The 243,793-nt window shown below is 41.8% G+C and overlaps 2 protein-coding genes and 3 non-coding genes across 5 annotated transcripts; 3 read left to right on the top strand and 2 right to left on the bottom strand.

Moving 5' to 3' along the window:
- The first annotated feature begins 473 nt into the window (after nucleotides 1-473).
- Nucleotides 474-157,569, top strand: MAP3K15 (mitogen-activated protein kinase kinase kinase 15). Its single transcript, XM_053578963.1, has 28 exons — nucleotides 474-912; nucleotides 24,763-24,902; nucleotides 61,276-61,469; nucleotides 65,001-65,169; nucleotides 67,198-67,304; nucleotides 92,544-92,714; nucleotides 96,448-96,560; nucleotides 96,798-96,957; nucleotides 104,881-105,031; nucleotides 106,715-106,822; nucleotides 114,817-114,866; nucleotides 117,533-117,628; nucleotides 123,771-123,858; nucleotides 125,822-125,955; nucleotides 129,553-129,680; nucleotides 131,631-131,761; nucleotides 131,999-132,104; nucleotides 142,270-142,427; nucleotides 146,292-146,475; nucleotides 147,498-147,657; nucleotides 148,970-149,144; nucleotides 149,979-150,164; nucleotides 151,189-151,294; nucleotides 152,126-152,351; nucleotides 154,978-155,090; nucleotides 156,541-156,641; nucleotides 156,860-156,936; nucleotides 157,428-157,569. Exons 1-28 carry the CDS (start codon nucleotides 555-557, stop codon nucleotides 157,507-157,509), a joined length of 3,972 nt encoding a protein of 1,323 aa, XP_053434938.1. The 5' UTR covers nucleotides 474-554; the 3' UTR covers nucleotides 157,510-157,569.
- On the bottom strand, nucleotides 104,593-104,800 carry LOC128578581 (small nucleolar RNA U3). The gene has a single exon (XR_008377736.1). It is a non-coding gene; the product is annotated as a small nucleolar RNA U3 (small nucleolar RNA).
- An 86-nt stretch (nucleotides 157,570-157,655) lies between the features above and the next one.
- PDHA1 (pyruvate dehydrogenase E1 subunit alpha 1) lies at nucleotides 157,656-175,515 on the bottom strand. Its single transcript, XM_053578962.1, has 11 exons — nucleotides 175,340-175,515; nucleotides 170,472-170,531; nucleotides 169,744-169,917; nucleotides 168,777-168,903; nucleotides 167,503-167,594; nucleotides 161,542-161,634; nucleotides 160,668-160,823; nucleotides 160,456-160,527; nucleotides 159,509-159,576; nucleotides 158,797-158,905; nucleotides 157,656-158,497 (listed from the first exon to the last, which is right to left on the bottom strand). The coding sequence occupies exons 1-11, from the start codon at nucleotides 175,394-175,396 to the stop codon at nucleotides 158,333-158,335; spliced, it is 1,173 nt and encodes a 390-aa protein (XP_053434937.1). The 5' UTR covers nucleotides 175,397-175,515; the 3' UTR covers nucleotides 157,656-158,332.
- A 14,225-nt stretch (nucleotides 175,516-189,740) lies between these two features.
- TRNAQ-CUG (transfer RNA glutamine (anticodon CUG)) lies at nucleotides 189,741-189,811 on the top strand. Its single transcript has one exon. It is a non-coding gene; the product is annotated as a tRNA-Gln (tRNA).
- Nucleotides 189,812-233,902: 44,091 nt separating this feature from the next.
- On the top strand, nucleotides 233,903-233,973 carry TRNAQ-CUG (transfer RNA glutamine (anticodon CUG)). Its single transcript has one exon. It is a non-coding gene; the product is annotated as a tRNA-Gln (tRNA).
- The last annotated feature ends 9,820 nt before the right edge of the window (nucleotides 233,974-243,793 follow it).

The raw sequence follows: 243,793 nt of genomic DNA, 5'->3' as shown, positions 1-243,793 counted from the left end.
ACTGGATATTTATATCTAATCAGTGATTTGAAAGAATTTTAACCTGCTTGAAAACTTCAAATTGTTTTCAGAAAAACGAAATTGGGGGGTCCTAATGATGGTCAGGCTTAGAGGGATGCAAAAAAAAAAAAAAAGAGAGAGAGAGAAATTCTGAAATTCCTGCTTCCGCCGTCTCCAGGCTCTGGGCACTGCCTGGAGGAGGCGGCAGGGGGCGCCATCCCGGCCCCTGCCCTGCGGCCCTTTCCAGGCCCCCTGCCCCCGCCGTGTCCGCTAGCCCTGACGTCCCCAGCCCCCGCCTCTTTCTCTGCCGCCTTCAGAGGGCGCCGGGGGTAGCGGCGTCTGACAGTGAGCCGGCCCTTGAGGGTGCAGCAGTCGCTTGCGCGCCGTGGAGCCATTGGTGCGCGCTGGATCTCCCAGCTCCCGCCGCGTCCCGCCCCCCAGGAGCAGGTGCCTGGACTGCGGTGCCAGCCGCTGCAACTTGTAGCTCCTGGCTGATTGCAGCCGCCGGCCACTCGCGCAGAGGTGGGACCGAGCAGGGCACGCCGGACGGTCGCATGGAGAGCTGCGGTGGGACTCCCCGGTCTGGGGCCCATGGGGCGTCAGGAGAGTCCCCTCACTGTCCGCTGCCGCCTGGGGGTGAGGGCGCAGCGGGGTCAGCGGAGCCCGACGGGGCGGCGGCGGGCGCTGCAGTAAGCAGCAGTGGCGGCGGCGAGGTCGGGCCGCGGCGGGCTCTGCGGGCAGTATACGTGTGCGGTGAGAGCTCCCAGAGCGGCGCGGCCGGCGGCCCGGAGGCGGGGGCACGGCAGTGCTTGCTGTGGGCCTGCGAAGCCGAGGGCGCTCATCTCACTTCCGTGCCCTTCGGGGAACTTGACTTCGGGGAGACCGCCGTGCTCGACGCCTTCTACGATGCAGGTGAGGGCCGGTGCCTCCTTCGTCTGCCCTTCACTCCAGCTCTTCTTACCCTCGCACGTGCCGAGCCGTAGTACCCCCCTAAACCCCTCTTTCTCCTGGTTCCCTCCACATCTCTCTCACCCCCTTACGACGGGACCGTCCTACCACTGGACGAGGGAGAAGGTAGGTAACCTACCCTAGGTCTGTACCCTTTTGCAGACCAGAAAACAGAGACTACTGGCATTTAGACCCCTTCATTCTTAAGACTTTTAAAATATTAGATAACCCAAGAAAGGGCCTATAACAAGGCGATGCTAAGCCTCCTCCCCTCCAGTTATCTAACTTTCACTTTCTCACCCCCCCACCCACCCGGCATGAGCCTGGGTCCCAACGCGAGAATCACCAGGGGAGGCCAGGTGTGAGCCGCCACTAGCACTCTGGGAGGTCGAGGCGGGTGGACTGCCCTGAGCTCAGAGGTTGGAGACCAGCCTCAGCCAGAGTGAGACCCCATCTCTACAAAAAAAAAAAAAAAAAAAAAAAGCCGGGCGTTGTGGCGGGCGCCTGTAGTCCCAGTTACTCGGGAGGCTGAGGCAAGAGGATCGCTTCAGCCCGAGTTGGAGGTTGCTGTGAGCTGTGTGATGCCACGGCACTCTCCCGAGGGCCACAAAGTGAGACTGTCTAAGTAAATAAATAATAAAGGAAAAATAAAACTTCAAACTAAGACAATTGAAAGCGAAATAAAAAAAAAAAAAAACACCAGGGGAGCTTTTCAAACTCTCAATGCCCGGACTATGCGGTCTCAGGAATGTTTAATGCTTCCCAGGTGACTCCATTCTGTGGCTAGGAGTGGGAATCAGTGTCTTACGTGTGTTTTTTGGCCTCCTTTTAGAAACAGCTCAATGTTCTTTTGCACACTTTAATTCCTGCCCTCAACACACATGGAGGGCGAGGTGTGACCTATCACCATGTGACAGATATTTTATCCCATAATGCACAGCATTCAGGGGTTCAGGGTAACTATTGCTGGAGCAGGACGCTGATCTCCACGCTCACTGTAACAGGTGTGCCATAAGAATCCAGCCTTCGAAACAGTACTTTGGGTTGGCAAGCATTTCTCTAGGTGTGAAATAATAGTTGCTTGGCTGTTTTCCTCACAATGCCTTTGGTGACAAGCCTTTTGCACTTGAGTGACATTCTTAAGCATTATATGTGAGACCGTAATTACCTGGGAGGACCTGTGCCTCAGTTTCTCCACTGGTCAAAGGGAATAAGAGTGCCTACCCTAAACCTAAAAGCATATGGGAAGGTAAATGGGGCGAGGTGGGTGCTCCACTGAAATAGTAAGCAGGGTTTATTACCATTCATTGTTTGCTGGAGGCAGCACGAATCTGGGGGGGTTTGTTTTATTTGTCCAGAGCAAATCCTTCCCAGCTGAAAGGGTGGGTGTGGGGGGGTCAGGTGTCAGGTTTGTTTAAACAAGTGGCAGCTGGACCTGTTAAACACCCTCCTGACATTTCTGACCATACTAAGTATACGCTTCACATCTTTTTAGAAAAGTTGTTCAGGAGCCCACTTCACCTAGAACCACTTAATTTTTTCTCTATTTCTATTCATTCTGCTCCAAAACTGGAGCTTGAACAGACTCTTCTCTAAATGGTTAAATGTCCCTTTTGCCATTAGGGAGAACGCATTCCTCCTGCCCACTGGTGCTAACTCAGAGAAACTCACGTGCTGTGGCTTTGCTTTTCTGAGTCTCTGTGTTTGTACACACGCGTGTGGAGCAAATGTTCACCTGCTAGTGGGGTCCCTTCTAACAGGCTGGGGGTGAAGGTTCAGACATTGACACTCAGGCCTTCAGTCCCAGAGCTATACAACAGGTGTATCACCTTTGCTCACTCTGGGTCCAGACTGCCTCAAATTTGGGGCTGCACCAGGAGCCTCATTTGGTTCACTTGGCCCCGGTCTTTAGTCAATTACTTCTCTTATAATTAATTAAACTAGTTTCATGCGTTTGAAAAGGTGTATGCACAACTCCACTAAGTAGGTGTATGGATTAAACTGACTCCTGTCTCACATGCATATGAATGTCACCCAAGTGCCAAATGGCTTGTCACCAAAGGAACTGTAAGGAAAACGGCTCCCTTCCTGGTCTCTTGTATCTTTTGGCATTGCCACCAAAAAGAAGGCCGGGCACGATGGCTCACGCCTGTAATCCTAGCACTCTGGGAGGCCGAGGCAGGTGAAGTGCTTGTGCTCAGGTTCGAGACCAGCCTGAACAAGAGCAAGACCCCTGTCTCTAGTGGCATTGTGGTGGATGCCTTTAGTCCCAGTTACTTGGGAGGCTGAGGCAAGAGGAGCACTTGAGCCCAAGAGTTTGAGGTTGCTGTGAACCATGACACCATGGCACTCTACCAAAGGTGACAAAGTGAGACTCTGTCTCTAAAAAAAGAACTGTCATTTTGGCATGTTAAAGTTCTAAAAGCAGGCCGTCCAATTTGGTAGCCACTAACCACGTGTGGCTATTTAAAGGCAAATCAGTTGGCGGCGCCTGTACTCAGTGGGTAGGGTGCTGGCCACATGCACCAGGACTGGTGGGTTCGAACCCAGCTGGGCCTGCTAAAACAAAAAAATAGCCAGGCGTTGTGGTGGGCGCCTGTAGGCCCAGCTACTTGGGAGGCTGAGGCAAGAGAATCGTTTGAGCCCAAAAGTTTGAGGTTGCTGTGAACTGTGACCCCGTGGCTGTCTACCGAGGGCAATAAAGTGAAACTCTGTCTCAATAAAAAAAAAAAAGGCAAATTAGTTAAAATACAATCAAAATAGTTCCTTAGTTGCACTAAGTACATTCAAAGTACTGGGGAAACACAGGTGGCCCCTGTATGGGACAGCAAAGATATAGCAGTTGGTTCTCAACCTTCCCAATGCCATGACCCTTTAATACAGTTCCTCATGTTGTGGTGAGCCCCGACCATAAAATTATTTTCATTGCTACTTGATTTTATGGTCGGGGCTCACCACAACATGAGGAACTGTATTAAAGGGTCATGGCATTGGGAAGGTTGCGAACCACTGATACAGAGTGTTTTCCTCATCACAGAAGGCCGATAGACCTTCTGTCTAGGGGGATGTTCTAGAAAAAGGCTTGTGAGGGAGGGCAGCTATTGAACTACCTCAAGTGTGTTTTAAAGGCGACCCTAGATGTGACATTGAAGCACTTCCTGTCTCCCGTCCTCATAGGGAGTCAGAGCTGGGTTTGATGGTGGTGGTGGTTTTCCATCTCCTTGTACTGTTTTTGGGAGTCCTGTGTGGGTCTAAATCTTGAGGCTGTTCATCTCCAGTGCCTGGGTGATTCAGTGAGCTGCAGAAAGCTGCAGGTAGTCTAAGCAGGGACAGTGGATGTTGCTGTGAAAGGACACTATCACGGGCCTGAGGGGCAGGGCAAAACCCATGTGATTGTAGCAAAATACAAGTAACAAAATTTACCATTTTAATCGTGTTTTAAATGTTCATTTCAGTGGTGTAACATTCACACTGTTATGCCACCATCACCAATATCCATCTCCAGAACTTTTCAAAAAAGGCTTTCCAGTGGTTTTTAACAGCAAACTTGAGCATACAGACTTCCTGTAGGTCCCCCGGCCCCCTCCGACACAACCTCCCCCACTGTCAACATCCCCCACCAGAGTGGTGCAGGTGCTAGAATCGATGAACCTAGACGCATGTTGACATGTCATTGCCTAAAGCCCTCAGTTTACACTAGGGTTCAGCCTTGGTGCTGTGAATTTTGTGTTTGGATGAATGTATGGCCTGTGTCCACCATTCCATGGAGTGTTCTCACTGCCCTCCCGTGCCTCTGTGCTCCGCCTAGTCAACCGTTGGGTTTTATCCTCCCAAACTGAAGCCCTGTACCCATTAAAAAATAACCCCAAAATAAAAAATACCCATTTTTCCACTTCCCCTCAGCTTCTGGTAAGCAGCATTTACTCTGTTCCTATGAATCTGCCTTTGTTCTAGATATTTCGTGTAAGTGGAATCGCATGGTATGCGTCCTTGTGTGGCTGGCTTAGTTCACTTAGCCTAATGTCATCAAGGTTCACCTGTGTTGTAGTGCATCAGAAGTTAGTCCTTCGGAATGCGAATATTCCATCCTTTGGATATACCACATAATGTCTGGCCATGTATTCCCTGCTGAGCATTTGGGCTGCTTCCTCCATTGGCTATTGTGAATCATTCAGCTATGAACATGGTGTTCAAATATCTGAATCCTTGCTTTCACTTCTTCTGGGTGTGTATACCCCGCAGGTGGAATCACTGGGGTCATATGATAATCCTATGTTTAATTTGAGAAACATAGGATTATTTTGCTTTTAGTGGAGGTGATGGTCATCTATGTGTGCCCTTAGCAGGACTATATTTCTGAATTTTATTTATTTTGAGCATCTATAATTCATCTCCAAAGACTAGAATCTTGAATTCAGGAGAACTATCAACTTGTGCAAGTGAGGGCCAATTGCCTAGTTACTTCCAGTATTTGGAGAACAAAATGTGTCTTTTATTTTTTTCTCTTAGAAAAAACCCTTCTTCTGGATCTGCCTTGACTCCCTTTGTTTAATTGCCCATCTCTCTGCTTTTACTGAATTCCTAGTCATGACCTCAGCTGCCATATTGTGTGTTTGGACTGGATGGACTTGGGTGACCACCTCCACTTTTTTCACCTGCAGGCTATGTCTCCCTCCTGGAGGTTCTCAGAGCTTGTCAACACATTAAAATTAAGACCTCCTACAGGGAGGACACTGTGTGACTTTGTCTTGTGCTTTCTCAGAGGTTGTGACTCTATTGGAAACTCTGTTCTCCCAGGATGCTATGATTGAATACCCTTAATGTAGTGGCAAATCTTAAAATGAGATCTGGACGGGCAGACTACATTTATCTCCCAGGAGGACATTGTTTTCTTTATTCTTCTGTTTGGTGGTTAGTCAATGACCAGTCTAAGCCAGGGCCTCTACTTAGATGCTAATCAGCATCTTTCTCAAGTTAGCTATTAACTGCTTAAATGATAAGAACAGCCCCTTTGATCAAGCACTGTCAGTAACTCCCCTGAGGCACAAGTAGTCTTCCCAAACCTGGTGTGTCTGGCTTTGCCTAACTTCTTTCCTCTGTGAACCTCACTCAAACGTTACTTTCTGCTCCAGGGCCCTACTTCTGATTCTTTTCCGTTTTGTTCACTTCGATTTTAAAAGTTGCAGTGTGTTGCCACCTACAACAGGGGATACTTGTGTTTCCTGAACACTGATAAAAAGACCAAGACCAGGGCTCCAGTCTCCAGATTAGTCCTTTGGCTTTGCTGTATTTGATGATCCTCTTTTCTGGCTGGCTTGTAGGAGAGTCAGTGGGGGATACAAAGTGTGGTGGAGATAGCTGGTGACCAAGTTGTGCTCCTAGTTGTTGCTAAGAACCGATGACTACATTTTCCAATGTCCCTTGAGTCTAAGTGGGACGTACAACACTTCTGGCCGATGGAATGTGAGTAGAAGAGATGTCCGTCACTTCTGGGCCAAGGTGTTGGCATATCTAGTAGGCCTTCCTCTATTCTCCCATCCCTTTCCATGGTCTCTATGGGAACATTGGAGTTTCCACGTAAAATATGGTGGGAGGTGCAAGATGGAAGGTGCTCCAATCCTTGAGTTACTCTTTGCAGGATCGCTGTTGGAACATCTGCTTTGGATTTTGTGTAAACAAAAGAAAAGTGTTTATTTGGTCAGGTTACTGGAATTTGGATTGATTGTTATAGTGATAAGAGAGTGCAGCTTAGGTTATGAAAATCTAGCCCAACTGCTAGAAGCTTATCTCTAGAGAGTCCACGCCATGGATCATCTCGTGTCATGGGTCATCACTGTTCATAATAGATGCCAATCGTGGGCCCCCACACTATGCTGCTTTGGGCTAAGAAAACAGAAATGAGGTGCTTGGGCCATCGGGTTAATACTGGTGATGGGGGGTGGGGTTGGAGGAGATATTTTATCTTCTTTCATAGTTTCACCAGTTTTGGAGGCTAGGTAACTTTTTCCTTTTGTAATAAATGATGCTGTTGTGATTCTGTTAATTTTTATCCAACAGTGATTTTGGACTTTCTATAAAAATAAGACACATAATGGTTTAAAATAAGGCTATCTCTAGTCATCTTTGTTGCCTTCTATGTGGATTATGTGAGAACCCTTTTTCCTGAACCCTTTTTTTTTATTTCAAATTAATATGAGGGAACAAATTTTTGGGTTACATTGTTCTCACTTCCAAGGTAAAGTTCAAGTTGTAGGAGAGCCCCTCACCAAAGGGGGCCATGCTAAATACCTTCGCATTGTGCACATTAGGTGAGATCCCATCAAATGTCCTCCGCCTCCTCCCTCCCCTCTTACCTCTTCCCCTTGCTAGACTATATTTGTGTTTTATCATTCATATGAGTGTATAAGTGTTTATATGTTAGTTTCATAAAAGTATTGCATACACTGAATACTTTTTTTTTCCATTCTTGAGATACTTTACTAAGAATGTGTTCCAACTCCACCCAAGTAAACATAAAAGATGCAAAGTCTCTATCTTTTCATATCTGAATAGTTTTTCATCGTATACATATAATTTGTTAATCTGTTCATAGGTCGATGGGTATTTGGGTTGCTTCCATGATGTGGCAATTATGAATTGAGCTGTAGTAAACATTCTGGAGCAAATGTGTTTGTGGTAAAATGATTTTTGTTCGTTTGGGTAGATACCTAATAGGATTGGGGGATCAAATGGAAGGTCAACTTTTAGTTCTTTGAGAATTCCCCATATTGCTTTCCAAGGAGGTTGTATTAGTTTGCAATCCCACTAGCAGTGTAGAAGTGTTCCCTTCTCTCCACATCCACACCACCAAAACTATAAATCTATAATCAAAACTGCATGGTACTGGCACAAAAATGGAGACATAGATCTATGGAATAGAATAGAGAATCTAGAGATGAACCCAGCCACGTATCATCATTTGATCTTTGGTAAGCCTAACAAAAACATTCACTGGGGAAAAGAATCCCTATTTAACAAATGGTGCTGGAAGAACTGGTTAGTCACTTGTAGAAAACTGAAACTGAACCAATACTTCTCACCATTGATAAAAATTGATTCTTGCTGGATTTAAATTTAAGACATGAAACAATAAAAATTCTAGAAGAGAGTGTGGGGGAAATGCTTGAAAACTTTGGCCTGGAAAAATATTTTATAAAGAAGACCTCCCTGGCAATTGCAGCAACAGCAAAAATACATAAGTGGGACATGATCAAGCTAAAAAGCTTCTGCATAGCTAAGGGTACTACAGCCAAAGCAAACAGACAGCCTTCAGAATGGGAGAAGACTTCTGCATGTTATGAATCTGACAGAGGGCTGATAACTCAACCTCATTTCTGTGAGGGCAAGAGTCTTGAACAGAAACTTCTCGGAAGGTGCCAAACAAATGGCCAACAAACACATGTAAAAATGCTCATCTTTAATCATCAGAAAAATACTAATCAAAACCACTCGGAGATATCACCTAACTCCAGTAAGATTAGCCCACATTGCAAAGTCCTGGACTCGTCATTAGCTTGATGCATCAGGTGGCAGACATTGCTCACGAAACCCTCATATATTCTTCCACATTTCCTGGCCAACCTTTGGCCGCTCGTGCCCAGGCTGGTCAATGCAATGTGAATGACAGCAATAGGATTGCTTTGGGCCAAGTGAGTTAGATGATGCACCTCCTCCATTGCTGTTTCTGTTGTGGCAAACTTAAAGATGATGTGTTTAGGTTGGTAGTTAAAGCCCTGAAATTTGGGGGATTTGTCTATGGTAGCAGCAGAGCCTAGCCCAGCCTGAATAATACAGCTTGCCATGTATTCTGCTGGAAATGCCTAAATGTAGCTCTTGGTTCAGCTCGCTTTCGTGGGCTCAGTCCACACATGTATGTATTTACTCCTACTCAAAAGATGCCTTAAGACTTCTTATAATTTGCTGGACACTCTCTCATCATTCTGGAAAATGCATACAGTTCAAAGATGGTCCTGTGGGGTACCTGGGTTCAATGGGTGTGGAATGATGAAACAGGCAGCCCTATGATTCAGTGCCAAAATTGTATGTGGCATCCCCACGTGGTCAGGAGATGGGCCAAATTTATTTCTAGCAGAGTATAAGGACAATAGTTAATTGAGACATTATCTTCCCTAAGGTAAGCAAACATTGATGAGTAAAATCATCCACCCAGCAGTTTATGTCAGAAACCTAGGAGTCAGTCTTGATTCCACGGTCTCCCTCATTGCCAAATCCAGTTAATTACATCCATCATGGTTCTCCAGTCTGCCTGCTTCTCGCTATGTGCCCTGCTACCACGTTCATTCAAGCCCCATCGTCTCTCATCTGAGTTACCGCCAACAGCTTTTTAACTGGTCTCTCAAAGCTGGGCCAATCATGATGTGTTCAAATCCACATTGTCTGCCAAGAAGCCACTGTATCCTGGTTTCTGTCCCCTCCCTTACCTGCAGTCTTCCTCTGGCCAAAACCTGTTCAGCTTTCACATCTGAATTCTTCAAGGAAGCCTTCACAGATTCCTCTTTCTCCCAGCTGGCTTTTACATGCTGAGGTTTTCTTTCCTAGCAGGCAACACAACTGTGATTAAATCATTATTGATTTAATGATCTTTTGCCAGAGAGCAAACTCTTCAGTGGCAGGGAGCCAGAAGCAGTTTTCTTTGCTACTGTTTGACTGATCCTAGGAATATCTACCCAGCTTCTTTTAAGAATAACTAACAGTGGGCATGGGTAACACTTTGCTTGTTGTGTTGACGTGAAGCAAAGCATGTTTGGTGCCCACAACAGAAATTCAGAATGTAGTGTCCTGTGGCAACCATGTTGAAAATGGTGTCCAGGCCATAGAGATAGTGCTCTTATTTTATGAAGAATAAGATACATCCTAATGATACATTTACAGGTCTGAACCTTTCTACTCACCAGTGCATATCTAACAGAAGAGACTAGAAAAACTCACGCTGGGCATGCTGTAATGGAAACCGTGGTTTTAGTTGTGTGGTGAGAATACGGCTTCTTTTTCTTTGGGCTTGTCTATATTGTATGTTATTTTCTAGAATAGAAGTATGATTTTGCTTTAAACAAGTACAGTAGGAGATGAAGGATGGGGCTAGAACTCAGAAAGCTGCTTCCTCTCTCCCTTCTCCCTCCCTGCTGGAGTGAGTGGCTTAGTGAGCTCAAGCCGGGCAGCAATGACTTCAATTCCAGGGACCAGGCCACATGAACCCCTCTAGGGCTGGGGAACCTGCAGCCTCACAGCCACATGTGGCCCTTCAGATTCCCACATGTGGTCCCTTGCCTGATTCCAAACTTCACGAACAATCCCTTTGTTCCATCAAAAGGTCACACCCAAGGTTCCAGAAGGCCACATGTATCTGCAAGGCTGCACATTCCCCACCCCTGTGTAGCCCAGCCCCAACTGTCTTCTGTTGGACCTGACCACTGGCTTGCCCGTGGGGGCCCTTGCCTGAGTCTCCCTCCTTTCTATGCTGCTGTTAGTGCTATTGACTCAGCATTGAGCCTGGAACTTTCCTCAATTCTTAGTCATGTGGGCCTACTTTGAAAGAAGCATTGAACCTGCAGCATTTAATGGAGACATTACATTTGAACCTTGAGTGCATTTTAGGGTAGATAGACATTTGTGAGCTGGTCAACTAGGTATTGTTACTAGGGTGAAGTGCATTTTCAGTTCCCACCAGTCAACTTCTGAACATCATTTTGGAATATAAGCCATAAACTTTTTCCAAAGCCTTCTGTGTATTCGGCTTTGAGATAGATACTGTTTAAATCGTGAGTCAAATAATGTAGTTGAGATAGGGCTGAAATTTTACAGAGTAGACTGGAAAATTCTTCTTTTTTGGGGGGAGAGGACAGAGTCTCACTCTATTGCCCTTGGTAGAGTGTGTGGCGTCACAGCTCACAGCAATCTCCAGCTCTTGGGCTTAGGCGATTCTCTTGCCTCAGCCTCCCAAGTAGCTGGGACTACAGGCGCCCGCCACAACACCCGACTAGTTTTTGGTTGTAGTTGTCATTGCTGTTTAGCAGGCCCCGGCTGGGCTTGAACCCCCAGCCTTGTTGTATGTGGCTGGCGCCCTACTCACTGAGCCACAGACACCGCCCCATGGAAAAATTCTTGCTTTCCAGTACCTTGCACAGGTTTTGAGCTATTGGGTGTGACATGACTTGGCAGAAATGCCTGATGGTTGTTGGGGCTTGGTTGTAGAGGTGGGGGTGGGGACCGCAGAGCAGAATGGAGTTGAGTCCAGGGCTTTGGCAGGAGGTAGAGCTCATTTAGGAATCCGGGCTTCAGGAGACTAACCTGGGGGCCAGGCAGAGACACAGGGGAGGCGAAAGAGAAAGTGCAGAGAGGCAGAAGCACTTGACCTTGATAACTTAAAAAAAATTTTTATATCATGGAAAATTTCAAGTACATACTGTTACCCAGCTCTGACAAGTATTAACATTCTGCCATCTCACTTCTTATCTACCCCGTTCCCCACCCATCCTTAAAACTTAGTTTTGAACATTTTAAATGTAAAAGGTACATATGTTGAAGCACACAAATCTCAGTTGTACAACTTGGAGAAATGACTGAACCCGTCTAACCCAAACCCCTATCACAGTATAGAACTTTTTTTTTGAGACAGAGTCTCATTTTGTCACCCTCAATAGAGTATTGTGACATTGTAACTCACAGCAACCTTCAACTCTTGGCCTCTTGACTCAGCCTCCCGAGTAGCTGGGACTACAGGCACCCACCACAATGCTTGGCTATTTTTAGAGACTGGGTCTCACTCTTGCTCAGACTGGTCTCAAACTCCTGAGCTCAGGCAGTCTTCCTGCCTCAGCCTCCCAGAGTGCTAGGATTATAGGTGTGAGCCACTGTACCTGGCCAGTATATATAACATTTCTATCTTCCCAGAAAGTTCCTTCATGTCCCCGCTTCCCTCAATCCTCCCTTCACCCCATTCTTGACCCCATACCAGGCTTTACCTATTGTCCTCTGCTTTGGATTAGAGCTACCTTTTCTAAAGTTCTATGTAAATGGAGTCGCCCGGTGTATACTCTAGTGCCTGACTTCATTTGTCCAACATGACATTTGTGAGCTTCATCCATATTGTATGCATCAGTAATTTGTTCCTTTTAATGTAAGTCTGATTGCACAGTTCATTTAGCCTTTCTCCTATTGATGAACATTCCCGGGGTGGGGCTCTTGCTGTGAACATTTGTATGTGAGTCTTTCTGTGGACCAATGTTTTTATTCCTCTTGGGCAGCTACCTAAGAGAATGGTAGGGTCAAAGGTTAGACGGATGCTAAAATCGATAAGAAACTTTCACCCCTTTTTCTGAAGCGGTTAAACCATTTTATATTCCCAATACCGATCCATACGCGACAGTTCCGTTGGCTTTACATCCTCATCAAAACTTTTATCTTTTCAAGTTACAAAGTCACAAAGTCTATCTAGTAGTAGACGTAGTGGTTTCTCCTTGTGGTTTTAATTCGCCTTTCCCTCATGAGTAATGATGTTGAGTACCTCTCCATGTGCTTTTTGAACATGCAAGTATCTTCCTTTGTGAGATGTCCATTCAAGTCATTTACCCATCTAATTGGGTGGTCTGTCATCTTCCTACCAAATTATGAGAGTTCTTTATATATTCTGGATTTAAGTGTGCTTTCTCAGAAAGATGTTCTGTGAACATTTGCTCCCAGACACTGGCTTGCTTCTTTGTCTACTTAATGGTGGCTTTTGATGAGCAGAAGCTTTTCATTTTGAAGTCTAATTTAGAATATTATTTTATTGGTGCCTGCTGTATCTGCCCTAAGAAATATTCCAGGTCGCAGTTGTGCAGATACTCTTTTTTCATGTGTTCTTTTAGAAAGCTTTACAGTTTTAGCTTTTACATTTAGATCTGTGGTTCATCTCAAATTAATGTTGACACAGGTGCCGTTTGGTAAATGGAGCCTGACGCTTTGCACAAATGTGGAGGGGCCGGTGTTGCCTGGGATGAGTGCTCTGGGTGCTTTGAGTCTGGATAACAGGACCACAGCTGCCTCTTTTTCATCTTGTTATCCAAGAAAGTACAAAAAGTTCAGGTTATCTTTCAGGAGGGTGGCCTTTCTGCTTTCCTGATCAAAACCTTCCAGAATAGACGCATAAAGAAAATTTACCAGCATGTTTTGTTTTTTGTTTTTTTACGAGATACAGTCTCACTTTGTTACCCTCAGCAGAGCGCCTTGGCTTCATGCTCACAGCAACCTCAAACTCTGGGGCTTAAGCGATTCTCTTGCCGCCTCCTCCCAAGTAGCTGGGACTACAGATACCTGCCACAACACCTGCCTATTTTTTGGTTGTAGATGTCATTGTTATTTGGCAGGCCCAGGCCGGGTTTGAACCCGCCAGCTCCACTTTGTGTAGGTGGCGCCCTCGCTGCTGAGCTACAGGCGCTGAGCCAACATGTTTTCTATCGTGTCCAAATGCCCATGGTAATATAAGGGGTGGAAGAGAAAGGACGTTGGCTTTGTGGGCCGGAGTTTGAATTTCTACCCTATTGTTGATTGGCTATGTGACCCCGGACAACTTAATGTCTCTGAACCTCATTTAAAAAGATCTCTATGTAGAGATTCAAGCTTAGTACCTTGAACTTAGTAAGTGCTCAATAAATGTCTGCTCCCCTGTGTCCCTCCCTTCTGCCTTCACCAATAAACATACCAGAACCTCTAGAATGAAATGTGCCTTGTGAAAGAATAAATTGCCAAAAGCCAAAGTGTGAACTTACCCTTTTCACAAAGTATTAAGTTAATGCTTCCATAATTAGACTCTAGTTTATGAGAATAAGATATAACCCCATTATGAGGTATCTAATATATGTAAAAGCATGTGTCTATGATTAAATGAACAATGTCAGTCTTTCAATAACTGTTTCTGTTTATCACTTTTCATTTGTTAGTATAGATATGCTATTTGTATGCATTATTTAAAAGTAGCATGATTATATAGTAAAAAATATTATCTTTTTAAAGACTCAAGGCTCAAATCTCTTGGATAATCATTCCATAGTGGGGTCTCATTATACTTCCGCAGTGTGTAAGGAAAATTTCCAAAGGTTGGCGATTCCGTCCTAACTTCCATTCCTTGCCCCCTGATGAGGGAGAGGCATAGATACTGCATTAACTATGCCCTTTATTCTGTCTTTTTATTGAGGTCTATGTGCGCGCGCACACACGCTGAAAAAAGGATATACTCTTGAGCGGTACTGCCCTGAATTTTCACAAACTACACACACTGCATACCCAGTGCCCATATCAAGAAAGCTGATGCTAACAGCTCTCCAGAGTGTGGCCGCTTCCGTTTTCTAGGCCTGCTCCTGGCCGGGAGTAACAACTATGCCGATTTCTCATCAGCGTGGATTAATTTTGCCTGTTCCTATACTTCTTATAAATGGAATAATAGAGTTTGTACCTTTTAGCGTCTGGCTCCTTTCATTCACCATTATGTTTGTGGGATTCCTCTATATTAATATGGTGATCATTCCTTCTCATTTCTACGTGGCATTTCATCGTAAGAATATATCACAGTTTACGTTTTCTACCATTAATGAACATTTGAGTAGTTCCTAGTTTGAGACTATTATAAACAGTGGTGCTGCTATGAATATTCTAGTATTGGGATTTTTCTTTTTAAATAGCTTTATTGAGATATAATTCACCCACATATAATCAGCAGCTCAGTGATTTTTTTTTTAGTGTATTCAGAGTTGTACAATTATCAACACTATCTAATTTCAGATTGTTTTCATTACCCCCCAAAAGAACTCTGTACCTGTTGGCAGCCATTCCTCATTCCAGCCACCTCCCTCTGACCCAGGCAACCATTCCTCTACTCTCTTTCTCTATGGATTGACTTATTTATATAAATGAAATCAGTGACCTTTTGTGTGTGGCTTCTTCCACTTAGCACCTTTTCAAGGTTGTAGCACAGATAAGTACATGATTCCTTTTTATTGCTGGATAATATTACACTGCATGGGTACACCACATTTATCCATTCAGCACTTAATGGGCATTTTGGCTGTTTCTACTTTCTGACTGTTATGAATAATGCTCTAAGCTTTTATATGGCCATATGTTTGCATTTCTCTTGGGTATATATCTAGGAGTGGGTTTTCTTGATCACATGGTAACTATATTTAATACTTAAAATGTTTTGTATCATGTTAAAAATGTATAACGTAAAGTTTACAATTTTAACCCTCTGACAGTGTACAGTTCAGTAGTGTTAAGTACATTCACATTGGTGTGTAACCAATCTCCAGAATCTTGAAAAATGGAAACGCTGTACCCATTAAAGAAAACCTTCCTATTTCCCCCTCCTCCCAGCTACTGGCAACCACCATTCTACTCTGTCTATGAATTGAACTCAGAATTCTAGATACTTCATAAGTGGAATCATGGTTCAGCTAGTTCCCAGCTTACAGACCAGATACATTCCTAAGGTCTTTAGGTTAGATTTGTATGACACTCGGATCCCAGTGTCACTCGGATGAACAGTTAATAATGGTTTATGTTACCCATGTGGTAATGATACAGTGTAACACTGCAGTAATAATATATTCTTGTACTATAATAATAAGTTATAGAAACTAGTGTGCCCTTTCTCTTAATTTAAACAAATAGAACATAAAAACAAACTCATGAAAAGTTTAGATAGGAGATAGGAGAAATTTCAAAAAAGAATACTATGTACTAGGCCCAGTGCGGTGGCTCACGCCTATAATCCTAACGTTCTGGGAGGCCGACGCGGGTGGCTTGCCCTGAGCTCACAGGTTCGAGATCAGCCTGAACAAGAGTAAGACCCCATCTCTAAAAATAGAAAAACAGAGGCAAAAGGATCACTTAAGCCTAAGAGTTTGAAGTTGCTGTGGACTGTGATGCCACAGCACTCTACTCAGGGTGACAGCTTGAGACTCTGTCTCAAAAAAAAATGCTACGTACAGAAATGAAGGGGCATTTCTGAGGCCAGAAGGGAGGCTGACATTAATCAGAAGATGATGGTGGAGAAGGTGCCGGAGGGGGTGGAGTGGGTGCTGGAGAATCAGGCTTTGATTCTGTGGCTGGAGGAGGGGAGCTCACCACTCCAGTCGGTTTCTTGAGAGAGGTTTCTGGGGTTGCAAAGTCCCTTTCGTTTTTCCATCATAAATGGCCTTGTAGCAGCTGATGTTCCTGCTTACTGCCCGGTAAACCTGTGTAACCGCTCAACGTTAGGCTCTTGCTCCTCAGGCTCAGCAAATCCTGCTTCCATGAGACGAAAGGCTTCGGCTCCTTCTGTGGTCGCAAACTTTCTTAGCTCTGGCCCTTCCTATTCTTCGTGTTCCCGTGTTCCTGTCAGCTGCTGCTCTGTCTGTGAGACTAGCAGCCAGCGTGTCTGCTGTGCCTGAGTGCCTCTTACACCTTGTGGGTTTGTTTACGTGCACGGAAGAAACTAGTCCCCAGATTATTAATTACTTAATTATAAACTATCCTTCTGGGGAGCCTTGGGAGTCCACTTAAAAGTATGGAAGCCATCAGTGGTTCATCTTTAGCCTGGAGACTGCCTGTGTTTGTCTTTTTGGGTTTGTTTTCTTTTACTGAGCATAATATTCTCAAGCCACATCTGTGTTGTAGCATGTGTGAGAATTTCCTTTGTAAAGCTGAATGCATACATCTTGGGTATATATCACATTTTGTCCATTCGTTCATGAACGGACATTTGGGTTATTTCCACCTTGTTAACCATTTGAAGAACTGTCAAGTGTTTTCAAAGCAGCTGCACCATTTTTACGTTTCCACCAGCAGCGTATAAGGGTTCCAGTTTCTCCATATCCTTGCTGGTACTTGTTAATGTCTGTCTGTATTTATTATAGCCAGCTTAGTGGGTTCGAAGTGGTAGCTGACTGGTTTTTTTTTTTGTTTGTTTGTTTTTTTCTGAGACAGAGTTTCACCATGTCACCCCTGGTAGAGGGCTGTGGCGTCACAGCTTACAGGAACCTCAAACTCTTGGGCTCAAGTGATCCTATTGTCCTCTTGCCTCAGCCTCCCGAGTAGCTTGGGACTACAGGCATGTGCCACCAGGCCTGGCTAATTTTTCTATTTTTAGTAGAGATGGAGGTCTCACTCTTGCTCTGGCTGGTCTTGAACTCCTGAGCTCAAGCGATCTACCCACCTTAGCCTCCCAAAGTGGTAGGATTACAGGCATGAGCCATTGTGTCAGAATTCTTTATATATTCTTGACACAAGTCCTTTGTCACATATGTGATTCACAAATGGTCTTCTCATTCTATGGGTTATATTTTAACTTCCTTGGTTTTGTCTTTCAAAGCATGAAAGTGTTTAATTTTGATTGAGTCCAATCTATCTGATTTTTCTTTCATCCCACCTATGCCATTTCCCATATATTTTTCTTAGTTTATTTATCCTTAAGTGGTTCTTTATGTCAGGTGCTAGAAAGCTACAACCTCCAGGCCAGCTGCCTTTATTTTATAAATAAAGTTTTATTGAAACACATCCATACCCCATTCATCTATGGCCACTTTCAGGCTACAATGGCAGGGATTGTTTGGCCTGAAGAGCTGAAAATATTTACCTGGCCCTTTATGGAAAAAGTTAGCCTATTCCTGCTTTATGTAAATAAGAGCAACTATAAATACACATTCTTATTGTCCCTTTCTTATTCAGAAAGTAGTACTGTTGTGTACCTTGCTTTTCTCAACTAAGTTTTGCCTGGGCATATTTCCTGATCAGTATATGGGAATCTTCTTTATTGTTTGTGTCTGGATAGTGCTCCCTTGGGTGGATGCATCATTGTTTACATTAGCGATCTTTTTTTGAGGGACACTGGGTGTCTGTCTTCTTTGTTTTTGTTTTTGCTACTGCTAAGCATCGTGCCAGTTCTGATTTCAAAGCCTTTCAGAGCTGGTTGGATCTGAACCACGTGTGCAACTCCCAGTGGCCAACCTGGGCCCTGGGCAGTGGTGTATGTGAGCTCAAAGTCTTTGGTCTGCGATTTGGGGTCAGATTTGTGTTTTCACAGCTTTTGGGTGGGGAGCCCAGGAATTCATAAACAATTTAGGGGACTGGTTTTCTAACGTTCCTCCCCCTCTACAACCTCCATTGTACTTTGAGGTTTACTGGGGCTTCCCTTGTCAGTCCCGTGGCCAGAAGGCTGGGGCTTTAGTTGTCCCCCTCTGCTTCACCCTGCCCATATCTGTACAAAATCTTATGATTTTTGTCACTATCACAGCAAAGCTCAGAGTACCTTCTCAGGGTTTGCAGTGTGTGGCAGCAGCTGTAGAACTAACTGCACACATCTTGATGGTGGCACGTGACATGGACCTTTCTTCTTCTTGTGGGTTAATATGAGGGCACATACGATTAGGTTACATTATTTGCGTGTGTAAGGTAAAGTCCAAAGTCTGAGTTGTAGGTAAGGCTTTCACCCAGGAAATGTGCCATATACCCCTCCATCCCTCCTCCTCCCTTCTGGAATTTTACTGTGTTTTTCTCTCGTGTGGGTCTGCAGTTGTTGGTCTACTACGGGAATCCTCAAACTGCAGGCCACATGTGGCGATGTGATTGTATTTGTTCCCGTTTTGTTTTTTTACTTCAAAATAAGATATGTGCAGTGTGCATAGGAATTTGCTCATAGTTTTTTTTTTTTTTTTTAAACTATAGTCCGGCCCTCCAACGGTCTGAGGGACAGTGAATTGGCCCCCTGTTTAAAAAGTTTGAGGAGGCCTGGTTTACTATTTTCAGATTAGTACTGAGTACCATAAGGACATCTGCACTAGAGTGTTTATAGACGCTCAATTCACAATTACAAACATGTGGACATGAACCTTTTGAAAGAAGGGATTGTCATTTACTGGTCAGAAAAGCCTGCTAAGAACATGTCAACAAAGAATCTGCGGAAGAGTCATGTCAAAGCAACCCCTTTACAAAAGGGTTGAAGGAAGCTGAAGAGGAACCTTCAGGTGACGAAGATGAAAGTATTGAGGTGGCGTGCTCACATACTGGCGGGGGAGCCCAGAGTTGGAACTGTGAAGTGTGATGGCATGGATGATGACATTGCCACCATGTAAAGTACTGATGCCACCTAGCTTGCCACGTAACGCTGCCCTCTTCCTCTGCATTGTTAGCTGGAAGAATATCGCGTGTGTGCAAAAGATAAAGCAGTTGAAATTATGCGCTGCTGTGTGTTGCACACGTGTATTCATGGCGAGGGGTCTGAAATTGAGCCCAAAGAGTCCATTGACCTCAGTGAGTAAATGTAGTTGGCTTATACATGACATGTTAATTTGGGGGAAAACTGGTGGTGGACACGGCTCAATCAGTTATGTAGTTATGAAAAGAACGTATTTTTGTTCTTTTTTAAATTTCAGAATATCACAAGAGTGCACACATTTTGGTTACATACCTTGCTTTTATACATTTTAAGTCAAAGTTTCAAGTGTGCCCTTCACCCAGAAAGTGTGCATTGTACCTCGTAGGTGTAAATTTACCCATCCCCGCCTCCTCCTTCTCACCTATTTGATTTCCATTGAGTTTTACTTTGAGATGTGTATTTTTGGTCATTCTTACAAAATATTATATAGTGGGGAACAAAAAGATAGGAGACCGGAGAGTTTTCTAATGTCCCCGCTCTTCCCTTCCTTCCTCCTCATTAAAACCTGATGTCCCCCAGCAACTAGTGGCCACCCGACATAGCACTTGGTAAGGACTTGCTGACCTCCCGACACTAAGTGGGTAGATTGGCTCCTTCTTATGACTCTGGAAAATAAGATTTAAATGACACCTAATAAACACACTCTTTCCATTGACCTGACCTGAAATATGTTGGAAATGACTGGCAGTAGATGAAATAAGCTCTAAATTGTGATAGGAGTTAAGAGAGGTGCTTAATGTCCAGGCTTTTCTTTGGAAATCAGATACTTTTAAACCACGCTAGAAAATTTGTTTTATTTATTACCTATAAAAACATTTAACAAAAATAATGTTCAAAAGTTTTTAACAGACTAAAATCCTATACAGCATTCATCTTTCTTATTTCCTACCCTGTTTCCCCGAAAATAAGACATCCTCTGAAAATAAGACCTACTTACAGGAAAGATAAGACGTCCGGTGAAAATAAGACCTAGCGCATCTTTGGGAGCACACCTTAAAATAAGACACTGTCTTATTTTCGGGGAAACAGGGTACTAGCATATTTTGAGATCACTGTAATTAATTGTTAAATAGCTTGAGGGTACTTTGATTTTAAATTCATTTTCCTGCTAAGTATAGATTTTAAGTGGAGCCTTTTCTTTTCTTTTTTAAGAGATGGGGTCTCTTTATGTTGCCCAGGCTGGATTCAAACCCCTGGGCTAAAGCAGTGTTTCTACCTCAGCCTCCTATGTAGCTGGGATTACAGGCTCACGTCCCTTCACCCAGTATCACTTTTTAAAGTTCCTTGAACCAAGATTGGTAAGGTGGGTGTGTGAGCCTGCCTCATGATCAAGTCAGGCAGTTTATACAACACAGGCTTTTTCCTTGAGGCTGGCCTATGTCAGTTAGAACTGGAAGGTAATAGTTGCTAGGAACACAGGGTACATTTGGGAATGAAAATCTGAATTTCATCTTTTTTTAATCTGTAATCTATTTGCCCAAAATTTAGCCTGATTATATAAATTGCCTTACCCCCAGGTGGCTCAATTTTAAAAAATGAATCAGGAACATATTGAGCCTCATCTGGGCACCGGGAGCATAGGATTGGGGTCAGCAAAACTGAGTTTGAGTCCCAGCTCTCTCATGCCCTAGCCGAGTGACATCAGGCAGGTATATTAACCTCTGTGCTTCATCTCCCCACCTGCAAGGGGAAGCCAATACTTGCCCTGCCTGTCTCCTGACATTGCTCTGAAATCAACCGAGACCTCTATGGAAGTGTTTATATGATGATATGAAGCGCTTTGGGGTCATTGGTGCTCTCTTTGAGGAAGACAAAAAACCTTGACTCTTTGTATGTAATAAAAATTCCAGTCCAGTGTTTTTAATCACAATTAGCATTTATAAGTTGGAGTCTAAATAAGTATCTTAGAAGCTCTGAAAATCAAGGAGCCAGTTGAATATTGTTTCAAATCTTCAAAGTGAACTCAGTCTACTGGCTTGAGTGACAAATATCAGGTAAAAAAATTCAAGTTCAGATTTGAGGCAGTTTCCTGTTGAACGTGAATTGCTCAGAATTTTTTTTATAACAGCAGTATTAATCTGGCCTGTTATAATTAGCGCTGAAAAGTTTATCTCCAGATGGAGCCACAGAGGAGCCTCTTTGTAAAAGTGAAGATGCCAGTGGGTCCCAGCGCAGAATGCCGAGAAGGCAAAGGAAGGGAAGAATTTATGTCACCAGATTAAAACTTAATCTTGGCAGCAAGCTACTTTGTCAAGTTCCAGGTTGCCTATGATAATGGGCCACTGTCCTTCACCCCTGCCCTCTGCCCATTTCCATTACTCTCCTTTGTCATCTTCTGGTTGCTTACTTTACTAATTTCAGCAATCACCATGGCCTTGAAATTAGCGTCTATGTCACCACTTTTTACTAGCATAACTATGAAATGCATAATTTGTAATTAGGATAGGTGACAGAGTCCAGGGAACAATCAGGTAGGCAGCATGTGTAATTTGCTTGGCTGCAGTGTTAACTCTGACTCCAAGCAAATGGCTGTGGGGAGCAGAATTATCCATTTGAGATAAAACTGATCTCAGTTTGCATTTGTCTTTTCATTAGCAGTAACCTCTAAAAGGTGAATTTGAACATGAGAGTCATCTGTTAAAAACCATTGTGATTATTTAAAGATATTTTTGGTGAGACATTGAATACTATAGCTATTTTTATTCTTTTAGTTCTCATCTTTTAGTGATATATCCTGAAATATTTGAGGACAAAATGATACGGTGGTAGGACTTACTTCAAAATAATATGAAAGGGGTGGTGTGATGGCAGCAGAGATGAAACAAGGCTGGCTGTGAGTCGATAGTTGTTGGAGTGTGTGCGGCTTTCAGTAGACTCTTCCGTCTCCTGTGTATGCACATTTGAGTCCTCCATAATAAAATGTTCAAATGGAAAGCCCTACCACAGGTTTTCCATTGACCCTTTAGTACCTGGTTCCTACTAACTTTCCACGTTCAATTCCAAGGGTGTTCTGGGCCCAGGAAATTGTCTGCAGTGGTCCTGACACTTACCCCACATCTCGCCTCTGGCACTTTGATTTTCTGCCCTCTTTCTACATCCTTCTTTCCTTCCTTTCCTACCCTCATCCTCACCCCAGTTTGCTAACTCTTAGGGCTGCTCATGTCACAGACAACATCCCTTCCTCTAGGCCTTCCCTAATTGCCCTCTGCACAAGTGCCAGTTAGCTGTGGTGCTGGGGGTGCCTTTTATCACTGTGTCTGCCTCACCTCTGCCCTCCTCATGGTGATCCCAGCCGTCCTCTTCCCGCTGTTACCTGCGTGGTATTACATGGTTCTTTTGAGGAAAGGGTTTGTGCCCTGTTTGTACATAGCAGACAATCAATGAATAAGCAAACAAAAGGCCCACCCCGGGGCTTGGGGCCCTGGGCCTTGGGTCTCCCAGTGTCCCTGTACAGAGCCAGCAGTGCTTGGTGTGGATGTGGCTTCTGCCTGCCAGCTTTTTTTTTTTTTTTTTTTTTTGAGACAGAGTCTCACTATGTTGCCCTTGGTAAAGTGCGTGGCGTCACAGCTCACAGCAACCTCAAACTTTTGGGCTTAAGTGGTTCTCTTGCCTCTGCCTCCAAAGTAGCTGGAACTCTAGGCGCCTTGCCATAATGCCTGGCTATTTTTTTGTTGCAGTTGTCATTGTTTAGCAGGCCTGGGCCGGGTTCAAACCTGCCAACCCGGGTATATTTGGCTGGTGCCCTAACCACTGAGCTACGGGTGCCGAGCCGGTTGGCTTGTTTCTTCATGCCTCTGTTCAACTTGCCTGTGTTCTATTTCATTGGGATTTTCAGTGACTTCCTGTAAGTCCTGGCAGTTTGGACACCACAGTCCTATATGTTTACTGCACATGATGAGGAAGCTCTTACATTATTTTGAGTTTTGAAATGGTATCCAATCTACAGCCATACCACCGTGACTGTGTCCGATCTCATCTGAAATGGCGTCTGGTACTACTAGGTGGATTTAAACATGCTCATTATGGATACAATAAGTTGCTTCCCTGGTTATTTGTTGTTGTTGTTCATTTGTTTTTTCCAGAGTCTTTCTCTGTCAGCCAGGCTAGAGCGAAATGGTATGATCATAGCTCACTGTAACCTCTAACTCCTGGGCTCAAGTAATCCTTCCACCTCAGCCTCCCCAATAGCTGGACTGCAAGCGTGTGCCACATGTCAGTTAATATTGTTTTAATTTTTGTGTAGAGATGAGGTCTCACTTGTTGCCTGGGCTGGTGTCAAACTCCTAGCCTCGGGTGATTCTCCTGTCTTATCCTCCCAAAGTGCTGGGATTACAGGTGGGAGCCCTTGCGCCTGGTGCTCCTCTCCTTGGCTAGATCTCTACTACAGGGCACGACTCCAGGGGGCATTTTGTATTGTCAAGCTGATGACCTGTAAACCAGGAGCTATGACAACAATGTTTATTGTAGCAGTTTCATATAGAAAAAATGAATAAAGTCCCTATAGACAGGATGGGTAAAGAAATGGTGGTCTAGTAACCACATAACGGAATACTATATAGAAGTGAAAATGCATGAACTAGAGCTAGACGTACAAATTGGTTGAATCACACCAGAAAAATAGCAAGTCAAAGAATATATACAGTGTAATACTATTTATATAAAGTTCACAGACATGCAAAACTAAGGAATTTATGTATGAATTCCTAAATCGTGTATGTAGTATGCCTGTATGTATTGCCTTAGTCTGTTTGGACTGCTCTAATGGCATATGATAGGCTGGGTGTGGCTTATAAACAACAGAAATGTATTACACACAACTCTGGAGGCTGGGAAGTCCAAGATCAAGGTGACAGCAGATTCAGTGTCTGATGAGTGCTTGCTTCCTAGTTCATAGATGAGGCCTTCTTGCTGTGTGCTCACGTGGAGGAAGGGGCAGGGCAGGTCTCTGGGATTTCTTTTACAAGGGCACTAATCCCATTCCTATGGCCTCCACATTTATAAACTAATAACCTCCCATTACATGGAGGTTAGGTTCCAACACATGAATTTTGAGGGGACATAAAAAATCTTTAGCACACATACCCCCACAAATGTGTGTATGGGAGTGATAAATACAGAGATCAAGATAGAGGTTTTCTCTGGGCAGGAGGGAGATGTGATCAGGGAGGGGCATATGGGGCTCTAACAGTGCAGGTAACACTCTGTGACTTGGACTGCATGGTGGGTGCATGGTTTTTCATTTCATTATACTTATTATGAGGAAGTTCTGTAGTCCCAACTACAATGATGCCAAGGCACCCAACCAGGGCAACAGAGTGAGACTCTGTCACTTTTAATAATAAATCCACTGGCAAGTTCTAAGTGAATCGATATTCCCAGCACTTTGAAGAAGGAAGAGAGGAAGAGATGTGTGGGGTTTTCTTTCTTCTTACTGCTTTTCTTTTACAATTCCTCACTTCCACTTCTTCTAAAAGGCTGATGGCAGAAATACCAACTGGCCATGGCTCGCCATATTGGTGATCATCTGCAAGTGGGGTAAGAGGCACAGATCATCATCTTCTCCCACCTGCCTCTCCTGTTCATTGCAGATGTTGCCGTGGTGGACATGAGCGATGTCTCCAGACAGCCTTCCCTCTTCTACCACCTTGGAGTCCGTGAAAGCTTCGACATGGCCAATAACGTGGTCCTGTATCATGACACTGATGCTGACACTGCTCTCTCATTGAAGGTAAGGGTGGTGATTATCTTTTCCTGAGTGCTTCATCTGGGGAAAGCAGAATTGTATGTCCAGCTGAAATGTTGCTGTAGCACACAAGGTTGGAGAAAAACAGTTAAGACTTGCTTGTGCAATTCCTTCCTTCCCACCACAGGTTCTAGTTCATACAGATGACTGCCTGGCCCCTGCGTGAGCATCTGTACTGCAGCCACGTGTCTGCAGGCAACTTGAGCATTTCTGGGCTCATCAGGGAAGCAGGGGCAAAACCCTGTTAGTTTCCATTGAAGCAGTCACATCACTCTGAATCCCTTTATAGGCAATTTGATCCAAACCTACACATTATAAACAGTTCTCAATTCTGATAATAATATAAAGACATTTAACAGTTACCAAAATGGGCAAAAAATCTTAGCATAGACACAATTAGTATTTAATCTATTATTTCCCCCCAGTCTGACAGCAAAGCAAAACTGAAAACTTGTGTTTTCCTACACAACTCGGTAATTACTGAGAATTTCTGAAATGAATTTGTAAGTTTGACGTATGCTGTTTTGGCTAATGTAGTACTTAAAAAATGCTTGTATTTATAAAATACCGATGTTTCATGTGAGTTATTCCAAAATTCAGTATTTATTATTACTGTAGCATATCATAGTAAATTCTGGCCTATGTTAAACCACTTTAGAAACAATGGACTAGTTTTATTTACAACAGCTCTTCTCAACCTTGACTGTACTTCAGAATCACCTGGAGAGCTTGTAAATATTCCCATACCCAGGCCACACCCCTGACTGGTTATGTCCCAATCTCTGTGGGGGATGGGGGTGGAGCCCAAGCCTGGGGATTTTTTAAAAACCTCCCAAATGTGTAGCTAGGGCTGAGAACTAACAGTTTTAGAGAGTTAGTCTTCACAGATACCATTTCTAAGTTTTCAGCTCCCTTAGTATTAAAAATTGCTAATTATATTGTGGTACAGTCCTATGACAAAGTTGGACATATTTGTTTGTGTTCCTTGAGATTTAATATTAACTACGTTTTCTGGGCTCTGTAATAATTTGAGATTATTTCCTGGTTGAAATACCACCTGCTTCAGATGTGTAACCAGTATGTATACACTTTACACAGACCTGTACTCTGTCATTATAGCACAATACCGTGTTTTAAGAAGTCATTCCTGACAGTAAAAGAAGAAATGGTTTTTATTAGTGTACTTTATAGTTTCCCTATCTAAATTATGTTAGATACTTCCACTAAGGTAGTGATGCTTAGAAATATTTAGAATTTAGAAAACAGAAAAGTATAGATTCCTAACTAGTATTGCAATGAGAAATACGAAATTAGAATGTATCTTTTCCCAATTCAATACATTTTCCCTCTCTGCTGTGCCTTAGCAAAGTCCTATGACCTAAATGAGCTTTAATTTTTAATAATATGGAAAAATTATTTCCTAAAATAGAAATGGGTAGTCAGTTATGTCTAATACCAGAATAAGCAGCCTGTACTTGTCATCAGAAAATAGAAATCTCCAGAATGCATAAAGCATATTTTATGGGGAAGCTGTTTAATTATGTTTTTTTCTAGAAATGTTGGTTTTCAGTGCATAAATGATACGGTCAAGGGTTACATAACAATCATGCTAAGTTAACTGACTAAAATCGTCATCATTGAATTTGAACATTCCTAGACCTTTCTAGTGGGGTGTCAAGAATCCTCCCAGTACTTCCCCTTCTATATGGGGCCTTGGCATTGATCTATTCAAGAAATAGTTCCAGACCTGAGGAGAGCACATCACTTCCCAGGCACTTCTGGGAAGGTGAGATGCAGAGCACTGAACTTGAATCTCAAAATCTTTTAGGCAAAAGCATTAGCACGGTTCTGGGAAAATCCTTATAAGCACAAGTGCCCCTAACAGTTCCAAAGCTAAGCAGTTGTGATCAATCTTCCTTGGAATATGAATTTTATACTTCTCAGAGGTTCATTCTATTTGAAGCTTTTTTAGGGGGAAGTTTCAAGTGATTAATTCTTTCTCTAAGGTAAGTTCTGGACGGTTGCTGGCTAATGCTTATGGAGACGAACTCTTGAAAAAAATCCATATTCATCTTTTCTTTTTCTTTTCAGGATATGGTAATTCAAAAAAAACATAGTAAATATTATATTTTCAGATTTTTAGCCTTGTAAATACATTCATAAAATGCTTGCCCCCAAATCACATAGGTAGCAAGGTGATTTGTAATCATGCCCATTGGTTATGTTTTCAAGGTCAACTGAAAAGCTCCTATCTTTCAGCCTTGCAGTTAGCCCAGGTCCCACCCAGCCATTTAGGGTGTGAGGCAGAAGACAAGGTCGGGCATGAAAGTGTATGTTCTTTGTTATTCACTAGGATTTTGTGCTAGAACCATCTGTAAGTCTCCTTCTGAGTTGGGTCAGTGTTCTATTGACGACCACCAAGAGTCTTTTTGCTGGAGCCAGTAACTCCCGTGCTTCCTGACCAGAGTTTCCCTAACAGGAGAGGAATCTGAACTTGTACTTCAGTTAAGAAGGGGACTAGCCTGAAGTTCCCTGCCACAGGCTGGAAAGAAGTGGGGTGGAATTCCACTTCTTCTGTCCTGTGTATGTATTAAAGTCTCCTGATTTGGCTTACAAGTTCCTGCAGTTATTTAGTTTTCTTGCCATGTTGATTTGAATATTGCAATGAAACTGCCACCCTAAAACCATTTAAATAAGATCACGTCCTCAGAAATGGTGCCAAGGTTAACATGTGCCTTTGAATGCCTCCAAGCTGGCTGCCCATCTCCACTACCTATGGCATTGTGGTTTGAGAAACCATGACCTAGACTCAGGACAGGTCCTTGGTTCCTCTCTTTTGGGCCTCAACCTCCTTCTCACTGGCCCTTCTAGAAGGAAGGGATCTACCAAGTCTCTTCCTATTCCAATTGGAGTTCCTAGAGGGGGAGGGAGAAAAGGGACCAGGGGGTGAAGCCCTCCCCAGCGAGCAAGAGTTTAGCGTGGCTTCACCCCTCCACAGAAGGCCCCAACCTGGAGTTTGGAGAGGCCTCAGCTTCCCTAGGACCCTGATAGACCTCCTCACCTGATGTGGAAGTTCTAGAAACAAAGCAAGTGGTATAGTTTATGTAATTGCTGTTGGAACATGGATTTAACAAGCAGGCCTGTAAAAAGAGGCATCAAGATGGTTTCAAGTCACTCTTGGAAAAGAAATGGGACAATGTGTGACTTCATTTTGTCCCATTTACATACTGATGTCCACTTCTGGGAGTCTTTCCTGTTCTTTCTATATCTTGGGTTTCTTTTAATGATCCCTTTGTGGAAAAATGGGGGAGGGGGCACCCAAAGGAGACTGGGCCTGAGGTGCTACTATAGCTGTAGCCCTGTTCTATGTCTCTCCACCCACCTAGGCCTCAGTATCCTCAGCAGGAAAATGAAATATGTTGAACTTAGTTGTTCAGCTTGTAGATACCTTCCAGCATCCAACCTCTGTGGTTCCACAATTGTTGCACAAGCAAAAAGGTGCAACTTGGATGTAATCTAAGAAATGTCTAGGAAACACTTATTCCTGAAAGCAAGTTACATTAGGGCAAGGAGCAAGGATGACAACTCATTTTTTTTTCCATTCCTGGGTGTTGGGTGTGTGGGCACAGAGAAATACTCTGTCCTCCAGGAGACTTACTATTATTCTGTTACAGCTTCACTGCACACCTTCCCTTCTAGCACATCTCCTAAACACCCAGGAATTCCTAAACATTCTTAGTAATTCTAAGCATACCTTGACACTATTCTCCCTAGGTATTTGGTCTATTTGTTTTCTTAGGAATAATCTTTTTCTGAAGAATTTGGCAACTAATCTCTCTGCTATATTTGGCATAATAGTGGCATTTGGTGCTCAGTATTGGTTGCCATTCTTGGCAAGGTGTGAACATTTAAAGCATTCAGAATAATAACAGAAAGGATCCCAAGTGACTTGAGGATTAGAAAGTAGGACCTGAGAAGAAAGGCTGAAGAGAAAGAAACAGTGAGAGGCACCATTAGTGGTTATCTTCAGGTGTTATCGCCTTTCTGAAAGTAAGGAGACAGTTAACTTTTTCTACTCCAGATGGGATGGATGTAGGGCAAACAGAAAGGTGGTTTAGATGAGCAGAATGGACATCTTGCAACTAATGGTGATTCAACGTTAAAATAGAATATCGAAGTAAATAAAGTGACTCTAAGGAGAGCTTGCTCACTGGTCCCCTACATGTGGATTGGGGTAGCACTGGAATCAGAGGCCTGGATTTTATGACCCCAGAGATTCTGAGAGAGAATCTGGTGTAATGGTGGGTTTGTGAACTGTCTAGAAATATTTACGCAATGTAGTCATAGTTGTGAGCTATAAAGTCCTGTGGGTCATGTGTCCAGATGAAATATCATGCTCTAAACATGCAACCAGATGTTCAAAGTGATTTATGAGCATTTGAAAGCTAAAATGCTTTCAGATCTGACTTCAGGGAGTCGTTCATTTCTAGAATTGTGCCTGATGACATTGAATTTGGCTTCACTTGTCAGAGGAGTGGAAATACTTGTCTCCATTTCTGGGGGCCGTTCCTTTGCAGGGATGTGAAGGCTGAGAAGCTGATCTCTGGGCTTCAGAGTGGGCCACTCACAGCCATTTGGGGCTCCTTTGGTCTCTAGAAATGTGGTATCACCTTTTATGTTCACCTTTTTTGCAGATGATGCTCATGTTCTTGTGTTCTGATTTAGTTTATTTAAAATGCTTTATTTAGGGCAGTGCCTGTGGCTCGGTGAGTAGGGCGCTGGCCCCATATATAAAGGGTGGAGGGTTCAAACCCAGCCCCGGCCAAACTGCAACAACAACAACAAAAAATAGCCAGGTGTTGTGGCGGGTGCCTGTAGTCCCAGCTACTCAGGAGGCTGAGGCAAGAGAATCGCCTAAGCCCAGGAGTTGGAGGTTGCTGTGAGCTGTGTGATGCCATGGCACTCTAACGAAGGTGATAAAAGGGAGACTATAAAATAAATAAATAAAATAAAAAACAAAATAAATAAAATGCTTTATTTAGGTATAACTTATTCAACTATTTTAAGCACACACACTTCAATGACGTTTTTTCTGAGACAGGGTCTTGCTCTGACACCCAGGGTGGAGTGCAATGCCATCATAGCTCACTGAATCCTCGAACTCCTGGGCTTCAGGAATTCTGCCTCAGCCTCCTGAGTAGCTAAGACTATAGCCATGTACCACCATGCCTGGGTAATTTTTCTATTTTTTATAGGGATGGGGGGTCTCACTGTGTTGCCCAAGCTGATCTCAAACTCCTGGCCTCAAACAATCTTGAGGCCTCGCCCTCCCAAAGTTCTGGGATTATAGGCATGAGCCACTGTGCCCGGCTTAATGACTTTTAATAAATCATTGAGTCGTATATCCAATTGTAGGTTGTATAGAACGATCTAGTTTTAAAGCATTTCCATCACCTTCCAAAGTCCTTATTTGCAGATAATCCTGTTCCCACCCCTAGCTCCTAGTGCCTAGTAATCTGCTATGTCTTATACATTTGCCTTTTCAGAACTTTTTTCGTATGAATGGACCCGTATAATATATTGTCTTAAGTGCTTGGTTTCGTTCCCTTAGCATGGTGTTTATGAAATTCATCTAGCATGGATCAGTAGTTGTTTCCTTTTTATTGCTGAATGGTATTCTACTGTATGGATCTTCCACATTCTATCCATCTCCCAGTTGGTAGACATGGACTATTGGACAGTGTCCACTTTTTGGCTATTATGAATAATGCCACTATGAACATTCACGTGCAAATTCCTCTTGGGCATATACCTAGGAATGGAATTGTTAAATCACAGGGTGAATATATATACCTTTAACTTCTTAAGCAACTTCCAAAATAATTTTAAAGTGAAATAGCTGTACCATTTTACATTTCCACCAGCAATGAGAAGTCCAGTTTCTTCACACCTTCACCAATTCTTGGTATAGTCTATCTTTTTATTACAGCTATTCTAGTGAATCTGAAGAGACAATTCAGTGTGGTTTTAATTTGTGTTTCCCTGGTGACTAACAATGTTGAGCATCTTTTTATGTTCTTGTTAGCCATTTCTAATCTTCTTTGGTGAAATGTCTATTCAGATCTTTTACCCACTTTTAAATAAGGAGTTTAAGAGTTCTTTATCCTGGAATGAAGGCCCTTATCAGAGGCTTTATCAATCATTTCATTTATAGATCATGTTTTTAGTGTTGTGTTTATGAACTCTTAGCCTAACTCAAGGTCACAAAGTATTACTCTTATGGTTTCATATAAAAGGTTTTAGCATTCACTCTTACATTTAAGTCTTTGATCCATTTTCAGTTGATTTTTGTGTTTGGTGTGAGGTAGATGTTCAAGTTCATTCTTCTGCATGAGTATATCCATTTGTCCCAGCACCATTTCCTTTTTTTTTTTTTTTTTTTTTTGGAGGTTGTGCCCAGGCACTGACATTTTTATTTTTTGAGACAGAGTCTTACTTTGTTGCCCTTGGTAGAGTGCTGTGGTGTCACAGCTCACTGCAACCTCAAACCAGCACCATTTCTTAAAAAGATTATCTTGTTTCCACTGGTACCCTTGTCAAAATCAACTGATTATATAAGAAGTTGGACAATTAAATTCATGAATTCATCCCAGAAAAGGTGCTACATACCTCACTGCTGAATATCACCATGTTCACCTTTTAACTACTCCCCTTTGGAAGCTATGCACCGACTCCGGTGCCTAGCCCACCCATCAAAGCACTTTTTCTTTCTTTTTTTTTTTGTTATTAAATCATAACTGTGTACATTGATATGATCATGGGGCATCATACAGTAGCTTCATAGATCGTTTGACACATTTTCATTGCAATGGTTGACATAGCCTTCCTGGCATTTTCTCAGTTACTGTGCCAAGAAATTTACATTCCACATTTACCAAGTTTTGCATATACCCCTGTAAGATGCATCGCAGGTGTAATCCCACCAATCCCCCTCCCTCTACCCACCCCCCCTCCCCTCCCTTTCCCCCTTCCCCCTTCCCCCTATTCTTAGGTTGTAACTGGGTTATAGCTTTCATGTGAAAGCCCCAAATTAGTTTCATAGTAGGGCTGAGTACATTGGGTACTTTTTCTTCCATTCTTGAGATACTTTACTAAGAAGAATATGATCCAGCTCCATCCATGTAAACATGAAAGAGGTAAGGTCTCCATCTATCTTTAAGACTGCATAATATTCCATGGTGTATATATACCACAATTTATTCATCCATTCGTGGATCGATGGGCACTTGGGCTTTTTCCATGACTTAGCAATTATGAATAGGGCTTCAATAAACATTCTGGTACAAATATCTTTGTTATGTTGTGATTTTTGGTCTTCTGGGTATATGCCCAGCAGAGTAATTACAGGATTGAATGGCAGATCTATTTTTAGAGCTCTAAGTGTTCTCCACACATCTTTCCAAAAGGAATGTATTAATTTGCATTCCCACCAGCAGTGCAGAAGTGTTCCCTTTTCTCCACATCCATGCCAACATCTCTGCTCTTGAGATTTTGTGATATAGGCTAGTCTCACTGGAGTTAGATGATATCTCAAAGTAGTTTTGATTTGCATTTCTCTGATGAATAAAGATGATGAGCATTTTTTCATATGTCTGAAGGCCGTGCACCTGTCTTCTTCAGAGAAGTTTCTCTTCAAATCCCTTGCCCATCCTGCGATGGGATCCCTTGTTTTTTTCTTGCTAATGCGTTTGAGTTCTCTGTGGATTCTGGTTATTAAACCTTTGTCGGAGACATAATCTGCAAATATTTTCTCCCATTCTGAGGGCTGTCTACTTGCTTTACTTACTGTGTTCTTGGCTGTGCAGAAGCTTTTTAGTTTGATCAAGTCCCAGTAGTGTATTTTTAAAGCTGTTTCAAGTGCCGGGGGAGGGTCCTCCTCATAAAATACTCACCCAGACCGATTTCTTCAAGGGTTTTCCCTGCACTCTCCTCTAGTATTTTTATAGTTTCATGTCTTAAGTTTAAATCTTTAATCCAATGAGAGTCTATCTTAGTTAATGGTGAAAGGTGTGGGTCCAATTTCAGTCTTCTGCAAGTTGCCAGCCAGTTCACCCAGCACCATTTGTTAAATAGGGAATCTTTTCCCCACTGAATGTTTTTAATTGGCTTGTCAAAGATCAAATAACGGTAAGTAGCTGGATTCATCTCTTGGTTCTCTATTTTGTTCCAGACATCTACTTCTCTGTTTTTGTGCCAGTACCATGCCGTTTTGATCACTATCGATTTGTAGTAAAGTCTGAGGTCTGGTAGCGTGATTCCTCCTGTTTTGTTTTTATTTCTGAGTAATGTCTTGGCTATACGAGGTTTTTTCTGATTCCATATAAAACAAAGTATTGTTTTTTCAAGATCTTTAAAGTGTGACAGTGGAGCTTTAATAGGGATTGCATTGAAATTATATATTGCTTTGGTTAGTATGGACATTTTAACAATGTTGATTCTTCCCAGCCATGAGCATGGTAGAGCATTCCATTTGTTAACATTTTCAGCTATTTCTTTTCTTAGAGTTTGATAGTTCTCTTTATAGAGATCTTTCATGTCCTTTGTTAGGTAAATTCCCAAATATTTCATCTTCTTTGGCACTACTGTGAATGGGATAGAGTTCTTAACTGCTTTTTCAACTTGACTATTGTTGCTGTATGTAAAGGCTAACAGTTTATGAATGTTGATTTTGGAACCTGAGACGCTGCTGTATTCCTTGATCACTTCTAGGAGTTTTGTAGTAGAGTCCCTAGTGTTTTCCAGATACACAATCATATCATCTGCGAAGAGCGAAAGTTTAAACTCTTCTGACCCTATATGGATACCCTTAATCGCCTTTTCTTCCCTAATTGCGGTGGCTAAAACTTCCATTACAATGTTAAAAAGCAATGGAGAGAATGGGCAGCCTTGTCTGGTTCCTGATCTGAGTGGAAATGATTCCAATTTAACTCCATTCAATATGATATTGGCTGTGGGTTTGCTGTAGATGGCCTCTATCAGTTTAAGAAAAGTCCCTTCTAGACTAATTTTCTTGAATGTTCTGATCATGAAGGGATGCTGGATATTATCAAAAGCTTTTTCTGCATCGATTGAGAGAATCATATGGTCTTTTTTTTTTTTATTGTTGGAGATTCATTGAGGGTACAATAAGCCAGGTTACACTGATTGCAATTGTTAGGTAAAGTCCCTCTTGCAATCATGTCTTGCCCCCATAAAGTGTGACACACACCAAGGCCCCACCCCCCCGTCCCTCTTTCTGCTTCCCCCCCATAACCTTAATTGTCATTAATTGTCCTCATATCAAAATTGAGTACATAGGATTCATGCTTCTCCATTCTTGTGATGCTTTACTAAGAATAGTGTCTTCCACTTCCATCCAGGTTAATACGAAGGATGTAAAGTCTCCATTTTTTTTAATGGCTGAATAGTATACCATTTTAATTTGTTTATGTGCTGAATTACATTTATAGATTTATGTATATTGAACCAGCCTTGAGACCTTGGGATAAAACCGACTTGGTCATGATGTATAATTTGTTTGATGTGTTGCTGGATTCTGTTTGTTAGGATCTTGTTGAATATTTTTGCATCTATATTCATTAGTGATACTGGTTATAATTTTCTTTTCTTGTTGGGTCTTTTCCTGGTTTGGGGATCAGGGTGATGTTTGCTTCATAGAACGTGTTGGGTAGTCTTCCTTCTTTTTCTACCTTTTGGAACAGGTTGAGTAATATAGGTACTAATTCCTCTTTAAAGGTTTGGTAAAATTCTGACATGAAACCATCTGGTCCCGGGCTTTTCTTTTTAGGGAGGTTTTGTATGGTTGATTCTATTTCAGAACTTGATATGGGCCTGTTCAACATTTCCACTTGATTCTGGCTAAGTCTTGGAAGGTGATGTGCTTCCAAGTATCGGTCACGTTCCTTCAGATTTTCATATTTCTGAGAATAAAGTTTCTTGTAATATTCATTAAGGATTTTTTGGATTTCTGACGAGTCTGTTGTTATTTCTTCTTTGTTTCTGATTGATGAGATTAGAGATTTTACTCTTTTTTTTCTGATTAGGTTGGCCAGAGGTTTATCTATTTTATTGACCTTTTCAAAAAACCAGCTTTTTGATTTATTGATCTGTTGTATTATTCTTTTGTTTTCAATTTCATGTAATTCTGCTCTAATTTTGGTTATTTCTTTTCTTCTGGGTTTAGGGTTGGGGTGTTCTTCCTTTTCCAGTTGCCAGCTGTTCCAGTTGTTCTCCAGTTTCCACTTGAGATGTCCCATTAAGTTAACTTCCTCTCTTTCCATTCTCTTGAGGAAGGCTTGCAGTGCAATAAATTTCCCTCTTAGAACTGCCTTTGCGGTGTCCCAGAGGTTCTGATAATTTGTGTCTTCATTGTCGTTTTGTTCCAAAAAACTGGCAATTTCTTTCTTAATCTTGTCTGTGATCCAGCTATCATTCAGCATAAGGTTATTTAACGTCAATGTTTTTGTATGAGTATGCAGATTCCTGTTGTTACTCATCTCAAGTTTTATTCCATGGTGGTCCGAGAAGATGCAAGGAATAATTTCTATTCCTTTAAATTTACTGAGGTTAGACTTGTGACTAAGTTGTGATCGATTTTGGAGTAAGTTCCATGGGCTGATGAGAAGTATGTGTATTCAGTTTTGTTGGGATGAAATGTTCTGTAGATGTCTGCTAAATCTTTCTTTTTTTTTTTTTTTTTTGTTTGGATTTGGCCGGGGCTAGGTTTGAACCCGCCACCTCTGGCATATGGGACCGGCGCCCTACTCCTTGAGCCACAGGCGCCGCCCAGGATGTCTGCTAAGTCTTAATATTGGATGGTTAGGTTTAAATCTAAAATTTCTTTGCTCAGCTTCTTGCTGGAGGATCGATCCAACACTGCCAAAGGAGTGTTGAAATCTCCAACTATTATGGAGCTGGTGGAAATCAAGTTGCTCATGTTAGTTAGAGTTTCTCTTATAAATTGAGGTGCATTCTGGTTGGGTGCATAGGTATTAATAATTGAAATCTCATCATATTGAGTATTACCCTTAACAAATATGAAGTGACCATTCTTGTCCTTCCTTACTTTTGTTGGTTTAAAGCCTATTGTATCTGCAAATAAAATCGCAACACCTCCTGTTTTCTGATTACCATTTGCCTGAGATATGGATGACCATCCTTTCACCCTGAGTCCATATTTGTCTTTTAAGTTAAGATGTGACTCTTGTATGCAATAAATATCTGGCCTGAGTTTTTGTATCCAGTCAGCTAACCTATGCCTCTTTAGAGGACAGTTTAAGCCGTTCACATTAATGGAGAATATTGATAAGTCTGGTGGAATTTTGGGTATCGAGTTTTTCAAAGGTCCAGTGGACATTTTTAATCCTTTTGCCAGTGTAGAAGTTGGAGTTTGATCCAAAGTTTCTGAGTGAGTTTACTTTTGTGGTATAGGATTGGGTTGGTTATTGTGGAGAATAGGTCTGAGAATATCCTGAATAGGTCTGAGCTGGTTTACTTATGGCAAATTTTTTCAACATATGAATGTCATTGAAGTATTTAATTTCTCCATCATAAATGAAACTCAGTTTAGCTGGATACAAGATCCTGGGTTGAAAGTTATTTTGCGGGCGGTTCCTGTGGCTCAGTGAGTAGGGCGCCGGCCCCATATGCCAAGGGTGGCAGGTTCCAACCCAGCCCTGGCCAAACTGCAACAACAACAAAAAAATAGCCGGGTGTTGTGGCGAGCGCCTGTAGTCCCAGCTGCTCGGGAGGCTGAGGCAAGAGAATCGCGTAAGCCCAAGAGTTAGAGGTTGCTGTGAGCCGTGTGACGCCACGGCACTCTACCCGAGGGTGGTACAGTGAGACTCTGTCTCTACAAAAAAAAAAAAAAGAAAGTTATTTTGCTTTAGGAGATTAAAAGTTGATGACCACCCTCTCTGGCTTGAAAAGTTTCATCAGAGAGATCTGCAGTCATTCTAATATTCTTCACTTTCTATGTAATGGGTTTCTTTCACCTGCCTGCTTTGAGAATCTTCTCCTTCATATTAACTTTAGTGAAGCTAATTATGATATGCCTGGGGGATGACTTATTAGGGTTGAATCGTGCTGGGGTTCTGGAGCTGTCTGCTATCTGAATTTCAGAATCTCTAGGCATGTCTGGAAAATTTTCTTTCATAATTTCGTGCAGAAGGGCCTCTGTGCCCATTGAGGCCACTTCATCATTTTTCAGAACTTCCAATTATTCATATATTAGTCTTCTTCAAATTATCCCAGAGCACTCTGAGAGAATGATCTGTTTTTGCTCTCCATTTCTCTTCCTCTTTGAGAGTTTTGGAGTATTCAAAGTCTTTATCTTCAGTGCCAGAAATCCTTTCTTCTGCTTGCTCCATTCTGTTGCTGAGGGTTTCTACTGTATTTTTCATATCCTTGAGGGCTGCAAATTCTTGCTTCAGTGTGTCTAAGTCTTTGGTGGTTTTGTCTTTAAATTCGTTAAATTCTTGAGACAACTTTTGAATTTCTCCTCAAATTCCTAATTCAATTTTATTAATCTTGTCTGCAATCCAAATTCTGAATTCGATTTCTGACATCTCAGCCAGTTGTTTATGAATGGGATCTTCAATTGCATCTGCCGTATCTTTTCTTGGGGGGTTTGATCTATTCTGGTTATTCATGTTGCCAGAGTTTTTTCCCTGATTCTGCCCCATGGTTATTTTACTCCCTTTGATTTTTCCCCTGGGGCTTTATCGAGGGCCCGTACAGTGTTGTGGCCTGAGAAACTGGGGCCCTGTCTTGTGTGGTGGGGCTAAGTTGTTCTGTCTTGTTTTCAGCTGGTTTCTTTTTGACCCTAGTGTAACATTTACTCTGGGTTGAAGTCTCAGCTGTGGGGAAAAAACAGCAATTAAGTCACCCCACCCGCCCAGCTCTGGCACCAATTGGAAAAGGAAAATCAAACCTTCCTACAACCGCACACCCAGGGCACTGCCTGAAAAGTCCTCAGTTTATTGGTTCAGTTCAAGAGGTCCAATTCAGTTGTCTCAATCAGCACCTGTCTCAGGTGGGAGAGTTCAAGAGATCTCTGCGAACTGGATCACAGGGGTCTGGTGACTACTCTGATATGGCTTACTCCAGTGCTGCGTGGAGTCAGGAGCAGCCACCTAGCAAATAGATCAGTCTGGGAAGGTTGATGTTTCCTTCCCCACTTTGTCCCTCCGTCGGACCCAGTCACTGGTATCTCTGCAGATGGCTAACCCAGTTGCCTGTAGTGAACAGATACTCCAGGGGTTTGCACCTGCCTGAATTACAAGGAAATCTGCCAGGCCTCTGCAGTCTGCCGCTATCTAGCAGGAGGAGGTGAGGCCTGACATCCTTGGGTGCTTGATGCAGGTGGGGGAGGGTGTTCACTCAGGCTTAGCCTTGCACCTGATTGATGTTGCTAACAGAACAGAATAGAACAGACAACTTTGTGGGATTCTGTCTCTGTTTCTGCTAAAATCGCCTGCAGAAGACAGGCTGTTCTGAGTTCAAACGTCTTTGCTGCTGGAGGTTTGTGTATGATTACCTGTCTGAGTCGGCCCTGCCCTGGAAGCTTCCCGGGTTTGTGAGCAGCATCAGGGAAATCCTTTACTCACGGGTGGCCTCCTCTGGTTGCCCAGGGAGACAGGGGGTGTGGCTTTAGAATATCCAGAAGTGAGCCGTTTTGCTTTTGTTTGCGTCCTTGTGGTCGCAGCTCGAAAGCACTTTTTCTAGGATGAGTTTGCAAACTTAATTGTCAGGCCTCATACAATGACGGCTCTGGCCATTCCAGAAAAAGAGTTCCAAAGTTGCTTTGAAGGGTGGACTAGGCGTTGCATTGGTGCACAGCTTCCCAAGGGGAGTACTTCAAAGGTGACAGTAGTGATATTCAGCAATGAAGTATGTAGCACTTTTTCAAGGATGAGTCTGTGAATTTAGTTGTCCAACCTCATAAGAAAGGATTGATTTCTGGACTCTGAAATTCCTTCGATCTACTCTACATATTTATGTGTCTACCCCTATGCCAATACCACACTGTTTTGATCATTACAGCTTTGTAGTAATTTTTGAAATTGGGAAGTCTGAGTCCTTCAACCTTGTTGTTTTTCAACATTGTTTTGGCCATTTGGGACCCCTTGTAGTTCCATATAAATTTGAGGACATTTTCCACATCTGCAAAAAAAGGGGGGGGCATTAAATGGTGATAGGGATTGCATTGTATCTCTATATTGCTTTGAGTGGATTTGACATCTTAACAATAGTAAATCTTCCAGTGTATGAATGTGGGATGTTTTTGTGTTTATTTAGGTTTTTAATTTCCTTCAGCAATGCTTTGTGGTTTTATTTTTTTTTAATTATTAAATCATAGCTGTGTACATTAATGTGATCATGGGGCACCATACACTGGTTTTATAGACTGTTTGACACATTTTCATCCCACTGGTTAACATAGCCTTCCTGGCATTTTCTTAGTTATTGTGCTAAGACATTTACATTCTACATTTACTAAGTTTCACATACACCACTGTAAGATGCACCACAGGCGTAATCCCACCTATCACCCTCCCTCTGCCCACTTCCCCCCTCCCTCCCCACCTCTTCCCCTTCCCCCTATTCTTAGGTTATAACTGGGTTATAGCTTTCATGTGAAAGCCATAAATTAGTTTCATAGTAGGGCTGAGTACATTGGATACTTTTTCTTTCATTCTTGATATACTTTACTAAGAAGAATATGTTCCAGCTCCATCCATGTAAACATGAAAGAGGTAAAGTCTCCATCTTCCTTTAAGGCTGCATAATATTCCATGGTGTACATATACCACAATTTAATAATCCATTCGTGGATTGATGGGCACTGTGCTTCTTTCATGACTTAGCAATTATGAATTCGGCTGCAATAAACCTTCTGATACAGATGTCTTTGTTATATTGTAATTTTTGGTGTTGTGGGTATATGCCTAGTAGAGGAATTATAGGATTGAATGGCAGATCTATTTTTAGATCTCTAAGTGTTCTCCATACATCTTTCCAAAAGGAATGTATTAATTTGCATTCCCACCAGCAGTGTAGAAGTGTTCCCTTTTCTCCACATCCATGCCAACATTCTGGTCTTGGGATTTTGTGATATGGGCTAATCTTACTGGAGTTAGATGGTATCTCAAAGTAGTTTTGATTTGCATTTCTCTGATGATTAAAGATGATGAGCATTTTTTCAAATGTCTGTAGGCCATGTGTCTGTCTTCTTCAGAGAAGTTTCTCTTCAAATCCCTTGCCCAGCCTGCGATGGACTCACTTGTTTTTTTCTTGCTAATGCGTTTGAGTTCTCTGTGGATTCTGGTTATTAAACCTTTGTCGGAGACATAATCTGCAAATATCTTCTCCCATTCTGAGGGCTGTTTGCTTGCTTTACTTACTGTGTTCTTGGCTGTGCAGAAGGTTTTTACTTTGATCAGGTCCCAGTAGTGTATTTTTGAAGCTGCTTCAATTGCCTGGGGAGGGGGTGGTTCTCCTCATAAAATACTCGCCCAGACCGATTTATTCAAGGGTTTGTCCTGCACTCTTTTCAAGTATTTTTATAGTTTCATGTCTTAAATTTAAATCTTTCATCCAGTGACAGTCTATCTTAGTTAATGGTGAAAGGTGTGGGTCCAGTTTCAGTCTTCTACAGGTTGCCAACCAGTTCACCCAGCACCATTTGTTAAATAGGGAATCTTTTCCCCACTGAATGTTTTTATTTGGGTTGTCCAAGACTAAATAACGGTAAGTAGCTGGATTCATCTCTTGGTTCTCTATTCTGTTCCAGACATCTACTTCTCTGTTTTTGTGCCAGTACCATGCTGTTTTGATCACTGTCAATTCATAGCACAGTCTCAGGTCTGGTGGCATGATTCCTCCTGCTTTGTTTTTATTTCTGAGTAATATCTTGGCTATTTGAGTTTTTTTCTGATTCCATATAAAATGAAATATTCTTTTTTCAAGATCTTTAAAGTATGACAGAGGAGCTTTAATAGGGATTGCATTAAAATTGTATATTGCTTTGGTTAGTATGGACATTTTAACAATGTTGATTCTTCCCAGCCATGAGCATGGTATTTTTTTCTATTTGTTAACATCTTCAGCTATTTCTTTCCTTAGAGTTTTATAGTTCTCTTTATAGAGATCTTTCACGTCCTTTGTTAGATAAACTCCCAAATATTTCATCTTCTTTGGCACTACTGTGAATGGAATAGAGTCCTTACTGTTTTTTCAGCTTGACTATTGTTGGTATATATAAAGGCTACCGATTTATGAATGTTGATTTTGGAACCTGAGACGCTGCTGTATTCCTTGATCACTTCTAAGAGTTTTGTAGTAGAGTCCCTAGTGTTTTCCAGATGTACAATCGTATCATCTATGAAGAGCGAAAGTTTGATCTCTTCTGACCCTATGTGGATACCCTTGATCGCCTTTTCTTCCCTAATTGCGGTGGCTAAAACATTACAATGTTTCAGAGCAGTGGAGAGAATGGGCAGCCTTGTCTGGTTCCTGATCTGAGTGGAAATGATTCCAATTTAACTCCATTCAATATGATATTGGCTGTGGGTTTGCTGTAGATGGCCTCTATCAGTTTAAGAAATATCCCTTCTATCCCAATTTCCTTAATTGTTCTGAACATGAAGGGATGTTGGATATTATCAAAAGCTTTTTCTGCATCAATTGAGAGAATCCTATGGTTTTTGGCTTTTCATTTGTTTATGTGCTGAATTATAGTTATAGATTTACATATATTTAATCAGCCTTGAGACCCTGGGATAAAACTGACTTGGTCATGATGTATAATTTGTTGGATGTGTTGCTGGATTCTGTTTGTTAGGATCTTGTTGAATATTTTTGCATCTATATTCATTAGTGATATTGGTGTATAATTTTCTTTTCTTGTTGGGTCTTTTCCTGGTTTGGGGATCAGGGTGATGTTTGCTTCATAGAACGTGTTGAGTAGTCTTCCTTCTTTTTCTACAGTTTGGAACAGGCTGAGTAATATAGGTACTAATTCCTCTTTAAAGGTTTGGTTGAATTCTGGCATGAAGCCATCTGGTCCCAGGCTTTTCTTTTTAGGGAGGTTTTGTATGGTTGATGCTATTTCAGAACTTGTTACGGGCCTGTTCAGCATTTCCACTTGATTCTAGCTAAGTCTTGGAAGGTGACATTCTTCTAAGTACTGGTCAATTTCCTTCAGATTTTCATATTTCTGAGGATAATGTTTCTTGTAATATTCCTTAAGGATTTTTTGGATTTCTGAGGAGTCTATTTTTATTTGTCTTTGTCCTTTCTGATTGATGATATTAGAAATTTTACTCTTTTTTTTTTCCTGGTTAGGTTAGCCAAGGGTTTATCTATTTTATTGACCTTTTCAAAAAACCAGCTTTTTGATTTATTGATCTGTTGTATAATTCTTTTGTTTTCCATTTCATTTAATTCTGCTCTAATTTTGGTTATTTTTCTTCTACTGGGTTTGGGGTTGGAATGTTCTTCCTTTTCCAGTTGCTTGAGATGTCCCATTAAGTTATTAACTTCCTCTCTTTCCGCTCTCTTGAGGAAGGCTTGCAATGCAATAAATTTCCCTCTTAGGACTGCCTTTGCGGTATCCCAGAGGTTCTGATAAGTTGTGTCTTCCTTGTCGTTTTGTTCCAAGAATTTGGCACTTTCATTCTTAATCTCATCTCTGACCCAGCTATCATTCAACATAAGGTTATTTAACTTCCATGTTTTCAGATGAGTATGCAGATTCCTGTTGTTACTGAGTTCAACTTTTATTCCATGGTGGTCCAAGAAGATACAAGGAATAATTTTTATCCCTTTAAATTTACTGAGGTTAGACTCGTGACCTAAGTTGTGATTGATTTTGGGTTATGTTCTGTGGGCTGATGAGAAGTATGTGTATTCAGTTTTGTTGGGATGAAATTTTCTGTGGATGTCTGCTAAATCCAAATGTTGGATGGTTAGGTTTAAATCTAAAATTTTCTTACTCAGCTTCTTATGGGAGGATCTATCCAACACTGCCAAAGGAGTGTTCACATCTCTGACTATTATGGAGCTGGAGAAAATCAAGTTGCTCATGTCTGTTAGAGTTTCTCTTATAAATTGAGTCACATTCTGGTTGGGTGCATAAATATTCATAATTAAAATCCCATCATATTGAGTATTACCCTTAACAAATATGAAGTGACCATTCTTTTTTATTTTTTTATTTTTTATTTTTTTTATTGTTGGGGATTCATTGAGGGTACAATAAGCCAGGTTACATTGATTGCAATTGTTAGGTAAAGTCCCTCTTGCAGTCATGTCTTGCCCCCATAAAGTGTGACACACAGCAAGGCCCCACCCCCCTCCCTCCGTCCCTCTTTCTGCTTACCCCCCATAACCTTAATTGTCATTAATTGTCCTCATATCAAACTTGAGTACATAGGATTCATGCTTCTCCATTCTTGTGATGCTTTACTAAGAATAATGTCTTCCACTTCCATCCAGGTTAATACTGAAGTGACCATTCTTATCCTTCCTTACTTTTGTTGGTTTAAAGCCTATTGTATCTGCAAATAGAATTGCAACACCTGCTTTTTTCTGATTACCATTTGCCTGAAATATGGATGACCATCCTTTCACCCTGAGTCTATATTTATCTTTTAAGGTAAGATGTGATTCTTGTATGTAGCAAATATCTGGCCTGAGTTTTTGTATCTAGTCAGCCAACCTGTGTCTCTTTAGAGGACAGTTTAAGCCGTTCACATTAATGAAGAATATTGACAAGTCTGATAAAATTTTGGGTATCGAGTTTTTCGAAAGTCCAGTGGACATTTTTTTTTTTTTTGTAGAGACAGAGTCTCACCCTATGGCCCTCGGTAGAGTGCCGTGGCCTCACACAGCTCACAGCAACCTCCAGCTCCTGGGCTCAAGCGATTCTCTTGCCTCAGCCTTCCAAGTAGCTGGGACCACAGGCGCCCGCCACAATGCCTGGCTATTTTTTGGTTGCAGCTCGGCTGGTGCCGGGCTTGAACCCGCCACCCTCGGTATATGGGGCCGGCACCTTACTGACTGAGCCACAGGCGCCGCCCAGTCCAGTGGACATTTTTAATTCTTTTGCCACTGTGGAAGTTGGAGTTTGATCAAAAGTTTCTGATTGAGTTTACTTTTGTGGTAGAACATTGGGCTGGTTATTATGGAGGATAGGTCTGAGAATATCCTGAAGAGGTGGTTTGGTTATGGCAAATTTCTTCAACATGTGAATGTCATTAAAGTATTTAATTTCTCCATCATAAATGCAACTCAGTTTAGCTGGATACAGGATCCGGGGTTCAAAGTTATTTTGTTTTAGGAGATTAAAATTCGATGACCACCTTTTTCTGGCTTGATAAGTTTCAGCAGAGAGATCTGCAGTCATTCTAATATTCTTCCCTTTGTAGGTAATGGTTTTCTTACGTCTGGCTGCTTTCAGAATTTTCTCCTTCATATTAACTTTAGTGACATTAATTATGATGTACTGGGGGATGTCTTATTTGGGTTGAGTCATGCTGGAGTTCTGAAACTGTCTACTATCTGAATTTCAGAATCTCTTGGCATGTCTGGAAAATTCTCTTTCATAATTTCATCGAGAAGGGCCTCTGTGCCTTGCGAAGCCACTTCATCACTTTCAGGGATTCCAATGAGGTGGATATTAGCCTTCTTTGAATTATCCCAGAGCTCTCTGAGAGAATGATCCATTTTTGCTCTCCATTTCTCTTCCTCTTTGAGAGTTTGGGAGTGTTCAAAAGCTTTGTCTTCAATGTCAGAAATCCTTTCTTCTGCTTTCTCCACTCTGTTACTGAGGGATTCTACTGTATTTTTCAGATCTTTGAGGGCTGCAAATTCTTGCTTCAGTGAGTCAAACTCTTCGGTGGTTTTCTCTTTAAATTCATTAAATTCTTGAGACAAGGCGGTGCCTGTGGCTCAGTGAGTAGGGCGCCGGCCCCATATGCCGAGGGTGGCGGGTTCAAACCCAGCCCCGGCCAAACTGCAACAAAAAAAAAAAATAGCCGGGTGCTGTGGCAGGCACCTGTAGTCCCAGCTGCTCGGGAGGCTGAGGCAAGAGAATCGCTTAAGCCCAGGAGCTGGAGGTTGCTGTGAGCTGTGTGATGCCACAGCACTCTACCAAGGGCCTTAAAGTGAGACTGTGTCTCTACAAAAAAAAAAAAAAAAATTCTTGAGACAACTTTTGAATTTCTCCTCCAATTTATAATTCTGACTTTTGAATTACTCTTTGATTTTCTAATTCCAAATTTTCCTCCATTCTATTAATCTCATTTGCAATCCGAATTCTGAATTCGATTTCTGACATTTCGGCTAGCTTTTTATGTATGGGATCTTCAATTACATCTGCCATGTCTTTCCTTGGGGGTGTTGATCTATTCTGGTTATTCATGTTACCAGAGTTTTTCTGCTGATTCTGCCCCATGATTATTTTACACCGTTTGATTTTTCCCCTGGAGCTTTGTCGAGGACCCATACAGTGCTATGGCCTGAGAAATTGGGGACCTGTTTGGTGTGGTGGGGCTAAGTGGTTCTGTCTTGTTTTCAGCTTGTCTCTGTCTGACTGTAGTGAAACAGTTACTCTGGTTTGAAGTCTCAGCTGTGGAGAAATACAAACAATTAAGTCACCCCGCCCCCCACAGGCAACAATTGGAAAAGGAAAATCAAACCTTCCTACAACCCGACACCCAGGGCACCACCTGAATAGTCCTCGGGCGATTGGCTCAGTTCAAAATGTCCAAATCAGTTGTCTCAGTCAGCACCTGTCTCAGGTGGGAGAGTTTAAAAGGTCTCTGGCAACTGGATCGCAGGGGTCTGGTGACTACTCAGATATGGCTTGCTTCGGTGCTCCGTGGAGTCAGGTGGAGCCACCCAGCAAATAGATCCGTCTGGGAAGATTGATGCCTCCTTCCCCACCTTGCACCTCTGTCACACCCAGTTGCCTGTAGTGAACAGGGGTTTGCACCTGCCTGAATACCAAGGAAATCTATTTCTGCTCAGCCAGGCCACTGCACTCTGCCTCTGTCTGGCAGGGGGAGGTGAGGCCTGACAACCTCAGGCGCTTGATGGAGGCTGGGGGGTGTTCACTCATTTCCAGCCCCGCCCCTGATTGATGTTACTGTCAGAACAGAACAGAACAACTTTGCGGGAATTTGTTTCTGTTCCTGCTAAGTTCCCCTGCAGAAGAGAAGTTGTTTTGAATTCCCGGAGCCTGCGCTTCAGGCCCTGTCTTTGCTCCTGCAGGTTTATATTCGGTTACCTGTCAGTTCTAGCCTCCTGTCTTCCTTTGTCTATAGGCTGATGATCTCCTGAGGGCCGGGTGTGTCTTAGTCTCAGTAGAGCGGTCCTCTGGATCAGCCCCACCCTGGGAACTTCCCGGCTCTGCGCGTGCGTTTCTAGTCCCTGCACTCCACCGAGGCCGGTACCACCTTAGGCAAACCCTTTACTCATGGAGCCTTCCATCCATCTGTGGTGGTTGCCACCTGAGTGGATGCCCGGCCTCCTCTAGTTGCCCAGGGAGACAGGGGGTGTGGCTTCAGAATATCCAGGAGTGAGCCCTATTGTTGCCAAAAGACAGCTGCTGCTCTGCGCCTCGGGGAACCGCCGCTCCCGTGTGGTTCCCTCTCAGCCGACCGTCCTCTCCCCACTCCCGTGCTGTAGAGTCAGCACTGACCAGCTGCAGTTTAGGCCCCATCCACACCCCTTGAGAAATCACCGAAGAATCTGGACTCCTGGGGGACAGGCCTCCAGACCTCAGAGTGAGAGTGGAAGGGAGTGCTAGGAGCTTAGAGTTGCAGGTAGAGACTATATACAGTTTTATGCCTGGCAGGAGAACGCCGTGACACCCTAGTAGGGGAAGTAGGTCCAGTTTTTAGAGGGTGTCTCCCGTGGAGTGTAGTGGAAGGACCTTTGAACTCTGCTGTTTGTCTGTGGGGCACTCCGAGCCATTCTCATGGGGGAGGAGACTCCCATCCACTTGGTGATGGATTTTGTACCTTTTGTTTGTATCCTTGGGGTCATAGCTCGCCTCAGCGGGGTTGATGTGTGTTCTTCAACCTTCTTTCTTGGTGCATCTCTAATCTACCAGGTTACTTGCTAAATTTCTGTCCTTGAACTCTCCTTCTGAATGGGAGCCCCGTCCTCACCACCACACGCCCTTGCTGTGGCAGTGCGGAGCCAAGCCCGGCACAGCCAAGTTGCTTCTGTCTCTGTCTTGTGGTTTTCAATATACAAGTCTTTCATCTCCTTGATTAAACTTATACCTCGGTATTTTATGTTTTTAGATGTTCTTGAAAATGGAATTGTTTACTTAATTTCCTTTACAGTATTGACTTTTGAAAGAAATAACTCACAAAACTCTTTTTTAACATTTGCCACATTTTACTTCATGGCTCACTATTTGAGTTAAAAATGTCATTTAGTTTTTGGTCAGAGTTTCATAAAAATTACTTCTTTTCCTGTATTATTTTCATCCATTTTAATTTTTATGATATCTTTTTGATGCTTTAGAAATGACAGAAATATCACTTTCAACATGTGTAAACATGTTTACACAATGACAGATCAAGGTTGAACCTTTACAAAATCAAAAGAGTGAAAATACAGCCAACCCCAAATCTATTTTATCTATTAAACCTTGGAACTTCCTGGTGTACATAGTCTAGTATACATAGTCCATAAATTTTACTCTGTAACTTCATTTGTTTTCATTTTCCTTAAGCAAAAAATGACCATACCATCAAACTTATGGCTTATTTTAGAAGTTGATTTGCCCTGGAAGCAAACTGTAATGTGTAGCCTTGGGAGTGATGGTAGGGAAGAAGAGCAAATGAAGCAGGACTGGGTAAAGGGAGAAATGGAGCTGGGATGCAGGATCAGTGTCAGCTTAGGCTGACCCAGTGTGAGGGGTGTCTAGAGCTGTAATGGCCTTTCTAAGTTATCCTGAGTTAGAATGAGATGGCCTGGCCTTTATATTCCTACACTCATCCATCACTGGAAAGGGTGTTACATTGGGTGAGATGCTCTCTGCAACCGAGGGGCTGACAGCAGGGGCTGATAGCTTCAGAGCTCCCAGGAGCTGGGACGACACATCCTTTCTTGAAGGGGGGGCTCTAAGCAGCATGTCTGAGTGTCTACCACATTATAATAATTTCATTTTAGAAATACATTGTATTTACTCAAGACTAAGTAATGCATCGACAAGATCGAATAGCACAGAAGTAATTTTTTTCTTTGGATTAGTGGGTGATTATCTGGAAGTTATCCATAGCCTTGTCATAGAGGAAATGTGGAGACATGCACCTTCCATGTCCCCTGGGAGAATTACTGAGAGAAAATGAGGTGTTCCACCCAATATTTGTCAAAGGGATTGTTAGAAGTACACTGGACCTTATTTTCATTTATCACCTGTTTTTTAAAAGCAGAGTTAAATTTCTGAGCTGGGATCACATTATTTAAAAAAAAGAACTTATTAAAAAACATGTTATTAAAAACTAATCTGGTTCTTTACTGCTGAACTAGTTGATTATTTTTTTCTGGAAAGTCAATGAGATTTAAAAGAAACTTATTATTCCTATTAAAATGGTTGTCTTCATAATCCCAATAAATTGGAAATTCTTTGAGAAACAGACATTGGCAATATTGGAAGAATTTTCTTCATATTGGAAGTCTTCCCTCTGGCTTATGAGGGTGTTTAGGCCTTGAGTTCAGGGTAACAGAATTTCTCTTGCTCTTTTTCTCTTGCCTTCCTCAATTTTTCAGTTTGCTATAGCCTGGGATTCAAAATGATCAAAGAGGATATAGATTGTTCAGGAACATCTTGATGGACAATTAAACTTATTTTCTCCTTTGTGTATTCTTTGGCTTTTCTGAGTTCAAAATCAAGATTTCTACCACTTTTATTAGCAAAGCCTCAATCTCAAATGAGAGGTTATATCCCATAATAGAGGGAGAATTTTATTTTACACACAGAACATGAATCATGTAAAAACCTCTTCTTTTTGCATATTCATTTGTGTATCATCACACACAGCCTCAAGCTGTCACCCTGGGTAGACATGGCATCACAACTCACAGCAACCTCCAACTCCTGGGCTGAAGCAATTCTCCTGCCTCAGCCTCCCAAGTAGCTGGGACTACAAGCACCCACCACAACACCTGGCTGTTTTTTGGTTGTAGCTGTCATTGTTGTTTGGCAGGCTCGGGTTGGATTCAAACCCACCAGCTCAGGTGTTTGTGGCTGACACCTTAGCCGTTTGGGCCACAGTGTATATAATCTATGTGCTGCTTTAATATCTTAAATAAGATTAAGCAGCAGTTTTAAAAAACTCATAATTTTGGAATAGTGATGAGTATAAAAGTTATTTTGAGATTTCTGTAGGAACTGTAATGTGTTATGAAAAACTATGACTTCTATTAATGACAAGGTCTCAGGTGTTGCTGGTACTAGCAACACACATTGTTACATTTCTAAATCCTTTTTTTTTTTTGTAGAGACAGAGTCTCACTGTACCGCTCTCGGGTAGAGTGCCATGGCGTCACACGGCTCACAGCAACCTCCAGCTCTTGGGCTTACGCGATTCTCTTGCCTCAGCCTCCCGAGCAGCTGGGACTACAGGCGCCCGCCACAACGCCCGGCTATTTTTTTGTTGTTGTTGTTGCAGTTTGGCTGGGGCTGGGTTTGAACCCGCCACCCTCGGCATATGGGGCTGGCGCCCTACTCACTGAGCCACAGGCGCCGTCCCACATTGTTACATTTCTAATTGAAGGTTGTGTTGCATTTCAAGTGAAGGCAAATGATGACTAAGATGTAATGTTTTTCTCATTCAAGTTCAAAGACTCCTAAGAATGAATGGACCATAGGTTCAGAACTCCTAATCTGGTCTAGAACTATTGCACATAGAATATATTTATTGGATGCCCACTATGTGTGAAGTGAAGCACTTTACAAAAATGGCCATATTTAAGGCTCTGTCATCTGATGAGGTTGGCTCTATTATATGTCCCCATTTTTCCTGGGGTCCTGCCCAGGGGATGGGTCCTTGTCTGAGGGTAGAGCCCTTTAAGACCTGTAGAACTTGCCACAGTTGACTGAAGAAAAATAAAGTTAAAAGCAGTGAGAGATAAAAAGACAGGACACACAGAATAGAGTTTTCAAAGGTGGGAACACAGGGGACCGCTGCTAGCTTCTGGGGTTCCAGCAAGTGGTCATATTTGTTCCACTCAGCTTTTATTAAAGGCTGTTTTTTTATTTAGCCCAGAAGGTAAGCTGAGGAAAGGAACAAAAATGTCAGCAGTTTCTTTGAGTAAGCATGTTAGTTCTTATTCTATCTATAGTCTGTAAGGGTCTGAGCAGCCTTGAGAAATCCAAAACCTGAGCCTCCTGGGGGGCAGCCTCCTGTCTATGGTCACACACACAGATTCCTTGGGGGAGTTGATCCCCTTTAGTTCCTCTGTGGAACAGAGGTAATGTCATCAGGCTCCTCTGAAGAATCGGTGGAAGAGAAGAATTTTCCTCTGATCTCCACCCAGAGACATCTTCCTCTGTGTTTAGGGTACAAACCCTCCTGCACATATTTCAGGGCTTGAGCTGTTCCCTTGATCTCTGCCCTGGACATAATACAAATTCCCACAATGGGTATTTGCTGTGACTGTTGACTGGGGAGGAGATGGCCTGGTTAATGTTCCTTCCCAGGCCTTGTGCGATGCTTCCTCCATGACCATTATTCCTCAGAGTGTTTACAGACCCAGCAGGGGTGTTTCCAAGCTGTATCCCTTACAGGCAAGCCTTCTAGTAAAAACAGGAACTGCTCAGATAAGTAATTTAGCTGCTTGTTTAACAGTAAGATAACTAAACTGTTTTTATTCCACCTTGCTCAGCTTATTTCTCTGTTTTTCTCTTTTTCTGGGGGTATTTTCCCTTGCCCAGAATGGGATCTTCAGTCCCCATTATCCCTGCACATTTTAAAGACGAGAAAATTGAGGTTTAGATAAATAAGTGCATTTTCTCATCGTCATTCATCCATGATGGGGTGGAACTGGGATTCAATCCTTGACCCTCTGAATTATTCACCATGTTGCTCTGCTTAAGTGGGGACTGACTTCCGATTTCAGTAGTATTTTTTGTTCACCTGACTTTGCAAATGTGAAAAACAAAAACGCTACCCAGTTCTGCTGACAGGATGATGAAATTGGCATACCCTCATATACTACTGCTGGGAGTATAACTTGCTGCAGCCTTTCTGACAGCAACTTGGCCAACGCACGTCAAAGACCTTAAACTTGCTCTAATAATTTCACTCCTGGGAAGCCATCCTTAGGAAAAGACCACAGCCCAAGGCTGCCATATGCAAAGATGTTCATCTCAGTGATGCTTACAGTGTAGAAAATTTAAAAACAAACTGAAAGTTAAACAGTAAGAGAATGGTTAAGTAGACTATATATTTACCAGATGGCTTATTAGGGAGGCATAAAAGATTATGGCATTCAAGGGTATAGAAATAAACTTTCATAATGAGTTTTTATAAAATTGCCAGTTTATCCTAATGATGGTGTAGGACAGTATGTTCATGGTGGTGGTATTTGTAGATGGTGGTGTTTCTGGGAATTTCAATTGCTGGGTTAGGACCTAAAAACTTTAGAAGACAGATTACTTACTATGTCCACATTGTCAGAGACAGTGGGTTTACTCTGCCCTTTGACTTTGTTTGCTATATCAGAATCATCCTTTTTGGAAATATTTGGAGAGTGTTTAAAATGAGGGTTTACATATTAACATGGCTAGCATAGTGGTTCAAATGTTTCTTTATGTAGGAAGCTAAGCTGCCTTTGTTAAATTTGTTTTAATGAGCTGGATTTTTGAGATGTTCCCACTTATAAATGTAACAATTAGAAACAGCTGATCCTAGCTTAATATTGAACATGTGTTATGCTAGTCATTGTTTTTATATTTAATTTCTCATCTCTCAACCACTAAAGTCAGAATGAGTTCCATCATTTGAAGATGTTTGGTCTATTCTTCCTCTTTGTCAAAACAAGAGCATTGCACTCAAAAGCCTGTGCTTTCATTTGGAAGTTTATGAATTGATTTTTAAAATGTAGTCACTAGCCCCAATTTCTTTCTGTTAAATTTCTTAAACTTTATACACTTTCTGAAAGATTTTCTCAAATGAAGATTTTTTTACCTTCCCAAGTCTCTAGATTCCTATTGTCTCCTCAATCTTGTTCACTACACTCTCAGTTGGTTTCAGAGTTCATACATTTCCTCTGTTCCTTATTTTTCTCTGCCTGTAGCTAAACATTTGCTTCAAGGATCAGCTCCTCCCCTAATTGCAGTGAAGTCTTCATTAGTCTCTGCTGCTACTGCTCTGCCTTCTGAACAAGAACCTGTGACAGTGCATAGCATATGTTTTTCAAAATCTGATTTTTCACCCCTAATTATTTAGAATTTGAGCAAAACTGGAGCAAAGTTTACTGCTGTGCTATTTGGGAAGAGTAGGTTTGCTAAACAAATAATGGAAATGAGATTTCATCAGAAATGTTTGTCTTGGAAATAATTTTAAGACACAACAGTTCTATACAAATAGGTTAGATTCTTGCATGTTCAACTTACCTACCTGTTACAGAGGGTCAGGGTTATTTAATTGTAATGTTCATAAATATATTTTGAAGAAACAGAACAAGTGTCTGCTTATGTAAGTGTGTGTATAGAAATTTTTGTATTAACATTTTAATTTACCATTTCTGGTTCTTTTCATTTGTACCTGTGAATTCAAGTTGTCATTTGTTGTTATTTCCTTATTCCAATGTAACTTTGATCCTACCAGTGTCCTTCTGCTGTTGTTGTCAAACATACTACATTTCTATATGTTAGAAGCCCCAAGATAGGCTCGTACACATCATTTTCTGAAACTGCTTTTTATTTTCTTTTTTTTTTTTTATTAAATCATAGCTGTGTACATTGATATGATCATGGGGCATCATTCACTAGCTTCACAGACCGTTTACCAAGTTTCACATATACCCTTGTAAGATGCACCGCTGGTGTAATCCCACCAATCCCCTTCCCTCTACCCACCTCCCCCCGCCTGCCTCTCCCTTTCCCCCTTCCCCCTATTCTTAGGTTGTAACTGGGTTATAGCTTTCATGTGAAAACCCTAAATTAGTCTCATAGTAGGGCTGAGTACATTGGGTACTTTCTCTTCCATTTTTGAGATACTTTACTAAGAAGAATATGTTCCAGCTCCAACCATGTAAACATGAAAGAGGTAAAGTCTCCATCTTTCTTTAAGGCTGCATAATATTCCATGGGGTACATATACCACAATTTATTAATCCATTCGTGGATCGATGGGCACCTGGGCTTCTTCCATGACTTAGCAATTATGAATTGGGCTGCAATAAACATTCTGGTACAAATATCTTTGTTATGATGTGATTTTTGGTCTTCTGGGTATATGCCCAGTAGAGGAATTACAGGATTGAATGGCAGATCTATTTGTAGATCTCTAAGTGTTCTCCATATCTCTTTCCAAAAGGAATGTATTAATTTGCATTCCCACCAGCAGTGCAAAAGTGTTCCCTTTTCTCCACATCTGCGCCAACATCTCTGGTCTTGGGATTTTGTGATATAGGCTAGTCTCACTGGAGTTAGATGGTATCTCAAAGTAGTTTTGATTTGCATTTCTCTGAAGATGATGAGCATTTTTTCATATGTCTGAAGGCCGTGCGCCTGTCTTCTTCAGAGAAGTTTCTCTTCAAATCCCTTGCCCAGCCTGCGATGGGATCCCTTGTTCTATTCTTGCTAATGCGTTTGAGTTCTCTGTGGATTCTGGTTATTAAACCTTTGTCGGAGACATAACCTGAAAATATCTTCTCCCATTCTGAGGGCTGTTTGCTTGCTTTACTTACTGTGTTCTTGGCTGTGCAGAACCTTTTTAGTTTGATCAAGTCCCAGTAGTGTATTTTTGAAGCTGCTTCAATTGACCGGGGGGGTCCTCCTCATAAAATACTCGCCCATCCCGATCTCTTCAAGGGTTTTCCCTGCACTTTCCTCTAGTATTTTTATAGTTTCATGTCTTAAGTTTAAATCTTTGATCCAGTGAGAGTCTATCTTAGTTAATGGTGAAAGGTGTGGGTCCACTTTCAGTCTTTTACAGGTTGCCAGTCAGTTCACCCAGCACCATTTGTTAAATAGGGAATCTTTTCCCCACTGAATGTTTTTAATTGGCTTGTCAAAGATTAAATAACAGTAAGTAGCTGGATTCATCTCTTGATTCTCTATTCTATTCCAGACATCTACCTCTCTGTTTTTGTGCCAATACCATGCTGTTTTGATCACTATTGATTTGGAGTATAGTCTGGTAGCGTAATTCCTCCTGCTTTGTTTTTATTTCTGAGTAATGTCTTGGCTATTCGAGGTTTTTTCTGATTCCATATAAAACAAAATATTGTTTTTTCTAGATCTTTAAAGTATGACAGTGGAGCTTTAATAGGGATTGCATTGAAATTGTATATTGCTTTGGGTAGTATAGACATTTTAACAATGTTGATTCTTCCCAGCCATGAGCATGGTATGTTTTTCCATTTGTTAATATTTTCAGCTATTTCTTTTCTTAGAGTTTGATAGTTCTCTTTATAGAGATCTTTCACGTCCTTTGTTAGATAAATTCCCAAATATTTCATCTTTTTTGGCACTACTGTGAATGGGATAGAGTCCTTAACTGCTTTTTCAACTTGACTGTTGTTGGTATATATAAAGGCTACCGATTTATGAATGTTGATTTTGTAACCTGAGATGCTGCTGTATTCCTTGATCACTTCTAAGAGTTTTGTAGTAGAGTCCCTAGTGTTTTCCAGATATACTATCATATCATCTGTGAAGAGTGAAAGTTTGATCTCTTCTGACCCTATATGGATACCCTTGATCACCTTTTCTTCCCTAATTGCAGTGGCTAAAACTTCCATTACAATGTTGAAAAGCAATGGAGACAATGGGCAGCCTTGTCTGGTTCCTGATCTGAGTGGAAATGATTCCAATTTAACTCCATTCAATATGATATTGGCTGTGGGTTTGCTGTAGATGGTCTCTATCAGTTTAAGAAATGTCCCTTCTATACCGATTTTCTTAAGTGTTCTGATCATGAAGGGATGCTGGATATTATCAAAAGCTTTTTCTGCATCGATTGAGAGAATCATATGGTCTTTGTTTTTTAATTTGTTTGTGTGCTGGATTACATTTATAGATTTACGTATATTGAACCAGCCTTGAGATCCTGGGATAAAACCGACTTGGTCATGATGTATAATTTGTGAAACTGCTTTTTAAATAACTTAAGAAAGTAGAGGAAATTTGAGGTTATATTGTCTTTTTTTTTTTTTTTGAGAGAGAGAATCTCACTATGTCACCCTCGGTAGAGTGCTATGGCATCATAGCTCACAGCAACCTCAAACTCCCGGGCTTAAGCAATTATCTTGCCTCAGCCTCCCAAGTAGCTGGGACTACAGGCACCCGCCACAACAGCCGACTATTTTTTGGTTGTAGTTGTCATTGTTGTTTGGCAGGGCCGGGCTGGGTTCAAACCCGCCAGGTCCAGTGTATGTGGCTGGTGCCCTAGCTGCTGAGCTACAGGTGCAAAGCCAATATTGTCTTTTATAATTGTGTATGTAACTACCTTTACTGGCATTCTTTGTTTTTTATCATGTGGATTAGAATTATTTTCTGGTGTCACTCGTTTTTAGATGGAAGAACTTTCTTTAGTACACTGTATTTTTGTAAGATGAGCCTGCTAACACCAAATTATCTCAGTTTTTTGTCTATCTGAAAATGTCTTAAATGCCTTTATTTTACCTTTTTTTCTTTTCTTTTCTTTCTGTCTTTTTTTTTTTTTTTGAGACAGAGTCTCACTATGTTGTCCTTGGTAGAGTGCTATCGTGTCACAGCTCACAGCAACCTCAAATTCTTGGGCTTAAGAGATTCTCTTGCCTCAGCCTCCCAAGTAGCTGGAACTATGGGCACCTGCCACAACACTCAGATCTTTTTTGTTGCAGTTGTCATTGTTGTTTAGCAGGCGTGGGCTGGGTTTGAATCCACCAAACTTGGTATATGTGGCCAGCACCATAACCACTGTGCTATGGGTGCCGAGCCATTCACCTTTATTTTTGAAGGATAATTTTGGTGGACATAAGATTCTTAGTTGACTTTTTTTTTCTTTCAACTTTTTTCCCCTTTGGTTTTGTCATCCTATGGCTTTCATTGTTTCTAATGAAAAATCAGATGTTAATCTTATTGGAATTTCCTTATTCATGACAAGATATTTTTCTCTTGGCTGCTTTCAAGATTTTATCTTTCAGAATTTTGACTGTGATGTCTGGGTATGGACCTCTTTGGCTATGGACTTCTGTTAGAATTCCTTTAGATACTTAAATATGTAGACTTAATGTTGTTCACCACATTTTGGAAGTTTTCCACAATGATTTCTTGGAGTATTTTTCTGCTGCTTTATTCTTATCCTCCTCTGGGATTCCTGTTGAGCATCATGCATGTTGGTGTGCTTAATGGTATCCCATGTTTCTTTAATGCTCTGTTCTTTTTTCTGTCTGTTCCTCAGGTTGCCCAAACTCTATTGATCTATCTTCAAGTTGGCTGATTTTTTCTTCTGCTGCTTAAATTGCCTGTTGAGCCCCTTTGGTAAAGTTTTCATTTTGGCTATTGTACTTTTTAACTCCAGAATTCTCATTTGGGTTTTTTATTTATTTTTATTTATATTCTCTGAGATATTATCATCATACCTTCCGTTAGTTCTTTAAGCATATTTATAATAGCTGCTTTCTTTCAAGTCTTTGCTAAGTTCAACATCTAGGTCCTTTTAAAGGCAGTTGCCACCACTTGCTGTTTTTCTCATTCATGGATCACACTGTTCTATTTCTTTGCATGTTTTGTATTTTGTGTTGAAAATTGGACATTTTAGAAAATATAGCAGCTCTAAATACTGATCTTTCTCCCTCGTGCCTCTGGGGCATGTTGTTTTTGTTTCATGACTTGGCTAGACTAGTTTAGTGAAGTCTGTTTTTCTGCAGTGTACAGCCTGTGATGTCACGCTTTAGAGGGTATAGTCTTGAACATACACACAGTTACTCTGACCCTTCTTTCTCTACCCAGAAAGCAACTGGGGTCTTTTTGGACTCTCTTTCCCTGATCTTCCTGTTAAGTTTCTGACTGATCTTCTGTATTGACAATATACTTGGTTGTTAGTCTCCTGTGTTAGCTAATTGCTCTATTGTTTTTGATGATGCCCTGAGGCATAAATTGTCTGATAGCATTATGGTTGGTCCCTTTTGCAGGAATAGTCCTAAATCTTGTCCCTGAGACTTGTTCTGACCTCAGGGAGTCACCTCTTAGCTGTCTATTTCCCTGCTTCTCTCCGTTAAATTTCTAGCTGGCATATCCTTCACTTATTTCTATTATGGAGCTACCACCCTTCTCTTAATTGCCTGCCACCAAAATCTCTGTTTGTTTTTTTTTTTTTTAATAATGCCCATGAGCTTAAACTTCTCCATTTTGTGTTCCACATAGAGCTAATCCTCTTATGGAGAGCTTCAGAGTGTTCTGTTCTCATAGACTGCCTCTCTCCTAGGAGCTGTGCACCACTGCTGTGGAGCTAGTGGTGGAGACAGCAGCCTACTTCTGGTAGAATGACAGCCTGCTCTATGAACGGGCCACTGGGCAGGGGTGGCAGCCTATAATCTTCTCAGCTAGACTCTCTTAGCGTGGAACCTTCCTTCTATGAGCAAGCTAGGGCAAGGACAAATAGGGTCCAATATTCTTGGCCTGATTCACCTATGGTAGAGCTTCGGCTCTACAAATGTGGATGGGTGGAAAAAGGGAACCCTGGTCCTCTTCATTGACTTGACTAGAACAGAGCTTCTACAACACCAGGCTATGGTGGATGAGAATGCTTGTGGCCTAGTCCTCCCAGGAAAAACTGTCATATTGCACAGGGAATGAGAAGGAGTCCTGTTGTCTTAGCCATACCTAACTAGAATAGAACTGTCACTCGGGGGTGGGGAGAGCAAGATAAGCAGGTTATTTCCCAAATACTACAGAATCTCCCAGTTCTAACCAAGATTTAGTAGTTTTTTGAATAAAATATTTTCCCATTTCCTGTATGCCCTTAGGACAACTTATAGAGATTGAAATGGTTTTTAAAATGGAATTTTCACAATTAAGGTTGTTTTTCTGGGGACAGGATCTGAGGAGCTCCTCACACCTCCAGTCTAGCTCTAACATTTTAGAAATAACAAACCTACCTTTCTCTCTCTCTCTCTCTTCCCCCCTCCCTCTCTGTCCCTTCCTTTTTCTTTCTTTCTTTTTTGAGAGAGAGTCTCACTTTGTTGCCCTCAGTAGAGTGCTATGCATCACAACTCACAGCAACCTCAAACTCTTGGGCACAAGTGATCCTCTTGCCTCAGTTTCCCAAGGCATCCACCACAATGCCTGGCTATTTTTAGAGACAGGGTCGCTCTCGCTCTCGCTCTCACTCTCACTCAGGCTGGACAAACCATATTTCTTCAAAGATATTTTACCTTCAGCTCGGTGCCTGTGGCTCGGTGGTTAGGGCGCCGGCCACATACACTGGGGCTGGCGGGTTCAAACCCAGCTCAAGCCTGTTAAACAATGGCAACTACAACAAAAAAATAGCCAAGCACTGTGGCGGGTGCCTATAGTTCAGACTACTTGGGAGTTTAAGGCAAGAGAATCACTTAAGCCCAAGAGTTGGAGGTTGCTGTGAGCTGTGACGCCACAGCACTCTACTGAGGGTGACATAGTGAGACTCTGTCTCAAAAAAAAAAAAAAAAAGATATTTTACCTTCTGATGCACATAGCCCATTTCTCCCTCACAGTCTGAAGTAAGAAGTCTTTTTTTTTTTTGATTACTTGGCCATCCTGTTAGTGGCATGGAAAGAATGCTTTTTTTTATCATAAACTCAACCAATTTCAGGTGGAAGGAAAAACAATTTAGCTTCTGCGTGTATAAATAGCATTTATTAATATTTTAGCAACATGGCTTTTTTGACATGTATAAAGCAGAAATTTGTCTCTAACCTACCAAAACCTTAGTTATCTGAGCAGTTTGAGTCTCTTTGAGAGTGTGACAGTATCACAGGGATGGAAGGATCTTCATTCCTGTGATGCGGGCAGTTGCTCATGACTCTGAAGAAGTAGGTATGAGCCCTCCTCTTCAGTTACCACCTGTGCACCTGAATTTGTGCCTCTTCAACTTGTAACACTGGCATTTATGTTTTGAGGGGTTTAATGCCAATAGCTGGTGCCCACAAAGTGTTCTACAGCAGGGTAAGCATTCTCAGAAAACCCTATTTGGGGAAATAGTATCTACATAGAATACCACGAAAGCTTGGTCTATGATAAGGGTTGACCTATTACCTGTTTTTGTATGGCCTGGGAGCTAAGAATGTTTTTTATATTTTTGAATGGTTGGAAAATATCAAAAGAAGATGATTTTAAGACACTTAAAATTCTGCCGTGGCTCACTCCTGTATTCTAGAGCTCTGGGAGGTCAAGGCAAGTGGATTGCTTGAGCTCAGGAGTTCGAGACCAGCCTGAGCCAGAGCAAGACCCCTGTCTCTAAAAATACCCAGGTATTGTGGCAGGTACCTGTAGTCTCAGCTACTTGGGAGGCTGAGGTAAGAGAATTGCTTAAGCCTAAGAGTTTGAGGTTGCTGTGAGCTGTGATGCCACAGCGCTCTATCAAGGGCAACAAAGTGAGACCCTGTCTCAAAAAAAAATGAAATTCAAATTTGCGTCTGTACATACTTTAACACACACAGGCACTTGTGTTTATGTGTTGTCTGTGTCTGCTTTCATGTTCCAACAGCAGAGTGGAGTTTTAACAAAGACTGTATGATCTGAAAAACCAAAACATTGATACGCTGGCCCTTTACAGAAGTAGTTTGGTGACCCAATCTAAAGTATGTTTTAGTGGAGTTAATATTTTTAACACAATATTTTAGGCTCCAAAATGAGGGGTGACAGAGCTGTAGATGTCAATATAGTAAAAGAGACAGAGGTTCAGGACAATTATTTATATTTTAATTTAGATAGAAATAAGAATGCCACCTGTCTTTGTGTAAACAAATCTTATCCCAAAGGAAAACTTACTTGTGTTTCATATATGTATTTAAAACTTACAACATTGAGTTTTGTTTTGTTTGCTCTGCGATCATGATATTCTGACAGTTCTCTTAATGATTAATGAATTTCTTTTTACTTTAGAAGAAGTCTTATCCCTTATTTGACTTCTAATTCTTGGAGAAAATATACTTTCCAAGATTATATCTGCATGATGTCAAAATACCTAGATAATTCCGTTAGTTCAATTTTAAAAATCCAACAGAAGTCATATGAATTATTTCTGGCATCATATAAATTCTTGAAAACTTAGAGGTATGGGAATTAAAAAGTCAGAAATTTTAAGCTAGTTGCTTTTTATGACAGTATAGATGAAATATTGACTCTAAGAATGTCAAGTAATAATGTATTTTAATCCTCTAAATGTGCAAAAGATTTAGCTTTGATGTAAAGCTCTTTATGTAATGTTTACTCTTTACAAAGGATCATGAATCATAGTCCAGCTACAGTCATTCCATGGAAAAACGATGTTTTACCTGAGTATTATTTGATGATAAACATTTTAATAGATTCTTTTTCTAAAAGTTCTGAGATTACTCATATTAATATATGCTTCCTACCAAACAATTCTTACTCAAAGTTTGTGATAATTCATCTGCAGTTAAATTATTAAATAATATGATTTTTTCATCTACGATTGGAAGAAAAACAATATACTATGTTGCAACCCATGGTCATCAGTGGATTCAAGCTCCCTCTGGTGTAGAGAGCAATCCTTCTCAGTGGGTTCAAGTTCCTTCTAGTTTGGGGAGCATATAATGAAATGGCGCAATTTGAGACTTAAAACCCTAAAATTTCTGCCTGTGAAGATCAGGGATACACATATGTCCCTTCAGCATTTGAGATCAAATTTTTAACTTCCAATACCATATTATCTGTGCAGTAGCACTTTTACATTGAGTGTTTGCCTGTTTTGTGCCTAAGAGATTTGTAGTCGTATTGCACAAATTGTCGTTCACACTCAGGTGTTTTCTCCTTACCTGTCCCACCAGGTCCCAAAGCTACAGCGCTGCTTCCACGTCAGTTCTTGTCTGGAACATCTTTGTTTCTTTGTTCCAGGCATCTTGTGGAAATTATTATTTCATTCCCTACATCATAACACCATGCGCGGACTACTTCTGCTGCGAGAGTGACGCCCAGAGACGAGCCTCGGAATACATGCAGCCCAACTGGGACAGCGTCCTGGGTCCACTGCGCGTGCCCCTCATGGACAGGTTCATTAGCCTCCTCAAGGATATCCACGTGACCTCATGGTAATTCCCATCAGCCACCAGTAACCCCAGGAGCCCTGCCAACGTTTCAGTTTGCTTTCAGGGTGGCGGTATACCTTCAAATAACCTGAGTGCCCAGAGAATGGGGAACTCTGGCCAATCACTTGAAAGTCACTCTGGAATCCATTCTTGCCCCTCGTTACCTCACCAAGCTGGGCCACTGAGGTGAGGCGAAGAGAGAATAGAACTGGAGTTAGGAGTTGGGATCGGGCCTGTGTGTGGCACTGACTTCCTGTGTGACCTTGACATGTAACTTCTCTGTGACTGTTTTCTCTTTTAGTGATTTTTTTTTAATGATCTCTTTCAAGTCTGAGATTCTGTGTTTTCAGACCATTTCTGAACATGACTTTACACTCCCTTAGTGACTGAGGTTCTTAAAATGCCTCAGCAAAGTCATTCTGAGGCATTTTGTGCTATAAAAGCCTGCATGCCTTGAGTCCAGCTGCAGCTATCCTGACCTCAGGACAAATGGTGACATGTTCTTTCTAGGCTTATGTCAGAGGTGGTGTGGAGTACTCGCGCAGAGGTGGACAGGTTGGGGGCTGGATTCGGACTGACGTGATCCCTTAGCTGTATAGCCTTGATAAAGCTCACCGATTTGAGCCTCAGTGCTGAAGAAACTGTCCCTTCAAATGTCCTTATTCTATAAAAGGCAGAAAAATTCTCCTCCACCAAAGGATCCAGTTGGTTTGCTTGCAGCCAATTTAAAGGATTTATCCCTGTAATTTGTGTTGCAGGAGGATTTGTTCTTTCAAAACAAATGAGAGTCCCGAGTATGGCAGAATGGACTCGGACTGAAACATAAGGGACCTCGCCTTACTCTCTGGCTCACCTCGTGGCCCCCTGAGCTGTGGAGTGTTACTGCTGTGGTCTGGTGTGCGGTGTTCACACACTCGTTAACCGTCTCTTTTCCTCTTCTGTCCCGTTACTCCGTCTTTGGCTGCAGATTTTTTCCCCTGCAGACTTTAATAGGAAAAGAAGAATGGAAACCGAGATACATGTGACCACGTGCCAGCACGGAAAGCAAATGGGGGACATTTTGTGCCCCATTCACAGAAAACTTGATCCTGTCATGTCTCGTTCACTACTATCTAATTGAGAAATGAACATTTTAGGGACATTTATAGGGAAACTTCTTCCAATACCATATTTTCAGTTCTGACAAGGAGGTAGGCCAGCTTGGATCTGCCAGATGAGTTATGTCTTTGTGAGACATGGACTCAAGCCTGTTTCTTATTCAGTGTCTACATGTATCCGTGGGAAACAGCTCTTTTGATTGGGTTGAATTTCAAAGGGCTTGAGATACCTAGTGGCGGGTTTCACCCCATGAACTGGCAGATGTATGACAATGATTAGTGAGAGGAAAAATGGTGCTTATGCTAAAAAATCTAGAACAGAAGATGACAGGTGAGGTTTTAGTTCAAGTCCCAACCGTGATCTATAACGTCTATCTTGGGTCCTATGCTGAAAAGGGCTTTGACTCCATTTTCAAGTTCATGTTGATAAGCAACATCTTCCCTGGTTCCCAGAGGCAGGAATGGCTGCACGTTTATTACGTATCTGATGTCCCCAAACCATATTCAAGTCAGCATTTTATCTACTTAAGTTACTGTTCTTATTAGATTTCTCAGTTTATTAAAACTATTTTTCAGAATTACCTTTGGAAAACAAGACTAAAGTATAACTTTTTACTCATCATGCTAAACTAATAACATCTTAATAGCTTTGATGTCTTTATAGCCCACCAAATGGGCAATGACTGTCACCCAACTTAATGATTTATTTGATTAATGACAAAATTTTAAACACTGGCAGAATCTGTTAATTTGCTCATCATTGGGGTAATAGCAATAGACAAATAAGCGAATAAAAAATAAAGCAGTGCACTGATGTTTTTATATCAGAACCCCTTCTGTGAGGCATCAGATTATTCTTTAAATGTTAAAACATTACCTGCCATGTGAGTTGTATTTAACTTGTGCTAGTTTTGATTTTGGGGCCTGTGGAGCATATATAACTCACACATTTCTTCAGCAAGACCCCATGTCTACTAAAAATAGAAAAAATAGCCGGGTGTTGTGGCAGCACCTGTAGTCCCAGCTACTTGGGAGGCTAAGGCAGGAGGATCACTTGAGTCCAAGAGTGTGAGGTTGCTGTGAGCTGTGACGCCATGACAGAGTGAAATTCTGTCTCAAAAAAAGAAAAAGTGCCATTTGTTCTTACTCCACCTCATGTGTTTTTCTTTCTCTGGAGACTATTATTTAATTTAGCTTCCTCTCTTTTTAACAGACAGCCCAATTTCACTTTTTACAGTTCCATCATTTCAGCTTCTTAATGGGTCTGGCATATTGCTGCTTGGCCCTGCCCAGTCTCCATTTGAAAGGTCCTTGCAAAATAGACAAGGTATTTAAAGCAATCCGTGGTCATTGTAATTTGGCCTCCATGTGCAAAACGAGGTCATTTTTCAAAGTTTTAAACCCAGTCCCAGATGATAGTGTTGTCTCCTTGAGAGGCTATGGTGACGTTCCAATGGGGATTTAAACTACTTTAGATGTTTTTAAGCATCTCCAATATTATCTAGATGCTCATGTGAAGGAAGCTTTGTATTTCACATTAGAAAAACATTCTGTCAGTCAAATTTGACAAGAGTGAGGTTGTCCATAAGCTTCTAGGCATGGCCTCTGTTCGTCCCCTTTTGGATTGCTCAGGGACACCAATTTCCAGCTCGCCTTCTAGGGAAAGCTTGATGACTACCAAAGGGAAGACCTGATAGACAAATTCATTTTAAAGAAGCCCTCGTCTATGTTTCATAGCTTTTTGAGTTAAGTTTGGCATTATGGTAATCTGTTGTTAGTGGAGAAAACAAATAAGGCGATTTCTTGTTCTCTGTATGTTTGAAAACACCAGAGGAAGTGGGTTGGGTTGGGTAGCAAGTTCTAGGTGTTGTCCAAATACAGATGGGGTCAGCTTTGAAAATGCTTTCTTAAATTTCAGATTCATATGAGGATACAAATGATTAGGTTATGATGTTTACATTTGTTAGGTAAGGTCCCTGTTGTGGTTGTGTCCTGCACCCGGAGGTGTGTCAGTTACCCTTACGTTGTGCCCGTTAGGTGAGAGCACACCAATCCCCCTCTGTTCTCCCCACTCTCCTTTCCATCCTCTCCCTTCCCTCCAACTTGAATTAAATTGAGTTTTTCTCTTATGTGGGTGTGTGTTAGTTGGTCTACTGGCTTCATGTTAGTATGGAGTCCATTGGATACTTGCTTTAGCTTTGAAAATATTTTCAAGGTTGTAATGAACTGATTTTTGTTTGTCATTTACTGGTTAGCTTCCCCAGAATATGAATAATGAGTAGAAAGTGACTCCTGTTGGCTGGTGCAGGGAGGCTCAGGTCTGGGCCAAGGTCGCCATGTATTAGCCTAAGTCATGTCACTGAGAACCATGTTTGAGCACTGAAGAAGAGAGTCCTGGATCATGTGTATATGACTGGAGCTTTTTGTCTCTCTCCAGCACCTACTACAAAGAGACCTTGTTAAATGACATCCGGAAAGCCAGAGAGAAATATCAGGGCGAGGAACTGGCAAAGGAGCTGGCTCGGATCAAACTGCGCATGGATAATACTGAGGTTCTGACCTCAGACATCATTATTAACTTACTCCTGTCCTACCGTGACATCCAGGTATGAAATAAGCCTAGCTGAGGCTAAGGTATGCCAAGTTCATCCTTGGCATGAGGAGCTCTTCATGTGACATACCCTTATATTAGGTGTGTGGTGAGTTAGCTGTTTTATAGACAAATAGGCCTGTGGCTAGGTCCCAGGTCATCCAGCTTATCTGTTGTGAAAATTTTGAAGAAGGTTTTGTCACTCCAGCAAGAGATCTCCTAGGTAGGACAGATTAATATGAGAAACTAAGAATTCAACAGTTTATATGCACTTTATGCTAGGAATTGTTCCAAGGCCTTTGCAAATCTGAATTCATTTAATTCTCTTAACCACTGGAGGTCTATGTATATTCTTATTACCCTTATTTTACGAATGAAGAAAGAGAGGCACAGAGAAGTTAAGTAACTTTCCCAAGATCACACAGCAGTTGGTGAGGTCAGGATTCAGACTGAGGCAGCCGCTACGCTACCTCCATTAGGCCTTTGTTACTTCCTTCTTTGTTTAGCACCACTCAACAGTGACAGAGAAGAGTAGCAGAGGCATACCCAGGACCCAGGGGATACAGATGTTTATTCTAAGGCAAGTGTCAGAAGCTACTGAAGAGTTCTGAAACAGGGCTTTTGGGATGTGGCGCCATGAAGGAAAATGAGTGTTTCCCCTCCTCCAAGTTTAATGCCACTGAGCCTTTTCTAAAGGTGTCTCGCCTCCCCCTTCCCTTTGGAGGAACACAAGATAATGTACCTTACTGTAAAATTCTACAAAACTATGTTGGAGGCTGTTGGCCACAGGTCTTTAAATCTAAATGATGGCAATACCCATACATGACCTGGACCAAGAACACTAGGGAACTCAGATTAGTGATAAACAGATGCAGCTAACTGATTTTAATAGCAGATGTTTTAGGGATTATGAGAATGATTAAATCATGCCCCACAGTACAAAAGAGTGGGAATGTCCTTTCTTGAAGTCTTCTTTCCCCCTGAGCTGCTGTCTCCCTTCTGTCCTTGACGCATCCTATCATTTTATAACCTTCCATTAGTGAGACTCTTCAAGGCTTCAAGGTGAGCCAGGCGGTTCCTGGAATAGACTGCCTTCTCCTCCCTGTGGCAGCGTCTCCACGGTGCAAAGCCACAGGACAGGCAGGGGATTTCAGTGGGAAGTTATCCTCCACTGGCCCTGGCTGGCTGCCAGTGAGTTGGCCAGTACCAGTGATTCTACATCTGGCTAAGAGGGTAACAGGTGACACTGCTAAGAGGGGACCCAGTCGATAGAAACATGGTAGCAATTTTTCCCTGGGTAATTATACAGTGTTTAAGCAGTGGTTTTTAACTCAGGAGCATTTGGCAGTGTCCAGGGACATTTTTGATTGTTAAAACTAAATGTGTGTGGTATGGTGCCCCATGATTGCATTAATGTGCACAGCTATGATTTAATAATTAAAAAAAATTAAATGTGTGTGGCATCTAGGAGGTTGAGGCCAGCATCCTACAATGCCCAGGACATCCCCCACAACTGAGAATTATCTAGCCCCCAAAATGTCAGTAGTGCCAAGGTTCAGAAATCCTGGTTTACATTAACTTGATTGATTCTAGCAAAATAGGAAGAACTAGGAGGTTTCCTTCCTTTACTTGGGAAGTCGACTGTGAGTTTTCTTGTGTGTATGTGTCCAGCTTGTGTTCACACGAATCTCTGCTGATGGTGTTAACTCTCCTACGCTCACAACATGGTAGCTTTTTCCTGGCTGCTGGACTCATTGGCTTTCTTTTCTTTCTTTTGACTTTGGATTTAACCCCCCCTTTCCTTTGATCACTTTGTGCCCTTTGATAGCAGAGATTCCTTCTATGCCTGCCCTCTCTTCACCCATCTTATTTTCTAGTCTTTTTCCTGTTCTCTTAAAGGCTACAAGTAATTTCACTAACTGTCCTGTACCAGGAAAGGCCTGCCTTTAAGTGCTGAAGCTGTCTCATGTTTGTAATTATTCAGGAAATCGGGGTGGGGGGCTACGTTTCTTCTCTGTCTCACCTTGGGACCTCTTGCCAACAGGACTACGATGCAATGGTGAAGCTGGTAGAAACACTGGAGATGCTGCCTACATGTGATTTGGCTGATCAGCATAATATTAAATTCCACTATGCGTTTGCACTGAATAGGTAAGAATGATAATGTATATACAGGGGTTTGAAGCATGTCACCTGTTGAATTCTGATTCTTCCTTCATTCACAGTCGTCAAGTATGAGCCAGGTCACATGCTAAATGCCAAGGTTATGAAGATGGGCAAAGCACAGTCTTCATCCTTAAGGACTTTACAGAGTATATATTCTAGCTGTGGTATCAGACATGTAAATAAATTCTAATAGCTCAGGGTGATAAATGGTTTAATGAAAGTTTGTCCAAAGTACTATGGAAATGTAGCAGACAGAGGGAATCATTCTGTTTGGAGGTTTTAGAGACACTTCTCTAGGCTTTTTCAGGCTGGGTTTTGAAGAATTAGTAAGAATTACCTCATGGATGGGGGAGAGTGGAAGATACGGGGGTGATGAAAAAGCCCATTCCATTTGGCCAGGCCAGAAATGTGAGCATGCAGGTTTTCCTGTGCCAGGTGCATTCAGGGAACATCCAGTGTAACAGCAACAGAAGCTGCAGGTGAAACAGATGTAGGTAGTGTCAGTGTGGAGGATAGAAGACTACGTCTTAGAAGGACCTTGGATATGCGATAGTATCTTGTAGACTGGGGGACTAGTTGAAGAAACAGGACGAATGTTGCATGATAGGAAAAGAAGGTGCTGTCTTTGTGTGTTAGTATAATCTGAGGTTGAGAATTCAAATTGCTTGGCTAAATAGAGTATATGAAACTTGGAAATTCCTGCCTAGAGACCACAAGCCTCAAAAGCTTAAATGTTAGGGTGTCAGCTAAGATGCTGTAACAAAGAGACTCCAAGTACAATGACTTAAATAAGATTGAACTTTCTATTTCATATAGTGGTCTAGAGGTGAGTGGACCAGGCTAGTGGCATAGTATTGCTCCAGGAGCTTGTTCAAAGACTTGGCACCCAACTGTTATGCAGCTCTTTCATCCCTAGAGTATTATCTTTATCTGCATAATAAAAGCTAGGTCATTGCCACTTTGCATTCTAGTCTATGGAATGTGGGAAAGAGAAGCAGCCCAGGGAAAATGATTTATTTCAAAACAAGTAGAATTTACATAGGCGACTTCTACTCACATTCCACTGGTGACTACTCAGTCATATGACTCCACCTAGCTGCAAGAGAAGCCAGGAAATGTAGTTTCTAGCTGGTTGGCCATGTACCCATACAAACTTGACTACTATGGATTTGGAGGATAACTAGGAGTTTGCCACATTCAACTTCACAAAATCCCAGGTGCCTAAGTTTAGTTTTACAGTCTCCCTTCCCCACTGATAATATGTCGGAAGAGGAGAAGCATTAGGTGAATGTTATGAGAACCATGCTCAGGGAAGTGATTGACAGTCCTCTGCATGAGTCAGAATTAGCCATACAGAATCATAGAGCAGAGCACTCTGGGAAGGTATTGAGACTTGACTTGAGAGCCAGAGAGTTCTGCACCTCCTCATCAATCTTCTGTGGCTGACATCTCCCACAGGGAATGAATAAAGCAAGTGTTGGGAGGAAGCTGAGTCAGAGGACTCTCATATCTGACTTCCCACTTTCAGAGGCTGTGCTTTACTTCATCAGCTGGATTAGGCTACAGATTGTTGACCTGCCACTAGCTGCAGGACAGCAACAAAGTGAGCACCCATGGCTTTGAGTATCATAACATATATGAGGTCACCTCTCTCTCCTTTAAATCAAGGTAAAATTTATATTCAGTGAAGTGCACAGACCTTAAGTATATAATTTGAGTTTGATAAATAGGTATACACATGCAAACAACACCCCTATCAAAATAGAAAGTGTTTCCATCATTCCAGAAGTTCCTGGTGCTCTTTTGCAGACAACCCTCACCTCTCCACAGGCAGCCACTACTGCAACCTCTATCTCCATGGATTAGTTTTGTTTGCCCTTATACGTCACATAAATGAAACCACGTAGTATTCACTCTTGTGTCTGGCTTCTTCCACACGGTGTCATGTTCATGTTGTGTGTGTTCGTAGTTCATTCATTCTCAGTTATTTACCTATTTTATTGCTAATGAACCTTTAGATCGTTTCCAGCTTGGTGATTCTTAAATAGTGCTGCTATGAATATTCCTGTATATATTTTTTATACTCATATGGACATGTTTCTGTGAATATATACTATATTCAATAGTATATATTGAATATAGGAATATTTCTTATTCCTTTTTGGGAAGAAGCTTCCTAAACCCTATGAAAATATGCCTACACTTTCCCCAGTGGCCTTTAAATCCATCATCCCAGGGTGGGGTGCACCTTCATGAATCCACAAAACAGTCTTGTAACTTTCTTCCCCTAGCGTAGTAGGCACCATTTTTATATATGCGTACCTATACTTGATTGACCCTTGATTTATAAGGACTAAATGATCACTTCTGAAGTTCATGGGAAAATGCCTGGTACACTGTAAGGGCTATAAAAAAAATGGCTTCATTAATAAAAACTAAGGCCCATTTAAGTGACTTGTCGGTATTTCTTTTTCCCGGAGTAGAGGTAATTGTTGTCAAACAGAGAATGAAATAATCGATTACCATTTTCTCAAAGTAATAAAGGTGTAAAACAAGGCTTGATGGAAAATTGGTATCTGTGAGAAATGGGCTTGGCAGGATGGGTGATCCTGAGACAAATATTTTTCTAATTTGGAAGCAGAATGATTGTGCACCAGAGAGCCACCTTTCTCTTTGATGTTTTTTCCCATTTGATTGTGACTCTATTTTGTAGGCCAGGCAGGGTCCTGAGAACCTCATTTTCTCTAACAGACTAAGCATTTTGTATAGAATTGCTGTACTGGCTTCATTACATAAAGCCTGAATTTCATGTTTTTGCTTTAGATTTAACTTGGCCACATGTAAGCATAGTCATAGTTGGATTTTGTATTACAAGGTGAGCTTCCCTAGTCTAAAAATCCACAATCTTAAATGCTCTACAATCTGAAACTTTGAGCTCCTGCGTGATGCTCAATGGAGCATTTCAGATTTCATGTTAGGGATGCTTGACTGGTAAATATTCCAAAATCCGAAAAACAGAAATCCAAAACACTTCTGATGGCAAGCATTTGAGATAAGGGATATTCAACCACTATGCACAGTTCTGAGGAAGTTTATGGTATTACCTTGTATCTGTAAAGGAGAAAATAGTGATGGATAAAAAAATGAGATTTCCTGCATTAAAGGTGACTTTGAACTCTTAGGAAGTGGAGTAAGTCAGGGCCATGAATAAGTTACTAAAAGTTAGCAGTAATGGGTGGCATTTGACCTTGGATGGCAAGGGCTGCCTATTAGAGGGAAAGCTGGCTTGAGGCACTCAGCTTTTTCTGGTATATTCCACTTCACTGCATTTGGAAGCCCATTTAAAGCTACTTCAAGTTTCCACTGAACAGTTAAACTGCCTCTCAATAGCATAGAATCCTTCAGGAGTAATTTTTATTTGTTGTTGCTTTTACATGTAGGAAGGGTTTTATTAGATACATGGATGCAATCAGAATATTCTGACCAAGAATCCAGCCAGAAGGCAGACAGATGGTCCAGAAGAAGAATGTCAGAATCAAAGTCCTAGGTTAAAAACAAAACAAAACCTTCACATGCCAAGAGACAAGGCATGTACTCCTGTTCTACCTTCAGTATCTTTGGGTCAAGTGGCAACTCTAGCAACCAACTCTAGCAAAATTTACCTTATTGCCCCTCAGCAAGTGGAAAGGCAACTAAATGCATGACTCATTGAAGTGTTCGTGTCTTTCTATAAATAAGAGGAGTGATAAAAGATGCTCTGTGGACTCTAGAACTGTAGAAGGGATATTAGATGAAGGCCACTGATTCCTGTTGACACCAGAGGGGCTGCAAGCTTGTTTTAGAACCTACAGCAGTCACCTGAACCTCAGGCTCTGGGCTCCCAGCCAGGTCATTGCTTGGGCTGAGAGGCACACATCCCTCGGAAGATAACATGGGCTTGTCATCTCTACAAACCATCACCTTCCTTTTTTCTCTTCTGTTCATGTTCACTGTTGAATCTCACCATCTTGATTTATGGGTTTTGTATTATACGTTTGTCAAATGAATAAAAATGTCATCTCCCCACTTTTATAATGCATCACATCCAAGTGCCTGAAAGCATGTTGCAAAAGAAGGTTATGTGATGTCAATTAAGTTTGTGAACTCATCCTAGAAAAATGGCTACATATCTCATTGCTGAGTATACCCTACAGTCACCTTCGAAGTACTCCCCTTGGCCATATGGTGACTAGTGATAGTCAGAAGTGAGGTATGTAGCACGTTTCCTAGGATGAGTTTGCGAATTTGTCAGATCTTGTAGAACTATAGCTCTGATGGCCATTCTGGAAAACAAGTTCCAAAATTGCTTTGAAGGGTGGAGTAGGCACAGGCATCAACGCAGAGCTTCCGGGGAGGAGTATCTTGAAAGTGACTGTAGTGATTGATATTCAGTAATGAGGTATGTAGCACTTTTCCTAGGATGAGTTCACAAACTTAATTGTCCAACCTTGTGTATTTGTTGTTGCTACCCCAGTAATGAAGAGAAACCACAAAGTATGCCAACTTAGAAGGAATCATCTAGTTCAAACCCTTTAATTCAGAGAGGAGGAAAAAGAAAGACAGGCCAGAACTCAGAATATAACAGCTGGTCAGTAAGAGATCTGGGACCAGAAATCCCTACTGTTAGCACAGAGCACTGCCCACACTCCTTCTAGTGCTAATGTTAATATCATCATGGCATAATCCATTCCACTCTTCTGAGCAGGATTTAACTTATATTTTGTTTGTCTGAAGGCAGTGGTTCTCAACCTTCCTAATGCCATGACCCTTTAATACAGTTCCTGTGGGTCGCAACCCATAGGTTGAGAACCACTGGTGTGAAGGGCAACCAAGATAAGTCATTGGGCCTTCATTTGATATTGTTGGGTCCCGCTTTGTCGTGTGTGATGAGCGTTTTAGGAGGTAGCTGAGTATTGAAGCTGCTGTTATAAACTTTTGCTTTGGTTTTCATTGAGATAAAAACCACATAAAATTAGGGCGGCACCTATGGCTCAATGGAGTAGGGCTCCAGCCCCATATGCTGGAGGTGGTGGGTTCGAACCCAGCCCCGGGCAAAAACTGCAAAAGAAAACACATAAAATTGCTATCTTAACCATTTTGAAGCGTGCAGTTCAGTACTGTTAAATATGTTCCCATTATGGTGAAACAAGGCTCTGGAATTTGTTCATCTTGTAAATCTGATTTAATTGTCAGATCTTGTAAATTTGTTCATCTTGTAAATTAGAACTATAGCTCTGATGGCCATTCTGGAAAACAAGTTCCAAAATTGCTTTGAAGGGTGGAGTAGGCACAGGCATCTCTATATCAATTAAACACTGTATGTCAATTAAACAACAACTCTCCACTTCTCTTCCCCTCAGACTCCATTCTACTTTCTGTCTCTATGAATGTCACTGCCCCAGGCACCTCATATAAGTAGAATAATATCATACGTCTTTTTGTGACTGCCTTCTTCACTTAGGGTAATGTCCTCAAGATTTGTTCACCTAACATGTCAGAATTGCTTCCATTTTTAAGACTAAGTAATATTCCATTCTGTGTGTATTTTCTTTACGCATTCATCTGCCAGTGGACATTTCGGTGGCTTCTACCTCTTGGCCACTGTGAATGGTGCTGCTATGAACTTGGGTATGCAAATATCTCTTTTTAAAAAAAAATTTTTATTAAATCATAAACACATAGATTGTATATACATTAATGCATTTATGGGGTACAATGTGCTGATTTCATATAGAATTAGGAGCATTTACATCACACTGGTTAATATATACCTTGTCTCATTTACTTTATTATTGTTTTAAGACATTTATTCTCTATACTTAATAGATCTGACACGTACCCTTGCATTATGCATAGGTGTGATTCCACCATTCACCCTCCCTCCATCTGACCTCCCCCCTCCCCCTAATATCTCTTTGAAACCTTGCTTTCAATTCTTTTAGATCTATGCCCAGAGTGGAATTGGTAGATCATATATGGTAGTTCTATTTTTAAGTTTTTGAGGAACTTACATGTTGTTTTCCATAACCACTGCTCCATTTCACATTCCTACCAACAGTGTACAATTTTTCTAATCCTTGCCAACACTTATTTTCTGTTTTTTTTTTTAAATAGTATCCATCCTAATGGGTATGAGATAATATCTCATTGTAGTTTCAATTTACATTTCTCTGATTAGTGACATTGAGCATCTTTTTATCTACTCGGCCATTTGAATAACGTCTTTGGAGAAATGTCTCTTAAGTCCTTTGCCCATGTTTTAATCACATTATTTGATTTTTTGGTGTTGAATTGTAGGTGTTCTTTATGTACTCTAGATATTAACTCCTGATCAGATATGATTTGCAAATATTTTCTCTCTCGGGGTTCGCCCTTTCAATCTGTGGATTGCGTCCATTGGTGTTCAAAAGTTTTCAGTTTGATGTAGTCAAATTTTGTCTATTCTTTTGTTGCTTGTGCTTTCAGTGTCATATCCATCAAATCATTGCCACAATATATAGTTTTTGTAGCAAAAAGCCAGTTGCATTTGTTTTCTAAGAAGTGAGCAATCTCATTATCTTCTGAGCAGTGACCTCACCAATGAGACATCATTTTTTTCATGAGGGATGACTGAAGTTAACAGATGATCAAAAAAATTCCTACTTTTGTGCATGTTACACACACATACTTGAACTTACACTGATAAGTGAACTTGCTCTCTTCAAACTCATTGTGCTGCTATGCTCTGCATTCATTTCGACAATACTCTCATTATTCAGAGTGTTATTATGTCGGAGAAGGGGTTTTTTCCTTTGGAATTACCTTAAAAGCCAGCTTACAAGGCACACAGGAAATCATTCCAGTGGGTTTTGAAGACCAATCTGGGTTTGGATCCCAGCTTCTCTAGTGTGACGGCTATGGTTTAGCCACTTAACCTCCTGAAGTATTAGCTTCCTCATCAGTAAAATGGGGTACTAGCATCACAGTCAGTAGTATTTGGAGTCCTCCTGGCATGAAGTGGGTTCTTGGCTGTGGTTGTTACTATTATTGGGTAGCTTGATCACCCATATTTTCACCAGGTTGGGGGAATAATGTTTGGCCATTTCCATAGTAGTCAGAACTACTAACAAAATACAGAGATTGCCACCGCAGATGATATTTAAAATAACATACCTTTGGCTCTGAAGGAAATTGATGAACAGAAGTTGATAGAAGGGTTGTTAGCAGAAGGACATTGTTGGAGTAAGCCTGTGGCCCTCCGAGATGACTATTTTGAATGGGACAGGGTTTATTTGAATGTGGACATTTGTGGAGAAAGGAATCATATGTTTGGCAAATGCAAAGTTTATTACTTTATAGCAGGTTTCTCAACGTTGCCACCATTGATGTTTTGGGCTGGATAATTCTCTGTGGTGTAGGATGTTTAGCAGCATCCCTGGTCTCTACCCACTGGATGCCAATAGCTTTTCCCCAAAGGTAGCAACTGAAAATGTGTCCAGACATTGACAAATAGGGAGGCATTGGGGGTGGGGTGGGGTGGGGTGGAAAGAACATACACTTTGACATTTGAATCACTTGCCAGCAAGATGATGTTGCCAAGGTAATTAAACTTTATAAGCCTGAGTTTGCTCATCTGTAAACCAGGCTGGTGATGCCTGCAGTGAAGATTAAATAAGATGTGTCATATGCAAGTAGCTTGCACAGCCCCAGGAGCTAGAAGGCAGTTCATAAAAGTTTAGTCCCTTCTCCATTCATCCCCCATTTACACTTCGTAATTCTAATTGGGACATAACCTAATGTTACATAAAAAGATTATAGAGCCAAAGTGGCAAGTGCCAACTGACTTAGTGGTTTGGTCTGTAGGAATTAGAGTTGTTTAAAGTAGATAAGAAAAACTACTTGTAATTTAGCCAGAAAGTTGCTCCTAGCTCTTAACCAACTGTTGGTTGTCCAGAGAGCATTTAAATTAGGGTTGCTTTGAAAAATATTTCACAATCACTCTGCTGTTTACTTCTACAAAACCATGAGCTAGACTGCTGTGAAAATAAAAAAGAGTAATGGGCTCAGCGCCTGTAGCTCAAGTGGCTAAGGCACCAGCCACATACACCAGAGCTGGCGGGTTCGAATCCAGCCCAGGCCTGCCAAACAACAATGACAACTGCAACACAAAAATAGCCAAGCGTTGTGGCGGCGCCTGTAGTTCCAGCTACTTGGGAGGCTGAGGCAAGAGAATGCCTTAAGCCCAGGAGTTGGAGGTTGCTGTGGGCTTTGATGCCACGGCACTCTACCAAGGGTGACAGCTTGAGGCTCTGTCTCAAAAAGAAAATAATAATAATAGTGGAATTAATGAGGGGTTCTAAGAATGAAATAAGAATGTCACAAGTAAAATATTTAGCATAGTACCTGGTTCATAGATAATGATAGATGAATGTCAATTATCCTTCTACTTCCTATCAGAATGCCAACTACCAGGGTTAGGGCATCTTCAGCAATGGTTGAACCTGAAACAACGTTATGGCCAACTTTTTTGTCAACCTAAGAAAATACAACATCGAAGAAAGAGTCAAGACTAATAATATAATAAATACAATTAGTAAAGAATTTTTGAAGAGAAGTATTTTTCCCTACCTCCCCTCAAATTTTCCATCAGTGAGATTTCAGAGCGCACTTTCTCATGTTTGTATGTTTTTCTCAAGCATAGTTTTTTTGGGGGTAAGGGGAACTTTCTCCAGTGGTTTGAGGTATCTTTCCCCCTATAACATTAAGGTCAGATGCGGAAGACTTTGTTTTAACATATCTTTTGCCTTTGTGACTGGGCATCCAGAAAATTCCAATGCTGGCAGCCTTACTGGTCACTCACTTGATTAACGTTTTCAGACTCGTGGTAGCACATACTGCAGTTACCAGCTTCAGATATCAGCTTAAGGATGTAAGGACTGGAAATTTCTCTGTAATATGTTTTGACACATAGAGTAAACCATGAATTATCCTGAGGAAAACCCTAACCAATGCAAGGTGCCATCAAGGCCTCCATTTGGCCCTCAGAATAAATAGCAAGTGGCCATTCCCTGAAGTCCTGGCTGCCACTTTGGATCTGAAAGTCCAGGAGACACTTAACCTGGAAAAGCTTCCCTCTTACTCTTTGCCTGAGGACTTCAACAAATGAAAAAAGCCACAATTCCATTTAGGAAACAATTGAGAGCTTCCTGTAGAGTCTCTTCTATGCCAGAATCTATATTGAGAGAGTTCACATGAGTTCATCCCTGTCACTGTTGCCCTTGAAATGGGGACATTGATAAGGAGAAAGAAGGAGACAGCTTTTCAGATTTCCCTGGACAAGTTTCTGAAGAGACATGCGAATCACTGCAGCCCAATTCATAATTGCTGAGTCATGGAAGAAGCCCAAGTGCCCATCGATCCACAAATGGATTAATAAATGGTGGTACATGTATACCATGGAATATTATGCAGCCTTAAAGAAAGATGGAGACTTTACCTCTTTCATGTTTACATGGATGGAGCTGGAACATATTCTTAGTAAAGTATCTCAAGAATGGAAGAAAAAGTACCCAATGTACTCAGCCCTACTATGAAACTAATTTATGGCTTTCACATGAAAGCTATAACCCAGTTACAACCTAAGAATAGGGAGAAGGGGGAAAGGGAGGGGAGGGAGGGGGGAAGTGGGTAGAGGGAAGGGGATTGGTGGGATTACACCTGCGGTGCATCTTACAAGGGTATATGTGAAACTTGGTAAATGTGGAATGTAAGTGTCTTGGCACAGTAACTGAGAGAATGCCAGGAAGGCTATGTTAACCAGTGTGATGAAAGTGTGTCAAATGGTCTGTGAAGCTAGTGAATGATGCCCCATGATCATATCAATGTACACAGTTATGATTTAATAAAAAAAAAAAGATTCACTAAAAAAAAGAAATTTGGGATGACAATGTATGTTTTATTTTGTGAAAGATTGGTAATTCCGTTTTGAATAATACTTGTTTCAGAAGAGTTGTGTTGGATTGTGTATGAATACTTTGGAGCACATCACGGCTCTTACTTTAGCAATGCAGAGAGGGTCTATTTATATCTATGTAGATGTAAAGAAAGGACTTTGTGTTGGGAGAAAGTATTGGTTTGGGAGTCAGGTAGCCTATATTCTCATCCTACCTCTGCTAGTAACTGGCTGTGTATCTGTGGGCAAGTCCTTTCCTTCCCAGGAATTAGAAGTGGACTTATCAAGGGTAAGAAAGAAAAAGAGGCAGGGAGGGCCACAGGTTCGGTACAGTTCAGAGTGTCTTTGGTTATACTCAAGGTGCCAGATTGCAAGTTCACTCAGTGCCACGCAGGTATTTCTGTGGTTGACATGTGACAAGACTGGAAGGTAAGGAGGGCTCGGACTGCAGGGAACAGTCCAGTTGAATCTGACTAAAGGGTTCATTTAGGAGGACAGAGAGAAATAGATGACTGAGGATGGTCCCAGTAGTTGAGAACCTTGACTGATAAGCTAAGGAATTTGGATTTTGTTCTGTAGGTTCTAGGGAGTTACGGAAGGTTTTGTAAGCAGGGAACTAACATGAGCCAGGTCCCAACTCTACCACTAGCTGGGTGACCTTAGGCAGGTCACTACATTGGTCAGGACCCTAAAGTCCTCTTAAAAAAAGAGAGAGAGACCAAATGATCTTGAATATTGCTTTCCTTTCAAAAGTTCTACGACTCTATAACTTGAAACATCATTTTATTAGCTGAATGATGATAGACAAATATGTTGAGATCTTGGCTTTATAATGGATCCTTAATCTTATTGGCAATCTCAGTCCTATCCTGCATGTGAACTCACTTACATCACTGTTCTAGGGAGAGTAATGTCTGCTTCCTTACTTTGCTTTCTAGTGACACATTGTATTGGAGATTGCTTTGCTTAAACAATAAAGATTTTGTCAGGAGAAACACAGGTTAACCAAAAGCTATACGTATAATTTATTTCACTGTCAAATGCCAAATTTTCCTCATATTATTAGCCTGCTTCTTCAGTCTAGTTTTTCTGTTGCTGCTGTTACTAGTTAATTAATTTTAGAAGCAATTTCAGGTTGATATTTTTATTACTAATTTTTCTTAAGAGCTTTTTATATGCTAAGAGTCATAATCTAGGTTTCCCACAAAATTAGCCCCTGAGATAAGAATTTGGGAGCAAATAATTGTATACAGTATTATATTTTCTGTTTAAGAATAATTGGTATGATAACTAAGAAAATGCTGTGAAGGCTGTGTTAACCAGTTGGATGAAAATATCTCAAATTGTATATAAAACCAGCACATTGTACCCCATGATTGCATTGATGTACACAGCTATGATTTAAAAAAAAAAAAAAAAAGAATAACTGGTAATAAGAAATGCTGTTTTCGTAGGGCAAAATGTCTCTATGCCAAATGATTTTTGTAAGTTTCATTATAAACATTTTTGTTATCGGGCGTTAATGTGTGACAGATACTTTTTCTACATCTGTCGAGGTGATCAAATAATTGTTTTCCTTTATTCTGTCAACATAGTGAATTAGATTGATTTTCTAATGTTAATTCCGTTTTTGCTACTGGTTGAATTTTATCCAGCCATCTTGTTAAATTTTCACTAGTTCTAATGATTTCCTGGTAATTCTTATGGATGTTTTATGTATGTACTTCTATCAAGTTCTTTCCTACCCTTCGTACTTATTTTTTATTTTTCTATTGCATCATATGAACTCTGGTATTAAATATTAACACTAAATGTTCAAGACAACACTATTAAGAAATTTTAAAAATTGGGGGAAAATAGTTTCTTTGGGAGGTGATCCTAGGAAGTTTCAGAAGGGGAACTGGGGGGAAATAAGACAGGGAAAGGAAGAAAGGCGACAGATTACCACTGTGGGAAACTGAGGTTCTGTACCAGTGATTTTCGACCAATGTGCCATGGCACACTGGTGTGCCATGAGAGGATCTTAGGCGTACCATGAAAATTTTTAAAGATTATTAATTACTTTTGAAAGAAGTTCAAAGCACAGTAAGTAAGTATATATATATATATATATATATATATTTTTTTTTTTTTTTTTGAGACAGTCTCACTTCGTGACCCTGGGTAGAGTACCGTGGCCTCATAGCTCACAGCAACCTAAAACTCCTGGGCTCAAGTAATCCTCTTGCCTCAGCCTCCCAAGTAGCTGGGACTATAGGTGCCCACCACAACACTCAGTGTTTTCTGTTTTTAATAGAGACAGGATCTTGCTCTTGCTCAGGCTGGTCTCCGACTCCTAAGAGATCCACCCACCTCACCCTCCCAGAGTGCTAGGATGACAGGCGTGAGCCACTGCACCTGGCCTTTTTTACTCTTTTTTTTTTTTAGTCAACATAATTTAAGTGTGCCGTGGAAGTTCAACCATAGGTTCAAGTGTGCTGTGAAGATAAAACAGGGTTCAAAAATACTGTGCAATACTATTGGGGAATTTGGGGAGATGTGTAGAACACATCTCACCAAAGGGACAAGGATGCTGGGGACTTGTCCCCTAACCACCTTGTCCGTCACTGAGGGCTGCTCTAGGGGACAGCATGCAGGGGTGGAGCATGGCAGGTGCAATGGGACCCTTCACTTCTGTAAGCACAGGTGACGCCAGCGGAGTGTGGGGGCGCCATGGAGTGACTGCTATACCTCCTGTCTTTGTAGGAGGCGATGTTTTAAACTTTGAATGCCTCCTTTTTCTGATTGACTGTCTTTCTTGAAATATTAATTTCTGATGAACTTCTGAATCTACTTTCTATTTTGTACACAATAATGGGGAGAATTTCATTGTATTTTCCTGGAGGTCTTTGTTCTGCTCTGTGGAAGACACTGGAAACAATCTGAAATTTATACTTTTATGAGGTTTGGTACCAGAGGTATTGATGCCATGGTTGCCTGGTTACTAAAGATTTTTATTTGAGATATTATATTTCTCTATTCAAAAGTGGTTTTGTTTCCTTCAGTGTACAATTGAGGGGCCAATGAGTGTACTTGTGAGTGGACAGGAAACTGTTCCTGGCATATCTTTGGATTGTGCACACACAGCTTCTCACAGCAGCATGGGAGAGTCGCTGTAGACAAAACTCCATTATGATCCCTGACTTTAAGAACAGATGGCAAGCTCATGCCTGTAATCTGAGCACTCTGGGGGGCTGAGAAGGGTGGATTGCTTGAGCTCACGAGTTTGAGACCAGCCCAAGCAAGAGCGAGACCCCATTTGTACTAAAAATAGAAAAGACTGAGGCAAGATGATACCTTGAGCCCTAGAGCTTAAGGTTGCTGTGAGCTGTAACGCTACAGCACTCTACTCAGGGTACCAGAGGAAGACTCTGTCTCAAGAAAAAAAAAAGAACAGATGGCAAACCTTGGCTCTGCTATTGGTCCAAAAGAAACATCAGTGCTAACCATCAGAGAACCTGTATGAACTGAGATAATTCCTATTAAAAATTACCGTTACATACTCTTTTGGTGACGCATTAGGGTAGTTCTTATAGTGATCTTAGATGGAAGGCATTAGGTATTTTAACAACAATGCCACTTTTCTGTGGTTTTAAAAATAACTGCCCAGCAAGTCAAGTAAAAGGAAGTTCTGACAAGCAGCCACCCTCTCAGGGCATTCGTTATTAATGGCCGGCAGGAAAGGATTTGGGAAACGTGGGGGAGCCAACTATCCTTGTGTTCATTTTCCTGGGCATTTGGGGTGTGAGGAGGGTCTGGGGGTGAATTAGCTGCTCCTTGGGCTATTGGGGCAAGGCTTTTTAGGAGGAGCTAGAATCTGGAAAGCCATTTGGAGTAAAATGTGAAACTTAACAATTAGCTTCTGTGTCCTTCTGGGTAGGAGACCAATGATAGAGCCTTTGAAAAATTAATAGAAGAGGAACAGAAATGGCACCCTGTGGCCTTTTCTTTTGTCCTGCTTCTCTCGGGTCCTTGCTCTCGAGCTACCCTCACCTGCCTTCAGTCTCAGGAGCAGCAGGCTGCCCTCACCTGTGTTCGCACCTGCTGTTTCCTCTGGAACATCCCCCTGGAATGTTCTTTCCCTCATTGCTTACCTCACCGAATCTGATCCCTCACATGTCCTTCTCTGAGTGATGTTGGTATTGCAAAGAATACCAAATCTGAAAAGGATGTTACGCATTCTCACCACACTTGCTGTTTTCCTTCATAGCACTCACATCTCTCTGCTTGTTTAATACCTATCATCTCTGCTAGACTGTGAGCTGGAGGGGGTGGAGGCCACAGCATACACTAGGCCGTTACATATGCAATGCCTAGTACTACTGTGCCACTTACATAGTAGGTGCTCAGTAAAGATTTGACTTGGCAGATGAATGACTAAGCAATCAGTTGTGGTATAAAGCTGGAAGAGATCCATATAATAAATGCCTGGGCACTAGAGTGACTTTAAGGGTTTGATAGTAAGGCAAATCTATTATGTTTTCTTTCTTTATATGGGAGTCTATGCTAAAAAACAAAAGGACCCAGGTAATAAGCATTCAGTATATACAAAAACATGTAAAAACATACTTATTGGCAATACTGTCATCCAAAGATTACCAGTGAAGTATGGCCTGGCCCAGAGCAAAGAGTTCAGAAAAGTGGGGATCTACAGAGGCAAAGTGAGGGTCAGTGATGAGGGAAGTCTTCCTAGGATGGGATCCCACGCATCTGCTAAAAGGGGGATTTTGAGATAGACTCAGAGGGGGATAGGTTCTTCTGATGAAGGAGACCCCTACCTTTTTAATTTTATTGTCTTGTGTATTAGTCAGTCTAGAGCAGGCATCCTCGAACTTTTTAAACAGGGGGCCAGTTCACTGTCCCTCAGACCGTTGGAGAGCCAGACTACAGTTTAAGAAAAAAAAACTATGAACAAATTCCTATGCATGCTGCACATATCTTATTTTGAAGTAAAAAAACAAAACAAACAAATACAATCACACTGTCTCATGTGGCCCGCGGGCCGCAGTTTGAGGACGCCTGGTCTAGGGTAACTGCTGTAACCAATAGTCCCACGATTTTAGTGACTTAACATGAGAAGAGTTTATTTTCATTCATGCAACATTCAGTGTAGATGTATTCTGGTGGGGCAGTTTCTTCCTCGGCCGATTTCTTGATGAACCAGTCTCCTTCCATCTCTTGAGGTTCTGTCTTCTCTCGGATTCTCAGATCTCCTTTCAGCCAGATGGTAAGGAAAGACGGAGCATGGTAAATTGCACGGGCTGTTTGTTTGGATAGCTTTGTTCAGATGTAATTCACATACCTTACAATTCACTATTTATAGTGTACAAGCCAGTGGTTTTTAGCACATTCACAGAGTAATACAACCATCACTACAATCAATTTTAGAACTTTTTCACCATCTCTTGCCAAAAATCCCATGCCGATTACCAATCACTGCCCTCCCCCCCTTTGTTTTCCTCAACCCTCTTTCCCATCCCTAAGCAACCACTAATCCATCTTGGCAACCCATTAATAGTTACTCTCTATTCTCTTATCTCGCTCGCTAGCCCTAGGCCACGCTAGACTCTTCTCGTCTCTATGGCTTTGCCTATTCTGGGCATCTCATATGAATGGCATTATACCATATGTGACCTTTGGTGCCTGGCGTCTCTCACGTCTTTCACGTTGTCAGTGTTCATTTCTTTTTGTTGCTATAACACATTCCATTGTGTAGATAGACCACCTTTTGTTAATTCATCAGGTGATGGACATTTGGGTTGTTTCCACTTTTTGACTATACCAAGGAGGCTTGTATTTCCTGCTCAGGAAATGTGTGCTTCACACATTTCATCGGCCAAAGTCAGTCTCATGACCTAATCTCAGGGCAGGGGAAGTTGGGAAATGCCGTCTGGCTGAGTGCCAAGTAAAAGAAAAAGACAAGATGGGGTTTGGTGAACCTGCTACAATTCACAAATGAGGAGTGGAGTTTAATCAGATCCATCAGCGTGGAGATCCCTGGTCATGTCCCAGAGCACGACCAAGAGTTCAGGCAGGGACACTCGTCAGCTCCTGCTGCCTTTGTCTGAGTGGGAAAGCCATGCTGAGACAGGCCCAGCTCCGGCTCGGGGCCTGCCAGCCCACTGTACAGCCCAGTCTTCAGAGACGGTACGTTGTGGTCCCAGGAGACTGGACAGGTTGGGACGATGGGAGCTAAGGTGGATGATTAAGTAGTGGCCCTGCCCTGATGCATAGCTAGGTCCTGTCTGTAGAGTAGGGAAACAGCCGTTCTGGTTTGTGTGTTTCTTTGGCTCTGGGCATTGTTCACACTACGGCACAGTCACCTCTAATTGTTCCCTTCCCTATATGTAAATACGAAGCATCTGGCCAGGGTAGGGCAGCCGCTTTCCTGTGGCAGGTGTATATCTGTCAGGGTTTAGTCAGGAAACAGAAACCACTCTAGATATTTAAAATAGAGGAAACTTAATACAGGAAATTGGTTACATGGGTGATGGAAGAGCTATGATGCCAAACAGGAAACTGTGAGGCAGACCAGAAATTAGCCTCAGGGGGAAGCTGCGACCACCCCTTGGCTGGGGTATCCAGGAGAGAGGCGATGTCACCGGACCCCAGGTGCCAGGATCACCGGGAGCTGTCATGAGCCAGCCTGGTGGAAGCTAAGTCTACTACTGCTGGAGGTGCCCTGCAAAGACCCCAAAGAGGGAGAAAGTGCACTGGCTTCTTCCTCCTTCCTGTCCTCCAGTCTCTTGGCCCCCAGTGTCTCCTGCAGGCTGCTGTCAGCTGATGAGCCCCAGCCAAAGGAGTCAGTGCCCTGCTGCAAAGCAGAGCAGTAGAAAGGCCAGGAATGTATCTGCAGGCCAACAGATGGGCTGAGCGGGACACTGACCTGCGGAAACACTGCTCGGTTTCTAGTATTTTTTTACTAGAAGATTCTGTGCAATAAACTGTAAAAGTGTAAATGCACGATTCGAGTTTGGCCAAGTGATACACCCGTGGAATTACCACAGTCAAGATGTAGACTATCAGGCCTCTGTCAGTTCCCTTTTGCCCCTTCCCATTCAGCTCCCTCCACCATCCAGTCCCAGCTGGGATAATTGTGATTGACCTGTGTTCTCCTGCACGCACTGAGCCCTTCAGGGGTAGGGTCCATTCTGATGTTATGCCTGTCCACTGATTTTTTAAAAAAAATTTTCAGCTTTAGTTCTTCCATTTATTTGTGTTTTCTTTTTATTAAATCATAGCTGTGTACATTAATGCAGTCATGGGGCACAATGTGCTGGTTTTCTATACAACTTGAAATATTTTCATCAAACTGGTTAACATTTGTGTTTTATAGTTTCCACTTCTCATGAAATACCTACATGCCCACACTCACTCACACACACTCACTGTACTTACAGAAATAATATACTTATGATAGATGTTTCGAAGATCTTGTCCACTAATTTCAACAATGTCATTTCAGTCTGTTTCTATTGGTTGTGTTTGATCTTGATTTGGGGTCACATTTTCCTGCTTCTGTGCAGATCTCATCATTTTATGGCATCCTGGACATTTGATAGGAGACAACAGTGGAGACTGAAGTACACTTTTGTTTTGTTTATTACCCATAGTATCTGAGCCCCTTCCTAGGCCTGATGGTGAACAGATATGATGGATTTTTTTCATATTTTTCCTGGAGAATAGCTGGATTGGGACTGGACCCCCCTCTTAATTGGATTTGGTTTAGGCCCAACCTCCAACCTCCTGTGTCTCTCCTGCCTGTTCGGACTTGTCAGTCTTTGAACAGGGAGGGTTTAGGACTGCTGCTCCTACTAACTTTGGCCCCAGCTCTTGCAGGACCCCAGAATCCAAATGCATGACAGCTTTCTACTTTTGAACCTTTTTATCAGTGTAACTTTCTTAGTAAAATTCAGGGGACAGGTGTGGGATAAAAGAATTGCAAGAATTGTGGGATGAAAGAATTGCAACTGATTTATTTTTGCCTGGCAGTGCTTCCAGATTGCATTCTGCCCCGTCAGGCCATGCTATTATCCAAAGATTGCCTGATTTCTCCTTGGCCTTGAGAAGTCTCTCTCCTCTGTTCATTAGTTCCTAGACCAGACATCCAAGCATGGAAGATGTCATGGTGCTCTGCTCACTTCCAAAAGGTGCATTTTTGTCTGGAGTTCAGTTAGTCAAGGCTTCCTTCCTTCTATTCACTCTAATTTTTATTTTGTCTGGGTTTTTATTGTTACTACAGGAGTGAAAGCCTTTCGTGTTCTTCTACCTCCAAATTGGAAACACAAGTCTCTTATCAGGTTTTGACAGGTGACCCAACACAAAGTCTATTGTAGAAAGAATTCTGGTCTAATGAGACCTTTGTTAATGCTCAAGGCTGGTTTAGAAGAAGGATTTGTTGAAATTTTGTTTGCCCTCCTATGAACTTCCCCTCACTTACAAATAGTAAAGAAAAGAGGGCCGTGCACACAGAATGGTTGGTGGCAAGCCAATGCTCTGGCAGACCTGTAGCTCACAGTGACACTGGGAGGTAAGCAAAGTCCAGCATCCTTTTCAGATGAAGAACTCAGGCACAGAAGGGGTAAATGTCTTGCTCAAAATTCAAGATGGTAATCCAGTTACAACCTAAGAATAGGGGGAAGGGGGAAAGGGAGGGGGGGAGGGGGGTAGAGGGAAGGGGATTGGTGGGATTACACCAGTGGTGCATCTTACAAGGGTATATATGAAACTTGGTAAATGGTCTGTGAAGCTAGTGAATGATGCCCCATGATTATATCAATGTACACAGCTATGATTTAATAAAAAAAAAAAAATCAAGATGGTTAGGCTCAGCACCTGTAGCTCATGCAGCTAAGGTGCCAGCCACATAGACCACAAGTTCAAATCCAGCCCAGGCCTGCCAAACAACAGTGACAACTACAACCAAAAAATAGCTGGGCATTGTGGCAAGCTCCTGTAGTCCCAGCTACTTGGGAGGCTGAGGCAAGAGAATTACTTAAGCCCAGGAGTTAGAGGTTGCTGTGAACTGTGATGCTACAGCACTCTACCCAGGGTGACAGCTTGAGGATCTGGCTCAAAAAAAAAAAAAAAAATTCAGATGGTTAGAAATGGTGTGAAAATACCTACAGTCTAGCTCTACATGATTCCCAGCCCAGTGTTCTGGTTTTTGAGGCAGCGTTTCACTTTGTTGCCCAGGGTAGAGTGCCATGGCATCACCATAGCTCACAGCAACCTCAAACTCCTAAGCTCAAGTGATCCTCCTGCCTCAACCTCCCAGAGTGCTAGGATTATAGGCATGAGCTACTGTGCCTGGCCCCAACCCAGTGTTCTGATTTTATTCTGTGCATTTTATTATATAAATAATAGATAAAAATGCTCATCTATTTTTTTTACTAAATCATAGCTGTGTACAGTAATGCAATCGTGGGGTACAATGTGCTGGTTTATATACAATTTGAAATATTTTCATCAAACTGGTTAATGCTCATCTATTCTTATCATGAAAAACTAAAAATAATACATTTAAAGCAGCTGTTCTGAACTCGAATCTCTGATCCCACTGATATTCTGGGAATAACTTCTCGTTTCATTGTGGTATATGTTCTTTCAGATAATTTTTCTATCTGCTTACATACTGTTCAAATACATCATCGTGCAAGGTTTTTTAAATACAGGACTATGTAGGAGGTATTCTGTTGTTTTCTTCTTTCAGTTAGCAATCAATGCTTGGAGCTCTTCCTATGTTGTGTATATAGTCAGTCCTGCTCAGTTGGCCATTCATTTAACAGACATTTTTTGAGAACCTACCATGTGCAGATCCAGTTTTAAGCACAGGGCACAGCAGGTAAAGAGACCAGCTTAAAAATTAATAAAAAATAACCCTTTTGGAGCTTACATTCTAAAATGCAGGGAGATAATAAAAAATAAGGAAAATTATTAAAACATGTTAGGATAGTAGGGAGGGCCAGTGGGGTGACAAGGTTGTAATTTTAAGTTGGGCTTAGAGATGGACCTCACCTACTAAAAAGGGGCATGCAGAAAAGATCTGAAAGAGGCAAGGGGACATACCATATAAACACGAGTGAAGGTTAGTCCAGGTAGAAGAATCAACACACGGAACAGCAAGGAAGCCTGTGGAGGCAGAGGGGACTAGCTGATCAGGGTCGGGGGAGGATGGAGGGTAAGAGATGAGATTGGAGAAATGAGTGGGAGCCAGATCTAGCGGAGTCTTATAGGCCACTGACAGAAAATTGGCATTTGCTCTAAGACAGGAGCCATGGGAGAGTTTTGAGTAGAGGAGTGACCTGCCTTATGGCATAGAGGGTCACCGTGACTTGTGTGTTGAGAATATGGTAGAGGGGAAAGGATGGAAGTAGGAGAGGACTGTGGCTTGGACCAGGATGGTAAGTATGGGAGTCATGAGGAATGGGCCTATTTCCGATAGAGTTTGCAATAAAAGCCAAGGAAATACACTCATCAAATAAAGGATGTTACAGAAATCGAGCATGGCTGCACAGTTTGGGGCCTGAATAAGAGTGTTACAGGACAGAGAGTGGCCACCTGCCACTGTCAGCCAGTATGTAGAGATGGGGATAGGTCCACCAAACTTTGTCAGAAGGCCAGCAATTCTAGAGAACAATGAGAATAGCCTCTTTAAGACTGTTCTGTTCTTCCATTTCCAAAAATCACAGTTTTATACCTAAAGATTCAAAGCAAAGACCACATTAGCTTTTATTTTAAACAATAATTAGCACAACTCAGTGGCCATCTATTACAATTTTTTTTTGTTTGTTTTGGGTTTTTTTTTTTTTTTGCAGTTTTTGGGCTGGGTTTGGACCCACCACCTCTGGCATATGGGGCGAGCACCCTACTCCTTTGAGCCAAAGGCGCTGCCCACAATGTATTTTTTTTTTTTTGAGACAGAATCTCAAGTTGTTGCCCTGAGTAGAGTGCTGTGGCATCACAGCTCACAGCAACCTCAAACTCTTGAGCTTAAGCAATTCTCTTGCCTCAGCCTCCCAAGTAGCTGGGACTACAGGTACCTGCCACAACACCCAGCTATTTTTTTGTTGTTGCAATTGTCATTGTTGTTTTAGCTGGCCCAAGTCTGGGTTCCAACCTGCCAGCTTTGGTGTATGTGGCCAGCGCCCTACCCACTGGGCTATAGGTGCTGCCTATTACAACATTTTCAATTAAAAAGTTAATTTCCTAAATTAATCCTCCTGAAGCAAAGACCACATTAGCTCTTATTTGAAATAATAATCAGCATAACTCAGTGACCTATTATAACATTTCTGATTCAGAAGTCAATTTACTAAATCATTCTTCCTAAACAGCTCAAGGTGGGCATCTTTAGGGTGGAAGCTAAATTTCCAAGACAATAAGAATGGGTGACAGGAGATAAAGGTCACATGGGACCTAAAACCAGACCAGCTGTGTCATGTTGGCCCTAGCCTGCCGGACTCCATCTTATTCTCACTGCATGTGCTTTCAAGAGAAAGTATGGACTGGCTATTAAACAAGAAGGGGAAGCCTGTGAGAAGAACAGATTTGATGGTATGATCAAGAGTTGGTGACCTGTTAAGTTTGAGGTGTTAGACATGGCAGGGAGATGCTGAGAAGGCAGATGGATATGGGAGTCTGGAGTGTAGGGGAGAGGCCTGGGCTGGAGATAAAAATTTGGTAGTCATCAGAATACAGATGGTTTGGAAATCCTAGCGATGGATGGTACTATCAAGGGATCTAATGTATTTACTGAGAAAGAGGAAAGGGGAAAGGGTTGTACCTAGGGACACTTCCAATGTTGAGAGATCAGGGAGATGAACAGGAATCAGAAAATTAGTCTAAAGTGGGGGGAAATCGGGCAAGCATGGTGTCCTGCAAATCAAACGAAGAAGATTGTCCAAGGAGGAAGGAGTGCACAGTTGTCAGCTGCACGCGTAGGTCAAATAAGACAAGGACTTGAGAATTGGTGGATGGGTTTAGCCATGATGCAGAACTACTGACTCAGAATGCCCAGGATGAGAAACGCTGGTGTACAGGTCTCATCTCTAGAGATTCAGGTTTAATTGATTGAAGTGCAGCCTGGACCCCAGGGTTTTTAAAGATCCCCAGGCAATTCTAATATGTGGTCAAGGTTCAGACCCACTATCACAGTTTCCTTCTCTTAATTGTGAAATGGCCTTACTGGCCAGAAGCAGATGTTGCTGACTGATTAAACACGGGGAGTTTTTATCTGTAGACTTGCTCTTGGATACCTTGGGATCTGAAAATGATAAGCATATCTGAAAGCTGATTATTAACGACTAAAGGGATTAGCTATTAGCACCTGTCTTAAGGTGGCTTTTAAGCCGAAAATCTCTTTGCTTTTCGTTTTTTCCAAATGTTTGGTTTTTGTTTCATTTACACTCAAAAGACCTTTTGTTTTGAGTAACAAGGTTAAGTTTCAAGTTAATGAAAAAATTCAAGGGAAATCTTGATGTAACTGGTCCAAAACAACAACAACAAAAAAAATATGAACTCACATCGATAATTAAGCATTTGAATGAGTTAACTACATTCTTTTCAGAATCCTGAATATTTCATACCACAAAAGTTGGCTAATTACAGATGTAGAAACTTTGTACCTCATTAAAGTTTTAATCTTTTTCATATTCTGGCCTTGGACATTAGAAATTGTTGAAATGCTTTGACAAATTTGAGTTGGGTTGATATCTTCAGGCTCTTAAAAATTAAAGAATATCATGGATGAGCTGTGCGGTAAGAGGTCTGGTTTGCAGGCTGGCTAAACTGGATTCTATATGACAAAGAGAGGAATGATCAAATACATTAGAACATGACCATGGTAGAAAGTGGAAAAAGTCAGAGTTGAAATACAGGCTTATTTGTTGCAGGCTTCCAGAAGGACTATAGTTGTCTAGATTAGCCCTTTTGGACCCAGCCAGGTTGAGTTCCACAAGAGAATTAAACCCTAATGCCCTATGGCATCCATTGCACGGAATGGGTGAGTTTCTCTCCTGTGTTCAGAATGGCGCCCATGTACCATCCATGGGAGGATTGAGAAAATGGTCACCCAAAGAATCAAATAATTTTCTCTAGGGCTTAATTCTATCGTGCAACCCCAGTTGAGAAAGGCTCTTTTAGGTACTAATTTGTCATCATGGATGATAGTACATGTAGCTTTTCTGGGGCCCATGTCTTTAGGAAAGAAAACATAAAAGAGTCCATTGTCAAATTACCAAGAAATTAAAAAGCACAATCTCTCTATTCACTTATTACAATAGTTATTAAGAAAAATGTGGCTTGGCGCCTATAGCTCAGTGGCTAGGGTGCCAGCCACATACACTGGAGCTGGTGGGTTCGAATCCAGCCTAGGCCTGCCAAACAACAGAGGATGGGATGATTCAGCCCAATATCAGACCATTTAATAAATGCTGCAATTGTTTAAAACAAAAAGAAAAGAAAAAGAAAAATGTACGCTGGGCCACCTTGTATAAATCCCTGCAATCCTTTTCTGAGCATATGAAGACATACAGACTTTTGTTTATGTACGTAAATGTATACGTAACTAGTGTTTCTTTCAATTAATGGGATTATGCTTTTCATTGAATTCAGTTTATTCCCATGAAATGTTATGAATGTTCTTCTATATAACTAAATATGGATCTGATCCTTCATAATGGCTGCACTTTACTCCATAGTTTGGCTGTTATGAAATATATTTTGTCACTCTTCTGTTAATGGACATTAGAGTCATCTCCAGTTCTTCAGTATTACAAGAAGTGCCATCGCAAACATCTTTGTTCAAAAAATTCTTGGAAAAAAATGTATACTTTACAGATTTTAGAAGTGGAATTGTTGAGTCAGGTACCTTTTACATTTTTTTGTTATTATAGTAGAACCTCTATAAGTTGACTACCCAAGGGATTGTAACAAACTGGTCAACATACGGAGGTGGTCAACATAAGGAACTAGGCCTACTGCACAGATATATACATGGGGTGTATATCTGGTCGATGAAAATTAGGTCAAGTTAAGGAAGTAGTCAATGTAGGGAGGTGGTCAGCTATGGAGGTTCTACTGTATAGGAAGAGGTTTCTTATAAAAATTGGCACACATAATTATGGAAGCTGAGAATGATATGTCATCTGCAAGCTGAAGAACTGGAAAGCTAGTGATGTAACTCAGTCTGAGTCCAAAGACCTGAGAACCGGGGAGCCCACTGATGTAAGCTGCAGAGTGTGAAGGCCTCACAACCAGGAGCTCTGATGTCCAAAGGCAAGACATGGTGAATGTCCCAGCTCAAGGAGAGAAAAGAAAATTTACCCTTCCTTGGCCTTTTTGTTCTATTCAGGCCCTCAACAGATTAGATGATGCCCACCCAGGTTACTCAGTCTACTGATTCAAATGCTAATCTAACCCAGAAACACCCTCACTGACAATCAGAAATATTTTACCAGATGTTTGGGCATCTCTTAGCCCAGTCAAGGTGACGTATAAATCCAGTGTTGGATTATAAAGGAGTGAGTGGCAGCGAGGGGAAAACAAAACTGGCATGCAGTGACCATTATTAACATGGATAAGGGATACATGGGGGTTAACCATCATAATAATAAACCCCCACGTATGCCTTATCCACGTTAATAATTATCACTTCGTAGCCAGTTTCCCCTTCACTGCCTTCATACTCCAACACTGGATTTATTACTAAGCAAAGACTTCCCATTTTATCCACAGGTATTTCAGTATGTGTCTCTAGAAGTTAAGCACACTTTTATAAAATATAATCATGATTATGTTATACCTAAAAATTAACAATAATTTACCAAGATCAGTGTCCACATTTCCCCAGTTGCCTCATATTGTTTACAGTGGGTTTGTTTGAATCATGATCTGAGTCTCTGCATTGCGTTTTGTTGATATGACTCTTAAGGCTTTTTTATTATACAGGTTTCTCTTTGCCTTATTTTTGCTTTTCCTTATGATTTGTTGAAGGTTAAATCAAGTAGAGACTGGGTTTAATTATCTGAGATTTTCTGGTGTGGATCTTAAGCGGTTACTAAATTTGAAAATGAAAAATGAAATATTATTTAGAATTGTTTTTCCTACTACTGTACAGCATTCTCACACTCAGTCTTTCAGCAGAACGAGTGCGTATATATCCACTGCCTTGTCTTCATTCAGATGTTTATGGTCTTATCACACCTATCCTTCAGGAGAAACAGCACAGGTGACCGTGAGAAGGCCCTTCAGGTCATGCTTCAGGTTCTGCAGAGCTGTGATCACCCAGCCCCTGACATGTTCTGCCTGTGTGGGAGGATCTACAAGGACATCTTTTTGGATTCAGACTGCAAAGATGACAGCAGTCGAGACAGTGCCATTGAGTGGTAAGCCCTCAACCTTCGTCAGTAGCACACACAGCTCTGCAAAGAAGAGGATTAGGTAGGCTAAGGATGCGGGTCTTTTCCTGCCTGTCTGTGCTGTCTGCTGGCAATGGAAAAAAATCAAGGCAAATGTGATCTCGGAATTTCCACATTCCTTTTTCTGACAGAAAACCATGAGAAGCAGGATTTTCTACTGGTCACACTCTTCCCACAGGTTCACTAGTTTATGGGACAACGAGGCGGCTCAGCATGCTCCTTCGCATCTTCGAGAACCCCACCACCAGGGCATTATCGTCCCAGCGGTCTGTTCATTCATTCGTTTATTCAACAAATGTTTATTGGCAGCTTACTGTGTGCCAGACATTTTTCTACATGGTGGGGCTGCAGACAAAACAGATGGGAATCCTGCCCTCAGGGACTTTGCATTGCTGCGAGGGAGTCAGATAAAGTGATACGTGTACAATGTCACCTGATGGCAAGGGTTATGGGGAAAAATTAAGCAGGGGGAAGGAATAAGGAGGGCTGGGAGAGGTGGACTGCGATTTTGAATAGGGTGGTCAGTGAAGGTGAAGAAGATGTGAAAGTGTGATGAGGGAGTGAGGGTCCCAGATAACTAGGGAAGAAGTTTCCAGAGGAGGAAACCTGCCAGGCATGTTCAAGGACGGTGAGGAGTGAGTGAGGGGGGCAGAGCAGTGCAAAACAGGAGGGGGAAAGACCCTTTTACTCTGGGTAGGGAGTAAAAACTCATGGGAGTTTTCTAAGCAGAGGAGTGACAAGATCTGACATGCATTTTAACAGGAGTCCTCTCACTGTTATGCCAAAAATATATTTTAAGGGTTGTATCCTCTATTGCTTGCCACATAACAACCCCAAAACTTAGCGGCTTGAACCAACAGTGATTTATTATTGCTCATGGTTCTGTGGGTTTTCCAGGCAGTTCCTCTTTTTGCTTCACCTGGGCTCACTCCTAAATTTATAGTCAGCTCTAGGGTCAAGCAGAGCTGGAATGTCGAAGATGGCCCCACACACGTTTGACAGCTGGTGTTGACTTCCGGTGATATGCCTCAGGGCTCTACCACGTGGTTCTAATCCTAGTAGACAAGCTTTCTTACCTGGTAGACAGCATTATAAGAGAGGAAAGGTGGCAGCTTAGGCTCAGGAACTCAGAAGATTACTTCTGCCACACGCTACTGGTCAAAGCAAATCATAAGGCCTGCCTAAATTCAAAGGGCTGAAGAAAGACACTCCACCTCTGCTTTGGGAGGATTCGCGAAGTTGCATTGCAAAGTTGCCTGCATATTGGGATGGGAGAAATCTGTAGCCATTAAACAGTGTATCCCAGGGGCAAGGCAAGAGGCAGAAACGGTTTAGGGAAACTCTGCAGTAATTCAGGGGAGATGATGGTGACTTGAAACAGGGTGGTATAGATAAAAATATTGAGAAGTTGGAATCTGGATATATTTAGAAGGTGGAGCCAACAGCTGACATCACCCATTTTCATCATAAACGCTCTCTGGGCAGCATCTGTGGCTCAAAGGAATAGGGCGCCAGCCCCATATGCCGGAGGTGGTGGGTTCAAGCCCAGCCCTGGCCAAAACCACACACACACACACACACACGAAAGCTGTCTAACTCCTCCCTCCTGCCCTTTTCATATAAGTGGGAGACTCTGTCCTCTCCACCACCTCTCCATCCACACACACACTTCTCTGGTGATCCCAGCTACTCCCATTCCTTGGTACTCTTAACTGGAGGTCTTCAACCCAAAGTCTGTCCTCAGCTGTGACCCACATCAGCCCCTCTTTGCCTCAAGAGGGTGCTAGTATTTAAGACTCACCACGTTGAAGGTTGAAGTCATTGCCACCTCTCCACAGGAATAGCTTCCAGTGTCTTGCTTTCTTACTACCAGGCTTTACCTTCCTAGGCTGAAACTTTTGGTTAGGGTTCGATCCCTTTTACTCATTTATCTCCCACGCAGTCAGTTCCCATTCCCAGCCCTTCTGCGAATCTTCCCTCCCTCCTCGCCAATCCTTTCCCCTCACCACCACCCCCAGTCACTGCCATTTTTTAATTTTTTACTTTCTCGCCGGGAATGTTCTAACAGTATCCCTGCTTGATGTGTGTTCAGTTCATCCTTCATAGATTTACAGCTTATTTCTCCTAAAGCTCAAAAACCCACCACAGCTCCCGATTCCCTGTTATGTAAACATTCAAGCCCTCAGATCACCATTCTAGATGTTCTGAACACTTTCTCCCACCCTCTCTATCCCTATTTCCCACTACCTGGCTTATATCCAACTAAACTGAAGTTCCCCAAATTCCCATCTCTGTTGCTACTGTTTTCTATGCCAGGGGTCCCCTTTCCAAACAATGGCTTTTACATTTCTGTTCATCTTTAAGCCATATCTCAAGTCTCTAGGGGAGGTGGCCCTATGTCTTATGTGAGTTCCTCTGGACCTAGGTTTATGTGGTTATGGGATCCATATCTTACTCTTGCTATGTTTTCACTAGTTGTGTGTGTGGCTCTTATCCCTTCTACCATATTGTATATTCTTCGAAAGTAATGACCTTATTGTATTTTTATTTAATTCCCAGTAGAACCTAAAGAACTGTATGGTAGAGAAGAGTCATTTGAAAGGAATTAATGTTTGGTAAAGCCAAAACAGAAAGCTGTGTTTCTACAATCATGGCCAAGAATTCACCCCCCAGGTCAAGAAATTACTGCCTTTGGCTCCTTAAGGTTGCAGGTTTTCTCCACTCACTTCAGAAGATAATGGGAGTAGGTACAGGAGCAAATGAAGCTTAATCTTCTGGTCAGAGCATCTTGGCTTTGGATGAGACCTTGGAAGATCATCTAACCCTGACCTTCAAATGCAGATGTGAGGCATATGGCTCAGGGAGGTGGGTGGCTGGCCCAAGGTTATGGGGCCTGGTACAAGCTCACAGGATCATTAGTTGCAATTCTGGGACTGACCCTGCCAAATACCTTCTCTTCTCCTGCCAATAGCCCTTCCCCTTCCTTCTCCCTCCTCACCTCTCCCCCTCGATAGACTATATTTGTGTTTTATCATTCATATGAGTGTGCGTTTGTATGTTGGTTTCATAATAGTATTGATTATATTGGATACTTTTTTCCATTCTTGAGATACTTTACTAAGAAGAATATGTTCCAGCTCCATCCAGGTAAACATAAAAGATGTAAAGTCTCCATCTTTTTTAGTGGCTGCAGAGTATTCCATTGTAGACATATACCACAGCTTGTTAATCCATTCCTGGGTTGATGGACGTTTGGGTTGCTTCCATGACTTGGCAATTACAAATTGGGCTTCCATAAGCATTCTGGTACAAATGTCTTTGTGTTAAAATTATTTTTGTTGTTCTGGGTAGATATCTAGTAATGGGATTATGGAATCAAATGGAAGGTTGACATTTAGTTCTTTGAAAATTCTCCATACTTCTTTCCATAATGGCTATATTAGTTTGCAGTCCCACCAGCAGTGTAGAAGTGTTCCTTTCTCTGCACATCCACGCCAGCTTCTGCAGTTTTGGAACTTTGTGATGTGCACCAATCTTACTGGAGTTAGGCAATTAAAAAAGTTACTAGATAGCTGCATGTAGCTGTTTCTAAGGGTGGGGGGTGGTAGCCAGAAAACAACACATTAGAATAATAATAATTTTCATGAGAAGCTCGCACATTTTTGGTTCTAATAAGAATTTGGTGGTTCTGTAATTATAGGTATCGCAAAGGATTTGAACTGCAATCATCTCTTTATTCGGGGATTAATCTTGCCGTTTTGCTGATAGTTGCCGGACAGCAATTTGAGACTTCCATGGAACTAAGGAAAATAGGTAAAACTATTTATTACTACAGATATCAATGCTTTGATTACATAAGTTTAGCATTAAAAATTATATTCTAAATAAGCAGCCTTAAATTTCAGAAGGAAGAATGAGTTCTTTTCTGATAGCACACCCTACTTAGCAGTCAAAATAAAATGCCTGCTTGTTGTCTATCTAAAGGCTTACACGGTATAACAGAAGCTAGAGAGACTTTTCCTGACTCTGTCTAAAATTCAACTTCCTAAGGTGTCCGGCTGAACAGTTTGTTGGGAAGAAAAGGGAGCTTGGAGAAAATGAGCAATTACTGGGATGTGGGTCAGTTCTTCAACGTTAGCATGTTGGCCAGTGATGTCGGGAAGGCTGTCCAGGCAGCAGAGAAGTTGTTCAAACTGAAGCCTCCAGTATGGTGAGTTGTGTCCGTGCCGTGTCATTGCCCACTCGCTGTATGACTTTGTTCTGGAATGTCTTCGCCAGGGAGAAAAGGTAGCAATACAAAAGAATATCAATTGCTATGTTTCTCCTTCTCACTTCTTCATGCAAGCAAAGTGGGAACCGACCTAACGACTCCGAGGGCTCCCTCGCTTTCAGGTGAAGGGAGAGAAGGATAAGCGTGCACATGCTATATCCCTGAGATTAGACTCTGTCCTACTAATTTCGTCCTCAAGAGCAAAACGCTCTTCGATACTAGTATGTATCATGCATTGGTGAAAAAGCATATAATAGAGTTAAAAAAACAAACCACCAAGAAATTGTTTATGGAACTGTGTTCATGGTTCATTGTAGAATAAGACCAGCCACTTGCCTGATAAGTTTTTCTATATCAGTGATTCTCAAACTTTATCACGCATCAGAATTACCTGTGTTGGTTAAAACAGATTGCTCTCTGAGATCTGGTAGCGTGATTCCCCCTGCTTTGTTCTTATATCTGAGTAATGTCTTGGCTATTTGAGGTTTTTTCTGATTCCATATAAAACGAAGTATTATTTTTTCAAGCTCTTTAAAGTATGACAGTGGAGCTTTAATGGGGATTGCATTCAAATTATATATTGCTTTGGGTAGTATGGACATTTTGATAATGTTGATTCTTCCCAGCCATGAGCATGGTATGTTTTTCCATTTGTTAACATTTTCAGCTATTTCTTTTCTTAGAGTTTCATAGTTCTCTTTATAGAGATCTATCACGTTCTTTGTTAGATAAACTCCCAAATATTTCATCTTCTTTGGCACTACTGTGAATGGGATAGAGTCCTTAACTGTTTTTTCAGCTTGACTATTGTTAGTATATATAAAGGCTACCGATTTATGAATGTTGATTTTGTAACCTGAGACACTGCTGTATTCCTTGATCACTTCTAAGAGTTTTGTAGTAGAATCCCTGGTGTTTTCCAGATATACAATCATATCATCTGCGAAGAGTGAAAGTTTGATCTCTTCTGACCCTATATGGATACCCTTGATCGCCTTTTCTTCCCTAATTATGGTGGCTAAAACTTCCATTACAATGTTAAATAGCAGTGGAGACAATAGGCAGCCTTGTCTGGTTCCTGATCTGAGTAGAAATGATTTAAATTTAACTCCATTCAATATGATATTGGCTGTGGGTTTGCTGTAGATGGCCTCTATTAGTTTAAGAAATATCCCTTCTATACCAATTTTCTTAAGTGTTCTGATCGTGAAGGGATGCTGGATATTATCAAAAGCTTTTTCTGCATCAATTGAGAGAATCATGTGGTCTTTGGTTCTTAATTTGTTTATGTACTGAATTATACTTATAGATTTATGTATATTGAACCAGCCTTGAGACCCTGGGATAAAACCGACTTGGTCATGGTGTATAATTTGTTTGATGTGTTGCTGGATTCTGTTGTTAGGATCTTGTTGAATATTTTTGCATCTATATTCATTAGTGATATTGGTGTATAATTTTCTTTTCTTGTTGGGTCTTTTCCTGGTTTGGGGATAAGGGTGATGTTTGCTTCATAGAACGTGTTGGGTAGTCTTCCTTCTTTTTCTACATTTTGGAACAGGTTGAGTAATATAGTGATCCAAACAGCATGGTACTGGCACAAAAACAGAGAAGTAGATGTCTGGAACAGAATAGAGAACCAAGAGATGAATCCAGCTACTTACCGTTATTTGATCTTTGACAAGCCAATTAAAAACATTCAGTGGGGAAAAGATTCCCTATTTAACAAATGGTGCTGGGTGAACTGGCTGGCAACCTGTAGAAGACTGAAACTGGACCCACACCTTTCACCATTAACTAAGATAGACTCTCACTGGATTAAAGATTTAAACTTAAGACATGAAACTTTAAAAATTCTAGAAGAGAGTGCAGGGAAAACCCTTGAAGAAATCGGTCTGGGCAAGTATTTTATAAGGAGGACCCCCCCCCCCCAGGCAATTGAAACAGCTTCAAAAAAACACTACTGGGACCTGATCAAACTGAAAAGCTTCTGCAAACCCAAGAACATAGTAAGTAAAGCAAGCAAACAGCTCTCAGAATGGGAGAAGATATTTTCAGGTTATTTCTCCGACAAAGGTTTAATAACCAGAATTCACAGAGAACTCAAACATATAAGCAAGAAAAGAGCAAGTGATCCCATCGCAGGCTGGGCATGGGACTTGAAGAGAAACTTCTCTGAAGAAGACAGGTGCATGGCCTACAGACATGAAAAAATGCTCATCATCTTTAATCATCAGAGAAATGCAAATCAAAACTACTTTGAGATATCATCTTAGTCCAGTAAGATTAGCCCATATCACAAAATCCCAAGACCAGAGATGTTGGCATGGATGTGGAGAAAAGGGAACACTTCTACACTGCTGGTGGGAATGCAAATTAATACATTCCTTGTGGAAAGATGTTTGGAGAACACTTAGAGATCTAAAAATAGATCTGCCATTCAATCCTATAATTCCCCTACTAGGTATATACCCAGAAGACCAAAAATCACATTACAACAAAGATATTTGCCCCAGAATGTTTATTGCAGCCCAAATCATAATTGCTAAGTCATGGAAAAAGCCCAAGTGCCCATCGATCCACGAATGGATGAATAAATTGTGGTATATGGGCACCAAGGAATATTATGGAGCCTTAAAGAAAGATGGAGACTTTACCTCTTTCATGTTTACATGGATGGAGCTGGAACATATTCTTCTTAGTAAAGTACCTCAAGAATGGAAGAAAAAGTATCCAATGTACTCAGCCCTACTATGAAACTAATTTATGGCTTTCATATGAAATCTATAACCTAGTTATAACCTAAGAATATGGGGAATGGGGAGAGGGAAGGGATGGAGGGGAGGATGGGCGGAGGGAGGGTGATTGGTGGGATTACACCTGCGGTGCATCTTACAAGGTTACATGTGAAACTTAGTAAATGTAGAATATAATTGTCTTAACACAATAACTAAGAAAATGCCAGGAAGGCTATATTAACCAGAGTGATGAAAACATGTCAAACTGTTTATAAAACCAATGTATGGTGCCCCATGATCACATTAATGTACACAGCTATGATTTATTATTAATAAAAAAATAAATAAAAATAGATCTGCCATTCAATCCTATAATTCCTCTACTAGGTATATACCCAGAAGACCAAAAATCACATTATAACAAAGATATTTGTACCAGAATGTTTATTGCAGCCCAAATCATAATTGCTAAGTCATGGAAAAAGCCCAAGTGCCCATCGATCCATGAATGGATTAATAAATTGTGGAATATGTACACCATGGAATATTATGCAGCCTTAAAGAAAGATGGAGCCTTTACCTCTTTCATGTTTACATGGATGGAGCTGGAACACATTCTTCTTAGTAAAGTATCTCAAGAATGGAAGAAAAAGTATCCAATGTACTCAGCCCTACTATGAAACTAATTTATGGCTTTCACATAAAAGCTATAACCCAGTTATAACCCAAGAATAGGGGGAAGGGGGAGAGGGAGGGGAGGGAGGGGGCAGGATGGGCGGAGGGAGGGTGATTGATGGGATTACACCTGCGGTGCATCTTACAAGGGTACACGTGAAACTTAGTAAATGTAGAATATAAATGTCTTAACACAATAACTAAGAAAATGCCAGGAAGGCTGTGTTAACCAGTGTGATGAAAACTGTAGACTGTGTCAAACAGTCTATAAAACCAATGTATGGTGCCCTATGATCACATTAATGTACACAGCTATGATTTGATAATTAAAAAACAAAAAAATAAAAATAAAATAAAACAGATTGCTGGGCCCACTCTTAGGATTTCTGGTTGAGCAGGTTGGGATGGAGCCTGACCATTTGCATTTACAAATTACAAGCTGCTGCTGCTGCTGCTGCTACTCTGGGGACCACAATTTGAGAACCATTGTTCTATATGATCTCATTTTAATTAAAAATCTTGAGGATGTGAGTCATAGAGAAAGGTCTGGGCGGGGGGTGGTGGTGGTGGTGATATCTGACTCCCCACAGACGCGGAGCTTCATGAGAATTGTGGTCATCTTATTGATTGCCATAGACTCATAATAGATGCCCAGTAAGTATTTGTATAATGAATAAATAATGAATGAGGAATTTTCTCCAAGATATTGACAGTGGTTACCTCAGGGAGATAGCCTCATCAGAAGCTTTTGATCTACTTCTTTCCTTACCTAGATTTTCTGATTTTTTTCTAAAAGGCATATGGATTACTCGCATAATTTTTGAAAATGTACTTCGAATGATTTGTGTTCATCTGCCGCCTCTTACTTCCCAGATCAGTGGGCCATTCTGTACTACCAGGGGTAGGAATCTCTTCAGTTACATCTAGGTTGACCCCATTTCTTCCCAATCAGAAGGAATTTGCATTTGACTCCCAAAGGGTATTAAGCTCTTGAAAGTTCTTTGAGGCTGCATGTAACTGTGTTACCCAGGCTGGTTGCATCTGCCCAAAGGGAGCTGACTCCAGGGAGAGGAGACCTTGGAGTTGGCACATTCACATGACACCAGCACCTGGGCTGACTGACAGGTTTATGATTTGTTAGAAGGACTTACAGAACTCAGAAAGGCTGTGTATCATGGTTATGGTTTATTACAATGAAAGGATACAGATTAAAACCATCAAAGGCACAAACATCCAGTTTTCCTCTCAGGGAAGTCATATGGACAGTGCTTAATTCTCCCAGCAACTGTGTGTGACAACATGCAGGAAGTGTTACCAACCAGGGAAGCTCACTGAGCCTTGATGTCCAGGGTTCACTGGCTGTAGGTCACATGAGCATGGAGTGTTTATGTCTCTGGTCTTAGAAACTCAATCTCCAGCATCTCCAGAGGTCACACCCAGGGCTGCCACCATGGATCGCATTGTTAGTGTAAGCTATCTGGCATGGCTCATGGCCCAGGTAAAAAGACACTCTTAGCATCCAGGACATCCCAATGGCATAGAGGTGTTCTCTAGTCACCACCCAAAGGCTAGACCTGTCTTTGGAGTGTGTGGATGAGTTTAAACAGCTCAGGATGCTGAGTATCCAGTTAAGTCAATTGGAGTTCAGTTTGTCTACCTTCCCAGGATGGCTCCAGACTTTACCTTCACAGAGCAAAATACCATTGCGATGCTTTCAGCTGAACCATCCTGTTTAATAGCAGAGAGGATGTGAGGACCACTGCCTGGCAACAGTGTTTCAAGAAATTCAATTTGTTTGAAGATAGCAAAGGTGTGGTCAGAGTCAAAATATTGTAACATCAAAATCTACCTGGTCAGGATCTAATTTAAAAAATAAACAAAAAAAGATAGTGAATAAAAGACAGTTTCAGATTAGTGATCACCAAGGGTAAAGGAGGGGGCAGGGATGGGAAGGGAGTAGCCCGATAATAGGAGGGCACCATGAGGTGCCCCTGTAGGGATGGAAATGTTCTCTGTCTTGACTCTATTAGTGTCAGCCCCCTGGTTGTGATATTGTACAGGGATTTTGCAGGATGTTGTCATTGGGGAAAACTGGGCCAAGGATATATGGGTTCTGTCTGGATTTTTTTTTTTTTAACATAAGTAAGCATTTATTTCTCACAGTTCTGGAGACTGGAAGTCCAAGATCAAGGTGCCAGCTAATTCTGTGTCTGCCAAATGCCATCTTCCTAGTTTACAGACAGCTGCCTTCTTACATATCCACATGGCCTTTCTGTGGTGCATATACAAGGAGCAGAGAGCTGGATCTTGGACCTCCCAGCCTCCAGGGTTTTGTGCAATAAATTTCTTTTGTTAATACGTCCCCCAGTTAGTGGCATTTTGTTACAGCAACCTGAACAGGGTAGGAGACATGCTAACAAGATGTCTGTGCTGAGCCAATCTTCAGCGGGAGTTTCTGAATTGTTGGTAAAAGTCTTCAGATCCCATTTTCATAGTCAGTGTTCAAATCTCAGCTCCTCCTCTCACCGGTCTCATGATCATGGTCAAGTTACTAAGTTCTCTGGTTTCCATCACCCACCAGGCTGTGTAGTCTCGATTCTTTAACTCCCTGGTTAACTCATCCAAATCATCTCTTCCATGGAACCCTGCTGCATCCACAGTCACATCACATCATTGTCCCCTGGATTTTTTTTTAAATGGTGTCTCACTCTGTCACCTATGCTAGAGTGTGGTGGCATCATCACAGCTCACAGCAACCTCAACCTCTTGTGCTTGAGTGATCCTCCTGCCTCAGCCTCCTGAGTAGCTTGGACTACAGGTGCCGGCCACACACCTGGCTATTTTTTCTATTTTTCATATAAACGGGGTCTTGCTGTGTTGACCCGGCTGGTCTTGAACTCCTGTCCTCAAGCGATCCTTCCACCTTGCCTCATTGCAAGCATGAGCCCCATGCCTCACTGTATTCTTTCTTACATAATGATTTCATATAAATCTAAAATTACCTCAAAGTAAAGCATTTAATTAGAATGGTGAGTTTGAAATTTTGTCATTTTGTAATTGCTTAAATTTTGGACCATAGTTGACCCTTGAACAATGCAGGGGTTAGGGGTGCTGGCCCCCCCAAGCAGTCAAATTCACCAAAAACTTTACAAACAGCATATCGTTGACAGAAAGCCTTACTGGTTAACATAAATAGTCAAGTAACATGTATTTTGTATTTTGGAAAAACTGCAAGGTTTTCTCACCTGCTGTAATGGCTTCATGAACCTCCTTTTCTTTTTTTACAATGGTCCATACCCTGGCTTCATCTGTGTTGAAATGGCAGGCACACACCACTGCAGACCCCAATCTCCAGGACATATGAAGCAACTTGACTTCTTCATAGAACATCATGACTTTTCTCTGCTTCTTGGGAGCATTTCCAACATCACCAGTGCCAATTCATACGGGTCCCATGGTGTTATTCAAGGTTTACAATATAACACTAAATATGCAAAGTACACGAGGACCTTGAGAGATCACTTTTGACCATGATGTGAAATTTACGGGAGAGGCGAAATTTCACAAAATTTACGTGGAGATGTTCAGCCTCAGATGGCAGCAGCATTTTAAGCGGGCACTCGCAACATTTGAGCTGACGGCAACAGCCACAAGAGATGGCTATGAAACTATTATTTGATGAATTTTAACTTTTTATGATTTGTATACATTTTAGAGTAATAAATGATAAACTTAGATAGACTAGAACCAATATATATTTTATGGGTTCATGACACCCCTAACTTTTTCTTCATTTTTTGAAAATTACTAAGTTCATCTGTGAGTTTATTCCAATTATCAAAAATCTCCAGAAAATTCCCTGATATATTTATTTTTTAAAAATCCATATTGTAGATGTACCCATGCAGTTTAAATTTGTGTTGTTCAAGGGTCAACATTTGTGCTTATTATTTTAAAACAGTAATCACGTGCTTTCCAGTCTCTGCGCTTTGGACACTATGTACCAAAATTGAGTTTTAGCCCAGTGTTAACGAAGAAGCCGTGTTGTATGATTTTGTTATACTGACTTATTTTGCTTACTGTTTGGGTTTCTTTTAAGTAGTTATATGGCTGCTAAATGATTGTTTATGAAGCAATCATGACATAATGTGAATTGAAATAAAGCTCTAGGGAAGCTTTTTTTTATTAGTGGGAACCACTCGCAGTCAACAATGGCAAATGGCGATTTTAGTAAAGCAGCACCAAGAGCTGGCTTCATGCTGGGGAGAGAATGTTTCATCTCCTCCTTGTATTTTCTGGTCCTCTGCACATTCAGAGAAACTTCTCTAGTCTGGTAATCAACTATAGAAATGATCCCTGGAAATACTCTTCGGAAGCTTCTTTTAAAGAGGATAGAATTGAATTCAATTTCTTTAGCAAACTAATGTGTTGGTGTTTGTGATTTTTCCAGGTACCTGCGATCATTAGTTCAGAATGTGTTATTAATTCAGCGCTTCAAGAAATCCATTATTGAACATTCACCCAGGCAAGAACGCCTTAACTTCTGGTTAGATATAATTTTTGAGGCAACAAATGAAGTTACAAATGGACTCCGATTTCCAGTAAGATATGCTAAATCCATTTCTTTAAGATTAAAAAAAAAAAGAAGAAAGTAGGGATTGATGCTATCTACTTATTGAATACTCTGAAAGGAAGAAAACTGTAGTTGAAAATGTTGGGATAACCATCGATCTTATGCAGAATTAGCAAGTTATGATCAGCTCACTGGAAAAAGTTGGCTATATCCTCTAAAATAGTGGTTCTCAACTGGGAGTGATTGTGTCCCCCAAGGGGACAAAAGAGACATTTTTGGTTGTCGCAACTGGGGTAGAAGGTGGTGCTCTGGCAGCTAGTAGGTACAGCCAGAGATTCTGATGAATATCCCACAATGCACAGAACAGTCCCCTACGGTAATTATCCAGCTCAAAATATCAGTAGTGCTGAGGAAGGGAAAGTTTCCTCTAAAACAGTATTTTTCAACCTTTTTTTAATCTCATGGCACACTTGAACTTACAGTTAAACTTTTGTGGCACACTTAAATGATGTTGATTAAAGAGCAAAATAAAGAATATACTTACTATGCTTTGAACTTCTTTCGAAAATAATTTAATTAATGATCTTTAACGTTTTTCTTTCTTTCTTTTTTTTTTTTTTTTTGCCAGGGCTGGGTATGAACCCGCCACCTCCGGCATATGGGACTGGTGCCCTACTCCTTGAGCCACAGATGCCGCCCATCTTTAACGTTTTTCGTGGCACACCAGTTGAAAATCACTGCTCTAAACCAATGTAGTACTAAGAGTGAAAACATGGAAAGCACAGTAGTTTCCTGCTAAGCTTTGCTTTGCCTCCAGTGCCACTAATTAATATATAAAACTTTATTGATAAAGCAAAATTGATTTTAGCTTTTCACTGAGTTTTTGTTTCAATTTTATGACCATCTTAGAAGGTGTCATAAGTAAGATATATAAGTGTCTTGGAAGTTGAACTGCAGATAATTGCATTCCATATTTTGTGAACGCGCCAGCGTTTTCAAGAACTTCATTAAACATCTAATAAAAGATTGGGTTGCTTGAAATGATTATGATAATTATTTTGTTGCTAGGTAGTACGTATTAAAATCTTCTTTTAACTATGAAATATTTCAAACCTAGTGTAAGGTGTAAAAAGAGTAATGGAACAGACGCTCATGTAATCCCTTCCCGGGTTTAGCTATCTTAAGCATGTTTGATTTGCTTTGGAGATTTATTCCCCCTCTCTCATCCCTCTCCTCTCCTTTTTCTCTCCCCTTTTCTCTCTTAACAAAAAGACGTCTTACTGATGGACTGTCACCTCCCCTTACATCCCCTCACGTGTTTACAGGCTTGGCACTTGTGGACCACCCAGTCTACGTCCTCATTTCTCTCGGAACCTGTCACCTCCCCCTCTCTTTCACCTCAGGCAGGCCTTCCTTGACCACCTGTGTAAAGAGGCACTCTGAAAGGAAGAAAACTCGCCTCCATTCTGCCTTATTTCCTCAGAGCACTGTATGATATTAGATGGCGTACCCCTGTCTGTCAGCCCCTCTGTAGCCCTCTTGTGGGCAGGGAATTCTGTGTACTGCCGCACCTCCAATTCCCAGAACAATGCTTGGCATGTAGTTGGTCCTCAATGAGTATTTTTGAGTACAGATCTTCGCACTTCCTCATTGGGCAGGGTCCACTGCATTTTATATTCCTGTACGTTACAGGAATCTGTTCTTATTTTAGGTTCTGGTGATAGAGCCAACCAAAGTCTACCAGCCTTCTTATGTTTCTATAAACAATGAAGCTGAAGAGAGAACTGTTTCTTTATGGCATGTCTCACCCACGGAAATGGTAAGGAAGAAAAATCACAAGCAGCTCTCTTTCTTCTGTATTATTTAATCAAAGATTCCGTTTTCAAATAGAAAAGTTTACATTATACTGTTTAAGAGAACAGACACCCACACTTCACTTCAGGATTATGAGAGCTGTGAAATCACAGATGACAGGAAGGAAGTAGGTCTTTCCATTTCACGTGTGTGAGTGTGTATGTGAGTGTGTGTATGGGGGGGCGTGCATGTATAAACATAAAACAAATACAGGTTGTCTTTTAAGAGGTTAAACCATGAAGAAATAGATAGAGAGCTATATGGGAAAAGTCCCTTGATAGTCTCCAAACTGGTCCCCATTCCCATCCTCATCCCCAATGATTTGGTGGATATCCGATTATTCTTTTGCTAAATCCACTTATATATATACACACACAAAAATTATGTATATTATATATAGAGAGGCATTTGATATTAAACTGTGACCATATATAGTATATATTTACTGTTTTACAATCTTTTTAACTTATCCATAAATCATGGACAGTTTTTCAAGTAGCACACACTTTTCCATCTGATCTTTTTAAATGTCATATTCCCTATGTTCCTGTATCATATGGTATGTTTCCTGATATGGATGAACCCAACTTTAGTTTACCACTTTCCTACTGATGTACATTTAGGGCCCCCAGTTTTCATTCTTGCCAATGATACACCAGTTTACCTCTTGGTGGTGAAAAGGAGCAGAGCGATAAGGAACAGAAGATTCCCAGAAATGGACCTTGGACTCTCTAGGGTACATATGTTTAAAACTTGATAGTTACTGTCAAATTTGTTCCATTCCCATTTATGCTCACACCAACAATCCAGGGGATGAGCAATATTAATTGCCTATGTAAAGAGGTTCCAGAAATGCTGGGCTGGGCCTAACGTTTTATAATAGCAATATGTTCCTCTCTATCGAAAAGTACTTCATCAGATTTTTTTATTCATATATTTCGCGGTAATGAAGACACACAGACCCTTTGATAAGTGCATTAGATAGGATTATTTGCTTTTTGTGTGTTTTCATGGAATGGGGGTAGAGTTACGCCATTAACTTGGCAAAGAAGGCTTGTTTTTCTTCCTGGATACAAAAGTGTGAATGATTGTGTTTTAATCAGATAAAAATAAGCAGTGTCCTCAAAAATAAAATGCAGCACCATAGAAGAAGCCAAGGCCCAAATTCTTATTAGCAATGCCTTATCCAAAATAGTCATGCTATCTCAAGTACAGACCAGTAACCTTGTCCAATATTTAATGTTAGAACAATCTTCTTATCATTGGAAATGGAGTTAGCAGCCTTTAATGAAGACAGGCTGCTGTGATGGGCTTGTGTTTTTTTTTCTGTACTGTGTACATTACATTTTTGAGTGTAAAAGAGAAACCTTCAAGAATATGTATTCATATGGATACAGCACATTTGAAGAATGCACACACCTTCTATTTAATTTGCCTCTTTTTGTTTAGAACCTGTGATTGAAGTATTATACACACTGAAAAGTATATAAAACATAAAGGTACACTTTGGATTTTTACGAAGTGCAAGTTAATAGCCAGCGCAGGTCAAGAAACTGAACATCAAGAGTGTCCTCATCCCATCCCCTGCCAGCCTCGTTCACATTCACATTCACTTTCACTTTGTATCACCCTCCACGAAGCACCCAGCTCTCAAGACTGAAATGCTTGTACCAGAGATGAACCTGGTTTACTTTCTTTGCATCATGGAAACCACTGTGATATTAGAGAATTTTCAAAATTATGATATGTAATCTCACTATTTCATTGCTATAGGGACAAAATACCTCATGTTGACAAGTACTTGCAGGAAAAAAACTAAGGCTAAAGCAACTCTTTGTACTTTTAAAGCAAAATGGTTTTGGTCATACAGAATTCTACAAACTTTGCCCACCTCTCTTGAATCTTATGATGGTTGCTGGCCCTTAATGGAAATTTCCATTGGTATATGCGACATCTCACTAGTTGCAGATGTTTTACTTTGTTTGTACATATTCTGTAATCAGGAATGGAAAAGAACTATATTAGCAAATGCTCATTTTCCTTGATTGATGAAATGTTTTGCATAAGAGCTTGTAGTTATCGGAGGAAACATCTGAGAGAAATATAAATTGCCTTTTTCTTTGAGAGGAATCCTTTGCTTTTGCCTTCATTTACAATTTTGAAATTCTGCAAATTTTAAAAGCAAGCAGATTTGCCTAAAGAGAGATGACATTTTCCTGTGAGCTGTGGGTGGTAGGAAGGGAATACTCCTATGGGGTCAGAGAGTTAAGTCTGTGAACTCATCCTAGAAAAAGTGCCACATACCTCATTGCTGAATATCACTGTGGTCACTTTTGAAGTACTCCCCTTGGGAAGCTATGCACGATGCCAGTGCCTAGTCTACCCTTCAAAATGCTTTATCTAGTATGAGTTCACGAACTTAATGGTCAGACCTTATATGATGACAGTTCTAATGGCCATTCCAGAAAAAGAGTTGCAAAATTGCTTTGAAGGGTGGACTAGGTGCTGGCATCGGTGCAGAGCTTCCCAAGGGGAGTACTTTGAAGGTGACCATAGTGATAGTCAGCAACGAGGCATATAGCACCTTCTCTAGGATGAGTTCGTGAATTTAATTGCCTGACCTCGTATGTATATATACATCTAAGTGGAACATCACTGTAAAATGCAATGCAGTTCCTAGTTTATTAGCCAAGGATTCAGAAACTTATTGGAAGCCAGGAGGCAGTGGCATGTTGGTAAATGTTGAACAACCAGCTCTCAAACCTGTAGGGTTTGCAGATTTCTTTGATGTAAATATTCCCACATGGTCAGTTTCAAGCAAACTATATCAGGTCACCAAACATGAGATTAGAAAGAAATAAGCCAAATTGGCTTTCCCTATCCTAGGCAAGCTGCAGCCAGTACACCAGTGCTGCACAGAGCTGGAGACTTCAGGGTCCCTGCTAATGTTCTGTCTCTGGATTTGGATGCTGGCTACAAGGGGTGGGCATTCATTTTGTGAAGATTTGAGGCAGTCACTGCTAATCTGTGCCCTTTTCTAAATGAATTTTGTACTCTTATATAAAAGTTCAGTAACACTTTTTTAAAAATTTCAGATTAATATGAGGGTACAAATGAGTAGGTTATATTTGCGTTTCTTAGGTAAAGTTCAAGTTGTAGTTGAGCTCTTCACCCAGAGAGGTATGCTGTATACCCCACACTTTGTACCCATTAGGTGAGAGCACATCAATCCTCCTCCCCTCCCCTTCTCCATTCTCTCCCCATTCCTTCCTCCTTCTCTCCCCATTTTCTCCTCCCCCCTCCTTATTTGAATTCAGTTGTGTTTTTCTCTCCTGTGGGTATGTAGTTGTTTATCTGTTGGTTTCATATCAGTATTGAGTACACTGGATACTTTCTTTTCCATTCTTGTGATACTTTACTAAGAAAAATGTGATTCATCTCCATCCAGGTAAATACAAAAGATATAAGGCCTCCATTTTTTATGGCTGAATAATATTCCATGGTATACATATACCACAGTTTGTTAATCCATTCATGGGTTGATGGGCACTTGGGTTGATTCTGTGTCTTGGCAATTGTGAATTGAGTGCTCCCTAGAAGTAATACTTTTAAAAATCAGTTATCCTTCTTGATAGCACCTAACACTACTAGATCCTATGTCTGTCCAGATAAAACTCAGATCCTTTACCACGTGTTCAAGGCCCTCTCTACACAGTCCTGCCCCTTTTTTCTTCTTTGTCTCCAACTTTCAATGCCAGCCCGACTGTCTTCTTACCGCCCCTGAGCTGGCCTTGCAGGGACCCCCATCTGCATTTTTGTTCCCATCCTTCTTTCTCCCTGGAATCCCTTCTTCCAACTATCCATGGGTTCGCTTTTACAAAGGCATCTAAATCATCCTTCCAAAACTTTCGCTGAATGTCTGTGGGTGTCCCAATCACCTTATCTTGTGCAAAAGTGTGATCTGTGGCTTGTTATTTATGTTTTTGAAATGTCTTCCCAAATATAGACGCCCATACATGACTTATACATGTTTATATCCACAGGGGCTCTACAACAGAGCCCCGCCTGGATGTCCATGTTGTTTACTTCTTAACATCTTCCTCCCAAATCAGGAAGTTTGCCAGCGATACCCTGGAGGAAGCCTACCATTTGGGAATACTTTGAGAACTCATATTCTCAGCCTTCTGTATGTGTTGAGCTTCTCACAGGTGGGTGTGCGTCAGACAGGGCTCTCTTAAATCTGCAGATTCCCATTTCTCTGAGTGACTTGGGACATGCATCTCCTCTGAAGTGTACTGAGTCTTTCTATGCAGTTGGGTGTGATTTGATGAATTTCATCTTTTCGTACCTGTTTATCTTTCACAGCCTCCGATGGCTTCCCCTGTCATGTAGAGTTGAGGCTGCAGTCCTGGTCGCAGCCCATAGGCCCTATGTGATCTGTCCCCACCAGCTGTCCAGCCTCCTTCCCACTCTCCCCTCACTTCAGTCCCACCAGTCACTTTCTGTTTGGCCCCTGAACGTGCCCAGCACAATCCTGCCTCCTGGCCTTTGCACTTGCTCTTCCCTCTACTTGGGAAGCTTCCCCCAGGTATCCACATGGCTCACTGCTTCTCCTCTTTATCTCTCTGTTCCAAAGTCATCAGCAAGGCCTTCCCTGGGCATCCAGCTTAACAACATGACCCTCTGCCCCTCCTCAGTGCTCCTCCCTGCTTTATTTATCATCATAGCATTTTTATCCTTTGCCATGCTATCATTTTGCTGTTTAATTTCTTGTCCATCTCCCCTCACAGGGCTGTAAACCCATGAGGGCAGGGACTTCGTGGTTCTCTGAAGCATCTTCAGTGTTGATCCCTTGCCTAGTACATTGTAGATGCTTAATCAACATGTATGAATGGCTCGTCTCCCATCGGGAACCCTCTTCCCAATCTGTTCCTGTTGTCGTGGCTCCAGGATGGCAGGAAACTAATCACCTGGTTGTTCGTGGCAGTTCTCCTGAGCCATATGCTCAGTCACTTGGCTCTTCTACTTCTCTTCCCTGGGTGGCTTAGTTGCTCATTTGTGACATTCCCCAGGCCAACCAAATTGATTTTCCTACTTGAAATTATTTTCTGCCGTTGGGATGTATTGGCGTTGTAACCTATGGATTTCCAGAAACTAAGATTTCAGACATTCCTTCTGAGGTTAAGCCTTGTGCAAAGTTTAGGGGCAGGGAATGATAGGGCGGGCGGAGTTGGATTTTTTGTTTTTAATTTCAGGGTAATGTGAGGATACAAACCCATGAGGTCACAATATCTGAATTTGTTAGGTAGAGTCCCTCTTGTAGTTGCATCCTGCACCCAAACAGACTCATTTCAAAAAAGAAAAGTGCATCTTGGTACTCATTGAAATCACAGTTTTTCTATTTGTCAGGGTAGACTAGCTGCTGAAACACAGCAGCTTAAATCCCAGCATCTTAACATGATAAAGGTTTACCTGTGCCTCACGTTATATCCAGGAACACCAGAAACATTTTATAATATATTCTAAAAATTCACTTGCATCTCCAATCTAGTGCAAACAATATACATTTGAAACCTGAATTTGAGATAGAAATCATAAGCACACAATTAGTACACAATTTCTTTTTTTTTATTTATTATTAAATCATAGCTGTGTACATTAATGCAATCATGGGGCACCATACACTGGTTTTACAGACCATTTGACATATGTTCATCACACTGGTTGACATAGCCTTCCTGGCCTTGTCTTAGTTATTGTGTTAAGACATTTATATTCTACATTTAGTAAATTTCGCATGTACCCTTGTAAGATGCACTGTAGGTGTAATCCCACCAATCACCCTCCCTCTGCCCATCCTCCCCCCTCCCCTCACTTCCCTCTCCCCCTTCCTTCTCCCCCTTCCCCATATTCTTAGGTTATAAGTGGGTTATAGCTTTCATATGAAAGCCATAAATTAGTTTCATAGTAGGGCTGAGTACATTGGATACTTTTTCTTCATTCTTGAGATGCTTTACAAAGAATATGTTTCAGCTCCATCCATGTAAACATGAAAGAGGTAAAGTTGGGCGGCACCTGTGGCTCAGTGAGTAGGGCACCGGCCCCATATGCCGAGGGTGGCAGGTTCAGACCCAGCCCTGGCCAAACTGCAACAGAAAAATAGCCGGGCGTTGTGGCGGGCGCCTGTAGTCCCAGCTGCTCGGGAGGCTGAGGCAAGAGAATTGCGTAAGCCCAAGAGTTAGAGGTTGCTGTGAGCCGTGTGATGCCACGACACTCTACCCGAGGGCCGTACAGTGAGACTCTGTCTCTACAAAAAAAAAAAAAAAAAGAAAGAGGTAAAGTCTCCATCCTTCTTTAAGGCTGCATCATATTCCATGGTGTACATATACCACATTTTATTAATCCATTCGTGGATCAATGGGCACTTGGACTTCTTCCATGACTTAGCAATTATGAATTGGGCTGCAATAAACATTCTGGTACAAATACCTTTGTTATGATGTGATTTTTGGTTTTCTGGGTATATACCTCGTAGAGGAATTATAGGATTGAATGGCAGATCTATTTTTTGATCTCTAAGTGTTCTCCAAACATCTTTCCAAAAGGAATGTATTAATTTGCATTCCCACCAGCAGTGTGGAAGTGTTCCCTTTTCTCCACATCTATGTCAACATCTCTGGTCTTGGGATTTTGTGATATGGGCTAATCTTACTGGAGTTAGATGATATCTCTAAGTAGTTTTGATTTGCATTTCTCTGATGGTTAAGGATGATGAGCATTTTTTCATATGTCTGTAGGCCATGCACCTGTCTTCTTCAGAGAAGTTTCTCTTCAAGTCCCTTGCCCAGCCTGTGATGGGATCCCTTGTTCTTTTCTTGCTTATACATTTGAGTTCTCTGTGGATTCTGGTTATTAAACCTTTGTCAGAGACATAACCTGCACATATCTTCTCCTATTCTCATGGCTGTCTGCTTGCTTTACTTACTGTGTTCTTGGCTGTGCAGAAGCGTTTTAGTTTGATCAGGTCCCAGTAGTGTATTTTTGAAGCTGCTTCAATTGCCTGGGGGCGTCCTCCTCATCAAATATTTGCCCAGACCGATTTCTTCAAGAGTTTTCCCTGCACTCTCTTCTAGTATTTTTATAGTTTCATGTCTTAAGTTTAAATCTTTAATCCAGTGAGAGTCTATCTTAGTTAATGGTAAAAGGTGTGGGTCCAGTTTCAGTCTTCTACAGGTTGCCAGCCAGTTCACCCAGCACCATTTGTTAAATAGGGAATCTTTTCCCCCACTGAATGTTTTTAATTGGCTTGTCAAAGATCAATAGTACGCAATTTCTTTATTTCCATTCAATCTTTCTCTTTCTCCATTCCATCTTGCAGTGGATAGGGAAAGAGTAAGAGGATGGCTGTGGAGATTCTCACAAGCCAAGCCCACAGGTGATGTATATCACTCCTGCTTGAATCCCATTGGTCAGCATTCTATCATATGGCCCCATTGTTGCATGGGAGGCTGGGAAATGTAGTTTAGCTATGTGTTCAGGGAGGAAAAACTTGATGAATGCTGAATGGTGTCTGCCACAGTCTGGCTTCTCCAATGTTTTTGCAAGTTGCTCCACATAGGTGAGCTGTTCTTATGTCCATTTTAGAATTTTTCTACTATGTTGACAGAAGATGAAAAGCCATTCACTGTATACTTACTGTGTGCTTATTATTTCTATCTCAGATTTAGATTGTTTCAAATTTATATTGTATGCTCTAAAGGACTTTATTGATACAAGCGCATTTTTATAGTACTTCAGAAAATGTTTCTGGTGTTCCAACTTATGCAAGGTACATTGCTGTACCCCTTAAATCACTACTCAAGTAAAAAAGCAGAAATGAATGACCACAGAACGAAACCACGAATGATTCTTTGCTTAGAAAAAAATCGGGCTATTGATTTCTGTGTTTGATATTTGCAGAAACAAATCCATGAGTGGAATTTTACAGCCTCTTCCATAAAGGGAATAAGGTAAGAACATAGGAGGAAATGTAGTTATTGTTTAAATACAAATGAGATAATAATGTCTTAGGCACTGTAATGTTTCCACTTATTCAGAATATGCGAGATTCTTATTTTCTTTTTTTTTAATCTCAATACTTTTTTTTTTTTTTTTTTTTTGCAGTTTCTGGCCAGGGCTGGGTTTGAACCTGCCACCTCCAGCATATGGGGCCGGCGCCCTACCCCTTTGAGCCACAGGTGCCGCCCTGAGGTTCTTATTTTCAACAGAATCCAAAATGGACAGTTTTCTGTTCTGTTGCCCTGCTCAGGCTAGTTCCTAATGTGCTGTTAGAGCTACAAGGCTTTGTTAGAACAGAGTAGCTTTTCTTATATCCAGCAGACAAAACTCTCCTGTCAAACTTTGAAGTTGTATCTGTAGAGAGAGAAAATGTGTCATCTTCGAGCCAAAGATGTTCAAGTGCTCAGCGACCTCAAGCGCTAAAGCCAGGAGGTATTTGGTACCGACACTTGGCCTGGGCAGAGTAACGGGGCGCAGAGGTGGTGTTAGGGAGGGTGTGAGGTGCTGTACTCTGAGATGTGGCACTTGCCTTTTGGATCACGAGTGGTGACCATCTGGGCCTGATCGGCGTGGCCTTCCCCAACCAGGGCTGCTCCACCTCTGCGGCACTCGTCAGCCCACCAGCCTGCTCCCGGGTGAGAGCGGCTCCCGAGTAGAGGTGAATTCTGATCTCTCGTTGCTCTGTGACATTGAGAAAGCCAGCCAGCCTCTCTAGGCCTGTTGCTTCTCTGTTTCCATCATATAAAAGGCTTGGCCTAGGGCTCTCCTTTCTCTGATTCTGAGACTGCCTCAGCCACCGAACAAATCCCCAACTTACCCCTAGATGTAGTCCGATCCTGTGCTTGATACATCAGTGTTTAAATTAGGATACTGTTACCTCATTTTATCAGACAGGAAGTAATTTAAGTAGTGCATTCAGATAATACTGCCCAGAAAAATACAAAGTAATTCAAAAGTGCTGATTTTTTTTCAAAAATGTATCAGTAACTAAGTTACATGACAGCATGTAATCAAGAGCCTTCTGTTTGGACCTCCTCTTACAGACACCTCTAGCTGCCATTTCAGGCATCAGTGGGGATTTTCCAAGGGCCTCGGGACTGATGTGACATGACTTTGAGCACCCCCAAGGCCATCTAGCTGTAGCTCCTTCACAGATTGGTTTTCACAGTTTGCTCATGTAGAACCTAATTTTAATTCTTTCTGAGTCCGCTGGCACTGTTAGTATTTCAACTCAGTATTTGTCATATAGTGTATGATGAGTTAAGAAGGTTTGGGTATCAGGAAGAAATGATTTAGAAGGGATAAGATAAAATGGCTTCAGTTGTTTGAAGGGCTCATTATAGAAGACAATCTTCTATTTTTCATAGTGTCACCTGGCAGAATGAGGGCCATTGCATAGCAGAGATGGCCCCTTCTGGGTGAAGAACTTTTTTTTTCTTTTTTTTTTAGAGTCAGAGTCTCACTTTGTCGCCCTTGGTAGAGTACCATGGCATCATAGCTCACAGCAACCTCAAACTCTTGGGCTCAAGTGATTCTCTTGTCTCAGCCTCCCAAGTAGCTGGGACTATAGGCACCCATCACAATGCCCAGCTACTTTTAGAGCCGAAGTCTCATTCTGGCTCAGGCTGGTCTTGAACCTGTGAGCTCAGGCAATCCACCCACCTTGGCCTCCCAGAGCTCTAGGATTATAGGCATAAGCCATCACGCCCAGCCCAGTGAAGAACTTTCTAACATATCTTTTCTTGGGGGGGTTGATCTATTCTGGTTGTTCATGTTACCAGAGTTTTTCCGCTGATTCCACCCCATGGTTATTTTACTCCCTTTGATTTTTCCCCTGGGGCTTTATCGATGGCCCGTACGGTGTTGTGGCCTGAGAAACTGGGGCCCTGTCTTGTGTGGTGGGGCTAAGTGGTTCTGTCTTGTTTTCAGCTGGTTTCTGTTCGATCCTATTGTAACGTTTACTCTGGTTTGAAGTCTCAGCTATAATAATAATTAAAAAAAAAAAAGAACTTTCTAACAGAGAATTTTATCAGTAGATAGAACATAGTCATTTTCTGTCACTGGCTATGTCCAAACAAGCTGCTTGGAGGACCTGTAGGTTCAGGTGCAGACCTTGGGTACAGATGGATCAGATAACATTCAAAGGCCTTTCTTAAGCTATGATGCCATGTTTATTTTTGTTTCCCCTGTGTGGGCACAAACACTGTGTCCTGATGTTTTCCAAGTCTAGAAATTCCTTTGATACCGTGATAAATTAGTTCACAAATACCTTGCTCTTCTTTCTTCGTAACATTGTAAACTCCTTGAAGGCAGAGACGGTGCTTTATTCCCTTTTCTGTTGCCCCTACTCTTTGCTTAGCACTGCATTATTTTAAGATTAGGTTCTTGATACATATTAGTTAGTCACTGGATGAATACAAACTCAAACAAGATAAATGTCCCTGGTATTTAATTTCATAGAAGAATGAAAGAGAAATTTGGGGGTTGTTCATTGAAACATTAATAAATCTTTGAGAAATTTGTAGAAATGAAGAAACTCTGTTTCTAGAGTTTCTCAAAAACTTAAAATTGCTATCATAACTTATGTATATGCAATCTTATGTTTTGAAATTTACAGCCTATCCAAGTTTGATGAACGGTGTTGTTTTCTTTATGTCCATGATAATTCTGACGACTTTCAAATCTATTTTTCCACTGAAGACCAGTGTAGCAGGTGAGTTACAGCTGACTTAGATATTTGCAATCTAATTATGGTGAATCATTTTTAAGGGCCCTTTGTTGTGAAAGATACTTACTTGCTAGCTTGTCTTTCTTGAAACTTTAACTTATATAAATTGAGATATAATTCACATACCATGTGATTCAACCATTTAAAGTATATAACTCAATGGATTTTTGGTATATTCACAGTTCTAGAGAGAGTCTCACTATGTCGCCCTCTGTAGAGTGCTGTAGCATCACCGCTCACAGCAGCCTCAAACTCTTTTGGGCTTAAGCGAGTCTCCTGCCTCAGCCTCCCAAGTAGCTGGGACAACAGGCGCCTGCCACAATGCCCAGCTAGTTTTCAGCTGTAGTTGTCTTTGCTATTTGGCAGGCCTGGGATGGGCTTGAACCCGCCACCTCTAGTGTATGTGACTGGAACCCTAGCCACTTGAGCTACATGCACCAGACCAACTTTAGAATATTCATCACCCCCAAAACAAAGCCGGTATCCATTAGCAGAGACCCCCTAAATCCCCACCCCAGCCCTGGGCAAACACTAATCTACTTTCTATCTCCATGGCTTTGCCTACTTTGGACATTTTGTATGACTAGAATCATACATCATACACTACATGGTCTCCCAGGACTGGCTCCTTCCACTTGGCATGGTGTTTCTAAGGCTTATGTGTGTGTAGCATGTATCAGGACTGCGTTGCTTTTTGTGGCTGGGTGGAATTCTGTGGTGTGGATATACTACCTTTTGTTTATCTGTCCATCAGTTGATAGGCATTTGGGTTGTCTTTTTGCCTATTTCTAATTTTGCTTCTATGAACATTCACATGCAAGTCTTTGTAGGGACATATGTTTTCATTTCTCTTGGAGTCAAATTTCTGGGTCTTAGGGTAATTCTGTTGAACCTTTTGGGGAACTGTTAGACTTTTTTCCCCCATTTTACATTCCCATTAGCAATGTATGCAAGTTCCAGTTTCTCCAGGTCTTTGCCAACACTTGTTATCATCTGTCCTTTCGATGACTATAATCCTAGTAGGCATGAGCTGGAATCTCATTGCAGTTGTGATTTGCATTTCCCTGGTGACTAATGACACTGAGCATTGACCATTTATATGTCTTCTTTGGAGGAATGTCTATTCAAATTCTTTGCCCAGTTAAAAACATTTAAACTTTTCATTTTGGAAAATATTCAGAATTATAGGAAAGTTTCCAAAACCAGTGTGAAGAATTTCTGTCTCTGTTTCACCCAGAATTTCCTAGTATTTTACATTCTCACTATATGAAATGTTTTTTCTTTCTAAAGTGTTTGAGTACATTATAGATCTAATGCTCCATTACCTCTAAATACTTCAGTGTATTACCTAAAACCAAGGACGTTCCCTTAGGTAATTACAGTACAGTGATCTAATGAGGAAATTAAGATTAATATAGTACTGTAATCTAAAAACCTTACCCAAAGTTTACTTAGTGCCCCACTAATATCCTCTATAATAAAACAAAAGATTTTTCTCCTCTGGTCCATGGTCCAGTCCAGGATCACATGTTGCAGTGAGTCATCATGCCTTAAAGAGTTCTTCAGCAGTTTTTGTCTTTCTTAGTAACTTCAAAGAGAATAGGCAATTTATTTTGTGTAGTTCTTCAGTTTGGGTCTGTTTACCATGTCCTCGTGATTACACTGTATTTTGGGCAGGAATACCACAGTTCTGAAGTTGTGTCCTTCTCGGTGCCTCTTATCAAGAGACATACAATACCTTTATGTCATTACTCGTGGTGTTGACTTGAATCACCTGTGAAAGTGGTGTTTGCCAGGTTCTCCAAACTCCGCTCATTTTTAATTGGGTTATTTGTCTGATTATTATTGAGTTTTAAGCGTTCTATATATATTCTCCATATAATTCCCTTGTCAGATGTGATTTGCAAATACTGTGTCCTTTTCTATGGGTTTTCTTTTCACTCTGTCGCTGGTATGGTTTGCAACACAAAAGTTTATAATTTTGATGAAGTTCAATTTATCTATTTTTTCTTTTGTCATTTGCACTTTGGGTTCGTTTCTAAGAAGGCTTTGCCAAACCAAGGTGTTCTAATGAGAGTTTTATAGTTTTAGGTTTTCTAATGAGAATTTTATAGTATTAGCTCTTATATTTAGGTCTCTGATCCGTTTTGAATTCGTATTTGTATATGGCGTGAGGTAGGGAGACCAACTTCCTATCTTGTGCTTGTGCGTATGTGGCTGTCCCAGCACCATTTGTTGAAAAGACAATTCTTTCCTCATTGAATGGTCTTGGCACTCTTTTAGAAAATCAGTTCACCATAAACATGAATCTATTTCCAGACTCTCAATTCTATTCCATTGTTCTGTATGTCTATTCTTATGGAAGTACTACACTTTCTTGATTGCTGTAGCTTTATACTAAGTTATAAAATTGGGAAATGAGAGTCCCCAACTTTGGTTTTGCTTTTCAAGATTGTTTTGGTTACTATAGATGCTTACATTTCCATGTGAATTTATAATCAGCTTGTCAATTTCTGTTTGAAAAAAAGGCACTTAGCATTTGATAGGTTATCTTTTAATAGATCAACTTGGGAGCATTGTCATATTAACCATATTATCTTCCAATCCATGAACACAAATTGTCTTTCTATTTACTTAGATTTTCTTTAATTTCTTTCAAAAATGTTTTATGGCTTCAGTGTACAAGTCTTGTACTTCTTTTATTAAATACATAAGTATTTTCTTTTGATATTGTAAGTGGAATTATTTTATTTTTTTTTTTTGGCTTTTTTATTTCGTTGCTTATTTTTTATTTCTTTACTTTTTTTTGTTGTTGTTGTTGAGACAGGGTCCCACCCTATGCCCCTGAGCAGAGGGCAGTGGGCGTGGTAGCTCACCGCAACCTCAGACTTGGGCTGCGGGCACCCCGCTGCCTCAGCCTCTGGAAGCCGCTGGGATTACAGGCTCTCGCCGCGGCGCCCGGCTGGGTTTTTCCATTTTTTTTTATGAGTCGGGGTCTCACTGTCGCTCAGGTGAGTCTTGAACTCCTGAGCTCAAGTGATTCTCCCTCCTCAGCCTCCCACAGTGCTGGGATTACAGGCATGAGCCACTGTGCCCGGCTGTAAATGGAATTTTTTAAATTTACTTTTGGATTGTTCACCTTTGTATATTTTCTGTAATTTGCAAACTTGCTGTGCTCATTTATTCTAATAGTTTTTATTGAATTCCTTAGGATTTTCTTATACAAGATTATGTCATCTGCAGATACGGTTTGAGTTTTTCCTTTCTAACCTAGATGCCTTTATTTCTTTTCTTGGCCCAATTGTCCCAGGTAGAATCTCCAACACAATGAGAAACAGGACTGGTGGGAGTAGATACCCTTGTCTTGTTCCTGATTTTAAGGGGAAGACAGCAACATATAGCATCATTAAGTATGATGCTAGCAGCAGGCTTTTCATAGATAGCCTTTATCAGATTGAGGAAGTTTCTTTTATTCCTAATTTGAGTGTTCATGTCATGTAATTTTAATTCAGCGTATCTCAGGCAATGATTAGCACAACATGTTTAAAGACTAAACAGACTAAAAGACTAGAGAACCCTTCAATGTAAAGTAGGAAAAATGCTGCCAGATATTAGGCAGAACATCCTTTTACTACAAAGTTTACCTTTCTGACCCCCACTTGGTACTTGTTTTTTGTAGAGACAAAATCTCTGTGTTGCCCAGGCTGGTCTCAAACCCCTGGCCTTCCGCAATCCACCCAATTCAGTCTTCCAAAGTGTTGGGATTACGAGCATAAGCCACCGTTCCTGGCCAAAGTGCACTTAACTATATAGCTTGATTAATTTTTACGTATGTCTGTATCTTTGTACCTGCCTCCCAGCTTAGCACCCCAGAAAGTGCCTTATGTCCCTTCTCAGTCATTAAACACCCTCCAGGAATAACTATTGTGAATTTTTATCATCAGTGGTTAGTTTGTCTTGTTCTTAACCTACAAATAGAATCATTTAGTTTGTACTCTTTTGTTTCTTGCTTCTTTCCTTATAAGGACATCTGTGAGATTTAGCCATGATGTACATATCAGTTCATCCTTTTTTTTCTGCATAGCGTGAATTTCTCTTCACAATTTCTATTGTGTGAATATACAATAATTTATGTGATCTATTGATGAACATTTGGATTGTTTCTAGTTTGGGGCTATTAATGAATGAAACAGCTATGAAAATTCTTATACACATCTTTTGGTGAATATATACCAACAATTGATTTTTATTGATTATATACTTAGGAGTAGATTACTGGCTTATAGGGTAGGTCCAGCTTTGGTTAATACTGCCAATAGTTTTCCACGGTGATTGTATCAATTTATACTCCCACGAGCAATGTATAAGAGTTCCACTTGCTCCATATTCTTAACAGCAATGGATATTATCTTTTAAATTTTAGTTATTCTGTATATTGGTTTCATAATAGTATTAAGTACATTGGATACTTTTTTTTTCCATTCTTGAGATACTTTAGTAAGAAGAATGAGTTCCAGCTCCATCCATGTAAACATGAAAGATATTAAAACTCCATCATTTTATGGCTGAATAGTATTCCACGGTATTTATACCACAATTTATTAATCCATTCATGGGTTGCTAGGCATGTGGGCTGCTTCCACAACTTGGCAATTATGAATTGGGCTGCAATAAACATTCTGGTACACTCATAGGAATGATAAAACACAAATATAGTTTAGCAAGGGGGAGGGGATAGGGGGGTCAAGGAGGAGGGCGATTGGTGGGATCTCACCTAATGTGCACAATGCAAGGGTATATTTCAAAATAACTAAGTAAATTTTGAATGTCTTACTACAAAAAGTAAGTGAGGTGATGGATATGTTAGTTTGATTTAAGCATTCCACATAGTATATTAAATTATCACATTGTACCCCAGAAATGTATACAATAATGATTTTAATTAAAAATTAAATAAAAAAATTTTAGTTATCCTGGTGAGTGCATACCCTGTGTCTCCTAAAAAGCCTATTGGTTTTCCCAGCTTTCAAAGAGTAGAAGAAAAGGTGGGATGGGGGGGTTAAAAGAAAAAAAAAACCAAGTTAATGTTTTGTAGAAATTATCCTGAAGTGTAGAGTATTCCTTCTAGATGTTAAGAGAGAATTCTGAAAATTTTCTAATGAGTCAAGGTCATTTGGACTACACAAGTCTAGGAGGTGGCTGATTTGGCCCAGCAGCATTTGTGAGAAGGATGTATGGGTAACAGTTAATATTAAGCTTAATCTGTGTCAGCAGAAGGATGGGGCCACCATATATGTTTCCCCTCACCCTTCCACTTGCACAATACTTACTGAGAACTGTACTGTCTACATATAGGGGTGTTCAAGCTGCGGCCTGTGGACCACATGCGGATTATTTGAGGCCTATTTTGCTTATCTGTGGTGTCAGGTATCACAAAACTTATGCATGGACCTTTTTTGCTCATTAGCTTTCATTAGTGTTTATATATTTAATATGTAACCCAAGACAGCTCTTCTTCTAATGTGCTGCAGAAAAAAAGGTTGGACACCCCTGAATGGTTCCACTATCTTTAGCATCAATCAAATCACCCCGGAACACTGACCTCAGGGCCACACTTGAAGAGTAATACAGGGACACATTTAAATAATGACCTGTTAGTAGACTAGGAAGCAGTAAAGGAACAAAAAGGAAAGACTTAAAGGGACATGATAAAATTATGTACATTTCTAATGGGCTGTTATGTAGAAAAAAGAGTTAATTCTAAGCAACCTACAGATGGAACCCATGTAAAAGAAGTCTTTGGTTCAGTAAAAGGGAAACATGTCTGATTAGGCTCTCCAAAGAGTGAGCTGTCTTTGGTAAGTAATGTGCTCAAGCATCAGTTGACCAACCAGTTGAGCAACCAGTTGGTGGAGATACCATATAGAAGGGATTCAAGTATCATGTGAGTATTTGCACTTGATTAGATAATCACCAAAGTATCGTGGTAAATCAAGAGGTGGACTGTTCATGAGTTGTAAAAGTTTGGTTTATAGTTGAGCGCAGTTGAATGTAATAAGGCTAAGTTAAATGTAAGGCACAAGAATGACCCTAATTGATAGCATCTTTGTGACATATCCTATTCCAGATTTTGTTCTTTGGTCAAAGAGATGATAACCAATGCAGTGGGTGTTGCAGTGGAGCTGGAGGTAGAAACCGATGGAGACACCTTAGAGGTGAGTCACAGAGGTGGAAAAAGTTATGGTGTCTTTGCTGAAAGAAAATGTCCCCTTTTTTGGTGTAAAAATCTTTATTGAGTATATTTAGGAATACTCATGGACCAGCCAGCCATTGCTGTCCATGGGGCTATTAGAGATTAGGTTTAACGTATCTCCATAGAAAAATCTCATTACTTTGGGATCCTTTCAGTAAAAATGTTTCAAAAAAAATTGACCATGGACTAGACAAAAACTTTCTTTTGTGCATAACCTATGAAAATAGTTTTTCTAAGCTAATTAGTAATGTTTATGAGACTACAAGAGAAGTAATTGGCCAATTGGAAGAATAGTTTTTCGTTTATGCCTAAAATGACTTTAGTTGTATCTATGTGCACATAGTATATTAAATATCACAACTTTAAAATCGTTTTTTTGAAAGTAAGATCATCATGAACTCATTTGGACAGAACAATGATATTCCATGTACATATATTTAAAGCCTACACAATTATTCAGATTTGCCACTAATGCAGGTTCTCTCAAAGTTTACAATGTAATGAGATTTTACTCTGCTTTCAGGTTAGATTGAAAGGAATACCTTAGGGTTTCTTTCAGAAAATATCAGAGAGGCCGGGCACAGTGGCTGTCGCCTGTAATCCTAACACTCTGAGAGGCTGAGGCGGAAGCATCACTTGAGCCCAGGAGTTTGAGGTTGCTGTGAGCTATGATTGTCCCCCACTGGACACTAGGCCAGGTGACAGAGTGAGACCCTGTCTCAAAAGAAAAAAGAAAATTAAAGAGATTTAATACTTGAATTAGGTATTAAAATTCTTCTATTAGGGTCAAAGTTTATTGTAGAAAGGAATTAAGTGATGATGTACTTTGAGAGCAGCAGGCGTGGTAGCACAGAGGAAGGTGTGAGATAAAAGTTCCATGGAGCATGCTGATTTCTAATTAAATCAGACAGTGGTGGCGACCCTTACAGGGGGTATCCAAGCTATGGGCCACATGTGGATTATGTGAGGACTTTTTTTGTGTATAGGTGGTGTCTGATATCACAAAAATTATGCACGGACCTTTTTATTTTGCTCATCAGCTTTTGTCAGTGTTTGTGTATTACATGTGTGGCCCAGGACAAAATATCATCTGCCAGTGTGTACCCCGGAGAAAGGCAAAAGGTTGCACATCCCTGCTAGTAGTCTTAATTGTCCTGAGCATCCCTGGAACTAGATGCAGAGGGGCCCAAATGTGCTCACACAGGCTGTTCTGTGTATAAGCCGCACTTCTGTAAGTAGACACAGTGGAGCGTGCAAAGCAACAGAAGTAACCGATCTCTGCCTCTTGGCACGGAGTAAGCGTGGCGCAGCGTGCAATTGCATTTGTTTCAATCACGGAGAAGCATCGATTTGAATGCACCTGTGTGCAGCAGCTTTTGATGATAAGATTAGGGGGAGAAAATAGCAATGCTAATTATAAATTGAATTTTTACAGCGTGTATTTACTATTCGATCTATATGCTGGGAAACCCCAGCATATGTCCTTTGTATTAAGACTATCTCAGTTTTATTGACCTTTGATTCTTTTCTGGGCTGTTGAAAGAGATTTGTCTCCTGAAAAAGTGCTAAGGGATCATTCAGGAAGACACCTATCTGGTATTTAACATGTAATTTAGAAGCAGTTCTAAATTACAGTATTAAAGTAGGGAGAAAATTCCAAAAAGGTAAATTAGCGAAGATACAGGCAAGCCATGTGTTTTATTTTTTGGATTTCACTTCTTAAAATTATGCTACGAATACATGAACAACTGAGAATTCTACCCCTTAAAAGTCATTATTTAATGAAAATACACAACGTAAGAACTGTGACTTGCCTGGCACTCCAATAATGTTATTTATAAATGTTTTAAAAATTGCTAGCCATCTTTTAGAGGGCTTCTCCACTGCAGGTTGTGTTATTTTGTCCTGTGCTTTTCCTCCTTTAGTATGAGTATGACCATGATGCAAATGGCGAGAGAGTTGTCCTGGGGAAAGGCACATATGGGATTGTGTACGCCGGCCGAGATCTGAGCAACCAAGTACGAATAGCCATCAAAGAAATCCCAGAGAGAGATAGCAGGCAAGTCCACAGGCCTTCCACATCCTTTGGTTGCCCTCTCCACATTGCAGATCCCTTGCTCACCAGCGATAGTGTGGAGGAGGATTGAAGGATAAAAATGATCACAGTACTTGTAATCCCCTCGTAAGAAGGGTGCTCTGCTTTTGTTCTCAGATTTAGAAAGTGGAACAACTAACTGTACTTAGAGGCATATGGATTACAGAGAGTCATTTTTTAAAAGAAAACTATAGTTGTATTTCTACCTAACACCTAAATCTCGAGTTTTACATTTTTACATAATTATTTACAAATACTGAAATATAGTAGAACCTCTGTAAGTTGAACACCCAAGGGACTGTAACAAACTGGTCAACATACAGAGGTGGCCAGCATAAGGAACTAGGCCTACTGTACTGATACGTACATGTGGTCCATGTCTGGTCTATGAAAATTAGGTTAGTAAGGAGGTGGTCAACGATGGAGGCTCTACTGTATGTAACACAGTCTTCTAAATTCACGCTTGTAGGCCAGGCAATATTGGCTCACACCTATAATCCCACCAGCTTTGGGAGGCTGAGGCAGGAGGATTGCTTGAGGCCAGGAGTTCAAGACCAGCCTGGACAAATGTAGTAAGACCCTGTCTTTACACAAAAAAAATTTTTTAGAAAGAAAATTAAAATAAGTTCACAATGTAGCAGTTGAAAATAGCTAAGTATGACCCACTGCACCAAACCTATACCCTTGACCTTAAGCCTAATTTGATTTTAAGGGAAAAATTATCCAATCATTGTCAAGCCAAAATAGAAAATTCAGAGTGGTGGGTGACGCCTGTGGCTCAAAGGAGTAGGGTGCCGGCCCCATATACTGGAGATGGCCAGTTCAGAACCGGACCTGGCCAAAAACTGCAAAAAAAAAAAAAAAAAAAGGAAAGAAAAGAAAAGAAAAGAAAAAGAAAATTCAGAGTGGTTTGAGATTTCCCAGGTAAAGCTTTGGAGCTCATGTTTCTCATAAAGTTCTGGAACTTCTGAGCATTTTTCATTCAATCTCAAAAACTGGATGATTTTTTCACTCTTTATTTTCAGGCTCTTTTTTTTTTTTTTTTTTTTTTGCAGTTTTTGGCTGGGGGGCCAGGTTTGAACCTACCACCTCTGGTATATGTGGCCAGCACCCTACTCACTGAGCCACAGGTGCCACCCTATTTTCAGGCTCTTAATAGTCGTGAGTCACAGAAGCAATTAAGTTGCCAGAGAAATTCTCTAATATTATTCTGCTCATTTTAAGTTCTTTGAATGGATATTTTATTCATTGTGCGTAGAGGACAAATCCTTCTTCAATGTCTTAATCTGGGTCAATTAATGAATGAAAGAATGGACTTTTTATTTATTTTTTTTATTTTTATATTTTTATTAAGTCTTTTGTACATAAATCATAAATACATTTATGCCCCCCCCCAAAAAAAAGAAAATAGCTATGATTTGGAGGTACCATTGCGAACAATTAAATGCAAGGCTGTGCATGGTGGCTCACGCCTATAATCCCAGCACTCTGGGAGGCTGAGGCAGAAAGATCACTTGAGCCCAAGAGTTTGGAAGCAGTCTGGGCAACATAGTGATACTCCCATCTCTATGAAAAATAAGAAAAATTATCCAGGCCTTGTGGTGCATGCCTGTAGTCCCAGCTACTTGGAAGGCTGAGGCAGGAGGATAACTTGAGCCTAGGAGTTTAAGGTGACAGTGAGCTATGATGATGCCACAGCACTCCAGCCTGGGTAACAGAGTGAAATCTTGTCTCAAAAAAAAAAAAAAAAAAAAAAAAGAAGAAAATTAAATGCTATAAGAAAATAATGTTTTTTGAAATACAGATTTTTTTTAAACTCTGCCCTTCAACTTCACCCAAAGCTTTTGGGATATTTTTCTACCATTGGTACTGCTAATTTATTTTTTCAACATTTTTGAGTTTTATCAAATGTTCACTTCTTTTAAAATTTATATCTGACCCAAATTCTAAACAAGAGCATTGCAGTATTGACTGGCAAGCATTTCTATAAATAAGCTTCATATACAGTAATGGCCACAGCGTGGGAAATATCATCCTGTGGTCCACAGGCATGTCCGTCCCCACTTGCAGTGTCACCTTCAGCACTGGGCACTGGTGGATACATGCAGATGTCTCCCTATCTGGGTGATCACGGATATATTAGGGCTGGGTTACAAATGATTCCCACCAGCTATAAGACCCTTCATTTATTCATTCATTGGTTGACTTTTTTCAGTGAGTTAGCATGTTGTGTGAATTGTAAGACAAGGCCTGAAATTTCTTCACTTAACAATAACAAAACCAAGGCTGAGGAAGATTAAATGACTTTCCCAAGGATGTGTAGAAACAAGATGAGGATCTGGGTCTCTTGAGCTCCCCGTCCAGTATCCTGTGTATTATTCTCATGATGGACAAAGTGTTTCAGTTATATATATTTGGAGAATCACTGGGATATAACTTCTTAATTTTTAGCAATAGAACTGCTCCAGCATTTCATTACCAACAGTAGTTCCTGGAATTTTAGAACTAGAAGGGGCTTTTAGAGACTGTTTTGTCCAACTCCCTAAATTTATAGGCTAAACTTATGATTAATTGGGTATCTTATCCATGCCAAATTCTGGGCAGCACTGGGGACTGAAAAGTGATCAGGATACTGTCCTTATCCCAGGGTGCTACTAGTTTGGTGGGAAATGTAGACACTTCAGCTGTGCATCAGAGTGACAAGTACCATAGCAGAGGGCCACACAGAGTGTTTTTAGAATAAAAATGAGAAATCAATTCCTTTTCCTGGATGATTTTTGGCAAATTTCAGAAAATAGTTCATCTTTGAACTGGTCTTTGAGGGATGAATAGAAGTTCATTTAGTGGAAAAGAAGGCCTGTGCTGAAGATCGGAGCTGTTAAAATACAAAATATATTCAGAGAACAACAGATTGTCTGACATGATAGGATGTAGGATGTGGGGCAATGAAGGGGCTTTGAAATGAGGCAAAAATTTTTAAAAGGTGTAGTCTGATCTGATCGAAGGTCCTTGTATGCCTGTCAAACAGTATGGTCTTTATGTGGAATTTGTGTGAGGAAGGTATGTGCTGAAATGTGTTTTAAGTAGTTAGTATAGCAGCCAGGGGTGGGAAGTGGTCTAAAAAGCCAAAGGCTGCAGCTGGGTGGCCCATGAGATGGCTGCCGTTACAGTCTGGAGTGCATCTATAAGACTAGAGGGCAGCTGAGAACAGAACCTTCTAGAACACTTTTCATGGGGAGTAGAGCAAGAAGTGATATTGAGAGTGGTAAAGAATGGTTGGTGGGTCTGGGTCCTAATAATAACAACCATAGTAGTCATTAATTGAGTACTTACCACACACTAGCCACTCTACTGGGCACCTAAAGAAATTGACACACTTTGGCCCCCAGCAGCCCTGCATGGCTGGCAGTATTATCCATTGTTTTATAGATGGGAAGTTGAGTAGTCTCATGGAAGTCAAGAAGAGTTAAGTTTCCAGAAAGAAGGGACTGGCCAACAGTGGGACAGGTACTAGAGCCCGTGGGATTTAGCAGGTGATGCTGGCTTTTTTGTTCCCAATAGATACTCGCAGCCTCTGCATGAGGAGATAGCCCTGCACAAGTACCTCAAGCACCGCAATATCGTTCAGTACCTGGGCTCGGTTTCGGAGAATGGCTACATTAAGATATTTATGGAGCAGGTGCCTGGAGGTGAGTAGTTGCTGCCTTCTAATCTCATTACTGAAAATCACTAATGAACCTATAACATGGCCATCATTAGTTGTCCTTCCATTTAAAAAATGACAGAGAAGCCAGGTCTATAGGTTACTCTGGAGGGTGAGGCAGAAGGATTGCTTGAGTCCAGGAGTTTGAGGTGCCTGTGGATTGCCACTGTACCCTAACATTGTGCCCATTAAGTGGGAGCACACCCATCCCCCCTCTTCCTTGCTCCCTCATTCCCTTGTTTCCTTGTTCCCTCATTCCCCTGCCCCCCACCTTGAATCGATTTGAGGTTTTCTCTTATGTGGTTGTGAATTAGATCATCTACTGGCTTCATATCAGAATTGAGTACATTAGATTCTTGCTTCTCCATTCTTACGCTACTTTACTAAGAAGAATGTGTTCTACCTCCATCCAGGTTAATACAAAAGATATATAGTCTCCATCTTTTTTAGTGGCTGAATAGTATTCCATGGTGTACATATACCACAGCCTGTTAATCCATTCCTGGGTTGGTGGGCATTTAGGCTGTTTCCACATTTTGGTGATTATAAATTAAGCTGCAATAAACAGTCTAGTGCAAATGTCCTTGTGATAAAATGATTTTTTTTCTTCTGGGTAAATGCCCAGTAATGAATGGGATTGCAGGATCAAATGGGAGGTCTTATTTGAGTTCCTTGAGGTTTCTCCATACTTCCTTCCAAAAATGTTGTATGAGTTCGTAGTCCCAGCAACCCCGGAATACTGAGAGCCAGGCAATGGGATAGATTTTGCCCTCAAAGTGTGAAGTGCTGTTACTTCTTCCCTCTAGTTGCTCATGGTCTAGCAAAAAATGTTTCTTGTCCACATTAGTTGATATTCCAGGTATTAAGTTTAAGGGTAACAATGGAATTAGAAACAAATGTATTCATTCTCTTACAGATAGGGAAACTGAGGTATAACCAGGTCCCATAGCGCTGTGTGAATGGGAAGCTGAGAGCTGCTGATGCCTGAAGGCCTGTTCTTGCCAGCAGGAAAACCACCTGCAGCTCTCATGTCTACCTCCGAGACGTGGTCAGAGCGGCCTGAGGGGAGGTTTTCCTTCAGCCCAAATATCCAGTGTTCAATAGCATAATTGGCAAAGAGATTGTTAAATCAAGAAGATCCTGCCCCTGTGACCTTGCATTGGGCCTTCTCACATTGACGACAGAGGGGCCCGACTTCATCTAGTCCTATTCCCTGTCATCCTAAAGGGCCCCCCACTCTGGACCTGTCCCCATCCAATTATGGGGCAAAGCATAGAAGGTGGCTTTGACCCAAGCAGAATGGCAGAGATGGTTGTGCAGAAACAAGTATCATGGGACCTGAGTTAGTCCCGACATTGACTCACTACCCCCAAGTTTAGAAAGCGTTTTTACTGTCCTCCTGAATTTCTCCAGCTGAACAAAGCTAAATCCAAAGTTGGCCCCACTGAATTTCAGCGATCACAGCGGTTCCTGTTCACCTTATACCTGTGGTCAGGCTAATGTGCTGGTTCTCTTTCAGTCTGTTCTCTGGCTGTGGCTATAAGAGAAGAAGGAAATGTATTGCATTTAGTCCAGATACGGCAGTGTTGGTGTCATTTCCCTGAACTCTTTTTTTTTTTTTTTTTTTTTGAGACAGAGTCTCACTTTGTCACCCTCAGTAGAGTGCTGTGGCATCACAGCTCACAGCAACCTCCAGCTCTTGGGCTTAGGCGGTTCTCTTGCCTCAGCCTCCCGAGTAGGTGGGACTACAGGTGCCCGCCACAATGCCCGGCTATTTTTTTGTTGCAGTTTGGCTAGAGCTGCGTTTGAACCCGCCACCCTTGGTATATGGGGCTGGCACCCTACTCAGTGAGCCACAGGTGCTGCCCTATTTCCCTGAACTCTTATGATTGAATCTTTTCCATCCTGATGAGTTGTTTGCTGTGTCTGTGTCCAGGAAGCCTGTCTGCTCTTTTGCGATCCAAATGGGGGCCGATGAAGGAGCCCACAATCAAGTTTTACACCAAACAGATCCTGGAAGGCCTTAAGTATCTCCACGAAAACCAGATAGTGCACAGAGATATAAAGGTACTTACTTTTCGAAGCCGATGAGGTTTCATTTTGCTCACATCAGGTCATGAGAGCCGTTTGTAGTATCTGCTGAATGACTGGCTCATAGCAGGATACAATTTAGCATGACAGCCCCCAAAGTGCAAAGTCAAGTCTTCTTATAGGCTTGTGACAATTTCTCAAGGTCCATTATCTGTTTCACAGTACTTTGTTTAAATTTGTCTTTAAATACTTGATGTCATTCTTTTTCTAAAGGGCGATAATGTGCTGGTAAACACCTACAGTGGAGTGGTGAAAATCTCTGATTTTGGAACCTCTAAACGTCTTGCGGGAGTGAATCCGTGCACAGAGACTTTTGCAGGTAAGCAGAGATACAGTTGAGTTACTGAGGAGCTTCTCAGAGTGGGCAATTGATATTTGAAGTGGACAATGTATTGTCCCCAACTTCAAATTGTTTTCACTTCGGTGATGCAAGTGGCCAGCTTCTTGTGACAACAAGATTGCTTTCTTGTTTGTCTTTCAAAAGTTGGAGAGGTGTCGTGCTCTGCTGAGCTTTACTCAGGGTTTCTTGACTGATCAGCCAAATGGCAGCACCTCTTTAAAGTTAATAGCACATTATTCAAAATCCTGGATAATTCTGTATAATAGTATGCCTCAGACATTTTACTGGTCTGTCATAAAAATAGCCTGTTAAACCTGTTACCTTAGTGAATTCTGGTACCTTGTGTTTTGATACGATTATGTTTCTGAGAGAGGCTAATTCTTCCTGGGGAACGTGCTGTTCTAAGTGATTTTGAGGAGTTGGGTTTTCCATTCCATGTGTCAGTGATCAAATCATTTAAGTGCTGAGAGAGACTGGATTCCAAGAGTGGTATAAAATTACCAGCAAATTTTACATTTACATGACTAATAAGGAAAATGATGCTCAAAAGCTACCTATGGCATTTTGAAATTCCTGCTTTAGAACAACTATAGCAGGCAGTTTGATACTTAGAAAGAAGTATTGATTTTGAATAAGTAAAGGTTTATGGTTCCCCAAGGAGTAACATGAGATTACAAAGGTCTTGCTTGATAGAATTATTAAACAGCCCTGAGATAAGCTCTAAAAGACACATGACTATTCTCTATTCCTATAGTCACCAAGGTCGTAGTGTGGACACATTGGGCCTTATTTTTGGTGACTAATGTCCCAGTGTTGAAAGACTTTTTGTCAACAAGAGAGTTGTATGTCGGCTGCTGGACACCCACAGTGCAGACACATTTCCCCATCTATAAGGGAATTTTAATGCATCAAAAATGACTTGTCACTTATAACGCAAGGGGAGGTACATTTGTCTTGAAATGGTAAAATATTATACCAGGGACTCCATTAGAATTTCCCAAAGAAAGGGTGTGTTGAATTTTCATTCATTGTTTCTCATAGAAATATCTACCTCCATGTATGAGTATGTGCATATGAATATGCATGTGTGGCTGGCAATTTATTTTCTTTTAGCATTTTACTACCTTAATTGAAAATTACTTATATCCTTCTCTTTGGAAGCCACCAATTAGCCTGGCAATATGTAGCAAGAGGGGCTCTGATATGACAAGGAGTTATTTCAAGACATAAAACCCCCAACAATTTATCTCATAATTAGCATCCCTGAGGAAAAAAATTTCACAAAGAAAACACATGTATAATTCATTATTGCATATCACATTTCCCGAGTAATTGACTTGAGGAGGCATGAATTTTGCATTGCAAAATAATGCAGGGGTTTTGGGGGATAATAAAAAAGGGGGGCTCTCATTATGGCTAGGGAATTCCCCTGCATATAATTACTCTTTGCCAAACAGAGCAGTTCTATAAAAAAAAAACCTCAGCCAGTTGGTGCAGAACTGATGAGATGGGGCTTTTCCCCCAAGGATGCTGGGAGGTGGCTGAGCCTGACGGGAAAGGTAAAGGTTTCGGGCAACTTCTTGGCCTGGAGCCCTCCCCTCCTGTATTCCTCTGAAGGGTTTTTTTCCTTAGGGAAAAACTAGCTAGCACAGGAGGAAGACTCCTTATTGTTGGTTTTTTTGGGCTTTTTTGTTTTTTGATCCAGAGTCTCACTATGTCGCCCTCGGTAGAGTGTGTAGTGTCACAGCTCACAGCAACCTCCAACGCTTGGGCTTAAATGATTCTCCAGCCTCAGCCTCCCAAGTAGCTGGGACTACAGGCGCCCGCCAAATGACTGGCTATTTTTTGTTGCAGTTGTCATTGTTGTTTAGCTGCCTCTGGCTGGATTTGAACCTGCCAGCCTTGGTGTATGTAGCTGGCGCCCTAACCACTGTGCTATAGGTGCCAAGCCAAAAAAAAAATTTTTTTTTTTTTTTTGAGAGAGCCTCACTTTGTCACCTTTGGTAGAGTGTCCTGGTATCACAGCTCACAGCAACCCCAAACTCTTGGGCTCAAGTGATTCTCCTGCCTCAGCCTCCCAAGTAGCTGGGACTACAGGCGCCTGCCACAACACCTGGCTATTTTTTTCTTGCAGTTGTCATTGTTCTTTAGCTGTTCCAGGCCAGGTTCGAACCCTCCAGCCCAGGTGTATATGGCCGGTGCCGTAACCACTGTGCTATAGGTGCCGAGCCCTTATTGTTTTGTTTTGTAGAGACAGAGTCTTACTTTCTTGCCCTCGGTAGAGTGCTTTGCTGTCACAGCTCACAGCAACCTCCAGCTCTTGGGCTTAGACTATTCTCTTGCCTCAGCCTCCCGAGTAGCTGGGACTACAGGCGCCCGCCACAACGCCCAGCTATTTTTTGTTGCAGTTTGGCGGGGGCCGGGTTTGAACTTGCCACCCTCAGTATATGGGACCGGCGCCCTACCCATTGAGCCACAGGCACCATCCCCCTCATTGTTGTTTTTTTAAACAGCTTTATTGAAGTGTAACTGACATATCATAAAAGCTCCCATTTGAAGTGCATAATTCAGTGGTTTCTAGTAAATTTGCTGAGTTGTTCAGCCATTGCCACAATCCAGTATTTGAGCACATCTGTCACTCCAAGAAGATCCCTGGGCTCCTTTGCATTCAGTCCCTGCCTACTGCCCCAGCTCCCCACCGCTCCACGTTCTGTTGTGTAGATTCGCCTGTTCTGCATGTTCATCCACTTGGAGAGAAAATTATCCATGGGTTTTCACATCTAGTGGCTTTCCCTCTGCCTGATGGTTTTCAAGGTTTATCCATGCTATGGCATCTGTGGGTCTTTTCTTTTCTTTTCTTTTTTTTTTTTTTTTTGAAACAGAGTCTCACTGTGTCCCCCTGGGCAGAGTTCTGTGTCATCACAGCTCACAGCAACCTCAATTTCTTGGGCTCAGGCGATCCTCCTGCCTCAGCCTCCCAAGTAGCTGGGACTACAGGTACCCACCACCATGCCCAGCTGGTTTTCCTATTTTTAGTAGAAACCAAAAAATGGTCTTTACTAAAGGTCTCTATTAGAGGTCTTTAGTAGAGACCATTTATGACCCTGGGGTATCAGGAAGCAGCCTACGCCTCTAGGGTTTGAGGGGCAAATAGGAGGGTAGGATTAAAACTTTGAGGAAGGAGTATCACTGGGCTTTAACAACTACCTCCAAAGGGTACTTAATTGGAGGTCTTGCCCATGCTCAGGCTGGTCTCAAACGCCTGACATCAAGCAATCCACCAACCTGGCCATGTATGGGTATTTCATTCCTCTTATGGCTGAGTTGTATTCCATTGAATGTATAGGCTACAGTTTGTTTATCCATCTACCAGTTAAGGGGCATTTGGATCGTTTCTACCTTTTGGCTATTGTGAGTAATGCTGCCAGGAACACTTGCCTATGAGCCTTGGTGTGAATGTAAGTTTTCTTATTTATTTATTTATTCATTTATTTGGGGGGGGGCACCATACACTGGTTTTATAGACCATTTGACATATTTTCATCACACTGGTTAACATAGCCTTCCTGGCATTTTCTTAGTTATTGTGTTAAAACATTTATATTCTACATTTACTGAGTTTCACATGCACCCTTGTAAGATGCACCATAGGTGTAATCCCACTGATCACCCATCCTCCCCCCTTCCTCCCCTCCCTCTTCCCTTCCCCCTATTCTTAGGTTATAACTGGGTTATAGCTTTCATATGAAAGCCATAAATTAGTTTCAAGGTAGGGCTGAGTACATTGGATACTTTTTCTTCCATTCTTGAGATACTTTACTAAGAAGAATATGTTCCAGCTCCATCCATGTAAACATGAAAGAGGTAAAGTCTCTATCTTTCTTTACGGCTGCATAATATTCCATGGTGTACATATACCACAATTTATTAATCCATTTGTGGATCGATGGGCACTTGGGCTTTTTCCATGACTTAGCAATTATGAATTGGGCTGCAATGAACATTCTGGTACAAATATCTTTGTTATAATGTGATTTTTGGTCTTCTGGGTATATACCTAGTAGAGGAATTATAGGATTGAATGGCAGATCTATTTTTAGATCTCTAAGTGTTCTCCAAACATCTTTCCAGAAGGAACATATTAGTGTGCATTCCCACCAGCAGTGTAGAAGTGTTCCCTTTTCTCCACATCCACGCCAACATCTCTGGTCTTGGGATTTTGTGATATAGGCTAATCTTGCTGGAGTTAGATGATATCTCCAAGTAGTTTTGATTTGCATTTCTCTGATGATTAAGGATGATGAGCATTTTTTCATATGTCTGTAGGCCGTGCACCTGTCTTCTTCAGAGAAGTTTCTCTTCAAATCCCTTGCCCAGCCTGCGATGGGATCACTTGTTCTTTTCTTGCTTATACATTTGAGTTCTCTGTGGATTCTGGTTATTAAACCTTTGTCGGAGACATAACCTGCAAATATCTTCTCCCATTCTGAGGGCTATTTGTTTGCTTTACTTACTGTGTTCTTGGCTGTGCAGAAGGTTTTTAGTTTGATCAGGTCCCAGTAGTGTATTTTTGAAGCTGCTTCAATTGCCCTGGGGGGTCCTCCTCATAAAATATTCGCCCAGACTGATTTCTTCAAGAGTTTTCCCTGCACTCTCTTCTAGTATTTTTGTAGTTTCATGTCTTAAGTTTAAATCTTAAGCCTTGGTGTGAATATAAGTTTTCATCCCTCTTGGGTAGATACGTAGGAGAAGAACTCGAGACAGGAGCTCTGTTCTAATCTGTGGCTGTAAACATCCTTGGTTCAAATCCTGGCTCAACCACGTGCTCAGCTATATGGCCTGGAGCATGTTACTTAACCTCTACATGCCTCCGTGTCTTTGTTAATAAAATGGAAATGCTCCTAGTACTCACCTCATGGGGGTTTTATGAGGGTGGAATAGGTTAATATTGATGAAGTACTTTGACCAGTACCTACCACAAAGCAAGTATAATCAAAGTGTGTGTTATTAAATAAATAAAATAAATGCTAAGTTGCACTTAGAAGTCACAGGTTATCAGAGCTGGGAGGTGTATTGGAGAGGCTTGAGTTGACCTATGTAACTGATGTATTAATCCCGTTGGACTCAAGGGTGTCATCATAAAAGCCATTGTGTTTTTCTCTCCCAGGGCAGGATTCCTTTCCTGTGACTTTTCCAGCCACCCTTAAATAGCAAAGAGAAGATCATAATGGCACTTTCAGGAGCAAACACAGACTGAATTCAGTAATTAAAGGGGTTCAGCCTCACATGCTAATGAACACCCTGGTCCTGCTTCTAAGACTGGACTGTTCCCCTCTCCCTGCAGGCAGCACCTGTGGCCAGGATCTGGGTGTTGGGTTTTTCTCTCTCCTCCCCAGCTACAGGAAGGAGAGGACAGAGACATGGAAAGTTGTCAGTTGGCTAGCGCTATTGTAAGCTGGATTTGTGTGCCCTGGGCCCGGCTGATGTTTACTGTCAGTTTTCCATGCCGACTCCCTCCGAACATAACTCCCATGGCCTGGACAGGGGCCTGTTCTTTGGATAACTGCCCTCCTCCGGTCACTTACCCCTCACATTTTATCCACCTCTCCATCTCTTCCTACTGAGGGACTCAGGCCCAAAAAGATTGCCTTTGAGTGGATTCCTTTTTAAAAAGGCCCTAAATCAATTTCTCTACAGTAGGTCCCACATCTGGTGTTTGGGGTTCATGCATCTTCAACTCACTATTGAGAAAGTACAGCAGTGTCCACAGACTTTATGGTCCCCCGTCTACTGCTATAAGCAGCTCGTGTTCCTTCGGGATCCAGCCCTCTTTGCAACTTGCCTACAGGGAACATGAACATACGGAGCTCTGAGCCAGCCCCATGAAGACCCTTTCAAAGGCTTTGCGTTAAGATGAGGCAGTGCTCCCTCGCACAAGGCCCACCCCTTGAGCAGGATAACTAGTGTAGCCCCCAGGGCCATGAAAAGCTGCATCTTACTTCTATTTTCTGTACTTCATTAGTATTTTGACATGTGGGCTCTAACAATATCTCAAAGGGCTTATGGAAGATGCTAGCACGTGTGGTTCTCCTTTCAAATGCAGTGTGATCCTGAGTTGATACTGAGTTGCTTGAGTCACCATGGGTCCACACCCTTTTGGGGACAGTGCTGCCTCTACTCCTCTAACCTGAGACAGGGTAGACAGCCCAGCACAGCAGGCTGTAAAGAAGCTGCCTCAGCAACCCCCACGCCCCAGGCTCTACTCTCTCAACTCTTTCATCCCCTTGATCTGGATGGGATAGGCCTCAGTCAGAAAGCATTGTCCTGCACCATATGTTTTCTTTGCTGGCAATCTGAAAATCCTGCTTGGACAGTTGTCCAGGATCCCTCAATGGATTTCATGCCCCAAGGAGGTGGGGCTGGGTACCTGTGGGTCTTCTGGTCTCCCTGTTCTGAACTTTGCTCTACTGGACTAGTGTAAGTGCTTAAGAGCTGTGGCTGGCTGGCAATCTAGTGGCCAGGGTAGTAGGGCATACCTTGGAGGAAATGTAGTTTAGGGAGAAATATGAGGTTCCTAAAAGAGCCAAATGTAAGGGATGCCAATTTTCCAGGATTTCTGCACTATTCAGATGCCTTGCAATGTCATCTTCACTGGTTTTCTTAACAGAATCCAGCCTTTGGTATAGCTAATATGCACCTTCAGCATGCATACTGCCTTGGAAGTTCCTTGATTCTTTTTAATATTTGTGTGCTTCCATCTCTCTGCCTTGGCTGTTTGCTGTGAGTGGATGTTGCCCTGTGAATATAAAAGTGAATAAAATGGACTGCCTTGCTTTTCATTATTGGTCACCTTTCAGTTGTATGGAAAGAAGAAACTATATTATGGCTTTGGAAATCCTCACATCAGCTACTCTTATTCAGGCAGCTTTTTCTTCAACAGTACTTCTTGATTTATTACGTAGATCAGCAATGTCATGGTGTGTCATTTTGTACTTGGAGGTGAAAGACCTGGTTTCTAGCTTCAGCAAATCTTTCAGCTTCTCTGAACCTCTCTCTGGGGGAAGCCAGGTCTTGAACTACCCTGTAGAGAGAGGATCCCATGTGGTGAAAAACTGAAGCCTCCTACTAACCCCAACCTGAGCTAGTGAGCTTGGAAACCGATCCTCTGGCTCCAGTCGGGCCTTCAGATGCCTTTTGCCCAGCTGACATCCTGACTGTAACTTCACAGGAGACCCAGAATCAGATCTGCCCAGCTAGATGTTCTTGGATTCTGACCCTTAGAAACTATGTGAGGTCATAACTGTTATTTTAAGCTTCTAGTATCATTTATTACACAGCAAAAACAAACTAATGTGTATGTTGTTGCTAAGTCCTTTTAAAAAGAGTGGTGTTCACCATGGCTCTATATAAAGAAAAATCTCTGAATTTAGCATTAAGTAGACTAAATAGGTTCCAATCATGAAACAATTGTACAAAGGTGGATAGTTATTTGACCAGGGTCAGTTAGCCATAGCTGTTCGGTTTAGTACTGTTTTCTACTATTGTGTAAATCTGTAAGCTTATTTTCTTGCTCTTTTAAGAATTAAATGGAGTGATTATTATTAGTCAGGTTTCACGCAGGAAAACAGAAATCTCTCCAATTATTTTCATAGAGAAAATTTAATAGAATGAAACTGTTTTCTGGATACTGAAAACCGAAAAGGCAGAAAGGAGGCCCTGGGGTAGCAGGAAGCAGCCTACGTCCCTAGGGTTTGAGGGGCAAATGGGATGGTGGGATTAAAACTGTGAGGAAGAGGTGTCACTGGGCTTGAACAAGTACCTCTGAAGGGTAAGATGAGGCTGGCTCAGGGAGTATGGGGTGACAAGATGGAGACTGGACACAAGTGAGGGTGCAGAGTGAAGCTCGGTCATGGGAACAGCAGCCACACAGGGAGAACGAGCCCCGCCCCGTCCCCCCCCACCCTGCCCCGTCCTTCCAGGATCACTCTGCGGTGCTGCCTAGTTGCAGAGCCTACCAGGGAGCTTCAGGCAAAGCAGAAATGTGGTTTGCTGAGTCCCAGACTCCCCATCAAGAGCAGAGCGGAGGTGATAGCTTCATAAACAGCACAATGTCACATCTTTCCTTAATTAACGAATTATGGATTAATTAAAAGGCACATCCCTGCCAGGACCTCTCTCTGTGTGTTGTTTGTGGTGGCAGGAGCCTGCGGAAGCAGATATTTTGTCACTGGGAGTTCCCTTTCTGGGTCACTGGGATTTCCTAATAGCACCTTAAGTATGAGAAGCCTCCATCTTGCCCAACTCTGCAACCCACTGAACACTTCCTCCCAGAGAACACAGCCATCATTAGTACTCGCTGATACAACCCGATTCATATTTAAGTTTGTAGTTAACTTAAAGCCAATCGGAATTAAATAAAATTAAAAATTAAAATAATTTAAAATTTATATCGTTAGTCTCACAGGCCACATTTGAAGGGCCAGTGGCTACCATATTGGACCACACAGACTTAGAACGCTGCCATCGTTGCAGAACATTCTAGGTCACAGCTGTCCTAGAGTCTTTAAAATGCTCATAGGAAGGAATAAATGCTAAGACAACATGGATCTTCCAGAGAAGCTTGTAGGGGTAGCTTCCCCAGACTTTCATTTAGCCAGTGGGCTCTTTGTTTTCATTGATTAAAACTCAGGAAACTCTGCTTTGGTTGTGTGAGCTTGAAACAGGCCATTCCTTTCCCTGGTCATAAGTGCTCTACTCATGCTTGGCCAAGATCATCTCTGGGTTTGCTGTCTTCATTGAAACCCCTTTGCCAGCCCACTTCATTGGCTGGCACTCCCGTATGTCCTCGTTCCTCAGGCTGAGTTGCAAGGAGAACCAAAGATTTTACTCCAAATTCCTGATCAACCTCCCTGCTGCTATAGCGAATCACCACCTTCCTGGTGGCAACCTCTACTGGCTCATGACCCCCGGGAGAATGTCCAAAGGTAGGCCCTGGGGACATACAGCTTTACCTTGCTACTGCCTCCTTAGTTTGCCATACATCCTTGCTACTGCCTCCTTAGTTTGTCCCACACCATGCCCCTTGTTAAGATCACTGTCCACAAACTCATCCACTACTCTACACTCATGCACCTTTGCCCAAGCTCTTCCCCTTGCCTCGATTCCTCCCATCCCTTTGTCCATGTCTAGAACCTTCACAGTGGGAGTCTGCTTTGTTGACAACACCAGCTATTGCCCCTTTCAATGGAAGTCTGCTTTGTTAACAACACCAGCTATTGCCCCTTTGAATGGCTGTACCCAGGCTATTCCCTGCCAACGCCTGATCCTGGCAGGGGTGCTAAAAGCCATGTGGGACTCATCCAGTGGGCAGCTTTTGACCAGGGACTTCACAGTGGCCTGGCTAGACCTCTTGTGCCATCTGAGACTCATCCTATCTAATTCTTTCTTCTCCCTCCTTTCCCAGGTATTAGATCCACACCTTAGTCTGATGGCTCTCCCTGCCTGGCCTGCTCTGGACCCTTTTATCCTTCAGAGATGATCTTGGAGATTGAAATGGGTACAGCCATAGATTTCCCTGAGTTGAACCAGGCAGAATCAAGCACTTTCTCGTTAGTGTTCTTGTAGCTTTCTGTGTATGCCCCTGTCAGAGCACTTACCCCGTTCTACCGTCACTGCTGCCACCACTATCTGCCTGATTTCTCTACTAGGCAGCTCCCTAAGATCAGGCTCTATTTCTCACTTTCTGGATCCCTGTATCTGGCAGGCGGTGATATGTGCTTAGGGAACTGGGCTCATTTGTCCTTTGAAGGACTAAGCAATCCTCTTGATGGTCCGGACTGGTATTAAAAGAAGGCATGTTGCATGTCTCTGGTTAAAGAAAGATGCAGCCATATTATTTATGCATGGGACAAGGATCCATCTGCCATTAAAAAGGCAGTTCAGTTCACACACTTGTTTACTAAGGGTCTACTTTAGTTTTGTTTTGCTTTGAGATGGGGTCTGTCTGTGTTGCCCAGGCTGGCCTCCAACTCCTAGGCCCAAGTGATCCTTCCCCATCAGCCTCCTGAATGGCTAGGATTACAGGCCACTTAGTTTTTAAGCAACGTAGTGCCTGATAATCTTTGTTTCTTTGCTTTCCAAATAGGCACTCTGCAGTACATGGCCCCTGAGATTATCGATCAAGGACCTCGCGGGTATGGTGCCCCAGCAGATATCTGGTCCCTGGGCTGCACTATCATCGAGATGGCCACCAGCAGGCCCCCATTCCACGAGCTTGGGGAGCCACAGGCAGCGATGTTCAAAGTAAGACATGTTTGGTGATTTAGGTTGCTGGTGGTGAGGGAAATAGAATTAAAAAAAAAAAAAAACTCTCAATTCAGAAAACTTCTCCATAAAGATAAGGAGAGAAGGCAGAGTTTTAATATTGAATAAGCATTAAACCAAAATGTGAGGCATGTCACATGCCATCTGCTAAGATGGCAAAGGCAGAAATCCCAGTCGCATGGCCAAGTAGATATAACCTGTGACATCCATGCCCTCAAGGTAAGCAGAACAAGTCCTCAGGTGGGAGGGAATGACAGCACCCTTTGTCACTATAGCTCATCTTGGATTTACCTGGTAATTGGGGGGACCATTTGCAAACGAACTTCTCGTATCTTTAAGATAGGAAGTTAATTTGGAGGAAGGCCCAGTGAAGTTTGAAACCTCTCCTCCTATAGCAACTTGGAGAGAGAGGTGCTATGGTCTTTGATGATTACATTTCACAGAGGTGGCTACTGAGTTCTCATGGGAGATATTTCTGGCTCAAAAGGCTTATTTAGCTGTTAAAAAGATTTACATACATCTTAGAGACAGAGAAAGAACTTACAGTTATAAGTTCTCTAAGGGAAATGCTCTAATAAAAGGATGGGGCCCTCTTCCCTTACTTTCAGCAGGGAGAACTGGACCTTACTTTTCATTTGTATGTGCCCTTACACTGGGTAAGGCTCAAAGGCCATGTGTGATGTGTCTTTGGAGGACAGCTTTCTGCCTGCATTTTGAAGAGATGGGACTTTGGGTATCAGATGCTGTGTCCTTTGTCATTCTAGCAACCCTCCCAGGAAGGGCAGTCCAGGTGCTGAGGCCAATGTAGTGCAGGTTGACTGATATGAGCAGTGATTTTACTGGCGGGCAGTGGAAACCTTGGAAAAGGGACATGGTTGCTTGTGACCTCACAGGAAGCTGACACCAGGGCACCCCTGCGGCTTCTGGCTCCATGTATACTTGGAAACATAAAAGGGGCTCTATTGCAAAGAGTCTATTACCAGCACTAAACTTCCATGGAGGAATTTTAATTGTCTTGAGAGACTAGAGTCACAAAAGGCCAACTGGCCATTGCATATGAATGATGAGGCCATGGTGCATCAGTGTGCCTGATAGAATGCGATTCCAGAAACCTCTTCCCAGCTTTGCTGCCAAACGTGCAGCCTCATAGCCTACATCTGTCTCAGGCCCTCCAGCTCGGCCTCTTGGGAAGAAAGAGCTAAGGGGCATGAGCACAGATGTCTGCCCACCAAGCTGGGGGCAGTGCCTTCCATAGACTGGGAGTGCTTTGAGCTGTGGGCGCTCCTCAGCCTGCCAAGCCCCTGCAGAAGGTTCTAAGAGCTTCTTTCCCTCATATTACCTGCTCAGGCAGCTCTAAGGCCAAGACCTCAAGTCAAGAAGAGTCTTCTAATGCCAACTATCCCAACAGGATCCTGAACACTGGGGCTAGGAGACAGCAATGAACCTCAATGGGCCCAGTTGGGGCCATTGAACATTACCACCACAGGCTCAGAGAAAAACACTGGCTGCCTGAGAGCCATGGCTGGCTGCTTTCTGATCTGTGGTGACTTCCTGTGAAGTCACCAGCCAGCTGAGGGCTGTGACTTTCTCAGTTCATCCACAGGCGTGAGCGACTCCCCACCATCCTCTTCTTTCCTCCTGGTTTTGACTAGTTAGCAAATTAGCTGAACGAAGTCTTTGGAAATGTATTGACTTTCCTGGATGGTATATGAAGTCAGTTTTTATTGCAAATGAGAAAGTTTTTATTAAATAATGTCCCCTGTGTTATTTCTGGGATACGAGAATCCTTCAGAAAATTTTTAAGAAACTTCTGGGCAGTGTCTAAAACAAAGGGAAATGTTCTTGCCCCCTAGAGGACCGTTATGGGTTTGATTGTGTCACCCAAATGATACATGGAAGTCCTGATCCCCCCAGTACCTCAGAATGTGACCTTATTTGGAAATAGGGTCTCTACAGAGATAATCAAGTTAAAATGAGGCTCTCATCTAGTATGAGTGGTGGCCTTATTAAAAGGGGGACTTGGACACAGAGACAGACGTGCACGGGGATGGACACGGCAGGCAGAGGAGTGAGGGATGCAACTATCACATTCAGGCCACCGGGAGCAGAAGAGGCCAGGGAAGATTCTTTGTGGGCCTCCAAGGGGGCCTGGCTCTGCCAACACCTTGGCCTTGGCCTTCCAGCCTTTGGAACTAAGAGACAAGAAATGTCTGTTGTTTAAGCCACCCAGTTTGTGGCACTCTGCTGGGCAGCCCTAGGGACTAATGTAGGGAGCTTTGGGCTAACAGCAAAGCACCTTCAAAGGGGACGTCCTGGCCGGGTGAGCGTGCTGCCCACATTTGCTCTCTCTTTCGTGAGAGCCAGAGGAGCAGCTACCCCTTTCCTCCTTAAGTTCATCCTGAATTTTCATCTCTGCACCCCTACCTCCTGTGGCACTGCCGATGCAGCTCCCGACAGCTGCTCGGTGGAGGGGTGCCCCTGTTAACGCTCCCTGCACTTCAGATCAGGCCCAATGTTTTGTGTACTCCACATCCACAGTTCTTGAGCTGTCTGGCCTGGCCGTGAGGAGCAGTGTGATGGAGACAGCACGTATCCAGCTGGTCATGGGCCTTGGGGATGTGAAGTCGGGAGGCTCTGCAGTCTGCATTCAGCAGTCCCCGGGAGCACTGGAGACCTGGGAAGGGACATGCATCTGGGGGACAGAATGGCTTCCACCCCTGCGCTATTGTGCAGGCTTGGAAAAGACATGGGGAAGACCGTGAACCTTAAGGTGACAACTCCTAAGAAGAGAGAAAGCCACCCCTAACAGGAACAGTTATGCAAGACTTGTCATGGAAGCATGCTTGTGTCACAGATGTGACAGCTTAGAACCAACTCTTGTTCCACTGCAGGTCACAGGAGCAGAGGACCTTTAGCAGGACAACCATTAGCTGACCAGAAGTGGGAGCTAAAGCAGAAAATCTAGCAGGAGCCCTACCATGAAAAGGCAGTGTCCCCTCCCTCCGCCAGCTGTCCCTGTGTGGAGGGGCCATGGGTCTGCCTGTGCATGGGATAGTTACTTGGCTGTTACTTAACCGTCTCAAGGATTTATCTGTTCATGGTTTAGAGCTGGAGGTTGAGAATCTGGGCTGTAGACACATGAAGACCGAGAGGTGTGAGGGGTGTCTCTTGGGGAGTCTGTGTGTCAGGGAATGGGTAACAGATGCCTTTGAATGTCCTCAGGGGATATGCTACCCAAGGCTGTGGCCCAAGTCCTATCTCAGTTATCTTCTGCCCGTAGCAACAACCCCCCCACCAAAAAGAAAAACTTTAGAGGCTTGAAGCAATGGCTTTTTATTTGTCACAATTCTGTAGGTTGACTGTTAGCTCTTCCTCTGGCCTTACCTGGAGGTAGCTTGGGTGGTCAGAGAGGACCTCTCTACATGGCTGGGTGACAGGTAGGATGGCTGGGGTGTCCCCTTCACATGGTCCTCCTTCCTGGGCTTCTCCCCAGTGTGGTAGCCTCAGGGCTTAAGGAGACTGGAGCAGGGAACTACAAGGTCTCTGAAGGCCTAGGCTCTCAAACTGTCACAGTCCCACTTCTGTCACCACCTCACAAAGCAATCGCAAGAGGCCGGCCAGTATTCTAGGGTTGGGGAAATAGACCCCCGCCCTGTGGATGAGAGGAGCAAGAACAGAACGTTGCAAAAGGGTATGGACAGAGATGTGACTCGCTGGGGCTGTCGCGTTCTCTCTCCAGCCCCTCATGGGACAGCAGCTGCCGAGGGGCTTTGTGTTAAAGACAGGGCCACCTGGATGCCCACAAGCCTCACTGACGCATCCTTACCTCTCCCTTCAATGCAGGTGGGGATGTTTAAGATTCATCCTGAGATTCCAGAAGCCCTTTCAGCCGAAGCCAGAGCCTTCATTTTATCCTGCTTTGAGCCTGACCCCCACAAGCGTGTCACTGCCACTGACCTACTCAGAGAGGGTTTCTTAAGACAGGTGAACAAGGGCAAGAAGAACCGAATTGCCTTCAAGCCCTCAGGTGAGGGCTGCCTGGGCAGCGGGGGTGACACCCTAGTTTGGTGAATGCCTGGGTCCCTGGCTCCTCTGTCACTCTCCAGAGTGCTGGGGTGCCTGTTTTTGTGAAGAATGGTAGGGATTGCACAGTGGGTTTGGAGGTTGTCAAGGCCCAACCAACAGGCCAGGTATGGTGGCTCACGCCTGTAATCCTAGCACTCTGGGAGGCGGAGGCGGAGGCGGGTGGATTGCTTGAGCTCAGGAGTTTGAGACCAGCCTGAGCAAGAATGAGGCTAGAAATAGCCAGGTGTTGTGGTGGGCGCCTGTAGTCCCAGCTACTTGGGAGGCTGAGGCAAGAGGATCCCTTGAGCCTAAGGGTTTGAAGTTGCTGTGAGGTATGATGCCACAGTACTCTACCCAGGGGTGACAAAAAAAAAATCCAACATATAAACATCTCTCAATTTCCTGACAGATGTAGAGGGAGCCTGACAGATGACAGTGACCCAACCCCCCTTTGTTAAAGTGTCTCCCTAGGGATTAGGAAGAGCAGGGAAGTGTGAGGTGCCTGGCTGGGATTTTGTGTCTTCCCAAGTGCAGAGTCTGGGGCTTCATTTTCGGAGCCAGGCCTGTCATCCTGTGTGACCCTGACCTTAATTAAAATGTGAGTCAGGGAGGTTAGCCTGTGGTGGCTGTCCTGCAGGCCACCAAAGCCCAGTGACAACATGGTAAGTCCTTATTGGCAATGACAAAAGAGTGGCTTCTGAAAAGGAAACTGCTTGTCCTCCTTTCCCTGGTATAGATGTGGGCTGGGAGCCAGGACAGAGTGGTGCAGCAACTTGCTCTGCAGAGTGTGACCTCAACTCTCTGCCTCTTGAGTAGAAAGGCATTTGGGGCCCTCCAAGGCCCTGTTTCCCAGGATCAGGGTAATTGCTGGCACCACCTGATTAGAGCAGTACAGGCTACCTGGGCCTGAGGGGCCACCAGAGGCTCAGCTCCCTCCCTGTCCCCCACTGAACCTCCCCTTTGCACCTGGCTGTCCCCTGATAGAGGGTGCCCATGGTGCGGTCCTGGCCCTACCCTCGTCGGGGGAGCCCACAGGCAGCAGCAGCAGTGAGCACAGCTCGGTCTCCCCAGACTCGGATGCCCAGCCTGACGCGTTCTTTGAGAGGGCCCAGGTGTCCAAGCACCAGCTCAGCCACCTTTTCAGGTATTCTGGTCCGTCCCTCTGCTGTCTCCTGGATGTGAGGGTGCTGGTGCTCCTGAGTAGTAGAATGCCCCCAGGTCAAAACCAGATGGCCACCAAGGGCTCTTTCTGCCTTCCTGCAGGGTCCTGTCCAAGCAAAAAGGGCATTCTGTTCCCTGGCTGTCCCCCGTCTCCTCCCTCCCTCCTCCTACCTCCTTTCCCCTCCCACTCCCTCCCTCCTCCTACCCCCTTTCCCCTCCCACTCCCTCCTTCCTCCCTCCCCTCCTCCCAACAGTGGGTTTGGAGGTTGTCAAGACCCAACCAACAGGCCAGGTATGATGGCTCATGCCTGTAATCCTAGCACTCCAGGAGGCCGAGGCGGGTGGATTGCTTGAGCTTAGAAGTTTGAGACCAGCCTGAGCAAGAGCAAGGCTAAAAATAGCCAGGCGTTGTGGTGGGTGCCTATACTCCCAGGAGTCCCGGCTGTTGTGATGGGTGCCTCCCCCTTCACCTTCCCCCCTCCTCCTCTTCCCCCTCCCCCTTCCCCCTCCCCCTTCCCCCTCCCCCTTTCCCCTCCCCCTTTCCCCTCCCCCTTTCCCCTCCCCCTTTCCTCCTTCCCCTTCCCTCCCTCCTCCTCCTCCTACCCCTACCCCTCCCCTTCCCTCCCTCCTCCTCCTACCCCTCCCCCTTTCCCTCCCCCTTCCCCTCCCCCTTCCCCTTTCCCCTCCCCCTTTCCCTCTTCCCCTTTCCCTTTCCCCTCCCCCTCCTCCTCTCCCCCTGCCCCCTTTCCCCTCCCCTTCCTCCTCCCCATCCCTTCCCCCTCCCCCTTCCCCCTCCCCCTTTCCCCTCCCCTTCTCCCCATCCCTTCCCCCTCCCCCTCCCCCCCCTCCCCCTCCCCCTCCCCCTTTCCCTCCCCCTTTCCCCCTCTCCCTTCCCCCTCCCCATTCTCCCTTTCTCCCTTCCTCCACCCCCTCCCCCCGAGTCCCCTTTCCCCTCACTCCCCTTTCCCCTCACTCCTCTTTTTCCTCCTCTTTCCTCTTCTCTTCTCTCACCCCTTCCTGCTTGTCCCCTCCTTTCCCTTCCCCCTTTATTTTCTCCCCCGGGGGGCCCTCCCCCCTTCCTCCTCCTGCAGCACCAGTACCCTGGTACCGTGGGAGTTAGACACTACAGCTCTGTCCTTCCCACAGTCTCATCTTCCTGAGAGGGGGGACTATGGGCACTGCAGGGAATACAACATTGTAGCCACTCATAGCCCTCCCCCATGTTCTAATACTGTATTCTTCCTGGAGATAGTGCTCCTGGACTTATGGGGATTGTCACATGTGTCTGTCCCCAGTGTTCCGGATGAGAGCTTGGCTTCAGAAGACCGGAGCACAAACTTGTCCCCAGAGGACAGGGACCCAGGCCTCTTCCTGCTGCGCAAGGACAGTGAGCGCCGTGCCATCCTATATAAGATCCTTTGGGAGGAACAGAACCAGGTGGCTTCCAACCTGCAGGAGTGTGTGGCCCAGGTATGGGTGGGGGAGGCACCTGCTGGTCTCTCCCCATTGGCTAGATCTCAGTCCCCAAACAGGCCGCAATACGGACCTCGGTTCCTGCTACCCTGAAACATTTGGATAGGTACAGTGATCACTGCAAGCATTTCCCAATGTCCTTCCCATCGTCAACAAAACAAAAGAAAATACAAAGAAGAAAAAAAAACCCGCTGGCCTGAAACAGGAAATTTACAGACATGGGGTGATTCCAGGCATTTATGGGGCAGTCCTGCCCCCTGGTGGAAAGCCAGACAGATGGCAGCAGAGAGTCCGAAGGGCCTGGAGCCTTCTCTCCTGCCAAGCAGGGTTTGAACCCTGGAATTAACTCTCAGCTGTAGGGCACACTAGAGCTACCCTCAGAAGCTGGGAAAACAGCCACTTTAGGGAGAATGGTTATGTAGGAAAACATCTGAGTTTTAACTAGGACACTACTGGTAGGCTGATCCTCCCTCCTTCATTGTTCATGGGAGGGAGGATGTTCATTGGGGGTGGGACAGGTCCTTTTAGGAGGAAGCTGCTGTCCCCCCCTGTGCTATGCCTCTGACAAGGTTCATTGATGGAGCCCTTTCAAGGGGTTAAACAGAGGTGAGACCATTCACAGAGGGGCTTGAAGTTGTGAGGGTGTGTGAAGAAGGGGGCAGAAGACCCCGACAGGAAAGAGATAGAATTCCAGGAACAAGCAGAGACCTCTTTCTTCCCCTGGGAATCCAGTTTCCTCAGCAAATGGAGAATAGTTTCCCATGATACATTTTGAGTTTTCTACCCCTGTCTCTGACTCACTCAGTGAAAATGATGTGTGTGTCTCGTCAGAGTTCAGAAGAGCTGCATCTCTCAGTTGGCCACATCAAGCAAATAATTGGGATCCTGAGGGACTTCATCCGCTCCCCAGAGCACAGGGTGATGGCGTCCACCATATCAAAGCTCAAGGTGGACCTGGACTTTGACAGCTCATCCATCAGCCAGATTCACCTGGTACTGTTTGGATTTCAGGATGCCGTAAGTACTTCATCTGGCCCTAAAGAACATGCCAGACGTGAAATGGGATTCATTTACCGCCTTCTCCTATGCCCGTATATCTTCTCATTGTTAACACCTGAATCCAGAGTTTCCTCCTTCTAGATGAGGGTTTTTCAACCTTTTTTTTTAATCTCATGGCACACTTGAACCTATAGTTAAACTTTAACACTTACGTTCTCTTGATCCAAAAGAAGAGTGAAAAAAAAGAATACACTTTTTGTGCTTTAAACTTCTTTTGAAAATAATCTTTAAAAAAATTTTTTTTTAATTAATGATCTTTAGAATTTTGCGGCACATGGGTTGAAAAATCACTGTTCTAGATGCTGAGTACATAGGTACAGGAAATGTCATCTGGGTGAAGGGGCTGATTGCATTTGGATACCATGAGCATAGGATTTGGGAACATGTGGCATCTGCCAGCAGAGTAAGTGTGGGGTTTACACCTGTATCTGCCAAAATGGATGGGAGTTCCTCCAGGCCTGAGACCACATCTGTCCCAAGCCTCCCAGGCAGAGCCAGCTTGTCATTTCGTAGGTCTCAGTACATGCTCATTGAGGAAGCAATGAAGAGGCCCAGTGAGGTTGACCTGACCACAGTATCTACCTTCTAGACCAGGGGTCCTCAAACTTTTTAAACAGGGGGCCAGTTCACTGTCCCTCAGACCGTTGGAGGGCCGGACTATAGTTTAAACAAAAAAACTATGAACAAGTTCCTATGCACACTGCACATATCTTATTTTGAAGTAAAAAACAAAATGGGAACAAATACAATTCACACCGCTTCATGTGGCCTGTGGGCCGCAGTTTGAGGACGCCTGTTCTAGATCCTAGCAGGATTTAGAGAAAGACTCAATTCAGAAGAAACTATGTCAGGGAGAACCCCCAGGGCAACATGGGCTACCACTTTATCTCAGGAAGAGTAGACGCAAAGGAGAATAGTAAGAACTAATATTTCTTAAAAATGCAGTGGACTAGAAATATGGATTGTCAAGATTTTTTTTTAGGTAAATAAAATTTTGAGGAACCACTTAATTAGGCCCCACTGGATGTTCGCAATGGACAATATCATCCGCCGAGCAGTGCAGGCCGCGGTCACCATTCTCATTCCAGGTAAGTATAGTCAAGGTCACCTTCATGCTATGGAAAAGAAAAGAAATACCCTCTGTATTCAAACGTTGCTTTCTCTTAGCTATATACGTCCTTGCAGTGAATGCTGTCACAGATCTAGAGCTAAGATTCTGTGATTCTAAGAATATCTCATGGGGCTAATGTACCTGTTCCCTCAGCAGAATGAAGGTGATTGCACATGGGCTAAACTCATGATCTAAAAAGGGAGCACTGAGCCCCAAGGGCAAGGACCTCCCATCCCCCGGCGTCCACTTGAGTGTGTACGTTCAAGAATGCTTATTGGGTAGTTGACAATGTAGCGTCGTGGTTTCCTCTCTCAGAATCATCACGTGGTAGTCATAGCAATCTTTGGCTTTTGTAGACTTTTTGAAATGTTAGAGCAGCTTAATACCAAAGTTGATTTCTCCTCTTGTGGTGAATTTTCCCTGTGAAGGGAGGTTTGGAAACCATTTTGTCGCCATCACCGCCCACCTTGCCCTTGGCCCCTTGCTGGGTGGCTTCTGCCTTTTCTCCTAGAAGTGCTCTAGCCCAGGTGCAGCTGCCAGGCCAGGCTTAGGAAACCTCAGAACCAGATTACTGTCCCGCTCCCAGCATGTGCCTGGCTAACTTACCATCTTTAAGCCTTGGTTTCTTCATCCTTAAGTGGGGTGGTGATTTCTACACTGCAGAGACAGTCAGCAGTCCCCTGAAGGAGTGGCACATTGGTGGGACTGGCCTCCGAATGGCCTAGTTTGCTGGCACTGGGCCTCAGCTACACAAGTCCCCACCTTGTTGAAATGCTATCTTGCTGTGGTCATTTCTTTGATTTCACAGAGCTCCAAGTCCACTTTGAGCCTGCCTCTGAGACTGAAGGGGCAGAGAAGGACTTAGATGAGGTGGAAGAGGACTATCCCCCGGCAACCCTGCCCGGCAGTGAAGCACCCATCACCTGTGGGAAGACCAGGCCCAGGTCAGTGGTGGTCCAGGAGGCTCTGCCCCACCAGCGCCACCAGCAGCACCTGAACCTCCAACTAGGCCAGCTCAGACAGGAGACCAACAGGTAATGACTTTCTGGGCCCTCCACCTGGAACAGGTGTAAGACAGTAACTTTGAACCAACAAGACACTTGGTTTGATTATTGTGTGCCTCACCTAAGACTTAGGAAAAAGCATCATCAATGAACAGGGCAAGGGCATATTCTCAGCTCAGAGAGGTATAGTGCCTTGCCTCAGGCTGCACAGAAATTAGCCATATGAAAGGCGGCAGCAGCAGCATCTCTTGTGTTCTTTCTCTGGCTCTTCACCAAGAGGGGGCCCCTGACATGGTGTGTGGGTCCCACAGGCTCAGCAGTGGACGTTGGTAACCTGCCCCTACAGGTGTAGCAGCGTTGGGTATTGGTTAACACTTCATCAGTGGATGTGTCCCATAAGCTTGACCCTGACAAAGTTAGCCCTCTTGTCTTCAGTTTCCTGTGATCTGTCGTTCCTGAGGTAGACCTTAGTAGACAGACCTCCCAACCAGGAGACCTTGGCACAACCACGTTACCCCAAGCACATTTATCTGTTTTGTTCACATCCTGGCATATAGTAGGTGCTCAGTAAATATGTTAAGTGAATAAAATGATTCCCATTTCCTCTGGAGTATCACATTAATCACTGGGCTTTTTAAAATGTAATCCAAAGCTATAGCAAACTAGGTGGTCCTTGTTCCAGATGCTGCCTGCCACATGATCACTGGTAATGCTCATTACTATTTAATAGGAGATAAGGTGCCAGGTACTTATTTGGATGACATTGTATCCACTCTCAGGGATCTCTCAAGTTCAATCTTAGGTGGATCTAATCATTTCTTTTTTTAAAAGACCTGGAGTTTTAGTTAAATGGTAATGGTGACAAGATTTTGAAAGTTTTACGGATATGATAAATGATAGTTGATAGTAATACTTAGCATTTCTTTAAAATTTCTCAAGATTTATGCTCACCAAATTCATAAAATGGTATGTATGGCTTCAAAGATATTATTCCTTTCCACTGCTGAGGGTCATTGTGTTATTTTCCAGTCTCGACAGAAAAAGGACTTGGTTAATCAGCAGCTTGCATGCTTATGTGAGTGGTGGGCTCCTTCTCAGACTGCCTGGCCTTATGGTACAAGATACCTTGGCTGAGTGGCAGTTGGGCAGAGCTGAAAGATGGCACCTATTTGAAAGAATGATGTGGCTGTCCCTAAGAATGACAGTCTTGAGAGCCCTTTCCACTAGCTGGGCCCAGGCACAAGCCACAATTGTCTCCTCCACTACCACAGAAAGAGGACTTCTTGAGACAGGACAAAGGGAGGCAGGTGTAGGGTAGGAAAGGATTTCATATTTGCTGAGTTGCTAGCATTTTCTCTTTGCTGTCCTGCTGGGGCAGAAGTGTTTGCCTCACCCCACCCCACTTTGCATCCAGATGTTCTCATCTTTCTCAGGGCAACTTTAATAATTTAAATAAAGCTTAGTCCCTATGTCCCCAGGTTCACCAGCATGGATCATATAACTGAATTAAAGGAACATACTGTAAAAAAAATGAATGAATCCCATATACTAGGTATGAGAAAACAAAGCAAGCCAGCCCTCGTCCCCTCCCCCCGCCATGCCACCCTTTAGCTGGCATGTGCAGACTTAGAAGCTGTGCCAAGCCCTGTCTTTCTTGCCCATGAGAAACTACAAACAAGATTGGGTGTTAGCAGATGGTCATGATGGGAAGAGCCCAACCTGTGTGACTCTGGGCAAATTAATTATTCTGTGCCTCTGTTATCTCAGCTCCAAAACTGGGGTTTTAAAAAAGGATACTCATTTCCTAAAAGTACTCTTAAGTCTTGGGAACTTAATCCATGAAAAGTGTTCAGCACAGTCCTGGGTTCTGTGTAGGAAGTACTCAGTAAATACTAGCAGTGTCATTCCGCCCAACCTGCAGAACAGTGCTTCTCATTGTCCCTCCTCTGCCCCAGGTGCTACACCAGAAGCAGGGGCTTCTGTTCCCTTGGTTTAGTTCCCACCTAACCATTAGGGAGACAAGTTTAAATAATCAGATCAAGTTATCTTTTGGCTCATGATACATTTTTTTGAGACAAAACATAGTCTATTCAGGCTGCTATAACAAAATACCATAGACTGAGTGGCTTATAAACAACAGAACTTTATTTCTCACGGCTCTGGAGACTGGGAAGTCCAAGATCAAGGTGCCAGTAGATTTGTGTCTGGTGAGGGCTCACTCTACCTGGTTTATAGATGGCTGTCTTCACACTTTGTGCTCACATGGTGGAAGGGATGAGGGAGTCTCTGGGGTCTCTTTCCATCAGATCATTAATCTCATCTGACCTCCCCATCGTCTTAATACCCTCATTTTGGGTAGTGAATGTGAATGTCGGCAGGACACATGACATATGAATGTCGGCAGGACACAAAGTCCATTGCAAAAATATACCCAAGCACTGGTCTTTGTTGTTGATGAGAGGAAAAACACAAGGAATGTTCTCCTATAGAAGCTGAAATCTGATTCACAGAACTCTGAAGAAAACACATTTGCTTCCCTTTTTAGGCTGACTGTTGGGCTTGTGCTAGTTTTCTTTCTTGAATGTGCAACAGATGTTTGAGTTAAACTGAATGGTGTTAAGCTCTATCTGGATGATAGCTTTTTTCTTTTAATCAGACTTTTGGAACATTTAGTTCAAAAAGAAAAAGAATACCAGAATCTTCTACGGCAAACTCTAGAACAGAAAACTCAAGAATTACATCACCTTCAGTTACAATTCAAATCTAATGGTGAGTCAGATTCTACTTTCTCTAATGTGTATGAGAGAGGCTATTTAAATTCTGGCGAATATTCTACTCAGCTTCGAAGAAATTGAAGCTTATCTTCTACTAAACCAGGACTCCAGTAGATTCTGGAGCATTAAATAATAAAAAGGAACTACTGACACATTCAACTTTGAGGAGTTGCAAACATGGTATGCTATGTTAAGTGAAAGAGCCAGATTCAAAGGCTACATACCATGATTACAGAAAATGCAAAACTATTGGGACAGGGAGGGCAGGGAACCAATTACAAAGGACCCATGAGGGTTTCTGGGAGTGATGGCAATTTCTGTATCTCATGTTTGGTGGTGGTTATGCAACTGTGTCTCACTTCACACAACACTGTATACCTAAAACAATTTCTGGTTTACTCAGAAATTATAACTTAGTAAACCTAACTTAGTCATCTTGTGCCACTCAGAAAAAAGCTCCCTCTTGGAATGTAAAATCTCAGTACTATAACCTATTTCTTCATCTGATTTCCAGTGCAGGTAGGGATATGATTTTTTTTTTTTTTTTGTAGAGACAGTCTCACTTTGTTGCCCTCGGTAGAGTGCTATGGCATCACAGCTCACGGCAACCTCCAACTCCAACTCCTGGGCTTAGGCGATTCTCTTGCCTCGGCCTCCTGAGTAGCTGGGACTACAGAAGCCTGTGGGATAGGATTCTTTTTTTTTTTTTGTAGAGACAGAGTCTCACTTTATGGCCCTCGGTAGAGTGCCATGGCCTCACACAGCTCACAGCAATCTCCAACTCCTGGGCTTAAGCGATTCTCTTGCCTCAGCCTCCCGAGTAGCTGGGACTACAGGCGCCCGCCACAATGCCCGGCTATTTTTTGGTTGCAGTTTGGCAGGGGCAGGGTTTGAACCCGTCACCCTCGGTATATGGGGCCGGTGCCTTCCCGACTGAGCCACAGGCGCCGCCCGGGATAGGATTCTTAATAAAGACAGGAATAAGAGATCAGGAGCAATGGCTTATGCCTGCAATCCCAGCACTCTGGGAGGCCAAGGCAGGTGGATCGCTTGAGCTTACAAGTTCAAGACCAGCCTGAGCAGGCTTGAAACCCCATCCGTACTAAAAGCAAAAACTAGCCAGTGGTTGTGGTGGGAGGCTGAGGCAAGAGAATCACTTGAGCCCAAGAGTTTGAGGTTGCTATGAGCTATGATGCCACAGGTCTATACCCAGAGTGAGACAGGAATAAGCTTTTAAAGTGACAGAGAAATAATAAGGAAGGATGATTCTACTATCTGGAAGGTAAATCTAAGAATTAGGAATAATATGTTATTAGAGCAGCTGATACAATTTTAATTCATCTTTTCATATCACATTTACATTCTGGAATAGTTTATTAATCCAATTACTTTTGAAGTCTTATGGTGAGACATTAATATACAAGAAAACAACTTCCTAATTGCAGATATTACAGAGAACCCAGCACCCCCCCATGGGCAGAGAGCAGATAAAGAGCTTATAGACTGGCTGCAGATGCAAGGAGCAGATACAAATACGATTGAAAAGGTAACTGTATAACCAATTAAGACAACTCCTATGCTACTGTTAACACATTAACTGCCATGTGAGTTGTATTTAACTTATGCTAGTTTGGAGCCCAGGGCCTTATGAAGCATATATAACTCATATATCTCTTGACCTAATACAACACCATGGCCCCAAGGCAAAAATTATTTTCCTAGGGTGGCAGTCACTTAGTTCTGTTTATTTGATCTTTGTTTCAGATTGTCAAAGAGGGTTATACACTTTCTGATATTCTTAATGATATCACTAAAGAAGATCTCAGATACCTTCGACTACGGTGAGTGCCTCAAAACAACTTGTGTACTAGAACATTGTTTTTACTTCTTACAGATGAACTTGCTTTAAAATGAAATAGTAGAAGAAAAAGGGTTGGCTGTCCTTCCAAACTCTAGGATTCTGCCAGGTTCAAGTTAGGGAAAAAGCTGAGGTGTAGTATCCACTGAAGGCCAGAATGCCCCGATCCCTCACTGGGAGAGGGATGGCTGGAAGTGCCAGTGGACGCTAGACCCCCCCACCCTTCCTTTAAACTGTATTGTCCTTCCTATATCACTTGAAATAGCCCTCGAGAGGTAGGTTTATCTCAGGTCATGTCCTACCACTGCTGTCACCTCCATGGATAAAGAGAACATTTTAATTACACCAAGGACTGCATTTTGACAAATCCACATTATATAACTTTTACCATAAGGACTCCTAAAGAAGTATTTTATGGTGTTGGTTTGAAGATTTCCTCTGACTCTAAAGACAACTCTTTTCTTTGTTTCATAGTGGTGGTCTCCTCTGTAGGCTCTGGAATGCAGTCTCCCAGTACAGAAGAAGGGCTCAGGAGTCCTCAGCAACCAAAGATTAGGTTTACTGACAATCAGCTCAGCCAGGGCACAGAGTGGGCAAATATGCTACATCGATTGTTAAAGCTTCTGTTAACATACCTGAAATTACTATTGTTCAATTAACAATTCAAGAACTTGAAGTTTTTAAAAATGTCTTTTCTTCAAACATAGAACTTTATATGAGAACAGCCTTAGCATAGTATTAGTGATTTCCTTTGATGAAAATCAGTACACCCTCCATAGAAAATGACAGACACTGGGAAGCACTGTTTCAGATAAACCTGAAAAAGAAAACTGATACACTTGTGCCTTGTATTTAATGTCTGATATGAATGTAACTATTAAGAAAATAGCTTCATTATTTATTTTGAATGTATAAATGGAGAAAACTAAGTGAAATAATTATGAAGCAGTCTTATTTAAAAATGGAATTGTCCTCCCACCCCTGCCTGGGTATAATAAATATTGTCTTGGTATGGAGAAATGATGGTCACTGCGAGCAGGGTACTATCACAGTATGCCTTTGGGAGGGGCCCAGCAACAATACCATGGGCGGCCCCCCAAAAAAACAGGAATTGGCATACAAGGAATTTAGTATTTGTTGAAAGAATAGTTCTGTTATAATCTTTATAATACTCATACTAAATACTTAAGCACTCACTAACATCTTTTAATGCCACAGTGTACAAACTGCATGCAATGGCTATCTCTCTAATTCAATCTACATATTAAGACTTTCACGTTCTGGGTTTATCTTCCTCCTTAAAATACACAGAGTTCCTGAGAGCTGCTATCTAAATGCTCACTGAAGGTATCAACTGCCCCATTCTATGTGGTTTCTCCTTAACTGACTGACTTAAACTTGATCCACTGATTGGCACCACGAACTTCAAAAGGTGGGTCGCTGCTGTAGATGTGGTAGCCTAGTTCCTCCAAAGGCGGCTCAGGATCAGCTGTAGCAAACTGAGCGGCATCCTCAATTTCTTTCCTCACTTCAACATCAATTTCCTAAAAATCAGATGACAGTGCAAGAGCATTTTAAATGAACAGCAACTTAGGTACCAGCTAGGGACCTCCTGTTGACAGTGACTCTTATACTTGAAGTACTAATAATTGCTAACAAGGTGCCTAATCTTTCCTATTTATTCAGGGAGCTCACTGCCCCTTAAAAGGTAAGAGTCACGTAGAAGATCAGAAAGGAATAGCGCTGAGATTTCAGAATGATGACCCAGCACATCACTTTCTGGGCTTGGACACACCTTTTTGTTGGTCCGTGGTGGGGGGACTGCCCAGAAAGGAGAACCAACCTTTAATTCTTCAACACTTGCAAGATTGCTGTTCACCATTCTATCCTTGAGAAGCATAATAGGGTCACTCTTACTTCTTACTTCCTGAATTTCTTCACGTGTACGGTAACTATGGGGCAGGGGGAGACATAAGAGATCAGTAAGAACAGTTGCAGCAAAGACAGCTTTGTAAAAAATAACATAAGGCTAGGCTGAGGTAAAATACAGAAAGTATGTTTCTGAAAAAGGAGCACATCAAATTCTTTGTCACCAAGGGAGTGGCAGTTTATACGTTTCTATAGAAAACTGAACTTGTTTTGATTATAATTGTGTCAAACTCGGGATGCCAGAGTTATTAAGTGAAAAAGTTAGATTGAACCCCCAGTTAGCCTTGCTCCATACCAGACAGATCCTCTTTAGGTAGAGTATGACGTGCAGGAATTTCGTGTAATGCCTGCAAAAGCTAAAGGCCTCTCCTCTACCATCAGACCTGTTTTAAGAAATAACTTCCCTTTGCAATTATGCTAATGTAAAACTCTTTTAAAACATGCTATGCACACTGCAGGGATTTTCAGAATGCTTTCTATATTGGAACCAATTTATTAGGAGAAACTGCTTTCAGAGTAAGACTCAATTACTCAATGCCAACAAAACTAAATGAATGAAGTAAACTGGCATAAACGTGTTGCTTTTTCACTCTGGAAGCCACACTCAAGATTCCCCGTAGCTGTACCTGACTCCAGGATCACTCATGCTGTGTCCATGGTAACGGTAAGTCTGCAGCTCCATCAGGATGGGCCCCTAAAACAGAACCCATAGAGGGTAAGATGATGGGAACACCATGGACACTTTCAGCATTTAATGTATTCGTAAGTTATCTGTTCTCATTTCTAACATCTATTTATTGCATGTTTCATCCAGAGCTTGCTAGTGTGTCACACACCTATCATTTCAGTCCTACTCGGGTTTCCTCTTGTTAAATATCACTACATTTCCCTCTCTTTCTGACATTTCCATTATTACTGGCCACATCTGATGTACTACCACCCAAACAGGATATGATGTTGAAAGGCAAACTGAGTACTTTCTGGGCTGTGGAGCACTGAAATAACAAGATTGCATACTTTAACCATACTATTTAGTTTGTAGAATACCCATTATATAAGCAAAGCTCTGTGCTAGGCGTTGTGGGGATCCCCACCCCTTTCATTCAAGGGGCTTTGGGGCGGAGAAGACAAATAGTTAACCAAACTACAAGGCACAACAGACTGTCATGCTAAAAACACTAATGGAGGGAAAAGTGTTTTCCAGAGGTGAGCTACCAAGCCCCGGACTCTGCTTCTATGGAGCACACCTCCATCAGCAGCTGGGCCTCTGGGAAGCATTCTTTTAACTTTTTGAGACACAGTCTCACTTTCTCACCCTGGTAGAGTGGTGTCATACCTAATTTGGGCTCCTATGATTCTCGTTGGGACTATAGGGACCCACCACAATGCTCAGCTATTTTTAGAGGCAGGGGTCTCACTCTGGCTCAGGCTGGTCTCAAATCTGTGAGCTCAGGCAATGCACCCACCTCAGCCTCCCAGAGTGCTAGGATTACTGGCGTGAGCCACTGCAACTGGCCTGTATTCTTTATGTCATCAGAAATTCTTTGGCCTAAGAGAAAATCTTTAGTCTTACCTTCCCAGATCTACAATAAGCAGCTGCAAACCTTGTTGCCTCCCTGACACACAGGATATCCATCCCATCTACCTGTTAATAAACATGGAAGGGGAAGAGTATAAACCAAACTGTTCAAGACCATTAAACTCACCAATTTTAAGATTCTCAAGGGCCTGCACAAAAGCACCTGGCTGAGAGTATGGCCCTGGATCTACCACCGGTGTCCTTACCCTCAGCCCAGGAATGAAATCGCCTCTCTTATAGTAATCAGTGCTGGCCGCTGCTCTCTCAACAGATGTCCCCATCCCATAGCGGTTATTTTCACAGATGAAAATACAAGGCAATTTCCACAATGCTGCCATGTTGTAAGCTTCGAATATCTGACCCTGGAAGTATTTATAAAAACTTTAAGTGGTTTCATATGTCTTCATGATCTGTAATAGCTGCTGCTCTATCTGGCACAGAAAGGTGCTGTGTTTTGGGGGTGAAGGAAAGGAATGTAGCAGGGAGAAATAACAGGCATCACTAACTCTTGCAATTAAGGGAAGTAAAACTACCACCACTTGTTTCTTGGGGGCCACTCTGGTAGTAGAGAATACACTGGGGGAAGGAGCAGCATGTAAAAATCTGTAGCTACCTACTCTTATGCCTTATTTTAAATCAAGCCTCCTAGATAGCCAGAACGAACTGCATCTGAGAATCTGCATCCAGAACAGGGCTTTAGAGAGTACTGGCCACAAGCTGAGGATTATTTGGACCATGATAGAAGCACAGGAACCGATTCAGACACTATTATAGGAATTTGACATTGCCCTGGCTGGCATCTAAGACAGTCTCTATGTTACAGTACCTATGGTTTGCCATGGGGGGGGGTGTCCTTTGCCACAACAGGGCATTTGTCAAGGACTGATGTGGAGCCCAGGTAAGCGCCTCCATGAGAATGTGCTCTTGTGAAACAACACTGAGAGGGAAATGTCTAAACTGGCCATAAAACCAAATTTGAGCTTGCCATATAAGTTTCTATTTCAACTAATACTACAACTCTAAAACCTAAAACCACTTTGGAAATACAACTACAATCAGAAAGTTAAGAGAGACACTCACCTGGTTAGCAGCACCATCACCATATAAAGTCAGACAGACCTCATCTTTTCCATTATACTTACAGGCCAAGGCGATCCCAGCTCCCAGGGGCACCTAACATTAAGGATGACCAAGAAAGGAACCATAGACATCCATGAGGAGAGAGAAAAATGTTCTGAATTAACTCCTGGCTAGAATTAGGACAGAAATTACACTGTCACTACAAATTCTCCCTATCCCAGCCCCATCTCTGTGTACCCCACTCCCAACATTTTCAATAAACAGGTAAAATAACAAACACTGTATTCTATTTTCACCAATAAAGCAATAACATTTCTGTGCTCAAAGATTCAACCACTAATCCTAAAAAAAGTTTTTAAAAAAATGAAACCTAGGTTTTTAAAAAGTATATATAACAGAATTTTAATATATTAGAAAGGAAAGAAGTCTAGATAAATTTTATACTGTTAAGTCAGCTCTGGATTGTCACTAGGCCCCTGAGACCTGATCATCCGCCTCTTCTAGTTTGGCACCAGTGTCAGCACTGCCTGTAAGCAGGGAGAGGTAGAGGAAAGTTGATGTGATGAAGCAATTAATAAACTGAAATATAAATAAAACGGGAAAGGTGTAGCTCCACTGCTAGAGGCTCTCGCTTACTTAGATATAGCAAACATCCAAAAGCAAAAATTTTAGCAACTGGAAAAGGAAGAACATTCCAACCCCAAACCCAGTAGAAGAAAAGAAATAACCAAAATTAGAGCAGAATTAAATGAAATTGAAAACAAAAGAATCATACAACAGATCAATAAATCAAAAAGTTGGTTTTTTGAAAAGGTCAATAAAATAGATAAACCCTGTATGGAGATAAGTGTGTGAATGGGAAACAAGGTAGTTGAATAAGGGGTCCCCTAAATTTTCACATGCTCATATTCAAAACCTGTGAATATGTTACCTTATATGGTAAAAGGGACTTTGCTGATGTTATTAAGTTAAGAATCTTGAGATGGCAAGATCATCCTTGATTATCGATTCAAACCCGGCCTGGGCCAGCTAAACAACAACTACAAAAAAAAAAAAATAGCCAAAATAACCAGGCATTGTGGCGGGCGCTGGTAGTCCCAGCTACTTGGGAGGCTGAGGCAAAGAATTGCTTAAGCCCAAGAGTTTGAGATTGCTGTAAGTACCATGGCACTCTAACCAGGGCGACATAGTGACACTATCTCAAAAGAAAAGAAAAAAAGAAAAGAAAAAACTAGAAAAAGGGAAGAGAACAGAGTTCCCTGCAAGAGCAAGGGAACAAATTCTCCCTTAAAGCTTCCAGAAGGAATACATACAACCCATTTTGGAATTCTAACCTGAAGAAGTACAAGATGATAAATTTGTGTTTCTTTAAACTACTGAATCTGAGGTAATTTGTTACAATCACAATAGAAAGTTAACCCAGGGAGTGACTCCAAATGGCTGGGAAGGATCTCTTTGGATTATGGTTGTGACAGTACAACTCTGTAACTTTACCAAAAATCATTTAATTGTACATATAAAATTAGTTAATCTTATGGCATATAAATTGTACCTTGGTGTATTAGTTTTCTGTCCAAAATGGGTCTCACTGGGCCAAAATGAAGCTGTCATCAAGACGGCATTCCTTCCAAAGGCTGTGGGAGAGAATCACTTCTCCTGTCTCTGCCAGTTTCAGGAGGATTCCTGTACTCTGTGGCTCATTATCCCACATCACTCTGTTCTCTGGGTCCATAGGCACAACCCCTTCTCTGGCTCGCACTTCTGCTTTCATTTATAATGCAAGATAACCTCCCCACCTCAAAAGTTTTAATTGCATCTACAAAATACCTTTTATAATATAGCATATTTATAGGTTCCAGGAATTAGGATGTGAGTGTCTTTGAAGACCACTGTTCTGTCTACCACACTCAATAAAGCTGTTTAAAATTATGTATTTTCTTCCTCTTTAAGCATTTCAACTGTCTAGCAGGACAAATTGGCTCTTCTAACAAGAAAAATCTTTAAAAACTAAAAACCTCTGATAGGTTAAAAAAAAAAACGTAAAAAATATCTCAAATCAGGTTTGTATAATTGTCCCAATTCTGTTTATAAACTATATCAAGTTATTTAAACCTTTCAGTTTAAAATTACTAAGATTAATAAAAATTCAAATTTTTCCCCTGCCTGACATTAAAGTTTTGTTAACGTCTTTATTTTAGGGTTTGAAGATATATCCTCCCAACATTGAAGATAGTCACTTAACCCACTAAGTTAAACAATTATCAATCTTAGAATGACTGAAGAACTTCTCTTGGAATTTAAAAGCATTGTATAACAAATAGATATTTTTTTATTCGCAGTGTTGGGTTTCAGGGTCATTATTCTTTTCATTGTAATTTGGTTGTTTCAGGGAAAAATAATTCCTGAAATATTTTCCACCGTTGTCATATTTCTCTTAAATGCTTGTTGCCAGTGTGATGGAAAAAATAGGTGCCTTTATAAATTAACTTTAATGTTTCCTAATTAAAAAAAAAAGATAAACCTTTGGCTAACCTAACCAGGAAAAAAGAGTAAAATCTCTAATCTCATCAATCAGAAACGACAAAGACAAAATAACAACAGACTCCTCACAAATTCAAAAAATCCTTAATGAATATTACAAGAAACTTTATTCTCAGAAATATGAAAATCTGGAGGAAATTGACCCATACTTGGAAGCATGTCACCTTCCAAGACTTAGCCAGAATCAAGTGGAAATGTTGAACAGGCCCATATCAAGTTCTGAAATAGCATCAACCATACAAAATCTCCCTAAAAAGAAAAGCCCGGGACCAGATGGCTTCACAGAAGAATTAGTACCTATACTACTCAACCTGTTCCAAAATGTAGAAAAAGGAGGAAGACTACCCAACATGTTCTATGAAGCAAACATCACCCTGATCCCCAAACCAGGAAAAGACCCAACAGGAAAAGAAAATTATAGACCAATATCACTAATGAATATAGATGCAAAAATATTCAACAAGATCCTAACAAACAGAATCCAGCAACACATCAAATTATACATCATGACCAAGTCGGTTTTATCCCAGGGTCTCAAGGCTGGTTCAATATACATAAATCTATAAGTATAATTCAGCACATAAACAAATTAAAAACCAAAGACCATATGATTCTCTCAATTGATGCAGAAAAAGCATTTGATAATATCCAGCATCCCTTCATGAAGAAAATGGGTACAGAAGGGACATTTCTTAAACTGATAGAGGCCATCTACAGCAAACCCACAGCCAATATCGTATTGAATGGAGTTAAATTGAAGTCATTTCCACTCAGATCAGGAACCAGACAAGGCTGCCCACTGTCTCCACAGCTCTTTAACATTGTAATGGAAGTTTTAGCCACTGCAATTAGGGAAGAAAAGGCGATTAAGGGTATCCATATAGAGTCAGAAGAGATCGAACTTTCACTCTTTGCAGATGATATGACTGTATATGTGGAAAACACTGGGGATTCTACTACAAAACTCTTAGAAGTGATCAAGGAATACGTCTCAGGTTACAAAATCAACATTCATAAATCGGTAGCCTTTATATATACCAACAATAGTCAAGCTGAAAAAACAGTTAAGGACTCTATTCCGTTCACAGTAGTGCCAAAGAAGATGAAATATTTGGGAGTTTATCTAACAAAGGAAGTGAAAGATCTCTATAAAGAGAACTATGAAACTCTAAGAAAAGAAATAGCTGAAAATGTCAACAAATGGAAAAACATACCATGGTCATGGCTGGGAAGAATCAACATTATTAAATTGTCCATACTACCCAAAGCAATATACAATTTTAATGCAATCCCTATTAAAGCTTCACTGTCATACTTTAAAGATCTTGAAAAAATAATACTTCATTTTATATGGAATCAGAAAAAACCTCGAATAGCCAAGACATTACTTAGAAATAAAAACAAAGCAGGAGGAATCACGCTACCAGACCTCAGACTATACTATAAATCGACAGTAATCAAAACAGCATGGTACTGGCACAAAAACAGAGAAGTAGATGTCTGGAACAGAATAGAGAACCAAGAGATGAATCCAGCTACTTACCGTCATTTGATCTTTGACAAGCCAATTAAAAACATTCAGTGGGGAAAAGATTCCCTATTTAACAAATGGTGCTGTGTGAACTGGCTGGCAACCTGTAGAAGACTAAAACCGGACCCACACCTTTCACCATTAACTAAGATAGACTCCCACTGGATTAAAGATTTAAACTTAAGACATGAAAGTATAAAAATACTAGAAAAGTGTGCAGGGAAATCCCTTGAAGAAATCGGTCTGGGCGAGTATTTTATGAGGACCCCCCCCCCCAGGCAATTGAAGCAGCTTCAAAAATACACTATTGGGACCTGATCAAACTAAAAATCTTCTGCACAGCCAAGAACACAGTAAGTAAAGCAAACAAACAGCCCTCAGAATGGGAGAAGATATTTGCAGGTTATGTCTGCGACAAAGGCTTAATAACCAGAATCCACAGAGAACTCAAGCGTATAAGCAAGAAAAGAACAAGTGATCCCATCACATGCTGGGCAAGGGACTTGAAGAGAAACTTCTCTGAAGAAGACAGGTGCACGGCCTACAGACATATGAAAAAAATGCTCATCATCAGAGAAATGCAAATCAAAACTACTTTGAGATATCATCTAACTCCAGTAAGATTAGCCTATATCACAAAATCCCAAGACCAGAGATGTTGGTGTGGATGTGGAGAAAAGGGAACACTTCTACACTGCTGGTGGGAATGCAAATTAATACATTCCTTTTGGAAAGATGTTTGGAGAACACTTAGAGATCTAAAAATAGATCTGCAATCCCTCTACTAAGCATATACCCAGAAGACCAAAAATCACATCAGAACAAAGATATTTGTACCAGAATGTTTATTGCAGCCCAATTCATAATTGCTAAGTCATGGAAAAAGCCCAAGTGCCCATCGATCCACGAATGGATGAATAAATTGTGGTATATGTACACCATGGAATATTATGGAGCCTTAAAGAAAGATGGAGACTTTACCTCTTCCATGTTTACATGGATGGAGCTGGAACATATTCTTCTTAGTAAAGTATCTCAAGAATGGAAGAAAAAGTATCCAATGTACTCAGCCCTACTATGAAACTAATGTATGGCTTTCACATGAAAGCTATAATCCAGTTATAACCTAAGAATAGGGGGAAGGGGGAAAGGGAGGGGAGGGAGGGTGATTGGTGGGATTACACCTGTAGTGCATCTTACAAGGGTATATGTGAAACTTAGTAAATGTAGAATGTAAATGTCTTAACACAATAAGAAAATGCCAGGAAGGCTATGTTAACCAGTGTGATGAAAATGTTGTCAAATGGTCTATAAAACCAGTGTATGGTACTCCATGATCGCATTAATGTACATAGCTATGGTTTAATAATAAAAAAAAAAAGCAAAAATTTTACATCACCATCTAATTCTTCTAACTGCTCAAATAGGGTATAAAGTTATAGGTCTTTAAAAGCAAATCAAGACCCCAAAGTACAGTCATGCACCACTTAACAGGATACATTCCCTAAAATGCATTATTAGATTTCATCCTGTGCAAACATCATAGAGTATACTTGTCCAAACCTGGATGGCGACCCACTATACATATAGGCTATACCCCTGCACAGCTTGGCACTCTACTGAATGCTGCAGGCAATTGCAACATGGTAATATGTGTTTACAATGTCACACTTTGGCAACATCACTAGGCAATAGGAATTTTTCAGCTCTATTATAATCGCATGGGACCACCATCATATATGCAGTACGTCAGTGGCTGAAAGGTCATTATACAGCACATGAATGTACTAAAATCCTTCAGAGAGAGATTCTCTGGGGGTGTGAAAGTTTTTGAGGACATGGGCCAGAACCAAATCTAAGGACAAGTGTGATCTTCATCCTCCACCTACCTGGGCTCCGACAATGCCATTGCCACCATAGAAGTTCTTGGCATACATATGCATCGATCCTCCTTTCCCTTTAGCACAACCGCCTTTTCGTCCTGCAAATGGCAGAACATATGCACATGCATCAAAAACCAAACATACAAAGCAAACCAAACCACACCTCAAGTATTTACTTGAAGGCTCAACCATTAGAACTCAGAACCCAATTCAATTGTCTAAGTATCTGCCCCTCTATAGAAACCTATGATCCTCCTTTTCTCCCTGTCCTTCTATGAGGAAGGTCAGAGTAGTCCCATGTCCTTAACCTTTCCAACCCTCTAAATCACTTAGTTGCATTCAGACGTTAGCAAAAGTCCAAATGGTATCCTGGACTTTTTTTCATGGTCTCAAACATCTTCCAGCTCATACATTAAATTGATCCTTGAATAACACAGGTTTGAACTGAATGGGTCCACTTATACTCACAATTTTTTCAACCAAACACAAACAGAAAATAGTGTTCTCAAATGCAAAATCCACATAGAGGGCAGAGTTTCACGTACACAGACGCTGCAGGGCCAACTGAGAGACTTGAGTATGCATGGATCTAGGTATACACAGGGGTCCTGGAACCAACCCCCAAGTATAATAAGGGATGACTATAGTTCAAAAGTCAAGGAGAAAAAGAGAATATCAAGATTCCTAGAATTTATCAGGAATTCAACCTGACTTCAACCTCACTTAACTTTCAATGCCTGCTAGATTTCTGTTGGCATACGAGAGCAATAACAAACCCTATTCTAATTTTATAGCACCAACTTTTTTTTTTTTTTTTGAGACAGAGTCTCACTATGTCATCCTGGGTAAAGTGCAACAGCTCACAGCAACCTCAAACTTCTGGGCCCAAGCGACTCTCCTGCCTCTTCCTCCCAAGTAGCTGGGACTATAGGTGCCTGCCACAAAGCCCGGCTATTTTTTGGTTGCAGTTGTCATTGTTGATTAGCAGGCCCAGGCCGGGCTTCAACCTGCCAGCTTCGGTGTACGTGGCTGGCACCCTACTCACTGAGCTATAGGCGCCAAGCCAGCACCAATGTTTTTTAAACAGTGACCCAAGTGATCAGATGACTTCACATACAGTCAGTTTACTCAAAAGCACAAGTATCAGTGCATCAAATGAGACAGCGTTTAAAAAAACTTAAAACCTTTTAAAATATTAGTGCATAATGATTAGCATCTTAATGGGAAACATTAAAAAATTTAATTCAGTCATTTTCCTTTTCTGCAAATTAGCAACAAACCTGTGAGCTCTGCAAGAATTTCTCGGACAGAAAGGCCCCGAGTGAAGGTAAAGCCGTGAGCCCGATAGGCTGTGATGAGATGGTCTGTGGGATTTATGCCAGCCTCCAGGCCCACACAGCAAGCTTCCTATGTCAGAAGAAGAAACCATGAAGCAATATGATACATGTTTCTGGATAAAAAAGTTTCCTAGACTGCTATAAAATATTTGAGCTAGCAGAATTCATCATTAATAACTAGAGAAAAGTAATTATTTTCCATCAAAAACAGAGGGGAAGGTAAGGCCTAAAACAGAAGCCATGAATTGGCAACCCACAGTTGTGCTGTTTCTTTTAGCCTCATGGTGATTTAAAAAAAAAAAAAAATCCTGAATCAGTTGTCAACATTAAAACAATTGGGGGAATGTCACATGAAAGTTGAGACTTCAGTCTTTTGGATAAACAAACAATAGAAAACATTAGCTCTGTATTTCCATATGGCACCAACTGGCTGGAACCAAGTCAGAGTCTCTTCTGGGTGAGGCATGCTTACCCCAGATCACTATCATTCCCTGTCACCATCCTCTATATTAGTACACCTAGCTATTCATTCATTCATTTATTCTCTTCATTCATTTATTCTCCCTGCCTGGCCCCTGCAGGCATTTGAAATTGTAGCCCTTGACTTAAACCCACAAAACAGAAAACAAAATAATCCTTTTTCCTCAAATTGTATATAGTATAAGTGATCAAAATGCCAGAAAGATTTAAAATAGTAAAACTATCTAACAATAAGTGCAGGACATTGGCAATACCACGTGTGAATGAGTTCTTTAGCCTAACCTGCATAGCAGGTTTTGGCATCCTAATTTTTAATTCTAAAATACCAGCCTGAAATCCTTCTAACACATGAGGCAAGGTAAAGGCAAATAAATACAAGCCATTTTTAAATATCTAAATAATACAGTTTTATTATAAACCTACCACTCACCTGACCATCACACAAGTGACAGAAACCACGAATAATTTTCTGTTTATATAGCTGATCTGCTTTTAACTCCATTCGGCGCACAGTCTGCATCATCCTGTAGTACTTGAGCCCATCCTCTCTGGTGAGCACTGTTGTGACAGGAGGACCCTCTTCCAGCCGGTGAAGATCACATTTCTGAAATGGAACAAAACAGTCATCTTTGATTTACTGCATTGCAAATACCACCCACTCACTCTAAGATCTAATTCCATCAGAAATATTACTGAACTCAAAAAATGGCAAAGGAACACAACAGAAACACTTCCTATTGCTTCTGACTCCTTAAGTCTATAAACCCTACCATGCAATGGGATGGGATTTAGAGGGAAGGAAATCTAAGATAATTTTCACCGAAAACCCCTAAAAGTCAACTGAGTTATCGTTTGAAAGATGAGCTTTTAAAGAAACATCTAAGAATCTTATTCAGATGTTTCACTGACTCATATTCTAAAATTTGAAGTAAGTTTTTATTTCTTTTAACTTCTTGTTCCCCTTCCCCCTGCAAAATACCAGCAAGCTGCTAAGAATAATAAATTCTAATTTTTGCTAAATTTCTCTAAAGCTTTGATCCTGGAATATCTAGAAGAAAATGACAAAGTATGAATATCAAAATGTTCTATTCTAAAGGTATAACCGTATGTCAGAGTGTACCTGTGGAAAAATTATTAACAAAGTAAACTAGTTCTTACCTTAATTTCAAATGTAGCATCATTTGCAAAATTACGGGATGCCACCAGCACTCTGCTTGCCTTGAAAGACAAATATATATAAATAAATTAGTACTTTTTTATTGTCAGTCATTGTACAGTCATTATTATTTTTAAATAGGTGTCAGGATGCAGTTATGCAACTTAACCCCCAACATATTCATAGGTTTCTCCATTCTGTTCACTATGCTGGTATCTTGTCTTGCAAAAAAAATCCATGCTATATAGCCAACAAAACACGATCACGCTTCCATCTGAAGGCAAACAGCATAAAGAGAAAGGGGGCAAGAACCAAATCTATCTACTTAGTCATTTTGTTTTCAGAGAAATTATAATGAGGATGAAATTAATAGCTAAATTAAAGAGACTAGATGATCTGTGAGCTTTGTTTACTTATATTATTCTTAGTCACAACCAGATATCATTTATTTTGAGCAAGCCAAAGGTTCACTTTCAAAATTATACTCCATGGCACACCTTCTGGGGGCAGGACACAACTACCACAGGGACCTTATCTAACAAATGAAAACACTGTAACCTAATTGTTTGTAAACTCATAATAATCTGAAATTTTTTTATATAAAATACACAAAAAATATACTTCAAATAAAACTATGATTTAATCCTGATTCCAGGGAAACTTCACTTTTCTATGAAATGGGTCTGTAAGAAAAAATATTTTAAGCTACTTTGCTGGGGGACATGCATCCCTTTCCACTCTACAATTGAATATACCTGCCATGGCAAAAGTATTCTACATGATGGCTAAGGTTCAAGTTAGACCATGAAATTTAACCAATTAGTATTTTAACCACTTTCTGCCACACTTTCACACACTGACATGTAAACCAATGTGATTTCTTTTCATGGAGACCTGAAGCACATTCATCAGAGACCATAAAAAGCAGCTTTAATGTGTTCACACAGCATATTACTTTACCACCCAACTTCTACTAGACTTGATGAGAAGAGTTAAGACTGACCTGCCATGTGTACAAACCAATAGGCAGAAGGCTAATTACTTATCTCTTAATCCATTAATATGCCTTGAACTGAAAAAGTTAACAAAGACAATGACACTGCTAAAGGAAAAAGGCTTAAATACTAAAATAAATGTTTCAGTTAAGTTAGAGGTGGAGAGAGTCCACCCTGTACATGTATATCTCAGAAAAAGTTCAGAAAATTTAGGAATTTGTGAAGAAGCAAAGCTGAAAGGGGTGAGATAGCAAACAAAATGTCTGATAAAGAAACAGACTTGTGGGCGGCGCCTGTGGCTCAAAGGAGCAGGGTGCCGGCCCCATATACCGGAAGTGGGAAGTGGTGGGTTCAAACCCAGCCCTGGCCAAAAACTGCAAAAAAAAAAAAAAGAAAGAAAGAAACAGACTTGTTACTTTTGGCAGTCATTATTGTGGGACCAGAAATAGTTACTAGATTGTGAAATAAATTTCCAAATACAACTGTAGCAACCGCAGTCCAGCCAGGAAACAGCAACAGAGAAAAGATACATTCTTTCTAGTCTTAAAGTCAAAACAATGAAGAATGATAATGCTTTATAACAAAGAACAGAAAGGTAAAGGCAAAGATTATGACTTTCAGAGAGCTACTTAGATACTTCCCCTGCTTCATTACTATGAATCTCAAAAATAAAAACCATGACGTAATGAGTGAAATGAACAAAGTTAAAGCTAAAAGTTGTGTCAGAAGGACATCATAATTTTTGAGCATGAGATTGTTGAAAATTAAATTGCTCTGCAGACCCATAGGAAGATCCTCTGTTAAAAATGAGATTCCTGAACTCTGGGAGGTGGAGGTGGGTGGATTGTCTGATGAGCTCACAGGTTCAAGAGCAGCCTGAGCAAGAGCAAGACCCCACCTCTAAAAATAGCTGGGTGTTGCAGCAGGCGCCTGTAGTCCCACCTACATAGGAGGCTGAGGCAAGAGAATTGCTTGAGCCCAAGAGTTTGAGGTTGCTGTGAGCTATGACACCACAGCACTCTACTGAGGGCGACAAAGTAAGACTGTCTTTAAAAAAAAAAAATGAGATTCCTCTTTTACAGAGCCCATGAGCAGCCCATTCAAATATTGAAAACTAAAACTTTAAATTCCTAAATACATAGGAACTACTCATGTGAAAGAGGAAAAATATTTCAAAAATTCCAGATCGTATCATTATAAATTAAAAATTGTACCTACTACTTATAAAGCCAAAAAGAATACTAGTAGTGAAGATCTCACAAAAGGAGCCACAACAGAAATATAAACAATAAGACAATAAATTTTTTCAATGCAATTCAGTCTTCTGTGAAGTAAGAATTTTGAAAACTATAAACCTCATTCAAAAGTGAAATCACAATCTTGTAATTCTTTTCAAAGTTTCATACCAAACACTCTTAGATAAGACAGTGGCAATCTTTAAGCTGAGACAAATCTCTATACCTCCCTAATTTTAGGAGGGGGAGGTAAAAATAAGAAAATGAAAAGAGGAAAAAACACCCAGAAGAGATCTGGGAGGTAAGCTAAGGGTATTAACCTCAAGCTGAAGTGTCATAGCCATCAGACCAGCTACATAACCTTTCTGCCTCCCCTCATGGATGCTATGACTCCAGTTATACAAGTCTGCCTGATTTGGGCAAGCCACTGCTGATTATTTACTAGTAGGGCTTTTTGGGAAAGGCTTATACACAGAATTATCTTTTTACACGTGTAATATAAAAAATAAAAACTTTAATATATTTTGTTTATTTATATTTAAGCAAAAACCATCTATAAGTATGAAGAATTACAAAACATAAAAGAGAGTTGACATCTTAAGACTTCATTACTTGGTGGAGGGAGGGTAATGGGTGGGGCCACATCTATGGTGCATCTTAGAATGGGTACAGGCGATTGCACTAATGTACACAGCTATGATTTAACAATAAAAAAAAAGAAGAAAAAAAAGACTTCATTACTCCATGCTTTAAAAAGATAAAAGCAAAACTTTTAGTTCTATCTCTAGAAGCTTCAGGAACGCCTCCTAATTAATCATCTCACAAACAGTCACACAGAAAACTCCTACTTATCTGAAGAGTTTACACCACTAAATGCGAAGATAACCCAAGTGACTTCAACTCTGGAACTTAATTTTCTTCCTACTGTAAGGTGGGGAAAAGGAACCCTAAAAATCAATATAGGAAACGATAAATCTGACTTTCAAAGGAAATAATAAAGCTACATTAAGTATCTAACAATAAAGATTTAAAGATACTTCCAAGCCCTTAAATTCTGGTACAGCCCCAAAGGAGATAACATCATTTAAAAGCAGACATTCTGGTAGAAAGGTCTGATATTTAACAATGTGCATTAGTTTCAAACCCCAGTTCAACTTCTTGAAACCTTTTAGTTTGATTTCAGTAGTACCTTAAAACTATTTTTCATTTCCACTGAGAAAGTGCAAGGCTTCAATAACAAAGCTATTTGTTTTCACTTCTAATCATTGTCCAATTTCCAAGCTATAAGCAAACTCCACCTTCAGCTAACTCCTGCAAGCAACTCTGGAAAACATGTTTCTATTAATTATATTCAACTAAAAACTAATGTTGTGGGGATTAAATAAGACCAAGGGTGTGAAGTATCTAGCCTAACGCCTGAAACATATTAACAACTCAGTAAATGTTGGATATAGCACACATGCAACATGCTTCTCCCTCAGGCAATTCCAGTTACAATTTAAATGGTAACATCTGATTAATCAAATTGTGTTTTGTCATTTTTTTAGTCAATAGGATTCCTAGAGGGGTACACTTCTACTTTTTGGCACTCTCTGCCCTAGCTAAGGAGAGTTGCATCATCCAGTCCTGGGGGAATTGCTAAAGCCAGAATTACAAGTCAAAAGCCTGGCGGCAGTTACCCCTACTGTGCCTACAGGTCACAAAGCTAGAAGCCCAGGTGGTAGGATCATCTAAACAACGCGGCGCTAACCTCCTATCCCACCCTTTCAAGCATCCACGCTGTTCTCTCCCGCTTTCACCCCAAAATGTGTGTGCGGGGTGGGGGACAGTTTCTACTTGATAGCGCTTGAATTGGCTGCCAAGAAAATCTCAGATCTAGATGGAAAGGAATTAACTCAGTTCTGAGGAGCCTGTGTGAATCCTCCTCGGAGCCAAGCACACAAATGAACCCCAAAGCGGGCACCCAGCAAAAAACCACACTTAACACACATAGCACCCGCTACGTGCCAGGCGCTGTTCAGAAGGTGTCACTCGCCAAATCCTCATGATAACACGCAAGGTAGGTACTCGTATTGCCCCCATTTGGAGATAAGAAAATTGGGTTTGGGGACGTTCAAAAGAAATAAATGGCCCAAGGTCACAGAACTTACTAAATGGTGGTGTATGAGCCAAGCCGCTCAGTCTCTGGATTCCAGGCTTTTTTACTACCGCGTAGCACAAGGCCGCTCCGGCAATCAAAATTAGGTTAGGATTTGAAAGGAGTAGGGTCAATTGGGACTCGAAGGAGCCCAAGTTCACCTTTCCATGTTGTCTAAGCCAACTGGCACTTCTTGAGCACCCCTGCCCGCCTGGCGCTGAGTGGGGAAGGAGGTGGGGTGGCGGGGGTGTCCGCGCGGACCTCAGAGATCCCCTCAGGGAGATCTACCTCCTCCCAAGTGGGGACTAGCGAGCCAGGAGGCCGCTTCTCCCGCAGTCCGCAACGGAAGGGACGGTGTAGAGGCAACAGAAAGACCCTCAGCTTCCCTTGCACCCTGCCCTCCGCGGTAGGCCCCTGGCGGCACCCGGCCCGGGGCCCCCCCAACCCCGGCCCTTCTTCAGGCCCTTTCGGTCCCGTTCGTGCCCCACCCCGGGCCTCCTCACAGGCTTCTGTGCAGCTCCGGACAACACGCGGGAGACGGCAGCGAGCATCTTCCTCATGGGGCGCAGGCAATGGCACCAGCAGCGACTCAACCGCCCACAATGCACTGTGCGTCCGGAGGTACGAAAGTCTCCTGAAGTCTCCTTCAGGTGTCCGGAACAACTGCCACGCCTTAGTCGCAGGGCGACGTGACGAAGTCGTGGAAACGTTATGCGTAACACCCAGCCGCAAGCCAACGAGAACGGCTCCCAGGACATGCCCCCGCCCCCTGAAAGGTCTGTGGCTGCCCATTGGGTATGGGCGCCAGAGAGGGCGGGGCTGCAGGTTGGTTCTGTAACCAAGCGGCGGGCCGGTGAGGCGGTGAGGACCAGAGGGCGCCTGCGTGGGAAAATTCAGCTCCGCCTCCAGGGCGCAGCGTGAAAGGGGACTGCTCCTTGGATTCTGTCCCGCAGGCTCTCCGGGAAGTGGTGCCCGCCGATCCTCCCGTGCGCCTAGTCCTGCGGGTGCTGCAACTTTGGAGCCTTCGAGCAATACACGAGATGGTGAACATTAGCAGCACGGTGAGAGCCAAAAGACAAAGCATCTGGGTTCTAGAAATGGTTCTGCCTCTAACTTGTCTTTAAAACTCACCGAACAGTTGTAAAATGCTGCTGCATCTGTTTAAGCAAAAATCGGCTCCCTGTCTGTCTGGACCTCTGTTTCATGTCATTTTCACTCTGGAACCCAGACTGAGGGAGCACCCTCTAACGGGAAACTAGCTTGTCTCGTGGTGAAGGGAAAAGAGATAATTTAAACTGGCTCGCAAAGCTTCTGGCCCCAAATGGCACATGTCACTTCTCGGTTTCCATAGACCAGAGCTAGTTACCCAACCAGGTCTGAGTTCAGCGCGGCGAAGTATAATCCTCCTGCCAGGCCGGAGACAGGAAAGTTGGATGAATGGTAAATCCACAGAAGATTTCATATATCTTCACACATTTGCAGTCCTGTCATATTCCAGAAGGAAAAGCTATTGTATGTGTGCGAATAAAATCATTTCAGGTCAGCATAACACTGACTTTTCTAACAATGAGAATTGTCCAGTGAGAATTCTCTGTCAGTGTCACCAAAAGTATTCAAAGCAGAAGTTGATCAGAAGTATTCAAAGCAGAATGACCAGGTGTCAGAGGAGCTAGAGAAAGGATCTGGACACTAGGCAGGACCCTGGCCTGGAAGACCTTGTTGAGTCTATCTGCCTCTATGGCCAGGTTGCAGTGAGAAAAACTCCCTTCTTAAGAACTCCCTTCTTAAAGGAGGGAGAGAATTTTTTTTAAAACAAACAAAAGGCGTGAAAGGGGCCATTAAACAGCAGGAAGTGAGACCCCTTGCACTTATGATTTCAGCAGATGCTGCTGATTTTATGTGGAAGGTAATGAAAAGGGTTAGAGACTAGATGTCTAGGTTATGAGAAGAAGTTGGTCTGGATGCTTTGGGACATGCTGACCTGCTGGCAGAACTACTATTTGAAGATGTCCCTCCAGGAAGTTAAAGTTATAAGTCTGAAACAAATGTGAAAATTGTGTATGCCCAGGAGCCCCGTGGGCCATACGGATATAAAGTCATTCATTCAACACCTATTTATTGAGTACTGGTTATGTGTCAGGCTAGACATGGGAGTGTAGCAAGGAACAAGTAAATTATAGACCCTACTCTCACAGACCTTATGGTCTCAGCCCCCATCACTTGATAGTTTAGGATCAGCTCCTCTGGGTGAAGCAGAGGATTTAGATTAGACATCCTGAAATTTGCCTTTTGACCTTAACTTTGAGAGTTACTCTAAAAAGTACTCAATCAAGTTGAACTGTAAGGCAGATCTGATCCTTAACATGTCTTTGGTTTTCTCCCAGAACCACCCCCCAGAGGATAAATTAGAATAGGACAATCATATGCATAAGTCATAAAAGTCAACGAATATTTGTGAATGTTTGTGTTGTGCTAGGCACCAGCTGGTAGATGGATTATGCCTAGGGGCCATTTTGACTTTGGAGCCATATAAATGTTTTACATAACCATAAAATGCAATAAAGTAAAGAGAGAGATAAAATGTAACGAACCAATTTAGTCAAATATCAAGTTGTCGGCACAGCCCCACAGAGAATGACCTCAAGTTATTACCACAGAAATAGGAGAGGGAGAGGGAAAGAGAGAGAAATATAAAATACAAAAATTTAGACTTGGCACCTAAATTTACAGTGCCAGCCACATACTCTGAGAGTGTGTGAGTTTGAACCCAGCCCGGGCCAGCTAAACAACAATGACAACTACAACAAAAAAATAGCCGGGGGTTGTGGCGGGCGCCTGTAGTCCCAGCTACTTGGGAGGCTGAGGCAAGAGAATTGCTTAAGCCAAAGAGTTTGAGGTTGCTGTGAGCTGTGATGACATAGTGAGACTCTGTCTCAATAAAAAAATAAAATAAGGGCGGCACCTGTGGCTCAAAGGCTCCATATGCTGGAGGTGGCAGGTTCAAGCCCAGCCCCGGCCAAAAACTGCAAAATAAAATAAAATAAAATATAAAAATTTAAAGCCTAGTGGTCCTGAATTTGAACTGGAAATATCAGTATAACTTCACAGTTACTTTCCCCTCCAGAAATAATTATTCTGAAAACTGATAAACAGAAGGAACTAAGGATTTATCCTTGTCTTTTTTGTTGACAATTTGTTGACAATTTCAATGTCAACAAATAGTAGATGAGGGACAGTTCTTTACCAGTTTCCCGCTAATAAATACAAAAGGAATCATATAATCATATAATTTTAACATCCCTGTCTTGCAACCCCTAAGGAGTTAATGGATCTAGCTGTTTAGGGGACTTTGTAATGTGGAGTCACATTGAAAACATCTGTGTCAACTAGCGGCTCTGCACCTTGGACCCCATAGGAGATGAAGCACTCTTTCTCCTGCAAGATGTTCTTGCCACCAGATCAAACTGGAATCCTGCCAAGCCTTTGTATTTCCTACCAGCTTACAGGTAGGCAATCTTTAAAATTAAAAATGGGGGAAACATTCCAGAACAGATGACTTAGCATCTTTAATTAACAAATAGCAAGATTAAGGGGGGAGGGGGAAAAGGAAGGAGAATCAACCAAGTGAAATGGGTGTGTCTTGTTTGGATCTTGAATTGAACAAAACAAGTGGGAGGGAAAAAAACATTTATCAGATAATTTGGGCAATTTAAACAATGATTGGATGTTTGATGATATTCAAGAATTTCCTAGGTGTGCAAATGGTAGCCAAGTGATTTTAATAATCAGTAATATGGCTGGGGGAGGGTATTTGTAGGATATATGTAGAGAGAAGTAAGAAGATGGGCCTGGAGTTAATTTTTGTGAAAGCACCATGATGTCTATGAAGAAGTTCACCATACTCTTCTCTCTACTCTTGCATCCATTTGAAAATTTGTTCAATGCAAAAAGCAGTCTGGATGTGAGACATCAGGGGTAAAATATCAGACATTGGACTACTTCTCTTTAGTTGATCTAAGAAAATCTACATTCCCATTTCTTGGCATTTGCTACACACAGCACATAAAAGCTGCTGGGGGACTTGCTTAGTAGGCAATTGCAAACATTTATTAACTTTCATTCATTCACTGCATGATAATATATCAAACACCTGGTAGGAGCCAGGCTCTGGAGTTATAGGTGTCAGTGGCATAATAGACATGGTCACTATGCTGTCCTGGAGCTTGTGGTCTGGTAGGTGGGGGGAGGGAGTGACAGAGATTTAGCAGATGGCGTATGGAATTAGCTACGCTGTTAACACATTTCAGTTGTGAGGAGTATAAGGGAAGGGGGCTGGGGTGATGGTAACACCAGCTGCTGTAACAAAACACCTGAGACTGAGTAATTTACAAACAACAGACATTCATTTCTTACATTTCTGGTGTCTGGGAAGTCCAAGATCTAGGCGCTGGCATTCAGTGCCTGGGGACGGCCCTCTTGCTGCACCGTCACCTGGAGGAAGGAAAGGCAGAGAAGGGCTTAGGAGCCCCCTCTACCCTCTTTCATGAAGGTGCCATCCCCATTCACAAGGGCTCTGTCCTCATGACCTCATCACCTCCCAAAGGCCTCACCTCCTAATACCATCAACTTGGGAGTTAGGTTGTAACATGTGAATTTTGAGGGGCGCATTCAGACCACAGCACTGAGGAAGAGACCTTTTAGATGGGATCTGGGAGCTGAGCAGCACTGGCTGAATAAAGGCAGTGGCAGGAGGAGGGAATGTGTGAGCCACTGCCCAAGGCACCGGGCAAGGAAGATGTTCTTGAGAAATGGGGACAAGGTTGCCAGGAGATCAGCCTGGTCCTGTTAGACCTCATCACGATTTAGACATTTTTCCTAAGAACAGTGGGAAGCCAAACAAGGATTTTAACATTTCCTTTGCATTTTGTAAATATGGAAGAGGATCTGTACCCTTTCTTGATGGGCCCCCAAAGGAAATGAATAGGAAGAGGCCCCAGTGTATTTTCAGGAAAGCACAGAGGTCCTGGATCCATACGTGGAAACAGCAGTGGATGTGCTCATCTCTATTAGCTAATGTAGAAAGGTGGGGAGAATGGGTTCTGAACGCTTCCCTATTGAAATCTGGGTGTGCTCAAGCCAGAGAGAATACAAGCATGAAATGCTAGGGTCACTATATCTGCGTTTCAGATGTGGCACCACCTGTGACTGATTCTGTGTGCCCTGCCAAGAGCAAGGTGACAACCTTTCTTTCCATCCACGGGTTGCATCACCCTGGCTGGTGTTCAGTCAGAACATAGATTGCATCACATCACAGTCCTAAGTCTGGCCCCACTTTCTCATCATGCAGCCCATGGCTGATGAGTCCACCCTGAAGTCACTATCAATCATTTTCTGTGGCTGACCCACAGACAGAAGCAGCCTGTGGAAACCTAAGAACAAGCCTACAGAGAGGCAATCTAGCATCTGAACCCTGGAACCAGTCTGCCTGGTCTCAACCTGGCTCAACCACAAGCTGTGTGACCTTGGGCAGGTTTCCTAAGCTCTCTGTGCTTCTGTGTCCTTATCTTTAAACTGAGCACAATAATAACAGTCATCTCATAGGACTGTTATGGAGATTGGATGGGGTAATATTTGTCAAACACCTAGGACAGTGCCTGATCCTGGACAAGTTTTGTGACTGTAAATATATATGCAAATCTTTTAACCTGTTGGTGCCTTGGTTCCTTATTAGTAAAGCAAAGTTTAGAAATTTCTGTCTTCCAGACTGGGCACAGTGGCTCATGCTTGTAATCCCAGCACTCAATCCACTTGCTTGAGCTCAGGAGTTTGAGACCAGCCCGAGCAAGAGCGAGACCCTATCTCTAAAAAACCAGCTGGGCGTTGTGGCAGGCACCTGTAATCCCAGCTACTTGGGAGGCTGAGGTAAGAGGATTGCTTGAGCGCAAGAGTTTGAGGTTGCTGTGAGGTATGACACCACAACACTCTGCCTGGGGGACAGAGTGAGACTCCGTCTAAAAGAGAGAAAGAAAGAAAAAAAGAAACTTCTATCTTCCAGTTACACTTTGAGAATGAATCAGTCAGGCACTTGGTAGATTTAAGGGCTAACTGCTATCGTTTTGGAAACACCGACAAGTGCTACTAAATAAAGAACAGCACATGACACTGTTAATACACAAGCAGGCCAAACAAAAGGCAGATTGTATCCAGTGGAATATGCAGAGAGGTGGAGGTGCTTGGTGGCCTTTGCAGTAATGGCTACAGCTCAAAGCTGCTGCTGGGCCAAGTTCCCTGCTTGTAGCATTGCACTGGGCCCAGTTGTTGCAGAACTGACTTAAGCATCAATAAATCTTGCCAATATTCCAGAAACTAAACTCGAAGTTTACCCAACACAATGTACTATGTAATATAGGGAACAGTGACTGACTTTACCAAATAGCTATGATAAGATCTTTTTAAAAAAGATTTTTCTCATCTTGTAACTTGCATTCTTCTCATTATCAAAGAAATGTGTTCATGTATTATAGAAATCTGGAAACTAAAGATAAGTCCAAAATAAATGAAAATACTCTATAATCATATACCCCACATAACCACTGTTAATAAGTCAACATGTCACCTTCCAGCCTTTTCCAACACATTTATACATTTAAAAAAATTAAACAATAGATATCAGAAGGTACCCAATGTTCCAAAATAGGTGATTAAATTTTTTTTTTTTTTTTGCAGTTTCTGGCCGGGGCTGGGTTTGAACCCGCCACCTCTGGCATATGGGGCTGGTGCCCTATTCCTTTGAGCCACAGGCACCTCCGTGATTAAATATTTTTTAAGAATCTGATTTTTACCTCCTAATATTTTATGTAGGAACCAATCCCTTATCACTAGACAACCAGATGGTTGTTTATTCTGACAGTTATATGAGGTCTGACAATTAAGTTTGCACACTCATACCTCCTCCTGAGGCATGTTAAGTGTCACATACCTCACTGATGAATATCACTATAGTTGCCTTTGAGGAACTCCCCTTGGGAAGCCATGCACTGATGCCAGCGCTTAGTCCACTCTTCAAAGCAGTTGTGCAACTGTTTTTCTGGAATGGCCACCAAAGCTATTACTGTGTCACCCCCTGATGTCCTAATGCCATAAAAATGTCTTCCTTTATTTCCTTTATCTTCAGGTAAACAAAAAAGTCATTGGGGGGTGGTGCCTGTGGCTCAAAGGAGTAGGGCACCAGTCCCATATGCTGGAAGTGGCGGGTTCAAACCCAGCCCTGGCCAAAAACTGCAAAAAAAAAAAAAAAAAGTCATTGGGGGCCAGATCAGCAGGGAAAGTCTTCTAATACAGTTATTTGTTTATTGGCTGAAAACTCCCTCACAGACAGGGCCATGTAAGCTGGTGCACTGTCGTGATACAAGAGCCATGCATTGTTGACCAAGATTTTCAGTTAAGATTTTTCTGTTTCTCTATCAATGTTTACTTGGTCTGTTATGATTCTCACAGGCAGCCAAAGATTTTAACACATAATTCAACTAATTTTTGCGAAGTTTTTGTCAGTTGTGCTCATTACTGGCCACCCTGATCTCTCTTGATCAGTGAGACTTTTCCTCCCCTACTAAAAACATTTAATCCATTTGTATACCACCATTTTCTTCATGGCATTATCCCCATAAACTTGGACTACCATGTCCCTGATTTCACTTGCCAAGTTTAACAAGAAACTTAATGTTTATTGCTCTAATTCAAGCTCTGACATTCTTGTGATATCACACAATACCATGCAGCAATAAGACACCATCACACATCAACACAAACACAGCTGTGAGACAATGATATACCAAGGTTACGGAACCTTAGTGAGTTATTTGTACAGTGCCGCCAACCTAAGCACACAGTGGCAAGTTCATGAACCTAATTGGCAGACTTGTAAACTGTCGCCAAAGCAGGGTACCTCCAGTTACCTTGAACTCAACATATCATTGTAATACTTCAAATCACTCCCATAAGTGAGAATCCTCCAATTTTCTGTAATGCAGTATGTGAAGAGGTGTGTACATAAACTGAGTCTGCGCATCTAAAATGCCTCCCTGCCCATGCTTACACACCTCTTCATCCTGTGTCCAACTGTCTTAAACTCCCACACCTCCCTTTGTTCTGGGTGAAGGATCCTTTAGAGAATAAACTCTTCCTTCTTCATTCTTTGGCCAAAGAATTAAAAGCCTGAACACCCGACCCGTTGGATGCTCTTTCTCTGCAGCTAATATGAAGTTGGGAAAAAACAGAGTTTTTCAGTAACAAAATCATGCTTCATGAGCCTATTTGTAGCTGTAGCTGCATCCAAATTATTATCTTTTAAGATAAATTCCTAGAGGTGAAATTGCCAGGTCCAAGAGTACACAAACACTTTAGGCTTGGATACCTATTGCTACCTCATCCCCCTCAGAAGTGTGGGCCTGTTTGCTGTCACATCACCAGCCCATAGGGTTCAATCCATGCTCAGAAATCTATCCTTCGGCCCAAAGAGAACATTGTAGCTATAAAAAGTAGCACAATTTAAAAATATTGTTGATTCTTAGGGTGGTGATAAACAGGCCAGAAAGTGAATGTGATTGTTCAGTTCATGTGCTTCTCTATCACTCCATTCCCATCACGGTGGGTGCCCCAGCTGGCTATTTGGGGCAGCTGGGGCCTTCTCCCATCCTTAGCATTTCACCTGTGTCTGGACCCTGGGTGCATTTACTTGACTCCAAACCCTATGTCTTTGCCAGGAATACAAGGTATTTACTAAGTAAATGGGAGCAAAGATTGGTTTTATTCTGGGCTTTTTCAAGAATTGGTTACCATGGCAGGCAAATCCTATGACCAGTGGCAATGCTGCTGGTGGTCTCTGAGTCACTGATGGAACACCTCCATTCAGTCTACCCTCGCAGCTGCTCTAGTCTCAGTAATTCTATGCTTAGGTACAAACAACTGACTACTTTCATTGCGGCTTTCCTGAGATTGTGTGCAAGCATGCATAATAGTTTATAATACATGGCTTGCATTTATTCCAAGAAGAATTTCCCATCAACTCATGCCATGCTCTCTCCCTTTATGTTTATTCCTCTCCTCTGACAACTACTAATATACCACTTTATATTATTGTATAAATAATATACAAAAGCTTTTGATTTTAGCTTCTTTGTATCTTTTCACCCAATAGCTAACATAACATAGACTGAAGTGCTTATAGTTCATAAACTATACTGGCCTTTGAGTAATAATTCCAAAGTTCAAAAAAATAAATAAAAGGCTGATCTTCAGCCAAACTATAAAAAAAAAAAAAAAATCTAAAACTGATATGTGTAGGAAGTTTATACAGTAACCACCTCCCCACATTGACCACCTTACGTTGACCTCATTTTCATAGATAGGACATGCACCACATGTACGTATCGGTACAGTAGGCCTAATTCCTTATGTTGACCACCTCCGTATGCTGACCAGTTACAGTCCCTTGGATGGTCAACTTCAGAGGTTCCACTGTATTATCTATGAATTTCCTTTCCAGCTTGTAGGATGTCTGCAACTGCTATGGAAGAAGCGTGGAGTCTTTCTACAGCTTGCTAGTGACCCCTGCCGGCACACGTGAGCATTGCTCACTCAGTTGCTGGTTCTTGGATTTACAAATTTATTGGCTCTACAATTTGGAATTTGGTAAGGAACTAACTCTTCCTCTTCCTCTTCTTCTTCTTCTTCTTCCTCTTCCTCCTCCTCTTCCTCTTCTTCTTCTCCCACAAAGTTCTTTGAATTGCCCTCACCCTTCTCTCCCATCTGTCATCACTTGACTCCACCCAGGCCACCCAGCTGCCATTACCTAAAGTGAATCTTGGTTATTACTATTGAAGGGACTTTGAACAAGGCAAGTCCATAGTGTATCTGGGGCCTGAGCAGGGGGAATAAGGGAAAACTGGGTTTCCTGTCTGCCACCAGGTCTAGTCATAGCAGGTTCTGCCCTGCATTTTCCACTCGTGCTATCCTGAGGTCCACGTTTCTCTACCTTGAGCATGTGTCAGCATCACCTTGGGTTTGTTAAAATGCAGCACATCAGTGCCACCCCCAGAGCTTCTGACTTGGTGAGTCTTGGGGGGTTGCAGAGACTGCATTTCTGCTGACCTCTTTTTTTTTTTTTTTTTGTAGAGACAGAGTCTCACTTTATGGCCCTCGGTAGAGTGCCGTGGCCTCACACAGCTCACAGCAACCTCCAACTCCTGGGCTTAGGCGATTCTCTTGCCTCAGCCTCCCGAGTAGCTGGGACTACAGTCTGCTGACCTCTGTGGGGAAGCCAATGTGGCTTATTTGGGGACCAGCTCACATATTACCTTAAATACTTATCCATGGGGGAGCAATATTTATCAGTCTCATATTAGGACACCATGAGACCATTGTCAGTTTCCAAAGCTTTTGGCTTTTAAGAAATTTTCTCATTTTCTAAAGGCTGCAAATCACCCTACAGGGTTGCAACACAGCCCCTTGTGAATCCTTTCCCCAGAGTGGAAGGAGACATGATGAAGTCTACACAGGGGACCCCCCCCAAAAGAACCCCACATGCCCTTCAATAAAATACTTAATTGATAAAAGCTAATATCACTTCTCTTGGCAAATTTGCAACCTCTGCTTTAAAAGAACAGCGTCCTTTGGCAGCCTAAGTAGTGTCTTTGCCAGGGAGAACCAGAGTCTCAAACTGCCAGAGAACTTTATTGTTTGTGTATTCTCTTAACCTTGTTCCTTTCAATCATTTTAAAAATAAAAATCCTCATAGGCTCTCTCAAAAATGAATAAATAGGAGAGGAAGCAAGAGGAAAAGAAACGGGAGGGAAGCTGGGCGTTGTGGCGGGCGCCTGTAGTCCCAACTACTTGGGAGGCTGAGGCAAGAGAATCGCTTAAGCCCAGGAGTTGGAGGTTGCTGTGAGCTGTGTGATGCCATGGCACTCTACCAAGGGCCATAAAGTGAGACTGTCTCTACAAAAAAAAAAAAAAGAAAGAAAGAAAAAAAAAAGAAACGGGAGGGAAGAAAGAAAGAGATTCATAAGAAAACAATGAGAGGAGGGAGAGAACTCACTGGAAAGATGAGGAAAAGGCAGTTATTTCTGGAGGGAAGCAGCATTTTGATGGAAGGAGAAGAGAGAGGAAACAAAATGTCACTTCCCCAAGGGGCTGGCATTTGTCACATCCATAGCATTTTGCCAGTGTAAGGATCTTGAGAAAGGTAGACTTTGAATCTGTCCCTGGCCCACCAGTGGTCCTGCCTCCTGGCAGACACATCCTGTGTGGTTAACTCCTACATGGTATCAGGGCTGGTCTGGTCTGTGTGACCAATAGCACATGGCCAAGGTTACACTCTGTCACTTGGGAGTTGAGGTTATGAGAGGCACTGATTTCTCTTGGATCTCCTGGCTCTTGGGCCACTGGGTGTACAGGGTGAGGCCCTGAGCACTGCCACCAGCCCCACGAGGGAGTCATGCAGCAGATCCCGGGCCGTGTCCTCACTGCAAACTCTTGAGTCCCTGAGTCCAACCGGTCCAGCTAAGCTACCCGGATCCCTGCCCCACTGAAACTATGTGTCATAAAAGTCCATTTCTCTGTGCCACCACATTCTGTATGGAGACAAGACAGATGTCTGGCACCCCAAATGCACAAGGACAGAGTCTGCACACCTTCCCTGTCCTCCCTCTCAACAGCTGGTCCACCTCTAGTTCCCATCTCCATGGCAGGGTAAGGACCATAATTTAGGTGGCCTGAATTGCACATTTTCAGGTCACAGCAGGAGCAAACAATGCTATTTCTGTATCACAGTGGCGTAACTTGTCCCACTTCCCCAGCCACATCAAAACTAAGGGGCATAGCATTTTGGCATCCTGGGGATGCCTCTGTGCCACGCCAACTGGAGGGCTCTGCCCTACCTGATCTTTAGGAGGCCTTGTAGCCTTTCTCACCTCAGGGGGCCTCATCCAAGCCACACAGAGAAGTTGATTCATTACCTATAACAGATGCTTTGGGACATCAGGGACTAATTCCCACCTAGGCAGAGAAAGGCTAGAGGACAGTGGAACAGCTAGTAAGACACCATGTCTTTCTGAAAGAAGGAAATCATGACATTTGAGACTTAGAGGTGGCGTTGGCAATGGCTAGTCCTGTCCTTTTGCTCATAAATGAAGAAACCAAGGAAGGCCCGGATAGGTTACGTACTTTGAGGTCACATAGCTAGTCAGTGACAGAGCTGACTGGAACTCAGAACTCCTGGTTTTTAGCTAAATTCCTATTAGACTTTTAATGAAGATTGAATCAATCCAAGAACTTAGACTGTCTGCAATTCCAACAGAATTCAGCATAAACAGAATGCTATAAATGTCTGCAAATTAACTCTAATCTTCTTCACCTTAGGCACTCAGTTAACCTATGAAGTGCCTTAACCAAGAAGCCCCACTGCGGGGGCAGGCCAGTAACATTTGAAGGACCCTAAGCAGAAGTCCATATTTCAGAGAACCTGTAAATACCAGAGAGCTCATTAATTCACCTAAATATTAGGAATAATTTTTTTTTTTTTTTTGAGACAGAGTCTCACTTGGTCACCCTCAGTAGAGTGCCATGGTATCATATCTCATAGCAACCTCAAACTCTTGGGCTTAAGTGATTCTCTTGCCTCAGCCTCCTAAGTAGCTGGGACTACAGGCACTCACCACAATGCCCAGCTATTTTAGAGATGAGGTCTCATTCTTGCTTAGGCTGGTCTCAAACTCCTGAGCTCAAACAATCCACCTGCCTTAGTCTCCCAGAGTGCTAGGATTACAGGTGTGAGTCACCAGGCCTGCCTGGGAAGCAAGTTTTGATAGCGGCAAAAAGGGTGAGAACACGCTTCCCTGAACTACCCAGGCCCTGCTGAGACTGACTTAGGCAAAAGAAGTGGCAGTGTTCTTCACTGCTGTCCCAGGGAAGGAAGGTACCCAGGCCTAGGCTGAATTGAAAAAAGTGTGACTCCAGGCAGTTTGAGGCAATGCAGCCAGCTGCAGGGACAACTGGAACTCTTTTTGACTAGAGCCAGGGTCAGAGCTGGGAAGTCAGTTTCATGTGTGCCATCCAAAAGGTGAGGCCAGGACAGAAAATCAGTATAGAATGTTAGTTGTGCCTGGGGGCAATGGTCAAAATATTTAACAGGTGTAATATAGAGATGTGGATATAGAATACAATATATAGAAAGGGAGATAGAGACATATGTGGATAAATCAATACGTATTATGTATTATCAAAATTGAAATACATAGAATTCATTTTATTCTCTAAATTCTACATATTTACACATCCTAAAATGGCTTATTGAATAACTCACCAAATAGTTCTAATTTAATTTTTTGGTTAATTTTTAGAAAATCTTCATGTGGTTTTTTTATTTGACATGGGCTGTTGTTACCAAATAATGCCCCTGAGTGACTAATGATGTAATGTAGAGAACAACATCAAATTCTTCTAACAGTGACACCATGAACTTGATAGTCATTAGGTAACTTGTAGTCTCAATTTGTAGATAATTAATCTTAGTATTATGTTGTTCATGATGACGTCTATTTCAGCTTCTGCTAAAGTTAGAGCATTGATATTTGAAGACTTTTTGGCTCTTATAATTCTGTTTGAGAATTTTGTATATTAAACATTTCCTTTATTTTTATGGCATTTCATGCCTAAATCCTGAAAATCATTTATTGAAATTTTGTATGAAATTCTTTGTCTTAATTTAAAATGTTGCTGGTTTTTTCCCATCCAAAGAGATTCACAAACATCAGTTGGTCAAATTTCAGATTTCCGTATTATGTGTTTTGTCTTCGCATTTGTCAGTAAACAATAAATCCACTTTTAAACAGTTTTTAAGGCAAATAAATAGTATTTCTTCTTGGAATTGACATTTGTTTAGCTTCAAAGGGGACATTCTAATTTCTTGTCTCTGCAGTATCATCCATCTCTCTTTTATACTTTGCTTTGTTTTATATACTAAATAACGTTCCCCTTCCATCTAATTAATCTGCTTTTATATAGAAACATTTCTTTCTTGTAAAGCTGAAGAAAGCTATTTGACCCCTCACTTAGAAGATCACTGATTAAAATTGGCACCATGTGCCATCCGTACATGTTAATGTTTCCTTTATTTTAATAAAGTTTGTGGCCAAAAAAAGAATATCATTGATTGTTCTTTGGCATCCTCGCTTCCAAGATGACAAAGAAAAGAAGGAACAATAGTCGTTCCAAAAGGGGCCGTGGCCATGTGCAGCTCATTCGCTGCCCGAACTGTGCCCGGAGCATTCCTGAAAACAAAGCTCTAAAGACGAGCGTCAATCGGAACAAAGTGGAGGCCACCGCTGTCAGTCCTATTTCTGAGGCGAGTGTCTCGGAGGCCTGCGTGCTTGCCAAGCTCTCTGTGAAGCGACCTTCCTGTGTGAGTTGTGCTATGGACAGCACGGTAGTCAGGAAGTGTTCTCAGGAAGCCAGCAAGGACCAAACCACTCCACCCGGAATTGGGTGCTGCCCCACGACCTCCGCCAAAGCCCAGCAGTTGAGTCTTTGAGGACTGAAGAGAACAATCCTTTGGGGCAAAAATCAAATGTAAATTCTACTTCCCCCCACAAGAATATCATTGATTGAAGGCAAATCGCTTCAAACAATGCCATATATACTATGGAATATGAATCAGCCCTAAAAACGAATGAAACAATGTCTTTTGCAGCAACTTGGATGAAACTGGAGATCATTATCCTAAGTATAATGTCTCAGGAAGGAAAAACCAACAGCGCATGTGCCATGAAATGATTAAGAAGTAATAGGTGGGCACACACTGGCATAAAGAGATATAAGGGTCATTGGAAAGGTGCCAGGCCCAGGGCTGGTTCCATGGTGTAAGGGTAGCACTCTGGCCTCTGAATCCAGCGATCCGAGTTCGAATCTCGGTGGAACCCCTAAATTTATTTTTTGGCCACCATGCTGGAATCCTAGCACTCTGGGAGGCCAAGGCCCATTGCATTGCCTCACCTCACAACTTCCACACCAGCCACAGCCAGAATGAGACCTCTGCCTTGAAAAAAATAGCCGGCCCATGGGGCGGGCCTCTGTACTCCCAGCTACGCAGGAGGCTCACGCGAGACAATCACGTGCTTCCAAGACTTGGACGTTGCTGACAGTTGTGACGTCACATGGAAGGGCAAGCTAAAGACCCTAAGTGAAGCCTTCTGGTTGGCCGGGCGTGGTGGCTCACGCCTGTAGTCCCAGCGCTGTGGGAGGCCGAGGCGGGTGGATTGCCTGAGCTCAGAGGTTCAAAACCCATATGAGCAGCAGTCAGCCAGAGTAAGACCCCGTCTCTACCAACAACATCAAAAACAGACAGCACTGCAGGACAAAGAAAATCAACAAAAAAGGAGTACTTCAAACAAACATGAACAAGCACACTGAAATTAAAAATAAAAAAAAAATTTTTTTTCTTCAGATATAGTATTTAAGAATTACATTTCAGGGTGGTGCCTGTGGCTCAGAGGAGTAGGGTGCCGGCCCCATATGCCAGAGGTGGCGGGTTCAAACCCAGCCCTGGCCAAAAACTGCAAAAAAAAAAAAAAATTACATTTCATTTCTATCAAAATGAATAAATTTAAAAAAACTTAAAACTAAAACAATTGTATACAAATTCAAAAATTTTTTTTCCAGATAGTGTTTAATGAATTACACTTCGTTTCTATTAAAATCACTACACGACGATTAATATCATATCCAAAATGTTTCTGCAGCTCTAGATTTTCAGATGTTATACTTACTTCTTTACAATTATTACTTCATTTTTTGCAAAGATGGAGTCTCTCTATGTTGCCCAGGCTCGTCTCCAATGCCTGACCTTAGGAATTCTCTCACTTCAGCCTCCCAATGTATGGAGATTACACGTGTCCCCCACTTTGCCCAGCTAATTATTATTTTGGAATGGCAGTATATTATAAAATTTATTGAGAACGGATTTTCAATCTGTTACTTCAGGGGGCCTTAAAGTTTTGCAGTAATCAACTGAAAGGGAAGTATTTTAGGATTTCCTGGACACGCAGCGTCTATAGCAACTGCTCAATTCTGCTATTGTAGCAAGAAAGCAGTCATGGGCCAGAAATAAATGAATGGGTGTGGCCGTCTTCCAGTAAAACTTTGTGGACACTAGAATTTGGATTTTGTATAATTTTCACTTGTCACAAAACATTTTTCTTCTTTAGCTCATAGGCTGCACAAAATTAGGTTGCAGGCCACATTTGACTCCTGTGCCCGGGAAACAATCTCTGTTTTACCTGATTCGTATTTGTATTGCCTTCTCCAAAGATAACTGAATACAGAGTGTTAGTTCCGATTTAAAATATCCAGAGGGATTTCTAAAATTCTGACTGAAGCTCTATTCTTTTTAGCAGGCAATATGCTTTTTCCATAAATATTTGTCATTGAAATAATTTGTTTCTTGGCTCAGCGCCTGGACCACAGTGGTTATGGCACCAGCCACATGTACCGAGGGTGGCGGGTTCGAACCCTGCCCAGGCCAGCTAAACAACTGCAACAAAAAAATAGCTGGATGTTCTAGCAGGTGCCTGTAGTCTCAGCTACTTGGGATACTGAAGCAAGAGAATCGCTTAAGCAAAAGTGAGTTTGAGGTTGCTGTGAGCTGTGATGCCACCGCAACCTACCAAGGGCGACATAGTGACACTGTCTCAAATAAACAAATAAATACATAAATAAATAATTTCTGTCAATCCCCAACAATAGAGTATAATTTATTACTTCTTTTGCTTCTTTAATGTCAACAAAACCTGCTAACTACACTTGGACTCTTAAATTTTACAATTAGGTAAGTTATTAAAATAATTTGTTGTAGGAAAGTTAGAGAACCCTTGATAATTATTGACATCTTTCTCTCTTAGCTTCAGAGGTCTTCCTAAAAATTATTTTCTAATTTCACTGGATAAGTTTTGCAATAGGAAGGGCCTTAAGTCTTAAGCATTCATATGCTCATATTGATATTATTCTTTCAAGTTCTCATAAAAATTTTATTTCTGAAAAATCGTGGTTATTTTTAACTACATGGTGGACAATGTTTAAAAATCTAGCTGTATTTTCTAAATGTTTTTCACTTGTTTTTTTTTGCCATTATGATTAAATTTGAGGGGAGGCAATTTTATTAATGCAAAACGTATGAAATTGATTCTTGACATTATTCCAATTTTGTCCTCATTGATGGTCATGCACATTTTTCCTCCCAAACCGTAAATTTTAACATAAATTGAATGCCATTTAGATAAAAACCACATTTAGCACTTTCCAATTTGAGTAGTACAAGATTAGGTACATTTGTACCTAACATTTATGTCAGGAGGAATAATGAGCTACTTGCATTTTTTGTGGAAATAATTAAGCTTGTTTTTTATTGTAGAATTACAGATCCTTTCATTTTGGACAGGGAAGAGAAATGAGAGGAGGGGAGGGGAATGACTGAGGACGGGATCTTGGAAAACAGCAATATGTAACGAGCAAGGAGGCCGCAAAGACAAGTCCACAAAAAAGACTAAGAGCAAACTGTCCAAGAGGAGGAAGATGTGAAGTGCAAGGGTGGCAATAAGAAGGCTCTAACAGTGGCTTACGACTGTAATCCCAGCCCTCTGGGAGGCTTAGGCAGGTGGATTGCCTGAGCTAGGAGTTCAAGACCAGGCTGAGCCAGAGCGAGACCCCCTGCCTCTAAAAAATAGCGGGGCGTTGTAGCAGGTGCCTGTAATACCAGCTACCTGGGAGGCTGAGGCAAGAGAATTGCTTGAGCCCAAGAATTTGAGCTTGCTGTGAGCTGTGACATTATGGTACTCTACAGAGGGCAACAAAGCCAGACTCCATCTCAAAAAGAAAAAAAAAAAAAGGCCCTAACCCTTCAGTGTGAGCAGTTGCAGGCACTTGGTAGGTAGGGTCTGAAGGAACTTGCAGTGGTTGGGAAAATGAATGGGAGATGAGAAGTGAAGAGCATAATAAAGAAATTAGAGGAAAAGGGAAGGAAAAGAATTGGTTCTGGCAAGATGAGAGAGAGGGCAAAAAGAGGGTTTGATTGGAAGGTGTTTATGCCCTAGATGAATAAAAGGTAGAGGAGGGATGGGGATTGCAGATGCAGGAGAATCAGGTAACTGAGGACCAGCACCGGAGGCGCTCTAATGCCTGGGAGGATGAAAAGTGAACACAGAAGTATTAGGAAGAGCACGAGCACCGCAAGCAGAAAGAATCCATCTGACTCCGCTGGTAGCACAAAGGGCTTTCCACTTGGCGTCTGTGTCTGAGGAGGTTGCACGCTGACAATACCGGACTTTAAGGTGTGCTGTGAAAGCTGGAGACTGTTGCTGTGGACAGTGGGAGCCGGAGGATGTGATGAGAGAGCAGGGCTGTGGAGTAGAAGAGTTTAAGATCCTGGGTAAGCACGGTAACTAGTTCTCTCCAACTGCCCTGCCCCAGCTTTACTGATACTGCCAAGCTGTGATGTCATCAAATAGGAAATTGAGACGATGGAGTTTATATTTTATGCCTGGGATTTTCCAGTTTCATTTCCTGCTGCTTCTTAGGTGTGGTGGGGATTGTCCCACCAGAGCAGAGCACATAATCTTAATGATTGGGAGCTAACAGCTAAGGGGAGCCCAGTGGTCCATCCACTGGTCTTAGAGCATTGTGAATTTCTACGCAACTCTGGTTTTTTTTTTTTTTGTTTGTTTGTTTTTTGAGACAGAGTCTCACTTTGTTGACCCGGGTAGAGTGCCATGGCATCATAGCTCACAGCAACCTCAAACTCTTGGGCTTAAGCAATTCACTTGACTCAGCCTCCAGAGTAGCTGGGACTATAGGCATCCACCACAGCGCCTGGCTATATTTAGAGAAGAGGTCTTGGTCTGGCTCAGGCTGGTCTCTAACCTGTGAGCCCAGGCAGTCCACCTGCCTCAGCCTCCCAGAGTGCTAGGAACAGGCGTGTGCCACCACACGGGGCAGGAATGTTTTTTAATTGGTGAAATAAGTAGGGCTCAAGATATGTAGTTGGCTTAAAGGATTCTGAGGGACCCCAGCCCTTGCATCAACAGAGTAGGACCATTTGACAAGCCTGGGGTCTAACACCATTGGAGCAACCATCTGGTGCCTGCCACTTGGGAGGACTAGGAATTTCAGGAAAAAGCTTCTCATGGTGCCCCAAAGGGCAGAACAGGCCCTCATCAAATTCACGGGAACAGACTGTATATCAGGTTTTGTGCCTACATAAATAAATGATTTTGAATGAATCCTCTCTAGGACTTCTTTTATTATAGCATGAGAGTCAAGTTGTGAAGAAGGAAGGAGACAAAAAGTGTGCCAACTATAATTGTGGGAAGCTACTATATTTATACAAACAAACTGACAGCAGTATGGGGCCAAATTTATTCATTCTTCCAATAGATATTTTGAGACTGTTTATTTGGAGATATAAAACAATACAAAACAAAGCAAATAGGCAAAGCCCCACATTGTATAGAGGTTTAGATCAGTTTACAACAAGTGGTTTCCAAAGCAAATGGTAGATTATATGAAAAGGTATCCTAAATACTTTGGAAAGCCTTGAGAAAGCAAATATTTCGATCTCTATGGCTCTTCAAGAATGAAACAATTGTAGACGTTTTGTAAGAGAAAACCATGAATTATGTGTGAAAGTAAGATTTAAGAAATATTTAGTGGTTTTCAAAGTACAGTCCCAGAAAAGCAGAATCAAACATAGAAGGGGAAACTTGTTAGAAATCCAGATTCTTAGACCTCACCCTGAAGCTCCTGAATAAGGAACTCTGGAAGAATGGCAATGTTTGATTTAAAAAGCTTTCCAAGTGATATGGATGCCAAGTTTAAGTATCACTGGTGTACTTCATAACAAAGGACAATTGCAGGTGGCACTCTCTCATAAGTAACAAAAATATTTTTATTCTACAAGTGTTTGATAATCGCACCATATGGCATTATAACATGAGAAATAAAACCATATATCTACTGAAATCACAGGAAAACTCCACTGGTGGCACTCGAACCTGAATACAGCAGTCCCCCCACTTATCCAGTCTTGCTTTCTGTGCTTTACATTACCTGGTGTCAACCTGGGTCTGAAAATATTACATGGTCAATTCCAGAAATAAACAATCCTGGAATTGTTTAAAATTGCTTGTCCTATGAGTAGTGTGAAAAAATCCTGCCCTGTCTCAATGTAGAATGAGAATCAGTCCTTTGTCTGGCATTTCTACACTGTATATGCTACTTGCCCATGAGTCCCTAAATATATAGAGTTTAGTACTATTCCCACTTTCAGGCATCTGCTGGGGAGCTTGCAACATATCCTCTGCAGATTCTGTTGTGCAAACACCTGAGAATACCACCTGGTGGCATTCTAACCTGAGCACTGCAGTAGGAAAAGTATGCATGAACGTTTCAAATCAGTATGCAATTATGTGGAAATTCTACTTGCTGTCACTCTAACTGAATGAATAAGAAAAATACCTGCTTTCACACAGGGCGTTCTAACATAGGAAATAAAACCCTGTCCTGTAATTATGTGAAAATTCCACAGGAGGCGATATAACTTAGCAAAACTTAAAACAAAACAAAACAAAACTGTACCGCATGCCTAAAGAAGGCGCTCTAACAAAAGAAATAAGAAAACAACCCAGCACGTGCAATTAGGAATAAATTCCACCAGATGACACTCCAACATAAGAAACAGAAAAGGTTGGAGCTACATTACATGAAATGTCCACATGCCAGCGCTCTAATACAAGAAAGAGTCCACTATGAAGTTACATTAAAATTTCACCGGGTGATACTCATAGGAAATAAGAAAACTTACCACGTGTTTATGATACTCTCAGGAACTTAAGCAAATATATATATATATATATATTTCAAGAAATATGTGATATACATGCAACTTATTCACTTAGCAAGTTAAACTGTAAATTAAAACTTAGTATATATATATATGAGTGCTTTAAATATCAGAATTATGTTTATTCCTTGTGTTGTTTATAAATTCTTCCAACCACTAGCAGATCCTTGTGGTCAGCAACCAAATAACATAGTTTTTCAATCTACTCAGACTCTTTTATAGTAGCTGGTGTATAATAGGAATTCAATGTACATTTATTACATAAAGGAAGAATTAATAAATCTGTGAGAGGTCACTGAGGATCAAATGAATAAAGAAAATATGAATAGAATAAAAATCTACACTTATGGGCGGCGCCTGTGGCTCAGTCGGTAAGGCACCGGCCCCATATACCGAGGGTGGCAGGTTCAAACCCAGCCCCAGCCAAACTGCAACCAAAAAATAGCTGGGCGTTGTGGCGGGCGCCTGTAGTCCCAGCTACTCGGGAGGCTGAGGCAAGAGAATCGCTTAAGCCCAGGAGTTGGAGGTTGCTGTGAGCTGTGTGATGCCACAGCACTCTACTGAGGCCATAAAGTGAGACTCTGTCTCTACAAAAAAAAAAAAAAAAAAAATCTACACTTATAAGCACTATTCCCAAGACTTCTGTATCCTGCAATTGGACAAGGAGGGTATAATGTGTAGGAAAATGTGATTGAGGCTGAAATAACAATCACATCAATTTAAATGCCTTCAGGTTGAGATTTTTGGAAAAGTGAATTAAAAGATAAATTAGCAAAGTCGATTTTGAAAAAGAAAGCAATTTAGTAAGAAGATGAGGTTTGATTTTGTTTTCAAAAGCCACTGACACTATTTCAGTAACGTAATTGTGCCAGATCTTGGTTTTCGAATTCAATGGGTTGATCTCCCAGAAGAGCCTGGGAAAGCTGCCTTTAGGGTCCTCCCAGGATTCTTGGGACAGGGCTCATCACTTGGCCCAAGGTTGGGCTTGACCAGCAGCCCAGGGAGCAGGAGGTAACAGCTTTGTGATTTGCGGACCAGACACACTAGAGGCCAGAGCTCACTTAGAAAGCTGGGGAGGAGCAAAACTGGTCTTCCTACCACCACTGGTGGCTCTTTGTGTTCCTAATTAGTTACCTTGTTTTTGAGATTTTCCTGAAGCCATAGAGTCCTGTCCCCTCACCCCATCAACCCAGGAGTTTGACATTACAGTGAGCTATGATGATGCCTTTGCACTCTAGCCCTGTCTCAAAAACAACAACCACCAAACCCCCCAACTAATGGCATGGTCAGCTGCTTATGGGTTTCCCATTGTAACTGGTTGTCTTAGGTAGTGCTCCCCCACAGCAGGTCTTGAGCCGGTTTGGGCACAAGTAGTTCATTTGGGAGAAGCATCAGTCAGGGAGTGAGGAAGTGAGCCAGGGAAGAAAAAGAAGCAAATACATGGGTCATTATGAACGTTTTGAGATACACAAAAGTCAAGAAATATAAAATCCATGTGGATGGAAACAAATGAGGCCCTCTCAAGAACATGGACAGGCTGAACAAATTAAAACTTGCATGGGTAAATCAGAAAGGATGCTATTGATATGTTTCATGGAAATGAAATAATGGACCATAACATCCTCTGTCTAAAAACTTTCGTAGTGACTCACATACAAAGTCTATCAAGGAGGTTGGTTACCTCTGTGTCAACTGGGGCTTCACACCTCTGGGAAGCTCCAGGAGAGAGTGTGGATCACACCTGAGGGGAGAGGAAGCCAGAATATTCATCCTCCTGCTCCCATTCATACTGGTTGAAGGAGGCCTATTTTGGACCCCTTCTTGCTACTCTGGCTTTCCTTGTGGACTGGCTGAGTGCCTCCCACAGCCAGCCAATGCCCCTGGCTGCAGGGTGACAGGTACTTCCAGGAAGTAGCCACCAGTGAGCCCAGGAATGGTGAGTGCCAAGGGCATCACTTTTGGTTCACTGACAGTGTTGGCCACCTTGGCTCCACAGTGGACACACCACAGATGCCTCCTCAGTATTTTTCAAATAAGCTAATAACACCTGCATCTTTTCTTACAGGATGAAAGAGTTATAATTTTTTAGAGTAGGATGTTAACTGAGGCTCAACCTAAGCCAAGTTTCCTACTTCACAAAGGAGCGAACAGATCCAGACAAATGAAAGGGGTAGATTCCCTGTGCCTATGTGTGGGATCCTGGACCTGATGATTCTAATCATTGACAAGCAGTGATGCACCCAGCTCTGTACAGCAGGTTGTAGGGTTCTTCCCTCAGGCATTCCAAATGTTCTTCTGTTCTAGAGCTTTGAACATGCTGTTTTCTTCTGCATAGAATGGTCTCCCTCAGATGTCTGCCTGGCTCACTCTTTCTTGTGGGGCTTTTTAAAAAAATACAGGCAATACAGGCTATTGCACAAAATTAAAAAATGCAAAAAAGAAAATGACACAAATCATCCCGTTATATAGACATAATTATTGTTCATTAATATGCTGTGTCTTCTCACACCTTTTTCTTTCCCTATTTTGGATATCTATGTTTTTTATTTGTTAATGTTTATTTTAAAATTATGCAAATGTGAATGAATTCTACATTTAAAAAATGCAGGTTGAAGTTTCCAGAGTAGTCAGCAAACCTTTCCTGTAAAGGTCCAAATAGTACATATTTGTGGACCATATGGTCTCTATGTTGCAACTGCTCGATTCTCCTATTGTAGCACTTAAGTGACCACAGATAACATGTAACTAAATGGACATAGCTGTATGCCAATAAAACTTTATTTACAAAAAAGCAGCTGGCTGGATTTGGTCCATGGGCTTTAGTTTGCTGATCTCAGCTCTAGATTAATGCTTCCAATCAGTCCTCTTCTAGAGGTTACCACAATGGCCAGTTTGCTGGGCGTTTTTCCTGTCTGTTATGTATTCACATGAATGAGAGCGAGAGAGGCCAAGAAGAGACATAGAAGAGAGACAGACGAGAGGAGAGAGTGAGAGCAATGTGGAGAGAGACAGAGACAGAGAAAGTGAAGGCAAGCAGTGGTTCCCATCCTTGGCTTAGAGTCACCAGGCAGCTGCCAAAGTCCGTATGCCTAAGTCCCACCCCAGAGATTCTAACGTCACTTTGTCCTGGATATTAGGAATTTTAAAAGCTACACGGGGGTTTCTAATGCATAGCCATGGTTGTGACTTGCACAGCTAAGTAAATAAATAATCCTATGTTTTGTCTTTCTCTCTACATAGGTCATAATGGCAATTATCATTTGTTAGGCTATTTTTCTTCACTTAAAAGTATTTCTTAGAGATCCTTCCATGTCATCCCATAAACATCTTCCTCATTCTTTTAAATGCTACACTGTATAGAAGAGTATGGGGACATCAGAGTTCACGTAAGTATTCTAACACTCATGGGTGTTCAGATGTCTTCTAGATTTTCACCCTTACAAGTAATGGTACAGTAAACATCCTTCTACATGTTTGAGTATGTATGTGACTGTTTCTTCATGGTCTATACAAGTGAGTAGAATCGCTAAGTCAGCAGGGTCAAATGTTTTGAATCTTATTGTCACTTTTACCTTGCCTTCAAAATAGCAATGCAGACTCACAAGCTTATGACTCCAATTCTCATATCCAAATGCTCTGTACGTTGAAAGGATTTTGGGTTGGGCATAAGCAATGCTTTTCCCTCAGCCTCCCAAGTAGTTGGGACTACAGGCGGCCGACATAATGCCTAACTATTTTTTGGTTGTAGTTTTCATCATTGTTTGGCAGGCCCAGTCTGGATTCAATCCTGTCAGCTCTGGTGTTTGTGGCTGGCGTCCTACCTGCTGAGCTACAGGAGCTGAGCCTGAAGTTGAGTTTTTATCTATTTACTTTGAAGTTTCAGTTACCTGCAGTTAATTTTGGTCTGAAACATTAATGTTGCTTGATGCATTGTGGAGTGACTGGCGTCTCAGGTGTAAAGCCTGCTCCTGAAATGAGTCTTCCTCAAGACACTGAAACATCCTTTAAGATACCCTCTCTCTTCCAGCTTACTCTGTTTACTGAAAATTTTAAGCCCACCGTTGAGACCTACTGCTCAGAGAAAAAGATTCCCTGGGGGCAGAGACAAGATGGCTGACTGAAGCCAGCTTTCTACAGAGGCTCCCATCCAGAGGGAGAGTTAAAGGACAGAAATTGAGCAAGTAACCTGGTGGGTTAGAGCTGTACCAAGAGAGAAGGTTGAAGAACACACATCAACCCTACTGAGGTGAGCTGTGACCCCAAGGATACAAACAAAAGGTACAAAATCCATCATCAAGTGGACGGGAGTCCCCTCCCCTATGAGAATGGCTTGGATTACCCCACAAACAAATGAGCAGAGTTCAAAAGTCCTCCTATTATACTCCATGGGAGAGACCCTCAAAAAACTGGACCTACCTCCCCTATTAGGGTGCCATAGCGTTCTCCTGCCAGGCATCAAACTGTGAAATACTGTATATATTCTCTACCTGCAAATCTGAGCTCCCAGCACTCCCCTCCACTCTCACTCTGAGGTATGGAGCCCTGTCCCCCAGGAGTCCAGATTCTTGAGTGATTTATCGAGGGGTGTAGACAGGGCCTGGACTGCAGATGATCAGTGCTGATTCTGCGTCATGGTAGTGAGGAGAGGATGGTTGGCTAAGAGGGAACCATGCCAGAGCAGTGGTGCCCCGATGCACAGAGCAGCAGTCATTTTTGGCAACAATAGGGCTCACCCCCGGATATTCTGGAGTCACACCCCCTGTCTCTCTGGGCAAGCAGAGGAGGCTGGGTATTTCCTCAGGTGGCAACCACTGTGGAACAGATCTGAGATAGAAACACATGCCCCGTAAGTAAAGGGTTTCCCTGAGGTGGTACCGGCCTGGGTAAAGCACAGGGACTAGCAAACGCACACAGAGCCGGGAGATTCCTAGGGTGACACTGAAACAGAGGACCACTTTACTAAGCCTAAGACACACCCGGCCACCAAAGGATCATTAGCGCATACAAAGGAGGGTAGGCAGAGCCTGGAACTGACATGTAACCATGCTGCAAATACAAACTACAGCGGCAGAGAGAGGCCTTGAGGCACAGGTTTTGTGAACTCAAAACAGCTTCTCTTCTGCGGGGGAATTTAGCAGGGACAGAAACAAATTCCCACAGAGTTGTTCTGTTCTGTCAGTAACATCAATCAGGGTGGGGCTGGAACTGAGTGAACAGCCCCAGCCTCCCGAGGTTGTCATGACTCACCTCCCACTGGCAGATAGAGGCAGAGAGCAGCAGCCTGGCTGAGGAGACATAGCTTTCCTTGTGATTCAGGCAGGTGCAACCCCCTGGAGTATCTGCTCATTTGAGGCAACCGGGTCACACCCTGCGGGGTTATCAGTGACTGGGTGTGACAGAGGTGCATAAACCTTCCCAGACTAATCTATTTGCTGAGTGGATCCTCCTGACCCCACAGAGCCCTGGTGCAAGTCATATTTGAGTTGTCAGCAGACCCCTGCAATCTAGATGCCAGAGACCTTTGAAACTCTTCTACCTGAGACAGGTAGTGACTAAGACAATTGATTTGGACCTTTTGAATTGAGCCAATCGACCGAGGACTATCCAAGTGGTGCCCTGGGTGTGGCTGTAGGAAGGTTTGATTTTCCTTTTCCAATTTTTGCCTGTGGGTGGCAGGGAGACTTAAATGCTGCTATTTCTTCATAGCTGAGACTTCAACCCAGAGTAACTGTTTCACTAGGGTCAGACAGAGACCAGCTGAAAACAAGACAGAACCACTTAGCCCCACCACACCAAACAGGTCCCCAGTTTCTCAGGGCATAGCACTGAACGGATCCTCGACAAAGCTCCAGGGGAAAAATCAAATGGTGTAAAACAATCATGGGGCAGAATCAGTGGAAAAACTCTGATAATGTGAATAACCAGAATAGATCGACACCCCCAAGGAAAGATATGGCACATGTAACTGAAGATCCCATTCATAAACAGCTGGCCGAGATGTCAGAAATCGAATTCAGAATTTGGATTGCAAACAAGATTCATAAAATGGAGGAAAATTTGGAATTAGAAATTCGAGCAGAAATTCAAAATTCAGAATTAGATATTCGAGGAGAAATTCAAAAGTTGTCTCAAGAATTTAATGAATTTAAAGACAAAACCACCAAAGATTTTGATGCACTGCAGCAAGAATTTGTAGCCCTCAAAGATCTGAAAAATACAGTAGAATCCCTCAGTAACAGAGTGGAGCAAGCAGAAGAAAGGATTTCTGACATTGAAGGCAAAGCCTTTGAACGCTCCAAAACTCTCAAAGAGGAAGAGAAATGGAGAGCAAAAATGGATCATTCTCTCAGAGAGCTCTGGGATAATTCGAAGAAGGCTAATATCTGCCTCATTGGAATCCCTGAAACTGATGAAATGGCCTCGCTAGGCACTGAGGCCCTTCTGCATGAAATTATGAAAGACAATTTTCCAGACATGCCAAGAGATTCTGAAATTCAGATAGCAGACAATTTCAGAACCCCAGCACGACTCAATCCCACTTAGACATCCCCCAGGCATATCGTAATTAACTTCACTAAAGTTAATATGAAGGAGAAAATTCTCAAAGCAGCCAGATGTAAGAAATCCATTACCTAGTAAGGGAAGAATATTAGAATGACTGCAGATCTCTCTTCTGAAACTTTTCAAGCCAGAAGAGGGTGGTCTTCGACGTTTAACCTCCTAAAGCAAAATAACTTTCAACCCCAGATCTGTATCGCGCTAAACTGAGTTTCATTTATGATGGAGAAATTAAATACTTTAATGACATTCATATGTTGAAGAAATTTGCCATAACCAAACAAGCTCTTCAGGATATTCTCAGACCTATCCTCCATAATGACCACCCCAATCCTATACCACAAAAGTAAACTCACTCAGAAACTTTTGATCAAACTCCAACTTCCACAGTGGTGAAGGGATTAAAAATGTCACTGGACTTTCAAAAAACTCAATACCCAAAATTTTACCAGACTTATCAATATTCTCCATCAATGTGAATGGCTTAAACTGTCCTCTAAAAAGGCACAGGTTAGCTGACCAGATACAAAAACTCAGGCCAGATATTTGTTGCATACAAGAGTCACATCTTAATTTAAAAGACAAATATAGACTCAGGGTGAAAGGATGGTCATCCATATTTCAGGCAAATGGTAATCAGAAAAAAGCAGGTGTTGCAATTTTCTTTGCAGATACAGTAGGCTTTAAACCAACAAAAGTAAGGAAGGATAAGAACAGTCACTTCATATTTGTTAAGGGTAATACTCAATATGATGATATTTCAATTGTTAGTATCTATGCACCCAACCAGAATGCACCTCAATTTATAAGAGAAACTCTAACAGACACGAGCAACTTGATTCCTCCAGCTCCATACTAGTTGGAGAATACAACACTCCTTTGGCAGTGTTGGATCGATCCCCCAATAAGGAGCTGAGCAAAGAAATTTTAGATTTAAACCTAACCATCCAACATTTGGATTTAGCAGACATCTACAGAACATTTCATCCCAACAAAACTGAATACACATACTTCTCATCAGCCCATGGAACATACTCCAAAATCAATCACATCTTAGGTCACAAGTCTAACCTCAGTAAATTTAAAGAAATAGAAATTATTCCTTGCATCTTCTTAGACCACCATGGAATAAATGTGGAACTCAGTAACAACAGGAATCTGCATACTCATACAAAAACATGGAAGTTAAATACCCTCATGCTGAATGATAGCTGGGTCAGAGATGAGATTAAGAAGGAAATTGCCAAATCTTTGGAACAAAATGACACGAAGACACGAATTATCAGAACCTCTGGGATACCACAAAGGTAGTCCTAAGAGGGAAATTTATAGCACTGCAAGCCTTCCTCAAGAGAATAAAGAGAGGAAGTTAACAACTTTTGGGGACATCTGAAGCAAGTGGTAAAGAAGAACATTCCAACCCCAAACACAGTAGAAGAAAAGAAATAACCAAAATTAGAGCAGAATTAAATGAAATTGAAAACAAAAGAATTATACAACAGATCAATAAATCAAAAAGTTGGTTTTCTGAAAAGGTCAATAAAATAGATAAAACTTTGGCTAACCTAACCAGGAAAAATAGAGTAAAATCTCTAATCTCACTGATCAGAAACGACGAAGACGAAATAACAACAGACTCCTCAGAAATTCAAAAAATCCTTAATGAATATTACAAGAAACTTTATTCTCAGAAATATGAAAATCTGAAGGAAATTGACCAATACTTGGAAGCATGTCACCTTCCAAGACTTAGCCAGAATCAAGTGGAAATGTTGAACTGACCCATATCAAGTTCTGAAATAGCATCAACCATAAAAAACCTCCCTAAAAAGAAAAGCCCGGGACCAGATGGCTTCACGTCAGAATTCTACCAGTCCATTAAAGAGGAATTAGTACCTATATTATTCAACCTATTCCAAAACGTAGAAAAAGAGAGAAGACTACCCAACACATTCTATGAAGCAAACATCACCCTGATCCCCAACCAGGAAAAGACCCAACAAGAAAAGAAAATTATAGACCAATATTACTAATGAATATAGATACAAAAATAATCAACAACATCGAAAGAAATAGAATCCAGTAACATATAAAACCAATTATACATCATGACCAAGTCAGTTTTATCCCAGGGTCTCAAGGCTGGTTCCATATCCGTAAATCTATACGTATAATTCAGCACATAAACAAATTAAAAAACAATGACTATATGATTCAATTGATGCAGAAAAAACTTTTGATATTATCCAGCATCCCTTCATGATCAGAACACTTAAGAAAATTGGTACAGAAGGGACATTTCTTAAACGATAAAGGCCATCTACAGCAAACCCACAGCCAATATCGTATTGAATGGAGTTCAATTGAAATCATTTCCACTCAGATCAGGAACCAGAAAAGGCTGCCCATTGTCTCCACTGCTCTTTAACATTGTAATGGAAGTTTTAGCCATTTCAATTAGGGAAGAAAAGGCAATCAAGTATATCTGTATAGAGCAAAGAGATCAAGCTTTCGCTCTTTGCAGATGATATGACTGTATATCTGGAAAACACCAGGGATTCTACTACAAAACACTTAGGAGTGATCAAGGAATACAGTAGCGTCTCAGGTTACAAAATCAACATTCATAAATCGGTAGCCTTTATATATACCAACAATAGTCAAGCTGAAATAAATAGTTAAGGGCTCCCATTCACAGTAGTGCCAAAGAAGATGAAATATTTGGGAGTTTATCTAACAAAGGACGTGAAAGATCTCTATAAAGAGAACTATGAAACTCTAAGAAAAGAAATAGCTGAAAATGTCAACAAATGGAAAAACATACCATGCTCATGGCTGGGAAGAATCAACATTGTTAAAAAGTCCATATTAACCAAAGCAGTGTACAATTTTAATGCAATCCCTATTAAAGCTCCACTGTCATACTTTAAATATCTTGAAAAAATAATACTTCGTTTTATACAGAATCAGAAAAAACCTCAAACAGCCAAGACATTACTCAGAAATAAAGACAAAGCAGGAGGAATCATGTTACCGGACCTCAGACTATACTATAAATTGATAGTGATCAAAACAGCATGGTACTGGCACAAAAACAGAGAAGTAGATATCTGGAACAGAATAGAGAACCAAGAGATGAACCCAGCTACTTACCATTATTTGATCTTTGAGAAGCCAATTAAAAACATTCCGTGGGGAAAAGATTCCCTATTTAACGAATGGTGCTGGGTGAGCTGGCTGGCAACCTGTAGAAGACTGAAACTGGACCCACACCTTTCACCATTAACTAAGATAGACTCTCCTTGGATTAAAGATTTAAACTTAAGACGTGGAACTATAAAAATACTAGAAGAGAGTGCAGGGAAAACCCTTGAAGAAATCAGTCTGGGCAAGTATTTTATGAGGAGGACCCCCCAGGCAATTGAAGCAGCTTCAAAAATACACTACTAGCCTCAATGAATCCCCAACAATAAAATAAATAAATAAATAAATAAAAAATAATAACAAAACAAAACAAAAAAATACACTACTAGGACCTGATCAAACTAAAAAGCTTCTTCACAGGCAAGAACACAGTAAGTAAAGCAAGCAGACAGCCCTCAGAATGGGAGAAGATATTTGCAGGTTATGTCTCCAAGAAAGGTTTAATAACCAGAATCCACAGAGAACTCAAACATATAAGCAAGAAAAGAATAAGTCATCCCATCGCAGGCTGGGCAAGGGACTTGAAGAGAAACTTCTCTGAAGAAGACAGGCGCACGGCCTACAGACATATGAAAAAATGCTCATCATCCTTCATTTTCAGAGAAATGCAAATCAAAACTACTTTGAGATATCATCTAACTCCAGGAAGATTAGCCCATATCTCAAAATCCCAAGACCAGAGATGTGGGTGTGGATGTGGAGAAAAGGAAACACTTCTACACTGCTGGTGGGAATACAAGTTACTACATTCCTTTTGGAAAGATGTTTGGAGAACACTTAGAGATCTAAAAATAGATCTGCCATTCAATCCTGTAATTCCTCTACTAGGTATATACCCAGAAGACCAAAAATCACATCATAACGAAGATATTTGTACCAGAATGTTTATTGCAGCCCAATTCATAATTGCTAAGTCATGGAAAAAGCCCAAGTGCCCATCGACCCCGAATGGATTAATAAATTCTGTTATATGTACACCATGGAATATTATGCAGCCTTAAAGAAAGATGGAGACTTTACCTCTTTCATGTTTACATGGATGAAGCTGGAACATATTTTTCTTAGTAAAGTACCTCAAGAATGGAAGACAAAGTATCTAATGTACTCAGCCCTACTATGAAACTAATTTATGGCTTTCACATGAAAGCTATAACCCAGTTATAACCCAAGAATAGGGGGAAGGGGGAAAGGGGAAAGGGAGGGGAGGGAGTGGACAGGTTGGTGGAGGGAGGGTGATTGGTGGGATTACACCTGCAGTGCATCTTACAAGGGTATATGTGAAAGTTAGTAAATGTAGAATGTAAATGTCTTAACACAATAACTAAGAAAATGCCAGGAAGCCTTTGTTAACCAGTGTGATGAAAATCTGTCAAACGGTCTATAAAACCAGTGTATGGTGCCCCATGATCGCATTAATGTATACAGCTATAATTTAATAAAAAAAATTAAAATTAAAAAAATATTTTAGAATAAATAGTTTATGCATGCACACACACAAAAAACCAGTATATATACCTTACTGAATATTGTCTGGGCAACAGGTGGTCTTCTGGGGTATGACATGTTAATCACAATGCTGATACAGCTATACGAGATGGAGACTGGAGGCCTCTTCTGATTTCTCAAACCCTGCAGGGTGGAGAACCTAAATCTCTCCTCAGCCCGCTTAAAAGGCACTTTCAACTGTTAACCTTGGCTAAGAGAAGCTTTCCCAGGAAAGCACTTATCACTGGGATCACTCATGAAGTGGCTGTCCACTTACCCAGTGTACCCAAACTGGTCTCACTCTACACCCTTGAGGGCCAAGTCTGTAAGGCATCTCAGTCCCCACCTTTAGGCTGCTCAGTCACTACTTTACTCCCCCAAGGTCTCCTGCTAATCCTCGCTCTATGACCCTGAGGGCAGAGCTTGCAGGGCAGTTCTCCCACCCCGCTCTGCACAGCCCACAGCCAAACACTATTAGCTCCCTCTGGCTCAGCAGTGCAGTCCGTGACCCTAGACAATGCTTAAAGTCCTCCACACTCTCACCCAAGTTCTCCTACGGTATTTCCACTGAGTGCCAAGTCCAAAAAAAAAAAAAAAAAAAACCCACCTCACAGTAAGGCCTTTCCAGTTTGCAATCGCACTGCTGCTGTACTTACAGCTGCCAGTGGGATGAGACTGAATGAACACATGCAACCACTTGCCAGTTCTCCACTGCTTTTGTCCTCCTCATGGGGTCCAAAAGTCTCTCGCTCACTCTTATGTCCCCAAAGGGTTGTTTTTGAGCAGATCCCACTAGCCAGAGATGCCTGGAGTCTCACTGTGTCCAATTGCACGGAAGCTGTTACTTGGCTGCCATCTTGCTCCTCCCCTCCCCCTCACTGCTTATTTCTTGATTGATCATTTCAGTCTCTTTCTCAGGGTCTTTTCCAGCTTCAGTAAAATGCTTCTTGAGGGTTGATGATCAAGATCACATTGGATTCCAATCATGTCTTCCCTGATCAACCTATTTATACTTTCAAACTCCTTCCCTCACCTCTCCTGTTCCCTCTCCATTTCCTTGCTTAATTTTTCTCCATAGCCTAATCACCAACTAACATATGTCACTTACTTGTTTTGGCTATTGTCTATCTGTCTCCCAAAAAGACAAGAGGTAAGTTCCATGAAGGCAAGTGTCCCCCTCCTTCCCCCCCACATTTTGTTACTGCTATATCTCCAGTGCCAAGACCTGTGCCTGGCACACAGTTGTTATTCAAGAAACAATTGATGAATGATGTTTATCTATGGATTTATATCAGTGGAGGCAATGCTTTTTTTGTTTTGTCTTGTTGTTTAACCAGGCACCTCCATGGATGGCTTTGGCCATGCTTGAGAGTTGTAGGGAAGGAAAGTGTATATTGATACTGAGGCTTGTACTCTCTAAAATTGGTAGTACCAGCAACTTCCCTTGATGTTTTGCTCTGCTCCTTACTTTGCCCATCTGTATACCCAAGAGTAGAAGGCGAGACTAAAGAGAGAGTTTCAGAAATGTTGGTGCCAGGGCCTTTTCTCTCTTAGATTTGCCTCTGGATGGACAATGTTCCCAGGGCAGGCTGGGCAAATCATCACAAAGCAGGCTACTAAATAGAGCTTCCAGGGACACTCTGGGACACTGCCCTGTCTCCCCCACCTGAAAAAGAAAGTTGAAAAATACAAGTTATTCTCCAAGTTACCAAGTTAGGTGCCCAGTTTCCCTCTGGGGAACTGCTGCCCTGGCAAGGACAACAATAACATTCTTTTCTTGCAAGTGGAGAGGTGAGACTCTAAGGAATAACTTCAGTCTCTTGCTTTTTGTTTCATCCTCTTATTCCTCCACTCCACAAAGTGAAATGCGATAGTAGCATAATTTCTGTAGCTTTTCTAAGAAATTCCTCTTTGCTGGCACATAGAAAGGACTCTCCTGGGTTCCTGCCACTGGCCATGGAACTTTAACACATTGTTGTTGCCTCAGCTGGGGAGCCAAGATGAGTAAAATACTCTCTAAACTCCTGTGGAAACACATAGCAAGTGTTTCCAACCATACTGTATTATTTGACCCAAAATATTTTCCCCCCTCCTATTTGCCAGTCCATGTGTTACGTCTCTCAAAACTCTAAGTGTCACTCCTTTCCCAAATCCCACAGCTATTAGATTACTAAGAGGGTCTCGGGCCACACTAACTAGTTCTTTGATCTTCATCAAGTATACTCCCTTTTCTGGGCCTATGGTTTCACATCTTATGGAATGGACGTATTAGAACAGTGTTTCTCAAACTTTACAGGTGATCAAGATCATCTAGAGCAGTGGTTCTCAACCTGTGGGTCACGACCCACAGGAACTGTATTAAAGGGTCATGGCATTAGGAAGGTTGAGAACCACAGATCTAGAGGGCATGTTAAAACTGATGGCTGGCCCCACCTCCAGACTTTCTGATTGAGTAGGTTTGGGGTGGGACCCCAGGATTTGCATCTCTGATAAGTTCCCAGGTCAGGCTGAGGCTGCTAGTTCAGGGACCATACTTTGAAAGCCATTGTATTAGATTAACTCAGAGGTTCTTATAGCTTGTTCATACCATAAGTGTATGATCAGTCTGATCTTTAGGTTCTAAGTGACAGAAACTTGACTAAACCAGCTTAAGTAAGAAAGGAAATTTATCAGCTAACATATTTGGGAAGGACAGAGGTGGAGTGGTTTCTGGATACAGGAATTCAAGTGATGTCACTGGGTTTCTTTCTTACCCTCTTCCTCTGTCTCCTCCACTTTCCCCCACCCTCCACCGCTCACAGTTGGCCCCACCTCCTTCTCCACAAGGGCTTCTTTCATGTTAAGCAGCATGAGGCATGGCGGCAGATGCCTCCAGTTTGCATTAGGCCCAGCAGCAATCCCAGAAAAGAAAGAGCACTCTTGCTCCTTGGTTCGGTGTATATTCATCCCAGAGATTGGCTTGGCTTGGACTACACAGTGAGGAGGATAGAGTATTATCATTGGCTAAGCCTAGGTCACATGCCCCTTCTTGAAGTCAGGGACTAGACTAAAGCATTATGATGGGCAACTCCCTTCTCCCATCCAAGTACTAACCAGGCCCGACCCTGCTTAGCTTCCGAGATCAGACGAGATCGGGCGCGTTCAGGGTGGTATGGCTGTAGACTCCCTTCTCAGACTATAACCTCTACATCTGTCTTGTTCATTGCCATATTTTCAAGAACTACTGCGTAGCACAAACCAGGTACTCAAGAAATATTTGTTGTATGAATGACTGATTCACCTCTTGAGTACTGTAAACCTTTCTTAGCGAATCCAGAGAACTTCAAAATTGATGATGCTATGCATTCTGGGGGTAGACTTGAAATTTTTCAAGAATGTCATGAAACTTTACTGCACTCAACCAAAGTACAATTTGTTGTTCATTTCTTTGTTCCCTTGTCAGTAGAAACTAGAGGTATGTTGCTAAAACTCAACATATCCACCACCCCTTACATTCTTTTGGGTTTCTGAGGCTCATTCTGATCTTGCTTTGTCTCTGGAAACATAATCACGTACTCTTTTCCCTCAGAATAATGTAAATTAGTGGGCAGCACCTGTGGCTCAGTGAGTAGAGCACTGGCCCCATATACCGAGGGTAGTGGGTTCGAGCCCGGCCTCAGCCAAACTGCAACAAAAAAAATAGCCGGGTGGTGTGGGGGGAACCTGTAGTCCCAGCTACTCAGGAGGCTGAGGCAAGAGAATCACCTAAGCCCAAGAGCTAGAGGTTGCTATGAGCTGTGGATGCCATGGCACTCTACCTAGGGTGATAAAGTGAGAATCTGTCTCTAAATGAACAAATAATGTAAATTAGTTCTAAATTAGAGCCTCTTTAGTTTCTTTTAGGAAATGTCATATAAGCTTTTGCAAATTGATAATAAGTTTTAAACTGTAGGTTTCTTTTTTTTAAAGATTAACATCTTTTCCCAACTCCAGCATGTATTACAGGGGCTTCTTTTTAGGATATTTGCTAAATCAAGGGAACTGCGTTCTTTATCACAAACACTGACACTTTGGGACCCTCAATTTTATGATTTTTAAAAGAACAGGATTGAGTTAGGTCAATGGTATGCAGATTTGGCTTCCCATTAAAACCACCGAGGGAGCTTAGATAATGCTTAGATCTCATCTTCAGAGAATCTGATTTATATGACATCAAGAGACGTCATGCCTTGAGATGCAAAGATCTTGATGACAGAAATGAGAAGAAAAGAAACCCTACACTTTGGGGGCTGGCCTAACCCCTCCATTGTATCCGGGAACATTCACAATCCTTGCTCCCAGCATGAAGATCTGAGGGTGTGGGTATTTAGCAATCTCTGTCCAATATAAGAGCGTGGACACTGGCTGTGGGTATCTATACCTCTGAGGACAGTCACCAGCGAAGACCCATTCCTTTGCCGCCCTTTAATATGGACAGAAGTTGCTTTGGTACCTGCTTATAATGTCAAGGATATACCTTGTCTTTAGAGAAAAAGAATACCAATATCTAGTCTTCTGGATCCTTGCTACTTCAAGTATGGTTTGGGGACCAGTATTGACCTTCACCTGGAAGCTTGTTAGAAATGCGAACTTGCAAGCCCCACTCCAGACCTGCTGCTTCATAACTGGTATTTTAATAAGATCCCCAGTGATTCATATGCACATTAAAATTTAAGAAAGGCTGTTCTACATATTTTTACACAATATCTTCCTATTTCGTATTTTTAAAAATTGATTTAAAAGGATATTGACTTTTCTTTTTGAGACAGTCTCACTTTGTCACCCTCGGTAGAGTGCCATGGCATCACAACTCACAGCAACCTCAAACTCTCGGGCTCAAACAGTCTTCTTGCCTCCGCCTCCAGAGTAGCTGGGACTACAGGCGCCCCCCACAGTGCTCAGCTATTTTTAGAGACAGGGTCTTGTTCTTGCTCAGGCTGGTCTCAAACTTGTGAGCTTAAGCAATCCACCCTCCTTGGTGAATATTGTCATCTTAGCCTATGCTTTTTCTCCCCTCAAAACAAATTTTTAAAACCCTCAAACTTTAATTTTTTTCATTTTCCATCATTTGGGAGGAATACTATCCCCCTCAATTTACTAATTTTTAGTCATACACTTTATTCATTATTCCAGAAAGTGACTCTTTGTAATATGAGGGTGTAAGACTGTTCCTCAGAGTCCCCTGAGACTGTGTGTAAAACCATCAGTCACACCCCTTCTGAGGCAACTAACTTCTCATTATCAATGTGATCCTTTCATGTCCTCAAGGATGGCTTTTGCACACAAAAAATATTCTGAGGCTAATTTGGTTCTTGGAAATATCGTAATATTCAATTCAAATTAAATTAACACATTTTAAAACAGATCTTAATCTTTTAAGTTCAAGCTACAAATACTATTGTTTTCTTTATAAGTACACTAGTATTTTATCAGTAATTTTATGGGAACTTTTACAATGAATAAAGTTCTTTTAAATAGTTTAAACTGAATTTATACATTTAGTACATTTTATTTTCTATTTAAGTACATCAGTTGTTTCCTGAAAACTTCCTTAAGAATATCAATGATTCTAATAAATCTAACAAATTAAACTTATAAACAACTTTTTTTAGCTGTTCTAGAACTACTGACAAGCATGGTAAGCTGGTTATCACAAACCTAAATCAATTAATTACTCACATACACATTTTAAATTAGAAGCATAAGGCTAATCCATTAGATAATCCAATCAAAATTATTTCAGATACTGCGAGTAAATATGCCCAGAGAATTCTCATATGAAACACAAAAATATGAATACCATAGGTTTGACATATTTATCTCAATACTTAATTGTTCTTAGGGTTAAAGCAGTGGTTTTTCAACGGAGGATGATTTTTGCCTCTTCAGACATGTTTGGCAATGCCTAGAGACGTTTTTGGTTGTTGCAAGCAGCCAGGGGAGGGGGTACTGCTGGCATCTCGGGGTAAGACCTGGTATGCTGCTTAACACGCCACAGTGTGGAGGACAGCCCACAGCCAAGAATGAGCCAGTGCAAAATGTTAGTAGTGCTGAGGTGGAGAAACACGGAGTTAAAAGTATTATTTAAGGACACAATTATGTCATCACAAGCAATTGTGAACTTTGGGGTTACCGTCTTGCCTGGCTGAGATTTGGTCAGAATGTGAATTCTGGAGCTATAGACATTCAGAGCAATCTTTTCTACAACTCAAACTGCCTTACAGTGCCCCAATACCCCCTACCCCATCACCCTGCCCCAGTTTTTCACAGTGGCTATCCAATGGACAACTCCAAGCTTGGCTCCTGCAAATGAGGGGAGTCTTTCTCTAAGAGTACCCCGAGAAGGTTCAACTCAGGGCTTATCTACTTTTGTAACTTCTTTCACTGGCTAAGGTTCAATGAATATCTAAGACCATACAAGTAAGTTGCTTCACCATCTGACTGCATTTATCTAATCTGTTTAACAGCATCGCTAGCTTATTATGAAATCTTATCCTATCTCAAAGGGCTGGCCACACATGGGGGCTCACACCTGCAATCCTAGCACTCTGGGAGGCCACAGCAGTTGGATTGCCTGAGCTTACAAGTTCTAGACCAGCCACAGCCAGAGCGAGACCCCTGTCTTTACCACATCTATGGTGCATTTTACAAGGGTACATGTTAAATCTACTAAGTGTAGAATACAAATGTCTTAACACAATAGCTAAGAAAATGCGGTGAAGGCTATATTAACCAGTTTGATGAAAGTATTTCAAATTGTATATAAAACCAGCACATTGTACCCCATAATTGCATTAAAGTACACAGCTATGATTTAACAACAACAAAAAATTAGCCAGGCTTTGTGGCAGGCCCCTGTAGTCCCAGCTACTTGGGACGCTCAGGCAAGAGAATCACTTGATTCTAAGAGTTTGAAGTTGCTTTGAGCTGTGACAACACAGGTGATGGGCACGCTAAAAACTCTAACTTAAGCATTATGGATGGCTGGGCACAGTGGCTCACGCCTGTAATCCTAGCACTCTGGGAGGCCAAGGCTGGTGGATTGCCCTGAGCTCGGTGTTCAAGACCAGCCTGAGCAAGAGCGAGACCTCATGTCTACAAAAAAAGCTGGCTGGTGATTCGATCCCAGCCCGGGCCTGCTAAACAGCAATGACAACTGCAACAAAAAATAGACGGGCAATTTGGCGGGTGTCTGCAGTCCCAGCTACTTGGGAGGCTCACTTATGCCCAAGAGTTTGAGGTTGTGTGAGCTGTGATGGCATGGCACCCTACCGAGGGCCACAAAAGGAGACTGGCTTGAATAAATAAATAAATAAATAAAATCTAAGGGCTGAAACACTTAAATCCTTCACATTGGATTCTGTGTATTGCTCAGGTTTTCTCTGGCTAAGTGGACAAGTTCTAAAGACATTCTAATATGAATTATTATAAGGAATATACCTCAATATACTTATGTAAACAAATTAGTAAAATTATGCCATAATAGTCTTTAATATCATTATATATAATATGTAATATATGATATAGATGTATGTAGTACCTATATTACATGTATATAATGTATGTTATTGCATGCTAATCATGTGCCAAGCCTAGAGTTTTTTCTTTCTTTTTTTTTTTTTTATTAAATCATAACTGTATACATTGATATGATCATGGGGCATCATACACTCGCTTCATAAACCATTTGACACATTTTTATCACAGTGGTTAACATAGCCTTTCCGGCGTTATCTCAGTTACTGTGCCAAAACATTTACATTCTACATTTACCAAATTTCGCAAATACCCCTGTAAGATGCACCACAGGTGTGATCCCACCGATCCCCCTCCCTCTACCCACCCCCTCCCCCTTTCCCACTTCCCCCTATTGTTAAGTTGTAGCTGGGTTATAGCTTTCATGTGAGAGTCCCAAATTAGTTTCATAATAGGGCTGTGTACATTGGGTACTTTTTCTTCCATTCTTGGGATACTTTACTAAGAAGAATATGTTCCAGCTCCATCCATGTAAACATGAAAGAGGTAAAGTCTCCATCTTTCTTTAAGGCTGCATAGTATTCCATGGTATACATATACCACAATTTATTAATCCATTCGTGGATCGATGGGCACTTGGGCTTTTTCCATGACTTAGCTATTATGAATTGGGCTGCAATAAACATTCTGGTACAAGTATCTTTGTTATGTTGTGATTTTTGGTCTTCTGGGTATATGCCCAGCAGAGCAATTACAGGATTGAATGGCAGATCTATTTTTAGATCTCTGAGTGTTCTCCATATATCTTTCCAAAAGGAATGTATTAATTTGCATTCCCACCAGCAGTGCAGAAGTGTTCCCTTTTCTCTGCATCCACACCAACATCTCTGGTCTTGAGATTTTGTGATATAGGCTAGTCTCATTGGAGTTAGATGATATCTCAAAGTAGTTTTGATTTGCATTTCTCTGATGATTAAAGATGATGAGCATTTTTTCATATGTCTGAAGGCCATGCGCCTGTCTTCTTCAGAGAAGTTTCTCTTCAAATCCCTTGCCCAGCCTGCGATGGGATCCCTTGTTTTTTTCTTGCTGATGCGTTTGAGTTCTCTGTGGATTCTGGTTATTAAACCTTTGTCAGAGATATACCCTGCAAATATCTTCTCCCATTCTGAGGGCTGTCTGCTTGCTCTGCTTACTGTGTTCTTAGCTGTGCAGAAGCTCTTTAGTTTGATCAAGTCCCAGTAGTGTATTTTTGAAGCTGCTTCAATTGCCCGGGGAGTTCTCCTCATGAAATACTCACCCAGACCAATTTCTTCAAGGGTTTTCCCTGCATTCTCCTCTAGTATTTTTATAGTTTCATGTTTTAAGTTTAAATCTTTAATCCAATGAGAGTCTATCTTAGTTAATGGTGAAAGGTGTGGTTCCAATTTCAGTCTTCTGCAGGTTGCCAGCCAGTTCACCCAGCACCATTTGTTAAATAGCGAATCTTTTCCCCACTGAATGTTTTTAATTGGCTTGTCAAAAATCAAATAGCGGTAAGTAGCTGGATTCATCTCTTGGTTCTCTATTCTATTCCAGATATCTACTTCTCTGTTTTTGTGCCAATACCATGCTGTTTTGATCACTATCGATTTGTAGTAAAGTCTGAGGTCTGGTAGTGTGATTCCTCCTGTTTTGTTTTTATTTCTGAGTAATGTCTTGGCTATTCGAGGTTTTTTCTGATTCTGTATAAAACGAAGTAATGTTTTTTCAAGATCTTTAAAATATGACAGTGGAGCTTTAATAGGGAGTGCGTTGAAATTATATATTGCTTTGGGTAGTATGGACATTTTGATAATGTTGATTCTTCCCAGCCATGAGCATGGAATGTTTTTCCATTTGTTAACATTTTCAGCTATTTCTTTTCTTAGAGTTTCATAGTTCTCTTTATAGAGATCTTTCACGTCTTTTCTTAGGTAAATTCCCAAATATTTCATCTTCTTTGGCACTACTGTGAATGGGATAGAGTCCTTAACTGCTTTTTCAATTTGACTGTTGTTGGTGTATATAAAGGCTACCGATTTATGAATGTTGATTTTGTAACCTGAGACGCTGCTGTATTCCTTGATTACTTCTAGGATTTTTGTAGTAGAGTCCCTAGTGTTTTCCAGATACACAATCATATCATCTGCGAAGAGCGAGAGTTTGATCTCTTCTGACCCTATATGGATACCCTTGATCGCCTTTTCTTCCCTAATTGCGGTGGCTAAAACTTCCATTACAATGTTGAAAAGCAAAGGAGACAATGGGCAGCCTTGTCTGGTTCCTGATCTGAGTGGAAACGATTCCAATTTAACTCCATTCAATATGATATTGGCTGTGGGTTTGCTGTAGATAGCCTCTATCAGTTTAAGAAAAGTCCCTTCTAGACCAATTTTCTTGAGTGTTCTGGTCATGAAGGGATGCTGGATATTATCAAAAGCTGTTTCTACATCAATTGAGAGAATCCATATGGTCTTTGTTTTTCAATTTGTTTATGTGCTGAATTACATTTGTAGATTTACGTATATTGAACCAGCCTTGAGACCCTGGGATAAAACCAACTTGGTCATGATGTATAATTTGTTTGATGTGTTGCTGGATTCTGTTTGTTAGGATCTTGTTGAATATTTTTGCATCTATATTCATTAGTGATATTGGTCTATAATTTTCTTTTCTTGTTGGGTCTTTTCCTGGTTTGGGGATCAGGGTGATGTTTGCTTCATAGAACGTGTTGGGTAGTCTTCCTTCTTTTTCTACCTTTTGGAACAGGTTGAGTAATATAGGTACTAATTCCTCTTTAAAGGTTTGGTAGAATTCTGATGTGAAACCATCTGGTCCTGGGCTTTTCTTTTTAGGGAGGTTTTGTATGGTTGATGCTATTTCTGAACTTGATATGGGTCTGTTCAACATTTCCACTTGATTCTGGTTAAGTCTTGGAAGGTGGCGTGCTTCCAAGTATCGGTCTATTTCCTTCAGATTTTCATATTTCTGAGAATAAAGTTTCTTGTAATATTCATTAAGGATTTTTTGGATTTCTGATGAGTCTGTGGTTATTTCGTCTTTGTTGTTTCTGATTGACGATATTAGAGATTTTACTCTTTTTTTCCTGATTAGGTTGGCCAGAGGTTTATCTATTTTATTGACCTTTTCAAAAAACCAGCTTTTTGATTTATTGATCTGTTGTATTATTCTTTTGTTTTCAATTTAATTTAATTCTGCTCTAATTTTGGTTATTTCTTTTCTTCTACTGGGTTTGGGGTTGGAATGTTCTTCTTTTTCCAGTTGTGTGAGATTTCCCATTAAGTTGTTAACTTCCTCTCTTTCCGTTCTCTTGAGGAAGGCTTGCAGTGCTATAAATTTCCCTCTTAGAACTGCCTTTGCGGTGTCCCAGAGGTTCTGATAGTTTGTGTCTTCATTGTCGTTTTGTTCCAAAAATTGGCGATTTCTTTCTTAATCTCATCTCTGACCCAGCTATCATTCAGCATAAGGTTATTTAACTTCCATGTTTTTTATGGGTATTCAGATTCCTGTTGTTACTCAATTCAAGTTTTATTCCATGATGGTCCGAGAAGATGCATGGAATAATTTCTATTCCTTTAAATTTACTGAGGTTAGACTTGTGACCTAAAATGTGGTCAATTTTGGAGTAAGTTCCGTGGGCTGATGAGAAGTATGTGTATTCAGTTTTGTTGGGATGAAATGTTCTGTAGATGTCTGCTAAATCTAAATATTGCATGGTTAGTTTTAAATCTAAGATTTCTTTGCTCAGCTTCTTTCTGGAGGATCGATCCAACACTGCCAAGGGAGTGTTGAAATCTCCGACGATTTTGGAGCTGGACGAAATCAAGTTACTCATGTCAGTTAGAGTTTCTCTTATAAATTGAGGTGCATTCTGGTTGGGTGCATAGATATTAATAATTGAGATCTCATCATATTGAGTATTACCCTTAACAAATATGAAGTGACCATTCTTGTCCTTCCTTACTTTTGATGGTTTAAAGCCTACTGTATCTGCAAATAAAATTGCAACACCTGCTTTTTTCTGATTACCATTTGCCTGAAATATGGATGACCATCCTTTCACCCTGAGTCTGTATTTGTCTTTTAAGTTGAGATGTGACTCTTGTGTGCAACAAATATCTGGCTTGAGTTTTTGTATCCAGTCAGCTAACCTATGCCTCTTTAGAGGACAGTTTAAGCCGTTCACATTGATGGAGAGTATTGATAAGTCTGGTGGAATTTTGGGTATCGAGTTTTTCAAAGGTCCAGTGGACATTTTGAATCCTTTTGCCAGTGTGGAAGTTGGAGTTTGATCCGAAGTTTCTGAGTGAGTTTACTTTTGTGGTATAGGATTGGGTTGGTCATTGTGGAGGATAGGTCTGAGAACATCCTGAAGAGCTGGTTTACTTATGGCAAATTTTTTCAACATATGAATGTCATTGAAGTATTTAATTTCTCCATCATAGATGAAACTCAGTTTAGCTGGATACAAGATCCTGGGTTGAAAGTTTTTTTGCTTTAGGAGATTAAAAGTTGATGACCAGCCTCTTCTGGCTTGAAAAGTTTCAGCAGAGAGATCTGCAGTTATTCTAATATTCTTACCTTTGTACGTTATAGTTTTCTTTCGCCGGGCAGCTTTGAGAATCTTCTCTTTCATGTTAACTTTAGTGAAGCTAATTATGATATGTCTGGGGGATGACTTATTGGGGTTGAATCGTGCTGGGGTTCTGAAGCTGTCTGCTATCTGAATTTCAGATTCTCTAGGCATGTCTGGAAAATTTTCTTTCATAATTTCATGCAGAAGGGCCTCTGTGTCCTCGGAGGCGTCTTCATCGTTCTCAGAAATTCCTATAATCCTTATGTTGCTTTTTTTCGAATTATCTGAGAGTTCTCTGAGTGAGTGATCCGTTTTTGCTCTCCATTTCTCTTCCTCTTTGAGAGATTGGGAGCGTTCGAAGACTTTATCTTCAATGTCAGAAATCCTTTCTTCTGCTTGCTCCATTCTGTTACTGAGGGATTCTACTGTATTTTTCATATCTTTGAGGGCTGTAAGTTCTTGCTTCAGTGTGTCTAAGTCTTTGGTGGTTTTGTCTTTAAATTCGTTAAATTCTTGAGACAATTTTTGAATTTCTCCTCAAATTCCTAATTCCATTTTATTAATCTTGTCTGCAATCCAAATTCTTAATTCGATTTCTGACATCTCAGCCAGTTGTTTATGAATGGGATCTTCAATCACATCTGCTGTATCTTTTCTTGGGGGGGTTGATCTATTCTGGTTATTCATGTTACCAGAGTTTTTCCGCTGATTCCGCCCCATGGTTATTTTACTCCCTTTGGTTTTTCCCCTGGGGTTTTATCGAGGGCCCGTACAATGTTGTGGCCTGAGAAACTGAGGCCCTGTCTGGTGTGGTGGAGCAAAGTGGTTCTGTCTTGCTTTCAGCTGGTTTCTGTTCGATCCTATTGCAACTTCTACTCTGGCTTGAAGTCTCAGCTTTTGTTTGCGTCCTTGTGATCACAGCTTGCCTCAGCGGTGTTGATGTGCGTTCTTCAACCTTCTCTCTTGGTGAGGCTCAAGTCCACCAGGATACTTACTAAATTCCTGTCCCTTAACTCTCCTTCTGGACGGGAGCCTCTGTTGAAAGCTGACTTCAGTCCGCCATCTTGTCCTGAGTTTTTTCTTTAATAATGCTCTAGTCCTAAGACCTGTGGCTTACACTGCTGATAGGCTCTTGCAGATCCCTCTCTTTCTGTTTTCTAATTGATCAAGGTTGTCTGTACAATCATTCAGTGAGCATTTATTGAGTACTTATTATGTATCAGATACTGCTGGGAATAAAGATGTGACCAGGATATACATACTCTCCACTCTCTTTGACATCACATTCCCGCTTTAAGGCTATTTATAGGAATAAATGAGATAATATATTCCAGCCCTTTACAGTTTGTAAACCACCATGTAAATTCTGAAAATTCCAGTGCACATAGCTACAGTGACTTCAACTGGGAAGCCCTTGCATCTGTAGGGTATAGAGTCATCTCAGGGTTGAATTCTATAAATGACGATTATCACACATCAAAACTTTAAAACTGGGAGCAACTGCTTTCATTTATATTGTATTCATTGTGAATGTTCCAAAAGACAAATTTACTTCTGAAGTTTCCATTTCTTCCTGGGGAAAAATAGTAAAAGATAAGAGGGAAATAAACAGAGCTAGATGGGGTTTAGAAAATTTTCCACATCCCCTGCTTTATTTTTCCATTCTTTTGGTACTTTTAGAAATAATAGTTCTTTTGTATTCATTTTCTCCTGCTTAAATGCTCCCTTCATTTTTGTTTTCTTTTTCATCAAGTATCTTTGCCTACAGCTTTGTACTAAGATGAAAACATTCCAGAATGGGCAGATGAAGTTCATTTGCTGTCTTGGATAGTTGGTCGAGGCAGGGGTTAAGGCCACCCCAGACTGTGATAATAAATATTTCTTTCTATCTTTGGACCCTTCCTTATCAAGCTGTCCCTCTTGTGATATATGCATTAATTCCACAAACATTCATTTATTTACTCAGTATCAGGTCCCATTCCAGGTCTGAGTTAACAAACTAAGAGATATTTCTTTCCAGACCTCAAGAAACTCACAGTTGAGTGTAGCAGCCTCTTTAGACCTTTTGTTCCTCTAACAGACCAGCCCTAAACAATGAAATTTTAAATCCACATATAACACTGTTTATCTCTTATATATTTGTGGCCTTTTAGAGGGCCACACACCATTGTCATATCTGAGTTTTTTGCCTCTCCGCACCCTGAAGAACCAAATTTTGCCCCCTTGGGGGTTTTACTGCCCCCACTGAGAATGCATAGTTTAGTGGGAGAGAATGAAATAGACAAGGAGATAACAAAATGATGTGATAGGATCACGGTAAAGCAAAGCCTATCAGGTATCAAAGAAAGGAGAGACCTTACATCCAAAAGTACTTGGATTTGGCTCGGTGCCTGTAGCTCAGGCAGCTAGGGCACCAGCCACATACACTGGAGCTGGCAGGTTCGAATCCAGCCCAGGCCAAAAAAATAGCTTGGCATTGTGGTGGGCACCTATAGTCCTAGCTACTTGGGAGGCTGAGGCAAGAGAATTGCTTGGGCCCAGGAGTTTGAAGTTGCTGTGAGCTGTGATGCGACAGCACTCTACCCAGGAGTTCAGATTCTTGGGTGATTTCTTGAGGGGTGTGGACAGTGCCCGAGCTGCAGCTGGTCAGCGCTGACCCTAGGGCACGGGAGCAAGGAGAGGACAGTCAGCTGAGGGGGAGCCATGCCACGGCTGCACTTCCCCGAAACGTGTTGCAGCAGCCCTCCTTGGGCAGCAATACGGCCAGGCATAAAACTGAGTGAAACTGTGTATTATCCCCGCTTGCAATGCTGAGCTCCCAGCGCTCCCCTCCACTCTCACTCTGGGGTCAGGGGGCCTGTCCCCCAGGAGTCTGGATTGTTGGGTGATTTCTCGTGGGGTGTGGACAGTGCCTGAGCTGCGCTGACTCTGGGGCGTGGGAGCTAGGAGAGAATGGTCAGCTGGAAGGGAACTGCTCCAGACCAGCGGTTCCCTGGGACGCTGAGTGGCGCCTGTCTTCTGGCAGTGGTGCGGCCAAGCATAAAACTGTGTGGAACTGTGTATGCTCGCTACCTGCAGCTCTGGGCTCCCAGCACTCTCCTTTGCCCTCACTCTGAGATGTGGAGGCCTGTCCCCCAGGAATCCAGATTTTTGGGTGATCTCTCAAGGGGTGTGGACAGAGCATAAACTATGACTGGTCAGTGCTGACTCTGGGGCATGGGAGTGAGGAGAGAAAGGTTGGCTGGGTGCGAGCCACACCAGAGCTGCGGTTCCCACAGGCAGATCAACAGCCGTTCTTTTTTAATAGCAAAACGCCTCACTTCTGGATATTCTGAAGCCACACTCCCTGTCTCCCTGGGAAACCAGAGGAGGCCCCCCGTGAGTAAAGGATTTGCCTGAGGCTACTCACAAACCTGGGAAGCTTCCAGGGCGGGGCCAACTCAGAGAGGTAACCAAATACAAACCTCCAGCAGCAAAGAGGTTGGAACTCAGAACAGCTTATCTTCTGCAGGCAATTTTAGCAAGAACAGAGACAGAATCCCGCAAAGTTGTTCTTTTCTGTTCTGTTCTGTTCTGTACTATTCTGTCAGTAACATCAATCAGGGGCGGGGATGAGCCTGAGTGAACACCCACCGACCTTCATCAAGCACCCGAGAATGTCAGGCCTCACCTCCTCCTGCTAGATAACAGCAGAGTGCAGAGGCCTGGCAGATTTCCTTGTGATTCAGGCAGGTGCAAACCCCTGGAGTATCTGTTCACTACAGGCAACTGGGTCAGCCATCTGCAGTGATATCAGTGACTGGGTCCGACAAAGGGGCAAGGTGCGGAAGGAGGCATCCACCTTCCCAGACTGATCTATTTGCTAGGCGGCTCCTCCTGACTCCACACAGCACTGGAGTAAGCCATATCAGAGTAGTCACCAGACCCCTGTGACCCAGCTACCAAAGACCTCTTGAACTCTTCCACCCGAGACAGGTGCCGACTGAGACAATCAACGTGGACCTTTTGAACTGAACCAACAGACTGAGGACTTTTCAGGTGGTGCCCTGGGTGTGCGGTTGTAGGAAGGTTTGATTTTCCTTTTCCAACTGGTGCCAGAGGTGGGCAGGGTGACTTAATTGCTGGTTTTTCTCCACAGCTGAGACTTCAACCTGGAGTAAATGTTTCACTAGGGTCGAACAGAAACCAGCTGAAAACAAGACAAAACCACTTAGCCCCACCACACCAGACAGGGCCCCAGTTTCTCAGGCCACAACACTGTATGGGCCCCCGACAAAGCCCAGGGGAAAAACCAAAAGGAGTAAAACAACCATGTGCTGAATCAGCGGAAAAACTCTGGTAACATGAATAACCAGAATAGATCAACGCCCCCCCCCCCAAGGAAAGATATGGCAGATGTAATTGAAGATCCCATTCATAAACAACTGGCTGAGATGTCAGAAATCGAATTCAGAATTTGGATGGCAGACAAGATTAATAAAGTGGAATTAGGAATTCGAGGAGAAAGTCAAAAGTTGTCTCAAGAATTTAACAAATTTAAAGACAAAACCACCAAAGACTTAGACACACTGAAACAAGAATTTGCAGCCCTCAAAGATATGAAAAGTACAGCAGAATCCCTCAGCAACAGAATGGAGCAAGCAGAAGAAAGGATTTCTGACATCAAAGAGAAAGCCTTTGAATACTCTCAAACTCTCAAAGACGAAGAGAAATGGAGAGCAAAAACAGATCATTCTCTCAGAGAGCTCTGGGATAATTTGAAGAAGGGCAATATACGAATAATTGGAATTCCTGAAACCCATGAAGTGACCTTGATGGGCACAGAGGCCCTTTTGCATGAAATTATGAAAGAGAATTTTCCAGACATGCCTAGAGATTCTGAAATTCAGATAGCAGACAGCTTCAGAACCCCAGCACGACTCAACCCCAATAAGTCATCCCCCAGGCATATCATAATTAACTTCACTAAAGTTAATGTGAAGGAGAAAATTCTCAAAGCTGCCAGGCAAAAGAAAGCCATTACGTACAAAGGGAAGAATATTAGAATGACTGCAGATCTCTCTTCTGAAACTTTTCAAGCCAGAAGAGGGTGGTCATCGACTTTTAATTTCCTAAAGCAAAAAAACTTTCAACCCAGGATCTTGTATCCAGCTAAACTGAGTTTCATCTATGATGGAGACATTAAATACTTTAATGACATTCATATGTTGAAAAAATTTGCCATAACCAAACTAGCTCTTCAGGATATTCTCAGACCTATCCTCCATAATGACCAACCCAATCCTATACCACAAAAGTAAACTCACTCAGAAACTTCGGATCAAACTCCAACTTCCACACTGGCAAAAGGATTCAAAATGTCCACTGGACCTTTGAAAAACTCGATACCCAAAATTCCACCAGACTTATCAATATTCTCCATTAATGTGAATGGCTTAAACTGTCCTCTAAAGAGGCATAGGTTGGCTGACTGGATACAAAAACTCAGGCCAGATATTTGTTGCACACGAGAGTCACATCTTAACTTAAAAGACAAATACAGACTCAGTGTGAAAGGATGGTCATCCATATTTCAGGCAAATGGTAATCAGAAAAAAGCAGGTGTTGCAATTTTATTTGCAGATACAATAGGCTTTAAACCAACAAAAGTAAGGAAGGACAAGAATGGTCACTTCATATTTGTTAAGGGTAATTCTCAATATGATGAGATTTCAATTATTAATATCTATGCATCCAACCAGAATGCACCTCAATTTATAAGAGAAACTCTAACTGACATGAGCAACTTGATTTCCTCCAGCTCCATAGTAGTCGGAGATTACAACACTCCTTTGGCAGTGTTGGATCGATCCTCCAATAAGAAGCTGAGCAAAGAAATTGTAGATTTAAATCTAACTATCCAATATCTGGATTTAGCAGACATCTACAGAACATTACATCCCAACAAAACTGAATACACATACTTCTCATCAGCCCACCAAACACACTCCAAAATCGATCACATCTTAGGTCACAAGTCTAACCTCAGTAAATTTAAAGGAATAGAAATTATTCCTTGCATCTTCTCAGATCACCATGAAATAAAACTTGAGCTGAGTAACAACAGGAATCTGTGTACTCATACAAAAACATGGAAGTTAAATAACCTTATGCTGAATGATAGCTGGGTCAGAGATGAGATTAAGAAAGAAACTGCCAATTTTTTGGAACAAAACGACAATGAAGACACAAACTATCAGAACCTCTGGGACACGGCAAAGGCAGTTCTAAGAGGGAAATTTACAGCACTGCAAGCCTTCCTCAAGAGAACGGAAAGAGAGGAAGTTAACAACTTAATGGGACATCTCAAGCAACTGTAAAGGAAGAACATTCCAACCCCCAACCCAGTAGAAGAAAATAAATAACCCAAATTAGAGCAGAATTAAATGAAATTGAAAACAAAAGAATAATACAATAGAACAATAAATCAAAAAGCTGTTTTTTTTGAAAAGGTCAATAAAATAAATAAACCTTTGGCCAATCTAATCGGGAAAAAAAGAGTAAAATCTCTAATCTCATTAATCAAAAAAGACAAAGACAAAATAACAACAGACTCCTCAGAAATCCAACAAATCCTTAATGAATATTTCAAGAAACTTTATTCTCAGAAATATGAAAATCTGAAGGAAATTGACCGATGCTTGGAAGCACGTCACCTTCCAAGACTTAGCCAGAATCAAGTGGAAAAGCTGAACAGGCCCATATCAAGTTCAGAAATAGCATCAACCATACAAAACCTCCCTAAAAAGAAAAGCCCGGGACCAGATGGTTTCACATCAGAATTCTACCAAACCTTTAAAGAGGAATTAGCACATATATTACTCAACCTGTTCCAAAAGGTAGAAAAAGAAGGAAGACTACCCAACACGTTCTATGAAGCAAACATCACCCTGATCCCCAAACCAGGAAAAGACCCAACAAGAAAAGAAAATTACAGACCAATATCACTAATGAATATGGATGCAAAAATACTCAGCAAGATCCTAACAAACAGAATCCAGCAACACATCAAACAAATTATACATCATAACCAAGTGGGTTTTATCCCAGGGTCTCAAGGCTGCTTCAATATACGTACATCCATAAGTATAATTCAGCACATACACAAATTAAAAAACAAAGACCATATGATTCTCTCCATTGATGCAGGAAAAGCTTTTGATAATATCCAGCATCCTTTCATGATCAGAACACTTAAGAAAATTGGTATAGAAGGGACATTTCTTAAACTGATAGAGCCCATCTACAGCAAACCCACAGCCAATATCATATTGAATGGAGTTAAATTGGAATCATTTCCACTCAGATTAGGAACTAGACAAGGCTGCCCATTATCTGCATTGCTTTTTAACATTGTAATGGAAGTATCAGCCACCGCAATTAGGGAAGAAAAGGTGATCAAGGGTATCCATATAGGGTCAGAAGAGATCAAACTTTCGTTCTTCACAGATGATATGATATGGGATGTGTACCTGGAAAACACTAGGGACTCTACTACAAAACTCTTAGAAGTGATCAAGGAATACAGCAGCATCTCAGGTTACAAAATCAACGTTCATAAATTGGTAGCTTTTATATATACCAACAATAGTCAAGTTGAAAAAACAGTTAAGGACTCTATCCCATTCACAGTAGCGCCAAAGAAGATGAAATATTTGGGAATTTATCTAACAAAGGACGTGAAAGATCTCTATAAAGAGAACTATGAAACTCTAAGAAAAGAAATAGCTGAAAATGTCAACAAATGGAAAAACATACCATGCTCATGGCTGGGAAGTATCAACATCGTTAAAATGTCCATACTACCCAAAGCAATATATAATTTCCAACACAATCACTATTAAAGCTCAACTGTCATACTTTAAAGATCTTGAAAAAACAATACTTCATTTTATATGGAATCAGAAAAAACCACAAATAGCCAAGACATTACTCAGAAATAAAAACAAAGCAGGAGGAATCACGCTACCAGACCTCAGACTTTACTACAAATAGATAGTGATCAAAACAGCATGGTATTGGCACAAAGACAGAGAAGTAGATGTCTGGAACAGAATAGAGAACCAAGAGATGAATCCAGCTACTTACTGTTATTTAATCTTTGACAAGCCAATTAAAAAATTCAGTGGGGAAAAGATTCCCTATTTAACAAATGGTGCTGGGTGAACTGGCTGGCAACCTGCAGAAGACTGAAACTGGACCCACACCTTTCACCATTAACTAAGATAGACTCTCATTGGATTAAAGATTTAAACTTCAGACATGAAACTATAAAAATACTAGAGGAGAGTGCACAGAAAACACTTGAAGAAATTGGTCTGGGTGAGTCTTTTATAGGGGGACCCCCCAGGCAATTGAAGCAGCTTCAAAAATACACTACTGGGACCTGATCAAACTAAAAAGCTTCTGCGCAGCCAAGAACACAGTAAGTAAAGTAAGCAAACAGCCCTCAGAATGGGAGAAGATATTTGCAGGTTATGTCTCTGACAAAGGTTTAATAACCAGAATCCACAGAGAACTCAAACGCATTAGCAAGAAAAGAACAAGGGATCCCATCGCAGGCTGGGCAAGGGACTTGAAGAGAAAATTCTCTGAAGAAGACAGCGCGTGGCCTTCAGACATATGAAAAAATGCTCATCATCTTTAATCATCAGAGAAATGAAAATCGAAACTACTTTGAGATATCATCTAACTCCAGTGAGACTAGCCTATATCACAAAATCTGAAAACCAGAGATGTTGGCGTGGATGTGGAGAAAAGGGAACACTTCTACACTGCTGGTGGGAATGCAAATTAATACATTCCTTTTGGAAAGATATATGGAGAACACTTAGAGATCTAAAAATAGATCTGCAATTCAATCCTGCAATCCCTCTACTGGGCATATACCCAGAAGACCAAAAAGCACATCATAACAAAGATAATTGTACCAGAATGTTAATTGCAGCCCTATTCATAATTGCTAAGTTATGAAAAGCCCAAGTGCCCATCAATCCACGAATGGATTAATAAATTGTGGTATATATATACCATGGAATATTATGCAGCCTTAAAGAAAGATGGAGACTTTACCTCTTTCATGTTTACATGGATGGAGATGGAACATATTCTTCTTAGTAAAGTATCTCAAGAATGGAAGAAAAAGTACCCAGTGTACTCAGCCCTACTATGAAACTAATTTAGAGCTTTCACATGAAAGCTATAACCCAGTTACAACCTAAGAATAGGGGGAAGGGGAAAGGGAGGGGAGGGGGGGGATTGGTGGGATTACACCTGCAGTGCATCTTACAAGGGTATATGTGAAACTTAGTAAATGTGGAATGTAAATGTCTTAGCACAGTATCTAAGAAAATGCCAGGAAGGCTATGTTAAACATTGTGATGAAAATTTGTCAAACGGTCTATGAAGCTAGTGTATGGTGGCCCATGATCATATCTATGTACACAGCTGTGATTTAATAAAAAAAAAAAAATCTTCCTCCCTTCCTCCCTCCCTCCCTCCTCTGTCCCTTCCTTCCACAAATTCTTCTTAAGTAACCAGTAAGCACCAAGCATTGAATCTTTTCTCAAACGTTCAGTTTTGCTTCCTTCCTTCTACCCTTTTCAGGTCCCAGTGCTTTCCTACTCTCTCCTAAAGTAATATATTCAGGTCTCTTCTCTCCACTAATGCTTAAACGACTGATGAAAGATGACAAAGTTATTCTTTTGTGCTCAAGGATGATGCATGACCTTTCTTCCTTAGGTATGGAATCTTAGTTTTATTCTAAATTACCATAGAACTGGTGATAAGACTACATTATCCAACCTACGATGCAGCCAGGGTTGATCAATGTCAGGTAAAGATTCTTCTCTCCTGCTGACTGGAATGCATATGTGACAGTTTGTACTCCAGCAGCCATCTGGGACTCTGAGTGAAACTGGGAGATGGAACACACATGCTTAGGATAACAAAGCAAAAAGCCTAAAGGGGCCTGGGTCTTTGATGAACATGAGACTTCCCTTCCAACACTGGTCTGCCTACATGTGGATTTATTATATGTGAGGATGAAACAGACTCTTATGTGTTAAGCCATTGTTATTTTGGGTTTTCTGTTTTATGAAGCCAAATCTAATATTTACTAATACCTTCCAGTGGTGGTATTTGCATTTCAACAGGCATTGTTTTAATGCTAAAAGAGTGAAACTCCCTCTGAGCGTTTCAGGCAGAAATCAGCAGGCAGGATTTTGAAGTCTTGGATCTTGTTTGGGATTTTGAGATCCTTGTTGTATTGCTGCCCTAATATCTATAAAATTGGGTGCTATGTTTTGTAATTGTTTTCTACCTTAGCAACACTGCAATGTTATTCAAGCTATCAAATAACATTAAAAACACTACATTCTTATGAAGTTACTCATTTAAATGATTAAGTACAAAAAATTAAAACTCTTTAAAATAAAAATGTAAGGCCAAGCATGGTGGCATGCACCTGTAATCTCAGGTACACAGGAGGCTGAGGCAGGAGGATCACTTAAGCCCGGGAGTCCAAGACCACATTGAGCTATGATCCTGTCACTGCACTCCAGCCTGGGTGACAGAGCAAGACCCCCTCTGTAAAACAATAATAAATAAATTAAATTAAATATGTAAATGTTCAGTTATTGAGTTGGTTGATTTTGATGAAAATCCTGTACCTCACCAACAGTGTGATTCAGACTTGTGCTTGGGCACTCATAATCTGTTTTTTGTTTATTTCTTGGGTTTGTGCAAGAGGAGACAAAGAGATAGCTCTGCTTGGTCACCACCATTAAAACTGGTCAATCCTGTCAACTCGGAAATTATATGGAAGATTTCCAGAGGCTAAGAAAATATGAATGGTGAGGGTTGGGCAAAGAAAAATTGGATTACATTTATGTTATGTTAAAAACTGTGGGCTCAGCGCCTGTAGCTCAGCGGCTAGGGCGCCAGCCACATACACTGGGTCTGGTGGGTTCAAACCCGGCCCAGGCCTGCCAAACAACAATGACAACTACAATAAAAACAAATAGCCGGGCCTTGTGATGAGTGCCTGTAGTCCCAGCTACTTGGGAGGCTGAGGCAAGAGAATCACTTAAGCCCAAGAACTGGAGGTTGCTGTGAGTTGTGTGACGCCACAGTACGCTACCAAGGGTGACATAGCAAGACTCTGTCTAAAAGAATAAAAAGAATCTATTATGTGTGTGGCTGTCTTACACATTATTTGATACAGAGTTTGTCTAGGGATGTAAACCCCAGAATAAGTATTTAAATTTTTTTTCATTAACCTCTAAATAATTGGGAGCTACTGTGAAGGTGCAATTCAAGACTCTATTTCTAATTTATGCCCCCATTTCAAATTCACATTAATCCACCCCAACCCAAGGACACTTTTGCATCTAGGAAATTATAAGACACATATTCAAGTTTTCCAAAGAGTGCATTTGAGCTCCTAAGTCTCTTGGGCTACCAATAAAGAAAGTCCTTCTCCACACAGATCTCACTAAAGCCGTGAACAGCATCTTGCTGAAATTTGACTAATCACATTTTCCAGAAATGCCCCCAATGTGCATTTTGGTTTATAGGGATAAAAATTGCTTGCTGGCTACTACAATGTGTGCTTGTGTCAAACGGAATACCAGCCCTTGAGAATTTCTAATTACACATTTACAAATACAAAGTAGTAATCCCATGGAGAGGATCAATATCCACTAATATGTATATATAAAAACTACAGAAGATGGTTCCTCCAACCAAGAGTCAAAACAATCACCCACTGGAAAAATAAGTAACTTTATGCATAACATTAACTCCCTTCAAATAAAGCCAAACAGACAAAACAAATATGCAGAAATACAGCATTTAGGAGAAGGCAGTACGTATGGAAGTTGAGTAGACAAGACCTGTAGCAGATGGTCAGGGTTCCAGCAAGAAACAGAAACACTCTCCGCTGGAATCTGTGCGCACACTTTAATAAAGAGTGTATTTATGGACGTCTGGGCAGGGTTAAGGAGACCAACAAGAGATGTCAGAGCACCCAGACTAGGAAGAGGGGGCTGCTCTTGTTACCCCCACCTGGGCCAGAACGGGGGAGGGAAAGGAAGGATGTTACCAGGTTCCAGGAGGAACTGGGCTATGGAGGGCAGGATACTGGACAGAAGATACTGCTGCCATAGCCATGCTGGTGGAGCAGGAAGGGACCTGAGGAGAAATATCCCAATCTCTCTCTCTCTCTTTCTCTGTCTCTCCCTCCCTGTTACCTTCCAATCACCCGTGCTGACTCTCATTGGCTGAACCCAAACAGAATCCAGAGGGTGAGGGAATCTGGAGCCCAGAGCAGGGTCCCGATGGGTCCACAGTGGTTTAGGTGGGGCATTCAAATAGAGCATACCAGCATGCTGTAAAATCTTTAAATTGGGCTAGAAACAGTGCCTATCTCCAGAATTTGTCTTGAGGATTAAATGAATCAGTGGATGTGTAATACTAAACACCATGCCTGGCAGAGAAGCATCTGATTAATGTTAGCAATTATTTTTATTGTAGGGGCTATTGATGATACAGACATAGTCATTTGTTTCAAGTTATGGCAAATTTATCAATCCATGTGAAATTTTCGACCTCTTGAATATGATTCTTAAAGCTGGCTTATACAGATGTCTTTGCAAGCTGCCTTTTTCCAGTAAACTGTATGACTTTATTGCTAACATAACAGGGTCAGAGCTGGGAAGTGAATTTCATGTGTGCCATCCAAAAGGTGAGGCCAGGACAGAAAACCAATATAGAATGTTAATTGTGCCTGGGGGCAATGGTCAAAATATTTAACAGGTGTAATATAGAGTTGTAGATATAGAATATATAGAAAGGGAGACAGACATATTTGGATAAATTGGTTCATATAATATATTATCAAATACATAGAATTCATTTTATTCTCTAAATTCTATATATTTACACATCCTAAAATGGCTTATTGAATAACTCACCAAATAGTTCTAATTTAATTTAATTTTTTGGTTGATTTTTAGAAAATCTTGATGTGGTTTTTTTATTTGACCACAAATAAAAGATTTTTAGAAAATCTTGATGTGGTTTTTTTATTTGAGCTATTATTACCAAATAATGCCCCTGAGTGAGTAATGATGTAATGTAGAGAACAACATCAAATTCTTCTAACAGTGACACCATGAACTTGATAGTCATTAGGTAACTTGTAGTCTCAATTTGCAGATAATTCCACTTACAATGATGTCTATTTTAGTTTCTGCTAAAGTTAGAGCACTGCCATTTGAAGATTTTTGGCTCTTGTAATTCTGTTTGAGAATTTTGTATATTAAACATTTCCTTTATTTTTATGGCATTTCATGCCTAAATCCTGAAAATCATTTATTGAAATTTTGTATGAAATTCTTTGTCTTAATTTAAAATGTTGCTGGTTTTTCCATCCAAAGAGATTCACAAACATCAGTTGGTCAAGTATCAGATTTCCATATTATGTGTTTTGTCTTCGCATTTGTTAATAAACAATAAATCCTTACAAGGGTATATGTGAAACTTGGTAAACGGTCTGTGAAGCTAGTGAATGATGCCCCATGAATATATCAATGTACACAGCTATGATTTAATAAAAAAAAGGAAAAAAATAAATTTGAAAACAAACAAAAACCAATAAATCCACTTTTAAACAGTTTTTAAGGCAAATAAATAGTATTTCTTCTTGGAATTGACATTTGTTTAGCTTCAAAGGGGACATTCTAATTTCTTGTCTCTGCAGTATCATCCATCTCTCTTTTATACTTTGCTTTATTTTGTTTTATATACTAAATAACGTTCCCCTTCCATCTAATTAATCTGCTAGCTTTTATATAGAAACATTTCTTTCTTGTAAAGCTGAAGAAAGCTATTTGACCCCTCACTTAGAAGATCACTGATTAAAATTGGCACCATGTGCCATCCGTACATGTTAATGTTTCCTTTACTTTTAATAAAGTTTGTGGCCTTTTTTAGTTTGAAGAAAAGAGTATCACTGATTGTTCTTTGGCATCCTCGCTTCCAAGATGACAAAGAAAAGAAGGAACAACAGTCGTTCCAAAAGGGGCCGTGGCCATGTGCAGCTCGTTCGCTGCCCGAACTGTGCCCGGAGCATGCCTGGAAACAAAGCTCTAAAGACGAGCGTCAATCGGAACAAAGTGGAGGCCCCGCTGTCAGGGCTATTTCTGAGGTGAGCGTCTCGGAGGCCTCCGTGCTTGCCAAGCTCTCTGTGAAGCGACCTTCCTGTGTGAGTTGTACTATGCACAGCACGGTAGTCAGGAAGTGTTCTCGGGAAGCCGGGAAGGACCAAACCCTCCACCCGGAATAGGAGGTGCCGGTGCTGCCCCACGAGCTCCATCAAAGCCCAGGGAAGGAGTTGAGTCCTTTTGGACTGAAGAAAACAATCCTTTGGGGCAAGAATAAAATGTAAATTCTACCTCCCCAAACAAGAATATCGTTGATTGAAGCCAAATCACTTCAAACGATGCCATATATACCATGGAATATGAATCAGCCCTAAAACAGAACGAAACAATGTCTTTTGCAGCAACTTGGATGAAACTGGAAATCAGTATCCTAAGTAGAATGTCTCAGGAAGGAAAAACCAACAGCGCATGTGCCATGAAATGATTAAGAAGTAATAGGTGGGCACACACTGGCATAAAGAGATATAAGGGTCATTGGAAAGTTGCCAGTCACAGGGCTGGTTCCATGGTGTAAGGGTAGCACTCTGGCCTCTGAATCCAGCGATCCGAGTTCGAATCTCGGTGGAACCCCTAAATTTATTTTTTGGCCGCCATGCTGGAATCCTAGCACCCTGGAAGGCCAAAGCCCATTGCATTGCCTCACCTCACAACTTCCACACCAGCCACAGCCAGAAGAGACCTCTGTCTTGAAAAAAATAGCCGGCCCATGGGGCGGGCCTCTATACTCCCAGCTACGTGGGAGGCTCACGCGAGACAATCACGTGCTTCCAAGACTTGGACGTTGCTGACAGTTGTGACGTCACATGGAAGGGCAAGCTAAAGACCCTAAGTGAAGCCTTCTGGTTGGCCGGGCGTGGTGGCTCACGCCTGTAGTCCCAGCGCTGTGGGAGGCCGAGGCGGGTGGATTACCTGAGCTCAGGGGTTCAAAACCCATACGAGCAGCAGTCAGCCAGAGTAAGACCCCGTCTCTACCAACAACATCAAAAACAGCCAGCACCGCAGGAGAAAGAAGAAAATTACCAGAAAAGGAGTACTTCAAACAAACATGAACAAGCACACTGAAATTAAAAATAAAAAAAAAAATTTTCTTCAGATATAGTATTTAAGAATTAATTTCATTTCTATCAAAATGAATAAAATAAATTAAAAAAACTTCAAACTAAAACAATTGTATACAAATTCAAAAAAATTTTTTCCAGATAGTGTTTAATGAATTACACTTCGTTTCTATTAAAATCACTACACAATGATTAATATCTCCAAAATGTTTCTGCAGCTCTAGATTTTCAGATGTTATAATTACTTCTTTACAATTACTACTTCATTTTTTGCAAAGATGGAGTTTCTCTATGTTGCCCAGGCCGGTCTCCAATGCCTGACCTTAAGCAATTCTCTCACTTGGGCCTCCCAAAGTATGGAGATTACAGGTGTCAGCCACTTTGCCCAGCTAATTATTGTTTTGAAATCGCAGTATATTATAAAATTTATTGAGAACGGATTTTCAATCTGCTACTTCAGGAGGCTTAAACTTTTGCAGTAATCAACTGAAAGGGAAGTATTTTAGGATTTGCTGGACACACAGCGTCTATAGCAACTGCTCAATTCTGCTATTGTAGCAAGAAAGCAGTCATGGGCCAGAAATAAATGAATGGGTGTGGCCGTCTTCCAATAAAACTTTCTGGACACTAGAATTTGGATTTTATATAATTTTCACTTGTCACAAAACATTTTTCTTCTTTAGCTCATGGGCTGCACAAAATTAGGTTGCAGGCCACATTTGACTCCTGTGCCCGGGAAACAATCTCTGTTTTACCTGATTCGTACTTGTATTGCCTTCTCCAAAGATAACTGAATACAGAGTGTTAGTTCCGATTTAAAATATCCAGAGGGACTTCCTAAAATTCTGACTGAAGCTCTATTCTTTTTAGCAGGCAATAAGCTTTTTCCATAAATATTTGTCATTGAAATAATTTGTGTCTTGGCTCGGCGCCCGGACCACAGTGGTTATGGCACCAGCCACATGTACCGAGGGTGGCGGGTTCGAACCCTGCCCAGGCCAGCTAAACAACTGCAACAAAAAAATAGCTGGATGTTGTGGCAGGCGCCTGTAGTCTCAGCTACTTGGGATGCTGAGGCAAGGGAATCGCTTAAGCAAAAGTGAATTTGAGGTTGCTGTGAGCTGTGACGCCACTGCACCCTACAAAGGGCGACATAGTGACACTCTGTCTCAAATAAACAAATAAATACATAAATAAATAATTTGTCTCAATCCCAACAATAGAGTATGATTTATTACTTCTTTTGCTTCTTTAATATCAACAAAACCTGCTAACTACACTCGGACTCTTAAATTTTACAATTTAGGTAAGTTATTAAAATAATTTGTTGTAGAAAAGTTAGAAAACCCTTGATAATTATTGAGATCTTTCTCTTTTAGCTTCAGAAGTTTTCCAAAAATTATTTTCTAACTTCGCAGGATAAGTTTTCCAATAGGAAGGGCCTTAAGTCTTAAGCATTCATATGCTCATATTGATATTATTCTTTCAAGTTCCCATAAAAATTTTATTTCTGAAAAATCGTGGTTATTTTTAACTACATGGTGGACAACGTTTAAAAATCTAGCTGTATTTTCTAAATGTTTTTCATTTGCTTTTTTGCCATTATGATTAAATTTGAGGGGAGGCAATTTTATTAATGCAAAAGGTATGAAATTGATTTTTGACATTATTCCAATTTTGTCCTCATTGATGGTCGTGAACATTTTTCTTCCCAAACCATAAATTTTAACAGAATTTGAATGCCATTTAGATAAAAACCACATTTAGCACTTTCCAAATTGAGTAGTACAAGATTAGGTACATTTGTACCTAACATTTCTGTCAGGAGGAATAATAAGCTACTTGCATTTTTTGTGGAAATAATTAAGCTTGTTTTTTATTGTAGAATTACAGATCCTTTTATTTTGGACAGGGAAGAGAAATGAGAGGAGGGGAGGGGAAAGACTGAGGACAGGATCTTGGAAAACAGCAATATGTAACGAGCAAGGTGGCCCAACAGACAAGTCCACAAAAAAGACTAAGAGCAAACTGTCCAAGAGGAGGAAGATGTGAAGTGCAAGGGTGGCAATAAGAAGGCTCTAACAGTGGCTTACGCCTGTAATCCCAGCACTCTGGGAGGCTTAGGCAGGTGGATTGCCTAAGCTAGGAGTTCAAGACCAGGCTGAGCCAGAGCGAGACCCCCTGCCTCTAAAAAATAGCGGGGCGTTGTAGCAGGTGCCTGTAATACCAGCTACCTGGGAGGCTGAGGCAAGAGAATTGCTTGAGCCCAAGAATTTGAGGTTGCTGTGAGCTGTGACATTACTGTACTCTACAGAGGGCAACAAAGCCAGACTCCGTCTCAAAAAGAAAAAAAAAAAAAGGCCCTAACCCCTCAGTGTGAGCAGTTGCAGGGACTTGGTAGGTAGGGTCTGAAGGAACTTGCAGTGGTTGGGAAAATGAATGGGAGATGAGAAGTGAAGAGCATAATAAAGAAATTAGAGGAAAAGGGAAGGAAAAGAATTGGTTCTGGCAAGATGAGAGAGAGGGCAAAAAGAGGGTTTGATTGGAAGGTGTTTATGCCCTAGATGAATAAAAGGTAGAGGAGGGATGGGGATTGCAGATGCAGGAGAATCAGGTAACTGAGGACCGGCACCGGAGGCGCTCTAATGCCTGGGAGGATGAAAAGTGAACACAGAAGGATTGGGAAGAACACGAGCACTGGAAGCAGAAAGAATCCATCTGACTCTGCTGGTAGCACAAAGGGCTTTCTACTTGGCGTCTGAGGAGGTCGCACGCTGACAGTACAGGACTTTAAGGTGTGCTGTGAAAGCTGGAGACTGTTGCTGTGGACAGTGGGAGCGGGAGGATGTGATGAGAGAGCAGGGCTGTGGAAAGGAAGAGTTTAAGATCCTGGGTAAGCACGGTAACTAGTTGTCTCCAACTGCCCTGCCCCGCTTTACTGATACTGCCAAGCTGTGATGTCGTCAAATAGGAAATTGAGACGATGGAGCTTATATTTCATGCCTGGGATTTTCCAGTTTCATTTCCTGCTGCTTCTTAGGTGTGGAAAACTATTTATGTGGAGATTGTTCCACCAGAGCAGATCACATAATCTTAATGATTGGGAGCTAACAGCTAAGGGGAGCCCAGTGGTCCATCCACTGGTCTTAGAGCATTGTGAATCCCTAAGCAACTCTGCTTTTTTTTTTTTGGAGACAGAGTCTGACTTTGTTGCCCCGGGTAGAGTGCCATGGCATCATAGCTCACAGCAACCTCAAACTCTTGGGCTTAAGCAATTCACTTGACTCAGCCACCGGAGTAGCTGGGACTATAGGCATCCACCACAGCGCCTGGCTATTTTTAGAGAAGAGGTCTTGGTCTGGCTCAGGCTGGTCTCTAACCTGTGAGCCCAGGCAGTCCACCTGCCTCAGCCTCCCAGAGTGCTAGGAATACAGGCGTGTGCCACCATGCGGGGCAGGAATGTTTTTTAATTGGTGAAATAAGTAGGGCTCAAGATATGTAGTTGGCTTAAAGGACTCTGAGGGACCCCAGCCCTTGCATCAATAGAGTAGGACCATTTGACAAGCCTGGGGTCTAACACCATTGGAGCAATGGATTCGTGCCTGCCACTTGGGAGGACTAGGAATTTCAGGAAAAAGCTTCTCATTGTGCCCTAAAGGGCAGAACAGGCCCTCATCAAATTCACGGGAACAGACTGTATATCAGGTTTTGTGCCTACATAAATAAATGATTTTGACTGAATCCTCTCTAGGACTTCTTTTATTATAGTTTGAGAGTCAAGTTGTGGAGAAGGAAGGAGACAAAAAGTGTGCTAACTATAATTGTGGGAAGCTACTATATTTATCCAAACAACCTGATAGCAGTATGGGGCCAAATTTATTCATTCTTCCAATAGATATTTTGAGATTGTATATTTGGAGATAGAAAACAATACAAAACAAAACAATAGGCAAAGCCCCACATTGTATAGAGGTTTAGATCAGTTTACAACAAGTGGTTTCCAAAGCAAATAGTAGATTCTATGAAAAGGTATCCTAAATACTTTGGAAAGCCTTGAGAAAGCAAAGATTTTGATCTCTATGGCTCTTCAAAAATGAAACAATTTTAGACGTTTTGTAAGAGAAAACCATGAATTATGTGTGAAACTAAGATTTAAGGAATATTTAGTGGTTGTCAAAGTACAGTCCCAGAAAAGCAGAATCAAGCATAGAAGGGGAAACTTGTTAGAAATCCAGATTCTTAGACCTCACCCTGAAGCTCCTGAATAAGGAACTCTGGAAGAATGGCAATGTTTGATGTAAAAAGCTTTCCAAGTGATATGGATGCCAAGTATCACTGGTGTACTTCATAACAAAGGACAATTCCAGGTGGCACTCTCTCATAAGTAACAAAAATATTTTTATTCTACAAGTGTTTGATAATCCCACCATATGGCATTATAACATGAGAAATAAAACCATATATCTACTGAAATTACAGGAAAACTCCACTGGTGGCACTCGAACCTGAATACAGCAGTCCCCCCACTTATCCAGTCTTGCTTTCTGTGCTTTACATTACCTGGTGTCAACCTGGGTCTGAAAATATTACATGGTCAATTCCAGAAATAAACAATCCTGGAATTGTTTAAAATTGCTTGTCCTATGAGTAGTGTGAAAAAATCCTGCCCTGTCTCAATGTAGAATGAGAATCAGTCCTTTGTCTGGCATTTCTACACTGTATATGCTACTTGCCCATGAGTCCCTAAATATATAGAGTTTAGTACTATTCCCACTTTCAGGCATCTGCTGGGGAGCTTGCAACATATCCTCTGCAGATTCTGTTGTGCAAACACCTGACAATACCACCTGGTGGCATTCTAACCTGAGCACTGCAGTAGGAAAAGTATACATGAACGTTTCAAATCAGTATGCAATTCTGTGGAAATACTACTTGCTGCTACTCTAACTGAATGAATAAGAAACATATCTGCTTTCATACAGGGCGTTCTAACATAGGAAATAAAACCCTGTCCTGTAATTATGTGAAAATTCCACAGGAGGCGATATAACTTAGCAAAACTTAAAAACAAAACAAAACTGTACTGCATGCCTAAAGAAGGCGCTCTAACAAAAGAAATAAGAAAACAACCCAGCACCTGCAATTAGGAATAAACTCCACCGGATGATACTCCAACATAAGAAATAGAAAAGGTTGGAGCTACAATTACATGAAATGTCCACATGCCAGCGCTCTAATACAAGAAAGAGTCAACTATGAAGTTACATTATAATTTCACCGGGTGATACTCATAGGAAATAAGAAAACTTACCACGTGTTTATGATACTCTCAGGAACTTAAGCAAATACATATATTTCAAGAAATATGTGATAAACTTAAACATGCAACTTATACACTTAGCAAGTTAAACTGTAAATTAAAACCTAGTATGTATATATGAGTGCTTTAAATATCAGAATTATGTTTATTCCTTGTGTTGTTTATAAATTCTTCCCACCACTAGCAGATCCTTGTGGTCAGCAACCAAATAACATAGTTTTTCAATCCACTCAGCCTCTTTTATAGTAGCTGATGCATAATAGGAATTCAATGTACATTTATTACATAAAGGAAGAATTAATGAATCTGTGAGAGGTCACTGAGGATCAAATGAATAAAGAAAGAAAATATGAATAGAATAAAAATCTACACTCATAAGCACTATTCCCAAGACTTCTGTATCCTGCAATTGGACAAGGAGGGTATAATGTGTAGGAAAATGTGATTGAGGCTGAAATAACAATCACATCAATTTAAATGCCTTCAGGTTGAGATTTTTGGAAAAGTGAATTAAAAGATAAATTAGCAAAGTCGATTTTGAAAAAGAAAGCAATTTAGTAAGAAGATGAGGTTTGATTTTGTTTTCAAAAGCCACTGACACTATTTCAGTAACGTAATTGTGCCGGATCTTGGTTTTCAAATTCAATGGGTTGATCTTCCAGAAGAGCCTGGGTAAGCTTCCTTTAGGGTCCTCTCAGGATTCTTGGGACAGGGCTTATCACTTGGCCCAAGGTTGGGCTTGACCAGCAGCCTAGGGAGCAGAAGGTAACAGCTTTGTGATTTGCGGACCAGACACACTAGAGGCCAGAGCTCACTTAGAAAGCTGGGGAGGAGCAAAGCTGGTCTTCCTACCACCACTGGTGGCTCTTTGTGTTCCTAATTAGTTACCTTGTTTTTGAGATTTTCCTGAAGCCATAGAGTCCTGTCCCCTCACCCCATCAACCCAGGAGTTTGACATTGCAGTGAGCTATGACGATGCCTTTGTACTCTAGCCTGGGCAACAGAGCATGACCCTGTCTCAAAAACAACCACCACCAAACCCCCCAACTAATGGCATGGTCAGCTGCTTATGGGTTTCCCATTGTAACTGGTTGTCTTAGGTAGTGCTCCCCCACAGCAGGTCTTGAGCCGGTTTGGGCACAAGTAGTTCATTTGGGAGAAGCATCAGTCAGGGAGTGAGGAAGTGAGCCAGGGAAGAAAAAGTAGCAAATACATGGGTCATTATGAACGTTTTGAGATACACAAAAGTCAAGAAATATAAAATCCATGTGGATGGAAACATATGAGGCCCTCTCACGAACATGGACAGGCTGAACAAATTGAAACTTGCATGGGTAAATCAGAAAGGATGCTATTGACTATGTTTCATGGAAATGAAATAATGGACCATAACATACTCTGTCTATAAACTTTCATAGTGACTCACTTACACAGTCTATCAAGGAGGTTGGTTAGCTCTGTGTCAACTGGAGCTTCACACCTCTGGGAAGCTCCAGGAGAGAGTGTGGAGGGGAGAGGAAGCCGGAATATTCATCCCCCTGCTCCCATTCATTACTGGTTGAAGGAGGCCTCTCTTGGACCCCTTCTTGCTACTCTGGCTTTCCTTGTGGACTGGCTGAGTGCCTCCCACAGCAGCCAATGCCCCTGGCTGCAGGGTGACAGATACTTCCAGGAAGAAGCCACCAGTGAGCCCAGGAATGGTGAGTGTCAAGGGCATCACTTTTGGTTAACTGACAGCATTGGCCATCTAGGCTCCACAGTGGACACACCACAGATGCCCCCTCAGCATTTTTCAAATAAGCTAATAACACCTGCATCTTTTCTTACAGGATGAAAGAGTTATAATTTTTTAGAGTAGGATGTGAACTGAGGCTCAATCTAAGCCAAGTTTCCTACTTCACAAAGGAGTGAAAAGATCCAGACAAATGAAAGGAGTGGATTCCCTGTGCTTATGTGTGGGACCCTGGACCTCATGGTTCTACTCATTGACAAGCAGTGATGCACCCAGCTCTGTACAGCGGGTTGCAGGGTTCTTTCCTCAGACATTCCAAATGCCGTTCCTTTCCAGAGCTTTGAACTTGCTGTTTTCTTCTGCATGGAATGGTCTCCCCCAGATCTCTGCCTGGCTCACTCTTTCTTGCAGGTTTAAAAAAAATAATAATAATACAGGCAATACAGGCTAATGCACAAAATTAAAAAATGCAAAAAAGAAAATGACAAAAATCATCCCATTATATAGGCATAAATATTGTTCATTAATATGCTATGTCTTCTCACACCTTTTTCTTTCCCTGTTTTGAATATCTATGTTTTTTATTTGTTCATGTTTATTTTAAAATTATGCAAATGTGAATGAATTTTACATTTTAAAAATGCAGGTTGAAGTTTCCAGAGTAATCAGCAAACCTTTCCCGTAAAGGTCCAAATAGTACATATTTTCATCACACTAGTTAACATAGCCTTCCTGTCAAACGGTCTATGAACCAAGTGTATGGTGCCCCATGATCATACTAATGTACACAGCTATGATTTAATAAAAAAAATAATAGTACATATTTGTGGACCATATGGTCTCTATGTTGCAACTGCTCAATTCTGCTATTGTAGCATGTAAGTGACCACAGATAACATGTAACTAAATGGACATAGCTGTATGCCAATAAAACTTTATTTACAAAAAAGCAGCTGGCTGGATTTGGTCCATGGGCTTAAGTTTGCTGATCTCAGCTCTAGATTAATACTTCTGATCAGTCCTCTTCTAGAGGTTACCACAATGGCCAATTTGCTGGGCATTTTTCCTGTCTGTTATGTATTTACATGAATGAGAGTGAGAGAGGCCAAGAAGAGAAATAGAAGAGAGACAGAGGTGAGGAGAGAGTCAGAGACAGAGAAAGTGAAGGCAAGCAGTGGTTCCCATCTTTAGCTTTAGAATCACCTGGCAGCTTCCAAAGTCTGTATGCCTAAGTCCCACCCCCATAGATTCTATCATTTTGCCTAGATATTAGGAATTTTAAAAGCTACACAGGTGTTTCTAATGCACAGGCATGGTTGTGACTTGCACAGCTAAATAAATAATAAATAATAACAATAAATAAATAATCTTATTTTTTGTCTTTCTACATAGGTCATAATGGTAATTATAGTTTTTCTTCACTTAAAAGTATTTCTTAGACATCCTTCCATGTCATCCCATAAACATCTTCCTCATTCTTTTAAATGCTACACTGTATATAAGAGTATGGGGACATCAGAGTTCATGTAAGCATTCTAACACTCATGGGTGTTCAGATGTCTTCAAGATTTTCACCCTTACAAGTAATGGTACAGTAAACATCCTTCTACATGTTCGAGTATGTATGTGACTGTTTCTTCAGGGTCTATACAAGTGAGTAGAATCGCTAAGTCAGCAGGGTCACATGTTTTGAATCTTATTGTCACTTTTACCTTGCCTTCAAAATAGCAATGCAGACTCACAAGCTTATGACTCCAATTCTCATATCCAAATGCTCTGCACGTTGAAAGGGTTTGGGGTTGGGCTTAAGCAATGCTTTTCCCTCAGCCTCCCAAGTAGTTGGGACTACAGGCGGCCGACATAATGCCTAACTATTTTATGGTTGTAGTTTTCATTGTTGTTTGGCAGGCCCAGTCTGGATTCAAACCTGTCAGCTCTGGTGTTTGTGGCTGGTGTTCTACCTGCTGAGCTACAGGAGCTGAGCCTGAAGTTGAGTTTTTATCTATTTACTTTGAAGTTTCAGTTACCTGCAGTTAATTTTGGTCTGAAACATTAATGTTGCTTGATGCATTGTGGAGTGACTGGCGTCTCAGGTGTAAAGCCTTGTCCTGAAATGAGTCTTTCTCAAGACAGTGAAGCATCCTTTAAGATACCCTCTCTCTTCCAGCTTACTCTGTTTACTGAAAATTTTAAGCCCACTGTTGAGACCTACTGCTCAGAGAAAAAGATTCCTTGGGGGCAGAGACAAGATGGCTGACTAAAGCCAGCTTTCTACAGAGG

The sequence above is a fragment of the Nycticebus coucang genome, chromosome X (assembly GCF_027406575.1).
Source record: "Nycticebus coucang isolate mNycCou1 chromosome X, mNycCou1.pri, whole genome shotgun sequence".
In the NCBI taxonomy this organism is placed as follows: Eukaryota; Metazoa; Chordata; class Mammalia; order Primates; family Lorisidae; genus Nycticebus; species Nycticebus coucang.
Note: the sequence above shows the minus strand (reverse complement) of the source record. Positions and strands in the feature narration are given on the sequence as shown.

Excerpts from the sequence above, each read along its gene's own strand:
- MAP3K15 (XM_053578963.1), top strand. The coding sequence starts at position 555 with ATGGAGAGCTGCGGTGGGACTCCCCGGTCTGGGGCCCATGGGGCGTCA. Across the intron at positions 129,681-131,630 it reads TATGGAGCAGGTGCCTGGAG|GAAGCCTGTCTGCTCTTTTG; the intron begins GTGAGTAGTTGC and ends GTCTGTGTCCAG. Across the intron at positions 155,091-156,540 it reads GTTACAATTCAAATCTAATG|ATATTACAGAGAACCCAGCA; the intron begins GTGAGTCAGATT and ends TCCTAATTGCAG.
- PDHA1 (XM_053578962.1), bottom strand. The coding sequence starts at position 175,396 with ATGAGGAAGATGCTCGCTGCCGTCTCCCGCGTGTTGTCCGGAGCTGCA. Across the intron at positions 169,918-170,471 it reads ATGCTACATTTGAAATTAAG|AAATGTGATCTTCACCGGCT; the intron begins GTAAGAACTAGT and ends GTTCCATTTCAG. Across the intron at positions 159,577-160,455 it reads CTTATTGTAGATCTGGGAAG|GGGCCCATCCTGATGGAGCT; the intron begins GTAAGACTAAAG and ends GTTCTGTTTTAG.